General features: G+C 39.1%; 3 protein-coding genes across 9 annotated transcripts in view; 2 read left to right on the top strand and 1 right to left on the bottom strand.

Moving 5' to 3' along the window:
- The first annotated feature begins 9,254 nt into the window (after nt 1-9,254).
- LOC128687646 (uncharacterized) lies at nt 9,255-49,385 on the top strand. Its single transcript, XM_053775212.2, has 8 exons — nt 9,255-9,476; nt 14,062-14,248; nt 15,776-15,966; nt 18,852-19,061; nt 25,654-25,784; nt 28,333-28,483; nt 40,283-40,517; nt 44,300-49,385. The coding sequence occupies exons 1-8, from the start codon at nt 9,329-9,331 to the stop codon at nt 47,304-47,306; spliced, it is 4,260 nt and encodes a 1,419-aa protein (XP_053631187.2). The 5' UTR covers nt 9,255-9,328; the 3' UTR covers nt 47,307-49,385.
- A 21,534-nt stretch (nt 49,386-70,919) lies between these two features.
- On the top strand, nt 70,920-204,414 carry LOC128687647 (cytosolic carboxypeptidase-like protein 5). 5 transcript variants are annotated; one of them, XM_070083919.1, is made up of 10 exons: nt 70,920-71,056; nt 84,788-84,994; nt 88,837-89,031; nt 93,046-93,197; nt 94,930-96,709; nt 115,496-115,634; nt 132,464-132,671; nt 147,174-148,549; nt 182,567-182,650; nt 203,314-204,414. In XM_070083919.1, exons 2-9 carry the CDS (start codon nt 84,910-84,912, stop codon nt 182,601-182,603), a joined length of 3,972 nt encoding a protein of 1,323 aa, XP_069940020.1. In that variant the 5' UTR covers nt 70,920-71,056; nt 84,788-84,909; the 3' UTR covers nt 182,604-182,650; nt 203,314-204,414. The 5 variants fall into 5 exon arrangements, with proteins under 5 accessions (XP_069940020.1, XP_069940018.1, XP_069940019.1 ...); XM_070083917.1 differs by lacking the exon at nt 182,567-182,650; XM_070083918.1 differs by lacking the exon at nt 203,314-204,414 and having other exon boundaries at nt 182,567-187,528.
- An 80,631-nt stretch (nt 204,415-285,045) lies between these two features.
- The window catches only part of Helz (Helicase with zinc finger), a 132,184-nt gene continuing 128,871 nt past the window's right edge, over nt 285,046-288,358 (bottom strand). For 2 of the 3 annotated variants that reach the window (XM_053775214.2, XM_053775215.2), the window contains exon 17: nt 285,046-287,460. In XM_053775214.2, the coding sequence (XP_053631189.1) occupies nt 286,341-287,460 (1,120 nt within the window). In that variant the 3' untranslated portion in view covers nt 285,046-286,340. The remainder of the gene's footprint in view (nt 287,461-288,358) is intronic. The other variant, XM_053775216.2, reaches the window with a different exon arrangement.

Here is a 288,358-nt window from a genome sequence, read left to right as displayed (position 1 = left end):
CTACAATACTGTGCCCAATGTGTTCCATCACAAAGTACACATTTTGGAGTACGTTTATGTGTGACAGTTTGTTTACTGTCTGTTTTATTCACAGCTTGATAAATGCCCATTCTGTGGTTTAGTGGGAGTAGGTATACTCTTTTTATACTGAGTTGAAGGTTTATTATCCACCAGATTTGTGGATTTTTCATCTTGTCTCGCTGCTTGCATGCATGAAACTATTGTTTGCGAACCATTGCTAATTTCCTCACAAGTGAAATAGCGTTTATTGAACATAATATTTAATCGTTCAATAGTTTGTGGTGACAACTTATCTTGTACAATACCACTGATAAACCAATCACGCTGCCTTAGGTCATATTTAGCACCTAGAGATCTGAGACTATTGTCTAATGTGATTCTAAATGCCTGTAAGTCTGAAAAACAATGTTTGGGTGGCTTCAAGCTTGATATTAAGACTGCATGTCTAACTCTAGCCTTGTCAGCATCGAAGTAATTGTCTGCTAAGACACGTAAGGCTATTTGATAATTGCCTTTAACCACCGGAAATGACTTAATCAGTTCATAGGGTTCTCCCTTCACAAGACATTTAAGATAATTAAACTTAGCAATCTCATCTATGTCAGTTCGTGAATTTACTATGGATTGAAAACCACTAATGAATTCTTCGTAATTATGACCTTGGAAAATAGGTAATGACAATGTAGGTAAGCTTGGTAATGGGACACTTGTTGTTGTTACAGGTGTAACAGGTGTTTGACCACTAGTTACAGTAGGTCTCTGTGACAGAGTTTTGAGGCAGATAGCCTGTACTCCTGTCCACCTTAATTGTTGATTACTAAATGTATCCAAAACATTTTTAATTTCATCCTCAGATGGATGTGATTCAAGAAATTTATTTTCATAATGTGTATAGTCTGAATTAATTATTTCCACACGTTGTGTAAATAATTCAAATTTGACCTCAAGATCATCAAAATCTATGTTTGTATCTTGAGTTAATCCTATACAGACTGAAATTAGATTTTCTAATTGTGTAATCTTAGTCTGTAAAGACTGAAACTGAGTTTTCAAACAAGCCATTTTAATGGTATATTGAAAATTCTAGCACCACACTTAGAGTGTTTAAAAAACACTGTACTGCTATAAACAGCTGAGTTTTTGTTATGCTTAAGTCAGCAATAATCGAGTCAGACACTACTGACCTACTAAGCTTAACCTCAGGGTCAATGACCATGAAGGGTACAGGGTACATGTGTCTGGTGTTTATGGCTTGAGTTTGCTGTGTCAGCCTGACCACGATGATTAATCGTAAATAACGATGTTATACACTTCATTCACTATACACTATAAATGTCACTGTATAACTGTAAATCAAACGTGAATATTACTTACACATATATAAATGTCACTGTTAATATATTTTTGAAAGCTTACACTTTAAATATAAGTTCCTTTAATATAACAGGTATATCTATAAGAAACAAACTTTAACACAATCTTGTCTCTTAATTTCTGTCTATAAACATTATAAACACTATGTGTATATACACTCAGACAAACCGAACATCACTTGGGTTGTTGTCTTAATCAGCACTTCTTCGAGTTTGGAGCAGTGGATGCCGGGTGCCATCCCCCGTTTTCTTGTTGGGTGAGTCACCCAGCTCCCGTTTTCTTTGGGTGAACGCTGGGTGAGCGCCCGTTTTCTTTTGGCTGCCCATTCTCTGTGACTGAGTCTGGAGGGACTCATTTATACTGATTTTAATTGTAAAACACTAGTTTTACAGCGTTTTTCGAAGGACCTTGGCTCATAGGTTATTTGTACACTGTAGTACAACGTATTTGGACCACAGTGTGGCCTTTATCCGGTTCGAGCACGACCAATTATGTTGAGAAATGGCATTACCAGTTAAGTTTAAAGAGTTTGTACTTAACTTGGAAAGACAACTCATTGCCTGCACAGCCGCCCCTGCAGACGAGGTCTTGAGAAGCTGTCGAAGTCATCTCTCAACAGGCTGTAAAGATTTATAATTTGTAAGATTATAAATTACCCCTAGGGGGTGTTATGTCAGCACATTTCATTCACTGATGGCTGACAAACTTACTTGTGTGGACTCAAAAGTCCGCCCCTTACTGCCGACTATAGGTTGATTACAAACTCCTTGCGACTCAAGAACTGCGCAGTCCCCCATACTACAAGAAATTCGTAACCTACCTTGCTCTTGTAGCGTGAGCTATGGTGTTCTTCACACCTTCGACAGATATCGGTGACTTGATAGAAGCTGAGGTGTCCTTGGATGTCCATGTCTTCCATAGTCTAGGAAAACGCACACTGGTACACTATGTTCCACAAGATTTGTCTTTATTGTTCACGATCTTATCACTAAAGAAGCTGATCACACTTCTCTTAAGTGTTTATTGTGTTTTATGAGACACTTTGTTCACACTAACGCACAGATCGTTCTTTGTTGGTTATCCTGGCATCAGTGTCACTCTCAGTAGAGTCAAAAGTAATCTGAAGACGCCACAGCACCCCATGCCGTCACTGCCCCTAGCACAACAAAAAGCTGACCTAGTACTTTTGCTTCCTTGCCACTTCCTCGATGAAGCAAAGCAGAATGCTTGATTCTTGCTGTCTTAAGCATAGACAACAATATATACTATCTCTACCATGGTAATAAAGTGGGAGCAGGATTTTCCTTAATTGTCCTGCTAAAGTAAGAGATGTACTGTCTCTTATTAAAATACGCTCTGCAACACTGGACTGCAAGGAGCAATGGTCGCTTGACCACGTCGCATACTCGTACGGCATCTGTGATCAATTACTCACTGTAGCAGTAAACAAAACGCTTGCCCCTTCTGAGAGGGCTGGGCCCCTCAGAGCTGAAAGGGGCTGAAGGGCTGAAGGGGGCTGATATCCCCTCCTGGAGAAAATTTCTCCACAGGTGACCTTGAACCCACACATATCTATGGAGGCGTCCTTGATCTGTGCCTGGGCTTCAACATTACTTCTGCCAGCTGTGAGTCTTCCATTGTAACAGATATAGCGTCTGATCATTTCCCAAGGCTAATCTCTCTAGATATTGGTAATACTATCCTCCCTGGTGGGATATTCAAACAGAAACGTCTTAATGTTTCCCCTGATCAACATGATGACTTTGTTGCACATGTGACTGACTGGTATAATTCCTATGAGTGTACCTCTGTCGAGACTTTTAACAATGACCTTGTGAGCAGTATTCAGAACTTCTTAGAGCCGCCTCTGAAACCTCCTACTACTCTAAATCCAAATGACTTCCATAATAATCATAAGTCTTATAAAAATCATACCTATTACAATGATTCTAAACTTCGAACATTGAAACGTACTGCTCGCAGACTAGGCCTAGCCTATAGAAACCATCGTACCCCTGAAATGCTGAGCCTCTTCCAAACTGCCCTTGCTGCTGCCAGAGAGCGTATGACAGAGCTGCGGCAAACAGACTGGGAACAATTTGTCAATGGTCTCAATGCTCACACCCCACTTAGCCGGGCATGGAGGGACATAAATAGAATTAAGGGTAACAGTACTGGGCAGATCGCGCACCCTCATCCCTTGCATAGGGCGAATGAGTTAGTCAGTGCTTGGGCTGCTACATCTAGCTATGACAGTCTTCCCAGTACCACACAGGCGAAATTAATGGGCAAATATGATGCAAGGGAGAGACTTGTTTGCTTTATGCTCAGCAAGGCAGATGACTGCAACATTCCTTTCACTAATTATGAACTTGATGCAGCACTAACTAAGGGCAACTTCACGTCGCCTGGTGAGGATGGTATTACTTACAACATACTCAGATTGCTGTGTCGAGTACCAGGTAATCCTTTACTTGAATTATATAGCATGAGTTATGTCACTGGGGAGCTCCCTAAATCATGGACCAATAACCTCATTATTCCCATTCCGAAGCCCAATCAACAAAACTCATTTCGCCCAATATCCCTTACTAGCTGCTTGCGTAAAACATTCGGAAGGATGATTCTTAATCGTCTTATGCACAGAATTAAGCAATTCTTGTCTCCCCGATTGCATGGCTTCATGCATGGAAGGAGTGTGCATCATTGCATTACCACCTTTCTCACTCTCCACACTGACAGCTCATACACTACCTTCCTTGACCTTAAATCCGCTTTTGATGTAGCCAACCGACATGTAATCATTAGTGAACTTGCCAGAATGGATGTTGGAGGATGGCTTCTCCGCTGGATTAAAGGTTACCTGTCCAACAGAAAGTCGTTTGTGTTGTTCCAGGGACATAGAAGTGTAACTAAAGATTTTGAATTAGGAACCCCACAGGGAGGTGTGCTTAGTCCCACCCTTTTCAACATTTTGATTAATGCCTTACTTAATGCCATGCCTAGCCAGCCCCATCATTATATGGTTAGTTTTGCTGATGACATAATGATTCACACCACCGGATTCTCCAACACCCAAAACATTCTTAATCATGTACTAGCCTCGTGTCAGGACCTGGGGTTAATAATCTCAGGGGATAAAACAAAGATACTCAACAGGCGTCCTCCTCGGCAGAGAGGCACAGTTCGTCAGATCCAGTTGCATGATGGGTCTCTTCTAGAATATGTAAGCAGATACAGGTATCTAGGCTTTGAGGTTCCACTACTTGGACCTGTTGTAACGAGACTTTGTCGCCAATACAAAGAAAGGCTGAGAGCACTTAGAGTTGTGGCAGGTTTTCATCCCAGGTATGGTGCTAATGTTAAAATTGTGAAAATGATGTATCTTGCTTATATTAGATCATTGGTTGATTATGCGGCGCCACTATTTGCACTCGTGTCTGACTGGAAGCTTGGAGGACTGGAAAAACTGCAAAACGAAGCAATGAGGATCATCCTAGGATGCACTCGTACTGCCAAAATTTTAAATATGCGGAAAGAACTTAATATTCCAAGCATTAGAGATCGTGTTACTGAAAGAAATATCCTTATTGGGGTCAATATGCTTAGGCTAGCCCATTCAAACCCCTGCACAGAAGCCCTCCAAACTTTCCTCAGCACTGGTGAACATCCTTCCAGATGGATCGAAAAAACTGGAACCGACCTCCGCATGAACCAGCTACATGATCTATATCAAGTTAGACAACAGAGAGACATTTCCCTGTTCCATGGGATATTACCCCATTCCAAACTACCATTCCTCCATTTCCCCCCAAAACTCTTCTTAAATCACAACCAAAGCTTCGTCTTGAAGCCAAACATGATGCCTTAAGCTGTATTGATAACTTAGTCACACAGAACACTCTTTCACAAATTATTTACATCGATGGTTCAGTTCACCAGTCCACTGGTGCAGCTGGTAGTGCTGCTGTTGTCACACAGGGTGATGGCTCTCATAAAGAAATTGGAGCACGCATCAATAACTGGGCCTCTACCCTTCAAACAGAACTGTTTGCCATACTCCTTGCACTCAAATGTGTCCATGTATCTAAGGTTGACACTTTAATTGTAACTGATTCTCTGTCATCCATAAATGCTCTCAACTCATTAAGTATAAATTGTGGCATGCTTGTGTCAGAAGCCAGACATAGGTATGGTAAGATTGTGGACAGTGGAGTCAGAGTGCACATGCTCTGGATTCCATCTCACATTGGTCTTCAGATGCATAATAGAACTCATAAATTGGCTAAGCTGTATGCTTTCAAAGAGGGGGTAGATTACAATCTTGGGTTGTCAGTTAGCAGTTTGAGAACAATAATACGAAAAGAACTTCAAATGAACTTTATTGACTTAAGACTTAGGGAGATTGACACAAGTCAGTCCATCTATCATCATTCCATCATGCAGGAGTAGCCACATGTCTATGGTGCATCCAACAAGATAAGCAGACTCTTGGATGTCACTACTGCCCGGCTCCGGCTGGGTTACAAGTATCTTTGGCAGGTTAAATCCCCACCACCAGATGTAGACCAAACGAAATGTAAACTTTGCCAGATGGACTATAGTCACACCTTGCGTCATTATGTACTGGAGTGTGATAAAATTAATGAATTTAGAAACAACTCACTCAGAAATGTTCAAGAAATGGCAAAGTATTTTATCCACAGTGGTATATTACAGACCATTCTGGAGAAATACCCTGACTTTGCTAGCTGTAAATAATGCATTATCATGTGTGTGTGTGTGTGCGTGTGTGTGCGTGTGTGTGTGTGTGTGTGTGTGTGTGTGTGTGTGTGTGTGTGTGTGTGTGTGTGTGTGTGTGTGTGTGTGTGTGTGTGTGTGTTAGTTAGTTAGTTAGTGTGTGTGCGTGTACTCACCTATTTGTACTCACCTATTTGTGGTTGCAGGGGTCGAGTCCTAGCTCCTGGCCCCGCCTCTTCACCGGTTGCTACTAGGCCCTCTCTCTCCCCGCTCCATGAGCTTTATCAAACCTCGTCTTAAAACTGTGTATGGTTCCTGCCTCCACTACGTCATTTTCTAGGCTATTCCACTGCCTTACAACTCTATGACTGAAGAAATACTTCCTACTATCTCTCTGACTCATTTGTGTCTTCAACTTCCAATTGTGGCCTCTTGTTTCTGTGTCCCCTCCCTGGAACATCCTGTCTTTGTCCACCTTGTCTATTCCACGCAGTATTTTATATGTCGTTATCATGTCTCCCCTGACCCTCCTGTCCTCCAGTGTCGTCAGGCCGATTTCCCTTAATCTTTCTTCATAGGACATTCCCCTTAGCTCTGGAACTAACCTTGTCGCAAACCTTTGTACTTTCTCTAGTTTCTTGACGTGCTTTATCAAGTGCGGGTTCCAAACAGGTGCTGCATACTCCAGTATGGGCCTGACATACACGGTGTACAGTGCCTTGAATGATTCCTTACTAAGGTATCGGAATGCTGTTCTCAGGTTTGCCAGGCGCCCATATGCTGCAGCAGTTATCTGGTTGATGTGTGCTTCCGGAGACATGCTCGGTGTTATACTCACCCCAAGATCTTTCTCCTTGAGTGAGGTTTGCAGTCTTTGGCCACCTAGCCTATATTCTGTCTGTGGTCTTCTGTGCCCTTCCCCTATCTTCATGACTTTGCATTTGGCAGGATTAAATTCGAGAAGCCATTTGCTGGACCAGGTGTCCAGTCTGTCCAGGTCTCTTTGAAGTCCTGCCTGGTCCTCATCAGATTTAATTCTCCTCATTAACTTCACATCATCTGCAAACAGGGACACTTCTGAGTCTAACCCTTCCGTCATGTCGTTCACATATACCAAAAATAGCACTGGTCCTAGGACCGACCCCTGTGGGACCCCGCTCGTCACAGGTGCCCACTGTGATACATCATTACGTACCATGACTCGTTGTTGCCTCCCTGTCAGGTATTCTCTGATCCATTGCAGTGCCCTTCCTGTTATATGCGCCTGATGCTCTAGCTTCTGCACTAATCTCTTGTGAGGAACTGTGTCAAAGGCCTTCTTGCAGTCCAAGAAGATGCAATCAACCCACCCCTCTCTCTCTTGTCTTACTTTTGTTATTTTATCATAAAACTCCAGAAGGTTTGTGACACTGGATTTGCCTTCCGTGAATCCGTGCTGGTTGGCATTTATACTCCTGTTCCGTTCGTGTGCGTGTGTGGGTGTGTGTGTGGGTGTGTGTGAGGGTGTGTGTGTGGGTGTGTGTGAGGGTGTGTGTGTGGGTGTTGGTGTGTGTGTGGGTGTGTGTGTGTGTGTGTGTGTGTGTGTGTGTGTGTGTGTGTGTGTGTGTGTGTGTGTGTGTGGGTGGGTGTGCGTCCTTGTGTGTATGCATATATTTGTACGCTCGTGTGCACATGTCCGTGCGTGCGCCCTGGTGTGTGTATGTGTGTGCGCGCGCGCTAGTGTGGGTGTATGAACCACTTAATATTTGTATTTATAACTCATTACAATTGTGACCAGGTGTGGACGTATCAGTGGTTCATTACTTTGTAATTTGTTCATGACTGTAACCATGTATAGGAGTGAAGCTGATTCATTACCTCTGTAACTTGCCATGATTGTGACCAGATCTACCTGGAGTTCATTACCTTTGTAACTAGTTCAGCTATCATAACTTTGGGGTCCAGTCACTGGACCCATTATGTACCTTTGTAATCTTTTGACTACCGCCCACAGGATGGGTATGTGGTGACTACCGCCCACAGGATGGGTATGTGGTGACTACCGCCCACAGGATGGGTATGTGGTGACTACCGCCCACAGGATGGGTATGTGGTGACTACTGCCCACAGGATGGGTATGGGGTGCATAATAAAGATATTAAACTAACTAACTAACCCACCTGTTTTTCCAGATATTCAATGCCTGCAGTACCTAAGGCACGGAAGGAAATATGGCCAACATTTCAGCTGTGCTGGAAATCAATTGTGATTGCTGGACAGGTCAAGGCATATTCAAGAAATTTAATGGCAATAAGACACTTTGTCTGACTTTTTGGGTTATCCTAGGTAATCTACACATATGCTGATATGTATGATAATTTATGTAACTGTATCTGTGTGTACCTGTATCTGAATCAACTTACTTACTATGAGGCAGAGTGTTTAGATAGTAACAGTTGACAAATAAACAAGAGAATAAAAACTAGGATTTTGGAGAATAACTGAATTTTGGAATACAGTTTAACAACGGAATTACAGTTACAGATTGAGGTGTCATACAAAGTAACTCATTTCCATCATTGGTCTTGTTAAGGGGGGGTGTGTGGGTTGACTGCTTAAACCTACATTAGTTGAGGACGTTTTTAAGTGTGGTCCGTGCTCCCGGGACCACTGTAACGGGTCCAAGGGGACGAAATACTCGTGTGTGGTGGTTATTTGGACCAACACACTGCTCCCTTTAACAGGGACATGTGGGTACTAAGTCTCACTACTTATATATATATATATATACATTTATGCCCACCCGTGACCTTCTTCACGTCCCCCGTGGTTGTCAGTTAATCTATTATATGAGATTCTATATAAAAACAAAATTATAAAAACGTGTCATCTATAAATACAACTAAAATAAAAGAAATAAGAAGTGAAAAGAGGTATTTTTGTCCCTCTTAAAGGGAGCACCTGGCCTCAGGGGTAACAACTGCAGGGAAAGAGAAAATAATAGAAATACAATATTCAAATTCAGTTATAAAGCACTAATGATAAGATATGGTTCAGTAAATATATACTGGATTTTTTGTTGTTGTTAGTCAATACTAAGTAAAATGTTGAGTGATATGTGTGGTGTAGGTGGCGGTGTAGGTAGTGTTGGTAGGCATGTGTGTGGTTGTTTACCATCAACAGTGATGATGGTGGATGATCAACGGTCACTAAGATGATGATAGTCAGTGTTGATGCTTGTACCATCTCTCACACATCACCATGCAGTGATGGCAGAGTCATGGTGCTTCCTTCCTTCACTATCCTGGACGCCACCTTCATGGTGGTGTCTATGGTGACATTCATGGTGGACGTCGCTACTGGTCAGTTAACTCACCTCAAACTATATAGAATTAATTAAGTTTAAATCATTAAGGGGATTGTTTTGATGCTGAAGGGTTCCTGATCCAAGGCACTGGAGCTGTGCTGCCCCTGACTTTGGGTAGTTATGACCTGCCTAGAATGGGCCAGTAGGTCTTTGCAATGCTCCTCTATGTTCCTATGCAATAATTGCAAGCAAGCAATACAAGTTGCAAGACAACCACGGGAGGGAGTTGAATGATGGTATATTGGGTTCAACACAAAGCCAAGAGCTATCATTCAACTCCCCCCGAGGTTGTTTTTGCATAATAGTTATATAATATTATCTTGATTTACAACAAGTACATGTACAAGGTATACACACCATAGTTGATATCAGTAAAATACTGCTATATAGAAAGCCGCTTGTTATGTTGAGCATTTCGGGCAAATTAGGTCAGTGTCCCAGGATGCGACCCACACCAGTCCACTAACACCCAGGTACCCATTTTACTGATGGAGAACATAGACAGCAGGTGGAAAGAAACACACCCAATGTTTCGACTCTGGCTGGGAATCAAACCCAGACCCTCGCCGTGTGAAGCGAGAGTTTTAACCACCAGGCCGCCAGAGCCCCTATATTGCTATATATTGCTATGTGTGATAATTTGTGTAACTATTTATGTGTGCCTGTACCTAAATTACTTATTCCATTAATCAACCCCTACAGGTTTAACGATTCTCCTTAAATATTAGAATTTTCTGAATTTCTAATTTAGTTACCTCTTGGGGTACCTTGATGATTCTGAAGAGCTCCTGATCCATGGAGTTGGAATAGTCATCTCTTCAGTTAAATCTGATTACTTCACTCCTCCTACCCCCCTATTATGAATATATTGACCTTCCGTTACCAGCTTCCCCATGACTATAATTGTATTAGTTTATTTTAGTATAACTCCTTCAGTTCTATAGAACTGGAATTTTAAGGCATTACCTGGGGTATACCTGAAGAGGGTTTCGGAGGTCAGTGCCCCACTTCCCGGTCCGTGACCAGGCTTCATGGTGGATCAGGGCCAGATCAACCCGACTGTTACTGTTGGTATCACGCAACCCGACGTACGAACCCCAGCCCGGTTGGTCAGGTACTGACTTCAGGTGCCTATCCAGCACTGCCTTAAAGACAGCCAGGGGTCTATTGGTAATCCCCCATATGTGTGCTGGGAGGCAGTTGAAAAGTCTTGGGCCCCTGACACTTACTGTGTTGTCTCTTATTGGGCTTGTGGCGCCCCTAGTTTTCATTGGGGGGATGTTGCATCGTCTGCTGAGTCCTTTGCTTTCATAAGGGGTGATTTTCATGTACAGATTTGGTTCTAATTGCTCTTGGATTTTGCAAGTGCATATAATCATGTATCTCTCCTGCCTGCATTCTAAGGAGTACAGGTTGAGGAACTTCAAACGATCTCAGTAATTGAGGTGTTTTATTGCACTTATGTGTACCATGAAGATTCTCTGTACATTTTCTAGGTCAGCAATTTCACTTGCCTTGAAAGGTGCTGTTAGTGTGCAACAATATTCCAACCTAGATAGAACAAGTGACCTGAAGAGTGTCATCATGGGCTTGCCAGCCCTAGTTTTGAAGGTTCTCATTATCCATCCTGTCATTTTTCTAGCAAATGCGATTGATACAATGTTGTGGTCTTTGAGTATTATGTATGGATTTTTAATACAAAAATCTGGCAAGTGCAATTTCCAAGAATCTATCGTCTTAATTTTGTGCAAGAATTATAAAGATGGTCGATTTTCGGGAATTTGATGCTGTTTTGGATCATATATTTGGTTGAAGCAGGAAACTTCAGCTGCAATATGTGCTTATGAGTGAGGAATCTGTTCACATGTTTAAATCTTATTTATAAGAATAATAAGAAAAAGAAGTTTATTTCAGTATAATACATGTTTGTACAAAGGAGTATTACAGTTGGGTGTACATGCCGAAAGACCCTTTATGTGCAGAGCATTTCAGACAAGCTTTACACTTAACATTAATAAGGCAATAACAGTATGAGTAATTTTGTACATATGGTCACTTAGGTGAGTGTAATAAGCACATCTCTTTTCCAGAGGTTATGATCTTCATGATCATACTACAATGGAACCTTGAAAATCGAACGTACCAAATATTGAACGTTTCGAAAATAAGACCATTTTTTCGGACAAACTGTGTACCAAAAATTGAACGCGTTTCAAATTTCGGACCGCCGGGTACGAGACCTGTCCACTGGCCCGCTCTGTCCGCGTCCCCGCGCAGGCGCCGTGAGAAGTCTAGCTTTGTTTATGCTTAAGTGAACACTAACCTGCGCTCTCATTCACACATTTTACTATTATTTCGTTGTGTTTAGTGCTTGTGGGACTGTGAAATAAGCTGCCATGGGCCCAAAGAAACTTGCTAGTGGCACCCCTGTGGTAAAGAAAGTGAGAAACACCATAGATGTGAAGAAGGAAATAATACAGAAGTATGAGAGTGGTGTGAGACTTGTTGAGCTTGCCAGGATGTATGGGAAAAACAAGTCGACCATCGGTTCTATCCTGGCAAAGAAAGAACAAATCAAGGAAGCTGATGTTGTGAAAGGTGTTAATATGCTAACCATATGCTAGCAATATCAGACCACAGCTGAGAAACTTGCTTCAGAGGAGGAGGAAGAGGGAGTGGATGAGGTGCCTTCTTCAAAGATTAAGGAGATTTGTGCCAAGTGGAATGATGTCCAAATGTTTGTGCAGAAGTACCACCCTGAGCAAGCTGAAACAAGCCATCTTTGCAACAAGTTCAGTGACAGAACCATGTCCCACTTGAGGGAAATGTTAAAGAGGCACCAGAAACAGAGGACTGTGGACAGTTATTTTGTGAGACAGGGGTCCAGTGACTCTCAAGCTGGTCCTAGTGGCAATAAAAGACAGAGAAGGGAAGTAACCCCAGAGAGGGCTTTACCTGAAGTCCTCATGGAAGGAGATTCTCCTTCCAAACACTAACCCCAACTCCCTCTCTCCTCCTCCCTATCTTCCAGATGCCATCACCAATCTTCAGTAAAGGTAAGTAAAAATGTTATTTTATTTTTAATATTATATGTATGTATTATTTTATATGTATGTTATTTTATATGTATGTAAAACCGTAATTAATCTCTATAAAATGTATTTTTTGTGTGAATATTTTTGGGTTTCTGGAACAGATTAATTGTATTTCCATTATTTCTTATGGAAAATATTGATTCGAATTTCAGACTTTTCAAAATTAGAACTAGCTCCTGGAACGGATTAAGTTCGATTTTTGAGGTTCCACTGTATCACTTTTAAAAATAAACTCGTATTTCTTTGTTGCCGTCATTGTTGTTGTATTTATGGCTTGATGTGTGATTGCTTGTGAATTTCTCCAAAGAATAGGCACTGAAGAATTACCAAATCCCAAATTATTATTATTATTATTATTATTATTATTATTATTCAAGACAGGTCTCCTAGCCCCTTTTTCTGGCCTGCTTGCCACCCCTGAGTTATTCCAATATACAGTAACTTGTGGAGTTACCTCTGCTTTTACTCTTAATAGACCATGAATTTCAAGTTTACAAATAAAAGGGTCAAAAATGTGGAATAACTTGCCAGATGAATAGTATAAAAAATAATAAGTTATTGCTTACACCATTCTCCTTAAATATTAATTTTAGTTGCACCTCCAATGCATTTATTTATTTATTTATTTGTCTTTGCAAACAGTACATTGAGATTGTGTATATACAATAGTGGGTTGCAATGCAAAGAGAGCCTCTATTATGCCTAGGCATTATGGGCATACAGCCTCTCCTCACCTAGCGACGTACTCGTTTACTGAGAGCTTGGACTTACGACGGGCTCTGACCAGTATGCATACCTAAATACATGTAATGTATATTAGAGCTGATTTTCTCTATTCTGTTTATTACGATATACAGTACACTACTGTATAAACATTTAAAAATATACTAAAAATGTTATAAATGGTGCAAGGGCGACATTAAAGCAATGTCAAATATGGTTGACATGAACCCACTACAGTGGACCCCCGCATAACGATTACCTCCGAATGTGACCAATTATGTAAGTGTATTTATGTAAGTGCGTTTGTACGTGTATGTTTGGGGGTCTGAAATGGACTAATCTACTTCACAATATTTCTTATGGGAACAAATTCGATCAGTACTGGCACCTGAACATACTTCTGGAGTGAAAAAATATCGTTAACCGGGGGTCCACTGTACCATTATAGTATGCTCCTCGTTTAGTGACGAATTCATTTATCAGTGTAGTATTGGGAACAGAACTCCATCGTTAAATGAGGAAAGACTATTACATTATCATTCTTGTATTTTTAATGCTCTTGATATTGAACTTATACAGTATTTAAAATGTCTTGTACTAAATACTCAGTTCTCATTAAAATTTGTATTTTCATGTAATATTTTTTTTACATTTAGTGTGTTATGTATTCAGTAGCCTGAAATACATAATGCATTCAGTAGTTTCATGTTCATACACTATATGCATATGGTACAAAATAAATTTTTTTGTGTTTTATTTCAGATATTAATTTAGTAGTAAGATACTTCTTGGCTGGATCAATACTATGGGCAGGACTGACTCTGGTTTTAGTGTTGTTGCCAGCAGTGATAGTCATGGTGTTGTCCATGCGATGGCACATTGTCGATGAACATCCCACTACCAAGTGCTACTGGGTGGCACACGTTTGTCTCTGGGGTATAATGCATCGGTAAGTTTCTCCTAGGTACAGTATTTTAATATTTACATTTTTTTTTATTAATTACCACCTATTTTATTCTGCAGTGACTAACTTTAATTAAAACCTCAGTTTAAAACATGGAAATCTCAGTGAATAATAGGGAAGGAAAGGGGGGAGGTTGTTCCTGAAAACTCTAGGGCAGTGTTCAGGAAGGCATGTTACCCCATTAGACCTATTATTTAATTTGAAATGGTTTAAAGCAGAAAGGTTTCTGGCCCAAACATGCGTGGCTATATACTGTGCAAGTACTGTATTAATGACTGTGTATACTGTACAAGTACTGTATTAATGGAATGTGTATACTTTACAAGTACTACATTAAGGACTATGTGTACCATACACATACTATACTGTTAACTGTATATACTGTACAAGTACTATATTAATGACTGTATACTGTACTAGTACTATATTAACCCTTCAGCTGTCCAAACATAGATCTACATTTGCACTGCTAGCTCTCGAACGTAGACCTATGTTTCATTATACATGCTTTCAAATGTAAAAAAAATGTAGATCTACGTTCAGAGCACTAGCGGTGCAAACGTAGATCTACGTTTGGACAGTTTAAGGGTTAATGACTATATATACTGTGCAAGCAACTGCCCAGGGAGGTACTACCGTCCTACCAAGTGAGTGAAAAATGGAAACCTGTACTTGTTTTACATGATGGTAGGATTGCTGGTGTAAACATACAAGATTTCAGGTATGTCTCACTACTTCTAATTACACTTAAGCCACACAACACATGCATGTACAGGTTTATATATACACACACACACCTCTGAGTTTTCTTCTATATTCTTACTAGTTCTTGTTCTTGTTTATTTCCTCTTATCTCTATGGGGAAGGGGAACAGAATTCTTCCTCCATAAGCCATGCATATCATAAAAGGTGACTAAAATGCATGGAGGAAGGGGCTAGTAACCCTTTCTCCAGTATAAATTACTAAATTTAAAAAGAAAAATGTTTATTTTTCTTTTTTGGGTCACCCTACCTGGGTGCGATGCAGCCAGTTTGTTGAAAAAAAAAATACACTGTTCAAGTACTAATAACTGTATATAGTGTAAAGTACTATATTACATTTCATTAAGAAAATGCATGGTAGGTCTCTGTATTTTATGTGAATGGCATTGGATGCCTAACCTACTCAATATACTATATGTGAGTGGCATTGGATTCCAAACTTTCTTTCACCTAAATAAATTGTCTATCCTAAAGTATTCTGCAATATAAAACAGGTTTCAATATTTAACCACTTCATAGTATTTCAAGTACATGTAAAGTAGAATGCTGTATATATTGGAAAAATATAATGCCTGATTAGAGTCACTGGAGCAGAAAGTCAGGACCATAACTGCCAAAATAATACATGTTTACATGTATCATAACTTTATGTCTGAGAAGTTATCTAGTACTCTCCATAGTCTGTATTTTCTTTTAAACTTTTTTTGCAGTTGGTTTTATTCTTAGTCTGATTTAGTCCTCTTTTCATAGGTATGTGATAATGTTTGAGACAGGATTAAAGGCACGCAGGACGCAAGAAATGGCCGTTTTTGATGATCTCTTCCGGCAGCAGAGTGATGTTTGCATGTTGCGTATGTTCGAATCTTTCATGGAGTCTGCCCCTCAGTTAGTCTTGCAGCTCTACATTATGATGTGTTACAGTGATTACAGTGTCTGGACAGGTGAGATATTATACTGTGCAGAGATGCTTCTTTTCATGGTTGCAATATTTGCTTTTGCATATGGAACACAATACATTACAGCCTCTCCTCACTTAATGACAGAGTTCTGTTCCTAAGATCACGCCATTAAACGAATTCGTCACTAAGTAAGGTGCATACTATAATGGTAGTGAGTTTGTGTCATCCATCTTTGACATTGTTTTAATGTCACCTTTGCACCATTTATAACATTTCTGGTATATTTTTAAATGTTTGTTCAGTAGTGTACTTTATATTGAAATAAACAGAATAGAGGAAAACATCTCTAATATATATTATTTAGGTATGAATACTGGTCAGAGAGTCCATCATAAGTCCAAGGTGTGGGTAAAAGAGTACTTCGCTAAGTGAGGAGAGGCTGTATTTACATTGCACTTATTTTAAATTCTTCCTCAATCTTTATTCTTCCCTTCTTCCTCATACACTACTTCTTCCTCTAATTTTGTTCCTGCAACTTATCTGAGTGTGCAAAATTTAAATTTTTCATATTTATGTCTATTGTTCAAGCAGATTTGTCAGCTTTTAAACTTTGTGGAATCACTTCATAAAACTGTATATTAAGACATTACCATAATAATGGTTATTTACTGTAGCAATTACATATACGTATATATTTTACAGAGTTAATATTTTATATTGTCTTTAACCCTTTCAGGGTCGAGAGACCTTCTCCTAAACTTGTTCTCAGGGTTGAAAATTTTTCAGAAAAAAAAAGTTATTTTTTCTTATGAAATGATAGTGAATCTTTTCCCGATCGTGATGACACCAAAAGTATGAAATTTGATGGAAAACTTACGGAATTATGCTCTTGCAAAGTTAGCGGTCTCGACGATGTTTACGCATTGGCGATTTTGCCCATTTTGAGCCCTATTTTTGGCCAATTCCATTGTACTATTCGACAAAAATCATAACTATTTTGCTAGAACTCCATTTTTTCTATCAAATGAGTACAAGAAACCACCCATTTACTGATTTTAGCTATCCAATAAAGTGATCAGAAATTGGCAATTTTGCCAATTTCACACAAATTTCAGAAGATACCAATTTCCAAATAGGGTCCAGAATAAATGGGACAAACATTCCTGGCACTAAAATAACATTTTCTCTGTTCATTAGTCACGTCTCCAGGCCCCTCTTACATTTCTTTTGCTTTCCACTTTGAATTTTTATTCTCACAAAAAAATAGAAGATTTACTGTTATGCAGACTACTGCATGAGTGTAGAAATGGTATAAATAATACCAGCACACTTGTGAAAGAATATTAAACTCACCGGTTGACGTGTATTGGATGCGTGGCATGATTTGTTTACTTTTGAACTTTGGCAAAAATCGAACATTTTTGCTACTTTGAGCTCAATTTCAAGGTACTTTTCATTGTGAAACCAATCAAAGTCAACTCAATTTCTGTAATATGTCTTCCATTCTATAAAATGAGACCAAAAAAACTAGAATACAACCATAAATGCCATATGAAAATACAGTGCAAAGTCGCTGTTTTAAACCAAAAACACGGTCAGTTTTTTTTTTTCTCATTATGCACTGTGTGCTGCAGGATTTTTTTTATACTGTGCACAATGACCACATAGACCCATTCTTTCATATGTAGGCTTACCAGCTTTCTCTCGCTAGATTTGAAGGCGCTAGAATTTATGCGTACTGGCACATCAATAACCCTGGTGTGTAAGACATACTAGTATGTCGGAAACACTGAAAGGGTTAATAAAATAATTGGAGGAGTTTGGATTGTCACAGACCCAGCATCCAAAATACTTTATTACCAATTTCTTTTAGTAAAAGTGAAATAAGACCTTGGTATATACATCATGTGATCGAAGTTTCAGGGAGGTTTCGTAAAAAAATTATGAGAAACAAATTATTATACCCAAAACACATGGCGGCCTATAGGATATAATGTGGCTCTTTCAATTTCCTTGCTAGGTAGGACAGTATAATTTATTCAGCAGTACCATGTACTGTACCATACTCAAAATTTATATGTTTTATATTTCTGTTTTTGAATTTATGGATTTTTTTGTATAATACAGTCCTTTTTTTTTAAATGATTACATGAAAAGTATAATGAATGCATATTTTACATATTTAAAGCATATGTACTTTCCATAGTATCGCAGATATATAAAAAAATGTTTTTGTTTAAAGCCCATAATTCATAGAGGTGGTGCAGTCCTGGGGGTGGAAAATAATTTTGTTTCCTCGCAGGAAGGACAGCACGACTGATGGCCTCAATATCGAGGAAAGGAATTTTGAATATGGTAAATTAGAAAGAAGAAGTCAGAAGTTGGAAAGAGATGGTACTTTTAACAAAAAAGCATTTACTATGGTTGAAGATCCCTACAATGAGGGATGCCTTGATGCTGAAGGGCTTTTTATCCAAGGAATTGGGGCTCCTTTCCCATTCACTCAAATTTGATTATTTTCCATTCCCCAGGATATGTCTATTATGAATTGTTCACTTTCTCATGAACAGCAATAAAGAAATAATAAGGTTGAAGATTAATTCCTAAATTGAATAACAGGACAGAGATAAAGATTTTATATTACTAAAAGACCAGGAGTAAAATAGTGCACAACAGCTACAAAGAGAAATTTCATTGTTTTAAATTACACCTCAGTTATTTTTTTTTTAATGTGTAACTGCTTATTTGGTATAAATACTACTCTACTTAAATTTAAAATTATCTTATCATTTAATTTTTTTAGCAAAATATTTAAAGCTAAAGAGTTTTTTGTTGTTTTTCTCTGTAGCACTGAATGACCCACACGGGTTTAGAGCTAACCTTAAATATATTGCCAGTACTTTTCTCATGTTATTTTCTTCCTTTAGCTTTGACAGCATTTACATCGATGTTATCCCTGGGTTGGAGCATAGCAGCTTATACTAAAGCCATGCGCAACACTCGTCTCGACAAACACAAGATGTCAATATCTGGACTAGTCTTACAGACAGTCTGGCGTGTTGGCATGATTGCTGCACGGGTGGGAGCTCTAGCTCTCTTAGCCACTGTCTTGGATGGCTGGTTTCTTTTAATCATGGGTGAGTTACTTTCATAAAAAAAAGAACTACCTTAAGATTTCATTCAATTTAACCAATAAACGGTCCAAACATATGTACTGTATGCGTTCACTACCCCAGTGGCCTGTGCAGTGGACCCCCGCCTTACGATATTAATCCGTTCCTGAGAGCTCATCGTAAGCTGAAATTGTCGTTAGCCGAGTTAATTTTCCCAATAAGAAATAATGGAAATCAAATTAATCCGTGAAAGACACCCCAAAGTATGAAAAAAAAAAATTTTTACCACATGAAATATTAATTTTAATACACACAAACTGAAGAAGACATGCACAATTACTACTCTACTAAGAATGGAATACATAACACTTACCTTTATTGAAGATCTGGTGGTGATTGATGGGATGGGAGGAGGGGAGAGTGTGGAAGTTATTGTTTAGAAGGGGAATCCCCTTCCATTAGGACTTGAGGTAGCAAGTTCTTTTCCGAGGTTACTTCCCTTCTTCTTTTAATGCCACTAGGACCAGTTTGAGAGTCACTGGATCTCTGTCGCACAACAAATCTGTCCATAGAGGTCTGTACCTTCCGTTCTATTAAGATTTGCCTAAAATGATCCACAGCATTGTCATTGTAATAGTCACCAGCACGGCTTGCAATAGCTGTGTTAGGGTGATTTTCATCCATAAAGGTTTGCAGTTCAACCCACTTTGCACACATTTCCTTAATCTTTGAAGTAGGCACAATGGATTCCACAACTGGCATAGGCTTCTCAGGGTTAGCCCCAAACCCTTCAAAATTTTTCTTCATTTCCATACTAATTCTCACCCATTTTACAACAGGGTTGGCACTAGAAGCTTTCTTGGGGCCCACGGTGACTTATTTTGCAGTTACAAGCACAAAAAACACTGGGATAAGGTGAAATGTACCAAATGTATGTGTGGATGCGACCGCACTGGCTGGCTTGTAAACACTGGCACTCACGGGGCAGCTGAGGCCACACGTGGGACGCATCCCAGACGAATCACGTAAAGCGAGTTTTTTATCATGAGGCGAGGCAAAATTTTTGCGTTCAAATGCTTTGTATAACAGTTCTAACGTAACACGATGCGTTCGTAAGGCGGGGGTCCACTGTATTTTGAAAAATAATTTTTTTTATGAAAATGAAGAGCACATTTTTCTAAGTGTTATAGGATAAAAAAAAAATTAAGAGTCAGTACTTACAGAGATATGAGACCAAGAAGTTGGCACTGGATGCTCACGTGACAGCAACATCAGTCCTGCTGCTTGCAGAAGTGTTGCCGATGTACCTTTTTTCTATTTTTCATGTTATTTTGTATAATTTTTATGTTCTGGTAATTATAATGTATAGTAGTTCTTGTCATTTCATAACCAATCTTTGTTCTGACACTAGTATTAGGTACTGAAATTGTACTCAAATTGTCACAAACACACTGACAGGTGGACATTTACACCTGCCTTGGCTATTTACTATTGTCTTGGAATATATGCAAAGTATTTATAGGTCCCAGCAATGTTTTGGATATGTGGAAGTATATAATAATAATAGTAAGAAGAAGAAAAATTAACAGTTTGGAGAGATATGTTGTGTATCTTTCTACGTATCTACTTCTAAACTGTTGTATTCTGAGCACCTCTGCAAAAACAGTGATTATGTGTGAGTGAGGTGAAAGTGTTGGGGATTTTCTTTCTTTTTTGGGTCACCCTGCCTCGGTGGGAGACGGCCGACTTGTTAACCCCTTCAGGGTCCAAGGCCAAAATCTGAAGTGGTGCTCCAGTGTCCAAGAAATTTTGAAAAAAAAAAAAAAATTATTTTTTTCTTACAGAATTAAAGAGCATATTTTTGTGAAGGTAATAAGACAAAAAAAAAAATTCTGATCAGTACTTACCGAGATACAGTGCCAAGAAGTTTGTCCAAAATCATGTGGTGGCGGCAACATCGACGAATTCCACATATGCGCATTACATTATTCAGCGGTTTTTATAGTTTTTTCTTTTCTTTTCCAATTTTTTTCTTTTCCTACTAACATTTGGAGCCTGAGAGACCAATACTGTATATAATGTATATATATAAACTCACTGTATTGAACACAATAACCGCACTAAAGTTATCATATTATTGTTTACCGCTGTTGTTTATTACAATAAACATGCACAAATCTTGTATAATACTAATTTTCTATCATATATTTACATATTTACAATCACTGGACATGGTTTTAGAACTGCTGGAGCTTGTGGAACTCCTTGAAACAAGGCACCATGCACAGAGGCACCTTACATTCCTCACACATAAACCGAGTGTCTTTGCGTCTTTGTTGCCGTCGTTTTGTTTGTGCACAGACGATGCATCTCTTCTGAGCAAATTTCTTCTGAGTTGAAGGAAGCTGTATTATGAAATGATCACCTTCCCTCCTCAAACGCTTGGGTATATCCTGAGTAATTCGAGGACCTTGTTGTATAGCAGGTGTTCTTACCTGGTACTTCATTATGAGTTGTCTGACAACAGACAAACAAAATTCACCATACGGTAGTCTGTTGCCAGTCTTTATTTGGTACATATTATATGCATTGAGCATTGAAATGTCCATGAGATGGAAGAAAAGTTTCATGTACCACTTGTAACTCTTATGAACACAGTCAACAAAACCAATCTGCATGTCACATTTGTCAACCAAGCACATGTTTTGTGTATAATCAATCACTGTCACTGGTTTTTGAATACGTTCATTAGTCACTCGATCAACTTTGCCACTGTCTTGCATTTCATCACGGTGAATGGTTGTCAACAATGTGACAACTCGTTTGTCATGCCACCGTAATGCCATGATGTCATTGGCAGTAAACACCTGCACGTCATCACCACGAGCACCTGCGTTGAGCCTGGGCATATGTTTACGATTAGAACGCACTGTGCCACACACATCTGTCTTGTTCACTCGCATGAAATCACTGAGTAATGGGCTTGTGTACCAGTTATCAGTATATAATGTATGCCCCTTACCAAGATAAGGTGCCATCATGTTTCTCACTACGTCACCTGAGATACCCAACAACATCTTGGTATCTTTCAATGTTTTACTTCCCGTGTATACAACAATATCCAACACCAGGCCACTGTCACAGTCACAGAGTACAAACAGTTTTATACCAAAGCTCGGTATATACTGCTTGAATGACAGTCTACCTTTGAACAAAATCAAAGACTCGTCAATTACAACATTCTTGAATGGATAAAAGTATATGCTGAACTTTTGTTTGAGATACATGAAAACATTTCTAATCTTATATAACCTGTCACTTCTGTCAGGCCTGGTTTTGTCAGAGAAGTGCAACATACGTAAGAGTAAGATAAACCTGTTCACTGGGATGATTTCACTGAAGACCAGGGTAGAAATTAGCAGATCTGTGGACCAGTATGCTTTTATATTATGCTTATAGACATGAGGCATAAGCATTATTGTTGCAAAAAGCAAATACATTTCTGCAACAGTCGTCTCTTTCCACCTGTGTAGTCTTGACTGTGGTGATATGGTCGTATTTGCCATGGTGTACTCAAAATACTTACTACTTTCCCTGACAATAGTTTCCATCAATGGCTGGTCAGAGAATAATTCAAAGAATTCCAGTTCATTGGCCGTGGTTCCAAGGGGACAAGTAGGTAGAATTCCACTTTGAGAGTCATCAAAGTGGTGAGGCTTGGGAACAAAATTGGGATTTTGCTGCCAATCCCACATACGGTTTGCTAGTGGATACTGGACATCATAGGCTGGTTGTGCGGGTGGTTGTGGTTGTGGTGGGCTGGTGGCTGACGCTCCACTTTGTCCTTGAACTGACGAGTCAGCAGCGTGGGCTGGTGAGTCACGCATGGCGGTGCCACTACCATCACCACTACCACCATTCACTGATGCCTGTGGTCTATCCATGCCAAGTGTAGCCACATCATCCCCACTATCACTACCTAAAACTGGTGTAGGGCCACGGGATGTACTCCGTCCCCTGGGCACAGCATAGGGTACACTACCCGAGCGCATGCGGCGGCGAACAAACCGACACTTCACTGGTGAATATGATTCCTCACTATCACTACTCGAATGATCGTCGAGCGCAATAAAATCACAATCCACATCACTATCATCATCATTACTGAAGTCAGAGGCCTGGCCATGCGAAAATGTTAGTTTTCTCTTGCGTTGAGGCACAACCGACCATGAGTCACGAGTGCCCACACCAGAGGTAGAAGGTCGAGGATCGTCAGGGTTTTCTGCACTATTATCGATATCCTGGTCATTCCTTTCGGTCACTAACTGATCAAAGCCGTAGAATTCGTCTTCATTTCCACTTCCATCAGTGTCAGAACTATCAGATAGGAAGAGGAGAGTCCCAATTTTCCGGGGAGTGAGAGCTGACTTGCGACGAGGCATGGTGAACAAGGGTAACTGAGCTGGCGTTCCCACAATGCTATGCGGGTGCCTAGATTTTTTGTTTATGGCACACACCCACCACGCAGACCCGTTCTCTCACATGTAGGCCTATGAGCGCTTTCGCGCTAAATTTGACGGCGCTAGAATTTTGGCGTAGATCTATGGTTTGGACACTCAACGTGAAGCCGTAGATCTATGGCACGGACCCTGAAAGGGTTAAAAAAAAAAAAAAGAAAAAGTAGAATACATGTAATAATAACAATAATAATACGTAATAATTAGTTCCCTTGAAGCATGTAAAACAAGCCTCAGTCCACCCCTGACAGTGAAGTGATAAGATGAGATAACATTAGATAAGGATTGACATTTGATGAGCATCGGCCCTTGCTTTGTTTTCACTGGTACACAAACATGTCTGTCTGTCAAGCTCCCTGTCTATCTGTCTATCCATCTAGCTCTCTGTCTCAGAGAGAGCCAGAAGACTGTGTCATCATGTTTACTTGTATCTTCAAGCAGAGTATAGCACTTTGTCTGGATTTTTTGGGTTATCCTAGGTTATCACTATGTATACTTGTATTTATGTGTACCTGTGAGACAGACAAAGATAGAGACAGACAAAGATAGACAGAGACAGAGATAGAGACAGAGATAGACATTGACACAGACAAACAAATGGAGCCAGGCTGCCAGCAGTCGGCCGGCCAGGCGGCCAGCCAGCCAATCAGCCAGTCAGCCAGCCTGCTGAACAAGCATTACGTTCCAGAATTGTTTCTCTACTTAAGGCATAGGTTATAAGACATTCTGAAAGGGTGTTGCACATGGGTTATTATCGAGGTTTTTTTTATATTTCCTCGACCCCTTATGGCCACATCCACCTCAAAGCCACTAAACTCGGGGTCAACATCACTTTCCTCTTAAAATGGGAGAATTAATGCTACATGAAATCAGTGAATCCCATGTTTACTCTAGCTGGCTCTCATTTGAACTGGTGCTCCCACAAGGTACTAAGTGGTCCCAGATTTTTTTAATAAAGTGCACACTGAGTGTTATGACCCATTCTATGCTGACAAGGCATCTCAGGCCAATCATGCCATATTTAAAGGCAGGGAAAATAAAACATTTATGTACGTTTGGGGCACTAGCGGTAAGAACGTATATATATATGTTTGGATCGTTTATGGGTTAAACTGTGCGGTATCTGTCATTACATACTTACATTAATATTGTAAATACTGATGAAAAATGAGTAGCTATTTAGGGATAACTCTTCACGATCTCTTAATTCAAGGAATTGGAGCTACCCCTTCCCTTACTCAGATCAAACCTGATTACTTCCCACTCTCCAGACATTGTATGACCCCTACAAGTTTAGGGCTTTTCCAGAATATAATAATTATAATAATACCTGGACAGAAAAAATGAACACACAAAAAGTGATGTGTATATTTTGATCTAAAACTGTTTAAATTTTCTCTCTAATAGATAACACACTTGCACACTGTGAAGCTATACAGTATTGTATGTTTTGCACACTATGAAGCCAGACAGTATTGTTCATTTTACCCAGTAATACAGTAAGGCACTTTGCCATCAAATCCATTCTCAAAGAGTAAAGAAAATTATGTAAAGAGCACTGAGATTAATCCTGTGGCCTCACATATACCGACTAAGTAGTGGATTCGTAAATGCTAGTCTGCTAGTTCTGTTGCTGTTAATGTATTACTTAATTTGTTACATTCACAATATTGTAACGATTATATTTAAAAGCTACTAATGGAGGCATGCCTGTGACAGGTTTTAAGGGTTCTTGAACTTCTTGCACTACTGCACCCTTATAGGGGGAGAACTCTTGATCCAAGTAATTGTAGCTACCCTCTCCTTCAGTGGGTTAAACCTGAATATTGTCTGTACCCAGGCTCTGTATGATCCATAGAGGTTTAATGCTTTCCTATGATTATAATAATGTATCCTGATAACTAGATTTTCTTGTTGATTTCCAGATCAACCAAGCTATTCCTGTTTGTGGCATTACTTTCTCTACTAAATCTGTTCAGACTTGCAGTTAAACTTTTGTTTAACTGCAAGTCTGAGTACCGAACTCACTTTCAGAAATTTGGCAGTTTACTTAAAAATTCATCATTGACAATATATCTGACGGGAGTGGTTTTCTACAGGTTTTCATGTGGCAGCAATGTTTGTATGGGTGGTGAGTCAGAAAACTGGCTTCAGCTTAACAAAATGGGAAGAGTGTGTTTTTAATTTCATCATGGCAGTTACTTACTGCTTTTGTTTCTTTAATCTCAGGGTAAGTAAGCAAAATATGTGTGCACAATTCCTTGTGAGGATTATTTTTAATTCAACATTTTTTGTAGTTTATGGTAATGAAGTTTGTCATGTATGTACCTGTATATGTACATTTAAATTTTATAGTACCATTACCACGTGTTACCTTCCCTTTCCTCCCTCTCATGAAAAAATTAATCTGTGTATTTATCACAGACTGGTTATAAAATGTTGTAAACCTTTTCTTTACCATACACAAATGACCCACACATAGGACAGGCTCATGATGATGTTTCGGTCCAATTTGGACCATTGACTAATCGCTATGTGTGGGTTATGTGTGTATTGTTCCAGTCATGGTATTGTGCCGTTTACTCTTTTTCATTACCACATTGACTGTTCTCCAATAAGGTTGAATGACTCAAAGAAGGGAACACATTCACCATCACTCAGTATCTTGCCAGAAGTTTGCAGATATCACAGTTCAAATGAGCCTTTGATCAATAACATTCCCATGTAATCCTTTAGAGTGCAGCCACTCTAAAGGATTACCCTGCTTCAGTAGTGCACTAAATGCCTAATACCAGTTATCTCTCCTTACTTTAACCAAACACTTGCACATAGCATTCACTATTCACTATTTGGACATGAGAAATTCAGGGAGCACATTTTGGACAAAATCCTATGGTTGGTTTTCAACTTAGAGAATGAGAAAGATTCTTCAGGTAAGAGCTAAACCTGTGCATGCCATTCAATGCAAGGAATGCAAGAAACTATTCTTCATCTGTTAATTGCTAGAGTGCTTTCACCTTTGAGGTCCTTTTATTATTAATTAATTTTTTTTAACACATCAGCCATTTCCCACCAAGTCAAAGTGACTTATTTATAATGAGTATTATTTATAATAAGTCAAAGTGACTTACTATAAGTAATATGTTGGTAGACAGCAACCACCCAAGGAGGTACTGCTGTCCTGCTAAATGAGTGTAAGATGGAAACCTGTATTTTGTTACATAATGGTAGGAATGCTGGTATCTTTTTTCTGTCTCATAAACCAAAAGATAACAGGTATATCTTGTTACTTTTACTTACAATAAGGTCACACTATACTTGCATATACACATATATGTACATACTCACTCATCTGCATTTTCTTCAATTTTTTCTTAACCCTTTAACTGTCCAAACATAGATCTACATTTTTACTGCTAGCACTCCGAATATTTTGAAAATAAGACAAAAAAATTAAGTACCAGTGCTTATGAGGATATAATGCAGCGAAGTTGACTCTGGATGCTCACCTGATGGCAACAGTGACTCTTACCGCTTGCAGAAATGTTGCCGATTTAACTTTTTTTTTATGTATGTAGTATGTTCTGATAATTACAATTTGTAATAGATCTCGTGATATCATAGCCAGTCTTTGTTCTTACTCAACTATTAGGTATGGCTATAGTAATCAAATGGTAACAAACACATTGACATGTGAACATGTTCACCTGCCTCAGTCACATACTATTGTCTAGAAATATATGGAAATTATTTATAGATCTCAGCAATGTTTTTAAAAGTGCTGGAGTATATGAAATTCTTTGAAGCACAGTGTTAGACAGAGTGGCACTCTAAATTGCTAATGGTGCAGTCACTCTCAGCAATGCTGTACCATCAGCACTGGCTGGAGGCAATGGAGATGTCGTGTCTAAGGGCAACGTGTGGCGTAAATATTATGCAGAGAACTTGTAGTGTGGAAATTAGGAAGCTGAGCTGGAGGTGTTGAGGCGGTTTGGTCATTTAGAGAGGTGGAGCAAAACAGCATAACTTGGAGAGTGTAAAAATCTGTAGTGGAGGGAAGGAGGGGGTAGGAATTGTCCTAGGAAAGGATGGAGGGAGGGGGTAAAAGAGGTTTTGTGTGTATGGGGCTTGGACATAGAGCAGGCATGTGTGAGCATGTTAGATAGGAGTGAGTGGAGATGAATGGTTTCTGGGACTCAACGAGCTGTCGGAGCGTCACAGAACACTTGTCCTGTTTCCTTACGAACCTTACCTAACCTAACCTATTGTGAGCAGGGTAATATTTTGTGAAGGGATTCAGGGAAACCGGTTAGCCAGACTTTAGTCCTGGAGGTGGGAAGTATAATGCCTGCACTGTAAAGGAGGGGTTTGGGATATTGGCTGTTTGGAGTGACATCTAAACTGTTGTATCTGAGCATCTCTACAAAGACAGCGATTATGTGAAAGTGTTTCTTTTTTGAGTTACCCTCTTATACATATTATATTATCACTATATGCAGTTGTTTTATGCTTGTATACACAGTACATTACCACTATATATACAGTAGTGTTATGCTTGTAAACGTAGTATATTATTACTATATACAGTAGTGTTATGCTTGTATATGTAGTATATTATCACTATATATAGTAGTGTTATGCTTGTATGCATAGTATATTATCACTATATACAATAGTGTTATGCTTTTCATGTTGTTTTGGAGTCTTGATTTGTAATAAGAAAAAGTTTATTTAATTGGCATTTATAATTTACAGTGTCAAATTTTAACATCTGGCAGGAGGGACCTTCACGCTGGAGAATGTTAACCTTCTACATGGTGGTGGTGGCAGAGAACATTGTGTTTGTCTTAATATACTACCTCTTAACACACCACAAGCCCTGGGTGAGGTATACAGCACTGGCTCTGGTGTTTGGAGGCTTGACGCTAGGTAAGCCATTTTTTCTGTCCTTCTTTACATTACTGAATTAATGGGCTAAGACCTTATTTCAAAGCTCAGCCCAGCTATGTGAGGCATACAAGAACCTCAGTGGAAATAAGTCACTTTGACTTTATTGGTTTATCGTAGGTAATTTACACAGTTACATGTATGATATTTTGTGTAACTGTCTGTATTTATGTGTACGTGTACCTAAATAAGCTTACTACCACCCCCCAGGATGCTCAACTATAACAGTTGGCTAACACCCAGGTATCTGTTTACTTCTAGGGGAATATAGGGCATAAGGTGTACCATAAAAAAAGATGGAGGTCAGTGAGCCAAATAGTATAGGTAATATATAGGCATTTAAATGCTTGCACTTTACTGTTTATCTTTGCATTACTCGTAGGTATAAAGTGACTTGCTCTTACATGTATGCGACTCAGGGATGAACTTGGGGCCTTCATTTGTGAGCTGAAAGTGCTGTCACTGAGCTACAAGTTGTCTGATGCAAAGTTTGTAATTTTGTATCAAATGAGTTAGGTAAAGAGAAATTGGATATCACATTGGAGGGAGGGGGTATGGATGAAGTGAACTTTTTCAGATTTTGAGTTTATGAAAGACGAGGTAACCCATAGAATTGATGAGGGAAAGAGGGTGGGTGGTGCATTGAGGTACCTGTGGAGACAGAGAACGTTATTCATGGAGGCAAAGAAGGGAATGTGTGAGAGTATAGCAGTACCAACACAAAGCATGGGTTGTAAATGCTGCTGCAGTGGAGATGTCGTGTCTAAGGGCAGTGTGTGGTGTCAGTATTATGCAGAGAATTCATAGTGTGGAAATTAGGAGGTGTGGAGTTACTAAAAGTATTATTAAGAGGGCTGAGATGGTTTGGTCATTTGGAGAGGATGAAGCAAAATAGGATGACTTGGAGAGTGTATAAATCTGTAGTGGAGGGAATGAGGGGTAGGGGTCATCCCAGGAAAGGATGGAGGAAGGGGGTAAAAGTGGTTTTGTGTGCAAGGGGCTTGGGCATGCAGCAGGCATGTGTGACTGTGTTAGGAGTGAATGGAAATGAATGGTTTTTGGGACTTGACGAGCTGTTGGAGTGTGAGCAGGGTAATATTTTGTGAAGGGACTCGGGGAAACCAGTTAGTTGGACTTGAGTCCTAGAGGTGGGAAGTGCAATGTCTGCACTTTAAAGGAGGGGTTTGGGATATTTGCTGTTTGGAGGTATGGTAGCCAGCCAGCCAGGCCAGGCCACCCCACCCCACCCACACGTAGTATACTACGACATTATTTACCTTAAAGTAGGGTGAGAGATGAGTAAACAAGGTAAAATGAATAAATGAGAGAGAATGAGTACATATAATTATCAGAGTATACAGGTCTCCCTCAACATTCGCGAGGGTTAGGGGATCAAGAGCCTCGCGAATGTTGAAAAACCGTGAATGTTTGGTGCCCCAATATATTGTAGGGAAATATAATACAAAACTGCTTCCTTAACTTGTTGAACCATGAACAATCATAAAATACATGAAAACGTCGTAAATTGTAGTAAATATATACATGTTATGCTTTAATAACATGTATGTTATTAAATACCACAGACTCCACCAATGCCTCCACCACTTCCCCAACCACTGCGAGTCCCTACTACCCTCCCTCCGACCCCCGCAACTGGCAGCCAGCCCTCCCACCACTCAGTGTGGTGAGTGCTTTGTTTGTTCATTATTTGCTATTAAACTACAGTATAAATAATGTAAACCCATTCATGACTGCATGTTGGAATGGCTATTCGGACAGGTATTGGACGGTGACATCATGTGTTTAGTCTTGAACACAGCAAAGAATCAAACATTTCTGCTACTGCTAATAATAACAATAGTAATAATAATAATAATAATATAATAATAATAATACGATATAATTGAAGAAGGAAATTGTACAAAAATACGAGGGAGTGGTTGACACATCGTCAGTGTGGCTTTGTTTATGCTGGAGTGAGCATTAGTCTCCCTGCTCTTCCAAACATTTCACAATAATTCAGTGGTTGAGGCAGTGGTATTTAATAACATCTTCTTCTTCTTTCAACAAACCAGCCGTATCCCACCAAGGCAGGGTGGCCCAAAAAGAAAAACAAAAGTTTCTCTTTTCAAATTTAGTAATTTATACAGGAGAAGGGGTTACTAGCCCCTTGCTCCCGGCATTTTAGTCGCTTCTTACAACACGCATGGCTTACGGAGGAAGAATTCTGTTCCACTTCCCCATGGAGATGAAAGGAAATAAACAAGAACAAGAACTAGAAAGAAAATAGCAAAAAACCCAGAGGGGTGTGTATATATATGCTTGTACATGTATGTGTAGTGTGACCTAAGTGTAAGTAGAAGTAGCAAGACGTACCTGAAATCTTGCATGTTTATGAGACAGAAAAAAGGCACCAGCAATCTTACCATCATGTAAAACAATTACAGGCTTTCGTTTTACAGTCACTTGGCAGGACGGTAGTACCTCCCTGGGCGGTTGCTGTCTACCAACCTACTACCTAGGATTTAATAACATATATGTTATAAATAATAATAGTACATATTAATAACATGTATTATTATTATTAATAACATGTATGTTATTAAATACCACTGCCTCAATCGCTTCCTCACCAGCTGCCTCACCCACTGCCTCAGTCGCTACTTCAACAGTTGCCTCAATTGCTGCCTCAACAGCTGCCTCACTCACTGCCTCAATAGCTGCCTCAACAGCTGCCTCAGTGACCACTGCCTCAATTGCTGCCTCAACAGCTGCCTCAATTGCTGCCTCAACAGCTGCCTCAATCGCTGCCTCAACAGGTGCCTCAATCGCTGCCTCAACAGCTGCCTCAATCGCTGCCTCAACAGCTGCCTCAATTGCTGCCTCAACAGCTGCCTCATGCACTGCCTCATGCACTGCCTCATGCACTGCCTCAACAGCTGCCTCAACAGCTGCCTCAACAGCTGCCTCACCCACTGGCTCAATCGCTGCCTCAACAGCTGCCTCACCCACTGCCTCAATAGCTGCCTCAACCACTGCCTCAATCGCTGCCTCAACAGCTGCCTCACCCACTGCCTCAATCGCTGCCTCACCCACTGCCACAATCGCTGCCTCAATCGCTGCCTCAACAGCTGCCTCAACAGTTGCCTCAACAGCTGCCTCAACCACTGCCTCTACCACTCCAGTCGCACTCAATCTACAAGTACCAAACACAATGAATTATTGTGAAATGTTTGGAAGAGCAGGGAGACTAATGCTCACTCCAGCATAAACAAAGCCACACTGACGATGTGTCAACCACTCCCTCGTATTTTTGTACAACTTCCTTCTTCAATTATATCGTATTTATTATTATTATTATTTTTTTTTTTTTTTTTATCACACTATTGCTACTTCTACTTACACTTAGGTCACACTACACATGCATGTACAAGGATATGTATACACACCCCTCTGTGTTTTCTTCTATTTTCTTACTAGTTCTTGTTTTGGTTTATTTCCTCTTGTCTCCATGGGGACGTGGAACAGAATTCTTCCTCCGTAAGCTATGCATGTTGTAAGAGGCAGCTAAAATGCCGGAAGCAAGGAGCTAGTAACCCATTCTCCTATATACATTATTTTTTTTTATTTATTATCACACTGGCCGATTCCCACCAAGGCAGGGTGGCCCGAAAAAGAAAAACTTTCACCATCATTCACTCCATCACTGTCTTGCCAGAAGGGTGCTTTACACTACAGTTTTTAAACTGCAACATTAACACCCCTCCTTCAGAGTGCAGGCACTGTACTTCCCATCTCCAGGACTCAAGTCCGGCCTGCCGGTTTCCCTGAACCCCTTCATAAATGTTACTTTGCTCACACTCCAACAGCACGTCAAGTATTAAAAACCATTTGTCTCCATTCACTCCTATCAAACACGCTCATGCATACCTGCTGGAAGTCCAAGCCCCTCGCACACAAAACCTCCTTTACCCCCTCTCTCCAACCTTTCCTAGGCCGACCCCTACCCCGCCTTCCTTCCACTACAGACTGATACACTCTTGAAGTCATTCTGTTTCGCTCCATTCTCTCTACATGTCCGAACCACCTCAACAACCCTTCCTCAGCCCTCTGGACAACAGTTTTGGTAATCCCGCACCTCCTCCTAACTTCCAAACTACGAATTCTCTGCATTATATTCACACCACACATTGCCCTCAGACTTGACATGTCCACTGCCTCCAGCCTTCTCCTCGCTGCAACATTCATCACCCATGCTTCACACCCATATAAGAGCATTGGTAAAACTATACTCTCATACATTCCCCTCTTTGCCTCCAAGGACAAAGTTCTTTGTCTCCACAGACTCCTAAGTGCACCACTCACTCTTTTTCCCTCATCAATTCTATGATTCACCTCATCTTTCATAGACCCATCCGCTGACACGTCCACTCCCAAATATCTGAATACATTCACCTCCTCCATACTCTCTCCCTCCAATCTGATATTCAATCTTTCATCACCTAATCTTTTTGTTATCCTCATAACCTTACTCTTTCCTGTATTCACCTTTAATTTTCTTCTTTTGCACACCCTACCAAATTCATCCACCAATCTCTGCAACTTCTCTTCAGAATCTCCCAAGAGCACAGTGTCATCAGCAAAGAGCAGCTGTGACAACTCCCACTTTGTGTGTGATTCTTTATCTTTTAACTCCACGCCTCTTGTCAAGACCCTCGCATTTACTTCTCTTACAACCCCATCTATAAATATATTAAACAACCACGGTGACATCACACATCCTTGTCTAAGGCCTACTTTTACTGGGAAATAATTTCCCTCTTTCCTACATACTCTAACTTGAGCCTCACTATCCTCGTAAAAACTCTTCACTGCTTTCAGTAACCTACCTCCTACACCATACACTTGCAACATCTGCCACATTGCCCCCCGATCCACCCTGTCATACGCCTTTTCCAAATCCATAAATGCCACAAAGACCTCTTTAGCCTTATCTAAATACTGTTCACTTATATGTTTCACTGTAAACACCTGGTCCACACACCCCCTACCTTTCCTAAAGCCTCCTTGTTCATCTGCTATCCTATTCTCCGTCTTACTCTTAATTCTTTCAATAATAACTCTACCATACACTTTACCAGGTATATTATTATTATTATTATTATTATTATTACTATTGTTATTATTAGCAGTAGCAGAAATGTTTGATTCTTTGCTGTGTTCAAGAGTAAACACATGTCACCGTCTAATACCTGTCCGAATAACCATTTCAATATGCAGTCATGAATGGGTTTACATTATTTATACTGCAGTTTAATAGCAAATAATGAACAAACAAAACACCACACTGAGTGGTGGGAGGGCTGGCTGCCAGTTGCGGGGGTAGTAGGGACTCGCAGGTGGCGGGAAACTTGAATATGATTTGGCGGCTGGGAATTTGGCGGTTGGGAATTCGCGAATGTGTGAAGCCCGCGAAAGCTGAAAACGTGAATGTTGAGGGAGACCTGTACATATATAAAACATGAAATAACTTTAAAACACTTGAAATATTGGAAAGCTTCCAGACATAATGGAGAGTTGTGCTTACAGAGAATGTAAACAAACCGGGTGGCCCACGGTGACCATATTAGAAAGTCAGGTGGAGGGAGCTGTATAGCAGGCTTTGGTCATAATTTGAAATGTCCATATTAGCAGAACACCGTGAAACGGGGCCCTACTGTACATTACTAAAGTTAAAAAGATAAACTTTTGTTTTTCTTTTTGGGCCACCCTGCTTCGGTGGGATACAGCTGCTTTGCTGAAAGAAGAAGAACCTTCCATACGTTTTCTTCACCAGTGGCATGTGGTAAATGTATATTGGACATATAGAATTGCTGGCATAAATGGCCATCATATAACAAATTTCAGTAAGACAGGGCAGCATAAAATGAGGTGAAACCTGTACATCACAATATGGTCATTGACTGAAAGTTAAAAAAAAAAAAAAGTAATTTTTTTTTTTTTTTTTTTTTTTTTAAGAGAATCCCCAAAAAGAAAATACTTTCACCATCATTCAACACTTTCACCTCATTTACAGATAATCACTGCTTTTGCAGAGGTACTCAGAACACAACAGTTTAGAAGCATATATCTATAAAGATACACAACATATCCCTCCAAACTGCTAATATCCCAAACCCCTCCTTTAGAGTGCAGGCATTGTACTTCCCATTTCCAGGACTCAAGTCCGGCTATATAAAAATAACCGGTTTCCCTGAATCCCTTCACTAAATATTACCCTGCTCACACTCCAACAGATCGTCAGGTCCCAAATACCATTCGTCTCCATTCACTCCTATCTAACATGCTCACGCACGCTTGCTGGAAGTCCAAGCCCCTCGCCCACAAAACCTTCTTTACCCCCTCCCTCCAACCTTTTCGAGGACGACCCCTACCCCGCCTTTCTTCCCCTACAGATTTATAGGCTCTCCATGTCATTCTACTTTGATCCATTCTCTCTAAATGACCAAAACCACCTTAACAACCCCTCTTCAGCCCTCTGACTAATACTCTTGTTAACTCCACACCTCCTAATTTCCACACTCCAAATTTTCTGCATAATATTTACACCACACATTGCCCTTAGACAGGACATCTCCACTGCCTCCAGCCGCCTCCTCGCTGCTGCATTCACATTCCCTTCTTTGCCTCCATAGATAATGTTTTTTGTCTCCACATATACCTCAATGCACCACTCACCTTTTTTCCCTCATCAATTCTATGATTAACCTCATCCTTCATAAATCCATGCGCTGACACGTCAACTCCCAAGTATCTTGAAAATACTCACTTCTTCCGTACTCCTCCCCAATTTAATATCCAATTTTTCTTTATCTAAATCATTTGATACCCTCATCACCTTACTCTTTTCTATGTTCACTTTCAACTTTCTACCTTTACACACACTCCCAAACTCATCTACTAATCTTTGCAATTTTTCTTTAGAATCTCCCATGAGCACAGTATCATCAGCAAAAAGCAACTGTGTCAATTCCCATTTTGTATTTGATTCCCCATAATTTAATCCCACCCCTCTCCTGAATGCCCTAGCATTTACTTCTTTTACAACCCCATCTATAAATATATTAAACAACCATGGTGACATTACACATCCCTGTCTAAGACCTACTTTTACTGAGAAGTAGTCTCCCTCTCTTCTACACACCCTAACCTGAGCCTCAGCCCTCATAAAAACTCTTTACAGCATTTAGTAACTTACCACCTATTCCATATACTTGCAACATCTGCCACATTGCTCCGCTATTCACTCTATCATATGCCTTTTCTAAATCCATAAATGCAATAAAAACTTCCCTACCTTTATCTAAATACTGTTCAAATATATGCCTCAATGTAAACACTTGATCTACACATCCCCTACCCACTCTGAAACTTCCTTGCTCATCCGCAATCCTACATTCTGTCTTACCTCTAATTCTTTCAATTATAACCCTACCGTACACTTTTCCTGGTATACTCATTAAACTTATTCCTCTATAATTTTTACAATCCCTTTTGTCCCCCTTCCCTTTATATAAATTGACTATACATGCTCTCTGCCATTCCCTAGGTACCTTCCCCTCTTTCATACATTTATTAAACAAAAATACCAGTCACTCCAACACTATATCCCCCCTGCTTTTAACATTTCTATCATGATCCCATCAGTTCCAGCTGCTTTACCCCCTTTCATTCTACGTAATGCCTCGCGCACCTCCCCCACACTCACATCCTGTTCTTCTTCACTCCTAAAAGATGGTACACCTCCCTGGCCAGTGCAAGAAATTACCGCTTCCCTTTCTTCATCGACATTTAAAAGTTCCTCAAAATATTCTCTTCATCTGCCCAAAACCTCCATCTCCCCATCTACTAACTCCCCTACTCTGTTTTTAACTGACAAATCCATTTGTTTTCTAGGCTTTCTTAACTTGTTTAACTCTCTCCAAAATTTTTTCTTATTTTCATTAAAATTCCTTTACAGTGCCTTGCCCACTCTATCATCTGCTCTCCTTTTGCACTCTCTCACCACTCTCTTCACCTTTCTTTTACTCTCCATATACTCTACTCTTCTTATAACACTTCTGCTTTGTAAAAACCTGTCATAAGCTAACTTTTTCTCTTTTATCACACCCTTTACTTCATCATTCCACCAATCACTCCTCATTCCTCCTGCACCTACTCTCCTATAACCACAAACTTCTGCCCTACATTCTAGTACTGTATTTTTAAAACTATTCCAACCCTCTTCAACCCCCCCCACTACTCATACTTGCACCAGCCCACCTTTCTGCCAATAGTTGCTTATATGTCACCCGAACTTCCTCCTCCCTTAGTTTATACACTTTCACCTCCCTCTTGCTTGTTGTTGCCATTTTCCTCTTTTCCCACCTACCTCTACTCTAACTGTAGCTACAACTAAATAATGATCCGATATATCAGTTGCCCCTCTATAAACATGTACATCCTGGAGCCTACCCATCAACCTTTTATCCACCAATACATAATCTAACTAACTACTTTCATTACGTGCTATATCATACCTTGTATATTTATTTATCCTCTTCTTCATAAAATATGTACTACTTATTACCAAACCTCTTTCTACACATAGCTCAATTAAAGGCTCCCCATTTTCATTTACCCCCTGGCACCCCAAAATTACCTACTACTCCCTCTACAACATTTTTGCCCACTTTAGCATTGAAATTCCCAACCACCATTACTCTCACACTTGGTTCAAAACTCCCCACACATTCACTCAACATTTCCCAAAATCTCTCTCTCTCTCTCCTCTACACTTCTCTCTTCTCCAGGTGCATATACACTTACTGTAACCCACTTTTCACATCCAACCTTTATTTTACTCCTCATAATCCTTGAATTAATACATTTGTAGTCCCTCTTTTCCTGCCATAAGTTATCCTTCAACATTATTGCTACTCCTTCTTTAGCTCTAACTATTTGAAACCCTTGACCTAATCCCATTTATTCCTCTCCACTGAAACTCTCCCACCCCCTTCAGCTTTGTTTCACTTAAAGCCAAGACATCCAGCTTCTTCTCATTCATAACATCCACAATCATCTCTTTCTTATCATTTGCACAACATCCACACACATTCAGACTTCCCACTTTGACAATTTTCTTCTTATTCTTTTTAGTAATTTTTACAGGAAAAGGGGATACTAGCCCATTGTTTCCGGCATTTTAGTTGACTTTTACAACACGCATGGCTTACGGAGGAAAGATTCTTATTCCACTTCCCCATGGATATAAAAGGAAAAGTAATAAGACCAAGAACTATTAAGATAAAATCAAAGAAAACTCAGATGAGTGTGTATAAATAAACATGTATATGTATGTGTAGTGTGACCTAAGTGTAAGTAGAAGTAGCAAGACGTACCTGTAATCTTGCATATTTATGAGACAGACAAAAGACACCAGCAATCCTACCATCATGCAAAACAATTACAGGTTTTCGTTTTACACTCACTTGGCAGGACGGTAGTACCTCCCTGGGTGGTTGCTGTCTACCAACCTACTACCATAAGTAATGTTTATTCACTAAATATTAACAGTTGTAATTAACAGATTGAAAAGAACAGTTCATTGTGAATTAGATTAGTTGTGAATAGATTAGTTCCAATTAGAGATCATTAAAAAAAATTACTGTACAGTGGACTCTTGGTTATCGGCTGTAATCTGTTCCAGAAGGTCATCCTAAATCTGAAAAGGCCGAAAATCGAAATAATATTTCCCTTAAGAATTAATGTAAATCCAATTGATCCGTTTCAGACACCCAAAAATATTAACAAAAAAATACATTTTTTAACCCTTTGAGGGTTTTCGTCGTACTAGTACGTCTTACGCGTAGGGGTTTTTGACGTACTAGTACTCATAAATTCTAGCGGCCTCAAATCTAGTGGGAGAAAGCTGGTAGGCCTTCATATGAAAGAATGGGTCTATGTGGTCAGTGTGCACAGTCTAAAAAAAATCCTGCAGCACACAGTGCATAATGAGAAAAAAAAAACTTTGACCATTTTTTTTTAATAAATCAGCGTCTTTGCAGTGTATTTTCGTATGGTATTTATTGTTGTATTCTAGTTTTCTTGATCTCATTTTATAGAATGGAAGACATATTACAGAAATAGAGATGATTTTGACTGGTTTTACAAAGAAAGGTGCCTTGAAATTGAGCTCAAAGTAGCAGAAATGTTCGATTTTTACCAAACTTCAAAAGTAAACAAATCGTGCCAAGCGTGCAATACACGTCAACTGGTGAGTCTAATATTCTTTCACAAGTGCACCAATAATATTTATACCATTTTTTACACTAATGCAGTAGTCTGCATAACAGTAAATCTTATATTTTTTGTGAAAATAAAAATTCAAAGTGGAAAGCAAAAGAATATAAGAGGGGCCTTGAGACGTGAATAATGACTAGAGGAAATGTCATTTTAGTGCCAGGAATGTCTTTCTTGTTTATTCTAGACCCTATTCCGAAATTGGCATCTTTTGAAATTTGTGTGAAATTGGCAAAATTGCTAAATTCTGACCACTGTACTGGATAGTTGAATTTCATAAATGAGTGGTTTCTTGCACCCATTCGATAGAAAAAATGGAGTTCTAGCGAAATATTCATGTTTTTTGTCGACTAGTACAGTGAAATTGGCCGAAAATGGGGCTCAAAGTGGGCAAAATCGCCGATGCGTAAACATCGCCGAGACCGCTAACTTTGCGAGAGCATAATTCCGTAAGTTTTCTATCAAATTTCAAACTTTTGGTGTCTTTATGATCGGGAAAAGATTCTCTATCTTTTCATAAGAAAAAATAATTTTTTTTTTTTTTTAAATTTGGCCGACCCTGAGAACGAGTTTCGGAGAGGGCCTGTCGACCCTCAAAGGGTTAAAGATAACTATAGTTTTACATACAGAAAACAATGACAAAATAAATATAAAGCACAAATTTTAATGATAAATGAACATTACATAGCTTTCTTGAAGACTCTTGTTTGCATATTGAAGAAGGCAGGAGGGGAGAGGGAGTTGGGAATCCCCAACTCCCTCTCCTCTCTATGTAGTGTAGCCCCCCTGAGCTACACTACACAGCCATATTATTACACTACACAGCCATATTATCACCATGTTCACTGAGTTCAATCATTACTAACAACTACCTTTAGATGCCATCATAAACATAGGGAGAAGTAATGAATAATTCATGCCGAGAATTGTAAACAAACGCATATGAAGGGCGGTTACTGTGCGAGACGCCAGATTCAGTTTTTTCTAATGCTGAATCAGAGAAAACGTAATGTTTACTCTCCACCTGACTCTCCACTTGATGGCATATAAACATTGCATGTTTATATGCTATGTGCTAAGTAACGTGTTTCTTATATAATTTTGAAGAAAATATCATAGATGGATTAATGAAAATGTCTTTATTAACCTAAAATAAGACATTTAATGTGCTCAAGAGTGATTTATTACACGTCCACTATGGCCGATCTCCTAAATAACGGCTGATAACTGGGATAGAATTTCAGCCAGAAAAGCAGGTGAAAATTGAATTGGCTGATATCCGGAATGGCTGATAACCGAGGGTCCACTGTATATGATAAGGTAAATGATTTGACTACAGTATTTAAATAATGATTATTTTAACTTACCTTTGAATTCATTAAGAATGTTGCAGTCTTTCAGAATTAGGAGTTGTTGTAAATTTCATCTTTTTTTTTTCAGGTTTATCATGCATGGTCCTCTATTACCGATTTTTCCATCCCATGGGCCCCTTAAAGCTCTTTCAAGAAGAATGTAAAGAAGAAAAAGATACTGAGAAAGGCAAACTTTCTCCTGCAGAATGGGCTGGACCTACTCCTCCTAGTTGTAATGCCATAACAAGAAACAATACAAACAGGTTATCTAATAGAAGAGACTTCAAGTATATGTATCCTGTTGTGCCAAAATCTCCAAACAGGTGAGATAATTTCAATTGAGTTTTGTACTATAAGTAGTTTATAAATTGTTACTTTTAAGGTTTGCACTTCTTGACCCATAATAGCAGTATATATTTCAATAAAGAAATCTTAATATTAGGCATACAGTATATCCAAGGAAATGGAGCTCCTCTTCCCTTGAATTAAGCTTTATTCCCTCCCAGTCCCCAATTGCTTAATGATCTTAGAACTTGTTCATAAATATATAATGATCACTATTGCCATCACCTCTCACTTCCACTTGTATCTTCTCAGTTTAATCCTTTTTAAAAAATGTTAGCACTTCCTTTTCCCTTCCCACTGTTGCTATTTAACCCTTTCAGGGTCCGTCCCGTAGATCTACGGCTTTACGGTGAGTGTCCAAACCATAGATCTACGCCATGAGCTCAGCTCACTCTGATAAACTGTGAGTGGTACATTTGGGCCTAGATATGAGAGAATACATCTATGTGGTATGTGTGCACCACATAAAACAGATCCTGCAGCACACTGTGTATAATGAGAGAAAAAACTGAAATCATGATTTTTCGATTAAAACAGCAACTTTGCAGTGTTTTTCGTATGTTTTTTATAATTGTATTTGCGATTTCTTGGTCTCATTTGATAGAATGGAAGACATATTACAGAAATAGAGATGATTTTGATTGGTTTTAGCACTGGAAATGGCTTGAAACTGAGCTCAAAGTAGCGGAAATGTTAAATTTTTGCCGATATTCAAGAGTAAACAAACGACCTCACACGTCTAATACACGTCAGCTGGTGGGTCTAATATACATTCACAAATATGGTGATGATATTTATACAATTATTACAGTATTGCATAACAGTAAATCTTCTATTTTTTGGTGTGAATAAAAATTCATTATGTGAATAAAAAATCAAAATGGAATTTATTTGTAAAGCCTCAAAACATAACTAATGAACAGAGGAAATGTTAGTTTAGTGCCAGGAATGCCTACATTGTTTATTCTGGACCCTATTTTGAAATTGGAATATTTTGAACTTTGTGTTAAATTGGCCAAATTAACAATTTCCAATCACTTTATTTTGTAGTTGAAACAGTTGACTTGGTGATTTCTTGTGCTCAATCGATAGAATAGAAGGAATACTAGTGAAATAGCTAAGAATTTGGTTGATTGGAATAATGTAATTGGCCTAAAATGGGAGTCAAAGTCGGCAAAATCGCCGATTCGTAAATATCGCTGACACATCAAAATTCGCGAGAGCATAATTTCGTCAATTTTCCACCAAATTTCGTACTTTTTGTTTTATTACCTTCACAAAAAGATTCTCTACGATTTCATAAGAAAAAATAACAAATTTTTTTTTTTTTTTAAATTCTTGGACACTGGTGCGTGACTCCAGATTTGGGCCTTGGACCCTGAAAGGGTTAAAACCTTATGGCAAATATTTAATAAACCAACTCTAGTAGTTTGCAGTCTGCTAAAGTTAATTGTCTAACTTAGTGTATGGTGGGTCTCTGTATGTATAATTCTCATCTTAAAACTATTATCTTGACTTGAAGAAAGTAGGAACTTGCATATCATGGTGTAAGGACTTCTAAACATATTTCTTGATGTACTTATTTAAACAAAAGAAAGCCATGAGAGTACCTTCTGAGTGTTATTTGGGAAAAAGTGCAGATTTCCATAAGGCATTTAACATGGTACCCAATTGAAGAGTGCTGGCCAAAACATGGTATAGCAGACTAACTTCATTCCTGGACCACAAATAGGAAACAGATTGGTACTGAACAAAGAGATGTCATGAGTGGCTAGACATAGACTGGAGTTCCTTGGAAATCAGTTCTGTACTAATCTTTTTCGCATTGTACATAACAGAACTTGAAATAGTGCTGTTTGGCCTCAGCCTAACTGACACAAGTGACAGAAAGGGCCTTGGAATATTCATAAGCAATAACCATAAAAGTAACACTGCTAGCTGCAAGTAGCAAACCTAACAGGATGCTAGGTTCCAGAGCTAGAAACTGAACACACCTACAAACTACACTGGGGCAAAATCTATGGATTCCTGATGTTTGTTCTGCATCTGCATTAGGACAGTCAGTTGGCAATGATTAATAATAGTAGTAATAGAAGTAGATGATTATGTTTGTCATAGCAGAACTGGTGGTAACTAGAAATAAATCCATTGGTGCACATAGCTTTGTGAGTGACAGTGCCGTAACATAAGTAGCTGTAATGGAAATGGTTTAAATTAAGTAGAGGTAGTTGTAGCCCTAGGATTCTATCCACCTCCATCTGCAAATTCTATGCCATTTTTTCAATATGGTATGGTATATTCCCCAGTTTTCCTGCTATAGAAAGTGAAAGGTGGAGAGAGAATTTTGCTGTACTATCCTTGGCTCAAACACCTAGATAATATACAATACCTTTTAATTTAAATAGAGATACATTAGTTAATTTTTCTCAGCAGTTAGCCTTTGAGTGGACTTCATAGTCCTCTTTTTATCTCCCGTGTACCCATGTAAGTACTTGCCTTACCTAGCTTCTATATTTCACAGTGCAGATGTGGAACAGTGGGACATAACTTTTTCCAGAATTTCTGATAGTTACATTGGTCCCTTGACCGTATAAACATATATGGGAGTCCACACAACTGCATTTTTACCTTTCAGTGATGATCCCTATTATGTTCCATGTATACTCTGAACTAACACTGGCACTGTCAAGCATTCTGTTTATTGTGTCTGAGTATATATATTTCTATGCTTCAACACTTGCACACTTCAACACTCACTCTCTTATATCTCTCTTCAGTGGGATCTGGTCTGAAGGAGTATTTTTTATACGTACTCCTCTACTCAGAGGTAGACTAACATACTGTACTAGCAACAGTAGCAAGTGTCGCAGACCTTCTAATGTGAGGAAGGGATGGGGGAAATAAATTCTTCATTCTTAGTTTCAAATTAATTTAAGTGGATTTTATTGAGCATTTAAGTAAAAATAAACATAATAGAGTTCAAAATATAAGTCCGTAACTACAGTATCCTAGGTAGTAGGTTGGTAGACAGCAACCGCCCAGGGAGGTACTACCGTCCTGCCAAGTGTGTGTAAAACGGAAGCCTGTAATTGTTTTACACGATGGTAGGATTGCTGGTGACTTTTTTTTGTCTCATACACATGCAAGATTTCAGGTACGTCTTGCTACTTCTACTTACACTTAGGTCACACTACACATACATGTACAAGCATATATACACACACCCCTCTGGGTTTTCTTCTATTTTCTTTCTAGTTCTTGTTCTTGTTTATTTCCTCTTACCTCCATGGGGAAGTGGAACAGAATTCTTCCTCCGTAAGCCATGTGTGTTGTAAGAGGCGACTAAAATGCCGGGAGCAAGGGGCTAGTAACCCCTTCTCCTGTATAAATTATTAAATTTAAAAAGAGAAACTTTCGTTTTTCTTTTTGGGCCACCCTGCCTTGGTGGGATACGGTCAGTTTGTTGAAAAAAAAAAAACTACATTATATTGTCTCTACAGTCAGGCACCAAAAATTCTGAATCTAATACCCTAGATAATTATTTTGGTACAGGAACATCAATATGTTCATCTTTGTTTGATGTTTAAATGTTTTGTCTTTGAAATTTTCCCTTAGCAATTTGGTCAGCTAGGTAGGATGGATCATATGTTCAGAACATCTGTGGTGCCCATCCATATGAACATCTGGTGCTCAACTCTTTATGTATTATCACAGGTTCCTATCTGCTTTTAACCTGCAACTGTCTCCACTGTCTTTTCAGTGTTTTGTCAGCTCCTGGAGTCAGCCTAGAAAGCTCACCTGCCTCATGTGATTCAACTCCGGTATCTACTCTACCATATTTACAGGATCAGAAGCCTTTAGGAATCATGTGCTCAGTGCAAGATCTTCTGGCGAATGTGTCATGCAGCAGTGATATTGAAATAGATACTTTGCCACAGGAAGAAAATAGTGAAGACAATGTTTTAAGTGATAGGTTTAACAGGTCTGACATTGGTGATGGGCCAGAGGAACAGCAGAAATTAAGTCCAAGTTCTTTCGAAAGAAGTGTTAATAGGGAACTAAACTTCAGATTATCCTCATCAGAATTTGAAGGTGTGGATCAAGTAGATCAAATTAAAGAAAGCTCTCAAGAGAGAAGCAGTGATAAGAGAGAGTCTATACAGTGCTGCACTCAGATGGTACCTAGCGCACAGTATTACTCTCAAATAGGAATACCTAACATGTGTCAATATCAGATAACTAGAAATGGTATGATCAACAAACAAGAAGAGGACAGGATTTTGGATAATATTTCCCATTCTCTTAGTAGTCAAAATAATATGTTTAGTAAAGTTTATCATAGCCTAACTAGATACTCTAGTCCCAACAATGTTGGTCTTCCCCATAAGTCAGTAAGTACAAGTCAGACCAGTCTGAATAGATTACGAAGGACTGATAGCTATTACAAAAGTATTTTAAGAAATAGTGTGCGGCAAGAAGACCAGATAATCTCTGATACTGATATAAGACTGACTTCATTACCTTGTATCACAAGTACTATAAATGTTACCTCTGAGTCTCAGGATGCTAATAGAAATGGTTCTGAAGACTTATCTCTTGCAAAACCTCATTTGCCAAATGTAGAATTAGCAGTAATTGACAGAATGCACATAATAGAGATAGACTCACCTGAAAAGAGTTCAAGATGCCAGACAAATTATAAAAATATTTATGGAGGAAAAGATAATCTTGATAGAAATCTTGCAACTAAACCTTTTAACTTCATTATCCAGAACTTTAATGAAACCCAAACAACTCTGTCATCTGTACCTCATGATTATGAAAACATATGTGCTATTAATATCAACAGGGAAATGTGGGGAGTCAGGCACTGGAAAACTTATTCAGATATTGAAGATAGAATTCATGACAATAGTACAACAAAAGAGAGATTGAAAGTGCTAGACAGTACTTTGTCTTCAAGTTTTCATTCTGAGCATAGTATACTGAAGGGCATTCAGAGTCGTAGGTCACTTAGTATGATTGATGATTGCGAGTCAGTGTTATCTAGATCATTACCTGATTTAAGTACACTCAAATTAGAAACTTGTCTTGAAGAACCAGAGGAAGAAGAAGATGCTGTTATATCTCTTCCGGTTAAAGTGAAAGATAACAAGAGACTCATGGACACTCTTGATCAGCTGAGAGCTGCCAGACCTGTAAATAAATCAAATTCTGTTAATGATATCCCAAACTATGAAACCATATGGATAGGAGGCGTGGAAAAGCCAGCGAGTGATAACTTTTCCTCCACAATTACTTCTTCAAATAGCAGGTCATCTCTTGTTGTTACTATTGGTGATGTTCATGCAAAAGAATCACTCTGCAATCTTTATTACTCTACCATGTCTGATCTATCTTTCAGATATTATAGTGAGAGAATGAGAAAGAATAACTCGGTAGGTTCTCTTGCTTCTAGACGAAGCACAAGAGATATTTCTCGAGAAATGATGCGTGCCATTTCTGTACCAGATAACAAAATGCTGTTAGAAGTGAGTGAGTTGATAGAAGAGCGAAAAGAAATGGAAAAGGAAAAACAAATGAGTGACAGATCAGAAGCTTTCAGTTCATTGGTTGTAAACCAGAGGGATCCTGGGACTACACCTGTAGCCTCGGGGGAATTCAACCGCCCTCGCCGCAAGTTCTCTGTACTACGCGAGAGATTTGAACATCCTAACCAGGTGCCCTCAAAATCACCATTAAAACATAGACAGTCTGCTCAGAGGAGAAATTCTCTACAAGATCGTACTGCAAAGGCATTACAAGCAGGCATGAAAGTCTTTAGAAGACCCAGAGTTCATGTCATAACGCCAAAGAAAGATGATAACAAGGACACTCCCCGTCTTAAAAGTCCTTTTAAATCTAAGAGTGTCACTCCATCAACTCCAGCAATAAAAATTAGCTTGGAAACTCCTACAGAGTTCAAACCCAAGTCTACAGCAGAAAGTGAAATAACAAAGTCAGTTCAGAGAACACCACATGTTAAAACTCCAACTGATCACAAAATAGCAAAGGGAACACCAAAGACCAGCACACCCGATAACTTAACGCAAGCTTTAGCAAGAAAAGTAACAGTGGCTGTTGATCCAAAAAAAGTAACTAAAATAACTGAGGGGCCAAAGACCAGCACTCCTGAAGGCAATAAGCAGTTACCTCAAATAAGTATTCTTAGTGCTGTGTCGAGTGTTGTTCCATCACCAGAAAACCCACATTCGAGGATTCCACTATCAGAAAATCTTCGTCAAAATGTGGTAAGCTCTAAATCTTCGACTATGCAAGTTATCCAAGAAATGGGATGTACACAAAAAGTTATACACCAAGCTGCTTCATACAGTTCAGTTCTTCCAGGAAAGACTGTTCTTAATTTAAAGAATTCTAGGACTTCTGTAAGTGATGAAAATAATCTGGAAATTCTGTATAAGAATCCCTCTATATCAGGTATGCAACAGTCACAAAGTCTTGTAAATTTGAAAGCTGTTCAGACATCTCCTAGAGATGATCCTAGATTCTCTGGTGGTCAAATAATGTTTTCTGGTGCTTTAGGTCTTCCTCAATATCATCCTGACCCCAGACCAAGTATAATTAATATTTCTGAAGCCACGGAATGCCCCCAGAATCAGCAAAATATTTCCATTAGTCATGTTATTCTGTCATCTCAGTCACCCAAATTCAATATGCAAAAGTCTACTTTGTCTCCAAATTCCAAAATATTTTCAAGGCGAATATAAATTAGAACTTCAGTTTATGTTCCGTATGTTCACAAGTATATACCAGTGATTTACACTCACTTTGTCTTCGGATCAGAATTATATGCAGTTCATATTGCATTATTCATATCACTGCCATGTCTACCTCATTTTTTGTAGTGTTATTCACACTGCCTAGTAAGTAATTGTTTTTTACAAGTCTGGTCCTGAGGAGCATTAATGGCATAGTTTATTTGTTTTTCCAATAATTTGGTACATAATTTTGAAAGTGTTTGAGGTATCACATTAAGAATGTAGTATTGATAGATGTGTCACAATCCTAAACTATGTTCATGTGCCACAGTTATGAGGGTGAAAGGCCAAGAAGTGGTTGGCCTAACATTGCACAAGCATATCTTTTAAACATTTTGTCAGGATGATATACTTTGTTTGCACCAGCTAAGCTTGTCATGTTCTGTGTTTAGTACGTATATGTCTTATCGCAAAGTTCTTGAAGTTTCAGGTATTTGTAGCACTTACTATTTCTTATAAATCATGCCATCATTCATTCACTTTGTTAGTTTATAGTTATGACCACTTGGTTTACCTGTTGACTGGATTACTAAGTCTTCCTTATCTAATCTTTGATCCTTTATTTCTATATTGTTGCCTGCAGTTTTTCCACATTTTCTCGACATGTAAATGCAGTACCTCATTACAAGTATACTGTAGTATCTGTAGGTCCTTCTAAGAAAACATAATTATCTATTTATCCATTATAGAAAACTTAAAATAATTATTTATTTTTCTATCTCAGAAAGCATGTATAAATAATAATTATGTACTTGTCCATCTTGAGAAACCTACATTAATTGCTTACACTTCGTTTACAATTCTTCTCTTGACATCTTATTTGCATGCATTTGAATAGCCATGGATTCCCAGTCAAAAAGGTCTGTTTAATTTTCTTTTCTCACTCCTTGCTATATATTTTACATCCTTCACATAGAGTATTCATTTCTTATTTTCAAACAAATTAAACATTTCTACCTTGATAAATTCTATAATTTTATTCCTGCCTCTGCTCATATAATTTCTAAATAAATTAGGTCAAGTGAAAAATATTTTGTTAGAATTAACTGTGTAATCTTGCTTAATAATGTTCTTTTGTAATAGAAGTAGCTCCTGACACAAGAGTATATTGGAATAATGTTTTTTAATTCTTCATTGAATTGGTAATTTTTTAACGCACTGGCCGTTGAGGTATATGTGGAGACAAAAAACTTTATCTATGGAGGCAAAGAAAGGAATGTGTGAAAGTATAGTGGTACCAACACCCTTATATGAGTGTGAAGCTTGGGTTGTAAATGCAGCAGCGAGGAGACGGTTGGAGGCAGTGGAGATGTCCTGTCTAAGGGCAATGTGTGGTGTAAATATTATGCAGAAAATTTGGAGTGTGGAAATTAGGAGGTGTGGAGTTAATAAAAGTATTAGTCAGAGGGCAGAAGAGGGGTTGTTGAGGTGGTTTGGTCATTTAGAGAGAATGAATCCAAGTAGAATGACATGGAGAGCGTATAAATCTGTAGGGGAAGGAAGGCGGGGTAGGGATCGTCCTTAAATAGGTTGGACGGAGGGGGTAAAGAAGGTTTTGTGGGCGAGGGACTTGGACTTCCAGCAAGCGTGCATGAGTGTGTTAGATAGGAGTGAATGGAGACGAATGGTATTTGGGACCTGACGAGCTGTTGGAGTGTGAGCATGGTAATATTTAGTGAAGGGATTAAGGGAAACCGATTATTTTTATATAGCCGGACTTGAGTCCTGGAAATGGGAAGTACAATGCCTGCACTTTAAAGGAGGGGTTTGGGATATTGGCAGTTTGGAGGGAATGGTGTGTATCTTTATACGGATATGCTTCTAAACTGTTATATTCTGAGCACCTCTGCAAAAACTGATTATGTGTGAGTGAGGTGAAAGTGCTGAATGATGATGAAAGTATTTTCTTTTTGGGTCACCATACTTTGGTGGGAGACGGCCAACTTGTTAAAAAAAAAAGAACACTAAAAAAAATCACGGTAAACTGCCTCTGTTGTATTTCTGCTTTGGGTGGGTTACTCAGTAGATTGCCACTAGTGTATTTACTGTACCCTTATTATATAACCTGAGGTCTTCCATGTCACAATAATGTACAATGTCACAAAATATGCACATTCCTCTATGCGTACAAATAAGTGAAGACTCGGACTTTTTTTTTTTTTTTTTTTTTTTTAATTTGTCCTGCTTCATGTTTATTAGTCATATGTAACATTTTATACCTGTGAATTTAGTTTAAGTAATGTATTCAGAAGAACGGACAAGTTTCAGAGCAAGCTTTCATTAGAAGAACATTTATAATAACTTGTGACTTGATAAAGCTCTACACAGAAAAATTTTGTCCTAATTAAAGCTTGTTCTTCAAAGTATGTCTTCGCTAATGTCAGGAGCATGACAATTGAGTTTAATATTTCCAGGATGATAAATATTCATTTTGTCACTGATGAAATATTTGACATATAACCTGCTTTAAATATTAAAAATGCTCTACTACATGAATCTTATGGTGTGAAAGTATGATTCATATTTGTATATATTATTGTGGATAGCGATACTTAGTTACTCAGTATATGTGGAGCCTGAATGTTTATATTTCACTTATATTTGAGCTTTTATAGCTGATGTACTGTACTACTAAGGATGATTATCATGCCAAAAACGAGTACTTAAAATAAGCTTAAATGTCCTTTTTTGAAACAAACTCTTTTGCTGCCTGTTAAATGGAAGATGAAGCTCTTTCATGACTTTACTTCTGATTTAGTCTCTACATCAAACCAAAGTTAAAGTTATAAGACAATACAGCCTCTCCTCACTTAACAATGGAGTTCCGTTCCTAAGACCACATCGTTAAACAAATTCATCAGTAAGTACAGTGGAACCTCAAATTTCGAACGTATCACTTATCGAACGTTTCAAAAACAGAACCCTTTTTTCGAACCAACTTTGTCCCTATTATCGAACGCGCCCCTATTTTCGGACTGCTGGGTACCGGACCTGTCCGCCAGCCTGCTCTGTCCGTGTCCTCGCGCAGGCGTAGTGAGCCAGTCTGGCTTTGTTGATGCTTGAGTGAACACTAACCTGCGCTTTCATTCAAACGTTTTACGATTATTTCATTGTTTAGTGCTTGTGGGACTGAAATAAGCTACCATGGGCCCAAAGAAACTTGCTAGTGGTAACTCTGTGGTAAAGAAAGTGAGAAATAGTACAGGAGTATGAAAGTGGTGTGAGACTTGCTGAGCTTGCCAGGATGTATGGGAAAAACAAGTCGACCATCGGTTCTATCCTGGCAAAGAAAGAACAAATCAAGGAAGGTGATGTTGCAAAAGGTGTTAATATGCTAACCAAAAAAAAGACCACAAACAGTTGAAGAGATTGAGAAGTTGTTGCTGGTGTGGATCAAGGATAAAGAGATGGCAGGTGATAGTGTTTCAGGGACGATTATGTGCGAAAAGGCAAGGAAGTTGCATGCTGATCTGGTACAGAAAACTCCTGGAACCAGTTCAGTGACAGAACCATGTCCCATTTTAGGGAAATGTTAAAGAGGCGCCAGAAACAGAGGACTGTAGACAGTTATTTTGTGAGACGGGTCCAGTGACTCTCAAGCTGGCCCTAGTGGCATTAAAAGACAGAGAAAGGAAGTAACCCCAGAGAGGGCTATACCTGAAGTCCTCATGGAGGGGGATTATCCTTCCAAACACTAACCCCAACTCTCTCTCTCCTCCTCCCTATCTTCCAGATGCCATCACCAATCTTCAATAAAGGTAAGTAAAAATGTTATCTTACATTTTTATATATAATTGAACACTATAGTATTTGTTGTGTGTATGTAAAACTGTAATTAGTCTCTATAAAATGTATTTTTTTGTGAATATTTTTGGGTTTCTGGAACAGATTAATTGTATTTCCATTATTTCTTATGGGAAATATTGCTTCGATTTTCAGACTTTTCGAATTTAGAACTAGCTCCTGGAACGGATTAAGTTCGATATTTGAGGTTCCACTGTAGTTGGTTTGTGTCAGCCATCTTTGATATTGTTTTAATGTCACCTGTGCACCATTTACAACATTTCTGGTATATTTTTAAATGTTTATGCAGTAGTGTACTGTATATTGAAATAAGCAGAATAGAGGAAATCAGCTGTAATATACATTATTTAGGTATAAATACTGGTCAGAGAGCCCATCGTAAGTCCGAGGCATCAGTAAACAAGTACTATGTCACTAAGTTAGGAGAGGCTGTACTCGACACCTACATTACTAGTATTTAGAAAAGCTACACAGAATACTTGAAGTCTGCTGTTTTCACTTCATTGATGATTTTTTTTTTTTTTTTTTTTAAATATGGCAGTGAAGTACAGGATACCTAATAACTAACGTGTGCAGTCCTATACTTCATTGAAGGAAGCAAAATTTGTATAATACTGTAACCTAAGTACAGGCAGGCCCTGCTTATACTGCAGGCTAGGGTCTGGGCTACTGCTGTAAAGCGAATCATAGTCTTTTTTCACTTTCAAATGCATATACGTATAAGCATGATAACAATGTTTACACTATCATGTACTATTAACCCTTTCAATGCTCTCAAACTTGCTGTCAGGGTCACAAAATTTTAGAAAAAAACATTCTTATAAAATGGTAGAGAATCTTTTTCTGAAGGTAATAAAACAAAAAGTACAAAATTTGATGGAAAACTGACGAAACTACGCTTTCTCGAATTTTGCTGTGTCAGCAGTATTTACACATCAGCAATTTTGTCCACTTCGAGTCTGACTTTAGGCCAATTTCATTGTTCCAGTTGACTAAATTATTTACTATTTCACTAGTATGTCTTCCATTCTATCAATTTGAGTACAAGAAACTACCCATTCAACTATTTCAATTACCCAATAAAGTGATCAGAAATTGGTAATTTGGTCAATTTCACAAAAAATTCAAGAAATGGCCAGTTTCAAAATAGGGTCCAGAATAAACAATGTGGACATTCCTGGCACAAAAATTACATTTTCTCTGTTCATTAGACATGTCCCCAGGCCTCTTCTATATTACGCTTGCTTTCCATTTTGAATTTTTATTCACAAAAAAATAGAATATTTATTGTTATGCAGACTAATGCATTATTGTAATAATTGTACAAATAATGTCAGTGCATTCGTAAATGCATATTTGAGTGGCCAGATAAATGAGTATTGAACTAGTGACGTCATTTGTGTTCCCTGAAATATCAGCAAAAATCAAACATTTTCGCTACTTCGAGCTCAATTTCAAACTACTTTCCGTCCTGGAACCAATCAAACTCGTCTCCATTTCTGTAATATATCTTCCTTTCTATCAAGTGAGACCAAGAAACCGAAAATACAACAATAAAAACCATACAAAAATGCACCATAAATTTGCTGTTGTAAACCAAAAACACGGTTGCAGTTTTTCCCCGTTATGCACTGTGTGCTGCAGGATTTTTTTTTTATGTGGTGCACACTTACCACATAGACCCATTCTCTCATATCTAGGCCCAGATTTACTGCTCACAGCTTACCTAAGTGAGCTGAGCTCATGGCACAGTACTGTGGGACCGACACTGGCTTCAAAGCAGTAGAACAAGAGGACCGACCTCGAAAGGGTTAAGTGAACAATATAATTAAGTATAAAAGCCTCATATACAGTAAACACATTACTGACCTTAAAATATTTTGGTCCTTAGCTTATAGTGAGTGGTGAATATACCGTATTTATTGTAAGAAGTCTGAATAAATGAAGAATGGATATACATGTAACTGAAAACCACTATACAGAGCACTGTAAAGCAGGGCCTCCTGTACTTAAACTAATGCTGTACTGTACTTAGTGAACCCCTGAAGGGCAGCGCCTTGATGTCAGTGAGGGGTTCTTGATCCAAGGAATTGGATATATCTTACTTTGGATCGAACTTAAGTGCCCCCAATAACTTTCCATTCTGTTACCCCTATGGGTTTAGTGCTCCTCCCATGAGTGTAATGAAAGATTTGTGAAACATAAACCAATAATTCCCAAAATTTTATCCATGAACCAAAATTACATTATCTCGGTAACCCAGATGGGAGCAGTGCCTAAATAGCACTCCAACAAATGGAACAGTGCCTGAATAGCACCCCAACAAATGGGAGCAGTGCCTAAATAGCACCCCAACAAATGGGAGCAGTGCCTAATAGCTCCCCAACAAATCACCATAGTTTTGTAGCATAATGTTAAGAAAAACAGGTAATCACTCATGGCCACGACCTTGGGTTTGAGAATCCAGGGTAAATCCATGATGGTTATTCAGCCCAAGGAATGGGTGACACTACCTAACTGTACTCTGCTAGCAGTGCTGTATGACTCCTGTAGGTTTAGCCCTTCATTTTATTGTAATGATAATGTACTCTGCTAACCTCTAGTCTTATAAAAATGTTTGTAAATCATATTTTCTCATCTTTGGTATGAAGACATTGTATAGAACCAGCTTTTATTGAGGAGTACATTTCTCAGCCCTAAGTAAAATATCTAAATAAAAGCTTGTTCTATATTTTGTTTCTATATCCATAAATGTTGGGATTATGCTTCATCAGTTATTTTTTGTCTTATTTTGAAAAAAAAGGCACATTGCAGAACTTGCTTTTATTGGGACAAAGTGTGTCTGTTAGGATCTTTATCAACCAATTCAGTCCCAGTAGAAGTTTGCTTTTCAAAATGTCTTATATTGACTACTGGCAGCAGGATGTTATTGCCATCGGGTTATGTATACTCACATAAGTAACAGTTACTGATCTGTTAATATTAAATCTGTAATAAATTCATTGGTACTTAAAAATATATACTTTCGTAGATGCATTTATATTGATTTAATTGTTCCTATTTTTATTTTTGTACTATGGCAGAATAGCTAATCTTTTCTTTATCTCATGAATAAACAAGGTGACACTTAAATTATAAAAGTTATTTACATTATCTTCAGTTTTCCTGCATATTTTTTTTTTTTTTTTTTTTTTTTGTTAACACATTGTCCATTTCTTATTATAGCTGCTAATAATTGTATTTTCCTAGAAGATAAGACTATTTAGATTTTACACAAATAACCCACATACAGGAGACAAACCGATGACGAAGTTTTGGTCTGACTTGGACCATTATATAGCTATGGTTGAAGTTGGACCAAAACATTGTCATAAATTTCAGTGGCCTGTGTGCAAGTTATTTGTGTGTTGTTCCAGTCATGGTATTGTGTCTTTTTTATTCTTCGCTATTTGGATTATTCACCCCAGAGGGTTAATAACCCGAGAAAGCCAATCATTATACGTACCATATACAAGAGGGTCCCACTTAACAGCTTCATTTTACAGCTTTTCACTAATGCAGCAGTTTTTTAATTATACCCATTCTCCATTAATTCAGACTTCTTTTTTTTTTTCTTTCTTTCAACACACCGGCCATATCCCACCAAGGCAGGATAGCCCAAAAACAAAAACAAAAGTTTCTCTTTTTAACTTTAGTAATGTATACAGGAGAAGGGGTTACTAGTCCCTTGCTCCCTAATTCAGACTTCCTACAATGATATATTCACCACTCACTATAAGCTATGGACAAAAATATTTTAGGTAAGTAATGTGTGTACTATATATGCCTTTTTAAGCCTAGCTATAATGCTCACTTCATGTATGATAGTGTAAACATGTTATCAGGCTTTTATATACATTTGAAAGTGAAAAATGCTGTTTCACTTTACAGCGATAGCCTGGAACCTAACCTGCTGTATATGTGGGACCCTCCTGTATGCATCACAAATTAATTTCAATACTTGGTTGACTGTACTTCTAGTAAGACAAGACACCAACCAGCTCAGATTGTGCAGAATCTTTGTGGGCACAACAATATGCTGAAAGAGCTCATTGATACACAGTAGTCCCCCCATATCCGTGGAGGATACATTCCAGGACCTACTACAAACAGAAGCGAATCCAATATATAAATCGTTTTTCATTTACATACATACCTATGATAAAGTTTAATTGATAAATTGAGAATTAACACTTTTTCACTGATGGGAAGGGCTTCTCTAACACTGGCCATCTCCCATTGTGGCACCAATGGGGGGATGTTGCATCTCCTGCCCAGTCTTTTGCTTTCATAGGGAGTGATTTTCATGTGCAACTTTGGGATTAGTCCCTCTTAAGATTTTTCAAGTGTATATTACCACGTATTTTTCTCGCTTGCTTTCCAGGGAATACAAATCCAGGGACTTCAACCGTTCCCAGTAATTTAGGTGCTTTATCATACACATGCCGTGAAAGTTCTCTGTACATTCTCCAGGTCTGCAATTTCGCCTGCTTTTGAAAGGGGTTGTTGGTGTACAGCAGTATTCCAGCCTAGAGAGAACAAGCAATTTGAAGAGAATCATCATGGGCTTGGTATCCCAAGTTTTGAAGGTTCTCATTATCCATCCTATCATTTTCGTAGCAGTTGTGGTAGATACATTGTTGCGATCTTTGAAAGTGAGATCTTCTGACATTATCACTCCCAGGTCCTAGCTGTCTTCAAGAAGGAGCTGGACAGGCACCTGAAGTCAATACCTGAATAAACCAGGATGTGGTTCATACGTACATCAGTTTACGTGAGGCCAGCAGTAACAGCCTAGTTAATCAGGCCCTGATTCCACCATGAGGACTGGTCAAGGATTGGGTTGAGCAGGCATTGACCCCCCAAAATGCCCTCCAGGTATAAGCCTAGGCATCCCCCAGGGTAGCATTCTAGGCCTCTTGTTTATCTCGACTATTAATGACGTACCCATCTCCACCCAACATATGAAACCTACATTCCTTGCTGACCACACAACCTTTTCAATACCAGGACCAGATTCCGCATCAATAAACACAAAAGTGTGGTGCACTGAGGAGTCTGTGGAGACAAAGAACTTTATCCATGAAAGCAAAGAGGGAAATGTACAAGAGTACTATAGTTATACAATGCTCTTATGTGGGTGTGAGGCATGGGTGGTGAATGTTTCAACAAGGAGAAGGCTGGGGGCAGTGGAGATGTCATGTCTGAGGGCAATGTGTGGTGTGAATATAATGCAGAGAATCCGTAGTTTGGAGATTAGGAGGTGCGGGATCACCAAAACTATTATCCAGAGGACTTAGTCTGTAGTAGAGGGAAGGCAGGGTAGGGGTTGGCCTAGGAAAGGTTGGAGGGAGGGAGTAAAGGAAGTTTTGTGTGTTGGACTTCCAGCAAGTGTGCGTGAGCATGTCAGGAGCAAATGGAGACAAATGGTTTTTAGGACTTGAAGTGCTGTTGAAGTGTAAGCAAGGTAACACTTATGAAAGGATTCAAGAAAGCCGGCAGGCCAGACTTGATTCCTGGAGATGGGAAGTATGTACAGTGCCGGCACTCTGAAGGAGGGGTGTTAATGTTGCAGTTTTATAACTGGAGTGTAAGCATGCCTCTGGCAAGACAGTTATAGAGTGAATGATGAAAGTTTTTCTCTTTCGGGCCACCCTGCCTTGGTGGGAAACGGTCCATCTGTCAATATATAATATATTAAATACATATATACAAAAGTCAATGAAACAAGCAGCTCTCGGAACAGACTATCAACTGGCAACTCGCTACAGGCAGGCCCTCCTTATACAGCAGGCTAGGTTCCAGGCTTTTGCTGTAAAGTGAAACAGCCTATTTTTTTCATTTTCAAATGCATATAAAAGCCAGATAACATGTTTACATTATCATATATTAAGTGAGCAACAGAGCTAGACCTAAATACGGTAATGCATATATAGTACACACATACTACTTTCCTAAAAATATTTTTGTCCTTATCTTACAGTGAGTGGTGAATTTGCTTATTGTCGGAAGTCTGAATAAATGATAATTGAGAACCGCTGCATTAGTGAAACGGTGTAGAGCATGGCCTACCTGTATACTCTTATTCAAACCTTTAAAAACCTACTGAATTTAAATGCAATTCATACATACTACTGTTCAGTTCACACGTTCAAAATATTTTACCTATAGTATACCTGGAGAGGGTTTCCGGGGTCAGTGCCCCCGCAGCCCAGTATGTGACCAGGCCTCATGGTGGATCAGGACCTGCAGGTATACTCCTCCAGGTAACCCCAGGACATCAGAAACAAACACCTCTGTGCTACCCTGTGTGTGTTTGAACATTTAAATGAAATTTATGGAAATTAAAGGACCAAAGTTGTGGAATAACCTTAACAGATGAGCTGGAGGACTGCAACATTCTTACTCAATTGAACAGCGCTGCATGACCCTTGTTGGTTTAGCGCTTAGTTATGATTATAATAATAATTGCTCAACTGAAAACTAAGCTAGAGGGTGCCTCCTCAAAGAAGGTTCCTTGATGTTGGTGTCCCCTCAAGGGAGGTTCCTTGGTGTTGGTGAGGGGCTCTTAATCAAGGGAATTGGATCTGTGCTCCAATACCTTGAATTAAGCCTGAATGCCTTCAATTAGAGGCATTGTATGGCCCCTATGCATTTAGTGCTCCCCAATATATGTAATAATAATGTAGTCAAATTATCTCATCTCACTGTTAATGGCCATCATTGCTTTGTATTGGTTTCTCTATACGAGTACTGATGCTTCAGTATACTGTACCCTTGTCGGTTTAGTGCTTTCTTTGATTATAATAATAATAGTTCAGTATAATGTACTAAACTTCGTTACTTAGTTTTAAATTATTGCATTAAATGTTACCTAGAGTAAACAAATGTTCCTTAGAACATTTTTATATGGCCAGGTTTAAGTAAGTTTATTATTATTAAAGATACACCGGTATTCTCCCGGCCCGGGCCTTTTTCAAGTGGTGGCCAAGCCTTGGCTCCCTGTCTAGGGAGTGTCTGAGACCTAAGTCTCCCATGGGAGGAGGCACAAGTACCTCCTCATCTTTGGGATCAACTGTCCCCAGGCCTAGCTTCTCGTAGGGTTATCTTTCTTACATTAACTAGAGTTCTGTATGACCATTGTGGGTTTAACGCTTAGTTATGATTAGAATAATAATATAGTTAATGCTGTATGACCCATGCGGGTTTAGCGCATCTTTTTCTAAATAATGTGAACTCTGACTTTCCAGCACTTAATGCAGCAGTTTACATTTATTTTGGTCTGCATCAGCTGGTATGACCTCAACGGGTTTAGCGCCTTTTCGTGGATACAATCAACTTATATCATCATTGTAACTTACAGCTGGGTTTTAAATAATAAAATATTGCCAAGACCACAATAGAAATAAGTCACTTGTGACTATTTTGGGTTATCCTGGTGGATAATTTACACATATGTTACTATGTATGATAATTGCACTTAGGTGTGCCTGTGCCTAAATAAATTAGTCAGTCAGGCGTCATTACCACAGGTCTTAGTGATCATTTCATCATTTACTGCACCAGGAAAATCACTAGGGATAGGATAGGCCTACACAGGACAATAAAAATGAGGTCAACTAGAAACTACAGTAAAGAAACACTGCTAAATAGGCTACACAATTGTCACTGGACAGAGATAACAAGTTGCACGGACATAAACGATGCCTGGGAAAAATTCAAAACAATGTTCACTACCATCCTTGATAATATTGCTCCAGTTAAAGAGGTTAGGATTAAACGAAGAACTGAACCCTGGATGACTACTGAGATATTAGATAATATGAAATTCAGAGACCAGCTGCTAAAAAGATTTAAAGCAAACAGACAGGATATTGCAGCACTAAATGAATTCCAAAGGGTGAGGAACAGAGTACAGAGACTTATAAAAGGAGCAAAGGCAAAGCACTACTGCTCAAAAATTGAAGAGTATAAGCATAATCCCAGAAAGCTCTGGCAACAACTAAAACAGTTGGGGTATAGCCATAAGCCAGTAGATAGGTCTAACATAGTACTCACTATCGATAACGAGGTATGCCACGAAACATCTAAGGTGGCAAATTGCTTTAATTCCTGCTACACATCTGTTGCATCAACACTAGTAAGTAAACTACCAGCTGCATCAAATACCTTTAACACAGACTCTGATAAGTTTCAAACATACTATACCAATAAAGGGGTAACCCCAAACAGTTGTCAACTAGTAAGTGTATCTCATGACTTCATTCAAAAAGAACTAAGCAGGTTAAACCCAACTAAGAGCACAGGCCCTGATAACATCCCGTCTAAGTTCCTAAAAGATGGTGCTTCTGAACTGTCAATCCCTATTGCTCACATAATAAATCTATCAATCACCACTAATACCGTACCAGAGGGGTTCAAAGAGGCCAGAGTTACTCCTATCTTCAAGAAAAATAGTAGGTCTGATGTAAGCAACTATAGGCCTGTTAGTATACTCAGTATAATATCTAAAATTCTAGAGAGGGCGGTGTATTCTCAAGTAGTTAAGTACCTTAATGACAACAACATTCTCCATAGCTATCAATCAGGCTTTAGAAGAACCTACTCAACCGACACCTCCCTTATTAATCTGATGAATTACCTGAGAACTGAAATGTCAAAGGGGAACCTCATAGGTATGGTAACCTTAGACCTGCAAAAGGCCTTCGATACTGTCAACCACAATATATTATGTAAAAAACTTCAAGCTATTGGTATAGGTTCTGTAGACTGGTTTAAGTCTTACCTTAGCAACAGGAGACAAATAGTCAAAATCAACAAAACGAAATCAGAAGCCCTGCCGATAACATGTGGAGTTCCCCAAGGTAGTATTCTGGGTCCCTTATTATTCTTATGTTATGTCAATGATATGCCTATCAGTGTCAAGTACAAACTCCTACTGTATGCAGATGACAGTGCCCTGTTAGTGTCAGGTAAAGATCCACAAGATATTGCTAATGTTTTAACACTGGAACTGGAGTCCTGCAGCAAATGGTTAGTAGACAACAAACTATCATTACACCTCGAGAAAACTGAAGCCATTCTCTTTGGCACGAAACATAAACTAAGAAGGGTAAATAATTTTAATGGTCAGTGTAATGGGGAGCCCATCACTTTGGTTTCTTCAGTAAAATATCTGGGAATCCCCTTTGACCCATGCATGTCAGGAGAATTGATAGGGAACAGTGTAGTAAAGAAAGCGAATGCCAGACTGAAGTTCCTGTATAGACAAGCACAGTGTCTACCTACTGAGGCTCGCAGGACCCTATGTCTAGCCCTTATACAATGCCATATGGATTACGCTTGCTCTTCATGGTACTCTGCCTTGACAAAAAACTGAAAGATAGACTGCAAATCACCCAGAACAAAATCGTAAGATTCATCCTGGGGCTGGGACCAAGAGAACATGTAGGCCAGGATGAATTACAGCAGTTGGATATGCTGAATGTTGACAGAGTAAAACAACTGAAGCTAAATCTTGTTTATAAAATTGCTCACAAACAGTGTCCAGAATATCTTGCTGTCAGGTTTGTCAAGGTTGGGAACCAAAGCAATCATAGTTGTGGAAAATACTGTATATATTTTCCAGAAATTCAGTATTTATATGTAAATAGATGGCCATACTGTATTTAATAATATTTATGTCATAGAAAACGGAAAGCCTGCTTCTGGGCAGGAGACTCGCCATCTTGGTTTTTGAATTTTGTACAAAAGTTGGTGTAATGGGAAGAATTTTTCGTGCTCTAGAGGTTAAAATTGTGTTGACACCTCTCAAATAGGAGGCGAAATTGGTGGATGTGCATTCCTGCATAACATGAGATATCAGACGACTGGACAAGACAGCTCCAGGAATCTCAGATAAGCTCTCTAGATTTGTGTGTAATTCTGGCCAGCATTATTTTCATAGATTTAGTTAGAGTGAGGTTTTCTGAGTATGATACACATTAATCTCCAGTCAGATTGGTGAGTGATATTAAGATATATTTTCTTTCTGTTATGTAATTGTGTATATCTATTGTGGAAAATTGCATTTATCTGTATGTATAATTATGTACATAACAATAAATGAGCATAGATAATTATTATTTATCAGTTAGACAAGTAGGAATTTGGGACACCTAGGTCGCAAAAATGTCCCCGTTCGATACCTACCACTGTCATATCCACAAGTTGCTCTGGACCTATTAATTAAATGAATTATACATCACCAGGAATTCTGGTAAATATATAAATTTATGGACTGTATATTAAATTAAAAAATGATTATATATAAATACACAATTACATAACAGAAGGAAAATAAATCTTAATATCACTCACCAATTTGACTGGAGATTAATGTGTATTATACCCAGAAAACCTCACTGTCTAAATTTATGAAATTACTGGCCAGAATTAAACATAAACAGACTTATCTGAGGTTCTTGAAGTTGTGTTGTCCAGTCGCCTGATACTCAAATTATGCAGGAATGCACATCCAACAATTTCGCCTCCTATTTGAGAGGTGTCAGCCCAATTTCAACCTCTAGAGCACGAAAATTCCTTCCCATCACACCAACGTTGTACACAATTCAAAACCAAGATGGCGAGTCCCGTCTGCACAGACGCAGGCTTTCCCTTTTCTATGGCATAAATATTATTAAATACAGTATGGCCATCTATTTACATATAAATACTGAATTTCTGGAAAATATATACAGTATTTTCCACATTTATAATTATTCTTTAATTTTTAATATACAGTCCACAAATTTATATATTTACCAGTATTCCTGGTGTATGTATATTTCATTTAATTAATAGGTCCAGAGCAACTTGTGGTTATGACAGTGGTAGGTATCGAAGGGGGACATTTTTTGCGACCTAGGTGTCCCAAATTCCTACTTGTCTGTGTAACTCTGATAAATAATAATTATCTTTGTTATCATTTTCTGTTATGTATATAATGAGTTACATTCAGATAAATGCAATTTTCCACATTTAATTTGCCCGTTGGTCCTTCTTGAACCGGAGGTAATTAGTGAAGTCATTAATTAGTTAATTACTTAATAATTATATGTGAAATAACAGAAGGAGGTGGATGTTAAGTTCACAAATTTACTTAATGTGTAGTGGATTAAAATAATTACAATATTAATTTTGATAAGCTAAGCTCAAATCTGGCTAAGTTCATATTAATTTGTATAATATTAATTTGATAAGACAATTCTGGCCAAGATTATATCAGTGTATGTGTAATTGATAAGACAAGTGTGGATAAAGATTATATTGTGTATAATATTAATTTTGTTATGCCAAATTCTGGCAAGGATTTATTAATTTGTATAATATTAATTTTGATGAGCCAAGTTTGTATTAATGTACATTTAAAATTTATATTACAATTTTTTACATGTAATTGCTGAGTTCAAGTAGCTGGGATTTATTCAAAGGTGGGTTGTGTCAGTGTTGTGAGTTGTAATCAGTGTTATTAAGTTGAATTTAATACATTGCATCATGGCTGAAAATGAGGAAATTAATATAGAAGACAAACATATGGAATATAGAGTAAAGAAAGCATCAATACAGGCTAGAAAAGTTCATCTAACCAAGGCATATAATAAGTGCTTGGAATTAATGAATCAAGAAACTGTGAATACTGATGATTTAAAATTGTATTTAGATGCTTTAGGGAATAGATATGATGCATACAAATTATATTACAACAAATATGAAGGAGATTTATTAGTAAACTGTGTAGATGAGACTGAAATAGATCTCATGATTAATCAGTATTATGAATTAAAGGAAAAGATTCTTTCTTGTAAAAGTCAGGCCTTGAATAAATTAAAATGTGTAAACCAGGCAGTTAATCAGTCTGCTCCAACAAATAATATGTCTTTGCCCAAACTCCCAGAATTATGTTTACCTGTATTTAATCCTGGTGAAAATTGGGAGGAATTTTGGTCAATCTTTAAAGCAGCTGTGCATGAAAGGAGTGACCTAGCCTGTGTAACTAAATTATTTTACCTCAAAGGACAGGTAAGAGATGCTCACATACTCATACAAGCCTTTCCCAATGTAAATGACTCTTACAAGGAAGCAGTTGACTTGTTGAAAGTCACTTATGGTAATATAGAACAAAGTAGGTTGGATCTAGTGAATATTATTGTTAATTTAAAATCTCCAGATCACACTTACAAAGGTTTACAGCAGTTTAGAGTTAAACTGGAGAGCACTCTCAAAACTTTAAGTAATAAATATAATCTGAAGGAATCAGACTGGTTATTGAGTGCCATGGTACAGAATAAATTAAGCTGTAAAACACTTGAATGGCTCTCCAACAAATATCACAAGAGTTATTTTGATCTGGAGGAAATAAGACTAGGTCTACAAGAATTAATTGCTCAGCTACATTCACTCTTGTCTTCCCTTCAGTTACCACCTTTATATGTTCATGTAGCATCTCACTTTTCCCTACCCCCCAGGGAAGTTCCAGCTGTTCGGGTCTGTTCTTTCTCACTCCCTTGCTCGAAAGCTCAACTGCCTACGGTGGCTTCCCGCTCTCTTTTTTCTTGATCACTTCCACTCCCATTCTCATGCCACCGCTGTGTACACAGATGGCTCTAAGTCTTCAGACGGCGTCGGATTCGCAGCAGTGTTTCCGGACAGCGTCGTGCGGGGACATTTACTATCTTCAGCTAGCATTTTTACTGCTGAACTGTATGCCATTCTTACAGCACTTATTCGTATCGCATCTATGCCTGTGTCATCATTTGTAGTAGTCTCAGACTCCCTTTGTGCTCTACAGGCTATACGAAAATTTGATACATCTCATCCCCTAGTTCTCCGTATCCAACTTTGGCTATGCCGTATCTCTACCAAACATAAAGATATTGTTTTTTGTTGGGTCCCTGGTCATGTCGACGTACAGGGCAATGAACAGGCAGACACTGCTGCGCGGTCAGCAGTACATGACCTACCAATTTCCTATCGAGGTGTTCCATTTCTGGACTATTTTGCTGCAATAGCTACCCACCTTCGCACCCGTTGGCAACAACGTTGGTCAACTCTGCTCGGTAACAAACTTCATTCTATTAAACCGAGCATAGGTTACTGGCCGTCTTCTTGTCATCAATGCCGAGGTTGGGAGACCACTCTCTCCCGCCTTCGCATTGGTCACACTCGTCTTACTCATGGGTATCTCATGGAGAGGCACCCTGTTCCTCTCTGTGAGCAGTGTCAAGTTCCAGTATCGATTAGCCACATTCTGTTAGACTGCCCTCTCTATCAACGAGCACGCAGAATTTACCTCCAACATCGTCTTCGTTCTACTACTCTCTCTTTACCTTCCCTTCTTGCTGATGGACCCTCCTTTAATCCTGACTCTCTCATTGACTTCTTGACAACGACTGATTTACTCCACAAACTCTGATGATACTTTTCGCACTCCCCTCAGCCCTTTCTAGTTCAGTCTCTTGCTGCCCTTTACCCTTTCACCATCCACTACCCCGCTGTTATCCATAACCTATTACTCATCCATCTCCCTTTTGCCACCTGATGCCCTCGCTTCCTTCCTGCCCTGCAGCGCTGTATAGTCCTTGTGGCTTAGCGCTTCTTTTTGATTATAATAATAATCAGTTGCAGACCAGCCAATTAACTCATTTTAAAGATGCAACACATAATAATTCTGAGGTATCTGTCAAGTTTCACAAAGGGAAAAATTATCCCAATGGTAATAACCAAAATTCATTTCCTAAAAAGCGTTGCATAGGTGCATATCAAGCAGCAGGAATCAGAAATAATGATTCTCCACAAGGTAAGAAGAATAAGTACCCTCCTAAGAGTAGCCCAGTTAATAAGAAACCAGTCAAAGAAAAGAGAGATTGTCTTTTCTGCAAGGGTACTCATTTTTCTAAGAATTGCAATGCATACAATTCATGGAATGATAAAGTTGAAAGATTGGAGGAACTTGACAGATTTATCGGTGTTTGGGTAATGTAATCACAATGTAAAGGATTGTTATGCTAAATTAAACTTTTGTTATCAATGTCACAAAGGAAGACACCATATAGTCATGTGTAAAGGTCTATATGATAATGTTGATAATAATGATAATGTTGACAATCCTGACACAACAGTGGCTAATGTAAAAATTGCTGCTAATGTTAATAATGATGGTTTTGCTGAAGTAGCTTTACCTGTTTTACAGGTAAAAATTGATGATAAAAGGCATAAATAAAAAAAATGTAACTGCATTATTGGACCAGGGATCCCAGCGTACTTTCATAAAACGTAAATGTCTTGATGGTATGAAAGTACAGATGGGAGATCCCACAACTTTAAAATTATCTGGTTTTCTCTCGGATAAAAGGTCTCAATTGTATGACACTGTTTATGTAACTGTCAGGTTGGGCAATGAGAAAAAAACGTGTTAACGCAGTAATTGTAGATAGACTTCCAGAGAAAATATCTACAGTAGGGCTTAGTAAAGCTACAGAAAGACTCTCACATAATGTAAATTTAGCACGTTCTGGTGTAAGTGATGATTCTGTAGGCCCAATAAATATTTTGATAGGTAGTGACTATTATGCCTCCTTTGTAAAGGGTATGGTAAAGAAATGTGGTGTCACCCTTTTAAAAACTGCAGGAGGCCATGTAATGTATGGTAGGATTCCTCGTAATAATAATTCATGACTAGAGGAAACTACAAATACCATAACTGTGTGTCTTACTCATGAAATCGTACCCCAGTATAATTCTTCCATAGAGGATGGTGTTGAGCCAGTGCATAAATTGTGGGAATTAGACAGCATTGGAATAAATATAAATGAAGAAAGTCCAGACGATTCTTTTACTCAGGAGCAATACCTGAGAGATGTAAAATTTGAATCTGGACGATAGTGGGTACGACTTCCGTGGAGACTGAACCATCCAGAATTGCCCACTAATTACAGAATGGCATATGGACAATTAAAGGCTCAGCTCCGCGAACTGAGTAAGACACCAGAACTGTTAACTGCCTATAATGATATAATTGCTGAACAATTAATTAATAAATTTATAGAAGAGGTACCTCCTGAGCAAGCCAAAATTTATGGTCACTATTTGCCACATCACGGAGTGAAGAAGGATTCTAAGACCACTCCTCTGAGAATTGTGTTTAATTGTAGTGCCAGGAGTAACAAAAATGTACCTAGTTTAAATGACTGTTTGATGACAGGTCCGTCGTTGACGGAAAAATTAGGAGATATCTTATTAAATTTCAGAGTGAAGCATTATGCCTTTACGGCTGACATAAGTAAAGCTTTCCTAAGAGTGGGTCTACAAGAGGCTGACCGGGATTGTACCCGCTTTTCATGGCCTGAGAATCCTATTGACCCACTTAGCCCTCTGAAAACCTTTCGCTTTAGGAGCGTATTATTTGGTGCTACATCCAGTCCGTTCCTACTTCAAGCAACGATAAATGCACACCTTAAACGTATGGAAAGTCCATTGAGTAAGGTAAGGAGCAAACAATTTTATGTGGACAATTTCCTGGGTGTGATGTCAACTGAAGAGGAACTGTTAATGACTTATGGAGAGGCTAATAAAATAATGCAAAGTGCCAATATGCCTCTGAGGGAATGGAATAGTAATTCGTCCAAATTAAAGGACAAAATAAGTAAAGATTACCCTGGAGATGAAGTGCCAAAATGTAGTAATGTATTGGGATTAATTTGGGATACTGAGAGAAATTTGTTAATGTTAAAACCTAATAATTACAGTATGCCCAATAAATTAACTAAGAGTGTCTTGCTTGCTGAAGTTTCCAAATGTTTTGATCCACTAGATTTAGTGTCACCCCTTACTATAAGAGGGAAATTATTAATTCAGGAAGCATGGAAACTTAAATGTGCTTGGAATGAAATTCTACCTGAGAAATTCATTAACAGGTGGGATGAATTAATTGGTGATTATGAGAAAATTCCAATGTTGGAGTTCCCATGCCAGGTGGCCAATCCAGATGGGAAAAATGTACTCCACATTTTTTGTGATGCTTCAAAATTGGCATATGGAGCAGTTGCTTACCTTCAGTGTAATTGTGTTATTTCTCTTGTTATGTCTAAGGCTAAAGTGTCTCCAATTAAATCACGTACCTTACCTCAGTTGGAATTAACAGCCATTTATGTAGGTGTCAAATTAGCTAATTATTTAAGAAATAAGTTGCAGGAGATAAATATTAGCAACACTGTAATTTGGTCTGATAATGAGGTATCCTTACAATGGATTCGTAATGGAAACAGTAAAATTGTGTACGTACAAAACAGAGTCGCTGAAATTAATCAGATGCAAGAGAAGTATAATAGTTTGGGTCAGCATATGTTAACATCTAATCATATACCTGGTGAGGAGAATCCAGCTGATTTCTTGTCTCGAGGTTTACCTTATGCTAAATTTGTAAATGCTGTATCATGGTTTAAAGGACTGAGCTGGTTGGTAAATAAAGCTAATTGGCCTGTACAAAAGGCGTATATTGCTCCTGTTGAAATTACTGTGACCACCGCTCCAATAGTTTGTCCTCCCTTAGCCATTGATATAAATAGGTATTCTTCTTTACCCAAACTGATCAATGTAACTAAGTTGGTGTTTGAATTTCTAAACAAGATAAATATTTCATATAAGTTTTCACATCCTCTTGAATATTGGATAAAGAGGGTACAGAAGGAAATCTATGGAAATGAGATTAAATTGATGATGGAAAGAAAAATTGTGAAAGGTTCTATAATAGAGAAATTGGGGCTGTATTTAGAGAACAATGTAATTAGGTGCAGAGGTAGGTTACAAAATGCTGAATTGTCTGATTATGCTAAACACCCTATCTTACTGCCCAAAACTCATCATCTAACAAATTTGATTGTTCTAAATGCCCATAAAAATGTAATGCATGGTGGGGTACAAGATACCTTAAATTGTATTAGGGAAACTTTTTGGATTCCACAAGGACGGCAAAGTGTAAAAAGGGTGATTAAATCTTGTGTAATATGTCGCCGTGTGGATGCCAGATCCTATATGTACCCAGGTCCTCCACCATTGCCGAAGGAGTGTGTACAATTAGTGAAACCATTTGATGTAACAGGTGTAGACTATAGTGATCCAATAATTTTAACAGGTACTTCAAATGGTGTTCCACTGAAAGTGTATGTTTGTTTGTACTGCTACTAGGGCAGTTCATTTAGAAGTGGCACAGGACTTGTCTGCAGAACAGTTTATACAGCTGTTTTATAAAATTTGCAGCTAGGAGATCCTGTCGGAGGTTGATGATTTCGGATAATGCCACAAATTTCGTAGCAGGTGCTCAACACTTGATAGAATTAAATAATAGTAACGATGTTCAATCTCTGTTAACCCAGCGAGGGTGTACCTGGAAATTTATTACTCCTAGAGCCCCTTGGCAGGGGGGGCTGTACGAAAGACTGATAGGCACAGTGAAGAGGTGTCTCCGCAAAGTACTACACTGGAAGAGAATTAATTTGGAAGAATTCCGTGCAGTGTTAGTGGAGGCAGAAAATCGTAAAAATAATAGGCCTCTCTCGTACATGAGTGATACACCTGATGCAGATGTATTAACACCTTCTCACCTAATATTTGGAAGGAAATTGGAAGCTGCCCCTGTCTATAGAGATAATCCGGAAGAAAGTGATGAAGATTACAATGATGCGGCAGTGTTGTGTGATAAATTTAAAATGTTAAATAAAGTAATTGATCATTGGTCTAATGTGTGGCGTAAGGAATATCTTCTTACACTACGTGAACACTTTTATGGTGCGACAGAGGCAGTAAATCGACAGACCATTCAACCAGGTGACATTGTGTTAATTGGCACTGAACAACATCGAACATTGTGGCCTCTGGGCAAAGTATTGACATTGTACCCAGATGCACAAGGTGTTGTCAGGAATGTCAAAGTGTTGTGTCATGGCCAGGAAAGTTTATGCACAATTAATAAATTGATTCCCTTGGAATTAGGCGTTCAATCAAACGTAAATGAAAATCTGAGGGAAAGTGACACAAGTGATATGGAAGATAACGCAGACCAAGTGATGCCGGAAGATGAAATCGTAGTAAGACCTACTAGGAGAACAGCCACTCAAGCCAGAACTGGCTGGAATCGTCTCCTAAAGGAAGGAGTAATTTGAATCGTTTAGCAACGAACTCAGGCCGGCCGCAGTGTGGAAGATACTGTATATATTTTCCAGAAATTCAGTATTTATATGTAAATAGATGGCCATACTGTATTTAATAATATTTATGTCATAGAAAACGGAAAGCCTGCTTCTGGGCAGGAGACTCGCCATCTTGGTTTTTGAATTTTGTACAAACGTTGGTGTAATGGGAAGAATTTTTCGTGCTCTAGAGGTTAAAATTGTGTTGACACCTCTCAAATAGGAGGCGAAATTGGTGGATGTGCATTCCTGCATAACATGAGATATCAGACGACTGGACAAGACAGCTCCAGGAACCTCAGATAAGCTCTCTAGATTTGTGTGTAATTCTGGCCAGCATTATTTTCATAGATTTAGTTAGAGTGAGGTTTTCTGAGTATGATACACATTAATCTCCAGTCAGATTGGTGAGTGATATTAAGATATATTTTCTTTCTGTTATGTAATTGTGTATATCTATAATTATTCTTTAATTTTTAATATACAGTCCATAAATTTATATATTTACCAGTATTCCTGGTGTATGTATATTTCATTTAATTAATAGGTCCAGAGCAACTTGTGGTTATGACAGTGGTAGGTATCGAAGGGGGACATTTTTTGCGACCTAGGTGTCCCAAATTCCTACTTGTCTGTGTAACTCTGATAAATAATAATTATCTTTGTTATCATTTTCTGTTATGTATATAATGAGTTACATTCAGATAAATGCAATTTTCCACAATAGTACTAGGGGGAGAGAGCACAACTTTGTAGTACCCACAGTCATTGGCCAGGCGTCAAACACCTTTTATTGTACAGCAATAAAGGAATGGAACAGACTGCCCGCACATGTCAAAGCCAGTCATAGCATGAACCAGTTCAAGAAGAGTGCCAAAAGGTGTCTGATGAATGTAGCTACAGAAAGAGAGGGGAATGATTTTCTATTTTTTAGCTAACATACGTGTAAATTTTACCTTATTCCTAGTAATGACCCTCGTATTGTAGATAGTCTTAATGACCCTAGTGTAGTAGATAGTCTTTTTAGTATGATAATAAGATGTTATCTTCATTGTAGAATAATAAGAAAATATTATAACCTTTATATTATAATAATAAGGTAAAAGGATCCCAATGGAAATAAGTCACTCTGTCTGACTTTTTTGGGTTATCCTAGGTTCTCTACACATATGCTGCTATGTACGATAATTCTATGTAACTGTATTTGTGTATACCTGAATAAACTTACTTACTTACTTACTTACTAATCATTCATGATGAAAATTTTAGTTTCTCCGCAACATTCGTAGAAAATTTGCACGTGACAGTTTTCTTTGAAAAAAAAACTGCACTGGCTTATTTTTCCCCTTTATTTTACAATTTGAGAGGATAGACGCCTCTATCTGCGATAACGGCAATAATGTGTCATAATCCCATCTATATCATTACACATAAACGGTGGCATGACAGTGTAGGGTGTTTCAAATAAGGTAAAAAATCAATTTAATAAGAGTGAAGCCAAGCCATGTTGTGGTGCCATCTCTCGGACTCTCCAGTAATCTCACTCTTCTCTCTCTCTCTGGGTTCTTCAACCATTTCCTCCTCACTTTTTTACATATTTATGGCGCACATCGCTGTTAAAATGGCACCCTTGTAAGTTATCAGTGTGTTTTGTGTGAGTGTGATCGTCGTGCATCATTGCAAGTGGTTAAAATAAAAAATATTAGAGTGAAAAACGTTGAATTGTCATCGGTGTTGTTAAGCAGCTGATTTGTTGACATCAGCTCCAGCTGATTTGTCAGCTGATGTAAACATTGTCAGTTTTGTCTTATAAACACTAAATTTACTGTTAATTACCAGTAACACACCTCTATAACAACTAAATAACTCATTACTGTAGTGTATCAGCCTTCAAGTTAACAATTAATGAATATTTTTATTAATATTTTACGACTCTTTTTGTAGCCTTCAGAATGTATAACTCGAATTATTTAAGTAAGTGTTGTATGACCCTTGTGGGTTTAGTGCTTAGTTCGGATTGTAATAATAATCTTATTTAAGTAATATGATTAAATCTTGTCAAGAGGTGACTAGGTGATGCAAAGGCTCTTAATGCTAGAAATTGGAGTTACCCTTCCCTTGGATCAAACTTGATTTTCCTTCACCCATCAGGCACTGTGACCCCTGTAGGTTTAGCACTTCCCCATGAATATATGAATGTAATATTTTTAACATAGCTTCAGCATTCTTCAGAATATATCACATGAATAGTATTATTTAGTTAATATTTACTCTATCACTGGATTTTGAGCTTAGCAGTTGGTTTTTTATTTAAATTCTCTTAATACTAAATGTATTGTGCAGTTTAAGCAAATAGATTGTAGGCCAAAATGTTTGTAATAAAACTTAATAGGATTCTTATATTTAGGAATTCAAGTAACAGTAATACTGCAGCAAATCAACTAAAGCCAATAATAACCCAACAAAAAGCTGCTGTACAAATGATCAATCAATCTAGCACTACTCAACACAACACACTCCACCACTCTTCAATTATTACAATCAAAACTAAGCGCTATTCCCACAAGTGTCGTACCTCATTTTTCAAAAGGTTAAACTTATACGAGAGATTGACTCAGGCAATCACATCATCGGGACTTCTGTGCCAACCTTCATCAAATGTGGACATCTCCCTCTCACCTGAGCATAATGGAGCATACCTGGAGAAGGTTTCGGGGGTCATTGCCCCTGTGGCCTGGTCTGTGACCAGGCCTCATCGTGGATCAGGGCCTGATCAACCAGGCTGTTGCTGTTGGCTGCACGCAACCTGATGTATGAACTACAACTCAGCTGGTCAAGTACTGACTTTAGGTGCCTGTCCAGTGCCTTCTTGAATACAGCTAGGGGTCTATTGGTAATCCCCCATATGTATGCTGGAAGGTAGTTGAACAGTCTTGGGGCCCTGACACCTATTGTGTTGTCTTTTATTATGCTGGTGGTGCCCCTGCTTTTCATTGGGGGATGTTGCATCATCTGCCGAGTCTTTTGCTTCATAGGGAGTGATTTTCATGTGCAAGTTTAGTACTAACCCCTGTAGGATTTTCCAAGTACTGTATATATAATCTTGTATCTCTCCTGCCTGCGTTCTAGGGAGTACAGGTTGAGGAACTTCAAGTGTTCCCAGTAATTTAGGTGTTTTATTGCAGTTATGCACGCCGTGAAGGTTTTCTGTACATTTTCTAGGTCAGCAATTTCACCTGCCCTGAAAGGTGTTGTTAGTGTGCAGCAATATTCCAGCTTAGATAGAACAAGCAACCTGAAGAGTGTCATCATGGGCTTGGCATCCTTAGTTTTGAAGGGTCTCATTATCCATCCTGTCGTTTTTCTAGCAGATGTGATTGATACAATGTTATGGTCCTTGAAGGTGAGATCCTACTGACTTGATCACTTCCAGGTCTTTTACATTAGTTTCTCGCCCTATTGTGTGGTTGGAATTTGTTTATCGGATATAGTTTTAATTTCCTCACGTTTTCCATATCGGAGTAATTGAAATTTCTCATCGTTTCACTTCATATTGTTTTCTGCGGCCCATTTAAAGATTTGGTTGATGTCTGCCTGGAGTCTTGCGGTGTCTTCAATGAAGGACACTGTCATGCAAATTCGGGTGTCTTCTGCAAAGGAAGACATGGTGCTGTGGCTTACATCCCTGTCTATCTCAGATATGAGGATGAGGAACAGGATGGGAGTGAGTACTGTGCCTTGTGGAACAGAGCTTTCACCATAGCTGCCTCAGACTTTACTCTGTTTACTACTACTCTGTGTTCTGTTTATTAGGAAATTATAGATCCATCTACCAATTTTTCCTGTTATTTCTTTATCATGCATTTTGTGCACTATTACACTATGGTCATACTTGTCAAAGGCTTTTGCAAAGTCTGTGTATACTACATCTGCATTTTGTTTATCTTATAGAGCATCCAGAACCTTGTCATTGGGACATTTTAGTTGGGACATTAGTGCTATCAGTCTGTACTTCTTTGCTGTTGCATAAGCGACAAATTTTTCCCCATTCTCTTGGACGCGTGTTCTCATCATACTTTGCCCATTGGGCATGTTACAGGAGGGGCACTTTTCATCAGCTTAATTTTAGCCAGCTCCATTTTTCTGCTCTCTGGATATTTCTTTAATGGTTTTGGTGGGAAACTGGTGGTTGAATTCAGGTGAGGGTGTAGGCATCCCATTCTGCTGGGGCTTGGCAAGGAGGGTCCACTTGGTCTATTTGGAAACTTATAGCTTCTATTTGTTTATTTTTGAAAGGATTTCTGTGCCCTTTTCTTTCATCGTCCGGTTTTTGGGCAATGTCTCTTCTCCATACACCGAGAAGCAGGGATTGATACAGTGTAAACTGTCAGTAGTTTTTACAAACCCAAAATAGTTTTGCTCAACATGCAAAATATTCACTCATACTGTACATACTACATATAGAGGGCAACCAATGAAAATATAAACCCAACTCTGAAACTTCCTAGAGAGCTGCAACAGAACTTATAGCCCTTATACAAAATACAAATATTTTTGATATCCTTAGGATCATGTATGACTCAACCTTTGTAAAAACTCAGTAGAAGATTCTGAAGAGTCTTTGTCTGGCAACTGCATCAAAGTTCATGCTAAAAAAGCACCTCTTTCCTTTAATGGGATTTATGACACCAGTATTCCATATTCGAACACATCTTGAAACTTGCTTGTTGAGTTTTCATCCATTATTCATCCTCCTATACTTTTTATTTCCACTGTTTTTTCTACTCCTATATATTGTACCATATGGTTTAATTCCCTTCATAGCTATTGTACTGAGAATTTTACATAGAATAATCATGGTGTTTAACTTCTTATCTCCGTGTCTGCCACATAGAATAATCATTGTATTTTACTTTTTATATCCAAGTCTGCTGCAGTAATCTTCAGATGAATTGTATTGCATTTTATTGTATTGTAAATTCATAACCTAGTTCCACTCACTCTTACAGTTGGACAATTAAATTTTATTTATTGTATACTTATGAATTATTTTGTAACCTGTTAATAAATTAAACTACGTATGTAGTTCTTAAAAATAAGTAATTCGTAATCCATGTTCCCCATCTCCAACATTATACTTGCTGGAAGAGAGAGAGTATATTAAAAAAGTTAGTTAGTAGTTCATTAGGTTCCATCCTGCAGTTTTTAGGAACCCCTGAAAAAATTCACTAGGGCCTAGAGATAACTGGAGTATACCTAGAAAGGGTTTCAGGGGTCAGTAACGCCACTGCCGGGTCAGTAACGCCACTGCCCAGTCTGTGACCAGGCCTCACAGTAGGTCAGGGCCTGATCAACCAGGCTGTTACTGCTGGCCACACACAAACCACAGCCCGCTGGTGCGGTACTGACTTTACATGGCTGTCCAGTGCCTTCTTGAAGACAGCCAGGGGTCTATTTGTAATCACCCCTTATGTATGCTGGGAGGCAGTTGAATAGTCTTGGGCCCCTGACAGTTATTGTGTTATCTCTTAGCATACTTGTGGCACCCCTGGTTTTCATTGGGGGGATGTTGCATTGCCTGCTGAGTCACTTGCTTATGTAGGGAGTGATTTTCATGTGCAGATTTGGGACTAGTCCCAATAGGACTTTCCAAGTGTATATGTATTAACATGTACCTTTCTTGCCTGCATTCCAGGAAGTACAAATCAAGGGACTTCCTATTAATTTAGGTGCTTTATTTTTTATTTTTTTTATTTTATTTTATAATTTGTAGCATACATACAGAGGTACAAAAAAATACAAGTAAGAGTAGCATGCCAAAGCCACTTATATGCATAGCATTACAGGCAGGCTTAAAATTAACTTAAGATTAACTAAGCAATGATGTAATCAGTGATAAAACATTATTGTAAACAGATAACTATAAAGCACAAATGAGTATTACAAAGACAGGTCATATGGTTGCATGCATTGCTGTACATTCAGTAGAATGGAGTATTCTGTTAGGTAGTGTATTTAAAAAATAACAAAGTTAGATTGGATCTTAGGTTTAACATTTATGTGATATAATCGTGAGAAACATTTAGGATATACAATTTATAAGGTTCAGTTATTCAGTATTTATTTGGTTTTGGGTGAGTAAGTGATCTTTGAGAAGAGACTTGAATTTATAAACAGGTAGTGTTTCTTTTATATTTACAGGTAATGAGTTCTACATTTTAGGGCCTTTTATGTGCATTGAGTTTTTGCATAGCGTAAGATGGACACGAGGAACATCAAAGAGTGATCTGTGTCTTGTGTTATGGTCATGAGTTCTGTTGAGGTTGGCAAGCAGATGTTTGAGGGGAGGGTTAATATCAGAGTTAAGTGTTCTATGTATGTAATAGGTGCAGTAATAAGTATGGATGTTTTGTATGGTGAGTAGGTTAAGTGTTTTGAATATTGGAGGAGTGTGCTGCCTGTAGTGGGAATTTGTTATCATTTTGACTGCAGCCTTTTGTTGGATAATTAGTGGTCTGAGGTGGTTAATTGTTGTTCAGCCCCATGCACAAATTCCATAGGTGAGATAGGGGTAAATAAGAGAGTGATACAGGGCCAGGAGTGCTGACTGTGGAACATAGTAACGTATCTTCGATAGTATGCCTACGGTCTTGGAAATTTTCTTAGAAATTTGTTGTATATGTGTATGAAATTTGAGTCTATTATCAAGGTGGATTCCTAAGAATTTTCCCTCTGTTAGCTTTGTGATAGGTGATCCGTTTATCATTATGTTAAGAGGGACATCTGCAGCTCTGTTTCCAAACTGAATGAAGTAGGTTTTGTCAATGTTTAGTGTAAGTTTGTTAGTCCTCATCCAGGTTGATATTTTCTGTAATTCGGCATTTACAGTATTGGCTAGCATGACTGGGCTCGGGTGAGAGAAGACGTATGTAGTGTCATCTGCAAATAGTGTGGGTTTGAGTAATTGCGAAGCATTTGGTAGGTCATTTATGTATAGGAGAAAGAGAAGAGGGCCAAGGATGCTTCCCTGTGGGACACCAACTGTAATTGGTTGTGTGGAAGAGTTTGCCCCATTTGTGTACACATATTGGCTTCTATTGCTGAGGTATGACTTGAGGTAGTTGAGGGAGTGCCCTCTTATACCATAGTGAGGCAATTTTATGTGGAGCAAGTCATGGTCAATTGTATCAAAAGCTTTTCGTAAGTCAATGAAGATCCCCAGTGGGATTTCTTTTTTCTCTATTGCAGTGTATATATGTTTTAGCATGTGTATAATAGCATCATTTGTATTTTTATTAGGCCTGAAACCAAATTGGCAGGGGTTGAGTATGTTTTGGGAGATGAGATAGGGGTACATTCATTTATGAATTAATTTTTCGAAGATTTTTGAGAGAGGGTGTAAGTTGGATATTGGCCTATAGTTATTCAACTCGGTTTGGTCTCCTCCTTTATGGATCGGGGTGACCCTTGCTATTTTGAGAACTGTAGGGAAGGTAGAGGATTCAGTGGATTTGTTAAAGAGTGTTGCAATGATTGGTGATAGCACTTGTGACACTTTTTTGTATATAAAGGTTGGTAAGGTATTTAGATCTCCTGCCTTGTTTTTTAGTGTGTTGATAATAAGGGAGACTTCATATGGGTTAGTCAGAGCTAGGAACAGTGTGTTCGGGTAGTTGCCAGTGAGGTAGTCATTTGGTGGGGTATCTGTGCTTGGGATTTTATTGGCAAGGTTTTTTCCTATAGTGGAGAAGAAATCATTGAGTCTGTTTGCTGTTTCTGTTGGTGGGAGTTGGGGTTCATCTGCTTTTGTTAATTTAATTTCGCTATTTCGTGTTATCTTTTTTTTTTTTTTTATCACACTGGCCGATTCCCACCAAGGCAGGGTGGCCCAAAAAAGAAAAACTTTCACCATCATTCACTCCATCACAGTCTTGCCAGAAGGGTGCTTTACACTACAGTTTTTAACCCTTTGAGGGTCGACAGGCCCTCTCCGAAACTCGTTCTCAGGGTCGGCCAAATTTAAAAAAAAAAAAAAATTATTTTCTCTTATGAAAAGATAGAGAATCTTTTCCCGATCATAACGACACCAAAAGTTTTTAATTTGATAGAAAACTTACGGAATTATGCTCTCGCAAAGTTAGCAGTCTCGGCGATGTTTACGCATCGGCGATTTTGCCCACTTTGAGCCCCATTTTCAGCCAATTTCACTGTACTAGTCGACAAAAAACATGAATATTTCGCTAGAACTCCATTTTTTCTATCGAATGGGTGCAAGAAACCACCCATTTATAAATTCAACTATCCAGTACAGTGGTCAGAATTTAGCAATTTTGCCAATTTCACACAAATTTCAAAAGGTGCCAATTTCCGAATAGGGTCCAGAATAAACAAGATAGACATTCCTGGCACTAAAATGACATTTCCTCTAGTCATTAGTCACGTCTCAAGGCCCCTCTTATATTCTTTTGCTTTCCACTTTGAATTTTTATTCTCACAAAAAATATAAGATTTACTGTTATGCAGACTACTGCATTAGTGTAAAAAATGGTATAAATATTATTGGTGCACTTGTGAAAGAATATTAGACTCACCAGTTGACGTGTATTGCACGCTTGGCACGATTTGTTTACTTTTGAAGTTTGGTAAAAATCGAACATTTCTGCTACTTTGAGCTCAATTTCAAGGCACCTTTCATTGTAAAACCAGTCAAAATCATCTCAATTTCAGTAATATGTCTTCCATTCTATAAAATGATACCAAGAAAACTAGAATACAACAATAAATACCATACGAAAATACACTGCAAAGTCGCTGATTTATTAAAAAAAATGGTCAAAGTTTTTTTTTTCTCATTATGCACTGTGTGCTGCAGGATTTTTTTTAGACTGTGCACACTGACCACATAGACCCATTCTTTCATATGAAGGCCTACCAGCTTTCTCCCACTAGATTTGAGGCCGCTAGAATTTATGAGTACTAGTACGTCAAAAACCCCTACGCGTAAGACGTACTAGTACGACGAAAACCCTCAAAGGGTTAAACTGCAACATTAACACCCCTCCTTCAGAGTGCAGGCACTGTACTTCCCATCTCCAGGACTCAAGTCCGGCCTGCCGGTTTCCCTGAACCCCTTCATAAATGTTACTTTGCTCACACTCCAACAGCACGTCAAGTATTAAAAACCATTTCTCCATTCACTCCTATCAAACACGCTCACGCATGCCTGCTGGAAGTCCAAGCCCCTCGCACACAAAACCTCCTTTACCCCCTCCCTCCAACCTTTCCTAGGCCGACCCCTACCCCGCCTTCCTTCCACTACAGACTGATACACTCTTGAAGTCATTCTGTTTCGCTCCATTCTCTCTACATGTCCGAACCACCTCAACAACTCTTCCTTAGCCCTCTGGACAACAGTTTTGGTAATCCTGCACCTCCTCCTAACTTCCAAACTACGAATTCTCTGCATTATATTCACACCACACATTGCCCTCAGACGTGACATCTCCAGCCTTCTCCTCACTGCAACATTCATCACCCATGCTTTGCACCCATATAAGAGCGTTGGTAAAACTAGACTCTCATACATTCCCCTCTTTGCCTCCAAGGACAAAGTTCTTTGTCTCCACAGACTCCTAAGTGCACCACTCACCCTTTTCCCTTCATCAATTCTATGATTCACCTCATCTTTCATAGACCCATCCGCTGATACGTCCACTCCCAAATATCTGAATACATTCACCTCCTCCATACCCTCTCCCTCCAATCTGATATCCAATCATCACCTAATCTTTTTGTTATCCTCATAACCTTACTCTTTCCTGTATTCACTTTTAATTTTCTTCTTTTGCATACCCTACCAAATTCATCCACCAATCTCTGCAACTTCTCTTCAGAATCTCCAAAGAGCACAGTGTCATCAGCAAAGAGCAACTGTGACAACTTCCACTTTGTGTGATTCTTTATCTTTTAACTCCACGCCTCTTGCCAAGACCCTCGCATTTACTTATCTTATAACCCCATCTATAAATATATTAAACAACCACGGTGACATCACACATCCTTGTCTAAGGCCTACTTTTACTGGGAAATAATTTCCCTCTTTCCTACATACTCTAACTTGAGCCTCACTATCCTCGTAAAAACTCTTCACTGCTTTCAGTAACCTACCTCCTACACCATACACCTGCAACATCTGCCACATTGCCCCCCTATCCACCCTGTCATACGCCTTTTCCAAATCCATAAATGCCACAAAGACCTCTTTAGCCTTATCTAAATACTGTTCACTTATATGTTTCACTGTAAACACCTGGTCCACACACCCCCTACCTTTCCTAAAGCCTCCTTGTTCATCTGCTATCCTATTCTCTGTCTTACTCTTAATTCTTTCAATAATAACTCTACCATACACTTTACCAGGTACACTCAACAAACTTATCCCCCTATAATTTTTGCACTCTTTTGTCTCCTTTGCCTTTATACAAAGGAACTATGCATGCTCTCTGCCAATCCCTAGGTACCTTACCCTCTTCCATACATTTATTAAATAATTGCACCAACCCCTCCAAAACTATATCCCCACCTGCTTTTAACAATTCTATCTTTATCCCATCAATCCCGGCTGCCTTACCCCCTTTCATTTTACCTACTGCCTCACGAACTTCCCCCACACTCACAACTGGCTCTTCCTCACTCCTACAAGGTGTTATTCCTCCTTGCCCTATACACGAAATCACAGCTTCCCTATCTTCATCAACATTTAACAATTCCTCAAAATATTCCCTCCATCTTCCCAATACCTCTAACTCTCCATTTAATAACTCTCCTCTCCTATTTTTAACTGACAAATCCATTTGTTCTCTAGGCTTCCTTAACTTGTTAATCTCACTCCAAAACTTTTTCTTATTTTCAACAAAATTTGTTGATAACATCTCACCCACTCTCTCATTTGCTCTCTTTTTACATTGCTTCACCACTCTCTTAACCTCTCTCTTTTTCTCCATATACTCTTCCCTCCTTGCATCACTTCTACTTTGTAAAAACTTCTCATATGCTAACTTTTTCTCCCTTACTACTCTCTTTACATCATTCCACCAATCGCTCCTCTTCCCTCCCGCACCCACCTTCCTGTAACCACAAACTTCTGCTGAACGCTCCAACACTACATTTTTAAACCTACCCCATACCTCTTCGACCCCATTGCCTATGCTCTCATTAGCCCATCTATCCTCCAATAGCTGTTTATATCTTACCCTAACTGTCTCCTCTTTTAGTTTATAAACGTTCACCTCTCTCTTCCCTGATTCTTCTATTCTCCTTGTATCCCATCTACCTTTTACTCTCAGTGTAGCTACAACTAAAAAGTGATCTGATATATCTGTGGCCCCTCTATAAACATGTACATCCTGAAGTCTACTCAACAGTCTTTTATCTACCAATACATAATCCAACAAACTACTGTCATTTTGCCCTACATCATATCTTGTATACGTATTTATCCTCTTTTTCCTAAAATATGTATTACCTATAACTAAACCCCTTTCTATATAAAGTTCAATCAAAGGGCTCCTATTATCATTTACACCTGGCACCCCAAACTTACCTACCACACCCTCTCTAAAAGTTTCTCCTACTTTAGCATTCAGGTCCCCTACCACAATTACTGTCACTTGGTTCAAAGGCTCCTATACATTCACTTAACATTTTCCAAAATCTCTCTCTCTCCTCTACATTCCTCTCTTCTCCAGGTGCATACACGCTTATTATGACCCACTTTTCGCATCCAACCTTTACTTTAATCCACATAATTCTTGAATTTACACATTCATATTCTCTTTTCTCTTTCCATAACTGATCCTTCAACATTACTGCTACCCCTTCCTTTGCTCTAACTCTCTCAGATACTCCAGATTTAATCCCATTTATTTCCCCCCACCAAAACTCCCCTACCCCCTTCAGCTTTGTTTTGCTTAGGGCCAGGACATCCAACTTCTTTTCATTCATAACATCAGCAATCATCTGTTTCTTGTCATCCGCACTACATCCACGCACATTCAAGCATCCCAGTTTTATAAAGTTTTTCTTCTCTTTTTTAGTAAATGTCTACAGGAGAAGGGGTTACTAGCCCATTGCTCCCGGCATTTTAATCGCCTCATGCAACACACATGGCTTACGGAGGAAAGATTCTTTTTCACTTCCCCATGGACAATAGAAGAAATAAAGAAGAACAAGAGCTATTTAGAAAAAGGAGAAAAACCTAGATGTATGTATATATATATATATGCATGTGCGTGTCTGTGAAGTGTGACCAAAGTGTAAGTAGGAGTAGCAAGATATCCCTGTTATCTAGCGTGTTTATGAGACAGAAAAAGAAACCAGCAATCCTGGTTATCTTTTTTGTTCCTAGAATTTCTGATAGGGTTTTCCAGGTCTTTTTTATGTCACCTCGTAAGTTGGATAATCTGTTCTCATAATACAATTTTTTTGCCCTTCTTATCAGGCTGGTTAGGATTGACGAGTAACATTTTGTTTGGTCTCTGGTTATGTGATCCATTCTGTACTGTTTTTCATAGAGGTGTTTTGTATTTATGGATTTGAGAATGCTGGGTATTAGCCAGGGACTGTTCAGTCTCTTAGTTGTCATCTGTTTAGTTTTTTTAGGGCAGTGCTTGTTATAGAGATATTGGGTCTTTTTTAGAAAATTATTAATACATTCGTCAATGTCTGTATAGATTCCTAGCTCAGTGTGCCAGTCAATGTTTGTTACTGCCATGAAAGTTCTCTGTACATTCTCCAGGCTGCAATTTTGTCTGCTTTGAAAGTTGCTGTTAGTGTACAGCAGTATTCCAGCCTAGAGAGAACAAGCAATTTAAAGGCCTTCATGGTCCAGTAGTTGGGACAGGCAGGAGTTACCCACTCTAAACCCACGCTGCCCTGGTTTGTGTAACTGACTGGTATCTAAGTAGGTGTCGATTGTGTTTCTTACAACCCTTTCAAAGATTTTTATGTGGGACATCACTGCTGTCGGTCTGTAATTCATTGCAGTTGCTTTACTGCCACTTTTGTGGAGTGGGGCTATGTCTCTTTTTTTAGTGACTGTGGAATGACCTGTATCCATGCCATGACCCCATCCTGAAGACTTACTTTGCTTTAATTCATCAACATTTTTAATTACCATATTCTTAGTGATTCTCATTGTTGATAACCTTTCCAGAGCTAATTTAAAGTAGATACAGTGATACCTCGAATTTCGAACAGCTCCCAACTCGAATAATTATGTAAGTGTATTTTTGTAAGTGTATTTTTGGGGGTCTGAAATGGACTGATCTAATTTACATTATTCCTTATGGGAACAAATTCGTTCAGTAATGGCACTCGAACAGCCTTCTGGAACAAATTATGGCCGAAATTCGAGGTACCACTGTATATGCACACATGCACATGTAAGTATACACATGGGGCCAGGAGTTATGACTTGACCCCTGCAGCCACAATTAGATGAGTACATGCATATAAACAAACACACACACACACACACACACACACACACACACACACACACACACACACACACACACACACACACACACACACACACACACACACACACACACACACACACACACACACACACACACACACACACACACACACACACACACACACACACACACACACACACACACACACACACACACACACACACACACACACACACACACACACACACACACACACACACACACACACACACACACACACACACACACACACACACACACACACACGGGTACAGAGACGCAAGGAGGAACGAGAAGCAATGAAAATGAGCAGGACCCAGACACAGGAGGAAGGGCAAACGCACCCCACAGAATCTCCCACCAAAAGACTCCATCCGCGACATTCCCAACGCAACTGAGCAACCTATACTACAACCCACTCACTGTTCCCTCTGCCACCAACCCCCATATCACAAACCTCACCCCAACAGAAGTAAGACAAGAGAGAGAGGGGTGGGTTGATTGCATCTTCTTGGACTGCAAGAAGGCCTTTGACACAGTTCCTCACAAGAGATTAGTGCAGAAGCTAGAGCATCAGGCGCATATAACAGGAAGGGCACTGCAATGGATCAGAGAATACCTGACAGGGAGGCAACAACGAGTCATGGTATGTAATGATGTATCACAGTGGGCACCTGTGACGAGCGGGGTCCCACAGGGGTCGGTCCTAGGACCAGTGCTATTTTTGGTATACGTGAACGACATGACGGAAGGGTTAGACTCAGAAGTGTCCCTGTTTGCAGATGATGTGAAGTTAATGAGGAGAATTAAATCTGATGAGGACCAGGTAGGACTTCAAAGAGACCTGGACAGACTGGACACCTGGTCCAGCAAATGGCTTCTCGAATTTAATCCTGCCAAATGCAAAGTCATGAAGATAGGGGAAGGGCACAGAAGACCACAGAGTATAGGCTAGGTGGCCAAAGACTGCAAACCTCACTCAAGGAGAAAGATCTTGGGGTGAGTATAACACCGAGCATGTCTCCGGAAGCACACATCAATCAGATAACTGCTGCAGCATATGGGCGCCTGGCAAACCTGAGAACAGCATTCCGATACCTTAGTAAGGAATCATTCAAGACACTGTACACCGTGTATGTCAGGCCCATACTGGAGTATGCAGCACCTGTTTGGAACCCGCACTTGATAAAGCACGTCAAGAAACTAGAGAAAGTACAAAGGTTTGCGACAAGGTTAGTTCCAGAGCTAAGGGGAATGTCCTATGAAGAAAGATTAAGGGAAATCGGCCTGACGACACTGGAGGACAGGAGGGTCAGGGGAGACGTGATAACGACATATAAAATACTGCGTGGAATAGACAAGGTGGACAAAGACAGGATGTTCCAGGGGGGGGACACAGAAACAAGAGGCCACAATTGGAAGTTGAAGACACAAATGAGTCAGAGAGATAGTAGGAAGTATTTCTTCAGTCATAGAGTTGTAAGGCAGTGGAATAGCCTAGAAAATGACGTAGTGGAGGCAGGAACCATACACAGTTTTAAGACGAGGTTTGATAAAGCTCATGGAGCGGGGAGAGAGAGGGCCTAGTAGCAACCGGTGAAGAGGCGGGGCCAGGAGCTAGGACTCGACCCCTGCAACCACAAATAGGTGAGTACAAATAGGTGAGTACGTACACACACACACACACACACACACACACACACACACACACACACACACACACACACACACACACACACACACACACACACACACACTCACTCACTCACTCACTCACTCACTCACTATGGTATATGCAGTGAGTTGCAAAAAAACTTCAGTGAGTTTATTTTTTTTTTTACAGCATCATGTAAGGTGAAGAAATTATTTGGCCAGCACTGTTACTGATTGTACAGTGAAAATTGCTGGCCTCTCCAAGACGACATTTAAATTCTTAACAGAAGGCCTTCCCTCCTATGAGCAGAAATGGAGGTAACAATTGGGCCCTTCACTTTTACTTCAAAATTTGAGTGCGGGAACTTGGCTCGAGTTGAAAAAATTGATCCGCCAGGTGAGTATCTGCTGTTGAAAAATTTTCATATTTAATTAAATTAGAATTATGAGTAAACCAGGAAAGCTAGTAGAAGTATTCTGTGTTTTGTTGAAAAGTGGCTGGTGACATTTGATCAGTAAAAAAAAAATAAGGTAAAGGATAGGTGTATTTACAAGTTACATTTTGATTTTGAATGAGGTCTGTGATACAAGTATCAGCAATTATCACATACAGTTAGTTAAACTTAATCTGTAATTCTGTGAAGCTTATTTTAATGCATAGCATTTGTCTCATTTTCAGAATCTTTTTAATAATCTCATTTAGATCATTGTAATTACTGTACTTTAATTTGTTTAGCCCAATTTAAAAATTTATAATTCAGCACTTTCAATTAATTTGCTTAAATTTTTCATACATTTTCCCATTAACAAAATCTGTGACTCTTAGTTATGGAAAATGTTGCAAATAGAGTTCACATAAAACTTATTATGTACCCTATTTAAGGAAGTGTTTAATATAAGTGATGTTATTGTTATTCTTATAAAGTGTTGGACTACTGTGAATAATTCAGCACAAGACGTAATGGAAGCTCCATGCTCCACCCAGTAATTACAGCCCAGGCTTTGACCAGTCAGCCCTTCGAGGGGGATACCTTGCAGCAGTGGAGGGCTCTTGATCCAAGAAATTGGGTCTTTCTTTTTCCCCCTTTCTTCAATTGATTCTAAATATTCCTAACTTTCCCTTTCCTTTTGGCTTCGCTAGTGGGGATATTTTCCCCTTTTTGAAATTCAACTTGTCGGCAAGAAAAAGAATTCACTACCAGCCCTGTTCTAACATAGTTTCCATTGGTAGTCCTGTGAAAATTATGCCATATGAAGTGGCTCTCCTCTGAGACATTGAGATATTATTTATTTAGACTTGAAAAAATTTAAACAGTATATAGACCAACTGTTGATATTACTTTATGCTTACCAGCCAAGTGGCACATACTGTACTGTGCATTAAGAAATGTGATATACAGTAATGGAATAAGTATGATTCATTTATAATTTTTGAAACTCATAAAAATTACATATACATAATACAGTGGTACCTCGAATTTCGAACAGCTTCCAGCTCGAACAATTACATAAGTGTATTTTTATAAGTGTATTTTTGGGGGTCTGAAACGGATTAATCTAATTTACGAATTTATTCCTTATGGGAACAAATTCGTTCGGTAATGGCACTTGAACAGCCTTCTGGAACGAATTTCAGCCGATATTCAAGGTACCCTGTGACCATATCCCAATGAGACGGGGTGACTCAAAAAAAAAAAAAAAATCAGTGTCATATATTCAGTAGCTCTCTTGCCAGAAGTGCACAGACATCATAATTCAAATGACTCTGAACTGCAATATCCCCACTCTTCCTTCAAAGTGCAGGCACTGTACTTCCCACCTTCAGGATTCAAGTCTGGCTGATTGGTTTCCTTGAATTCCTTCATAAATGTTACTTTGCTCATACTCTTAACAGCACATCAAATAATAAAACCACTTGTCTCCACTCACTAATATAACATAACACTCATGCTGGATACTCGGACCTCTATTACTTAAAACCTTCTTCGCACCCTCCTTTCATTCCTTCTTGGATGACTTCCCCTATCCCTCCTTTCCACATTGGATTTAAATACTTTTTTGGTCATCTTGTTCTGCTCCATTCTCTCATAAATATTCAGATGACATCAACAGCCTCTCGTCCATCCTCTGAATTAATTTTTTTTTTATACCCCCACGAAGACACTGCATCAAAGTCGATACAGATCCCCAAGCAGACATTAACCAAGTCTAAATGAGCCACAGACAGCAATATGAAGTTTATTTAAGAAGACAAATTTGAATTACTCCACTATGGGAAACTCGAGAAAATAAAAACTGTATCGGGGTATAAAACAAATTCCAGCCACACAATAGAGCAAAATAATGTGAAACACCTAGGAGTGATAATGTCAGAGAATCTCATTTTAAAAGATCATACCAATGTATCTTTGCATCTGCTAGGAAATAGATAGGATGGATAATAAGACCCTTCAAAACTAGAGATGCCACGCCCATGATGATTCTCTTCAAATCACTTGTTCTCTTTAGGCTGGAATATTGCTGTATTCTAATTGCCCCTTTCAAGGGAGGCAAAATTGCAGACCTTGAGAATATACAGAGAACTTTCATGGTATGTATAAGTACAATAAAGCACCTAAATTACTGGGAATGGTTGAAGTCCCTTGATGTGTACTCCCTGGAAAGATGCATGATAATATACACTTGGAAAATCCTAAAAGGGACTAGTCCCAAATGCGCACACGAAAATCACTCCCTATGAAAGCACAAGATTCAGCAGGAGATGCAGCATTCCCCCAATGAAAAGCAGGGGCACCACAAGTATGCTAAGAGACAACAGAATTAGTGTTAGGGGCCCAAGACTGTTCAACTGCCTCTCAGCATACATAAGGGAGATTACCAGTAGACTCCTGGCTGTCTTCAAGGAGGAGCTGGACAAGCACCGAAAGCCAGTACCTGACCAACCACGCTGTGGTTCGTATCTCAATTTCCGTGTAACCTGGCTGATCAGGCATGAATCCACCGCGAGGCCTGGTCATGAACCAGGCCACGGAGGCTTTGACCCCTGAAACCCCGTTCAGGTATACTGTCTTCTAGTTTCTGTGCTTTGAATTCTTCAGATAATATTCAGTCTACACATGTTTTCCAACATGACATCTCCACTGCTACCAGCCTAATCCTTGCTTCATTGTTTTAAAGCTCATACTTCACATACATAGGTGTTGGTACCACTGTACTCTTTTACATTCTCCTTCTTTATCCTTATTTATTGTTCGTTTCTGTACAGTACAGTGGTACAAATTTTTGGATCATTTTTTGACAATTCAAGGCAAATGTACTTGTCAGAAGTTCCTCATCCAAGGAATTGGAGTAATCCTTCACTATACAGTGGTACCTCAGGATACAAATTTAATTTGTTACAGAAGGCTGTTTGAGCGTCGATACCAAGCGAATTTGTTCCCATAAGGAATGATGTAAATTGGATTAATCCACTTCAGACCCCCAAAAATATGCTTACAAAAGCATTTACATAAATGCATTTACATAATTGTTCGAGTTTTGAGCTGTTTGTATCCCTAGGTACCACTCTATTAGGTCAAACCTTTTCGCCTCGTTGCCCAGTTACTTTATAGGTTTTGAACAACAACAACAACAACAACAACAACAACAACAACAACAACAACAACAACAACAACAACAACAACAACAACAACAACAACAACAACAACAACAACAACAACAACAACAACAACAACAACAACAACAACAACAACAACAACAACAACAACAACAACAACAACTACAACTACAACTACAACAACAACAACAACTACAACAACAACTACAACAACAACTACAACAACTACAACAACAACTACAACAACAACTACAACAACTACAACAACAACAACTACAACAACAACAACTACAACAACAACAACTACAACAACAACAACTACAACAACAACAACAACTACTACTACTACTACAACAACTACAACAACTACAACTACAACAACTACAACTACTACAACAACAACAACTACTACTACAACAACAACAACTACTACTACTACTACTACTATTATTATTTATTGGGGATATTGCACTTTGAAGGGTCATGTGAGCCATGATGTGTGTACACTTCTGGAAAGACAATTGTCAGAGTGATCACTCTACCTTGATGGGAGATTGCTAGTGTGTTAAAAATAATAACTAAGTTTTGATTTTCTTCTGATAGCTTTGCTTTTTGACATTCAGGTTCTGGTCATGCCTCATCGAGTCAAGGAGCATCACTTGGTGGAGCACGTAAAGCACACAAGTCATCCACACCCTCCCAGTCCATTGTGGATCCGATGCCTGTTAATTATGAATTCAGTCTTTGGACTCGCCCTGATTGTGCAGGCACCGACTACGAGAATAACAACCGAACTTGGTTTTTCTTTGGCATTAAAGGTATGTTTACACTAAAGAATTAACTAGTGATGCAACCACAGGAAAAGCTAAGGAGTCTGAAGCTGCCCAGAGGCAAATATGAGGTGTTATAAAGAAGTTCCTGGGTTGCTGTGGAAGAAATATATAGGCTTGCCCAATCAGCTAGTTAGTGTTGTTTCCTCTGGAAGTACTCTCCTTGGGAGGCTATACACTGATCCCAGCACCTCTGCCACTTCTGTTGCAAAATTAGTAATAGGATTTTATTTGGAAATAAGTTATTAGTTTGTAAATGATGGGTGTCTACTTGCTCCTATATTGAAGAAGTTTCAGGTTTTACAGCATTTAAATTACCCAATGTGTACTTGACTATCTCTTAGGTGATTAAAAATGTCATTAATTATTTAAGCCACAATCAACCTAAATAAAAAGATACTCTAATTACAAAAATAGGAAAATGAATTTTACATTAACCTTGGTGGTATGCTTACATCTCTCCCTAGGACTTTTTGTTTTCATCATTATTTATGGTACTCATGGCTCAGTTGGTAGTGGCCTTGGCTCACACACTGAGGGATTGTGGTTCAGTTCCCAGATGATTGGAAACATTGGGGATGTTTCCCTATACCTACTGCTTCTCTTTATCTAGCAGTAAGTAGACTCCTGAGTATTAGGTGAAAGGTGTGGGTTGCATCCTGGGGAGAGGAGTAATGGACCTCAACAGACTTAAGTCATATAGTCTGATGACGTGACTTTGTTGGGTTATCCCAGGTTAGTATCCCTCTGTTAATGGTCTGAACCAATTTCTTTCTCTTTCTGCCCATTGAATATGTTGGTCAGGGTGCTCAACATGACCTTTTTTTCTCTCCTTTGGATTTTTTGTATGGCTGTGGAGGTAAGGTTGGCCACTGACTAAGGTAGGGTGCAGGCATCTTGCTCTGCCCAAGTTTAGATAGGAAGGTTCACCTTTCTTGTTTTGATATGCTTCTTCCCTATTTATTGTCCAGAGAGAAGCCTTGTTCTCTTTCCTAATACTCCCCAGAGTTGAGTATTATATCTTTACCAGCTTTACTGCTAAGGTGTTGAGGAGAAGGGTGGGATTAAATTATGGGGAATCAAATACAAAATGGGAGTTGACACAATTACTTATTGCTGATGATACTGTGCTTATGGGAGATTCTAAAGAAACGTTGTGAAGGTTAGTGGATGAGTTTAGGGTGTGTAATGGTAGAAAGTTGAAAGTGTAGATAGATAAGAGTAAGGTGATGAGGGTATCAAATGATTTAGATAAAGAAAATTGAATAATACATTGGAGAGAAGGAGTATGGAAGAAGTGAATGTTTTCAGATATTTGGGAGATGAATTGTCAGTGGATGGGTTTATGAAGGATGAGGTTAACCATAGAATTGATGAAGGAAAAAAGGTGAGTGGTGTGTTAAGGTAGCTGTGGAGACAAAAAACGTTATCCATGGAGGCAAAGAAGGGAATGTACGAAAGTATAGTGGTACCAACACTCTTATATAGGTGTGAAGCTTGGGTTGCAAATGCTGCAGCAAGGAGGCAGCTGGAGGCAGTGGAGATGCCCTATCTAAGGGCAATGTGTGGTGTAAATATTATGCAGAGAATTCAGAGTGTGGAAATAAGGAGGAGGTGTGGACTTACTAAAAATATTAGTCAGAGGACTGAAGAGGGGTTGTTGAGGTGGTTTGATCATTTAGAGAGAATGGATCAAAATAGAATGACTTGGAGAGCTTACAAATCTGTAGGGGAAGGAAGGCGGGGTAGGGGCCATCCTCGAAAAGGTTGGAGGGAGGGGATAAAGGAGGTTTTGTGGGCGAGAGGCTTGGGCTTCCAGCAAGCATGTGTGAGCATGTTAGATAGGAGTGAATGGAGACGAATGGTTTTTGGGACCTGAGTGCTGTGGGAGTGTGAGCAGGGTAATATTTAGTGAAGGGATTCAGGGAAACCGATTATTTTTATATAGCCAGACTTGAGTACTGCAAATGGGAAGTACAATGCCTGCACTTTAGAAGGGTTTGGGATATTGGCAGTTTGGAGAGGTATGTTATATATGCCTCTAAACTGTTGTATCTGGGCACTTCTGCAAAGACAGTGATTATGTGTGAATGAGGTGAAAATGTTGAATGATGAAAGTATTTTCTTTTTGGGGATTTTTTTTACTTTTTGGGTCACCCTGCCTTGGTGGGAGATGGCCGACTTAAAAAAAAAAAAAAAATCTTTACCAGACTACAAAAAGTAGGACTCAGTATGGTATAATCCATGTGTGTCATAAGTGGTGACTGAAATGCCAGAAGCAAGGAGCTAGTAACACAATTTTCCTGTATAACTTAATAAATGTAAGAAGAAGAACTTTTTGTTTATTCTTTTTCAGGTTACCATGCCTCAGTGGGAAACTGCCGATATGTTAAAAAAATAACAAATTAGCAAATAGCATTAACTCTCAATATTTATGATATGGACTTGATTACCATTGCTGGCAGAGTGCAGATGGTTCACTCTACTTGGTCAAGAGCATCAGTGACAGTTATCCCCATTACTTCCCAGGAAGTTTGTCTTTCTCATACACTGCCTCTGAACAATTGGTCAGGGTGCCATTCATCAGCTCCTTTGTATTTCTGCTCTGTAGATATGGTCTGGGGAAAGCTGGTTGCTGACTCAATTGAGTATGGGCATCTGGCTTTGCCTTGCTTAAAGTGTGGAGTCCACCTGACTTAATTGGGATTTTTTTTGTTCCATTTCTGTTCTTGAGGGAAACTATTGTTCCCTTCCCAATTCCCACACAGTTTTAGGCACTATTCCTTCCCCAAATACTGATAAGCAGGGTTCAGTACAATATTAGCTGCGGTGGTCCTTGAAATACCCAATAACATCACTGTTCTGTACTGTACACACAGCTTCAACTCTTTATGTACAAGTATGTACTTCACTCGTTTAATTGTGTTTTTGGAAGTTGAGCTTCAGATCCTTGGTCTACATTTTAAGTTTAACTATACTGGGATACTTTATTTCTAGCCCCTGAGGTTCTGACATTATCTACTTTGGACTTCATTGAAGGAGTCCACCTCTCTATCTCATTCATCCCCTTTATACCAAACAAGTTCTTTCTGACATTCCTTTGGATATTTGGGCAGTTAATTGCCAGTCATTGTTTGATGTCTTGATATTCAGATTTCCTTTGTTTTATGCAAGTTGGCTTTATGCAAATTCACTGTAGGGGAAGGAAGGCGGGGTAGGGGTCATCCTCGAAAAGGTTGGAAGGAAGGGGTAAGGGAGGTTTTGTGGGTGAGGGGCTTGAACTTCCACAGGCGTGCATGAGCGTGTTCGATAGGAGTGAATGGAGATGAATGGTACTTGGGACCTGATGATCTGTTGGTGTGAGCAGGATAATATTTAGTGAAGGAATTCAGGGAAACCGGTTATTTTTATATAGCCGGACTTGAGTCCTGGAAATGGGAAGTACAATTCCTGCACTCTAAAGGAGGTGTTTCGGGATATTAGCAGTTTGGAGGGATATGTTGTGTATCTTTATACATATATGCTTCTAAACTGTTGTGTTCTGAGCACCTCTGCAAAAATATTGATTATGTGTGAGTGAGGTGAAAGTGTTGAATGATGAAAGTATTTTCTTTTTGGGGATTTTCTTTCTTTTTGGGTCACCCTGCCTCGGTGGGAGACTGCCGACTTTTTTTTTTAAAAAAAATGTCTCATTTCTATCTGTCATTTTATATGTATGACATTCGCTGTTTGCAGTCAGTGCCGTTCACAAAATGTATTGAAGATTCTTATTACAGTGTGTAATTAAATGCTGATGGTTTGACTAAGCTTAGTACAGCTGCCATGGGCCTGGAACACATTTACTGCATAAAGGAAGTGATGCTTGTGTTATACAACAAAATCAGTGATCTCCCTCTATAAAGTATTTCCCTCATGCCATGTTACCCACTTTTCTTTAATATGATGGTCTACCTGGAGGTATGTGGCTTTTCTCTTCATTTCTGATTAATGTATCCTTCACAGGTGGGAGTGTAGGTAATCGAGTGAGGCTAAATGTAATGAATCTGAACAAGCAGTCTAAGCTCTTCTCTCAAGGAATGCAACCAGTGGTACAGTACATCTCTAGCACCCGTCCTCAACGTTGGGAACGCATCAAGGAAAAATGCAATTATCGAGTATGAGATTATTTGGTATAAATAATATGAATAATTTATTAATAAGTTACCACACAGATTGGTTTTGCAACAAGTGATAAAGAAATAAAAAAACTATTAAAGAAATATTTTTTTCATTATTAGTGTTTTAACAGCTCTTTTTAGAGTATTTCAAAATGGCTTTTATAAGTAATCTGTTACCTCTATTATAATAAAGTTGGTAGAATTACCGACAATATGTAAAGTAAAAGGACACAAGTGCAACTAATGTGACATTTTATTGTGGCAACGTTTCGCTCTCCAGGAGCTTTATCAAGCCATTACAAACAATACATGGACACAGAGGGTATATAAAGGCTCAGAGTGAGGTGCAATATTAGTGAGGTACCATATCGATGTTCACTAGTGGTAGTAGTAGTAGTAGTAGTGACAAAAATAATACAATATGGTAGAGCAATTAATTCGTACATGAGTAGAAGGATATAAAAGCTATTACTTGGGTAACATAAAAATAGGTTGGACAAATATAGACTGGAAAGAGGCAGGTAGTTTCAGTGTTCACTCAAGGCACATTACAGAGAGTGAACACTGAAACTACCTGCCTCTTTCCAGTCTATATTTGTCCAACCTATTTTTATGTTACCCAAGTAATAGCTTTTGTATCCTAATACTCATGTACGAATTAATTGCTCTACCATATTGTATTTGTCACTACTACTACTACTATTACTACTACTACTACTACTACTACTACTACTACTACTACTACTACCACCACTAGTGAACATCGATATGGTACCTCACTAATATTGCACCTCACTCTGAGTTTTTATATACCCTCTGTGTCCATGTATTGTTTGTAACGGCTTGATAAAGCTCCTGGAGAGCGAAATGTTGCCACAATAAAATGTCACATTAGTTGCACTTGTGTCCTTTTACTTTACCTCTATTATCTTAATACACATGACATCTCCACTGTTTCTAGCCTTCTTGTTGCAATGTTAATTAAAGCCCATGCTTCACACCACTATCCTCTGGTGCATTTTCTTTTTTGTCTCCATACATGAACTTTCTTTCCACAAGGTTGTGACACACCAACTACCTCTTTTCCCTCATCTGTTATATGGTTTATCTCATCTTTTATAGACCCATCCATTGACACATTTGCTCTGAAATAACTGAAAACGCTTATTTCTTCCAATCTGATATTCAGCCTTTGATTGCCTAGACTTTGTATTTCTCCCATCACCTGTTAATTTCTTTCTTTTACATACCCTCCCAAATTCATCCACCAAAGAACTGTGACAATTCTCACTTTATATCAGATTCATTATCTTTTAATCCAGAACTTTTCACCAACACCCTAGCAGTCATGTCTTTTACAACCCCATCTATAATGAGTTAAACAACTTTGGTGACATCATACCTCCCTGTCTAAGGCTTATCTTTACTGACAAATAGTCTCCCTCTCTTCTACATACCCTAATCTGAGCCTCACTACCTGTATAAAAACTTCCCTATCCATCCTATCATATGGTTCTTCAAAATCCATAAAGGATAAACAGTTCCCTACTTTGTTTTATTACACCAGTTATTTAATTTGTTATAAATATATATTTATTTCAAGGTGGTGCTTTGATGATAGTGAATTGTTCTTTATCCAAGGAATTGGAGCTACCCTTCCCTTCATTAATTGCCTTATAATGTCCCTTTCCTCAAGCACAGTAATTGATATTGCATTTTTGTATTTCAGAGTGAAGAGAACAGCACTGTTATAACCTGGGTTCACACAGTAAGTGAGGCTTGGGCAGTAACATACTATGCCTTCACTTACCCATTCACATACACTGAGCTACAAACAATGCTGGAGAACCTTGACCACAAATTTCCTCCAGGTTGCTCCAACTTATATTATCATAGAGAGTTACTGGTGTACTCATTAGATCGTTGGCGTGTGGACTTGGTGACTGTCAGTTCTCATGTTGGTAGAGTGGAAGAACGAGAAGATAGATTACCTGGCCTCTTCCCTCTTGCTGATCAGCCTCGACCCTATCGCTTTCCAAACAAGAAAGTGGTGTTTGTTTCTGCCAGAGTTCATCCTGGAGAGACTTCCTCCAGTTTTGTCTTCAATGGCTTCCTCAATTTTATTGTCTCAAATGATCCTCGTGCTATAAAACTAAGGGATATGTTTGTTTTTAAGCTGATTCCATTCTTGAATCCTGATGGCGTGGTGCGTGGCCACTATCGCACTGACCAAAGAGGAGTAAACCTTAATCGTGTTTATGTTGACCCCTCGCCAACCTTGCATCCAACTATATATGCAGCCAGACAGGTGATTCTCTACCACCATCATGGCCAGTTAATCCCTACCCCAGTGGAAGAGACACCTTCAATATCCATTAACACTGATTCAACAGATCGTGCTGCTGGAACTTTAACAAATAGTTCTAGTGATGAAGCAGGCTTGTCTGTCTCAAATAATTTTAAGGGGCCTCCAGTAATGATGGATGAAGACACTTGTCACAGTTTCAGTGATGCTCAGTGTGGCAAAGCTGGAGGCTCAGGAAGCGGAAGGGTGCGAGGTGTGTCTCTAATGGAGATGGACGAACCTTCAGCTTCAGGGTGGGACATATCCAGTAATGTCTCAGTAGATGGCAACATGGCTGGTAGCTCATTCCAACAAGAGCCACACCACGTGGAAGTACACGATGACTGTTCAAATGTGTCGTGTATTAGTGAAGCTGAAACAGGTGTTACCTCCATGTTTGGATCCATGGCTGCCTTAAGTGAATTCAGAGAATTAATTTCTGTGAATAAAAGTTATGAGCAAGCCAGTAAAGCAGTGAATTCTCCTTGTGGCATACAAGCTAAGAACGAGATGGGTCGTGACACAGCTTGTAAATCTAGAGATTTATTTCTGAAGGATTTTCGCAAAGAGCAAAGTGACAAAGGATGTGGTAACTATTATTACGATCAAAGACTATCAGGTGAAAAGACAAAAGAGAAAGATTTTAACATTTTTAGCAGTATAAGTGAGAGTAAGCAAATGAAAAGCCTTGGCACTGTTTCATCAGGTACAAATATTTCATCATTATCTTCAGTTTCTTTGCCTTTGTCTAGTCAACATCAGTTGAAAGTTGAAAATATCGATAGAAATCTTCATTGTCATTTCTCTCATAGCTCAAGTGCAAAAAAGGATTCACTCAGTTATAAAAGAGATCTGAGTTCAACTAATGTTGCACACCATAAGACTGTACTAAAATCGGGATCACCTCCAACTCCTAGTGGGATGCAGGTTATACCTGGCATTAGAGAAGGCTGTGGCATTGCTAGCAGTAGTGAAAGTGAAGCAGAGTGTGGGCGACCTGGTAGGGAATCTGATGTTTGCCTAGGAATTTTAGAGGGATCGCTTCCACTTCCATCACAAGAATTCAATCCGGCTCTCAGTCCACCAACACCAATTCCTGAGGAAACTCAAGTCGCTTCAGGACTTTATCTGTATGTTGATCTCCATGGCCATGCGTCAAAGAAAGGTGAGGATAGTTGATTTATAGTTGTAAGTTGTAAGGATATCAAGCTGATAGATTGTGTATAATTTGTGAGTGATAAAAAATTAATATATGGTAATGCTTTGAGTGAAAGTAATATATAGTATATGTATGTGACATCTGAACTGTCGAACCCGTGTGCCTCTGGAACGGCCATGACAGCGTGAATGATGGTGAGAGAGTTTCTTTCTTGGAGGACACTACCTTGGTGGGAGACAGCCAGCATCTTAAAAAAAAATGCATGTGACTTTTATACACTAGAATATAACATTAATATACTAACACAGTAATAAGAAAATATAATTATACATTTGGTCGAGAATGGTAGAATGATGAAGTAAAAAGTGTAGTAAAGGAGAAAAAGGTAGCTTATGAGAGGTTTTTACAAAGCAGAAGTTTTATAAGAATAGCAGAGTATATGGAGAGTAAAAGAAAGGTGAAAAGAGTGCAAAAGGAGAGCAGATGATAGTGGAAGAGGCACTGTCAAGAAATTTTAATGAAAATAAGAAAAAAATTTGGAGTGAGATAAAAAGTTAAGAAAGCCTAGGGAACGAATGGATTTGTTAGTTAAAAACAGAGTAGGGGAGTTAGTAGATGGGGAGCTGGAGGTATTGAGTAGATGGCGGGAATGTTTTGAGGAGCTTTTAAATGTCGAGGAAGAAAGGGAGGCGGTAATTTCATGCATTGGCCAGGGAGGTATAGCATCTTTTAGGAGTGAAGAAGAGCAGGATGTGAGTGTGGGGGAGGTGTGTGAGGAATTGTGTAGAATGAAAGAGGGTAAAGCAGCTGGAACTGACGAGATCATGACAGTTAAAAGCAGGGGGAGGATATAGTGTTGGAGTGGTTGATATTTTTGTTTAATAAATGTATGAAAGAGGGAAACAGTATTTAGATAAAGGTAGGGAAGTTTTTATTGCATTTATGGATTTAGAAAAGGCATATGATAGGGTGGATAGGGGAGCTGTGTGGCAGATGTTACAACTATATGGAATAGGTGGTTAGTTACTAAATGCTGTAAAGAGTTTTTATGAGGATAGTGAGGCTCAGGTTAGGGTGTGTAGAAGAGAGGGAGACTATTTCCTGGTAAAAGTAGGTCTTAGACAGGGATGCGTAATGTCACCATGGTTGTTTAATATATTTATAGATGGGGTTGTAAAAGAAGTAAATGTTAGGGTGTTCGGGAGAGGGGTGGGATTAAATTATGGGGAATCAAATACAAAATAGGAATTGACACAGTTACTTTTTGCTGATGATACTGTGCTTATGGGGGGATTCTAAAGAAAAAGTGCAAAGGTTAGTGGATGAGTTTGGGAGTGTGTGTAAAGGTAGAAAGTTGAAAGTTAACATAGAAAAGAGTAGATGGCGAGAATATTTTGAGGAAATTTTAAATGTCGACGAAGAAAGGTAAGCGGTAATTTCATATGTATATATTTTTTTTTTTTTCAACAAGTCGGCCGTCTCCCACCGAGGCAGGGTGACCCAAAAAAGAAAGAAAGTCCCCAAAAAGAAAATACTTTCATCATCATTCAACACTTTCACCACACTCGTACATTATCACTGTTTTTGCAGAGGTGCTGAGAATACAACAGTTTAGAAGCATACACATATAAAGATACACAACAGGCATGCATAAGCGTGTTCGATAGGAGTGAATGGAGACGAATGGTATTTGGGACTATAATGCTAAAGATTATGTGTGAGTGAGGTGAAAGTGTTGAATGATGATGAAAGTATTTTCTTTTTGGGGATTTTTTTTCATTTTGGGTCACCCTGCCTCAGTGAGAGACGGCTGACTTGTTGAAAAAAAATATGTATATATACAGTGGACCCTCGACTAACGATATTAATTGGTACCCGGGAATGATTATCGTTAGTCGAGTTTTTTTAACGTTAGTCGAGGCAACATGTTAGCGTTAATGTATCGTTGGTCGAATTTAACGTTAGTCGATGCCATCGTTGGTCGAGGGTCCACTGTATATATATATGTATATTGTAGGTAGTAGGTTGGTAGACAGCAACTTCCCAGGGAGGTACTACCGTCCTGCCAAGTGAGTGTAAAACGGAAGCCATTAATTGCTTTACACGATGGTAGGATTGCTGGTGTTTTTTTTTTCTGTCTCATACACATGCAACATTTCTGGTACGTCTTGCTACTTTACTTACACTTAGGTCACACTGCACATACATTTACAAGCATATATATACACACCCCTCTGGGATTTCTTCTATTTTCTTTCTAGTTCTTGTTTATTTCCTGTTACCTCCATGGGGAAGTGGAACAGAATTCTTCCTCCATAAGCCATGCGTGTTGTAAGAGGCAACTAAAATGCCGGGAGCAAGGGCCTAGTAACCCCTTCTCCTGTATAAATTACTAAATTTAAAAGAGAAACTTTCGTTTTTCTTTTTGGGCCACCCTGCCTTGGTGGGATACGGCTGGTTTGTTTAAAAGAAAAAATATATATATATACATATATATGTATATATATATACATATATATACATATATATACATATATATGTATATATATATATACATATATATACTAAGGGAGGAGGAAGTTCGGGTGAGATATAAGCGACTATTGGCAGAAAGGTGGGCTAGTGCAAAGATGAGTAGTGGGGGGGTTGAAGAGGGTTGGAATAGTTTTAAAAATGCAGTATTAGAATGTGGGGCAGAAGTTTGTGGTTATAGGAGGGTGGGGGCAGGAGGAAAGAGGAGTGATTGGTGGAATGATGAAGTAAAGGGTGTGATAAAAGAGAAAAAGGTAGCTTATGAGAGGTTTTTACAAAGCAGAAGTGTTATAAGAAGAGCAGAGTATATGGAGAGTAAAAGAAAGGTAAAGAGAGTGGTGAGAGAGTGCAAAAGGAGAGCAGATGATAGAGTGGGAGAGGCACTGTCAAGAAATTTTAATGAAAATAAGAAAAAATTTTGGAGTGAGTTAAACAAGTTAAGAAAGCCTAGGGAAAATATGGATTTGTCAGTTAAAAACAGAGTAGGGGAGTTAGTAGATGGGGAGATGGAGGTATTGCGTAGATGGCGAGAATATTTTGAGGAACTTTTAAATGTTAAGGAAGAAACAGAGGCAGTAATTTCATGCACTGGTCAGGGAGGTATACCATCTTTTAGGAGTGAAGAAGAGCAGAATGTAAGTGTGGGGGAGGTACGTGAGGCATTACGTAAAATGAAAGGGGGTAAAGCAGCTGGAACTGATGGGATCATGACAGAAATGTTAAAAGCAGGGGGGGATATAATGTTGGAGTGGTTGGTACTTTTGTTTAATAAATGTATGAAAGAGGGGAAGGTACCTAGGGATTGGCAGAGAGCATGTATAGTCCCTTTATATAAAGGGAAAGGGGACAAAAGAGACTGTAAAAATTATAGAGGAATAAGCTTACTGAGTATACCAGGAAAAGTGTACGGTAGGGTTATAATTGAAAGAATTAGAGGTAAGACAGAATGTAGGATTGCGGATGAGCAAGGAGGTTTTAGAGTGGGTAGGGGATGTGTAGATCAGGTGTTTACATTGAAGCATATATGTGAACAGTATTTAGATAAAGATAGGGAAGTTTTTATTGCATTTATGGATTTAGAAAAGGCATATGATAGAGTGGATAGAGGAGCAATGTGGCAGATGTTGCAAGTATATGGAATAGGTGATAAGTTATTAAATGCTGTAAAGAGTTTTTATGAGGATAGTGAGGCTCAGGTTAGGGTGTGTAGAAGAGAGGGAGAATACTTCCCGGTAAAAGTAGGTCTTAGACAGGGATGTGTAATGTCACCATGGTTGTTTAATATATTTATAGATGGGGTTGTAAAGGAAGTAAATGCTAGGGTGTTTGGGAGAGGGGTGGGATTAAATTATGGGGAATCAAATTCAAAATGGGAATTGACACAGTTACTTTTTGCTGATGATACTGTGCTTATGGGAGATTCTAAAGAAAAATTGCAAAGGTTAGTGGATGAGTTTGGGAATGTGTGTAAAGATAGAAAGTTGAAAGTGAACATAGAAAAGAGTAAGGTGATGAGGGTGTCAAATGATTTAGATAAAGAAAAATTGGATATCAAATTGGGGAGGAGGAGTATGGAAGAAGTGAATGTTTTCAGATACTTGGGAGTTGACGTGTCGGCGGATGGATTTATGAAGGATGAGGTTAATCATAGAATTGATGAGGGAAAAAAGGTGAGTGGTGCGTTGAGGTATATGTGGAGTCAAAAAACGTTATCTATGGAGGCAAAGAAGGGAATGTATGAAAGTATAGTAGTACCAACACTCTTATATGGGTGTGAAGCTTGGGTGGTAAATGCAGCAGCAAGGAGACGGTTGGAGGCAGTGGAGATGTCCTGTTTAAGGGCAATGTGTGGTGTAAATATTATGCAGAAAATTCGGAGTGTGGAAATTAGGAGAAGGTGTGGAGTTAATAAAAGTATTAGTCAGAGGGCAGAAGAGGGGTTGTTGAGGTGGTTTGGTCATTTAGAGAGAATGGATCAAAGTAGAATGACATGGAAAGCATATAAATCTATAGGGGAAGGAAGGAGGGGTAGGGGTCGTCCTCGAAAGGGTTGGAGAGAGGGGGTAAAGGAGGTTTTGTGGGTAAGGGGCTTGGACTTCCAGCAAGCGTGCGTGAGCGTGTTAGATAGGAGTGAATGGAGACGAATGGTACTTGGGACCTGACGATCTGTTGGAGTGTGAGCAGGGTAATATTTAGTGAAGGGATTCAGGGAAACCGGTTATTTTCATATAGTCGGACTTGAGTCCTGGAAATGGGAAGTACAATGCCTGCACTTTAAAGGAGTGGTTTGGGATATTGGCAGTTTGGAGGGATATGTTGTGTATCTTTATACGTATATGCTTCTAAACTGTTGTATTCTGGGCACCTCTGCAAAAGCAGTGATAATGTGTGAGTGTGGTGAAAGTGTTGAATGATGATGAAAGTATTTTCTTTTTGGGGATTTTCTTTCTTTTTTGGGTCACCCTGCCTCGGTGGGAGACGGCCGACTTGTTGAAAAAAAAAAAAAATATACATATTTATGTATATATATATATATGTATATATATATGTATATACATATGTGTATATATATACAGTGGACCCCCGCTTAACGAACTTTTTTCATTCCAGTAGTATGTTCAGGTGCCAGTACTGACCGAATTTTTCCCCATAAGGAATATTGTGAAGTAGATTAGTCCATTTCAGACCCCCAAACATACACGTACAAACGCACTTACATAAATACACTTACATAATTGGTCGCATTTGGAGGTGATCGTTAAGCGGGGGTCCACTATATATATATATATATATATATATATATATATATATATATATATATATATATATATATATATATATATATACAGTGGACCCCCGCATACCGTCGGCATCACATAACGTACAATCAGCATACCGCTCGCTTTTATCGCAAAAATTTTGCCTCGCATACCGCTCAAAAACCCGCTCACCGCTCTTCGTCCGAGATGCGTCCAATGTGCGCCCTTAGCCAACCTCACATGTGCCGCCGGTGGCATTGTTTACCAGCCAGCCTCCGCGGTAACATCCAAGCATACAATCGGAACATTTCGTATTATTACAGTGTTTTTGGTGATTTTATCTGCAAAATAAGTGACCATGGGCCTCAAGAAAGCTTCTAGTGCCAACCCTACAGCAATAAGGGTGAGAATTACTATAGAGATGAAGAAAGAGATCATTGATAAGTATGAAAGTGGAGTGCGTGTCGCCGACCTGGCCAGGTTGTACAAGAAACCCCAATCAACCATCGCTACTATTGTGGGCAACAGAAAGGCAATCAAGGAAGCTGTTCTTGCCAAAGGTTTAACTGTGTTTTCGAAACAGAGATCGCAAGTGATGGAAGATGTTGAGAGACTCTTATTGGTGTGGATAAATGAAAAACAGCTAGGAGGAGATAGCGTCTCTCAAGCGATCATAAGCGAAAAGGCTAGGAAGTTGCATGAGGATTTAATTAAAAAAATGCCTGCAACTAGTGATGATTTGAGTGAATTTAAGGCCAGCAAAGGTTGGTTTGAGAGATTTAAGAAGCGTAGTGGCATACATAGTGTGATAAGGCATGGTGAGGCTGCCAGTTCGGACCACAAAGCAGCTGAAAAATATGTGCATGAATTCAAGGAGTACATAGACAGTGAAGGACTGAAACCTGAACAAGTGTTTAATTGTGATGAAACAGGCCTGTTTTGGAAGAAAATGCCAAGCAGGACCTACATTACTCAGGAGGAAAAGGCACTCCCAGGACATAAGCCTATGAAAGACAGGCTTACTTTGTTGATGTGTTCCAATGCTACTGGTGATTGCAAAGTGAAGCCTTTATTAGTGTATCACTCTGAAACTCCCAGACCGTTCAGGCAAAAGAATATCCTTAAGGAGAATTTGTGTGTGCTGTGGAGGGCAAACAGTAAGGCATGGGTCACTAGGGACTTTTTCTATGACTGGTTACACCATGCATTTGCCCCTAATGTGAAAGATTACCTAACTGAAAAGAAATTAGAACTTAAGTGCCTCCTGGTGTTAGACAATGCCCCTGGTCATCCTACAGACGTGGCAGAGCGACTTTATGGGGACATGAAATTCATTAAGGTGAAGTTTTTGCCTCCTAATACCACTCCTCTCCTGCAGCCCATGGACCAGCAGGTTATTGCAAACTTCAAAAAACTGTACACAAAAGCTCTGTTTGAAAGGTGCTTTGTAGTGACCTCAGAAACTCAACTGACTCTTAAGAGAGTTTTGAAGAGAGCACTTTAATATCCTCAATTGTGTAAACCTTATAGGTAAGGCTTGGGAGGGAGTGACTAAGAAGACCTTGAACTCTGCTTGGAAGAAATTGTGGCCAGAATGTGTAGACAAAAGGGATTTTGAAGGGTTTGAGGCTAACCCTGAGAGGATTATGCCAGTTGAGGAATCCATTGTGGCATTGGGAAAGTCCTTGGGGTTGGAGGTTAGTGGGGAGGATGTGGAAGAGTTGGTGGAGGAGGACAATGAAGAACTAACCACTGATGAGCTGATAGATCAACTTTAACAGCAAGAGGCCAGACCTGAGGAAACTGGTTCAGAGGAGGGGAGAGAGAAATTGAAGAAGTTGCCTACTACAAAGATTAAGGAAATCTGTGCAAAGTGGCTTGAAGTGCAAACCTTCATGGATGAAAATCACCCTCACACAGCTATTGCAAGCCGTGTTGGCAACCTGTACACTGACAATGTTGTGAAGCACTTTAGGGAAGTCATAAAGGAACGAGAGGTACAGGCCACTATGGACAGATATGTTGTGCGAAAGAAGTCCAGTGACTGAAGCTGGTCCTAGTGGCATTAAAAGAAGAAGGGAAGTAACCCCAGAAAAGGACTAGACACCTCAAGTCTTAATGGAAGGGGATTCCCCTTCTAAACACTAACACTCTCTCTCCCCTCCTCCCATCCCATCAATCATCACCAGATCTTCAATAAAAGTAAGTGTCATGTAATTGTGCATGTCTTTTTCAGTTTGTGTGTATTAAAATTAACATTTCATGTGGTAAAATTTTTTTTTCGTACTTTTGGGTGTCTTGCACGGATTAATTTGATTTCCATTATTTCTTATGGGGAAAATTCATTCGCATACCGATCATTTCGCATAACAATGAGCCCTCTTGCACGGATTAAAGTCGCTATGCGGGGGTCCACTGTATGTATATGTATATGTATGTATGTGTATATATATATATATATATATATATATTCTTCTTTCTTTCAACACACCAGCCGTATCCCACCGAGGCGGGGTGGCCCAAAAGGAAAAACAAAAGTTTCTCCTTTCACATTTAGTAATATATACAGGAGAAGAGGTTACTAGCCCCTTGCTCCCGGCATTTTAGTCGCCTCTTACAACACGCATGGCTTACGGAGGAAGAATTCTGTTCCACTTCCCCATGGAGATAAGAGGAAATAAACAAGAATAAGAACTAGAAAGAAAATAGAAGAAAACCCAGAGGGGTGTGTATATATGTGCTTGTACATGTATGTGTAGTGTGACCTAAGTGTAAGTAGAAGTAGCAAGACGTACCTGAAATCTTGCATGTTCATGAGACAGAAAAAAGGACACCAGCAATCCTACCATCATGTAAAACAATTACAGGCTTTCGTTTTACACTCACTTGGCAGGACGGTAGTACCTCCCTGGGCGGTGGCTGTCTACCAACCGACTCCCTCTCGATATATATATATAAATATATATATATATATATATATATATACACACACACCGCCCAGGGAGGTACTATCGTCCTGCCAGGTGAGTGTAAAATGAAAGCCTTTAATTGTTTTACATGATGGTAGGATTGCTGGTGTCCATTTTTCTGTCTCATAAACATGCAAGGTTTCAGGTACTTCTTGCTACTTCTACTTGCACTTAATTCACACTACACATACATGTACAAGCATATATATACACACTCCTCTGGGTTTTCTTCTATTTTTCTTACTAGTTCTTGTTCTTGTTTATTTCCTCTTACCTCCATGGGGAAGTGGAACAGAATTCTTCCTCCGTAAGTCATGCGTGTTGTAAGAGGCGACTAAAATGCCAAGAGCAAGGGTCTAGTAACCCCTTCTCCTGTATATATTACTAAATGTAAAAGGAGAAACTTTCGTTTTTCCTTTTGGGCCACCCTGCCTCAGTGGGATACAGCCAGAGTGTGGAAAGAAAGATATATATATATGTGTATATATATATGTATCTATATATATGTATATATATATATATATATATATATATATATATATATATATATATATATATATATATATATATATTATATATATATATATATATATATATATATATATATGTATATATATATATATATATATATGTAATGTATATACATGTATATATATACAGTGGACCCCCACATAACGATATTATTTCAATCCAGAGGTCTGTTTGGGTGCCGTTGTAGACCGAATTTGTTCCCATAAGAAATATTGTGAATTAGATTAGTCCATTTCAGACCCCTAAGAATACACCTACAAAAGCACTTAAAAAATAAACTTACATAATTGGTCGAGTTGGGAGTTGATTGTTATCCGGGGGTCCACTGTATGTATACAGTGGACCCCCGCATACCGTTGGCATCACATACCGTTTATTCCGCATACCGCTCACTTTAATCACAAAAATTTTGCCTCGCATACCGCTCAAAAACCCGCTCACCGCTGTTCGTCCGAGACGCGTCCAATGTGCGCCTTAGCCAGCCTCACATGTTCCGCCGGTGGCATTGTTTACCAGCCAGCCTCCGCGGTAGCATCCAAGCATACAATCATAACATTTCGTATTATTACAGTGTTTTTGGTGATTTTATCTGGAAAATAAGTGACCATGGGCCCCAAGAAAGCTTCTAGTGCCAACCCTACAGCAATAAGGGTGAGAATTACTATGGAGATGAAGAAAAAGCTCATTGATAAGTATGAAAGTGGAGTGTGTGTCTCCGAGCTGGCCAGGTTGTATAATGAACCCCAATCAACCATCGCTACTATTGGTGGTACAGCTGCTGCTGCTGCTGCTGCACTGTCAGCTGCTGCTGCTGCTACTGTAGCATCGTCTGCTGCTGCTGTAGCATCGTCTGCTGCTGCTGTAGCATCGTCTGCTGCTGCTGTAGCACTGTCAGCTGCTGCTGCTGCTGCTGCTGTAGCATCGTCTGCTGCTGCTGTAGCATCGTCTGCTGCTGCTGTAGCACTGTTGTTGGTGTGGCTTATTGAGAATATACCAAGAAACAATTAACCCCAGAGGATTTGCCACCCAGGATAACCCAAAAAAGTCAGTGTCATCGAAGACTGTCTAACTTATTTCCATTGGGGTCCTTAATCTTGTCTCCCAGGATGCAACCCACACCAGTCGACTAACACCCAGGTGAACAGGGAAAAATGCCTGGAACTAGTGCTCATATTGGTGAATTTAAAGCCAGCAAAGGTGGTTTGAGAGATTTAAGAATTGTAGTGACATACACAGTGTGATAAGGCCTGTTCTGGAAGAAAATGCCGAACAGGACCTAGAGTACTCAGGAGGAAAACCCAATCCCAGGACACAGTGTCTCATCAGTCATTGCTGCATCTTCAATAAAGGTAAGTGTCATTTATTCTTCATTTAGTAGACTAGTACATGCACAATATATACTGTGCATGTACTACTCTACTATTGTGCATGTATCCTTCTCTTTGTGTGTAGGAAAATGTATATTTCATGTGGTAAAAATTTTTTTTTCATACTTTTGGGTGTCTTGCACGGATTAATTTGATTTCCATTATTTCTTATGGGAAAATTCATTCGCATACCGATTATTTCGCATACCAATGAGCCCTCTTGCACGGATTAAAATCAGTATGCGGGGGTCCACTGTATATATATTATTTTTTTTTTTTTTTCAACAAGTCAGCTGTCTCCCACCGACGCAAGGTGACGCAAAAAAGAGAGAAAATACTTTCATCATCATTCAACACTTTCACCACACTCGCACATTATCACTGTTTTTGCAAAGGTGCTGAGAATACAACAGTTTAGAAGCATGCACATATAAAGATACACAACATATCCCTCCAAACTGCCAATATCCCAAAACCCTCCTTTAAAGTGCAGGCATTGTACTTCCCATTTCCAGGACTCAAGTCCGACTATATGAAAATAACCGGTTTCCCTGAATCCCTTCACTAAATATTACCCTGCTCACACTCCAACAGATCGTCAGGTCCCAAGTACCATTCGTCTCCATTCACTCCTATCTAACACGCTCACGCATGCTTGCTGGAAGTCCAAGCCCCTCGCCCACAAAACCTCCTTTACCTCCTATACCCCCTCCCTCCAACCCTTTTGAGGACGACCCCTACCCCTCCTTCCTTCCCCTATAGATTTATATGCTTTCCATGTCATTCTACTTTGATCCATTCTCTCTAAATGACCAGACCACCTCAACAACCCCTCTTCTGCCCTCTGACTAATGCTTTTATTAACTCCACACCTTCTCCTAATTTCCACACTCCGAATTTTCTGCATAATATTTACACCACACATTGCCCTTAGACAGGACATCTCCACTGCCTCCAACCGTCTCCTCGCTGCTGCATTTACCACCCAAGCTTCACATCCATGTAAGAGTGTTGGTACCACTATACTTTCATACATTCCCTTCTTTGCCTCCATAGATAACGTTTTTTGACTCCACGTATACCTCAACGCACCACTCACCTTTTTTTTCCTCATCAATTCTATGATTAACCTCATCCTTCATAAATCTATCCGCCGACACGTCAGCTCCCAAGTATCTGAAAACATTCACTTCTTCCATACTCCTCCTCCCCAATTTGATATCCAATTTTTCTTCATCTAAATCATTTGATACCCTCATCACCTTACTCTTTTCTATGTTCACTTTCAACTTTCTACCTTTACACACATTCCCAAACTCATCCACTAATCTTAGCAATTTTTCTTTAGAATCTCCCATAAGCACAGTATCATCAACAAAAAGTAACTGTGTCAATTCCCATTTTGAATTTGATTCCCCATAATTTAATCCCACCTCTCTCCCGAACACCCTAGCATTTACTTCTTTTACAACCCCATCAATAAATATATTAAACAACTATGGTGACATTACACATCCCTGTCTAAGACCTACTTTTACCGGGAAGTATTCTCCCTCTCTTCTACACACCCTAACCTGAGCCTCACTATCCTCATAAAAACTCTTAACAGCATTTAGTAACTTACCACCTATTCCATATACTTGCAACATCTGCCACATTGCTCCTCTATCCACTCTATCATATGCCTTTTCTAAATCCATAAATGAATAAATAAATAAATAAATGAAAGGGGGTAAAGCAGCTGGAACTGATGGGATCATGACAGAAATGTTAAAAGCAGGGGGGGATATAGTGTTGGAGTGGTTGGTACTTTTGTTTAATAAATGTATGAAAGAGGGGAAGGTACCTAGGGATTGGCAGAGAGCATGTATAGTCCCTTTATATAAAGGGAAAGGGGACAAAAGAGACTGTAAAAATTATAGAGGAATAAGCTTACTGAGTATACCAGGAAAAGTGTACGGTAGGGTTATAATTGAAAGAATTAGAGGTAAGACAGAATGTAGGATTGCGGATGAGCAAGGAGGTTTTAGAGTGGGTAGGGGATGTGTAGATCAGGTGTTTACATTGAAGCATATATGTGAACAGTATTTAGATAAAGATAGGGAAGTTTTTATTGCATTTATGGATTTAGAAAAGGCATATGATAGAGTGGATAGAGGAGCAATGTGGCAGATGTTGCAAGTATATGGAATAAGTGGTAAGTTATTAAATGCTGTAAAGAGTTTTTATGAGGATAGTGAGGCTCAGGTTAGGGTGTGTAGAAGAGAGGGAGACTACTTCCCGGTAAAAGTAGGTCTTAGACAGGGATGTGTAATGTCACCATGGTTGTTTAGTATATTTATAGATGGGGTTGTAAAGGAAGTAAATGCTAGGGTGTTTGGGAGAGGGGTGGGATTAAATTATGGGGAATCAAATTCAAAATGGGAATTGACACAGTTACTTTTTGCTGATGATACTGTGCTTATGGAAGATTCTAAAGAAAAATTGCAAAGGTTAGTGGATGAGTTTGGGAATGTGTGTAAAGGTAGAAAGTTGAAAGTGAACATAGAAAAGAGTAAGGTGATGAGGGTGTCAAATGATTTAGATAAAGAAAAATTGGATATCAAATTGGGGAGGAGGAGTATGGAAGAAGTGAATGTTTTCAGATACTTGGGAGTTGACGTGTCGGCGGATGGATTTATGAAGGATGAGGTTAATCATAGAATTGATGAGGGAAAAAAGGTGAGTGGTGCGTTGAGGTATATGTGGAGTCAAAAAATGTTATCTATGGAGGCAAAGAAGGGAATGTATGAAAGTATAGTAGTACCAACACTCTTATATGGGTGTGAAGCTTGGGTGGTAAATGCAGCAGCGAGGAGACGGTTGGAGGCAGTGGAGATGTCCTGTTTAAGGGCAATGTGTGGTGTAAATATTATGCAGAAAATTCGGAGTGTGGAAATTAGGAGAAGGTGTGGAGTTAATAAAAGTATTAGTCAGAGGGCAGAAGAGGGGTTGTTGAGGTGGTTTGGTCATTTAGAGAGAATGAATCAAAGTAGAATGACATGGAAAGCACATAAATCTATAGGGGAAGGAAGGCGGGGTAGGGGTCATCCTCGAAAGGGTTGGAGAGAGGGGGTAAAGGAGGTTTTGTGGGTAAGGGGCTTGGACTTCCAGCAAGCGTGCGTGAGCGTGTTAGATAGGAGTGAATGGAGACGAATGGTACTTGGGACCTGACGATCTGTTGGAGTGTGAGCAGGGTAATATTTAGTGAAGGGATTCAGGGAAACTGGTTATTTTCATATAGTCGGACTTGAGTCCTGGAAATGGGAAGTACAATGCCTGCACTTTAAAGGAGGGGTTTGGGATATTGGCAGTTTGGAGGGATATGTTGTGTATCTTTATATGTGTATGCTTCTAGACTGTTGTATTCTGAGCACCTCTGCAAAAACAGTGATAATGTGCGAGTGTGGTGAAAGTGTTGAATGATGATGAAAGTATTTTCTTTTTGGGGATTTTCTTTCTTTTTTGGGTCACCCTGCCTCGGCGGGAGACGGCCGACTTGTTGAAAAAAAAAATATATATATATATATATTTATATATATAATATAATATAATATATATATATATATATATATATATATATATATATATATATATATATATATATATATATTGTATATTATATATATATATATTATATATATATATATAATATACATTATATATATATATATATATATATATATATATATATATATATATATATATAATGTATATTATATATATATATATTATATATATATATATTATATATATATATTATATATATATATTATATGCATGCATGCAAAACAACCACTCTGAAAGAATAGAGAAATTCCAAGCGCTTTCGTGACTACTCACATTATCAAGGAACTATGAAAGTAAAGCATCCAAGGAAGCTATATAAGGGGTCTGGCCAAGACCTCACTATCAGATCCCACAACAACGGTTAAACACCTGACGCGCGCCGACCCAACTTGGATAGGTCCTTTGCACAACTCGCCCACAAACTATTCTACCCAAGAAAATTTAAAAATTATTATTTGTCCAGTGTATTATTAAATTCTTCCCAAATTCTATTAATTATAAATGGATCTAATTTATATAAACCGAAGGAAATATTCATATTATTGTCAAAACTGCTTTTTATGAAACAAGATTCAATTATATTCCTGTCGACCATGGACTTGCTTGATACTACTTTCTCAACTTTTTGAAAATCAGTTGGATGGTTAAAATCTCTTACATGAATAAATAGAGCATTGGAATCTTGTCCAGTTCTAATGCTATATTTATGTTGTTTTAATCTTAGTTCGAGATTTTTACCAGTTTGACCGTAATAAACTTTATCACAAATTTTACAAGGAATCTTATAGACACATCCATCAGCATTTTGGGGGGAATTCTTTATCAAAAGTTTTTTTACTGTATCAAGATTTTTGAATACAACTTTAATATTAAAAGTCTTAAGAAGAGAAGGCATATCAACCAAGTTTTCATGGTAAGGGAGAACCAACATATTTTTAGTTCAATAAGGCTGGTTGCCCCTTTTTGGATTATAAAAAGTGTTTCTGGCAACTTTAAAAGATTTATCAATTACGTTTCTTGGGTATTTTAAATCATTACCTATTTCATAAATTTTGGATATTTCCTCATCTATGAACTCAGGACTACAAATTCGTAAAGCTCTCAAAAACATTGATGAGAAAACAGACAGTTTGACTCTATCTTGATGCGAGGAATAATAGTGGACATAGGAACAGTTATTTGTAGGTTTTCTGTAAATTTTAAATTTGAATTCATTATTACCCTTAATAATTAAAACATCTAGAAAAGGCAATGAGTTATTTTCTTCAAAGTCAACAGTAAAGTTTATAGAATGGGCTAAGCTATTTAATTTTCCAAGAAAATGGTGTATATCTACATTTTTGGGCATAAGACACAAAATATCATCAACATATCTGAACCATTTAGCTCTATTAGGGAGGATTGTGTTAAGCAACCTTGTTTCAAAAAAATCCATGTATAGGTTACTAAGAACAGGTGAAAGAGGATTTCCCATTGCCATACCAAACTTCTGAGTGTAAAACTTATCATTAAATACAAATTTTGCATCAACAATGCAAAGTTTAATAAGTTTAATGATAGTAGGAACTGGCAATGGTAAATCATAGTTAACGAGTTCTTCAGATAAGAAACTTAATAAATCATCAACAGGAACTTTCGTAAACAAGGAAGTAACATCAAAACTAACCATGTTAAAATCATTTAAGTCAGTCAAGGAGCTTAATTTATCAACCAGGTCTATGTTGTTTTTAACATTAAAGTTAGAAATTTTGCCAACAATAGGGCTCAAAATATCAACAAGCCATTTGGATAATTTATATGAAACTGATCCTATGGAGCTAATAATTGGTCTGACTGCCCCAAAAAGGGGCAACCAGCCTTATTCAACTAAAAATATGTTGGTTCTCCCTTACCATGAAAACTTGGTTGATATGCCTTCTCTTCTTAAGACTTTTAATATTAAAGTTGTATTCAAAAATCTTGATACAGTAAAAAAACTTTTGATAAAGAATTCCCCCCAAAATGCTGATGGATGTGTGTATAAGATTCCTTGTAAAATTTGCGATAAAGTTTATTACGGTCAAACTGGTAAAAGTCTCGAACTAAGATTAAAACAACATAAATATAGCATTAGAACTGGACAAGATTCCAATGCTCTATTTATTCATGTAAGAGATTTTAACCATCCAATTGATTTTCAAAAAGTTGAGAAAGTAGTATCAAGCAAGTCCATGGTCGACAGGAATATAATTGAATCTTGTTTCATAAAAAGCAGTTTTGACAATAATATGAATATTTCCTTTGGTTTATATAAATTAGATCCATTTATAATTAATAGAATTTGGGAAGAATTTAATAATACACTGGACAAATAATTTTTAAATTTTCTTGGGTAGAATAGCTTGGGGGTGAGTTGTGCAAAGGACCTATCCAAGTTGGCTCGCCGCGCGTCACGTGTTTAACCGTTGTGGGATCTGATAGTGAGGTGCTGGCCGGACCCCTTATATAGCTTCCTTGGATGCTTCACTTTCATAGTTCCTTGATAATGTGAGTAGTCACGAAAGCGCTTGGAATTTCTCTATTCTTTCAGTGGTTGTTTTGCATATATATATATATGTATCTTTTGTTCTTTCTTTCAACACACCGGCCGTATCCCACCGAGGCGAGGTGGCTCAAAAGGAAAAACGAAAGTTTCGCCTTTTAAATTTAGTAATATATACAGGAGAAGCGGTTACTAGCCCCTTGCTCCCGGCATTTTAGTCACCTCTTACAACACACATGGCTTACGGAAGAAGAATTCTGTTCCACTTCCCCATGGAGATAAGAGGAAATAAACAAGAACAAGAGCTAGAAAGAAAATAGAAGAAATCCCAGAGGGGTGTGTATATAAACCTACCTTCTGACTTATGACCTGCTCGACATACGACGACTCGACTTATGACCGTGTTTTTTATGCCAAATTTTTGGGAAATAAACAAGTGTTTGTGTTGTACACAGTGTTTATTCTAAACCTTACAGTTTAAAATACAGTACTAACAGCATAAAGGTAAAATAAAACATGAAATACCAAAATAAAACAATAAAATAAAGTCGTTACAAAAATGTTATGTTGATATTCAGTAGTAAAGTTTGACTTACGTCCATTTCGACTTACGACTGGTTTCTCAGAACTGAACTCGGTCGTAAGTCGGATGGTAGGTGTACAGTGGACCCTCGACCAATGATGGCATCGGTTAACGATAAATCCGACTAGCGATACATTTTAATGCAAAATTTTTGCCTCGACTAGCGCTAAAAAACTCGACCAACACTATTTGTTCCGTCAGACGCATCCACTTCTGGCCAGTGTTTACAAGCCAGCCAGCCACTGCGGTTGCTTCCAAGCATACAATCGGAACATTTCATGTTATCACAGCCTTTTTTGTGATTGCACCTGCAAAATAAGTCACCATGGGCCCCAAGAAATCTAGTGCCAACCCTACAGCAAAAAGGGTGAGAATTACTATGGATATGAAGAAAGAGATCATTGCTAAGTATGAAAGTGGAGTGCGTGTCTCCGAGCTGGCCAGGTTGTACACAAAGCCCCAATCAACCATCGCTACTATTGTGGCCAAGAAAACGGCAATCAAGGAAGCTGTTCTTGCCAAAGGTGCAACTATGTTTTCGAAACTGAGATCGCAACTACAGTGGACCCCCGGTTAACGATATTTTTTCACTCCAGAAGTATGTTCAGGTGCCAGTACTGACCGAATTTGTTCCCATGAGGAATATTGTGAAGTAGATTAGTCCATTTCAGACCCCCAAACATACACGTACAAACTCACTTACATAATTACACTTACATAATTGGTCGCATTCGGAGGTAATCGTTATGCGGGGGTCCACTGTACTCGAAAATGTTGAGAGACTGTTATTGGTGTGGATAAACAAAAACCAGATAGCAGGAGATAGCATCTCTCAAGCGATCATATGTGAAAAGGCTAGGAAGTTGCATGACGATTTAATGAAAAAAATGCCAGCAACTAGTGGTGATGTGAGTGAATTTAAGGCCAGCAAAGGTTGGTTTGAGAGATTTAAAGGGAAGGGAAGTAACCCTGGAAAAGGACTTGCCACCTCAAGTCCTAATGGAAGGGATTCCCTTTCTAAACACTAAGACCATCAACACTCTCCCCTCCTCCCATCCCAACGATCATCACCAGATCTTCAGTAAAGGTAAGTGTCATGTAACTGTGCATGTCTTCTTCAATTTGTGTGTATTAAAATTAATATTTCATGTGGTAAAAACAATTTTTTTTTCATACTTTGGGGTGTCCTACACGGATTAATTTGATTTCCATTATTTCTTATGGGGAAAATTAACTTGATTAACAATAATTTTGACTAACGATGAGCTCTCAGGAACGGATTAATAGCGTTAGTCGAGGGTCCACTGTATATGCTTGTGCATGTATGTGTAGTGTGACCTAAGTAGCAAGACATACCTGAAATCTTGCATGTGTATGAAACGGAAAAAAAAAACACCAGCAATCCTACCATCGTATAAAACAATTACAGGCTTCCGTTTTACACTCACTTGGACGGTAGTACCTGCCAAGTACTTTTCCACTCTGTTGTATGTTTATAAGTTGTAGCATACAAAGGGATTTCCATATATAATTGTTAACCTAAGTACCCTCTTTTTCTTTCAGAATAAATATGATTTGTGTTTAAATGGTAAGAAGCATTTTTTCACTGAAATCACTGTCATATATTGTGCTGATTACCATTGTTATTATACTAGTCATCATGCAGTGCTTCTCTATAATGCAGTTTTTGTAAATGCAATTGAAAAAAGTACATCGGAAATTGAATAGCATGTAATAGGAAGGACTTTCTATGTGCTTTTCCATTTTTTTTATGTAGATAAGCTTTATGCAAGACCTGGGACTTGCATAAATAATCCTAAATAGCTTGTTAAACATTCTTAGAAGAAAAGCCTAGAGATAACTGGCTATTATAGTTTTTTACCATAAATAAAAATTATTAAATTTATTGATTGTATTGCAGGCATTTTTATATATGGTAACTGGTATGAGGATCAAGCTGTGATGGTAGAAAATATGCTCTTCCCTAAAGTCTTGGCTATCAACTGCCCTAACTTTGATTTTGCTGCTTGCAACTTCACGGAAAGGAATATGTACCTTAAGTAAGTATAGTATTTGTGATATAGTAAATGTAGTATCTGTGAGTTTTAGTATGGCAGCACCTTGTACGTACATGTATTGTATGGTTGATGCTTGTCAAAAAAATACTGTATTATGTACTACCGTACTGATCAGAGTATTATATTGTGTTTTAATGTAATGCGTTCCAAGAATACAATTAAATGCATTGGATTTGTACTTAACCATTTGCCAAGTACAAATCACTGCACACCAAACTTTCACACACTTTTGCAAATAAAGAAATTACAAAAGATAAAAATAAAAAAAAATATTACTACTAATGATTATTATTACAGTTGTAAATAAACAATATGCCATACATATAGTAAAGAGGAGGATAATTTTTATTTTGAAAAATAGTTGAGCAACATATTTTACAGTTTTTTTCTTTTTATCAGCATACATATCTTTATAGAATTGAATATCATTTTGTAATGCCTGCCTAGGTCTAATGCCTCTTTCAATGTTTTGGTCTGCATTCATCACAAAGTCACAAGCATCTACTTTCGCTATTAATGTTGATAGTTCATCCAAGAGTGCAACCATAATTGACCATATATGGACAAACATACTAGCCCCACTTAACCCTTTGAGGGTCCAGAGGCCAAATCTCAGAGTGACAGCCAGGATCCAAGAATTTTCAAAAAAAAAAAAAAAAAATTTCTTATGAAATGGTAGAGAATCTTTTTCTGACGGTAATAAAATAAAAAGTCCGAAATTTGATGGAAAATTGGCGAAATTACGCTCACGAATTTTGCTGCTTCAGCAATATTTAACCCTTAAATGGTCCAAACGTATATATACGTTTTTTCAACATCTGAAAGTATGTAAAAAAATGTAGATCTTCTTTTTTGTTTTACATTTGAAAATGTGTAAAAAAACTTTTATTTACATTTTTTTTGTTATATTTGAAAATATGTAAAAAAAAGTAGATCTACTTTTGTAGCACTACGAATTTGAACGTCGATCTGTTTGGACCGTTTAAGGGTTAAGCATAGGAAATTTTGCTGACTTTGGCTCCCATTTTAAGCTAATTACGTTATTCCAATTGACCAAATTCTTAGCTATTTCGCTAGTATTAATTCTATTTTATTGACTGAGAACAAGAAATCGCCCAGTCAGCTGTTTCAACTACCCAATAAAGTGATCGTAATTTGGTAATTTGGCCAGTTTATTGATTTTTTATTCACATAATGAATTTTTATTCACACCAAAAAATAGAAGATTTCCTGTTATGCAATATTGTAATAATTGCATAAATAATATCAGCACATTTGTGAACATATATTAGACCCACCAGCTGATGTGTATTAGACGAGTGAGGTCATTTGTTTACTCTTGAACATCGGTAGAAATTTAACTTTCCACTACTTTGAGGTCAGTTTCAAGCCATTTTCAGTACTAAAACCAATCAAAATCATCTCCATTTCTGTAACATATCATTCATTCTCTTAAATGAGACCAAAAAATTGGAGTACAAGTGTAAAAAGCCTATACACACACTCCCAGACTCTTTGCAATTTTTGCTATTTATTGATGAATGTGTAGACATATTTCTAAACAAAATACATAGAATGTATAACAAACACTGTCCCATAAAAACTAAACGGATCACTAATAAAAGACAGAGTTGCCCACGGCTTACTAACAGCATCCTAAGATCCATCGATATGAAACATCAATATGAGAAGCAATGTAGAAGGGGCTTAATAGCTAAAGAAGTTATCAAACACTGTATGTCAGCCCTCATCAAATTAATCAAAAAGTCCAAACAACTATACTATTCTAATAGATTCACTGAAACAGAAGGCGATATAACAGAGACCTGGAAGACACACACTCAGATCCTGGGCACCCACAGACTGAACAAAGCTAGTAATATTGTATTAACTAAACTAAACGAGCCAAAACTCCAGCCTATTGATATGGCTAACGAGATAAATGACTTCTTCTCAACCACAAGATTAAATCTCACCAGCAAAATTCCAGATACCTATGCCTGAGCTAATGATTATCTAGATCTAAACTTCCCAACATCCCTCTGTCTTGCAACAACAGAGCCCACTGAAGTTACCATGATTATTAACTCTCGAAAAATAAATCAGGAAATATAACCCAAGTACCACCACTACTGTACAAATGAGTGGCTCAAGTCCTTTCACCCACCATTACATTACTCTTTAACAAATCACTAGAAACCAACACTCCCAGCATCACTCAAAATAGCCAGGATTACACCAATACACAAAGGTGGTGACCCAACAGATGTAAACAGCTATAGGCCAACATCAAAATTGCCTTTACTTTCCAAAATCTTCGAGAAGCTCATACACAAAAGGTTATTCTCCTTCATAACATCACAAAGCATCCTCAACCCCTGCCAATTTGGCTTCAGGAGAAACAAAAGCACAAATGATGCAACAATAAAAATGAAGGGAAGCACTCCTGGCCCCCCTCTTTTTCCTTTTATGCATCAGCTATCTGTCAAGCGTATCACAACAACTTACGCTTATTCTCTTTGCTGATGACACGACTTTTGTAATCTCCCACCCTAAATCTAGCCTCACTCAACACTCTTGTTAACGAAGAGCTCGCAAAAATAGCAACCTGGATGATTGTCAATAAACTTCAAGCCATGATTCACATATGTTTTCAGTTGCATTTCAGATATTGTAACCTTTTCAGAATTTGTTTAAACTTGTGGCATTTTCTTCCATTGTTACTCTTATGGCTTGTGCAAAGATACATCTTAAATAATAGGAATTAAATGTAGCAATGACACCCTTATCCATTGGCTGCAATAATGATGTCATGTTCAGTAGCAGGAAAATTACATTGACATTTTCATTCAAGTCAGAAAGAGAAGTAGGATGGCCTGGTGTATTGTCCATTTATCTTTGCAATAACATTCAACTGCAGGGCAAAAATGATTTGCAAACCAATCTTCAAACAATGGTCTTGTTATCCAGGCTTTCTTGTTTGACCGCCATATGACAGGAAGAGCATTTTGTTTTTAATAGGATTTAAGAGCCCTCGGATTTTCATAAGAACATGAGAAAGGAGGAACACTGCAACAGGCCTACTAACCCATGCGAAGCAGGTCCATGCCACCCCCCGGCCTAGAACAATGACCACCTAGTCAGGTCACTTCCACTTAAGGAAGGAGCATGGCACCAGACCTGGTAGCCCAAGCTAGCCAGGTCCAACTCACACCCACCCACACCCACTCATGTATTTATCCAACCTATTTTTAAAACCACACAATGTCTTAGCGTCTATGACGGTACTCGGCAGTTTGTTCCACTCATTCCCAACTCTATTACCAAACCAGTGCTTTCCTATATCCTTCCTGAATCTGAACTTTTCCAACTTGAAGCCATTGCTGCAAGTCCTGTCTTGGCTGGATATTTTCAGCACTATTTACTTCCCCTTTATTTATTCCTGATTTCCATTTATACACCTCAATCATTTTTTTTTTTCAACAAGTCGGTCGTCTCCCACCGAGGCAGGGTGACCCAAAAAAAAAGAAAGAAAATCCCCAAAAAGAAAATACTTTCATCATCATTCAACACTTTCACCACACTCACACATAATCACTGCTTTTGCAGAGGTGCTCAGAATACAACAGCTTAGAAGCATATACGTATAAAGATACACAACATATCCCTCCAAACTGCCAATATCCCAAACCCCTCCTTTAAAGTGCAGGCATTGTACTTCACATTTCCAGGACTCAAGTCCGACTATATGAAAATAACCGGTTTCCCTGAATCCCTTCACTAAATATTACCCTGCTCACACTCCAACAGATCGTCAGGTCCCAAGTATCATTCGTCTCCATTCACTCCTATCTAACACGCTCATGCACGCTTGCTGGAAGTCCAAGCCCCTCGCCCACAAAACCTCCTTTACCCTTTCGAGGACGACCCCTACCCCTCTTTCCTTCCCTTATAGATTTATATGCTTTCCATGTCATTCTACTTTGATCCATTCTCTCTAAATGACCAAACCACCTCAACAACCCCTCTTCTGCCCTCTGACTAATTTTTTTATTAACTCCACACCTTCTCCTAATTTCCACACTCCGAATTTTCTGCATAATATTTACACCACACATTGCCCTTAGACAGAACATCTCCACTGGCTCCAACCGTCTTCTCGCTGCTGCATTTACCACCCAAGCTTCACATCCATATAAGAGTGTTGGTACTACTATACTTTCATACATTCCCTTCTTTGCCTCCATAGATAACGTTTTTTCACTCCACATATACCTCAACGCACCACTCACCTTTTTTCCCTCATCAATTCTATGATTAACCTCATCCTTCACAAATCCATCCGCCGACACTTCAACTCCCAAGTATCTGAAAACATTCACTTCTTCCATACTCCTCCCCAATTTGATATCCAATTTTTCTTTATCTAAATCATCTGCAGTGAAGGGACTTGAGCTAGAGTTCGTCACGGCCACGCTAGCTGGAGATTCTACTGTAAAAACTTGCATTTGTGGTCACAGTGGTGCCTGTGCTAACCTTCCTATGGTGTAGAAATATACTAGTTGGATGAATCTTATTGTGGCTAGCTGGTCTAGTGGCTAACGCGACGGGCTGGAGTTTTGAGACTCTATGACCGCGGGTTCAATCCCGGCAGGGGGTATGGTTTGTTTGCAATCGTGTCATTACGATTTCTTGAGTCATGTTGACGGCAGTGAAGGGACTTGAGCTAGAGTTCATCACGGCCACGCTAGCTGGAGATTTGTCTGTAAAAACTTGCATTTGTGGTCACAGTGGTGCCTGTGCTAACCTTCCTATGGTGTAGAAATATACCTAGTTGGATGAATCTTATTGTGGCTAGCTGGTCTAGTGGCTAACGCGACGGGCTGGAGTTTTGAGACTCTATGACCGCGGGTTCAATCCCGGCCGGGGGTATGGTTTGTTTGCAATCGTGTCATTACAATTTCTTGAGTCAAGTAAACACTTGATCTACACATCCCCTACCCACTCTGAAGTCTTCTTGCTCATCAGCAATTCTACATTCTGTCTTACCTCTAATTCTTTCAATTATAACCCTACCGTATACTTTTCCTGGTATACTCAGTAAACTTATTCCTCTATAATTTTTACAATCTCTTTTGTCCCCTTTCCCTTTATATAAAGGGACTATACATGCTCTCTGCCAATCCCTAGGTACCTTCCCCTCTTTCATACATTTATTAAACAAAAGTACCAACCACTCCAACACTATATCCCCCCCTGCTTTTGACATTTCTGTCATGATCCCATCAGTTCCAGCTGCTTTACCCCCTTTCATTCTATGTAATGCCTCACGTACCTCCACCACACTTACATTCTGCTCTTCTTCACTCCTAAAAGATGGTATACCTCCCTGGCCAGTGCATGAAATTACCGCCTCCCTTTCTTCCTCAACATTTAAAAGTTCCTCAAAATATTCTCGCCATCTACCTAATACTTCCCTCTCCCCATCTACTAACTCCCCTACTCTGTTTTTAACTGACAAATCCATACTTTCCCTAGGCTTTCTTAACTTGTTTAACTCACTCCAAAATTTTTTCTTATTTTCATTTAAAATTTCTTGACAGTGCCTCTCCCACTCTTTCATCTGCTCTCCTTTTGCACTCTCTCACCACTCTCTTCACGTTTCTTTTACTCTCCATATACTCTGCTCTTCTTATAACACTTCTGCTTTGTAAAAACCTCTCATAAGCTACCTTTTTCTCTTTTATCACACCCTTTACTTCATCATTCCACCAATCACTCCTGTTTCCTCCTGCCCCCACCCTCCTATAACCACAAACTTCTGCCCCACATTCTAATACTGCATTTTTAAAACTATTCCAACCCTCTTCAACCCCCCCACTACTCATCTCTGCACTAGCCCACCTTTCTGCCAATAGTCGCTTATATCTCGCCCGAACTTCCTCCTCCCTTAGTTTATACACTTTCACCTCCCTCTTACTTGTTGTTGCCACCTTCCTCTTTTCCCATCTACCTCTTACTCTAACTGTAGCTACAACTAAATAATGATCCGATATATCAGTTGCCCCTCTATAAACATGTACATCCTGGAGCCTACCCATCAACCTTTTATCCACCAATACATAATCTAACAAACTACTTTCATTACGTGCTACATCATACCTTGTATATTTATTTATCCTCTTTTTCATAAAATATGTATTACTTATTACCAAATTTCTTTCTACACATAGCTCAATTAACCCTTTCAGGGTCCAAGGCCAAAATCTGAAGTGGTGCCCCAGTGTCCAAGAATTTTAAAAAAAAAAAATTGTTATTTTTTTCTTATGAAATGGTAGAGAATCTTTTTGTGAATGTAATAAAACAAAAAGTACGAAATTTGATGGGAAATTGACGAAATTATGCTCTCGTGAATTTTGATGTGTCAGCGATATTTACGAATCGGCGATTTTGCCGACTTTGACTCCCATTTTAGGCCAATTACATTATTCCAGTCAACCAAATTCTTAGCTATTTCACTAGGATTACTTCTATTCTATCAATTGAGCACAAGAAATTGCCAAGTCAACTGTTTCAACTACAAAATAAAGTGACCGGAAATTGGTAATTTGGCCAATTTAACAAAAAGTTCAAAATATTCCAATTTCAAAATAGGATCCAGAATAAACAATGTAGGTATTCCTGGCACTAAACTAACATTTCCTCTGTTCATTAGTTACGTTTTGAGGCTTTACAAATAAATTCCATTTTGATTTTTTATTCACATAATGAATTTTTATTCACACCAAAAAATAGAAGATTTACTGTTATGCAATATTGTAATAATTGTATAAATATCAACACCACATTTATGAATGTATATTAGACCCACCAGCTGGCGTGTATTAGATGTGTGAGGTCGTTTGTTTACTCTTGAACATCGGCAAAAATTTAACATTTCCGCCACTTTGAACTCAGTTTCAAGCCATTTCCAGTGCTAAAACCAATCAAAATTATCTCTATTTCTGTAATATGTCTTCCATTCTATCAAATGAGACCAAGAAATCACAAATACAACTATAAAAAAACATACAAAAAACACTGCAAAGTTGCTGTTTTAATCGAAAATCACGGTCTCAGTTTTTTTCCTCTCATTATACACAGTGTGCTGCAGGATTTGTTTTATGTGGTGCACACATACCACATAGATGTATTCTCTCATATCTAGGCCCAAATTTACCACTCACAGTTTATCAGAGTGAGCTGAGCTCATGACGTAGATCTACGGTTTGGACCCTGAACGTAAAGCCGTAGATCTACAAGACGGACCCTGAAAGGATTAAAGGCTCCCCATTTACATTTACCCCTGGCACCCCAAATTTACCTACTACTCCCTCCATAACATTTTTACCCACTTTAGCATTGAAATCCCCAACCACCATTACTCTCACACTTGATTCAAAACTCCCCACGCATTCACTCAACATTTCCCAGAATCTCTCTCTCTCCTCTACACTTCTCTCTTCTCCAGGTGCATACACGCTTACTATAACCCACTTTTCACATCCAATCTTTATTTTACTCCACATAATCCTTGAATTTATACATTTGTAGTCCCTCTTTTCCTGCCATAGCTTATCCTTCAACATTATTGCTACTCCTTCTTTAGCTCTAACTCTGTTTGAAACCCCTGACCTAATCCCATTTATTCCTCTCCATTGAAACTCTCCCACCCCCTTCAGCTTTGTTTCACTTAAAGCCAGGACATCCAGTTTCTTCTCATTCATAACATCCACAATCATCTCTTTCTTATCATTTGCACAACATCCACGCACATTCAGACTTCCCACTTTGACAATTTTCTTCTTATTCTTTTTAGTAATCTTTACAGGAAAAGGGGTTACTAGCCCATTGTTCCCGGCATTTTAGTTGACTTTTACAACACGTATGGCTTACGGAGGAAAGATTCTTATTCCACTTCCCCATGGATATAAAAGGAAAAGTAATAAGACCAAGAACTATTAAGATAAAATCAAAGAAAACTCAGATGAGTGTGTATAAATAAACGTGTACATGTATGTAGAGTGTGACCTAAGTTTAAGTAGAAGTAGCAAGACATGCCTGTAATCTTGCATATTTATGAGACAGACAAAAGACACCAGCAATCCTACCATCATGTAAAACAATTACAGGCTTTCGTTTCACACTCACTTGGCAGGACGGTAGTACCTCCCTGGGTGGTTGCTGTCTACCAGCCTACTACCTATATATACCTCAATCATATCATCCCTAATTCTACGCCTTTCTAGAGAGTGCAGATTCAGGGCCCTCAGTCTATCCTCATAGGGAAGATTTCTGTTACATGGGATCAACTTTGTCATTCTCCTATGTATGTTTTCCAGTGCATTTATATCCATTCTGTAATATGGTGACAGAACTGTGCAGCATAATCTAAATGAGGCCTAACCAAGGATATATAGAGTTGAAGAACAACTTGATGACTTCTGTTATTTATACTTCTTGATATGAAGCCAAGGATTCAGTTAGCTTTATTGCGAACACTTATGCACTGTTGTCTTGATTTCAGATTACTGCTAACCAGAACTCCTAAATCCTTTTCGCAGTCAGTAGTATTAAGATCTACACTATTTAGTTTATAAGTGGCATGGTTATTGTCCTGTCCAACATTTAGCACTTTGCATTTGTCTATATTAAACTGCATCTGCCACTTCTCCAACCGCTGCATCAGTCTATTCAAATCATCCTGGAGTGCACTACTGTCCTCAACAGAACGAATTTTACGGCCTATTTTGGTATCCTCAGCAAATTTGCTTATGTTGCTATTTATTCCCTCATCTATATCGTTTATGTATAATGTGAACAACAAGGGGCCCAACACTGACCCCTGTGGAACACCGCTTGTGACGTGCCCCCATTCTGATTTCTCCCCATTTATGCAAACTCTTTGCTGCCTATTTGTCAACCATGCCTCTACCCAGGAAAAAATTTCTCCTCCTATTCCATGTGCCTTAATTAAGTTTCCTCAAAAGTCTCTGATGCGGATCTCTATCGAAAGCCTTACTGAAGTCCATATACACAATATCATATTCATTACCATGATCTCCCTCCTCAGACACCTTAGCGAAAAAAGTTAGTAAATTCGTAAGACAGGAACGCCCCTTAGTAAAACCTTGTTGAGATTCATTCAATTTATGCCTATCAAGATGGCTACAAATTGGCTCAGCAATTATTGATTCCATAAATTTTCCCACTATGGAGGTAAGGCTTATTGGTCGATAGTTCAAAGCTAAGGACCTGTCACCTGCCTTGTAAATAGGTATTACATTTGCCATTTTCTGTTCTTTACTCCAGCATAGGCTTTAATTGAAAGTTGTCAGATGCATTCCTACCTAATAAAAGCATTAAACGGTCTTTGGAGACTATATCTTGGTTGTCTACATGGAGAGTGTTCCATGGCCAAGTCCTTGACCAGGCCTTCCAGTGGATCAGGACCTGATCAACCAGGCTGTTACTGCTGGCTGCATGTAGTCCAACATGTGAACTGCAGCCTGGCTGATTGGGTATTGACTTGAGGTATCTATCCAACTCCCTCATGAAGGCAGCCAGGGGTCTATTAATAATTTCCCTTATGCCTGGTGGGAGGCTGTTGAACAGTCTTGGGTCCTGGACAATGTGGGTATGTTGCACCATCTACTCAGTCTTGCTTTTGTAGGGATTGATTTGTGTGTGCAGATTTAGAGCCAGTCCCTCTAGGATTTTCAGGTGTAGATTATGATGCATCTTTCTTGCCTATGCTCTAGTGAGTACAAGTCAAGAGACTCCAAGCATTACTAGTAATTATGGTGTTTGATGAAACTTATATATGCAGTGAAGGTTCTCTGTACATTCTCTATATCTGCAATTTCACCTGCCTTGAATAGAGCTGTTAGTGTACAGCAGTATTCCAGCCTAGAGAGAACCAGTGATTTGAGAATGATCATTGGCTTGGCATCCCTTGTTTTGAAGGTTCTCATTATCCATCCTCTCATTTTCCTCGCTGATGTGGTACTGTTGTGATCCTTGAAGGTGAAATCCTCTGACATAAACACTCCAAAGACTTTCCACACTACTTTTCCACTCTGTTGTATGATTATAGTTTGTAGTATACTCAGTTCTAATTAATATTTCCTCCAGTTTTCCATAATGGAGCAGCTGAAATTTGTCCTCATTGAATGTCATATTATTTTCCATTGCCCATTGGAAAACTTGGTTTATATCTGCTTGGAGATTTACTGTGTCCTCAGTGGAGGATAGTCTCATGCAGATTCTAGAATCATCTGCAAAGGATGACATGGTGCTATGGTTTACATCTTTGTTTGTCTGATTTGAGGATGACGAACAGGATGGGGTGAGTACTGTGCTTGTGGAACAGTTTTTTTTCACTGCGGTAGCCTCCAACTTAACTCTACTTACCACTACTCTTCTAGTTGGATTGGCTAGAAAGTTGAAGATCCATCTGTCCGCTTTGCTGTTCCCACCCAGCCTCCTGGTACCTCTGTAAAGGAACCCAATCTTGCCCGGCGTATCACCAGGGCAAGACTCTGCGAGGGCCCAGTCCCTTTCACTCAATGAATGTAACTCCAGCCTGCAGTCTGTGAAACCAGTCACGGGCCATCAGCCCTTGCCTCCCTCATTTCTGGCACTATCCCTCTATGGGCTTCTCTGCAGCACCAGTGCAGCTAGGGCATCTATTCTCTGTGGCTGTGAAAACTAATATTCCTGTCTCAAACCATTTCAAGGCTCTTGCAGAACTCTCTCTTCCTTTAGAGGATCCTCCACCTCCGGCGTGGAAGCATCTCAAGGTGTCTTCAGTCCCAGCTTCTGCAGAGGTTATTGCTCATGCTCCTCCTCGTTCACAACACGTGTCTTCCCGTCAGAGTGGAGCGGCTCCAAAACCAGCTGGTAGTTCAGTGCCCCCTTGAGTCTAAGTGGGTCTCTTGCCTGAATGGTAGCCTCCCTGCATTCCTTTTCCCTTAGTTTCTTCTCAACCCCAGTCTGTCCCTGTTTCAGGACCAGTCCCTACTGAAGGTTCTGCTATTTCATCCTCGCCTGCCTGTGCTTCCTTTCTTTGACCTGTCCTCCTTTGGGCAAAGGAAGTGATTCACTTCTTACTACAAGGCACCTCTTTTATGAATGCATGTATCTCGGGTCTTCCTTGACTCATAGGGCTTCTTAGTTCACACATTTGACTCCTTCCTGCTCATGTGTTTCATTCTCTGGAACATCTGCTCTGTACTGGGGAAACTCCCGGATCTCTGCAAGTATCTAGCTGAGGTCGAGCCTCTAGTGGTGAGCCTCACCAAAACATGGTTGCATCCTCGCCCTTCTGTTTGGCTGTCTGGTTTCACTGTCTACTGTCAGGTTCACCCAGAAGGGGGTAGTGGTGGCCTGGCTCTTCCTGTGTGTAATGGCTCTCAGGCATGACCCCCTCTCTCCAAGCCTATGATAGAGGGGTGCAAGAAACTCTAGCCATGTGAGTTTCCATGAGTTCCCAGTGGTGTACCTTTCTCCTGGTTTACAACCCAGGCAGGTCAGTAACACAGGGTGAGTTTATATTAATTTGGGCAACTCAGTGGTCCGGCACTAGTTATAGGGGACTTCAATTCTAGGCACCATTTCTGGGAGTCATCTCTTTTTTTAGGAATTGGTGAATCCCACAGGTAGGGCCTTGCTCCAAGCCCTCCTTTCATCTTAACTCTCCTTGCTCATACCACCAGGCTTGGAGACTAGGGTGGATCCTTACACAAGGTGAGCTTCTATCCTGGACCTTGTTCTCGAGTGTGGGTCTCTTGTTACAGCCGTTGTGTCTGTAGGCTCTCTATGGGGATTGATCACGTCCCAATCATTGTGTCTACCAGAGGAGCACCTGGCAGTGCCAGTAATTGTGATTCATCTGTGGTGGAAAACCACTCAGCCTGTTTATAGCCTACTTCAGGACCTTGTGTTGGACGATGCTATTGCATACCTTCAAGGAGCCATGCTAGAGATAGGCTCACATTCATTTCACCTTTCTAGAAGCTTCTCCCATTTGTGACCCCGTGTCCCATGATGGACAGATGAGTGTTTCCAGACATTGAAGGTACACCGACAGGCATAGACACAGTGGCAGCACTGACCTTCAAGGGCTCTGCAGTTAGCCTACTGAAGGGTAGTTGCTTTGTGTTGGAGAACCCTTCTCCATGCAAAGCTTGCATCATGGGCTTCTTTCTATATTCTCTCCTTTTGCACCTCTGCTAGTCAAGCATGGGATTTCTTTCATTTTATGTTAAGATCATGGACAGTAAGCTATTTTTCTGTGCTGGAGGATGGTGCAACACCACTTTTGCCTCTTCATAAAATGGAGTTGTTCACCGATTTCTTTGGGGCCTGCATTTGCTCTTCCTTCTCTTCTACCTTCTAAGGTGATCAGATGGTGTCCTCTGCCTCCTACAGTGCTCAAATTTGATTGCCAGGTGCTGGCATCTCTTCAGTCCCCATGAAGCGCAGTGGGCACTCTTCCCAGCTTTCCTCATGCTTGTCTCCTGGAGAGGATACCACCCCTGTTATACTTGCTCCATCTACCTCCTTCTTGTATTGATGCCATTCTGATGGTTTTCAGTGCCAGTTGGTCTGAGGGTGTTTTCCCCAAAGTGTGGAAGCACTCATTACTGGCCCTGATTCTGAAACATGGCAAAGATGCTACTCAACCAGGCTCTTACTGGCCCATTGCCTTATTGCCTCACTTGAGTAAGGTGTTGGAATGACTGGTGGCTGCCCATCTCTCATGGTGCATTGAAAAACACAACCTCTTGCCTGAAAACCAGAGTGGCTTTCACGATGACTGCTCCACCCTTTGCTTCAGTTTATGCGGTTGGCACTTATTTCATTTGAAAGTTGGGTCATTCTTTTGGCAGCCTTTTTGGACCTGCAGGGAGCATTTGACTCGGCATCTCATACGGCGATTCTTTTTAAGCTGACCTGCATGGGGCTGGCTGGGGCTCCCCCCCATTAGTTATGCAACTTTTTGCAAGGGAGGACCTTCCGGATTACAGTTGGTGGCATGATGTCCTCACCCTGTCCCATATGCTGGGGAATGCCCCAGAGAGCCATTCTAAGCCCATTATTTTTTCTGTATGAATGTCGGATCTCCCTTCTATTCAGGGCACACATACTCTGGTGTATGTGGATGACATGGCCCTTATGTACAACACCACTTCCTGCTGGTGGCACAGAAAAACTCCAGAATGCCCTACAGTGCATAATGTCATGGGCTTCCACTCGAGGTTTGGAGGTCAGTGCTCCCAAGTCTTGGCTCTTGTGCTTTACTAGGTGGTGCCCCTCCTCCCTTCTGTCTGTTTCACTGGGTCAGGCACCAATCCCACTGGTCTCCTCTCATCAGTGGTTGGGTGTCACCTTTGATGCCTCACTCTTGACATGGAGGAAGCAATGGCCCTCCACCTCCTGTGCACACTGTAATGTACTTATGTGCTGGATCTCTGGCACTAAGTGGCAGCAGATCGAGACCTCCTTTTTTTATTTTATGTGGCTATGGATCACAGCAAGCTTGCCTATGAAAGTGAGGTATATGGCTCGGCCTCTCCCTTCTCTCAGGACATTCTCCAGAATTCGGCCGTCCACAGTATGCTGGGAACATTTCCCTCCACCCCCATTGTAGCTTTGGAAGTAGAGTCTGGGATAGTCTCCCTCTCATCAGTGAGAATGTCAAGGGACTGCTTGTGACTCCATCATATGGCCTCTTTGCCTTGTACTCACAACTACTGCCTCTCCACAGGTGTGGGCAGCATTCTCTGTTTCCCCACATCTGACTCAACCTTCCTTCATGGTCCAGGCCTGACATTCCCTGACTTACCTCTCACTCCCTGCGCCAGTGATGACTCCTTCTCTCTCCACTCCCCGGTGCCTTCTTGGATAGATCTAGAAAGAAAAATCCACCTAGACTGACCATGCAGAAGCAGGGAAACTCCTCAGATGACAGCATTTCTCTTTTAAGAGTTTTGCACTCTCATGTATGGCTCTTCATTCTCCACCTACATGGATGGCTCAGCACATATTTCCCTTCCTCCTACGTCTTCATCTGCTTTCTTCGCTGATCTTTCTCTATGTCAGACCTGGCAGTTAGACCCCTCTCACTTGGTCCTAGCAGGGGAACTCTTTGCCATTCACCAGGCTTTAATTTTCATTCTTTCTCACCTTCCTCCTCAGCCTGTGGTTCTCTTCTCTGATTCCCAATCTTCCTTGGCACCTCTGCCCATCCACGGTCCCTCTGTTTCCTCATCTGACAGACGCAGCTGCTTCTTTTGCACTTCTTGCGAAGTCCGGGTTGGAGCATCTCCTTTCAGTGGGTACCAGCTCATGTTGGTATTTGGGGCAGTGAAGTGGCTGATTGACCAGCCTTTCTCGTGCACAGACTCTCTACTATTACCCCTTTTGCATTAGGCTGCAGTGATTTCACAAAGGCTGTTTGGAGGTAAATCCACCGTTTATGGCAGGGGGATCTGGCACTCTCCCTCTCTTCTTTGGCATTGAGCTTAGTCCGATCTTTCAATGGCCACTGCACTTGGGCTCGCCATCCCAGTTGCTCAGTGGATGTTGCACTAACTCACCTCTGGGTTGGGCATTCACAGTTGGCAGCTCATCAGCACTGCCTTTGGATGACAAACTCTCCATACTGCCCATGGTGTCTCTGACATCCTGAAACGGTGAAGCACTTCCTACTGTGGTGCCCCCATTACCACTGCACGGACTCTCCTCTGTACGGCCTTGCACACATTCGGGGTGTAGTCTTTGACCCTGCCTCTCCTCAGTGGGGAGGGGTTTGACCCTCCAGACCATCAGGAGATCCTGACCTGTACCTGCACCTTCTTGCTGGCTGCAGGACTCATTAGAGACATTTAGTACACACAGTTATTAGTCTTCTAGGTAGTAGGCTGGTAGACAGCAACCACCCAGGGAGGTACTACCGTCCTGCCAAGTGAGTGTAAAATGAAAGCCTGTAATTGTTTTACATGATGGTAGGATTGCTGGTGTCTTTTGTCTGTCTCATAAATATGCAAGATTACAGGTAAGTCTTGCTACTTCTACTTACACTTAGGTCACACTACACATACATGTACAAGCATATATATACACACCCCTCTGGGTTTTCTTCTATTTTCTTTCTAATTCTTGTTCTTGTTTATTTCCTCTTATCTCCATGGGGAAGTGGAATAGAATTCTTCCTCTGTAAGCCATGCGTGTCGTAAGAGGCGACTAAAATGCCGGGAGCAAGGGGCTAGTAACCCCTTCTCCTGTATATATTACTAAATTTAAAAGGAGAAACTTCAGTTTTTTCTTTTGGGCCACCCTACCTCAGTGGGATACGGCTGGTACGTTGAAAGAAAGAAGTTATTAGTCTTCTAGGTAGTAGGCTGGTAGACAGCAACCACCCAGGGAGGTACTACCGTCCTGCCAAGTGAGTGTAAAATGAAAGCCTGTAATTGTTTTACATGATGGTAGGATTGCTGGTGTCCATTTTTCTGTCTCATGAGCATGCAAGATTTCAGGTATGTCTTGCTACTTCTACTTACACTTAGGTCACACTACACATACATGTACAAGCATATATATACATACATACCCCTCTGGGTTTTCTTCTATTTTCTTTCTAGTTCTTGTTCTTGTTTATTTCCTCTTATCTCCATGGGGAAGTGGAACAAAATTCTTCCTCCATAAGCCATGTGTGTCGTAAGAGGCGACTAAAATGCCGGGAGCAAGGGGCTAGTAACCCCTTCTCCTGTATATATTACTAAATGTAAAAGGAGAAACTTTCATTTTTCCTTTTAGGCCACCCCGCTTCGGTGGGATACGACCGGTGTGTTGAAAGAAAGAAAGAAGTGATTAGTCTACCTCCTTCCGCTTTGATCGAGGTTTCTTTTCCAGGCACTGGAAGACAGGGCTCAATATGGCATACGCTGTCAGTGGCCTCATAAACCCCATCAACAACACACCTACAGCCCCATGCCCACATGCCCACCCCTTACCCATGCCTTAGTGGCCCACACACCTAGTCACATACTCACCCATCACCTTCATTGCTGCCCACACCAACAACTGCACACTCATCCATGCAGTCACCTACTGCCCTCCCACACCAACAACATGCCACCAACACTGCCGCTCACACAGTCACCATCACACTGCCTTGTTGATACCAGACTCCACCCCAACCCTTCCACTGCCCAGCATCCTCCATCTTCCAACACTAGCTTTCATCTCCTATCCCTGCACCTCCACTGGTCCCACAACAGCTCTCCCCCAAACCCCACCCCATGGTTTCTCACATTGAACCCACTCACTCCAACCACTCTTATGCCTCCTTTATAAATCCCATACAGTTGCTACAAATACAAATTTATCTCTTTTCTGCAGTATACAGGTAATGTTGTTTACATGTAATAAAATATTGTTAGACACAAAAGAAAGCCAGTAACTAGCTTGCAGTGTCTTTCGGGCAGACTAATCCAAATGCTTAAAGACTACTTAAGAATTAAACATGGGTTATTAAGCAGGAGTTTTTAAATGTACAAAAAGAGAGGTAGCTAAGTGAACAGTAGTAAAATTTTAAGTATACATTAATACTTCAAACTGATTCAGTGATCTTAATGAGTAGAAGAACCAAACAATAAAGTTCCTCTATCTGCTAGCAGAGATGTGGTAGTGAATGTGTTTTTCTCTTATGGGTCGTCCTGCCTTAGTGGGTAACAGCCAGTGCGTTAAAAAAAATAATTTTTCAGGGATCGTCGTGATGGTATGAGTAAAGAAGGTTCAGGACGAGTGGCCATCATGCGGGCTACTGGTCTTTTGCGTTCTTACACTCTGGAATGTAATTATAATACTGGTCGCACTTATAACCCAACGCCACCATCTCCACTTGACCATAGAAAAACCCCACAGAGTCCTCTGACGACCCCTCCCAAATATACCCCAGCTGTGTTTGAAGATGTAAGTATGTATCAAAAATATAACACTACCATTTTAATTATCACAAAAAAATTTAAGATTTACCCTATTTCTCTGATAATACAACCAGGAATGATTGGTCATGGTTTACAGTGTCCCAATAATTGAATCAGACTTAAAACCATAAAACAAGCCAGGTGTGTAGGGAAGGGGCCTTACCAGTCCTCAGGAAAATCTGCAAAAATTGAATATCACTATTTTGAGCCAAATTTCAAGCTACTTCTGGACCTGAAACCGACCAAAATCATCTCTTGTTTCAGTAACATGTCTTCCATTCTATCAAATGATATCAGAAAAAAAAACAGTAAAACCATAAACATCCTAGAAAACACCTTTTCCCATCATGCACTGAGTGGGGCAGGTTTTTTTATACTGTGCACACTCATCACACAGACCTATTCTCTCATATCTAGGTCAAAGTTTACCACTCACAACTTATCTGAGGGAGCTGATCTCAAAACATAGATCTACATGAGGGACCCTGGTGTCAACGACGTAGATCTGCGTGAGGGACTTTGATGTCAATGACGTAGATCTACATGAGGGACCTCGGTGTTAATGAAATAGATCTATATGAGGGGACCCTGGTGTCAGTGATGTAGATCTACATGAGGGACCTTGGTGTCATTGATGTAGATTTACGTGATGGACAGTGAAAGGGTAAATATTTAACCTCCCTAGGATATTTAATTTCCATTAAGCAATAAGCATTACCCTATGTGTTGAACATAGTTATCATAATTTAAAAAGTATTGGAAAAAGTATCAGTATCGACAAAATCTTTGGTTGGTGGTTTGTTGTTGTTACAGTATTATTATTACAATACAGCTTCTCCGTATTTACCGACGAAGTTCCATTCCTAAGACCACGTTGGCGAATGAATTCGTCGCTAATCGAGGAACCACTCCTTACTGATACTTCAAAAATGTCGCCACCCAAAATTAAAACATTTACTTTTATGTTTACTGTGAAAATCCTTTCAATCTGTTCATTATTAACTGTAATACAACATGAAATAGGTCAATAACTTACTTATGAGATATTCCAGGAAATGCGCGCATAAATGATTGCGTACTTGGGATTTTTTTTGTTGTTGTTGTTGATCCTTCCCCGCCACCCACCCTTCAATACCTGTCCATATAATGTCAATTTTAATTAATTGGGCATCTTTATCATGCTTCTACATTATTTACGTTATACCTAATATTATTCTTGAATAAATATGATAGGTAGATAACCTTTATTGATAGTAATAGTACAATTATACAATATTCTATAGTGCCGAGAGGCACACCCCTCCACGTGTCATGAGCAATCATGAGTTACTGAGACTGCTTGCTTCTCTCTGCTTTAGCTAGCTCTGCCCACTTTGTAACGATACCAAATGGTGAATTAAATGCGTATATTAGAAAGAAAAAAGAAAAAGGAAACTCCAACTTGATAACTTTGTTTTAACCCTTTGACTGTTTCAGGCCCCTCTCTGAAACTGTCATTCTATGTCGCCAAATATTCGAAAAAAAAAAATTATTTTTTCTTATGAAAATGTTAGGAATATTTTTACTAGTGTTTTAAGCCTAAAAAAAATTTTTTGCCATCAGTACTTACCGAGATATAGAGCCGCAAAGTTTGCAGAAATTGACGTGCGTACGGCAACAGCGGCGACTGCCGCCCACCCGGTATTCTTTTATTTACTCTAATTCAAAGGTTTCTTGCATTTTTCAATATTTTTCTTTTCCAGGTAACTTATGTGGCCTGTGAGACCAATGTAAGATGTATTGTTCAAATATACACTCATTGTTTACAACACAATAACAGAACAAACTTTATCACTATTAGTTTGTGTATACACTTTGTTTACACAAACAAGCAATACAAAACAATGTTTATTACTATTGTTCCATAATATATATACATATGTACAGTCACTAACCACGTTCCTAGAACTGCTGCAGCTTGTGGAACTCTTTGAAACATGGGTATATGCAGAGGGGCACTTCACACTCCTCACACATAAAACGAGTGTCTCTGCGTGTTTGTGGGCGTTTTGTGGTATGCATACATACATAACACCTCTTCTGAGCATTTTTCTTGGCAGTAGTAGGAGGCAGTAGTAGGAGGCAGTTGTATGGGGTAGTGATCACCAGGCCTCAAACGAGATGACGTCTGTGGGCGCTGGTCTATTGCAGGAGTTGCTCCTTGGTACTTTGCAATTATTTGTCTGATTACTGACAGGCTAAATTCACCATATTTTGGTGTTTTGTTGGTCTTCAACTTGTATATGTTATAAGCATTTAGCATAGAGATATCAACAAGATGGAAAAAAAGTTTGATATACCACTTATAACTCTTGCGTACACAGTCTGCAAACCCAATCTGCATGTCACATTGTCCACTAAGCGCATATTGAGGTTGTAGTCCATGACAGCTGCAGGCTTTAGAATGGGTTCATTGGTCTCTCTGTTGTCCCTGCCACTGGGTACCATTTCGTTTCTGTGAACTGATGTCAACAATGTGACATCACGTTTGTCATGCCACCAAAATGCCATGATGTCATTGGCAGCAAAGGCTTGCACCTCACCTCTGCGAGTGCCAGCGTCGAACCTTGGCATATGTTTGCGATTACCACGCACTGTGCCACACACGTCTGTCAAGTTCACTCGCAAGAAATCACTGAGTAAGGGGCTTGTGTACCAGTTATCAGTAAATAACATATGCCCCTTACCAAGATATGGTTCCATCATTGTTCGAACCACATCACCAGAGATACCCAATAACTTCATGGTATCTCTCAAAGTATTACTGCCAGTGTACACAATAATATCTAAAACAAGACCACTTCTGCAATCACACAGTACAAATAGCTTTATACCAAAGCGTTTCCTCTTGCTTGGTATATATTGCTTGAATGAGAGTCTTCCTTTGAATAAAATCAAGGACTCATCAATAACAAGCTTCCTGAAGGGATAAAAATACATGCAGCACTTTTGTTTCAGGTACATAAACACATTTCTTATATAACCTGTCGCTTCTGTCAGGCCTGGTTTTGTCTGAAAAGTGTAACATACGTAACAGTATCAGGAAACGATTGACACCTATAATGTCACTAAAACCTGGAGTTGAAATCAGGCGATCTGTTGTCCAGTATGTGGTGACAGTGTGCTTATACACGTGTGGCATAAGCATTATTGTGGCAAAAAACAGGTACATCTCTGCCACAGTTGTCTCCTTCCACTTGTGTAGCCGTGATTTTGGTGAGAGAATTGTATTTGCCATGGTGTAATCACAGTATGTGTTTGTTTCCCTGACAATGATGTCCATCAGGGGTTCATCGAAGAATAACTCAAAGCAGTCCAGTTCACTGGCATTGTTCCCAAGTGGACAAGATGGCTTTATTCCACTTTGTGTTTCATCAAAGTCATGGGGACTGGGAACAAACTCGTCACCGTCCTGCCAATCCCAGATGCGGTCTGCTGGTGGGGTCTGGATATTGTACCGTGGTTGTGGTTGTGCAGGTTGTGGTGGTGCAGGTTGTGGTGGTGCAGGTTGTGGGAGTGTGGAGTAGGGTGAGGCTGGTTGTTCTGCTGAGTCAGCCGCGTGGGTAGTAGCGTGGCCCGGTGATGGTGCCACATGGGCTGTGCCACCCTCACTATCACCACCACTGCCTCCTCCCTCACTGTCACCATTCATACCCATCGTTACAATATCGTCATCTTCACTATCAGGTCGTGGTGTAGGGCCACGGGATGTGCTCCCAGAGTTTCTCCTTCCCCTTGGAACAACATATGAAACACTACCAGACCGCATGCTACGTCGTACATACTGGCGCTTCACTGGGGAATATTCACTGTCACTGTCACTAGAACTGCTTTCAATGACCTTGAAATCACTATCACTGCTATCATCTGGGTGTTGTACACGACCAAATAGTTTCCTCTTTCGTCCTGGTACAGGCGAACGTGAACGTGAACAAGCCAGCACAGCACCAGAGGTCGAAGGTTGTGGGTCATCTGGGTTTTCGTCACTATTTACGTTATCCTGGGCACTTTTTTCGGTAACACTCACTTCAAAACCCTGGAATTCACTGTCACTGACATTTTCATCGCTCTTAGAGCTATCACTTGGGAATAAAAGACCTCCAATCCGCCGAGGAGTGAGGAACTTCTTACCGAGAGGCATGGTGAAAATGGACTGACAACATGGCGTTCCCACAATGCACCGCTGGGTCCCAGATTTTTTTCATAGGGTGCACACCGACTACTGAGACCCATTCTCTCCTGTGTAGGCCTACCAGGCCTTTGGCGCTTGATTTGAAGCCGCTAGAATTTGTGCGTACAAATACGTCAGAAACATTGGCTCGTAAGACGTATTTATACGTCGGAAACAGTCAAAGGGTTAATTTGCATAACTCTTACATATTACAGAAAACAGTAAAAAAGTAAAATACACATACAGTACACTCATTACTTGCCTTAAAATATTTGTAGTCCTAATGTAGGGTGAGAGGTGAGTATTTATTGTACAAAGGGGAAGAAGAAAAACAACAGAGAATGGAAGAAGTACAAAAGAAGCTCACAGTAAAAGGGTTATCTGGTATGTTCATCTGTGTGTTTACATTCTGTGTGTCTCATGGCATCTTAAGAAAAGATTAAACTCAGTGAACAAGGTATGTTGATGGTAATAATAATAATAATTACTCTGGAGCTTTAAATGTCATACATATTTCATATAGGCTTGGTAGCTGACATTTAACCCTTTGACTGTCGAAGGGCCCAATCCTGGTGTCTCCTGGTGTCGCAAAATATTCGAAAAAAAAAAAAAAATTTTTTCTTATGAAAATGTTAAGATTATTTTTCTGATTGTTTTAGTCCCCCCCAAAAATTTTTCCCATCAGTACTTACCGAGATATAGAGTCCTGAACTTTGCTGAAATTGATCTGCTGGCGGCAACAGCGGCGACTGCCGCTCACCCGGTAAACTTTTATTTACTTGTATTCGATGGTTTCTTTTTTTTTTCACTATTTTATTTTTTCACATAACTTTTGTGGCCTGTGAGAACAAATTATTGTGCTATGTTCAAATATACACTCGTTGAATGTAACACAATTATAGCAAAAACACTCGTATCATTATAATGTTGCTAAAACTTGTTTACACAAACAAACAATGTAAACAAATGTTTATTATGATTGCTTTATAATATATATACTTATGTACAATCACTGGACACTTTATTAGAAGTGCTGCAGCTTGTGGAATTCTTTGAAACATGGGTATAAGCACAATGGTGTCTTACACTCCTCACACATAAAACGAGTGTCTCTGCGTTTTTGTGGGCGTTTTGTGGTATGTCCACAGACAAAACACCTCTTCTAAGCATTTTTCTTGGCAGTAGTAGCAGGCAGTGGTATGGGGTAGTGATCACCAGGCCTCAGACGAGAGGACATGTGTTGATAATTTCGTGGGCGCTGGTCTATTGCAGGTGTTGTTTCTTGGTACTTGAATATTATTTGTCTGATGACTGACAAACAAAATTCACCATATTTGGGTTTCTTCTTGGTCTTCAACTTATACATATTATAAGCATTCAGCATGGAAATGTCAAGAAGATGGAAAAACAGTTTTATGTACCACTTATAACTCTTGCGAACACAGTCAGCAAACCCAATCTGCATGTCACATTTGTCCACTAAGCGCATATTGAGGTTGTAATTCATCACAGCTGCAGGTTTTACAATAGGTTCATTGGTCTCTCTATTCTGCTTGCCAGTCTCTACCATTTCGTGTCGGTGAACTGATGTCAGCAGTGTGACATCACGTTTGTCATGCCACTGAAATGCCATGATGTCATTGGCAGCAAACACCTGCACTTCACCTCTACGACTGCCAGCTTTGAACCTAGGCATATGTTTACGATTTCTACGCACTGTGCCACACACATCTGTCATGTTCACTCGCAAGAAATCACTGAGTATAGGGCTTGTGTACCAGTTGTCAGTATATAAAATATGCCCCTTACCAAGATATGGCTCCATCATTGTTCTAACCACATCACCAGAGATACCCAGTAACTTCCTGGTATCTTCCATTGTTTTACCGCCAGTGTACACAATTATATCCAAAACCAGACCAGTTTTGCAATCACACAGAACAAATAGCTTTATACCAAAGCGTTTCCTCCTGCTTGGTATATACTGCTTGAATGAGAGTCTTCCTTTCAACAAAATCAAAGACTCGTCAATAACAAGCTTCCTGAAGGGATAAAAATACATACAGCACTTTTGTTTCAGGTACATAAACACACGTCTGATCTTGTATAACCTGTCGCTTCTGTCAGGCCTGGTTTTGTCTGAAAAGTGTAACATACGTAACAGTAACACAAATCAATTCACTGGTATAATGTCACTGAAAGCAGAGGTTGAAATCAGACGGTCTGTCGCCCAGTATGTGTTGACACTATGCTTATACACATGTGGCATAAGCATTATTGTGGCAAAGAACAGATACATCTCTGCCACAGTTGTGTCCTTCCACTGGTGTAGGCGTGATCTTGGTGAAAGCATAGTGTTTGCCATGGTGTACTCATAGTATGTATTGCTTTCCCTGACAATAATGTCCATCAGGGGTTCATCGAAGAACAACTGAAAGCATTCCAGTTCAGTGGGATTGTTCCCAAGTGTACATGATGGCCGTATTTCACTTTGTCCTCCATCAAAGTCATGGGGATTGGGAACAAACTCGTCATCTTGATGCCAATCCCAGATGGGGTCAGCTGGTGCGTTCTGGATATTGTAATGTCGTTGTGGTTGTGCAGGTTGTGGTTGTGGTTGTGCAGGTTGTGGTTGTGGTTGTGAGAATGTGGGGTCGGCCGAGGCGGGTTGTAGTTGTGCAGAGTCAGCAGCGCGGGCACTAGCGTGGCCCACTGCTGGTGTCACATGACTCATGGCACCGTCACTATCACCACCACTGCCTGCTGCCTCACTCACATCATTTATACCCATCGTAACAATATCGTCATCTTCACTATCAGGACGTGGTGTAGGGCCATGGGATGTGCTCCGAGATGTACTCCTTCCTCTTGGAAGAGCATATGGCACACTACCAGACCGCATGCGACGTCGTATATACTGCCGCTTCACTGGGGAATATTCACCCTCACTGTCACAACTAGAAGTGCTTTCAATAACCTTCAAATCACTGCTCACATCTGAGTCTTGTACATGGGCAAATAGTTTCGTCTTTCGTCCTGGTACAGGTGAACATGAATGAGCCGGCCCAGCACCAGAGGTGGATGGTTGTGGGTCATCTGGGTTTTCATCACTAATTATGTTATCCTGGGTAATTTTCTCGGTCACACCCGCTTCAAAACCAGGGAATTCACTTTCACTGACACTATCATCACTGTTTGAGCTATCACTTGGGAACAAAAGACCTCCAATCCGCCGAGGAGTGAGGAACTTCTTACCGCGAGGCATGGTGAAAATGAACTACCAAGATGGCGTTCCCACAATGCACCGCTGAGTCCCAGATGTTTTTCACAGGGTGCACACCGACCACTGAGACCCATTCTCTCTCGTGTAGGCCTACCAGCCCTCTCCCGCTTGATTTGAAGCCGCTAGAATTTATGCGTATAGATACATCAAACACGGTATCTCCCATGACGTACATATACGACCGCGACAGTCAAAGGGTTAAAGTGCTCCAGGCAGTTATTATTACTGATTATTATTAATTATTATTGTTATTAATTATTATTATTAATTATTATTATTAATTATTATTATTATTATTAATTATTATTTTTTTATTATTAATTATTATTATTATTATTATTATTATTATTATTATTATTATTATTATTATTACCATCGACATACCTTGTTCACCGAGTTTAGCCATTTCTTGAGATGCTATGAGAGAGACAGAGAATAATATCCCATTCTCCAAGCACTATGTATTGCTTATGATTGAGGACTGCCTTATAAATGTACTAATAAAGCCTCTCCTCACTTACCGACATAACTCATTTACTGACAACTAGGAGTTACGACAGGCTCTAAAACGAGTCAGCATTGTATGCTGTACGAGAACTTGGGCCATGGAAACAGGCAGCGTGGCATTTTAGCATCAGGTATCTCAATCTCCGTCCCACAGCCACTCAATACACTAGCTTTCACAGTCTCCAAGACTACATATTTGTACAAATTTGTACTTTATTATGCACCCCATAGTACAAGGTAGAGTTAGAAGTGCAGGAGCACTTGGAAGAAGAAAAACAAGAGGAAAATGGAAGAAGCACATAAGATGTTCACAGTCAAGGGGTTAGCTGGTGTGTTTGTCTGTGTTTTTATAGTCTCTGTCTCTCATAGCATCTCAAGAAATGATTAAACTTAGTGAACAAGGTATGTCGATGGTAATAATAATAATAAAAAATTAATAATAAATAATAATAATAATCAGTAATAATAACTGCCTGGAGCACTTTAAATGTCAGCTACCAAGCCTATATGATTTTTTTTTTTTTTTTGCAACAAGTCGGCCATCTCCCAGAGCGAGTATTATTATTATTGTTATTATTGCCATCGGCATATCTTGTTCACTGAGTTTAATCATTTCTTGAGATGCTATGAGAGAGAGACAGAGAATATAAACACATAGACGAACACACCAGCTAGCCTCTTGACTGTGAACTTCTTATGTACTTCTTCCATTTTCCTCTTGTTTTTCTTCTTCCAAGTGCTCCTGCACTTCTAACTCTACCTTGTACTATGGGGTGCATAATAAAGTACAAATTTGTACAAATATGTAGTCTTGGAGACTGTGAAAGCTAGTGTATTGAGTGGCTGTGGGACGGAGATTGAGATGTGGAACCTCTACTTGTGAGTTTAATCCGTTCCATGACCTTGCTCACAACTGGATTTGCTCGTTTGCAGTCAATTTTCCTCATTTAAATTAATTGAAATGCAATTAATCCGTTCCAGTGGAATTCTGTACTTCAATAATTTCGCTAATATCAACTCTACGGCTTATTTATCTATCTCACTTCATTTAATATGACACAATAAACAATATAAACAACATAGAAACCTGATATATACTCTAAAATGAATAAAATATATCATTCATGTAGTGGTATGGACGGTGTCGGCGGTGGACGAGAGTTTGTCTGGAGACCGGGCAAAATACTTCATGAATAATTTTGCTAATATCATCTATACGGCTTATTTATCTATCACAGTTCATCTAATATGACATAACAAACAATATAAATAACATAGAAACATGATATATACTCTAGAATGAATAAAATAGAAACATGATATACAGTGGACCCCCGGTTAACGATATTTTTTCACTCCATAAGTATGTTGAGGTGCCAGTACTGACCGAATTTATTCCCATAAGGAATATTGTGAAGTAGATTAGTCCATTTCAGACCCCCAAACATACACGTACAAACGCACTTACATAAATACACTTACATAATTGGTCGCATTCGGAGGTAATCGTTATGCGGGGGTCCACTGTATACTCTAGAATGAATAAAATATGTCATTATGTAACAGGTGGAGGGGGCCACAACCGCTCCCTCTTTGTTGTGGTAAACACTGCCATCTAGTGACGGCCTTTTGAAGCCATCAGTTATATGTAGTACAGTTTTTTTTTTTTTCTTCTTTTTTTTATTCGCCGGTATTCTCCCTGCCCAGGTCTTTTCCAAGTATGTAGTGGTGACCCGGCCTTGGCTCCCTATCTGGGGAGTGTCTTGAGACCTAAGTCTCCCATGGGAGGAGGTACAAGTACCCCCTCATCTTTGGGACGAAGTGTCCCCAGGCCTATCCACAGTCCCCGCCCTCACGGGGCTTGTAGGGAGAAGCTAGGCCTCTGGTCTGCCATCTGCCCTTCCCCAAAGGGGCTCGTGGGGACATTATTATTTATATATGTGTTATTATTATACATATTATTATTATTATTGTATTATATTATTTAACTATTATTATTATACATATTATTATTATTATACATATTATTATACATATTATTATACATATTATTATAATTATTATTATTATTATTATTATTATTACAGTTGACCCCCGGTTAACGATATTTTTTCACTCCATAACTACAATATCAGATCTTTAAGCAAGCATTATGATGACCTCCTAGCATTACTAAATTCCTTGCATGCCAATATGTCCATCATTACACTAACTGAAACCTGGCTAAAGCCTGATACTACAGATGTCTATGCCATTCCTGGTTACACAGCCATACACAACTGTAGGCCAGACCAACAAGGGGGTGGCACTGCTATATACTACTCAGACCAACTAGAATGTATCACTAATACTTGCACAAGGGATGAACATAGGGAATATATAATAGCTAAATTCAAATCCAAATACCTACAAAAACCTCTCACAGTGATAAACATCTACAGAGTTCCACAATCAAACATTAGCCAATTTAGTCAAAACCTAGGAAGTATGATAACTGATGCACGCATGAACAAAGATCACTTACTACTCTCAGGTGACTTCAATATAAATCTCCTGCAAGACCAGGACCCACACGTTACTGAATTCACAAACACAATGAGTAACTGCATGTTGCTACCAACAGTAACAAAACATACAAGAGTTACAGAGACTAGTGTTTCCCTACTTGACCACATCTGGACCAACACCATATCCCCTTTAAAATCAGGCATAATTACAGATAATACCACAGACCACTACCCTACTTTCCTCATAACAACTCTTGGTAAAATACCCCAAGACACTACTAAAGTCACCTTCAGACTTCACAATGAGGCAGCCATTAATAACTTCACAACAGCAGTAACAAACATTGACTGGCACACTGAGCTAGAAATCTATACAGATATTGACGAATGTTTTAATAATTTTCTAAAAAAGACCCAATACCTTTATAACAAGCACTGCCCTAAAAAAACTAAACAGATGACAGCTAAGAGACTGAACAGTCCCTGGCTAACACCCAGCATTCTCAAATCCATAAATACAAAACACCGATATGAAAAACAGTACAGAATGGGTCACATAACCAGAGACCAAACAAAACGTTACTCGTCAATCCTAACCAGCCTGATAAGAAGGGCAAAAAAATTGTATTATGAGAACAGATTATCCAACTTAAGAGGTGATATAAAAAAGACCTGGAAGACCCTATCAGAAATTCTGGGAACAAAAAAGATATCACGACATAGCGAAATAAAATTAGCAAAATCAGATGAACCCCAACTCCCACCAACAGAAACAGCAAACAGACTCAGTGATTTCTTCTCCATTATAGGTCAAAACCTTGCCAATAAAATCCCAAGCTCAGATACCCCACCAAATGACTACCTCACTGGCAACTACCCGAACACACTGTTCCTAGCTCCGACTAACCCATACGAAGTCTCCCTTGTTATCAACGCACTGAAAAACAAGGCAGGAGATTTAAATACCTTACCACCCTTTATATACAAAAAAGCATCACGAGTACTATCACCAATCATTGCAACACTCTTTAACAAATCCATTGAATCCTCCACCTTCCCTACAGTTCTCAAAATAGCAAGGGTCACCCCAATCCATAAAGGAGGAGACCCAAACCGAGTTGAATAACTATAGGCCAATATCCAATTTACACCCTCTCTCAAAAATCTTCGAAAAATTAATTCATAAACGAATCTACTCCTACCTCATCTCCCAAAACATTCTCAACCCCTGCCAATTTGGATTCAGGCCTAATAAAAATACTAAAGATGCTATTATACACATGCTAGAACATATATACACTGCAATAGAGAAAAAAGAAGTCCCACTGGGGATCTTCATTGACTTACGTAAAGCTTTTGATACAGTTGACCATGACTTGCTCCACGTAAAATTGTCACACTATGGTATTAGAGGGCACTCCCTCAACTACCTCAAGTCTTACCTCAGCAACAGAAGCCAATATGTGTACGCAAATGGGGCAAGCTCTTCCGCACAACCAATTACAGTTGGTGTCCCACAGGGAAGTGTCCTTGGCCCTCTTCTCTTTCTCCTATACATAAATGACCTACCAAATGCTTCGCAATTACTCAAACCCACACTTTTTGCAGATGACACTACATACGTCTTCTCTCACCCGAGCCCAGTCACGCTTGCCAATACTGTAAACACCGAATTACAGAAAATATCTACCTGGATGAGGACTAACAAACTTACACTAAACATTGACAAAACCTACTTCATTCAGTTTGGAAACAGAGCTACAGATGTACCTCTTAACATAACAATAAACGGATCGCCTATCACAAAGCTAACAGAGGGAAAATTCCTAGGAATCCACCTCGATAATAGACTCAAATTTCATACACATATACAACAAATTTCTAAGAAAATTTCCAAGACTGTAGGCATACTATCGAAGATACGGTACTGTGTTCCACAGTCAGCCCTCCTGGCCCTTTATCACTCTCTTATTTACCCCTATCTCACCTATGGAATTTGTGCATGGGGCTCAACAACAATTAACCATCTCAGACCACTAATTACCCAACAAAAGGCTGCAGTTAGAATGATGATAAATTCTCACTACAGGCAACACACTCCACCAATATTCAAAACACTCAACCTACTCACCATACAAAACATCCATACTTATTATTGCACCTATTACATACATAGAACACTTAACTCTGATATTAACCCTCCCCTCAAACATCTCCTTGCCAACCTCAACAGAACACATGACCATAACACAAGGCACAGGTCACTCTTTGATGTTCCTCGTGTCCATCTCACGCTATGCAAAAACTCAATGCACATAAAAGGCCCTAAAATCTGGAATTCATTACCTGTAAATATAAAAGAAACACTACCTGTTTATAAATTCAAGTCTCTTCTCAAAGATCACTTACTCACTCAAAACCAAATAAATACTGAATAACTGAACCTTATAAATTGTATATCCTATGTTACTCACAATTATATCACACAAATGTTAAACCTAGGACCCAATCTAACTTTATTATTTTTTTAAATACACTACCTAACAGAATACTCCATTCGACTGAATGTACAGCAATGCAAGCAACCATATGACCTGTCTTTGTAATACTCATTTGTGCTTTATAGTTATCTGTTTACAATAATGTTTTATCACTGATTTCATCATTGCTTAGTTAATCTTAAGTTAATTTTAAGCCAGCCCGTAATGCTATGCATATAAGTGGCTTTGGCATGCTGCTCTTACCTGTATTTTTTGTACCTCTGTTTGTATGCTTAAATTACTAAATAAATAAATAAATAAATAAATAAATAAATGTTCAGGTGCCAGTACTGACCGAATTTATTCCCATAAGGAATATTGTGAAGTAGATTAGTCCATTTCAGACCCCCAAATATACACGTACAAACGCACTTACATAAATACACTTACATAATTGGTCGCATTCGGAGGTAATCGTTATGCGGGGGTCCACTGTATTATTATTATTATTATAATGTATAAATAATTTGTAATTTTTATTCAAACAAAAAATATAAGATTTACTGTTATTCCTTATTGCAATAATTGTATAAATAATGTCAACTCATTCACAACTGCATATTGGAATGGACAGTTTACTCTGAAACAGCCAAGCAATGGACCATTTCTCCTAGGTTGAGCTCTATTTCAAGGTACTTTTCATCGTGAAAGCAATCGAAATCATATCTATTTCTGTAATATATCTTCCATTCTATCAAATGAGACCAAAAAAAACGAGAATACAACCATAAAAACCATTCGAAATTACCGCTAAGGGGTGGCTGATTGCTGAGAAATGAAGTCCATTATTTATGCTTAGATTTCTTTCATTTTTGGTGTACATTAATAAGCATCTTTCCATCATACATTGCCCAAGTTTCAATAAGATAGTCCAACAAACAAATGAGATACATTTCCCGAGATGAAGAGCAAGAGCCCCTCACCAGTGTCAAGGAACCTGCTTTGAGGTCTGCTCGCTTGTGGAAATTTTGCTCGCATACGGAAGCAAAAAATTGACCCACCGACTGCTCGTATTTGGAAACACTTGCACGTGGACATACTCGCAAGTAGAGGGTCCACTGTACTTGATGCTAAAATGCCGCGCTGCCTGTTTCCATGGCCCAAGTTCTCGTACAGCATACAATGCCGACTCGTCTTAGAGGCCGGCGTAACTCCAAGTTGTCAGTAAACGAGTTATGTCAGTAAGTGAGGAGAGGCTTTATTAGTACATTTATAAGGCAGTCCTCTAATTATAAGCAATACATAGCGCTTGGAGAATGGGATATTATTAGACTCAGTCCAGTATAAAGGAGGGTAGCTCTAATTCCTTGAATGAAGAACTCGAGCATCAAGACAGTACCCCCTTCAAAGGGATAGGGAAAGATATTGTGAGAGTGGGATAGCTTGCTCAGTTCCAGTAACCATAATTTATCAAGTTAATAAAGCATGTTTTGTGTTTCAGTGTGGTCGCCAGCTGGGTGTCAGTCTACTGGACCTGGTGGGCAGTTGCTGCGGATGGTCTCGACTGCCACAGTCGCAGTATGGCAATTTGGCAGGTGTACGAACATGGCTGCACCATTTTCTTAGCTCCTCAGCTCTCTCTCCTCGCACACATATCACAGGCTCTCATACACCACGCACACCAGCATCACGCTCATCAAATAAGTTGACAGTAGAGAGGCTTAGTGGTGCTAGAAGTAGTGTTAGTGGGCCAAGACTAGGGCCTAACAGACAAGGTCCACCAAGTACACCTGCCTCTCCTAGACTTCCACGCAGTCATAGCCAGCGTGTGCGTCGCCATTCTTGGTGTCTTACTGTTGATGCCGAAAACCAAGAACCCCAGGAGAATTCCGAAGGAGCTACACGATCCCGACCTGCCAGTGCAAAGAAATCCATTGCCTCCAGTGGTCTGTCTCCACGAAGTAAGCCAAAGTCACCAAAATTAAAGACACAATCTCCTAAGAAGCCGGGAGTATCTCGATCCCTCACATTCACAGAACTTGGTGAAAGTAGTCATTTAAGTAGTGAAGCTAAACTTGCTAGCAGTAAGATAACATCTAACAAACACAGCTTAACAGCTAATGTAAGCCTTACTCCAAATTTAAATGTGAAGCTTTCAATATCTGATACACCTGAAAGTCCAACATTGGTAAAGAAAGTTGAGAAAATTAGAAGACAGAGGAGCAAAGGTTTGACTTCTGGTACAAAAAAGTTGAAAATTTGCCCCAGCTCAAGTTCAAACACTGAGGAATCATCACTTAAAAATAAAGACTCTTCGTATTACAGTCTTCCAGGTTTGGAAGTAAGCGAGCGCAAATGTAGCCCTTTGTCGCCTTCTCAGGAGGGATTTTATGCTGCAGGTCAGAGTCCTTTGTCACCCCGCTCTCCACTATCTTCTGTTTGTGAGCCCCAAGCTAGCCACAGTTCTCCAGGACTTGGAATTATAACTACTGCAGTTTCTTGTGACCTTTATGTTCAGCCCAAATCTCCTGCAATTGTTACTTCCTCTAAGAAGGTAACAAAGGTCTTATCCTCTCCAAGTAAGCGTTCCAGTAAACACACATTAAAGTCACTGTCAAAAAGTATGGATCGTTTGCCAGCTGTAGCAGGAGCTGCAGGAGAACGTCTCAAACTTCTACCCAAGAAAGTTAAAAAGAAAGTAGCAGCTCGTAGTGTGACAGATCTCTCGGGAACTATAACATCACAACCCATCAAACCTGCTTCTTCACAACCAACATTGGACTGGATCATAAGTGAGCCACCACAGGTTATATCTGCCGACATTGATCCAGTTCCTCCAAAAATGAAAAAACGAAAGAAAAACAGCCGTAAATCACTGTAAGTGATACCTATTTTTGTATGCAAATCTTTTGTTTTTTAATCTCATAACTTAACACCCATGAATTTTGGTTTAATATTTTGAGGTTGAAGATCTTTCTTGCAACTTTGCCATGAATTGTAAATGTTATGCTCATAAACATATGCATTTAATGCCAAGTTTTTGTTATCAATCAGTCATCAAATGACTGTGAATCTTAAAATGTAACTTTATTGCTGTTGTTTATCTATCAGTATGCACATTTATCTTAAGCCTTAGTGAGAGTTTGGTAAAAAATATGCAAATAAAAAATTTATTATTATTATTATTATTTTAGTATCATTATTTTCATAGTTATAGACTAGTTAATGGGGTTTAAAACCTATCGACTACACAAGGGTCATGAAGGCTGCATAGTAACCTTTTGACTACCAAACAAGCATACTTTAATCCCTAAAACAGAGATGAATGTAAACTCTCGACATGTTTATGCTTAGAGAAATACAACTCAGTGTATATATCCTGGCATTTCATAGTGATAATGTCTGCTTTATTTCCCAAGAATATGCAGTAGAATTACAATTGTAGGTTAACACTGAATATTTCTTAATAGGAAAAGCTCATAGTTATATATAGTATTTTGGTCAGTTTTAAGCTATGACCCTTGGAATACCCTCCAGGTAATACTAACAATATGAAAAAAATATCTTGGACATATTTTTTATGTACAGTAGCATTATGTGAACTGAAAAACTTATTGAAAAGAAATATGTTTTTTTTCCAGACACTTATAAATTTGCCAAACAAGTTTTTATAATGTTCTACTAGGTAAAAATAACTAGTGTATCTTATCTTACATTCTGTTAGTGCAGGGGTGGACAATTATTTTGGTTGGCAGGCAAGTGGCACACTTGGAAATATAAACATATAAGCAGTATAATGTGATCCTTTATTGACAACGTTTCACCCACACAGTGGGCTGTATCAAGTCTGTCTGTGACTTGATAAAGCCCACTGTGTGGGCAAAACGTTATCAGTAAAGGATCGCATTATAATGCTTCTGTGTTTATATTTCCATTGCATCTGCATTTTATACCATTTATTTCCAAGTGGTACACTTGGTAGGTCACTTCATGAGAGGAAGGTTGTACACTTGGCAGGCCACTTCATGAGAGGGAGGTGGTACACCTGGCAGGTCACTTCATGAGAGGGAGGTGGTACACCTGGCAGGTGACTTCATGAGAGGGTAGTGGTACACCTGGCAGGTGACTTCATGAGAGGAAGGTGATACATCTGGCAGGTCACTTCATGAGAGGGTAGTGGTACACTTAGCAGATCACTTCATTAGGTGGTGGTGGTACACCTGGCAGGTCACTTCATGAGAGGGAGGTGGTACACTTGGCAGGTCACTTCATGAGGTGGTGGTGGTACACTTGTCAGGTCACTTCATGAGAAAGTGGTGCTACACTTGGCAGGTGACTTCATGAGAAAGTGGTGGTACACCTGGCAGGTCACTTCATGAGAAAGTGGTTGTACACCTGGCAGGTCATACACACACAATATAGATGTAAGTACATACATAATATTAGCACAGTGTAAAGCCTTATATGTGTATTTGTATATGCAGAATACAAGGGCTGTTAATTAACATACATAAAGACTTTAAGTGAATAAACATATCACTCAGCTTTCTCTTATTGTTATTAAAATGCTGATGATAATAAAAATATAAATACCACTACTAGTAAAAATATACATTTATGATGCAACATAATTTGTGCTTTAAATACATCAACATAATAGAACAGGCTTGATCTTGCTAGTTAATATTCTTCCCTTGACATTGTCTTTATTCTTCCTTAACCCTTTGACTGTTTCGGTCGTATATATACGTCTTACGCACCACTGTTTCTGACGTATTTATACGCGTAAATTCTAGCGGCTTTAAATCAAGCGGGAGAAAGCTGGGAGGCCCACATGTGAGAGAATGGGTCTGTGTGGTCAGTGTGCACCACATTAAAAAAATCCTGCAGCACACAGTGTGTAATGAGAAAAAAAACCGACCGTTTTTTTGGATTAAAACACCGTCTTTGAGGTGTATTTTCGTATAGTATTTATCGTTGTATTCTCGTTTTCGTGGTCTCACATGATAAAATATTAAACATATTACAGAAATAGAGATGATTTTGATTACTTTCGCAATGAAAACGACCTTGAAATTGAGCTCAAAGTAGCGGAAATGTTCGATTTTTACCAGTGTTCAGGAGTAAGCAAATCACACCACATGTCCAACACATTTCAACTGGGGAGTCTAATATTCTTTCACTAGTGCATTGATATTATTTATACCATTTTTACAATAATGCAGTAGTCTGCATAACAAATTTTGTATTTTTTTGTATTAATAAAAAATCAAAATAGAAAGCAATAGTCATATAAAAGGGGCCTAGAGATGTGACTAATGAACAGAGGATATGTTATTTTAGTGCCAAGAATGTCAACATTGTTTATTCTGGACCCTATTTTGAAATTGGTGTCTTTTTTAATTTGCGTGAAATTGGCCAAATTGCCAATTTCTGACCACTTTATTGGGTAGTTCAAATCGGTAAATGGGCAGTTTCTTGTACTCAACAGATAGAAAAAATGGAGTTCTAAAGAAATAGCTATGAGTTTGGTCAACTGGAACAACAGAATTGGCCAAAAACAGGGATCAAAGTTGGTGAAATTGCCGATGCGTATATGTTGCCGAGACCGCTAACTTTGCGGGAGCGTAATTTCGTGAGTTTTCGACCAAATTTCATACTTTTGGTGTCATTACCATCAGGAAAAGGTTCTCTGTCATTTCATAAGAAAAAATAATTTATTTTTTTTTTTCCAAAAATTTATCGACATAGAATGACAGTTTCAGAAAGGGGCCTGCGACAGTCAAAGGGTTAATGAGGTGGTGGGAAGATAGTTTTGCTGTATTGGCTGCCCATCTCTCTCATAATAATGACTAAAGAATTTTTTTCCTTATTGGCACATAATGTTTATCACCTGACATGGCACACACTACATGTAAAAATTATGAAAATGAAAGCCACATTTCCTTATCTAATTGTACTAAACCTATAAGCATATAGGAAATCACCACATCTATACTACTACTACTATACTACAATTACTACTGCTACTATACTACAATTACAACTACTACTATACTACAATTACTGCTACTACTACTGTAGTACAATTACAACTACTACAACTATACAATTACTACTACTACTATACTACAATTACTACTACTACTACTATAAAATTACTACTACTACTATACTACAATTACTACTACTACTATACTACAATTACTACTACTACTATACTACAGTTACTACTACTATACTACAGTTACTACTACTACTATACAATTACAACTACTACTATACTACAATTACTACTACTACTACTATAAAATTACTACTACTACTATACTACAATTACTACTACTACTACTATACTACAATTACTACTACTACTATACTACAATTACTACTACTATACTACAATTACTACTACTACTATACTACAATTACAACTACTACTATACTACAATTACTACTACTATACTACAATTACAACTACTACTACTATACTACAATTACAACTACTACTACTATACTACAATTACAACTACTACTATACTACAATTACAACAACTACTATACTACAATTACAACTACTACTACTATACTACAATTACTACTACTATACTACAATTACAACTACTACTACTATGCTACAATTACTACTACTACTATACCACAATTACAACTACTACTACTATACTTCAACTACTACTACTATACTTCAACTACTACTACTATACTTCAACTACTACTACTATACTTCAACTACTACTACTATACTTCAACTACTACTACTATACTTCAACTACTACTACTATACTTCAACTACTACTACTACAATTACAACTACTACTATACTACAATTACAACTACTACTACTATACTACAATTACAACTACTACTATACTACAATTACTACTACTATACTACAATTACAACTACTACTATTATACTACAATTACAACTACTACTATACTACAATTACTACTGCTACTATACTACAATTACAACTACTACTATACTACAATTACTACTGCTACTATACTACAATTACAACTACTACTATACTACAATTACTGCTACTACTACTGTAGTACAATTACAACTACTACAACTATACAATTACTACTACTATACTACAATTACTACTACTACTACTATAAAATTACTACTACTACTATACTACAATTACTACTACTACTATACTACAATTACTACTACTACTATACTACAGTTACTACTACTATACTACAGTTACTACTACTACTATACAATTACAACTACTACTATACTACAATTACTACTACTATACTACAATTACAACTACTACTACTATACTACAATTACTACTACTATACTACAATTACAACTACTACTACTATACTACAATTACAACTACTACTACTATACTACAATTACAACTACTACTACTATACTACAATTACAACTACTACTATACTACAATTACAACAACTACTACTACTATGCTACAATTACTACTACTACTATACCACAATTACAACTACTACTATACCACAATTACAACTACTACTACTATACTACAGTTACTACTACTACTATACAATTACAACTACTACTACTATACTACAGTTACTACTACTATACTACAGTTACTACTACTACTACTACTATACTACAGTTACTACTACTACTATACTACAATTACTACTGTACTACAATTACAACTACTACTATACTACAATTACAACTACTACTACTATACTACAATTACAACTACTATACTACAATTACTACTACTATACTACAATTACAACTACTACTATTATACTACAATTACAACTACTACTATACTACAATTACAACTACTACTATACTACAATTACTACTACAATACTACAATTACAACTACTACTACTATACTACAATTACTACTACTACTATACTACAATTACTATTACTACTATACTACAATTACTACTACTACTATACTACAATTATAACTACTACTATACTACAATTACTACTACTACTACTATACTACAATTACAACTACTACTATACTACAATTACAACTACTACTACTATACTACAATTACAACTACTACTATACTACAATTACAACTACTACTACTATACAATTACAACTACTACTACTACTACTACACTACAATTACAACTACTACTACTACACTACAATTACAACTACTACTACTAGACTACAATTACAACTACTACTACTATACTACAATTACAACTACTACTACTACACTACAATTACAACTACTACTACTATACTTCAACTACTACTACTATACTTCAACTACTACTACTATACTTCAACTACTACTACTATACTTCAACTACTACTACTATACTTCAACTACTACTACTATACTTCAACTACTACTACTATACTACAATTACAACTACTACTACTATACAATTACAACTACTACTACTACTACTATACTACAATTACAACTACTACTATACTACAATTACAACTACTACTATACTACAGTTACAACTACTACTATACTACAATTACAACTACTACTATACTACAATTACAACTACTACTATACTACAATTACAACTACTACTATACTACAATTACAACTACTACTATACTACAATTACTACTACTACTATACTACAATTACTACTACTAGTACTATACTACAATTACTACTACTAGTACTATACTACAATTACTACTACTACTACTTTCCTACAATTACTACTACTACTATACTACAATTACTACTACTATACTACAATTACTACTACTACTATACTACAATTACTACTACTATACTACAATTACTACTACTACTATACTACAATTACTACTACTATACTACAATTACTACTACTACTATACTACAATTACAACTATTACTATATTACAAATGCTGCTACTACTACTATATTACAAATACCGCTACTTCTATATTACAAATACTACTACTGCTATACTACAATTACTACTACATATTACTATACTACTGCTACTACTGTAATACTACAATTACTATTGCTATACTACAATTATTACTACTGTACTACTACTACTAAATGATAAGTTACTACTACTACTACTATATGATAAGTTACTACTACTACTACTATATGATAAGTTACTACTACTACTACTATATGATAAGTTACTACTACTATATGATAATTTACTACTACTTCTACTATACACTAACAATTACTACCACGAGTACTACTACAATACTACAGTTACTACTACTATACTACAATTACTACTACTATACTATGATTAACTACTACTATACTACAATTATTGCTATAGTAGGGCCTCACTTATATGGCAGGTTAGGTTCCAGGCTACCACCATAAAGTGGAACACCTTTTTTTCCACTTATAAATGCATATAAATGCTAGATAACAGGTTTACGCTAACATATATTAAGTTAGCAATAGACTTAGGCATTAAAAAAAAAAAGTAAAATGCACACACAGTACACTTGTTACCTTAAAATATTAATATGAATGTGTGAGAGGTGAGTGGCAGTGTAAAAGTTTCTCCATGTCAGCAATAAGTCACCCTGTCTGACTTTTTTGGGTTATACAGGTTCTCTGCACATATGCTGCTATATGTAACTGTATTTGATGGCTATCTCAGCCATCGACATACCTTGTTAGTAAGTTTATTCAGGTATACACAAATACAGTTACATAGATTATCATACATAGCAGCATATGTGCAGAGAACCTAGGATAACCCAAAAAAGTCAGTTCACTAAGTTTAATCATTTCTAGCTTGGCACTTAAAGTAAGAGCCTTACGACTTCTTTTTATCACAACTAAGCTTAGACGCCATCATCAGTGAGAGCCAACTAGTTAATGAAATACTAAACAAGAGAGAATGAGATACACTGAGTTCAGACAATGTAAAAACACAAACTGAACGGATGGTGGGCGATCACTTAGTCAGGCGAAATAAACATGTATTAATACGTGTCCAGTTTTAGTTCATTCATGTACGTTTGTAAGAGTTTGTGAAACTTTACCTCGCAATATCTTTTTTTTATTATAATTACCTTACATTGTGTACAAGTTAGTACAGATGAAAAATAAACAGCAACACTCCCATTCTCATGCAACATACCATTTTTAAAGTGAATGATATTATTATTATTATAATTATTATTATAATCATAAAAAGGAAGTGCTAAACCCACAAGGGTTGTGAATAGCTATAGATAGAGTGAAGGCATATGAAAGGAATATTTTTCTACAGTTATCCCCCAGTAACTGGTGTTAGATTAGAGAAAACGTAATGCTTCAAACACTCAAAGCTGCTTGCTAAACACTTCTCATATTTATGTAAATTTTATACTGTGGGTGTATGTATCATGTTTGTGTGTTATGTAAAGTGCTTTATATATAATTTTGAAAAAATAGCATAGATGAATTAATGGAAATGTCTATATTAACATAATATATGACATTTAATGCGCCCAAGAGATTATTATTATAGTATTATTATTAGTATTATTATTAGTATTATTATTATTATTATTATGGCATCTTCAAGAGTAGAGAGAGAGTGTTTTTAATGTGTACCTGCATGCCAGCACAGTGTGTACCTGCATGCCAGCACAGTGTGTACCTGCATGCCAGCACAGTGTGTACCTGCATGCCAGCACAGTGTGTACCTGCATGCCAGCACAGTGTGTAAGTATATTTAGGTACAGGTACACATAAGTATAATTATCAAAGTTTCGAACGCATCGACTATTGAACACTTCGAGTTTCGACCACTTTTTTCACACCAATTTTGTCCCGAGTATCAAACGTGCCCCATGTTTCGAACCACATACCAGACCTGTCCACCTGCCTTGCACCTGTGCGCCTCCCTGCGCAGGTGTCATGAGTCGGTCTGGCTTTGTTTCTCAAGTGAATATTACATTATATACTAGGCATTTAAAGTGCCCTAGAGTGATAAAATGCATATACAATACACTCATTACTTACCTTAAAATATTTGTAGTCTTAATGGTCTTAATATAGGGTGTAAGGTGAATAGTAAGGCAGATAGGTATCAAAGTGTGGTAGGTCTGTAACCCTCATCTGGCCATCCCACCCTGCCCCAGAGCGATAAAATGCATATACAGTACACTCATTACTTACCTGAAAATATTTGTAGTCTTAATGGTCTTAATATAGGGTGCAAGGTGAATAGTAAGGCAGGTAGGCATCAAAGTGTGGTAGGTATGTAACCCCCATGTTTGCGAGTTTTGTAAATAAACCAGTTGTTGTTGATACCAGCCTGGACACGAATGGTTTTTGTTCACTTCATCAAGCCGACTGGAAAAACTTCTCGTATTTATGTTAATATATATGTTTATATGTTACGTAGCATGTTTATTATATAATTTTGAAAAAAATATCATAGATGGATTAAGCAAAATGTCCATATTAACGTTTTGTGCGACATTTAATGCACCTCAGAGTGATTATTATTATTATTATTATTATTATTATTATTATTGTTAATGTTATTATTATTACTAATATGGCGTCTTCATGACTAGTAACACTTAATGATTTTAATGTGTTCCCGCATGCCAGCACAGGTGCAAGTTGTGGAGTTTAACCCTTTGACTGTTTGGGTCGTATATATACGTCTTACGCGGTACCGTGTTTGAGTTATATATACGTACTCATAAATTCTAGCGGCTTCAAATCAAGCAGGAGAAAGCTGGTAGGCCCACATGTGAGAGAATGGGTCTGTGTGGTCAGTGTGCACCATATAAAAAAAATCCTGGAGCACGCAGTGCGTAATGAGAAAAAAAAAACTCTGACCGTTTTTTTAATTAAAATACCGACTTTGTGGTATATTTTCGTATAGTATTTATGGTTGTATTCTCGTTTTCTTGGTCTCATTTGATAGAATGGAAAACATATTATAGAAATAGAGGTGATCTTGATTGATTTTACTATAAAAAGAACCTGGAAATGGAGCTCAAAGTAGGGGAAATGTTTGATGCTTGCAGATGTTCAAAAGTAAACAAATGATGTCATTGTCCAATAAATGTCCAACTAGCCATTCTGATATGCAGTCATGAATGGGTTGATGTTATTTGTACAATTATTACAGTATTGCAGTAGTCTGCATAACAGTAAATCTTCCATTCTTTGTTTGAATAAAAATTCAAAATAGAAAGCAAGAGTAATATCACAGGGACCTGGAGACATGACTGATGAACAAAGAAAATGTTATTTTAGAGCCAGGAATGTCTGCAATGTTCATTCTGGACCCTATTTTGAAATTGTCATATTTTTTAATTTTCGTGAAATTGGCCAAATTGCAAATTTCTGACCACGTTATTGGATAGTTGAAATCAGTAAATGGGCAGTTTCTTGTACTCTATCGATAGAAAAAATGGAGTTCTAAAGAAATAGCTATGAGTTTGGTCGACTGGAACAATGGAATTAGCCGAAAATAGGGCTCAAAGTGGGCAAAATCGCCGATTTGTAAATATCGCCGAGGTCGCTAACTTCGCGAGAGCGTAATTCCGTCAGTTTTCCATCAAATTTTGTTTTTTCGGAAAAGATTCTCTATCATTTCATAAGGTTTTTTTTTTTTTACGACACCAGGAGACACCTCAGGATTTATTTATTTATTTATTTATTTATTTATTTATTTATTTATTTATTTACAATTTGAGCACACATACAGAGGTACAAAAAAATACAGATAAGAACAGCATGCCAAAGCCACTTATACTATGCATAGCATTACGGGCTGGCTTAAAATTAACTTAAGATTAACTAAGCAATGATGAAATCAGTGATAAAACATTAATGTAAACAGATTACTATAAAGCACAAGTGAGTATTACAAAGACAGGTCATATGGTTGCATGCATTGTTGTACATTCAGTCGTATGAAGTATTCTGTTAGGTAGTGTATTTAAAAAATAATAAAGTTAGATTCGGTTTTAGGTTTAACATTTATGTGATATAATTGTGAGAAACATTTAAGATATACAATTTATAAGGTTCAGTTATTGGGGGTTGCGACAGTCAAGGGGTTAGAGCCTATCTTCTGCAAGGTATGTAAATGGTGTATGTACAACATTTCATTTTTACATTATGGTTTTCTTATGAAAGAAGTGATCTAATACAGTTAGCATTACAAACTCCATTTTCTCTTATAGTACTAACACATCTGAAGGAGGAAAGAATGGGAAGATGTTTTCATAGCTAGAGCAAGAATGCCCACGACTGCATCCTGCCCCGCCACCACATACGTAATGATATACATATTTTATTCATTCTAGAGTGTATATCAGGTTTTTATGCTATATTGCTTATTATATCATATTAGATGAATTGTGATAGATAAATAAGCCATAGAGTTCATAATAGTGTTATACTGAAGTACTATTTTGTCATGCCTCCTGATAGCAGGAACGAATTAATTGGATTTACATTATTTCTCGTGGGAAATACTGCTTCAAGTTTCGAACGTTTCGACTTTAGAACTAGCTCCTGGAACAGATTAAGTTCGAAACTCGGGGTACTACTGTACATATAGTATATGCAATAACCTTAAAACACTTGAAATTTTGGAAAGTTTCCAGACATAATAGAGATGTGCTCACGGAGAATGTAAACAAACCAGGTGGGGTGCAGTGACCATATTAGAAAGACAGGTGGAGGGAGCCGTATGATGAGTTTTGGTCATAATTTGAAATGTCTGTATTAGCGGAACGCCGTAAAGCGGGGCCCTACTGTATGCTACAATTACTACTACCACTAAACGTACTACAATTACTACTATAAATTCAAATTTATTTACTTCTTTGCAAGTAATACATTGCAGTTATGTATTTACGATAATGGGTTGCAGTGCAAAGAGAGCCTCTATTATGCTTTGGTTGTAATATAGTAGTAGTTAATAACAATTAACTACTACTATACAGTGGTACCCCAAGTTTCGTACAGCTCCCAACTCGAACAATTATGTAAGTGTATTATTGTCAGTGCTTTTGTAAGTGTATTTTTGAGGGTCTGAAATGGACTAATCTAATTTACATTATTCCTTATGGGAACAAATTCATTCGGTAATGGCACTCGAACAGTCTTCTGGAACGAATTATGGTTGAAACTCAGAGTACCACTGTACTAAAATTAACCCTTTGACTGTCGCGACCCCAAATCCTAAAGTGTGTCTGTCGCAAAATCTTAAAAAAAAAATTGTTATGAAATGATAATGTTTTTCCTGATGTTAATGACACCAAAAATATGAAATTTGATGGAAAACTTACAGAATTACGCTCTCGCAAAGTTAGCAATCTCTGCGATGTTTATGCATCGGTGATTTTGCTTACTTTGAGCCCTATTTTTGGCCAATTCCATTGTTCCAGCTGAAAAAGCTCATAGCTATTTCTTTAGAACTCCATTTGTTCTATCGACTGAGTACAGGAAACTGCCCATTTACTGATTTCAACTACCCAATAAAGTGGTCAGAAATTCGCAATTTGGCCAATCGTCCCTCTACTTCTCAAAAGTCAAAAAAAGGTCCGTTAACACCTCCTACCCATCCTCCACCTCCTCATTTTACCCTCCCTGTCTCTGTCCCTGGTTCTTCCCCTCTCACTGGCTCAGTTACAAGTGTAGAGGTTCACCCTCCTCCTCGTACTGTACCTTCCTCCCCTGTTCCCTCCCAAGTTTCTTCCTCTTCTGCCACCTCCCAGGTTCCTGCCTCTTCTGTCCCCTGCCACGCTTCTCCAGTTCCCTCCACCCTTTCGCCCCCCCCCCCTACCTTGGTACAGTCCAATACAGTTCCAATCTTTACTCATCCTCCTCCTACCATTCCCAATATTGTCTCCCATACGACATCTCTGAATTCCGAAACACTTGAAGCAATCTCTGAATATATTGCAGAGACCAAACCATCAATGGACACTGATCCACCTTCTGCTCTTTCTCTCTCCTCTGTTCCATCTGCGCAACTCCTTTCTTCACAGCGCACCGTTCCTTCGCTGCTTGAACGTTTTCCACTGCCTCCGCATGTGGACTTTTCTAACCCTTCTAGTCCGTAGGAACCCTTACCTGCGGATTTCAAGTATCTTTATCATTGCCAATCATGGCCTATTTACAGTGGAATATACGCGGCCTCAGGGGTAATCGGGGTGAGCTTCAGATGTTACTCTCCCAGTTTGCCCCTGTTGGTGTTTGCTTACAGGAACCAAAATTACACTCTGCTGTTATTTCTCACATCTCAGGCTATAATTTATTGTATTCTTCAGATCCTTTTCCTGATGGGACCTTTAATGAAAGTGCCCTTCTTCTCCGCACTGATATTCCATACCATCAGCTATTTGTTCGTACTTCGCTGCATTACACAGCAGCCCGTATCCACTTACATAGGTGGTATACGCTCTGTTCTTTATATCTCTCTCCTTCTCGGGCATTATCTATTCCGGATTTTGCCTTCCTTGTTTCGTCATTACCGCCACCGATTCTGTTACTTGGTAATTTTAATGCCCACCATTTCCTCTGGGGGGGTCTCACTGTGATTCCCGTGGAATTCAGTTAGAGGCTTTTCTTGCCACCCACCCCCTCCATGTTTTAAATACAGGTACTCACACCCATTTTGATCCTCGGACTCATACTCTCTCTTGCATCGATCTCTCAGTCTGCTCTTCCTCCGCCGCATTAGACTTCACTTGGTCTGTTCTCCCGGACTTACATGACAGTGATCATTTCCCAATCATTCTTACTTCCCCTTCATATTCGCCACCTCTTCGCACCCCACGCTGGCAATTTAATCGGGCAAATTGGAACCTTTACTCACACCTAACTGTTTTTAAAGAGGTTCCTTCTTCGTCCTCCATCGATGAGCTTTTACACCTCTTCTCGTCCTCCGTTTTCACCGCAGCTTCTCATTCTATACCCCAAACTTCGGGCAGGCATTCTCAGAAATGCGTGCCTTGGTGGTCTCCTACTTGTGCTCATGCAGTACGTTTGAAACACGCTGCATGGGGCAGGTACCGGTACAATAGAACCACAGAGCGACTCCTTGATTTTAAACAGAAGCGTGCGATCGCTCGCCGTGTCATCCGTGATGCTAAACGCACTTGCTGGCGAGATTATGTCTCCACCATCACCTCTGCTTCCTCTATGAATGCAGTCTGGAAAACAGTACGAAAACTGAGTGGTAAATATTCTCCTGACCCGGCTCCTGTTCTGCGGGTTGCCGGTGTTGATATAGCAAACCCACTAGATGTCGCCAATGAAATTGGCAATCATCTGGTCCGTATTTCTCAGGAACTCCATCTATGCCCCTCATTTCTTTCCTCAAAGTCTGCCAGAGAGTTAGCACCCTTGGACTTTTCTTCTCTCAGAGAAGAACAGTATAATGTACCTTTTACACTTCAAGAACTGGAGGCAACACTCTCAGCTTGTCGATCATCGGCAGCTGGGCCCGACGACATTCATATTCGTATGCTACAACATTTACATCAGTCAGCCCTTGCAGTCCTATTACGCCTTTACAATCTTATTTGGTCACAAAGAGTTCTTCCACAGCTGTGGAAATCCGCCATTGTTCTCCCTTTCCGCAAACCAGGCACTACGGGACATGAAACCTCCCACTATCGTCCCATTGCTCTTACCAGTGCAGTTTGCAAAGTAATGGAACGCCTAGTAAATAGACGTTTAGTGTGGTATTTAGAGACACACAACAGTCTCTCCACTCGTCAATATGGCTTTCGTAAGGGACGTTCTACCATAGACCCCTTACTACGCTTGGATACGTATGTTCGTAATGCCTTTGCGAATAACCACTCAGTTATTGCCATATTTTTTGACCTTGAGAAGGCATATGACACAACTTGGAGGTATAATATTTTAGCCCAAGCCCACTCCTTAGGCCTTCGAGGCAATCTACCATCCTTCCTTAAGAACTTTTTAACTGACAGGCATTTCCGTGTTCGGGTTAATAATGTGCTCTCCCCGGACTTTATCCAAGCTGAAGGTGTCCCCCAGGGATGTGTTCTGAGCACAACACTTTTTCTCCTTGCTATTAATGATTTGGCCTCTAGTCTTCCATCAAATATTTGGTCATCACTCTATGTTGATGACTTCGCTATTGCCTGTGCAGGCGCTGACTGTCACCTCATTACAGTTTCTCTCCAACATGCAGTCGACCGTGTTTCCAATTGGGCCACCACACGTGGGTTTAAATTTTCCAGCACTAAAACCCACCAAATCACTTTCACTAGACGCTCTGTCATCTCCGATCATCCTTTGTACCTCTATGGCTCCCGTATCCCTGAACGTGATACAGTCAAGTTTCTGGGCCTCCTCTTTGATCGTAGGTTATCCTGGAAACCTCACATTACCTCTCTGAAGGCAACTTGTCACAGCCGGCTGAACCTTCTTAAAACCCTTGCTCATCTTTCATGGGGAGCTGATCGTCAAACCCTCCTTCGCCTACATTCCACCCTTATTTTATCGAAACTTGATTATGGTGACCAGATCTATTCAGCGGCATCTCCTCCTACTCTCTCTAGCCTTAACCCCATTCATCACCAAGGATTACGTTTATGCCTTGGTGCTTTTCGCTCTTCCCCTGTTGAGATCCTCTATGCAGAAGCGAACGTTCCATCCTTATCCGATCGCCATGATGCCCATTGCCTGCGCTACTATGTACGCTCTCATGATATCCGCAATCCTTCCATTTATAGAATGGTCACTGATATTAGTAGACATTCTTTATTTGTTCGCCGCCCCTGTTTACTCCGCCCCTTCTCTCTTCGCCTTCATTCGCTCTTGTCTTCTCTTCAACTACCACCTTTCTATGTACATGTAGCATCTCACTTTTCCCTACCCCCCTGGGAAGTTCCAGCTGTTCGAGTCTGTTCTTTCTCCCTCCCTTGCTCGAAAGCCCAACTGTCTACGGTCGCTTCCCGCTCTCTTTTTCTTGACCACTTTCACTCTCATTCTCATGACATTGCTGTGTACACAGATGGCTCTAAGTCTTCTGACGGCGTAGGATTCGCAGCAGTGTTTCCGGACAGTGTCGTACAAGGGCATTTACTATCTTCGGCTAGTATTTTTACTGCTGAATTATATGCCATCCTTACAGCACTTATCCGTATTGCATCTATGCCTGTGTCATCATTTGTGGTTGTCTCAGACTCCCTTAGTGCTTTACAGGCTATACAAAAATTTGATACACCTCACCCCTTAGTCCTCCGTATCCAACTTTGGCTACGCCGCATCTTTACCAAGCATAAAGATATTGTTTTTTGTTGGGTCCCTGGTCATGTTGACGTACAGGGCAATGAACAGGCAGACACTGCTGCGCGGTCAGCAGTACATGACCTACTAGTTTCTTATAGAGGTATTCCATTTACGGACTATTTTACTGCAATATCTTCCCACCTTCACACCCGTTGGCAACAACGTTGGTCTACTATGCTCGGCAACAAACTTCAATCTATTAAACCGAGTATAGGTTACTGGCCGTCTTCTTATCACCAGTGTCGAGGTTGGGAGACTACTCTCTCCCGTCTTCGCATTGGCCATACTCGTCTTACGCATGGATATCTCATGGAGAGGCGTCTTGCTCCTCTCTGTGAGAATTGCCAAGCTCCATTATCAGTCAGCCACATTCTGTTGGACTGCCCACTTTATCAACGAGCACGCAGAATTTACCTCTGTCGTCGTCTTCGCTCTGCTGCTCTCTCTTTACCTTCCCTTCTCGCTGATGGACCCACCTTTCATCCGGACTCTCTCATTGACTTTTTGACAACAAGTGACTGACTTCACAAATTCTGATACCTTCAGCCCTTTCTACTTCAATCTCTTGCTACCCTCTACCCCCGTACTATCCCCTGCCCCGCTGTTTTCTGTAACCTGCTGATCATCCCCCCTCCCTTCTGCCATCCAATTCCCTTGCTTCCTTCCCTACCCTGCAGCGCTGTATAGCCCTTGTGGCTTAGCGCTTCTTTTTGATTATAATAATAATAATCAACAGCTATAGAAATAAAGCATGAGTAGAATACATAATTACAATAGAGTTGTGATAACTTACAGTACTAGGTTTCTAACCTTCAGGTAATCTGTTGAACTTTTGAGGAGTCTTCGTATCAGTGTCCTGAATATTCGCTTATCCCTTTGAGTGCCGAGACACCTGTTTGGAAACTTGCTCAGTGTTGAAATTTAAAAAAAAAATGTGTGTATGTATGTATGTATGTATGTATGTATGTATGTATATATATATATATATATATATATATATATATATATATATATATATATATATATATATATATATATACAGTGGACCCCTGCATAACGATTACCTCCGAATGCAACCAATTATGTAAGTGTATTTATGTAAGTGCGTTTGTACGTGTATGTTTGGGGGTCTGAAATGGACTAATCTACTTCACAATATTTCTTATGGGAACAAATTCTGTCAGTACTGGCACCTGAACATACTTCTGGAGTGAAAAAATATATATATATATATATATATATATATATATATACATATATTTATATATATATATATATATGTATATGTATATGTATATACACACATGTATATATATATACATGTATATATATATATAATTAATTTTTTTTTTTTTTTTTTTTTTAACAAGTCGGCTGTCTCCCACCGAGGCAGGGTGACCCAAAAAGAAAGAAGATCCCCAAAAAGAAAATACTTTCATCATCATTCAACACTTTCACCTCACTCACACATAATCACTTGTTTTGCAGAGGCGCCCAGAATACAACAGTTTAGAAGCATGTATGTATAAAGATACACAACATATCCCTCCAAACTGCCAGTATCCCGAAACCCTCCTTTAGAGTGCAGGCATTGTACTTCCCATTTCCAGGACTCAAGTCCAGCTATATAAAAGTAACCGGTTTCCCTGAATCCCTTCACTAAATATTACCCTGCTCACACTCCAACAGCTCGTGAGATCCCAAATACCATTCGTCTCCATTCACTCCTATTGAACATGCTCACACACACCTGCTGAAAGTCCAAGCCCTTCACCCACAAAACCTCCCTTACCCCTTCCTTCCAGCCTTTTTGAGGATGACGCCTACCCCACCTTCCTTCCCCTACAAATTTATACGCTCTCCATGTCATTCTACTTTGATCCATTCTCTCTAAATGATCAAACCACCTCAACAACTCCTCTTCAGCCCTCTGTCTTATACTTTTATTAACTCCTCACTTTCTCCTAATTTCCACACTCCGAATTTTCTGCATAATATTTACACCACACATCTCCCTTAGACAGGACATCTCCACTGCCTCCAACCGCCTCCTCACTGCTGCATTCACAACCCAAGCTTCACACCCATATAAGAGTGTTGGTACTGCTATACTTTCATACATTCCCTTCTTTGCCTCCATAGATAACATTTTTTGCCTCTACATATACCTCAATGCACCACTCACCTTTTTTTCTTCATCAATTCTATGATTAACGTCATCCTTCTTAAATTCATCCACTGACACGTCAGCTTCCAAATATCTGAAAACATTCACTTCTTCCATACTCCTCCTCCCCAATTTGATATCCAATTTTTCTTTATCTAAATAATTTGATATATATATATATATTTGTTCTTGTGAAATGATAGAGAATCTTTTTCTGAAGGTTATGAAACCAAAAGTATGAAATTTGATGGAAAACCTACGGAATTACGCTCTTGCGAAGTTAGCAATCTCGGCGATATTTATGCATTGTCAATTTCGCCCACTTAGAGCCCTGTTTTGGCCTAATTTCTTTGCTCCACTCAACCAAACTCATGGCTATTTTGCTAGAACTTCTTTTATTCTATTGACTGAGTACAAGAAACCTCCCATTTACATATTTCAACTTCACAGAAAAGTTATCAGAAATTACTAATTTGGCCAATTTCACAGAAAATTCAAGAAAAGCCAGTTTCAAAATAGGGGCCAGAATAAACAGTGCAGACATTCTTGACATTAAAATAACATTTTCTCTGTTCATTAGTCACATCTCCAGGCCACTCTTAAATTACACTTGCTTTTCATTTGGAACTTTTATTCACACAAAATATAGATGATTTACTGTTATTCAGACTACTGCATAATTGTAATAGTTGTACAAATAATATCAGCGCATTCATGAATGCATATTAGACCCACCAGCTGATGTGTATTGGTCATGTGACATGATTTGTTTACTCTTGAACATTGTCAAAAATTAACATTTCTGCTACTCTGAGCTCAATTTCAAGCTACTTTTAGTTGGTAAACGATTCAAAATCTGTAACATATCTTTCATTCTATCAAATGAGACCAAGAAAACAAGAATACAAAAATAAATACCATACAAAAATGCACCACAAAGTCACTGTTTTAAACCAAAAACACAGTCAGTTTTTTTTTTTCTCATGCACTGCTTGCTGCAGGATTTCTTTTTATACTGTGCACACTGACCACACAGACCCATTCTCTCATATGTAGGCCTACCAGCTTTCTCCCGCATGATTTGAAGCTGCCAGAATTTTAGCATAGTATTACAGGACCGACACCGATTCAGTGTTGTAATTTTGACCGACACCGAAGGGGTTAATGTTTAATACAGGTGTTGTCTTTAAATTTAGAATGATTAAGTTATGTGATTTTTGGAAAACACTAGTTAAAAAAATACAGTCTACTGAATATGACTTGCTCTTGCCAAACAAGAATGCCGGAAGGCTAGGCAAGACACCTCTCAGTGGAAGGCTAGGCAGAACATACTCGGTAGGAGACTAGGCAGGACACCCCTTGGTGAGTGACTAGGCGGTACATTCGGCGGGAGGCTAGGCAGGACACTGCACAGTGGGAGGTTAGGCAAAACACTGCACGGTGGGAGGCTAGGCAGAACACTACACGGTGGGAGGCTAGGCAGTACAATGCTCAGTGGGAGGCTGGCAGTACAATGCTCAGTGGGAGTCTAGGCAGGACACTGCTCAGTAGAAGGCTTGGCAGGACACCACTTAGTGGGAGGCTAGGCAGGACACCACTCAGTGGGAGGCTAGGCAGGACACTGCTCGGTAGAAGGCTAGGCAGTACAACACTCGGTAAAGGGATAGGCAGGACACAGTTTGGCTGGAGGCTAGGCAGGACACTGTACAGTTTGGTGGGAGGCTAGCCAGGACATGCACAGTTTGGCTCACGAAATTGTAATGACAGTTGCAAACGATTGCGTCAGTCTGGAGTTTTATGACTCTCTGATCGTGGGTTCTATCCCCTCTTGTGGTATGGTTTTTGTATGCACAGTTTGGTGGGAGGCTAGGCAGGACACCACATAGTGGGAGGCTAGGCAGAACACCACTCAGTGGAAGACTAGGCAGAACACTGCACAGTGGGAGGCTAGGTAGAACAGTGCATGGTAGAAGGCTAGGCAGAACACCATCATAGTCCAGAGAGGAGAGTGAGACAATCTCTGGGGGATAGATACTATTCAAGCTTCACACATTAATCATTTCTATTTTAGATTTACTTAACATATCAGTTTTGATGCACTTTCATTGTATTTACAATGAAATTGCACTGTGTGATGTTGCTCTATAAGAGGGTTTACTGTATATAAAATTTCAGAGTATTGTAACTCAAATTTTAGTGAAAATTCAGCATTTAGTGAAAGACATTAAATTAAAATTTAATCTCAAGAAAGTTAAAAAAATAAAAAAAATAAGGAAGCAATGATGTAATAATAGTTGGAGATATGATTAAATTTTAAAAAATTACCAGTAAGTAACATGGTGTGTTTTATAATCAGGAAGTAAGAAAATGACACGTACATTAATTAAGCACACGATTTTTTAAGTATTTATTCAAAGTGGCACTGTATAACCCATATGGGCTTATGCATCCTTGTGAATATAATTAGATGAATGGTTCAGAGAACCGACATGTTGTTGAATTAGACACATGTGCAACTCTTGGGTATCTTTATTGAGGAAACGTTTTGCCACACAGTGGCTTCATCAGTCCATACAAAGGAGAAACTTGAAGAACAAGAGGAGAATGAGGTAATCAGTCCCTCAGCCTTGAGTCGATGTGGTCAGTCCATCAATCTATTCAAGATTGATGGACTGACCACATCGACTCTAGGCTGAGGGACTGATTACCTCATTCTCCTCTTGTTCTTCAAGTTTCTCCTTTGTATGGACTGATGAAGCCACTGTGTGGCAAAACGTTTCCTCAATAAAGATACCCAAGAGTTGCACATGTGTCTAATTCAACAACGAATATAATTAGATTTGCTAGAGGCACCATACCAATATGGAATAAAAAAAATATAGGACTAAGCAGTATTGTATCCTTCTGTTTTTGTGTACAGAAAAAAACAATATGTATTTATGTTTATCACTGAATTTTAGTTGAGACTAAGAGAGGCATGTTCATTATATTTTGTGTAGATTTCATGACTTTAGTGAATTTTCCGAAATGTGTCATTTAGTTTACGCATATGAATAAAAGTTCTTTGTTCAGTTTTCATAAGTAGAATTAATCATAACTTAAATTTATTATGATGTGCTATCTGAAAAATGTATGAATACTGTATTCTGATATCTGTACTTCATCATAAGAGAGGTTTAATATGATCCTCACTCAGGTTTTGTTAACTAGCCTGCAAAACTTTCCATTTCATATGCAGTTCTTAAAAGATGGCAGGCTTGCTGTTGGGTGAAGCTAGCTTAGCTTTGAACCTTGAGGTGAAGGTTGGTCTCTGCACATATAACCATACTGCAACATCCTCACTACTCCAGAGTAAAGGCACTGATCTCCCACCTCCAGGACTCTAATCTGGCTAATGTTTTTTTCCAAATACCTTCATGAATATTACCTTGCACACACCCTGGCAGAATATTAAAAAAACACTTGTCTCCATTCTGGTCTAACATGCTCACACAAACCTGTTGGATGATTAACCCCACCCTAGATTTATACACCTTCATTATCCTATCACCTTTCATTTTCTCTTAAATAGCCAAACTATCTCAACAATCCCTCCTTAGATCCTTGAATTATATTCTTGATGACCTCACACCAACCTCTAATTTGTACACTTAGCATGACATTCACATCACACATTGCTTTCAAACATAATACAGTATCTTGAATGCCTCCAGTCTCATAAAAAAAAAAATTCTTAAGAACCATACATATACAGTGATTATACATTTGAACTTATTGCAGTTTGTGATACGTTCAGATGTATAACCACTTTTGTAATAATTTCAAATGTATACCCTTATATTGTATCAAAGATCAAGATCTTTGATCTTGATATTTGATACAATATAAGGCTCAGAAGAAAGCCACTAATTATGGGAATGCATTTTGGGCAAACTAATCATAAGGCTTACATTGCATGTTACTGTTAGTATAGCTTGGGTAATTAATTACAAGCATAAGTACAATGAGACTGGTTGCAAGTGAAGACATTGTCAATTACAAATAAATTACATTGAAATTACATCAGCTCGGTGACCTGCTTGTTATGGAGTGGTTGAATTGGGGTGTTAAAATCAAAGCACAAGAACTTAGTCAGTGGATATAACAGTTATGTGAGATTTAATAGATCTTAAATAGGTGCTTTTTAGCATTAGTAAATGTGTTGGTAGATGGGGAGCTTTTGGCATTTTCAGGGAGTGAGTTCCAAATTTTTGGGTCTTCTTTTATCCTCATGGATTTTTTGAATAGATCAAGTTGCACACATGGAATGTCAGAGAAACTTGTTCCTTGTATTGTGTCAATGTATTCCATTGCAGCTCTCCAGATAGAATTTAAACTCTTGATTAATGTTCATATTGAGTGTCCTGTAGACAGTGTGCGCAGTAGAAAGTGTAAATATTGTGTACATTATGCAAATATAAACTTTTGAATAAGGGTGGGGGAGGGGGGGGGCTTGATGCCTGGAGCCAGAATGAGCAATAATTCTGAGCTGACTTTTCTGAGTAATAACAGGTTTAAGGTGATTAGCTGTTGTTGATCCCCACACACAAATACCATAGGTGAGGTATGGATAAATTAAAGAGTAGTACGTATGGATAAATTAAAGAGTAGTACAAAGTGAATAGTGATGTTTGAGGAATATAACAGCATATTTTTGAGAGAATGCCCACCACTGTTTTAGAAGTTTTATTAGAAATGTTCTGGATGTGTGTGTGTGTTGAATTTTCGTTTGCTCTCCAGGTATATTCCCAAGAATTTACCCTTGTCCTGCCTACCAGTTGGTGTATTGTTTATCTTTGTTAAAATGAACATATTTTGCTTTGTTCACAAAAATTATATGTATAGAAAGTCTTGTTAATATTGAGTGTTAGTTGTGACCCCAAGTAGATATTTTAACAGTTCAGTATTTATTGTGTTGTAGAGTGAAGCTGGATCAAAATTTGAAGTGACAAAAATCGTGTTTTTCTTAAACAGAATTGTTTAAAGTTCCTGTGAAGCATTTGGAAAGTCATTGATGTAATTAGGAATAGCAGAGGACCCAGAACACTACCTTAAGGAACCCTTATGTTGACTGATCAAGTTTCTGAAGAACAGTGATTAATAGTCACATGTTGGTGTCTGTCACTCAAATAAGTCTGCATGCATGAGGGAGTATGTTCTCTTATTCCATAATCTTTTAATCTGAGCACTAGAATGTGGGCTACGGTATCGAAGGCTTTTTTGAGTTTAATAAAGATCCTTATTGGATATTCATTATTTTCAAGAGAGGATTAAATAGAGCTGAGCATGTTTATTATTGCATTATTAGTATTTTGTCCCAGCCTGAAGTCAAACTGACACAGGTTAAGAATGTTGTGTTTGGTTATGAAGTCATGTAGTACAGTGGAACCTTGGTTTACGAACGCCCCACCATTCGAATTTTTCTGGATACGAACCGTCGTTTGGTCGATTTTTTGCTTCTGGGTACGAATGAAATTTCAGGATGTGAACTTTCCCCTCAAGGGAGGTTCCTTAAATAAATAAATAAATAAAATATTTATTTCTTTGCAAAGGTTACAATGTGTGTTCACAAATCATAATATGATTGGAGCAAAGAAAGCCACTATCATGCTGAGGCATTTCAGGCAGACTTAACCTAATACTAATAGACTACTTAAGTCTAGACAGGTGAAAAGTGTACTAGTAATGGTTACCAATGTTTTGCTGATGGTGGTGCCAACTGCTGGCAGCCTTTTGAAGTTTCTCCTTACTGTTATTATTATTACTATTATAATTATTATATTATTATTATTACATTTATTATTATTATTGTTGTAATAATTATTATTAGTAGTAGTATGTACGTGGTGATGGGCTCTTGATCTAGGGAATTGGGTCTGTGCTCTAGTTCCCTAAATTAATAATAATAATAATACATTTTTTTTTTTTTGGTGCCAAATGCTTCAAAATAGAAATTGGTAACCCTCTGGGTAGCTGTAGGTACAGCTGCTATGACCACCGACCACCGCTATCTCAGTGCCGACCAAGAGTCAAAAGGAAGAGGAAGTGTACCGCTCTGAGTGACCACAGCAGACCCTTGGGATGCATAATTTTGTCTTACATTGTACAAATTTTTTACACAATACCTTGCCCAAAGAGACAGTATTTGCATACAATCAGCAAGAAGCGATTAGAAACTAGAAAAAAGCTAGAGAAACGAATAAGGCAGCAGCACAGAGTGGGGCTGCTGGCCACCACTGTGCCCATAGTGATCATGTCTTCACCTATACAGTGGACCCCCGCATAACGATCACCTCCGAATGCGACCAATTATGTAAGTGTATTTATGTAAGTGCGTTGGTACGTGTATGTTTGGGGGTCTGAAATGGACTAATCTACTTCACAATATTCCTTATGGGAACAAATTCGGTCAGTACTGGCACCTGAACATACTTCTGGAGTGAAAAATATCGTTAACCGGGGGTCCACTGTATATACATCTGTCTTGACCACACCTGTTGTTACATATGTGACAACCTCACCACTAATCATAGATAAACACAAGCTAGGTGTGGGGTTATGGACTGGGAAGATACTAGAGTGGGAAGTAAATGGCGGATGTTTCTGCCACTGCTGGCGTTGCCATCACTTGCCATATTATGGCCTATTTTATTCATTCTAGAGTATATATCATGTTTCTATGTTATTAATATTGTTTATTATGTCTGAATTGTGATAGATAACTAAGCCGTAGAGTTGATATTAGCATTATTTTGTCATGCCTCCTGAGAGGCTGAACGGATTAATTGCATTTCAATTAATTTAAACGAGGAAAATTGACTCAGCATACGAACAAATCAGGATATGAACAAGGTCACGGAACGGATTAAATTCATAAGCCAAGGTTCCAATTATTTACAATAATTTTTTCAGCCATTTTAAACAAACCCCATATAAATGTATTGGTACTACCATACTCTGATATGTTCCTTCTTACTTTCCACAGATGCCTCAACACACTAACTATCTTTACCCACTTTCATCTATTTTATGGTTCACCTCATTTTTCATAGACCCATCTGTCAATGGTTGCAATTTTTATTTGGGGAGGCTTTGAAGTGGTTGAAGGCTCCACTTAGCCCCGCCACTGGTGTACATGCATCCTACCCTTTTTAACCCTTAAATTGTCCAAACGTAGATCTACGTTCACTCGCATAGCACTCCAAATGTAGATCTACTTTTTTTTTTACATAAAGCACATAAAATCGAACATAGATCTACGTTCAGAGTGCTACGCAAGTGAACGTTGATCTGCATTTGGACAGTTTAAGGGTTAAATCATGTGTGTTCCTCTGCAGTCCTCTGTCTTTCCCCTAACTCAATAATGATTCTACCATACACCTTACCTGATTTTTTTTTTTTTTTTTTTTTTTAACATGAGGCTGTCTCCCCCTTCCCCCCAAGGCAGGGTGACCCAAAATAGAAACACTTTCACCATCATTCACGCTAAAATATTGTCTTGCCAGAGGTGTGTAGATATTACAGTTTAGATGTTACTCTAAACAGCAATTATCCTAAACCCCTCCTTTAGAGTGCAGGCACTGTGTACTTCCTAACTCCAGGACTCAAATCTCGTTAACCCTTTCAGGGTCCAAGGCCCAAATCTGGAGTCACGCACCAGTGTCCAAGAATTTTCAAAAAAAAAATTTGTTATTTTTTCTTATGAAATTGTAGAGAATCTTTTTGTGAAGGTAATAAAACAAAAAGTACGAAATTTGGTGGAAAATTGACGAAATTATGCTCTCGCGAATTTTGATGTCTCAGCGATATTTACGAATCGGCGATTTTGCCGACTTTGACTCCCATTTTAGGCCAATTACATTATTCCAATCAACCAAATTCTTAGCTATTTCACTAGTATTACTTCTATTCTATCGATTGAGCACAAGAAATCGCCAAGTCAACTGTTTCAACTACAAAATAAAGTGATCGGAAATTGTTAATTTAGCCAATTTAACACAAAGTTCAAAATATTCCAATTTCAAAATAGGGTCCAGAATGAACAATGTAGGCATTCCTGGCACTAAACTAACATTTCCTCTGTTCATTAGTTATGTTTTGAGGCTTTACAAATAAATTCCATTTTGATTTTTTATTCACATAATGAATTTTTATTCACACCAAAAAATAGAAGATTTACTGTTATGCAATATTGTAATAATTGTATAAATATCATCACCATATTTGTGAATGTATATATATTCCTCTTCAAGGGGGGCTCCTTGGCGTGGTGAAGAGGCTCTTGGTCTGAGGAATTAGCCCTGTCGGTCTTCTTCCTCAGACCGAACCTAATTACCCCCCATTCTCCCCTCCCCTATCCCATCCTCCCCATCCTCCCCTTTTTCCATTCCTCCTCCTCCTCCTCACCCCTCCCTTTTGCCCTTCCTCTTTTTAGCCTTCGTGATTTCTCCCACAGGCGCGCTAGTTCCTAGGTAGGGGAAAGGACACCGGGGTCGATCCCATTCCGTTGAGGTTTCTTGGCGGTGGCGTAGTTTGCCGTGGAATCTGGATTGCCTAGGGATGTCCCGATCCCTCTCCGGTATCCCGGAGTAGCTTTGGGTGTCTTTTGGGCGACGGGTGTATCTCTGGAAGCCACCTTTCGGATTCCGGGGGTGGTGGCTGAAGGAGGTATGCTTTGTGGCGGATATCCGGCCGCCCTCTCTTTTGTCCACCGAGGTAGCTCGGCAGATGTGAGGTTGCTATCCCGGATTGCTGGTTTACTGGCATGAAGGGTAGGGTATGGCACGGGTTCCATGCTGCATCTGCGCTACTAGCGGTGTCGAGTCCTCTTGGGCGCGGAGGGAGATTTCCGGCCCTTTCATTCCTCCTGGGAACTATTCCTCCCCGCTCCCCCCTTTTTTTATTCTTTTTTTTGTTTTTATTTTCTTTTCTTCTTTCTTTTTTTTTCTTAAAAACAAAAAGCAAAGGAGTAACCTAACCATGGCAGCCCTAGTCCATGAAACCACTACCCCCGGGCCCCTTCTTGATACCGCACCCCATTCTGACCCTGCCTTGTGTTTAGACCACTCTTCGGACACTCCTGATGCCCCTGTACCTCTTGCTGGTGCTGTTTCCTCACCCGCTTCAGGTACCGGGGCTTCGACTGACTCCTTCGATTTGTCTGAACTCCGCTCTCCTTTGACTATGCTTCCGGCTTCTCCCTCTACGGTACGGCAATTTTCGAATCGCCCACCCATTTCATGCCGGACCAACTCCGGTCCTACTCCTAAACGCCAACGTCAATCTCCTGATGATGCTCCGTCGTTACCTTCCCATTCTACTCGGAAACGACCGACACGTCAAGCACTCCCTCTCCACGCTCAATTTCGGACCACACAATGGACTAAATTCTTTACTTTAAGACCAACTTCTTCTTCTGCCTACCTTTCTGACCATAGTATTGCCAAAGCGCTCCTGCGTCATGTTGGCAGAGATATTTCATTTCACGCTCTCAAGAGCGGTACGCGCATCGTCACTGTCCAGAATGCTACCCAAGCTCATGATCTTTCTCTCCTTTCGAATATCGATACTACTCCTATCACTATTGAAAAACATCTTTCTCTCAATTCTTGTAGTGGTACTGTCATTCTGCCCCATACCATAGTCCAACAGAATTTCCAGTCATGTGGCAATGACATTTTTGAACAGCTGGAACTCCAGGATCTCCCAATCCTCAAAGTAGACACTTATGTCCTTCCTGCCCGGGGGCGGAGACGTTACCCTTGCAATGTGGCTCGTTTAACTTTTGACAGCCGAGAACTCCCGTCCTCTGTATATGTCGCGGGACATCGGTTACAAGTTCGAAAGGTGATACCTACACCGCAACAATGTAGAAATTGCTGGCGTTTTGGTCACCCAGCGAAATATTGCAGATCTATGGCCGAATGCCCAGTCTGTGGTGCCGACAACCATTCTAATACATCTTGCAGTCAACCTCCATCTTGCCTTAATTGTAATGAAGCTCACCCTTCGTACTCCCGCCGTTGCCAGGTCTACTTAAATGAACGTGAAATCCGTTGCCTCAAAGAGGCAGAAGGTCTCCCTTATGCTATGGCAGTTACTCATCTCCGCCTCCAAGGGAGACTACCCCGTGTTTCTTATTCTCGTGTTTCCAAACATCCCCCCACTTCTGGGGTCCCATCTTCTGCAGCCTCCTCTGTTGTTACCCCTCCCATAGCCATTACGGCATCTAATCCTTTTGCTGTCCTTGGCTCTGACGTCCCGACTACAACTCAGTCTGTTCTCGCATCTTCGCGTCCTTCCTCACAAGCCCCAGTATCGACAAGACCTCGTACGACACCTAATACCAATCGCCCCTCTACTCAGAAGTCCAAAAAATCCACATTGCTCAAATCTTCTTTGCCCCTTCCTTCCCTTCTTCCACCTCCACACGTTACCTTTCCAGTCTCTGTACCTAGTTCTTCCCCTCTCTCTGGCTCTATTACAAGTGTGGAGATTCACCCTCCTCCTCGTACTATGCCTTCCACCCCCGTCCCCTCCCAAGTTTCTCCCTCTTCTGTCACCTCCCAGGTTTCTACCTCTTCTGTCCCCCCCCACACTTCATCTCCAGTCCCTTACACTTTTCCCTCCCCCTCTACTTTGGTACAGTCCATTACTGTCCCAATCTTTACTCACCCTCCTCCTCCTATCTCCAATATGGTTTCCCATACATCTTTGAATTCAGAAACACTTGAAGCCATTTCAGAATATATTGCAGAGACTAAACCTTCAATGGACACTGATTCACTTCCTGTTCCTTCTCTTCCCTCTCCTCCATCTTCACAACCCCATTCTTCGCAACGCTCCGTTCCTTCGCTACTTGAACATCTTCCAATGCCACCACACGTTGACTTTTCTAACCCCTCTAGTCCGTAGGTGCCTTTACCTACAGATTCCTGATATTTTCTTCATCGCCAATCATGGCCTATTTACAGTGGAATATCCGCGGCCTCAGGGGTAATCGGGGTGAGCTTCAGATGTTGCTTTCCAGGTTTTCCCCTGTTGGTGCTTGCTTACAAGAACCAAAATTACACTCGGCTGTTTTCCAACCTATCTCAGGCTATAATTTATTGTATTCTTCGGATCCTTTCTCAGATGGGACCTTTAATGAAAGTGCCCTTCTTCTACGCAATGATATTCCGTACTGTCAACTATTTGTCCATACCTCGCTGCATTACACTGCAGCCCGTATCCACTTGAATAAGTGGTTTACAATATGTTCTTTATATCTCTCTCCTTCTCGAGCATTTTCTATCCCAGACTTTGCCTTTCTTGTTTCATCCTTACCACCACCACTTCTGTTACTTGGTGATTTTAATGCCCACCATTTCCTCTGGGGGGGGTCTCATTGTGACTCACGTGGCATTCAGTTGGAGGCTTTTCTTGCCTCTCACCCCCTCCATGTTTTAAATACGGGTACTCCCACCCATTTTGATCCTCGTACTCATACTCTCTCTTGCATCGATCTATCAGTCTGCTCTTCCTCCACTGCACTAGACTTCACCTGGTCTGTTCTACCAGACTTACATGACAGCGATCATTTTCCGATCATTCTTACTTCACCTTCCTATTCACCACCTTCCCGTAGCCCTCGCTGGCAATTTGATCGGGCAAATTGGGATCTTTACTCACACCTCACTGCTTTTAGTGAGGTTCCTTCTTCATCCTCCATTGATGAGCTCCTACACATCTTCTCGACATCAGTTTATACCGCAGCTTCTCATTCTATACCCCAAACTTCAGGCAGGCATTCTCAGAAGTGCGTGCCTTGGTGGTCTCCTGCTTGTGCTCGTGCAGTACGTTTGAAACGTGCTGCATGGGGCAGGTACCGGTACAATAGAACCGCTGAGAGACTTGTTGATTTTAAGCAGAAGCGTGCGATCGCTCGCCGTGTCATCCGTGAAGCTAAACGCACTTGTTGGCGAGACTATGTTTCCACCATCACCTCTGCTTCTTCTATGAGTGCAGTCTGGAAAAAAGTGAGGAAATTGAGTGGTAAATACTCTCCTGACCCGGCTCCTGTTCTACTGGTCACTGGTGTTGATATAGCAAACCCTCTCGACGTTGCCATTGAACTTGGCACACATCTGGTCCGTATTTCCCGAGGGCTCCATCTATGCCCCTCGTTTCTTTCCTCAAAGTCTGCCAGAGAGTTAGTACCCTTGGACTTTTCTTCTCTCGGAGAAGAACAGTATAATGTGCCTTTTACACTTCAAGAACTGGAGGCAACGCTCTCAGCTTGCCGATCATCGGCAGCTGGGCCTGATGACATTCATATTCGTATGTTACAACATTTACATCGGTCAGCCCTTGTAGTCCTCTTACACCTCTTCAATCTTATTTGGGCACAAGGAGTTCTTCCCCAGCTGTGGAAATCTGCCATTGTTCTCCCTTTCCGCAAACCGGGTACTACAGGACATGATGCCTCCCACTATCGCCCCATCGCTCTTACAAGTGCAGTTTGCAAAGTGATGGAACGCCTCGTAAATCGACGTTTAATGTGGTATTTAGAGACTCACAACAGTCTCTCCGCTAGTCAATATGGCTTTCGTAAGGGTCGTTCTACCATAGACCCCTTACTACGCTTGGATACGTATGTTCGTAATGCCTTTGCGAATAATCACTCAGTTATTGCCATATTTTTTGACCTTGAGAAGGCATATGACACAACTTGGAGGTATAATATTTTGGCCCAGGCCCATTCCTTAGGCCTCCGAGGCAATCTACCATCCTTCCTTAAGAACTTTTTAACTGACAGACATTTCCGTGTTCGAGTCAATAATGTTCTTTCCCCGGACTTCGTCCAAGCTGAAGGTGTCCCTCAGGGATGTGTTCTAAGCACAACACTTTTTCTCCTTGCTATAAATGATTTGGCCTCTGTTCTTCCACCCAATATTTGGTCATCACTCTATGTTGATGACTTCGCTATTGCTTGTGCAGGCGCTGACTGTCACCTTATTGCAGTTTCTCTCCAGCATGCGGTCGACCGTGTTTCCACTTGGGCCACCACACATGGGTTTAAATTTTCAAGTACCAAAACTCACCAAATTACTTTCACTAGACGCTCTGTTATCTCCGATCATCCTTTGTATCTCTATGGCTCCCGTATCCCCGAACGTGATACAGTCAGGTTTCTAGGCCTTCTCTTTGACCGTCGGTTAACCTGGAAACCTCACATTACCTCTCTGAAGGCAACTTGTCACAGCCGGCTAAACCTTCTTAAAACCCTTGCTCATCTTTCCTGGGGAGCTGATCGTCGAACTCTGCTTCGCCTACATTCAGCCCTCGTTTTATCGAAACTCGATTATGGTGACCAGATTTATTCCGCGGCCTCTCCTGCTACTCTCTCTAGCCTTAACTCTATCCATCACCAAGGCTTACGTTTGTGCCTTGGTGCTTTTCGCTCTTCCCCTGTTGAGAGCCTCTATACAGAAGCAAATGTTCCATCCTTGTCTGATCGCCGTGATGCCCATTGCCTTCGTTACTATGTACGCTCTCACGATCTACACAATCCTTCCATTTATAGAATGGTCACCGATATTAGTAGACATTCTTTATTCGTTCGCCGCCCCTGTTTGCTCCGCCCCTTTTCTCTTCGCCTACTTTCACTCTTGTCTTCCCTTCAGTTACCACCTTTATATGTTCATGTAGCATCTCACTTTTCCCTACCCCCCTGGGAAGTTCCAGCTGTTCGGGTCTGTTCTTTCTCACTCCCTTGCTCGAAAGCTCAACTGCCTACGGTGGCTTCCCGCTCTCTTTTTCTTGATCACTTCCACTCTCATTCTCATGCCACCGCTGTGTACACAGATGGCTCTAAGTCTTCAGACGGCGTCGGATTCGCAGCAGTGTTTCCGGACAGCGTCGTACGAGGGCATTTACTATCTTCAGCTAGCATTTTTACTGCTGAACTGTATGCCATTCTTGCAGCACTTATTCGTATCGCATCTATGCCTGTGTCATCATTTGTAGTAGTCTCAGACTCCCTTAGTGCTCTACAGGCTATACGAAAATTTGATACATCTCATCCCCTAGTTCTCCGTATCCAACTTTGGCTACGCCGTATCTCTACCAAACATAAAGATATTGTTTTTTGTTGGGTCCCTGGTCATGTCGACGTACAGGGCAATGAACAGGCAGACACTGCTGCGCGGTCAGCAGTATATGACCTACCAATTTCCTATCGAGGTGTTCCATTTCTGGACTATTTTGCTGCAATAGCTACCCACCTTCGCACCCGTTGGCAACAACGTTGGTCAACTCTGCTCGGTAACAAACTTCATTCTATTAAACCGAGCATAGGTTACTGGCCGTCTTCTTGTCATCAGTGCCGAGGTTGGGAGACCACTCTCTCCCGCCTTCGCATTGGCCACACTCGTCTTACTCATGGGTATCTCATGGAGAGGCACCCTGTTCCTCTCTGTGAGCAGTGTCAAGTTCCAGTATCGATTAGCCACATTCTGTTAGACTGCCCTCTCTATCAACGAGCACGCAGAATTTACCTCCAACGTCGTCTTCGTTCTCCTACTCTCTCTTTACCTTCCCTTCTTGCTGATGGACCCTCCTTTAATCCTGACTCTCTCATTGACTTCTTGACAACGACTGATTTACTCCACAAACTCTGATGATACTTTTCGCACTCCCCTCAGCCCTTTCTGGTTCAGTCTCTTGCTGCCCTTTACCCTTTCACCATCCACTGCCCCGCTGTTATCCGTAACCTGTTGCTCATCCATCTCCCTTTTGCCACCTGATGCCCTCGCTTCCTTCCTGCCCTGCAGCGCTGTATAGTCCTTGTGGCTTAGCGCTTCTTTTTGATTATAATAATAATAATGTGAATGTATATTAGACCCACCAGCTGACGTGTATTAGATGTGTGAGGTCGTTTGTTTACTCTTGAATATCGGCAAAAATTTAACATTTCTGCTACTTTGAGCTCAGTTTCAAGCCATTTCCAGTGCTAAAACCAATCAAAATCATCTTTATTTCTGTAATATGTCTTCCATTCTATCAAATGAGACCAAGAAATCGCAAATACAAATATAAAAAACATACGAAAAAACACTGCAAAGTTGCTGTTTTAATCGAAAAATCATGATTTCATTTTTTTTCTCTCATTATACACAGTGTGCTGCAGGATCTGTTTTATGTGGTGCACACATACCACATAGATGTATTCTCTCATATCTAGGCCCAAATGTACCACTCACAGTTTATCAGAGTGAGCTGAGCTCATGGCGTAGATCTACGGTTTGGACCCTGAATGTAAAGCCGTAGATCTACGGGACGGACCCTGAAAGGGTTAATCAGTTTCTCTGAATCCTTTCACAAAATATTAATCTGCTCACACTCCAACAGCTCATCAAGTCCCAAAAATCATTTGTCTTCACTCCTATCTAACATGCTTACACATACCTGCTGTATGTCGAATCCCCTTGCTCACAAAACCACCTATACTCCCCACCCTCCATCCTTTCCTAGGATGACCCCTACCCCACCTTCCCTCCACTACAGATTTATACACCCTCCAGGTTATCCCATTTTGCTCCGTTCTCTCTAAATGACTAAACCACCTGAAACACCCCTCCTCATCCCTCTGAATAATACTTTTAGTAACTCGACACCTCCAAATTTCCACACTACGAATTCTCTGCATAATATTTACACCACATGTTGCAGTTAGACACAACATCTCCATTGACTCCAGCCTCCTCATTGTGCAACATTCACAACCCATGCTTCACACCCACATAAAAGTATTGGTACCATTATACTCTCATACATTCCCTTCTTTACTTCCATGGATAACATTCTTTGTCTTCACAGATAACTCAGTGCACCACCCACCTTTTTCCCTTCATCAATTCTATGATGAAATAAGAATCTTTTCTCTGTAAGCCATGTGTGTTGTAAAAGCCAACTAAAATGCCGGGAGCAATGGGCAAGTAACCCCCTTCTCCCATATAGATTACTAAAAATAAGAAAACCTAATATGCTTATTCCTCTATAATTCTTTCTCTCTTGTCTTTTTTTCATGTAAACAGAGGAACTATGCATGTTCTCTGCCAATCCTTAGGTACCTTCCTTCTGTCATTTTGAAGTTCAGAACATGTGTGGAACATTTAGCTCAAATGGTGGTGAGATTCAAGCCTCCACATACCATGTTTGCACTATCATGTGCCATAATAACCATTGTGGTTTTCTTCACCCTGCCAATCTCTCTTAACCTTGAGAGTGACTGAGAGTTGTAATTATAGATATTGTTGTTATTAATAATAATATTATTGTTTTTTTCCATGGACAATAGTTGCAAGTAAGATCATGTATGTGGCACGCCTGTGATATGAACAATAACCTAGCTGCTCTTCAATCTGTCGATTTTATTTTGACAGGATTATTCTGTTGCTTGATAGAGAGGCTCAGGTCTAATCAGAATCAAAGTTATGTCAACAAATGAATACGGCACATTTCTGAAGGTAAGAATCTATTAGTTATATATTTATGGTGAAGCACTAAACCAGTAGGGGTCATACACTGGAAGGTTAAGTACTGTAGTATAGCCACCCTTTACAAATAAAATTTCACTAAATATAATAGGCATACAAGGTTTGGAAAAAGATTTTGTCTTTGTAGTCAGTTTTGTGTTTGGACAAAATAGGACTAGTTTACCTGGTTACAGTACTCTACATACTCAATACTGAACTGCATGTTAATAGGCAAGTCCTAAACTGGTAATGGTTATACTGTGTCTGGGGAATGGTTGATAATCAGACTTGATCCAAGCAAGGTGAGGGCAGCTCCAATTCTTTGGATCATGAGCCTTTTGCCCACATCAAGGCACCCTTGAAGGGACTTAAGGATGAAATTGGAATGCTTGGGGAATGGAGAAGTATGTATGTAAGAAGATGGTGCTGATCAATAATATTAGCTTTTAAGTGCTCACTTTATTTTTCTATACATTTATTCTGAACTTAATGATGTAAAGCACACATAATAGAGTCCGACCTTTTATTGGATGACGTACTAGCCTGTATAAGTCTTTATCTTATCAAAACACCTTCCAGAAATTTGATACAGTATTCAGTTTTCTTAAGACTTGTGAATTTTTGTCAGAGCTTTATTTTATAGGTTCGATAAAGCTCTGCTTAAAGCAAAACAGTCCAATAAAAGGCTCATTTGTTATGAGTGTTTTGCATTCCTAATTTGTCATCTACTTGCCATTTGTTGTATTCTAAATCTAGACCTCTTATTGCGTCTTAAACAATATTTTTTTTATATGGTTGTTGAAATTAAATAAGTGCTGTTAGTTATGTGTTGATATTTCTACAAAATCCGTGTATCATATAAACTCATTTATATGTGAAGCTTTGTCACTTTCAAAATATTATTTTTTTATGATCATTCAATATACTGTGTTTTTATAATGAAAATACTATATACCATTGATGAGTATCTCTTGTGTGGTACAGCTAGTAGCTTTCTAAACTCATAAATATAAAAGTTGTACTCAGAAAATATAGTTTTATGAACGAATATGCATATGCAGTGAAAATATCGCTGCTGTGAAACGTACATTTGTCATATCAAAATGTGTATTTTTACTGGCAGTTCTATTAGTAATTTTGGAGGGATCACCTCAAGATTTATCCCACCAGAAAAAATGGTGAAATATAATTGTGCAGATTTTAATGTCACTTTTTTATTTTTCACCAAAACTAACATAGCAATCTAACCTAACCTTGGTAAAAAGTGACATAAAATACGAGAGGGCACCAGTGGCAAACAGCAAGTTAAAACATCAGCATTAAGGACCAAATAAAGCTTACAATTGCTAAGCCATAATAGGAATATATGTGAAGCATAAATATCCTTTTTACTATTGTTTGCTGTGCAAATAATTTATTTTTTGTAAACCCAAGAATGTCATTCATCAGTGAGTTAGAAAACATGAATGCAATTATTTTAAGTTGGTGACCTATACCTTAATTTACCTAACCTGTCTTAAATAACAAAACAAGGCACAATACCGTGACTGGAACGATACACAAATAACCTACACATAGAAGAGAGGAGCTTACGATGACGTTTCGGTCCAACTTTGACTTTGACTTTGTCAATGGTCCAAGTCAGACCAAAACGTCGTCGTAAGCTCCTCTCTTCTATGTGCGGGTTATTTGTGTAGCCTGTCTTAATAAGTTTTATAACTATATTCACCATTTTCCTTGGTGGCAATGAATGTTCAGTTGTCGTGTTTGAGGAACAGGTATTATATGGCTGTTCCACCTGCAATAAATGCATGAATGTGGAAGTTAGCAGTGGTACGTTAATTAATGTGATACAGTAATACCTTCTTGTGTGTAAAATGTACACATGAATCAAGCAATAGATGTTCTCTGAAATAGGCTTTACATTGTATAGCTTTCTCTTTTCAAGTAGAGTATCTCTTAGTTTAGGAGAGTTGAGTGTACATTACTAGGGAGAAATGTTTCAAGTGGCAAGAAATCATACCAGGGACTGGCATATTTTCCTTCACATTATACTAAATTCTTCCTTCAAGTGATACCAATTCATACTCTTCATGTACTAAAGTGTTGTTGCTGTTTTACACTTATAATGTGTTCTTTGTATTAGTAAGGCTATTTAAATACTTTAGTGTATTGTCTTTGGACTTACAAGTAGTTGTCCATGTGATTTGGTCAACCATGCACCACCCTATATCATATTCAGCAGGAAGTGCTAAACTCCTAAGGGACATATAAGCCTCGGGAGGATGAAACGGGTGGGGGGTAATCAGGTTTGATCCAAGGAATGGGAAGGCAACTTCAGTTCTTTGAATCAGGAGCCCTTCAACAGTATCAGCTCAGCTCCTTGAAGGGGATTACTATATAGTAATATTAACCCTTAAACTGTCCAAACAGATCTACATTCACATGCGTAGGGCTCCAAAAGTAGATCTACGTTTTTTTTACATATTTTCAAATATAACAAAAAAAAACATAGATAGTTTTTTTACACATTTTCAAATGTAAAAAAAAAGAAAAAGCTCTACATTTTTTTACATACTTTCAAATATTGAAAAAACGTAGATCTACGTTTGGACACTTTAAGGGTTAAATTGTTAGTTTTATTACCATTTTTTATGTTTGTACAAAATTGCAGTTATTGTTTTCTTTAAGGAACATCATTTGCCTGTCATATTTTTCTTTTAAGTACACATTATTAAAATTTTCAGTATTTTTATATTGTTTCTTTTCAGTGAAAGCAAACAGCTACTGTTCTCACTAATATAATAGTTAAACCTCTTTGATGCAGTAACCCTGTAAAAAACCTTTGCTTTATTAAGAAAGGTAAACCTTTCTAAAGCTTTCATGTGTTCATTATGTTATTTCTCTCACAGCTTATGAATTTTTATGAGAAAACATTAATTTTATTAGTTATTAGTTTCAGATTTCTGTGTATCGCAATGTGAAATCCTTCTAAAAAATTTTGTGTATACATGTATAAATTTTATATTATTACATTTATGAGGGAGGCATTAAACCCTTAGGGGTCATACAGTACCTGGGTTATGGGAAGTCATTGGGTTTCATTTAAGGAATAGGAGGGTAATTTCTGTTCCTTGGAATAAAATGAAGAGAAGTCAAGGAAGGCTAAGGTTTAAAAAGTATTGATATTTACACACACCAAGCTACACATACTACAATTCCTTGTAGTGTGTGGCACTTAAGACAAGTTTGTCCATACAAAACAGGTTTAAGATTTATATCTGTTCCTTGTCATTTTAGCACCTAGTTATTTTTTATGAAAAAGCTCCTCTCTTGACTTGATGCTAGTGAAGGACTCTGTTCAGAATATTTAAGGTACTCTGCCTTTCCTTTGATCAAACCTTTTTAATCTCATTCTGTAGATATTTCATTACATTAATGGCATATAGTACTGAGAAGCTGATGAGTAAGATACATGTGCAACACATGGTTTATCTTTATTATGAAGACATTTTGCCAACCAGTAGCTTTTTCAGTTCATTACAAAGATTTTGTACAGGAGATAATGGAAGATGAGGTAATCAGTCTCATAGCTATTCAGTTTTTTAGTCTCAATCAGATTGATCCAACCTAAGGGATTGAACACCTATTAAGGCTAAGTGACTGATTACCTCATATTCCATTGTCTCCAGTCTGTAACCTCTATATTGAATTAAAAAAGTTGCTGGTTGGTAAAATGTCTTCATATTATCCCCTTGACTGTCACAACCCCCAATCCTGAAGTGTCTCCTGGTGTCGTAAATTTAAAAAAAAAAAAAAATTCTTATGAAATGATAAGAGAATCTTTTCTCGATTGTAATGACACCAAAAACACAAAATTAGATGGAAAACTGACGGAATTACGCTCTCGCGAAGTTAGCGACCTCGGCGCTATTTACAAATCAGCTATTTCTTGCACTTTGAGCCCTATTTTCGGCTAATTCCATTGTTCCAGTCGACCAAACTCATAGCTATTTCTTTAGAACTCCATTTTTTCTATCGATTGAGTACAAGAAACTGCCCATTTACCAATTTCAACTACCCAATAACGTGGTCAGAAATTTGCAATTTGGCCAATTTTATGAAAATTAAAAAATATGACAATTTCAAAATAAGGTCCAGAATGAACAATGCAGACATTCCTGGCTCTAAAATAACATTTTCTTTGTTCATCAGTCATGTCTCCAGTCCCCTCTGATATTACTCTTGCTTTCTATTTTGAATTTTTATTCAAACAAAAATTAGAAGATTTACTGTTATGCAGACTACTGCAATATTGTAATAATTGTATAAATAACATCAACCCATTCATGACTGCATATTAGAATGGCTAGTTGGGCATTTATTGGGCAATGACATCATTTGTTTACTTTTGAACATCGGCAAAAATCAAACATTTCCCCTACTTTGAGGTCCATTTCCAGGTTCTTTTTATAGTAAAATCAATCAAAATCACCTCTATTTCTATAATATGTTTGCCATTCTATCAAATGAGACCAAGAAAATGAGAATACAACCATAAATACTATACGAAAATAGACCACAAAGTTGGCATTTTAATTAAAAAAAACGGCCGGAGTTTTTTTTTTCTCATTATGCACTGCATGCTCCAGGATTTTTTTTATATGGTGCACACTGACCACACAGACCCATTCTCTCACATGTGGGCCTACCAGCTTTCTCCTGCTTGATTTGAAGCCGCTAGAATTTATGAGTATATATACGTCGCCCTGCCTCGGTGGGAGACGGCCGACTTGTTGAAAAAAAAAAAAAAAAACTTCAAACACGGTACCTCGTGAGACGTATATATACAACCTCGACAGTCAAAGGGTTAAAGACACTCAGGTGTTGTACATAAGTGTCCTTGAGCTTTGAACAATAATCTCATTCCTTAGGCATTATATGTGACCCTTTTAAGTTAGCACTTCCCATGAATATAAGTGAATTATACTGGTAATTACTAAATAGTAACTTACAAGATCAGAAACATGATTGTCACATGTACGTACTAAGCATAAATTAGGAGAAGGTGTGGAGTTAATAAAAGTATTAGTCAGAGGGCTGAAGAGGGGTTGTTGAGGTGGTTTGGTCATTTAGAGAGAATGGATCAAAGTAGAATGACATGGAGAGCATTTAAATCTGTAGGAGAAGGAAGGCGGGGTAGGGGTCGTCCTCGAAAAGGTTGGAAGGAAGGGGTAAGGGAGGTTTTGTGGACAAGGGGCTTGGACTTCCAGCAGGCATGCATGAGCGTGTTTGATAGGAGTGAATGGAGATGAATGGTATTTGGGACCTGACGATCTGTTGGAGTGTGAGCAGGGTAATATTTAGTGAAGGGATTCAGGGAAACCGGTTATTTTTATATAGCCGGACTTGAGTCCTGGAATTGGGAAGTACAATGCCCACACTCTAAATGAGAGGTTTCGGGATATTAGCAGTTTGGAGGGATATGTTGTGTATCTTTATACGTATTGCTTACAAACTGTTGTGTTCTGAGCACCTCTGCAAAAACAGTGATTGTGTGAGTGAGGTGAAAGTGTTGAATGATGATGAAAGTATTTTCTTTTTGGAGATTTTCTTTCTTTTTTGGGTCACCCTACCTCGGTGGGAGAAGGCAGACTTGTTGAAAAAAAAAACTAAGCATAAAGTTATCAATAAGATAATTGAGAAACAAAAATAATTCATTGAAGTCCTGTTATCCAGTGAGCATAGCAGCAGCTGGCATAGGTCAGATAGTAGTTTGGTAGACAGTAACCACTCACGAAAGTATCTTTGTTCAGTCATCAAACTATGAAGCAGAAGTGTGTTGAATATTTTTGCATGCTGGCATGATTGGTATTCTTTTCTTTGTCTCATGAATATGTAAAATGGCAAGTAACTCTTACAAAACTTTCTACAATCACGCTACACTTATCTACTGTCCTGTGTTTCTCGATAGTTCTTATTCTTGTAAGAGCTAGTAATGTGCAAAATATGTGTGCACCAAAAGTACAATATACAAAAGGTTTACCAAAATACTTGGAAGGATAGATTCTGATGAAAATAAAACAGATCAGCTTTTTATTGATATAGTAACAAAGTAATTTTTTTTACATACACTCAAAGCACATGTGCTCTCTTGGTGCTGTATAACCTCTGTGGGTTTAGTGCTTCCCATTAGTTAAAATAAAAATTGAGCTTTCTGGAAATGATTTGCTCATTGAATTTTTAACTAAATTTAATGCTTAATATTAATGAATTAATATACACATTTGCTTAGCTTTGGTTTGTTTGCCACCACACTTGTTTTTTATTACTGTATATTCATTGGGAGGTGCTAAATCCATAGTGATCATACAGCACACGGGGAATGGAATGTATTATTGTAATCAGGTTTGATCCGGGAAAAGGAAGGCTCAGTAGCTCTGATTCCCTGGATTAAGAGTCCTTCACTTGCATTAAGACTCCTCCCATGGAGGAGGTTAGCCAATACAGGTGTATTTTCATGGATATATAACCTATCAACAAGTGTAAGGTACATGTACTTTAACTGTCTAAGCAAAATCAGTTTGAGATCTGTATACCAGATACCTGGTATAAAATCTAAAACAAGATAGGGGAGTTAAGATGAGAGTCGGTTAACAGAACCTTTGGTATAAAAGCTGCAATTAAGACCGGGCCTAGCACAGATAGCATTGGCAAATATTCCTTGTGTTTTTATGCCTGAAATTTCCTTTTTGATTAGTAAAATGAAATATGAGTGCACCTTCTTACCTTAATATTAACTTCCCTTATATAATTATGGTAAAGAAATAAATAAGGTGTCATTACAGTAAGTCCAACTTACAGACATGATGAGAATTTTCTGTATTGTGTATTATATCATTATTGTGTATAATATCATTACAGTGGACCCTCGGTTATCGGCCATAATCTGTTCCAGAAGGTCGGCCTAAAACTGAAATAATATTTCCCATAAGAAATAATGCAAATACAATTAATCCATTCCAGACACCCAAAAATATTAACAAAAAAAGGCATTTTTTAAAGATTAATTATAGTTTTACATACACAAAACAATGAGAACTAAATAAAATAAGTAAATGAACATTTAAAGCACTATTACATACCTTTATTGAAGACTCTTGTTGGCTCATGGAAGACGGGAAAGGAGGAGGAGAGAAGACTGATTATTCTTTGGAAGGAGAATTCCTCTCCATAAGGACTTCAGGTCTCAAAGCCCTCCCTGGGATTACTTCCTTCCCTGCCTGCTACACTCCCTGCCTCCCTTCCACAGCATATATGTAAAGAACCTAGGATAACCCAAAAAAGTCAGACAGAATGACTTATTTCCATTGGGGTCCTGCCTTCCTCCTACACTCCCTGCTACACCCTGCCTCCTTACTACACGCCCTGCTACACCCTGCGAAATGTTTAGATGAATGAGAAGTTTCCTCAATCACCCAGAGACACAGCCAGACTGACTCATGAATGCGCGAGCGGCTGGTGGGCAGGCGGGTGGGCACATTCAATACGGCCGATAAGCGAAATAACGGCCAATAACCGGAATAAAATTTCTGCCAAAAAAAAAAACGGGCAATAACGGAGTTGGCCGATATCCAGAACAGCCAATAACTGAGGGTCCACTGTATTATATATTACGTATTACACACAATTCAGGAGATCCCTAATGTGCTTGTAAATTGAGGACTTACTGTATATCTGAACACACCTAAAACTTGATACATAATATTGTTGTGATGCAAAATGTTGCAGTAATTTACCACAAAATATCTAAGAACAATATTACTGAATATTCATGGTGAATATACAGCACCTGGAAAACGAAAGCTAATCAGTTTTGAGCTAAGGGGAAGGTAGCTTCAATTCCTTGGATCATGAGCCTTTTAACATTTAAATGTTAAAAGATTTCCAAGATCATTATTGAGCATGGTAGACTTTTTTTTTTTAACCCATTTGCAGGATGGCTTATAGTCACTAATTGGTAAGGACTTGACTACTACACTGGAGTAGTTCCGTTGTTAGATGACTCATTAATTTTGTTGTAACATGTATCAGAAATATTTATGAAATAGAGAGGTTAACTTGATATAATTGCATCTACATGGACTGCAAACAACTTGAAAAAAGGCTTTATGTCAGTTTTGATATTACAGTTCATGTTGGATTTGCTGCATTAGTGTATTACATATTTACATCCAAGAATTTATGTCCATGATTTGCCTGTTATTGACTTGTGCAATAGTATACAGTGATTTATGTTTTGTAGAATTGCAGTTATTGCTGACAAGTAAGGAAGAAAGTCATTTGGTGCAGAGCAAACCTTTAACCCTTTCAGAGTCCGTCCCGTAGATCTACGGCTTTACGTTCAGGGTCCAAACCGTAGATCTACGTCATGAGCTCAGCTCACTCTGATAAACTGTGAGTGGTACATTTGGGCCTAGATATGAGAGAATACATCTATGTGGTATGTGTGCACCACATAAAACAGATCCTGCAGCACACTGTGTATAATAAGAGAAAAAAAACTGAAATCATGATTTTTCGATTAAAACAGCGACTTTGCAGTGTTTTTTCGTATGTTTTTTATAGTTGTATTTGTGATTTCTTGGTCTCATTTGATAGAATGGAAGACATATTACAGAAATAGAGATGATTTTGATTGGTTTTAGCACTGGAAATGGCTTGAAACTGAGCTCAAAGTAGCAGAAATGTTAAATTTTTGCCGATATTCAAGAGTAAACAAACGACCTCACACGTCTAATACACGCCAGCTGGTGGGTCTAATATGCATTCACAAATATGGTGATGATATTTATACAATTATTACAGTATTGCATAACAGTAAATCTTCTATTTTTTGGTGTGAATAAAAATTCATTATGTGAATAAAAAATCAAAATGGAATTTATTTGTAAAGCCTCAAAACATAACTAATGAACAGAGGAAATGTTAGTTTAGTTCCAGGAATACCTACATTGTTTATTCTGGACCCTATTTTGAACTTTGTGTTAAATTGGCCAAATTTACAATTTCCAATCACTTTAATTTGTAGTTGAAACATTTGACTCGGCGATTTCTTGTGCTCAATCAATAGAATAGAAGTAATACTAGTGAAATAGCTAAGAATTTGGTAGACTGGAATAATGTAATTGGCCTAAAATGGGAGTCAAAGTCGGCAAAATCGCCGATTTGTAAATATCGCTGACACATCAAAATTCGCAAGAGCATAATTTCGTCAGTTTTCCATCAAATTTCGTACTTTTTGTTTTATTACCTTCACAAAAAGATTCTCTACCATTTCATAAGAAAAAATAACAAATTTTTTTTTTTTAAATTCTTGGACACTGGGGCACCACTTCAGATTTGGGCCTTGGACCCTGAAGGGGTTAATATGGACTATGTTTTGTTTTGGGTAAAATTGATAAAAAACAAGTACCTAGAGCAAAATGCACTGCATATTATTATAAAGGTTTGCTCTGCACCAAATGTCTCTGTACCACATTGTGCATTTTTTTTCTTTTCGGAGCGAGGATAGAGGACTGGGTAAAGCAGTGTTGTATATGAAAGTGCTATATATACTTAAAATATACCATAAATACATGTTAAAATATATGAATGTCTTAAGATATATTAATTGGAAATTTCCAATTAATAAAAAAAATATTTTATTAACTTATAATTTCCAGTGATATCTAGGAGATAGGAGGATGACTTATTAGACAAATTTGTAAATTCAATGTAATATTGTTGGTCTGGAACTTGTATAAAATTGTATTAATATTTAATAGAGACTGAATCCAATATAAACTACTTTAAATTATGGACCTAATTAATGCTTGTACAATAATCTAATAAATGTACCACAGCAAGTTACTGTATACCTTGGTAAGAAGGGAAAGCCATTGGGTGTCATTGTTGTTAAACATCCTAGTAAACACTTCTTGCTTCTGAACACAAACCCTTTAAACTAAGTTGTGAGCAGATCCTACTGTTAAAAGTATTGGTGTGTTAGGCAAATATTTTTTGTTTGTTTTTGTTCTGAGAATGAGAGAAAATTTCTTCTGGCACAGGATTAGTCATATGATGAACCCTTCATTAGAGCGTTTGGTTATGTGACAGAGATCTTCCACCAGCTTACCACTTCACCCTGTAAAGGGAGAGTGAAGACACTGGTAGGAGAGAATCCTTTTAATACAACATTTTGCCCAAGGATGGACTTTATCAAGTAGTGTAAAGTTCTTAGTAAAGCCCAGCCTTGGGTAAAACATATTGAGAGGATTCTATGGTACCACTGTCATTTCTACTCTTTGGCTTTTGCCTTCCTAATCTATTCTGTAAAATTAAAATGCAGTACAGTACCATATCGTAAGATATGCATGTTGTATAAATTGTAATGTTAGACGAGTATTTCGTCATTTTTTATTTTAATACGTAGTCATAATAGTGTATGTTCAGTGCAACCCATAAATAATAATGAGGAAGCATTAAATTCATAGGGGTCATACATCACATAACCATCAGTAATAATACTGTATGCCACTACTGTACATATGTTATTCATGAAAAGCACTAAACTTGTAAGGGTCATTTAGCACTTAATGGCAGTGTTGAAGGTTTGGCTAATGTAGACAATGAAGGGTCTGTACATATATATTATTTTCTTACAATACGTGATTAAAGAAAAGTAAATTCACTCACCTACAGTACTTTCAAAGTATTATGAAAGCTTAACATTTTACTTTGAGTTAGTTTAATATTTTTGACTATTAACAGTTGTTGAAGGAAACTAAGGAAAAAGCACAATAATTTTGGGGGGATAAAGGTGTATGTAATATTATTTTTTCATGAGGGATTACTGTTATAGTCATGGAGGAAACACTAAGCCAATAGAGGTCATACAGTACCTGAGGAATGGGAGGTAATCAGGTTTGATCCAAGGAAATAGAAGATAGTTTCAAATGCTGGAATCAAGAGCCCTTCAACAGCATCAAGACACTCCCCTTGAAAAGTGAATTTAAACAAAACCATTCCTAAATACAGTATGATGATGATGATGATATAAGATACTTTCAGCAAGGAAACCTTTTTCAGAGTTGATTGTTAAGAGAGGAAAATTGAGGTTTATACAGGTAGAGTTGCAGAGGAATGGAATTTCTTAGTTGAGAACTCAAGTTCCTGTCAACAGTTATCCCCACCCTCTATAAATTTTACAGAAACCTTGACCTTCCTCTCCATACACAATTTCATAAACCTCTTGGAATTATGCCAGCTTTAATTAAATTTTTCAAGAATGACAAAAAAAAAGGCATGGGAATGGATTCCCCACTCAGTGGTCTTAGCCAACATTTACTTGGAACATCCAGGAAGAGATCATTTTATGTATCTAATCCCCAAGCACATTACATAAGACATTCCAACAATATTTTGTTTATTGCACCAGCAAAACCCCTCAACTGTCCAAACATAGATCTACATTGTTACCGCCAGCGCTCCATAGATTAACGTTTTATTTTTCCTGCCTCCAAATTTGGCACGATTGGCCTGAGATACCTGGTCATCATAGAATGGGTTTTAACAGTCGGTGTGCACACTATTAACCCTTTCAGGGTCTCCAGGCCCTCTCCGAGACTTGTTCTCAGGGTACCCAAATTTAAAAAAAAAAAAAATTATTTTTTCTTACAAAAAGATAAGAGAATCTTTTCCCAATCATAATGACACCAAAAGTATGAAATTTGATGGAAAACTTACGGAATTATGCTCTCTCGAAGTTAGCGGTCTTGACGATGTTTACGCATCGGCGATTTTGCCCACTTTGAACCCTATTTTCGGCCAATTCCGGTGTACTAGTCGACAAAAATCATAACTATTTCTCTAGAACTCCATTTTTTCTATCGAATGAGTACAAGAAACCACCCATTTACCAATTTCAACTACCCAATAAAGTGGTCAGAATTTAGCAATTTTGCCAATTTCACACAAATTTCAAAAGATGCCAATTTCCGAATAGGGTCCAGAATAAACAAGAAAGACATTCCTGGCACTAAAATAACAAGTTCTCTGTTCGTTAGTCATGTCCCCAGGCCCCTCTTATATTTCTTTGGCTTTCAACTTTGAATTTTTATTCTTACAAAAAATATAAGATTTACTGTTATGCAGACTACTGCATTAGTGTAGAAATGGTATAAATAATATCAGCGCACTTGTGAAAGAATATGAGACTCACCAGTTGATGTGTATTGGATGCTTGGCATGATTTGTTTACTTTTGAACTTTGGTAAAAATCGAACATTTCTGCTACTTTGAGCTCAATTTCAAGGTACTTTTAATTGTAAAACCAGTCAAAATCATCTCAATTTCTGTAAAATGTCTTCCATTCCATAAAATGAGACCAGGAAAACTAGAATACAACAATAAATACCATACAAAAATACAGTGCAAAGTCGCCGTTTTAATCCAAAAACACGGTCCAAGTTTTTTTTTCTCATTACACACTGTGCTGCAGGATTTTTTTTTTATACTGCGCACACTGACCACATAGACCCATTCTTTCACATGTAGGCCTACCAGCTTTCTCTCACTAGATTTGAGGGCGCTGGAATTTAGGCGTACTAGTACGTCAAAAACCCTGGGGCGTAAGCCGTACTAGTACGGCCGAAACCCTGAAAGGCTTAAAAAAATCTGGGACCACTTAGTGCCTTGTGAGAGCACCAGTTTAACTGAGTGCCAGCTAGAGCAAGCAGCATGGCAAACACCAGGGATTCACTAATGTCATGTCCTATTAACACTCCCCTTTTAAGAGGAAAGTGAGGTTGGCCCTGAGTTTAGTGGCTTTGAGATGGATGTGGCCACAAGTGGTCAAGGAAATATCAAAAACCTCGATAATAACTTACGTGAAACATTTGTGCACCATCCTTTTAATTTTGGTACCACAAGTAGTGTCATCCTACCAAATGTACTATAACCTATGCCCTAAGTAAAGAGAAACAATTCTGGAACGTGTAATACTGTTTGGCAGACAGGCTGGCTGGGTAGCTGATTGACTTTGGCTGTCTCTATCTCCATCTGTCTCTGTCTGTCTATCTCTGTCTCTATCTCACAGGTACAATTATTCAGTGTAAATTACCCAGGATAACCCAAAAAATCCAAACAAAGTGCTATATTGTGCTTGTAGATATAATGCATAATGAGCATGACTGGTAAGTAATATGCATTTTCACTTGTTCAGGAATCAGATTTGATGACTCTGCATCGTGTGTAATACCTGCTGCTTCATGAGTGGCTCTCTCTCAGACAGAAAGACAGATAAGCAGAGACAAAGAGAGAGAGCTAGACAGATGGACAGACAGACATGGTTATGTGTAACAGTGAAAACAAATAAAGCCAAGGCAGTGCATGATCATCAAATGTCACTCCACTGCTGCACTGGAGTGAAGTGACACTCGTCTTACACCATGCTTAACCCTTTGACTGTTTATGCCGTATAAATACGTCTTACGTGCCAATGTTTCTGATGTATTTATACGCACAAATTCTAGCGGCTTCAAATCAAGCGGGAAAGGCCTGGTAGGCCTACATGAGAGAGAATGGGTCTCTGGTCGGTGTGCACCCTGTGAAAAAAATCTGGGACCTAGCGGTGCATTGTGGGAACGCCATCTTGTTAGTCCATTTTCACCATGCCTCTCGGTAAGAAGTTCCTCACTCCTCGGCGGATTGGAGGTCTTTTGTTCCCAAGTGATAGCTCTAACAGCGATGAAAATGTCAGTGACAGTGAATTCCAGGGTTTTGAAGTGAGTGTTACCGGAAAAAGTGCCCAGGATAACGTAATTAGTGATGAAAACCCAGATGACCCACAACCTTCCACCTCTGGTGCTGGGCCGGCTTGTTCACGTTCACGTTCGCCTGTACCAGGACGAACGAGGAAACTATTTGGTCGTGTACAACACCCAGATGTTAGCAGTGAATGTGATAGTGATATTGATTTCTAGGTCATTGAAAGCAGTTCTAGTGACAGTGAGGGTGAATATTCCCCAGTGAAGCGGCAGTATGTACGACGTAGCATGCGGTCTGGTAGTGTTTCATATGTTGTTCCAAAGGGAAGGAGAAACTCTGGGAGCACATCCCGTGGCCCTACACCACAACCTGATAGTGAAGATGACGATATTGTTACGATGGGTATGAATGATGTGAGTGAGGGAGGAGGCAGTGGTGGTGATAGTGATGGTGGCACGGCCCATGTGGCACCATCAGCGGGCCATGCTACTACCCACGCTGCTGACTCTGCACAACAACCAGCCTCACCCGACCCCACACTCCCACAACCACAACCACGGTACAATATCCAGAACCCACCAGCAGACCGCATCTGGGATTGGCAGGACGGTGACGAGTTTGTTCCCAGTCCCCATGGCTTTGATGAAACACAAAGTGGAATAAAAGCCATCATGTCCACTTGGGAACAATGCTAGTGAACTGGACTGCTTTGAGTTATTCTTCGATGAACCCCTGATGGACATCATTGTCAGGGAAACAAACACATACTATGATTACACCATGGCAAATATAATTCTCTCACCAAAATCACGGCTACACCAGTGGAAGGAGACAACTGTGGCAGAGATGTACCTGTTTTTTGCCACAATAATGCTTATGCCACATGTGTATAAGCACACTGTCACCACATACTGGGCAACAGAACGCCTGATTTCAACTCCAGGTTTTAGTGACATTATAGGTGTCAATTGTTTCCTGATACTGTTACGTATGTTACACTTTTCAGACAAAACCAGGCCTGACAGAACCGACAGGTTATATAAGATCAGAAATGTGTTTATGTACCTGAAACAAAAGTGCTGCATGTATTTTTATCCCTTCAGGAAGCTTGTTATTGATGAGTCCTTGATTTTATTCAAAGGAAGACTCTCATTCAAGCAATATATACCAAGCAAGAGGAAACGCTTTGGTATAAAGTTATTTGTACTGTGTGATTGCAGAAGTGGTCTAGTTTTGGATATCATTGTGTACACTGGCAGTAATACTTTGAGAGATACCATGAAGTTATTGGGTATCTCTGGTGATGTGGTTCGAACAATGATGGAACCATATCTTGGTAAGGGGCATATGTTATTTACTGATAACTGGTACACAAGCCCCTTACTCAGTGATTTCTTGCGAGTGAACTTGACAGACGTGTGTGGCACAGTGCGTGGTAATCGTAAACATATGCCAAGGTTCGACGCTGGCACTCGCAGAGGTGAGGTGCAAGCCTTTGCTGCCAATGACATCATGGCATTTCGGTGGCATGACAACGTGATGTCACATTGTTGACATCAGTTCACCGAAATGAAATGGCACACAGTGGCAGGCACAACAGAGAGACCAACGAACCCATCCTAAAGCCTGCAGCTGTCATGGACTACAACCTCAATATGCACTTAGTGGACAAATGTGACATGCAGATTGGGTTTGCAGATTGTGTACGCAAGAGTTATAAGTGGTATATAAAACTTTTTTTCCATCTTGTTGATATCTCTATGCTAAATGCTTATAACATATACAAGTTGAAGACCAACAAAACACCAAAATATGGTGAATTTTGTTTGTCAGTAATCAGACAAATAATCGCAAAGTACCAAGGAGCAACACCTGCAATAGACAAGCACCCACGAAATTACCAACACACATCATCTCGTTTCAGGCCTGGTGATCTCTACCCCATACAACTGCCTCCTACTACTGCCAAGAAAAATGCTCAGAAGAGGTGTTATGTATGTACACATACCACAAAACGCCCACAAACACACAGACACTCGTTTTATGTGTGAGGAGTGTCAAGTGCCCCTCTGCATATACCAATGTTTCAAAGAGTTCCACAAGCTGCAGCAGTTCTAGGAACGTGTTCAGTGACTGTACATATGTATATATATTATGGAACAATAGTAATAAACATTGTTTTGTATTGAAGATTGAGACACTTATGCAGCATATGGGAATCTTTATTCAGGAAACGTTTCGCCACACAGTGGCTTCATTACCTCATACTCCTCCTCTCCTTACGCCTTCCTCTTTGTATTGGACTGATGAAGCCACTGTGTGGCGAAACGTTTCCTGAATAAAGATTCCCATATGCTGCATAAGTGTCTCAATCTTCAACTTGTCGGTTTTTCAAACCATTCATCACAATTGTTTTGTATTGTTTGTTTGTGTAAACAGTGTATACACAAGCTAATAGTGATAAAGTTTGTTCTGTTATTGTGTTGTAAGCAATGAGTGTATATTTGAACAATGCACCTTACATTGGTCTCACAGGCCACATAAGTTACTTGGAAAAGAAAAATATTGAAAAATGCAAGAAACTTTTGAATTAGAGTAAATAAAAGAATACCGGGTGGGCGGCAGTCGCCGCTGTTGCTGTATGCACGTCACTTTCTGCAAACTTTGTGGCTCTATATCTCGGTAAGTACTGATGGCAAAAAAAAAAATTTAGGCTTAAAACACTCAGAAAAATATTCCTAACATTTTCATAAGAATTTTTTTTTTTTTTTTTTAATATTTTGCGACATAGAATGACAGTTTCAGAAAGGGGCCTGCGACAGTCAAAGGGTTAAAGGAGTTTCATATGTACTCCAGCATGTCTAAAACATTGCTGGGACCTATAAATACTAAGTATATATTTCTAGACAATAGTATGTGACCAAGACAGGTGAAAGTGTTCACTTGTCACTGTGATTGTGACTATTTGAGTATTTCAGTACCTAATATTAGTGTCAGAACAAAGATTGGCTATGAAATCACAAGAACTAATACAAACTGTAATTACCAGAACATAAAAACTATATAAATTAAAAAAAAAGAGAAAGGTATATTGGCAACACTTCTGCAAGCAGCAGGACTCTATGTTGCTGTCACGTGAGCATCCAGTGCCAACTTCACAGTCTTATATCTCAGTAAGTACTGACCATAATTTTTTTTTCTATCCTATTACATGTAGAAAAATGCCCTCTTTATTTTATTTCTTTTTTTCAAAATACGTATTTGGAGTGCTGGATGAGAGAACGTAGATCAACATTTGGACAGTTAACCCTTTGACTGTTTTCGACGTATAAATACGTCTTACGAGCCAATGTTTCTGACGTATATATACTCAATAATTGTTTAATATATTTATAGATGGGGTTGTAAGAGAAGTAAATGCGAGGGTCTTGGCAAGAGGCGTGGAGTTAAAAGATAAAGAATCACACACAAAGTGGGAGTTGTCACAGCTGCTCTTTGCTGATGACACTGTGCTCTTGGGAGATTCTGAAGAGAAGTTGCAGAGATTGGTGGATGAATTTGGTAGGGTGTGCAAAAGAAGAAAATTAAAGGTGAATACAGGAAAGAGTAAGGTTATGAGGATAACAAAAAGATTAGGTGATGAAAGATTGAATATCAGATTGGAGGGAGAGAGTATGGAGGAGGTGAACGTATTCAGATATTTGGGAGTGGACGTGTCAGCGGATGGGTCTATGAAAGATGAGGTGAATCATAGAATTGATGAGGGAAAAAGAGTGAGTGGTGCACTTAGGAGTCTGTGGAGACAAAGAACTTTGTCCTTGGAGGCAAAGAGGGGAATGTATGAGAGTATAGTTTTACCAACGCTCTTATATGGGTGTGAAGCGTGGGTGATGAATGTTGCAGCGAGGAGAAGGCTGGAGGCAGTGGAGATGTCATGTCTGAGGGCAATGTGTGGTGTGAATATAATGCAGAGAATTCGTAGTTTGGAAGTTAGGAGGAGGTGCGGGATTACCAAAACTGTTGTCCAGAGGGCTGAGGAAGGGTTGTTGAGGTGGTTCGGACATGTAGAGAGAATGGAGCGAAACAGAATGACTTCAAGAGTGTATCAGTCTGTAGTGGAAGGAAGGCGGGGTAGGGGTCGGCCTAGGAAGGGTTGGAGGGAGGGGGTAAAGGAGGTTTTGTGTGCGAGGGGCTTGGACTTCCAGCAGGCATGCGTGAGCGTGTTTGATAGGAGTGAATGGAGACAAATGGTTTTTAATACTTGACGTGCTGTTGGAGTGTGAGCAAAGTAACATTTATGAAGGGATTCAGGGAAACCGGCAGGCCGGACTTGAGTCCTGGAGATGGGAAGTACAGTGCCTGCACTCTGAAGGAGGGGTGTTAATGTTGCAGTTTAAAAACTGTAGTGTAAAGCACCCTTCTGGCAAGACAGTGATGGAGTGAATGATGGTGAAAGTTTTTCTTTTTCGGGCCACCCTGCCTTGGTGGGAATCGGCCGGTGTGATAATAAAAAAAAAAAAAAAAAAAAATTCTAGCGGCTTCAAATCAAGCGGGAGAAAGCTGGTAGGCCCACATGTGAGAGAATGGGTCTGTGTGGTCAGTGTGCACCACATAAAAAAAATCCTGCAGCACACATTGCGTAATGAGAAAAAAAAAATGATCGTTTTTTTGGAATAAAACGCCGACTTTGAGGTGTATTTTCGTATAGTATTTATCGTTGTATTCGCATTTTCATGGTCTTAGGTGATAAAATGGAAAACATATTACAGAAAAAGAGATGATTTTCATTACTTTGACGATGAAAACGACCTTGAAACTGAGCTCAAAGTAGCGGAAATGTTCGATTTTTACCAATGTTCAGGAGTAAATAAATCACACCACACGTCCAATACACGTCAACTGGGGAGTCTGATATTCTTTCACTAGTGCACTGATATTATTTATACCATTTTTACAATAATGCAGTAGTCTGCATAACAGTAAATTTTGTATTTTTTTGTATGAATAAAAAATCAAAATAGAAAGCAATAATAATATAAGAGGGGCCTAGAGATGTGACTAATGAACAGAGCATATGTTATTTTAGTGCCACGAATGTCTACCTTGTTTATTCTGGACCCTATTTTGAAATTGGCATCTTTTTTAGTTTGCATGAAATTGGCCAAATTGCCAATTTCTGACCACCATATTGGGTAGTCCAAATTAGTAAATGGGAGGTTTCTTGTACTCAGCTGATAGATAAAATGGAGTTCTAAAGAAATAGCTATGAGTTTGGTCAACTGGAACAATGGAATTGGCTGAAAATAGGGCTCAAAGTCGGCGAAATCGCCGATACGCATATGTCGCCGAGACCGCTAACTTCGCGGGAGCATAATTCCACGAGTTTTCGACCAAATTTCGAACTTTTGGTGTCATTACCATCGGGAAAAGATTCTCTATCATTTCATAAGAAAAAATAATTTTTTTTTTCAAAAATTGAGCGACATAGAATGACAGTTTCAGAGAGGGGCCTGAAACAGTCAAAGGGTTAAGGGGTTAAAGCTGTACCCTTTCAGGGTTTCGGTCGTGCTAGTACGGCTTACGCACCAGGGTTTTTGACGTACTAGTACGCCTAAATTCTAGCACCCTCAAATCTAGTGAGAGAAAGCTGGTAGGCCTACATATGAAAGAATGGGTCTATGTGGTCAGTGTGCGCAGTATAAAAAAAAATCCTGCAGCACACAGTGCATAATGAGAAAAAAAAACTTCGACCATGTTTTTGGATTAAAACAGCAACTTTGCACTCTATTTTCGTATGGTATTTATTGTTGTATTCTAGTTTTCCTGGTCTCATTCTTTAGTATGGAAGACATATATATTACAGAAATTGAGATGATTTTGACTGATTTTACTATGAAAAGTACCTTGAAATTGAGCTCAAAGTAGCAGAAATGTTTGATTTTTACCAAAGTTCAAAAGTAAACAAATCATGCTAAGCGTCCAATACGCGTCAACTGGCGAGTCTAATAGTCTTTCACAAGTGCGCCGATATTATTTATATCATTTTTTACACTAATACAGTAGTCTGCATAACAGTAAATCTTCTATTTTTTGTGAGAATAAAAATTCAAAGTGGAAAGCAAAAGAATGTAAGAGGGGCCTTGGGACGTGACTAATGAACAGAGGAAATGTCATTTTAGCGCCAGGAATGTCTTTCTTGCTTATTCTTGACCCTATTTGGAAATTGGCATCTTTTGAAATTTGTGTGAAATTGGCAAAATTGCTAAATTCTGACCACTGTATTGGATAGTTGAAATTGGTAAATGGGTGGTTTCTTGCACTCATTTGATAGAAATAATGGCGTTCTAGCGAAATATTCACAATTTTTTCGACTAGTACAGTGGAATTGGCCGAAAATAGGGCTCAAAGTGGGCAAAATCGCCAATACATAAACAACGTCGAGACTGCTAACTTCGCCAGAGCATAATTCCGTAAGTTTTCCATCAGATTTCATACTTTTGGTGTCATTATGATCGGGAAAAGATTCTCTATCTTTTCATAAGATAAAATAATTTTTTTTTTTTAAATTTGGGCGACCCTGAGGACAAGTCTCTGAGAGGGCCTGTCGACCCTGAAAAGGTTAAAGAAATAACTTCAAGGACCAGCTCAAAAGAGTCAACCCATCATATCAGTTTCCTATTGAAGAGCAGAATAATGACTGCCTTTTCTTGATATTCAAATCAAAAGCAGTGATAGACTTAGGTTTAAAGTTTATAGAAAACCTTAAAACAAAGATGACTTGATGCACTACTATTTACATCATAAACTTAAAACAAATCCAGGCGTAATTGTTTCTTCCTCCTCAGACTTTGCAGCACTGAGATTCTTCTAGACAAACATTCACTGCAGAAACAAAACTAAGCATACTCTTCAACCCAAGAATACCACCACCAGTCACTGAGTGATCTTTCTTGCTGGTCCCACATCATTTGCTATCACCCCTTTTACCCAGAAAGGTAACATAAATACTGCAGTACTCTCTACTAAACTTGTATTTCAAGACTCCTCAGCTCAGCAAGAACAAAGACACTGCTAGAGTCTACAGTATACCATGTGAATTTGATTGTTTTAATTGAGTTGAAATCTTGATACAAGACTACAGGAGCACAAGTATGCAAGTAGAATAGATGATATAAACAGTGTGCATGATACACTGTTATGCACATACCTACATCATGAACTGCAGTCAGGCACATCTAATATACAAATAAAAACAAAACTAAGCGGAGAGATGCGAGGCTTTTACCATTCACTTCACAGACACCAAAGAAAAAAAGGGGGAATGTAGTGTCAAAACCTTTTGCACATATCATAGAGTAAAAAGAATAAAAAATACTACAACCTGATCTGGTCCAGACCTCACTTTTGCTGGACATCACCTGACTTACACTCTGTGCTTTATGCACAGCTCCCCTCAAGGAAGGTTCCTTGATGCTGGTGAGGGGCTCTTGATCTAGGGAACTGGATCTGTGCTCCAGTTCCCTGAGTTAAACCTGAATACCTTCCATCCCTCCCCCAAGCACTGTATAATCCTATGGGTTTAGTGCTTCCCCCTTGATTATAATAATAATAATTTATGCACAGCTAATTTTGTGTATTCCTTGTACAGTAATTGATAATACCCCCAGTGGGTGAAGTGTCTAAATAAAAGGTTCTACTTTGCTATAAGAACTTTAGTCTATCATTTGTCAGTTTACAGCCATATATCCACAGGTAGGGTTAAGGTAAAGTGCTTGTAATGTGGGTCACATTCCAGGTTCAGAGATGAATAGGACTTGCAGTTGTTGGTAGGCCGAGATGTCATATTATCAGAAATCGGTGACACATGTAATGAAGTCAGGTCCATGGGTTGGAGGCAAGGTTGTCACTGCTTGGAGAGAGGGAGGATGCTACCTGATCATGAGTAACATCCACATGAGATTAGATGAGCACTGCTAAATTATTAGCCCAAGATACCTTAGTTTTGTTCTGATGTGCATTTTTTCAAATAGTTAATGGAGCCATACAAGCATTAACCCTTTCAGGGTCGAGAGGCCCTCTCCTAAACTTGTTCTCTGGGTCGAAAATTTTTCGGAAAAAAAAATTATTTTTTTATGAAATGATAGAGAATCTTTTCCCGATCATGATGACACCAAAAGTATGAAATTTGATGGAAAACTTACGGAATTATGCTCTCGCGAAGTTAGCGGTCTTGCCAATGTTTATGCATCGGCGATTCCGCCCACTTTGAGCCCTATTTTTGGCCAATTCCTGTGTACTAGTCGACAAAAATCATATTTATTTCACTAGAACTCCATTTTTTCTATCGAATAAGTACAAGAAACCACCCATTTACCAATGTGGTTAGAAATTGGCAATTTTGCCAATTTCACACAAATTTCAGAAGATGCCAATTTCCAAATAGGGTCCAGAGTAAACAAGACAGACATTCCTGGCACTAAAATAACAAGTTCTCTGTTCATTAGTCACATCCACAGGCCCCTCTTATATTTCTTTGGCTTTCCACTTTGATTTTTTATTCTTACAAAAAATAGAAGATTTACTGTTATGCAGACTACTGCATTAGTGTAGAAATGGTATAAATAATATCAGCGCACTTGTGAAAGAATATTAGACTCACCAGTTGACGTGTATTGGATGCTTGGCATGATTTGTTTACTTCTGAACTTTGGTAAAAATCAAACATTTCTGCTACTTTGAGCTCAATTTCAAGGTACTTTTCATTGTCAAACCAGTCAAAATCATCTCAATTTCTGTAATATGCCTTCCATTCTATAAAATGAGACCAGAAAAACTAGAATACAACCATAAATACCATACAAAAATACAGTGCAAATTTGCTGTTTTAATCCAAAAACACGGCCAAAGTTTTTTTTCTCATTACGCAGTGTGCGCTGCAGGATTTTTTTTTTATACTTAGCGCACTGACCGCATAGACCCATTCTTTCATATGTAGGCCTACCAGCTTTCTCACTAGATTTGAAGGCGCTAAAATTTAGGTGCACTAGTACGTTAATAACCCTGGTGCGTAAGCCGTACTAATAAGTCGAAAACCCTGAAAGGGTTAAGAAAAGTGGCTCGAAAATTATACAGGATTTCATGAGACCAGGATTAAATAACTCCAGGCACACCAGTACTACAGTTTATTCCACTCCAAGTGCTGAATATGACAAACTGCATTAAAGAAACTTTACACATCAGGATATTAGAACAATTATTCCTGCAGAAACTATAATGTAAACAATGCATGTGTTATGACTGAAACAAACATTCATATCTTATGTCATAGAAGAATGCAAATCACATCATTAAAGAGGATAATAGAACAAGATGTCTAGAAGCAGTGGTCATCAGTATAAAAAGTACCATAGAACAAAGCCATAGTACCTTTAGCATTACTATACCATTAGTGTAATTGATCTCATGCAAGTGCCATCCCAACCAACCATAAGCTATGAAATCCTTTCCTCCAACCTAGGAACCTGACCCCACACTACATTTGTCAGAGATTCTTGATCAGGTGACAGGCCTAGTCTGTCAACAATAGTGAGACCCTCACCTCATAACCTCAGATCTGACCTGCATTACATGAACCTTGTTGCCTTACCTCCTAAGAGTATGTGTTGAATGTACATCTCTGTATGGCTTGAAAAAGCTATACTTGAAACAAAACATTCACAAGGGTTTCTTCTGTTATGTGATTCTTCTTCATACTGGTGTCTTGACTGAAATGGTTTTTCCATATTAATGACTTTGGAATATTAATGACTTTGTTTCTGATCCATTGTACAAATGATTAATGGAATCTCTTACAATGTGATTTTGTACTTTATTTAGTTTGTAAATAAATTTTTAGAATAAAACTAGTTACATGGTATGTGAAAGTGTATTAAAATATGCTTGAGCTTTCTAATGTGCGATATTAGTGTACTTGTACTGTTCTAAATGGATAATAAAAATGTTATGGTACATTATAAGGTTATTTATTTATATTACTTCCCATCACAATCATTAACAGAGGAATATTAACTATCCTCTGCATTATATTGGTCATATAAAAGTATAAAAATATTCCTCAGAAACTTTATACATGGGCATTTTAGCTCAAGAGGAATAAGCATTGGTAATGACTACCAATTTCAGAAAAAATATCTACAAAGATTATGTTAAGCTTCATATATATTTTATATATGAAATTAAATCATTTCTAAACTAGGTACTTCCTGATTTAGAATTAATTTATATTTCTAAAAATTAACACTAATATAAACACTTCAATACAAATTTAACAATCATACAATATTTCATCAGACAATTGTGTTACACAGCACTGACACTTGTGCTATACAGTAACAGCACCTGTGCTATACAATACCAACAATTGTGCTATACAGTACTAACACATGTGCTACAGTGCCAACACTTGTGCTATAGAGTACCAACACTTGTGCTATACAGTGCCAACAACTGTGCTATACAGTACCAACACTTGTGCTATATAGTACCAACACTTGTTCTATACAGTACCAACACTGGTGCTATACAATACCAACACTTGTGCTATACAGTACTAACACTTGGGAAAATGCTGCAATTCTGTAATTCAAATGCCCAGTAACATGAGGGTTTTCACATCAAATTTCAAAAGGTATGAGATTAACTTACCCTCATTAACACTGACATATTGCATGCACACAAAATATACACAAAGACCAAAATTGGAATTTGCAGCACAAAGGTACTCGCCCCACCCGAAAAGAAAAACGTAGTGCAGAGACATGCTATAAACTTTACTCAGAAGTAAAAATATACAATTTTGAAATATAAAAACCAAGTTGCTTTCTGTGGAGGGTTCAATGAACCATGTTAGGAACCTGTCTGTATAGCCTCTATATTACAGATTAAGCCTATGTTGACCTGTGCACATGAGCACTGTTTCCTCCTAGCATAAATCTCGTGGAGAAAAGACAAAACTGCAGAGAGCAATATTATTAAGGAATTTTGCTTGTGGAACAGGCAAAATGCCTCACTAAAGTTCCTCTCTGCAATTATGTCTTTTATTGCCACTTCGTCATCCTTAAAGAGAATAAACTTGATTGATTGATTGATTCTCAATTTTGTGCCATTTGTCTCTAGTATCAACCTCAGCTGCTACTCTCCCTGCTGAATTTTGTGTTAGAGCTCCATGAATCATGATAGGAATCCTACCACCAGTACTGTAAATAACTGAGGTAGCAGCTGAGGATGAGGAGGATCCTCAATTGCAAAGCACTAGTGAAGGAAAACCCTCAATCTGTCACACAGGTGATGTTTTAACTGAATAACCAGACTATTGGTGTGGATACAAGCATAGTATTTCCTACAAAAGCCTTGGGCAAAGCCATACAGACAGCTTGTTTCCCCTAGCTAGCCAGATAAATCTCAAAACATTTTCTACTCACACCAACAAACAAAAAGTAGGTGGAAAAGCACCAGCAACCATTTGTGAACAAGTACACATATCTGGAATTTAATCACTCCTGTGGATAACTACCAATGTTAGGATTTAGAGAACTATCTAGTCTAGATTTAGTGACTTCTAAATGGTTATTTTGGTATGTCCTTGTTTAAACTGGCTAGGTTGGGTCAGTTGCCCAGAGAATGTGTTCCTTTCCATTATCCTGCTGATGGATACACTAACCCTCATGTGATGGAAGGAGAGTAACCAGCAATCCCTAATACAAACAAAAATAAGTCAGGAACATGCTCAAAATAAAAGGAAGTAATTAATATTCACACTAACCTTAGAATGTAATGTGCTGATATCCCAGGATGGCAATGATTTGCTACCATATGCCACAAGAAGGCAGAAGTGCATGTGATCTTTGTGGCTTCCAAGATTAAGTCCAGTGGCAAGAACCCCAGCATGCCTCTGGTTTCAAGGGTCTTGGGCCTTGACTCTAGGCACAGAAAACCTAGGCTGGTGTAAGCAGATATGAATTGTTTTACCCAGGCGAAGAATTGAGCTGATATTAGTTAAGGAAGAGGCTTGACTAAAGAGAGCTTTTATGCTATAGTGAAGACAAGAAGAGTTAATTGTTCAGTGTTGTAATGAGGATTGCAAAGACAAACTACATTTATAGGGTCTTTGAGTATTTGGTGAAAACCGTGGATGCATTTTTTTTTTTTGTTCCTGAGCAGGAAACCCCACTTTGATGTTAGGGCGACTGGCAGTTCTGAGATGGAAAGATGATAATGTCAGAGTCCAGTGTAAGAAATGGAAGGTACCCCACCCATGTGCTTGAAGTAATTACCAGAAGAAATGCTGTCTTTGGAGTGGAGTACAGATTGTTTTGGGGGCATGGTGAAGATACTGTATATAAACGCCACATCCACAGATCAGCTAGGAATCCCTTCATAAGAAAGTCGCACAGTATCATAAAGACTCCTCCAAGGCACACTTTTACACTTGAATCGTGTATACTACAAGGCCTTTATGTAACTTCTGAAGACAGGATTTTATAACCATAAAGCGAGTGCCTTGACCCTAAGAAATGACAAAAGAATGTCTGACACACAGGCTAATGCTCTCACTGAGTGAAGACCCTATGATGGGTCATCAAGTATTATGCCAGAATCCACTATGGAGGATATAAGTTTGTCATGAAGTGTGGAAATCAACACCTCTGGGTCCAGAAACTTGCTTATAGTAATGACTTGTGACAGAAAGCACTCTTGACAGTAATGCATAATCTCCCCATCCATGTTCCATAAAAAGAGGAACCATTGGTGAAGTCTCATTGGTAGAATGAGAATGCACTGTATGTGTGGCATTAAAAACTTAAGATACCACCACTGAGGGAAGAGATACAGGAACTGGTATACAGATCAATCTAAAAGGCACTCTGTCTCACCAGTCAATGAGTTGGGGAGAGGAAGAAACAAAGACTGGAAGCTTGTGGTTAATTCTAGAACCAAAGTGATCCACAACTGGTGAAGTTCTAATATGTGGGAGAAATGAAGGGATAATACTATTATTGAAAATGACCCACTAAGATGCCCAGATGCCTTGGAAAATAAGAAGGCAGAAGGTGAATCTGACAAGTCTAGTAAAATGCTAGCACCTTCTCCATGAAGTCAAAGACTGAAATCAGTGTGAAAGCCAGGCTCTCAAATGTAGGTGAGCACAGATGTGCCGTCCATGTAGACCACCAATGATGATTCCTGTATGTGGTTCCAGTAGACAATTATGATGTGTATAGCTTTCTCCCCATCCAGTTGATGTGAAGAGCAACCTGATGAGGGTGCCACATCCCTGAGATATCATGACACACTGAATGCAGTTCCCTAACACTCGGCAGAGGCATCACTCATAAGACCATTTGAAATAGAGGAAGTTCACTGAACAGATCTACAGATGTAGGAGAAGAGTCCATCACTGTAGAACCAGCCAGAGGAAAAGAAAGGGAGAAATACTGATCTGTGGAGAACTGAGGAGTATCAAATCATTTTTTTCACAACCCAATAAAGGTTTAGGGTACCCAGAGTTATGAAAGTCCAGAACATTGGTCAAAAAGCAGCAGAATGGTGGAGTAAGGATAGTAGCAGCATTTGAAACTGATTTTAAAGGGAAATAATGAGCATGCACAAGGAGGTAAACAAATGTTTAATTGGGTGGTAAAGGTGATTTCGGTCTTAAATACTTATAAAATAAAGATTACACAGACAGATAGCTATTGCCTATATGGTTCTTGTGATGAACCCAAACACAAATGCCAGTGCTAGAGAAAGAATGAAAAAAAAGAGCTGTAAGAATAAATGAATAATATATATATCGTGCCCAACAGGTAAAATTGGTAAAATTAAGTCCTTTCTAAAATTTTCTCTTACACATTTAAAGATATATTTTTTCATTTATGTTAATGTAAAAAATAATAATTTTGTACCTAAAGAACCTTAGAAAACTTACCTAACCTTATTATAACAAGCACAATTTAATTTAGCCTCATCGAACTAAATATATTTTAGATAAGTTTACAATAATTTACTAATAAACAAACACAATGAAATATATATATTTCGTTAGGTTCAGAATGATTTTTGCGAAATTATTGTATACATGAATTTTTGCTTGCCTTATTTCACAAGAAGAGCGTTGTTATTTAAGCCAAAATCACAAGTGTTACCTATTCAGCACAACACACACACACACACACACACACACACACACACACACACACACACACACACACACACACACACACACACACGCACACACGCACACACGCGCACACGCGCACACGCGCACACGCGCACACGCGCACACGCGCACACGCGCACACGCACTCACGCACTCGCGCACATACAGTAATGCCCTGCTATACGGCATTCCGCTAATACGACGATTTCAAATTATGACCTAAACATGCTATACGGCGAGCGGTCTTTCTAATATGGTGCACGCTACCCGCTTTGTTTACATTCTCCGTGAGCACATCTCTAATATGCTTGGAAACTTTCCAAAATTTCAAGTATTTTAAAGTTGCTGCATATTTTATATGTACTTTGATAATTATACTTATGTGTACCTGTACCTAAATATACTTGCACACTGTGCTGGCATGCAGGTACACATTAAAATCACTGTGTCCCTGTACTCTTAACCCCACAGTAATAGTACTAATACATAATAACAATCACTCTTGGGCACATTAAATGTCTTATTTTATGTTAATACAGACTTTTTCATTAATCCATCTATATTTTCTTCAAAATTATATGAGAAACATGTTACATAGCATATAAACATGCTATATTTATATGCTATGGAGGTGTGGTTGCCACGCGGAGGGAAAACATTACGTAATACAGTGGAACCTCAAAAATCGAACTGCTCCCAACACAACCAATTATGTAAGTGTATTTTTGTAAGTGCTTTTATAAGTGTATTTTTGAGGGTCTGAAATGGACTAACCTAATTTACATTATTCCTCATGGGAATAAATTCATTCGCTAAAGGCACTCGAACAGCCTCCTGGACCAAAGAAAGTTCGATATTTGAGGTTCCACTGTACTAATAATAATCACTCTTGGGCACATTAACCCTTTGTTGTAACCCCAAATCCTGAAGTGTCTCCTGGTGTCGAAAAATTTTTGGAAGAAAAAAATGATTTTTTCTTATGAAATGATAGAGAATCTTTTCTGATGGTAATGAAACCAAATGTACGAAATTTGATCGAAAACATACAGAATTATGATCCCGCAAAGTTAGTGATCTTGGCGATATATACGCATCGGCGATTTCGCCAACTTTGAGCCCTATTTTCGGCCAACTCTATTGTTCCAGTCAACCAAACTCATAGCTATTTCTTTAGAACTCCATTTTTTCTATCAATTGAGTACAAGAAACTGCCCATTTACCGATTTCAACTACCCAATAAGTGGTCAGAAATTGGCAATTTGGCCAATTTCACACAAATTAAAAAAGATGCCAATTTCAAAATAGGGTCCAGAATAAACAATGCAGACATTCTTGGCACTAAAATAACATATCCTCTGTTCATTAGTCACATCTCCAGGCCCCTCTTATATTACTCTTGCTTTCTATTTTGATTTTTTATTCACACAAAAAATAGAAGATTTACTGTTATGCAGAGTACTGCATAAAATGGTATAAATAATATCAGTGCACTAGTGAAAGAATATTAGACTCCCCAGTTGACGTGTATTGGACGTGTGGTGTGATTTGCTTGCTCTTGAACATTGATAAAAATCGAACATTTCCGCTACTTTGAGCTCAATTTCAAGGTCATTTTCATCGTGAACCTACTCAAAATCATTTCTACTTCTGTAATATGTTTTCCATTCTATTAAATGAGACCAAGAAAACAAGAATACAACCATAAATACTATAGGAAAATACACCTCAAAGTCAGGATTTTAATCCAAAAACACGGTCGTTTTTTTTTTTTTCTCTCATTATGCACTGCGTGCTGCAAGATTTTTTATACAGTGCACACTGAGCACACAGACCCATTCTCTCACATGTGGGCCTACCAGCTTTCTCCTGCTTGATTTGAAGCCGCTAGAATTATTGAGTATACAGTAGTCCCTCAATAATCGTCTGGCCTGAAAGTCGTCCATTTCGGAAATCGTCGCGTTATTTCATCTAAACATTGGCTCGCAAATGGTCCATTAACTCGCTAATCGTCTTTCGTCCTGGACGCATACTCACGCTCTGAGTGCCTCGGTCTCCCTTCCCAGCCAGTGTGCCATTGTTTACCAGTGAGCGACGGTCCCCTCACGTGTTCATACGAAATAGTATTTCATAATATTCCATTCATTTTAGTGCTTGCAAGTGCTAAATAAACTACCATGGCTCCAAAGAAATCTCCTAGTGCCAAGCCTTTGGTAAAGAAGGTGAGAAATACAATTAAATTAAAGAAAAATATCATTGAACAATATGAAAGTGGCGTACATGTGGGCGAACTAGCCAGGGTGTATAACAAATCCCGTACAACCATATCTTCCATCATAGCCAAGAAAAAGGAAATCAAGGAAGCTGATGCTGCAAAGGGGGTAAATATGCTGACAAAAATGAGATCACCAGTACTCGAAGGTGTTGAGAAGTTATTATTGGTGTGGATAAACGAGAAACAATTAGCAGAAGATAGTCTTATGAGGTCGATTATTTGTGAAAAGGCTAGGCAGTTGCATGACGATTTGGTAAAGAAATTGCCTGCAACTAGTGGTGATGTGAGTGAATTTAAGGCCAGCAAAGGCTGGTTTGAGAGATTTAAGAAGCGTGCTGGCATACACAGTGTGACAAGGCATGATGAGGCTGCCAGTTCGGACCAAAAAGCGGCTGAAAAATGTGTACAGGAATTCAAGGAGTACATAGAGGCTAAAGGACTGAAACCTGAACAAGTGTTCAATTGTGACGAAACAGGCCTCTTTTGGAAGAAAATGCCAAAGAGGACCTACATTACTCAGGAGAAAAAGGCACTGCCAGGACACAAGCCTATGAAAGACAGGCTGACGCTCATGTTCTGTGCTAATGCTAGTGGGGATTTCAAAGTGAAGCCGTTACTAGTTTACCATTCTGAAAATCCCAGTGTGTTCAGGAAAAACAATGTTATGAAGAGTAAATTGTGTTTTGGAGATCTAATAATAAGGCATGGATCACGAGGGAAATTTTCGTTGAGTGGTTCAATGAAGTGCTTGGCCCTAGTGTGAAGAATTACCTCCTGGAAAAGAAATTTGATCTCAAGTGCCTCCTAGTAATGGACAATGCACCTGCTCATCCTCCAAACTTGGATGACCTAATTCTGAAGGAGTTTGGGTTCATCACTGTAAAGTTCTTGCCCCCGAATACCACTCCTCTCCTGCAGCCCATGGACCAGCAGGTCATTTCAAACTTTAAAAAACTCTACACCAAAGCAATGTTTGAAAGATGCTTTAATGTGACCTCAGACACTCACTTGACCCTAAGAGAATTTTGGAAAGAACACTTCAGTATTCTCCATTGCATAAGCCTTATAGGTAAGGCTTGGGAGGGAGTGACTACCAGGACTTTGAACTCTGCTTGGAGAAACTTGTGGCCAGATTATGTCCACAGGAGGGATTTTGAAGGGTTTGAGGCAGCCCCTGATGAGCCTATGTCAGCTGTGAACTGTATTGTGGCACTGGGGAGTTCCATGGGGTTGGATGTGAGTTTGGAGGATGTGGAAGAGTTGGCGGAGGGCCACAACGAAGAGCTAACCACTGAGGAGCTGCAAGAGCTTCAGCAGGAAGAGCAACAGATCACAGCTCAGAATCTTGCTGCAGAGGAGGAGGAAGAGAGATGGATGAAGGTGCCTTCTTCAGAAATTAAGGAGATTCTTGAAATGTGGGGTAGGATGGAAAGATTTATGGAGAAACATCACCCTGAGAAGGATGTTGCAAGCCATATCGGCAACTTGTACAGTGACAGAGTCTTGGCCCATTTTAGGGAAATTTTAAAGAGACGCCAGAAACAGAGCTCTCTGGGCAGTTTTTTTGTGAGACAGGGCTCCAGTGACTCTCAAGCTGGTCCTAGTGGCATTAAGAAACATAGAAGAGAAGTAACCCCAGAAAAACACTTGGTACCTGAAGTGTTGATGAAAGGAGATTTCCCTTCCAAACAGTAATTCAATCTCTCTCCTCCTCCAGTCTTCCATACACTAAGAAAAATCGGCAATAAAGGTAAGTGTTATGCTGTTAATGTTTCATTCATCATGTCCCATTGTATTGTTTATGTACTACATCTATATTTCATGTAAAAAATTTTTTTGTTTTAATACTTATGGGTGTCAGGAATGGATTAATTGTACAGTGGACCCTCAACCAGCGATATTAATCTGTTCCTGAGAGCTCATCGTTAATCAAAATAATCGTTAGTCAAGTTAATTTTCCCCATAAGAAATAATGGAAATCAAATTAATCCGTGCAAGACACCCCAAAGTATTGAAAAAAAAAATTTTACCACATGAAATATTAATTTTAATACACACAAACTGAAGAAAACATGCACAGTTACATGACACTTACCTTTATTGAAGATCTGGTGATGATTGATGGGATGGGAGGAGGGGAGAGCATTGATGTTCTTAGTGTTGAGAAGGGGAATCCCCTTCCATTAGCACTTGAGGTAGCAAGTCTTTTTCTGGGGTTAGTTCCCTTGTTCTTTTAATGCCACTAGGACCAGCTTCAGAGTCACTGGACTTCTGTTGCACAACATGTCTGTCCATAGATACCTGTACCTCTCGTTCCTTTATTACTTTCCTAAAGTGGTTCACAACATTGTCAGTGTACAGGTTGCCAACACGGCTTGCAGTAGCTGTGTCAGGGTGATTTTCATCAATAAAGGTTTGCACTTCAAGCCACTTTGCACACATTTCCTTAATCTTAGAAGTAGACAACTTCTTCAATTTCTCTATCCCCTCCTCTGAAGCAGTTTCCTCAGGTCTGCCCTCTTGCTGTTCAAGATGATCTAGCAGCTCATCAGTGGTTAGTTCTTCATTGTCCTCCACCACCAACTCTTCCACATCCTCCCCACTAACCTCCAACCCCAAGGACTTCCCCAATGCCACAATTGATTCCTCAACTGGCATAGGATTCTCAGGGTTAGCCTCAAACCGTTCAAAATCCCTTTTGTCTACACATTCTGGCCACAGTTTTTTCCAAGCAGAGTTCAAGGTCCTCTTAGTCACTTTCTCCCAAGCCTTACCTATAATGTTTACACAAATGAGGATGGTAAAGTGCTCTCTTCAAAACTCTCTTAGAGTCAGTTGAGTTTCTGAGGTCACTACAAAGCACCTTTCAAACATAGCTTTTGTGTACAGTTTCTTGAAATTGGAAATGACCTGCTGGTCCATGGGCTGCAGGAGAGGAGTGGTATTAGGAGACAAAAACTTCACCTTAATGAAGCTCATGTCCCTAGAAAGTCACTCTGCCAAGTCTGAAGGATGATCAGGAGCATTGTCTAATACCAGGAGGCACTTAAGGTTAATTTCTTTTCAATTAGGTAATTTTTCACATTGGGGGCAAATGCATGGTGTAAAAAGTCTTAGAAAAAATCCCTAGTGACCCATGCCTTACTGTTTGCCCTCCACAGCACACACAAATTAGCCTTGACGACATTGTTTTTCCTGAACACTCTGGGAGTTTCAGAGTGATTCACCAATAAAGGCTTCACTTTGCAATCACCACTAGCATTGGCACACATCAACAGAGTAAGCCTGTCTTTCATAGGCTTATGTCCTGGGAGTGCCTTTTCCTCCTGAGTAATGTACGTCCTGCTTGGCACCCATGGGACAAGTGGGGCGCGCTCAGGCCAAAGTGGACGCATCTTGAATGGAACAAATAGCGTTGGTCAGGTTTTTAAGCGCTAGTCGAGGCAAAATTTTTGCGTTAAAATGTATCGCTAGTCAGATTTATCGTTAATCGATGCCATCACTGGTTGAGGGTCCACTGTACAGTGGACCCTCGACTAACGCTATTAATCCGTTCCTGAGAGCTCATCGTTAGTCAAAATTATCGTTGGTCAAGTTAATTTTCCCCATAAGAAATAATGGAAATCAAATTAATCCGTGCAAGGCACCCAAACGTATTGAAAAAAAAAATTTTAACACATGAAATATTAATTTTAATGCACACAAACTGAAGAAGACATGCACAGTTACATGACACTTACCTTTATTGAAGATCTGGTGATGATTGATGGGATGGGAGGAGGGGAGAGTGTTGATGGTGTTAGTGTTTAGAAGGGGAATCCCCTTCCATTAGGACTTGAGGTGGCAAGTCCTTTTTCGGGGTTACTTCCCTTCTTCTTTTAATGCCACTAGGACCAGCTTGAGAGTCACTGGACCTCTGTCGCACAACATATCTGTCCATAGAGACCTGTACCTCCCGTTCCTTTATGACATTCCTAAAGTGTTTCACAACATTGTCAGTGTCACAATTAAACACTTGTTCAGGTTTCAATTCTTCACTGTCTATGTACTCCTTGAATTCCCGCACATATTTTTCAGCTGCTTTTTTGTCCAAACTGGCAGCCTCACCATGCCTTATCACACTATGTATGCCACTACGATTCTTAAATCTCTCAAACCAACCTTTGCTGGCCTTAAATTCACTCACATCACTACTAGTTGCTGGCATTTTTCTAATTAAATCCTCATGCAACTTCCTAGCATTTTCACATATGATCGCTTGAGAGATGCTATCTCCTGCTATCTGTTTTTCGTTTATCCACACCAATAACAGTCTCTCAACATCTTCTATCACTTGCGATCTCAGTTTCGAAAACATAGTTGCACCTTCGGCAAGAACAGCTTCCTTGATTGCCGTTTTCTTGGCCACAATAGTAGCGATGGTTGATTGGGGTTTTGTGTACAGCCTGGCCAGCTCGGAGACACGCGCTCCACTTTCATACTTAGCAATGATCTCTTTCTTCATATCCATAGTAATTCTCACCCTTTTTGTTGTAGGGTTGGCACTAGAAGCTTTCTTGGGGCCCATGGTGACTTATTTTGCAGGTGCAATCACTAAAAAGGCTGTGATAATATGAAATGTTCCGATTGTATGCTTGGAAGCGACCGCGGTGGCTGGCTGGCTTGTAAACACTGGCCAGAAGTGGACGCGTCTCAGACGGAATGGTGTTGGTCGAGTTTTTTAGCGCTAGCCGAGGCAAAATTTTTGCGTTAAAATGTATCGGTGGTCGGATTTATCGTTAATCGATGCCATCGTTGGTCGAGGGTCCACTGTATTTACATTATTTCTTATGGGGAAAATTGATTCGAAAATTGTCTATTTTGATAATAGTCCCACTTCCAGGAACAGATTAAGGACAATAATTGAGGGACCACTGTATATACATCCGAAACACTGGCTCGTAAGACGTATACATACGGCCGAAACAGTCAAAGGATTAAATGTCTTATTTTACGTTAATACAGACATTTTCATTAATCCATCCATGATATTTTCTTTAAAATTATATAAGAAACATGTCACATAGGATATAAACATGATATGTTTATATGCTATGGAAGTGTGGTAGCCGGGTGGGGGAAAAATTATGTTTTGTCTGGTCCAGCATCAGAGAAAACGTGTATGAATCTGCATCTGGCCCAGTCAATCCCCATAACACAGAATGCTTTTGTTTACAATTCTTGGCATGAATTAGTCATTATTACTCCCTTCACTGATGATGGTATCTAAAGGTAGTTGTTAGAAATGATTAAAATCAGTGAACATAGTATGTCAATGGTAATAATATGGCTCTGGGCCGCATTAAATATCATATTGCTATGTAGGTAGATGCAGCTATGTAGCCAGGCGGACTACATAGTTACATCTACCGGCTACCTACACCTGACTTCCTACAAATAAATACTACCTACCTCTCACCCTACATTAAGACTACAAATATTATAAGATAAGTAATGAATGTACTGCGTATTATTTTACTCTTACTAACTAGTTCTATTACTAACTTAATATAAGTTAGTGTAAACTTGTTTATACGCATTTGTTTGTTTGCCTGTTTGAAAAAATGGCATCCTGCTTTCCGGCGATGTCTGCTTTCCGGCAGTAGCCTGGAACCTAACCTGCCATATAAGTGGGGCCCTACTGTTCGTATGTACGTATGTGTGTGCATGCACACATGCGCACACACACATGCACACACACACACACACACACACACACACACACACACACACACACACACACACACACACACACACACACTGACCCGAAGCTGTTGTACAGCCACATCAGGAGGAAAACAACAGTCAAGGACCAGGTAATCAGACTGAGGAAGGGTGATGGGGAATTCACAAGAAACGACCGAGAGGTATGTCAGGAGCTCAACACAATATTTAAAGAGGTATTTACAGTGGAAACCAGTAGGACTCCAAGAAATCAGAACAGGGGGGCACACCAGCAAGTGCTGGATGAGGTACATATAACCAAGGAGGAGGTGAAGAAGCCGCTATGCGAACTTGACACCTCAAAGGCGGTGGGACCAGACAACATCTCTCCAGATATTGTGTGAGATATTGTGTGAGATATTGTGTGAGCCATTAAGAAAGATCTTCAACACATCATTTGAAACTGGGCAACTCCCTGAGGTATGGAAAATGGCAAATGTAGTCCCAATTTTTAAAAAGGGAGACAGACATGAGGCACTAAACTACAGACCTGTATCACTAACGTGTATAGTATGCAAGGTCATGGAGAAGATCATCAGGAGGAGAGTGGTGGGGCACCTGGAAAGAAACAAGTGTATAATTGACAACCAGCACGGTTTCAGGGAAGGAAAATCCTGTGTCACAAACCTACTAGAGTTTTATGACAAGGTGACAGAAGTAAGACAAGAGAGAGAGGGGTGGATCGACTGCGTATTTTTGGACTGCAAGAAGGCCTTCGACACAGTTCCTCACAAGAGGTTACTGCAAAAGCTAGAGGACCAGGCACACATAACAGGAAAGGCACTGCAATGGATCAGAGAATATCTGACAGGGAGGCAACAACGAGTCATGGTACGCGACGAGGTGTCAGAGTGGGCGCCTGTGACAAGCGGGGTTCCACAGGGGTCAGTCCTAGGACCTGTGCTGTTCTTGGTATACGTGAACGACATAACGGAAGGGATAGACTCAGAAGTGTCCTTGTTTGCAGATGATGTGAAGTTAATGAGAAGAATCAAATTGGACGAGGATCAGGCAGGACTACAAAGAGACCTGGACAGGCTACAAGCCTGGTCCAGCAACTGGCTCCTTGAATTTAACCCTGCCAAATGCAAAGTCATGAAGATTGGGGAAGGGCAAAGAAGACCACAGACACAATATAGCTCAGATGGCCAAAGACTGCAAACCTCACTCAAGGAAAAAGATCTGGGGGTGAGTATAACACCGAGCATATCTCCTGAGGCGCACATCAATCAGATAACTGCTGCAGCATACGGGCGCCTGGCAAACCTACGGATAGCATTCCGATACCTCAGTAAGGATTCGTTTAAGACTCTGTATACCATCTACGTCAGGCCCATACTGGAGTATGCAGCACCAGTTTGGAATCCACACCTAGTCAAGCATGTCAAGAAATTAGAGAAAATGCAAAGGTTTGCAACAAGACTAGTCCCAGAGCTACGGGGATTGTCCTATGAAGAAAGGTTGAGGGAAATCGGCCTGACGACACTGGAGGCCAGGAGGGTCAGGGGAGACATGATAACGACATATAAAATACTGCGCGGAATAGACGAGGTGGACAAAGACGGGATGTTCCAGAGATGGGACACAGACACAAGAGGTCACAATTGGAAGTTGAAGACTCAGATGAATCAAAGGGATGTTAGGAAGTATTTCTTCAGTCATAGAGTAGTCAGGCCATGGAATAGCCTAGAAAGTGATGTGGTGGAGGCAGGGACCATACATAGTTTTAAGGCGAGGTATGATAGAGCTCATGGGGCAGGGAGAGAGAGGACCTAGTAGCAATCAGCGAAGAGGCGGGGCCAGGAGCTGTGACTCGACCCCTGCAACCACAAATAGGTGAGTACAAATAGGTGAGTACACACACACACACAGCACAACAAACACAACACAACACAAACAAACACACAACACACACACAGTAGTACCCCCATATCCAAAGGTCCAGTATCCAAGGTTTCAGTTATCCACTGTTTATCGTGGCCCGAAAATAACCCTTAATTTTGCTTAATAATGACAGTTCTTCAAAGCCTAAGAGAAGCTGCAAGGTGCTTCCCACTGTGCTTCTTGTATTGTGTCAGTGCATTTTGTTGGTTATCCAAGAAGAGCTATAGCACTGGGTTAATATTTTTATTGAGTGACCTCTATATACAATATGCACAGTAGTAATTGTATACTATTAGTTTTTTTTTTTTTTTTTTTTTTTTTTGGCAAATTTATTTGACCCCAGCATTTGAGTATACACCTACCATCCGACTTACAACCTGCTCAACTTACGACCACTCGACTTACGACCGTGTTTTTTATGCCAAATTTCTAGGAAATAAACAACTACGTATTTGTGTTGTACACAGTGTTTATCCTAAACCTTACAGTATAATTATTATAATCAAAAAAGAAGCGCTAAGCCACAAGGGCTATACAGCGCTCCAGGGTAGGGAAGGAAGCGAGGGTATTGGATGGCAGAAGGGCTTACAGTATAAAATACAGTACTAACAACATAAAAAGTAAAGTAAAACAATGAAATACCAAAATAAAACAATAAAACAAAGTCATTACAAAAATGTTTTGTTGATATTCAGTAGTAAAGTTCGACTTACGACCGGTTTCTCGGAACCGAACTCGTTCGTAAGTCGGATGGTAGGTGTACTTGCTTTCCAGGTTTCTTTTATCTCTTCTTTTGTTTTACTAAAGCTGTTAGCATAATACAGTTGTTTAGGATTTATTAGCTTGGTCTGCATAATAACTTTTTTACTAGTTCTTTGGCTATTAAACCCAAGGTGTTTTTAATTTTATTTTCTTCGATTCCGAGAATGCCGTTTTGAGTTTTTTGTATGAATACTGTACAGGGATACAAGTTAATGTCTTAATCATTTTTTAATTCTCTATGCAAGGCATCGGTATTGATTACTATGTAAACTTATCTACTGATGCCTCATCATTGAGCCTGAATGAGATTTTATTAATTTCAAGTAGTCATTTTATGTTGGTGACTAGGAAGGTGAGGTAATGACTAGTTGTATTGTTGATGATAATGCCTGCTCTTAGAGGAATTATATATATCGAGTCGTGGTCAAGTGAAGATACAGTTGTCTCAGTAATTCTTGGTTTTGTTATTGATACAGTAATAATTAGTAATTACAGTATACTACATATTACTTAGGAAATCAACTGCTTGCAGGTCTTAGAACTGAATAGTGATGGTAGTAAAGTCTCCAGCAATTCAGTGATGTTCACTTAGACTATTGTTCAATATTAGATGTTTAAAATTATCACCAAAGTTGACTATGTTAGTATGTGGTGATCAGTAGATAGCTCCTATTGCAACTGTAAATTGTGTATATCCATATTCCCCAAGTTCATTTCTGCTACATGTTGAGTTAATACACTTAATCTCATTGGTGTAAGAGATTGCAGTTCCACCTCTCTTTTGATCAGTCCTGCAATTATGTATAGCTGTTTCTCAACCATATATAACTGCAGGACTATAGTAATATCTTCTAGTCAGATTTCTATACCAATAATGAAAGTTAGGCTTGCAGTTAGTGACTCTTAAGAATACAGTGGGCCCCCGCTTAACGATCACCTCCCAATGCGACCAATTATGTAAGTGTATTTATGTAAGTGCGTTTGTACGTGTATGTTTGGGGGTCTGAAATGGACTAATCTACGTCACAATATTCCTTATGGGAACAAATTCGGTCAGTACTGGCACCTGAACATACTTCTGGAATGAAAAAATATCGTTAATCGGGGGTCCACTGTACAGTAATATAACTCTCGTGTTTACCTTGGGATCTGACATTGTAGTTAAATACTGAGATTTTCTTTGTAGTACTGAAGATAGTTTTTGTTTGGCTAGCTATATAATATGTAGGCCTGGTCAACTATAAAGCTATTATTGTAGAGATCAAAAAGAAGAGTTAGTTGAGGATCAATATTAACCCTTTCAGGGTTCATGCCGTAGTTCTACGGCTTTGAGTGGGTCCAAACCGTAGAACTATGCCAAAATTCTAGCGGCCTCAAATTTAGCGCGAGAAGGCTGGTAGGCCTACATCTAAGAGAATGGGTCTGCATGGTGTGTGTGTGTGCACAGTAAACAAAAATTCTAGGCGCCCGCATGGCATTGTTCATCATGCCTCGCGGCAAGGCAGCTCTCACTCCAAGGTGAATTGGGACTCCTCTTCCTAAATGATAGTTCTGACTCTGATGGAAGTGAAAATGAAGAAGAATTCTATGGTTTTGATCGATTAGTGACCAAAAGCAATGATCAGGATATGGAAAATTGTGTGGAAAATCCTGACAATCCTCAACCTTCTACCTCTGGTGTGGGCACATCTCAGTCACATTCAGTTGTACCTCATCGCAAGTGGAAACTAATATTTTCGTATGGCCAGGCCTCAGACTTGAGTAATGGTCATGATAGTAATGTGGACTTTGACTTTATTGCTCTTGATGACCATTCGAGTAGTGATAGTGATGAATCATATTCACCAGTGAAGTGTCAGTGTATACACCGCCACATCCGCTCGGTTAGTGTTCCATATGCAGTGCCAAGGAGACGGAGTACATCCCGTGGCCCTACACCAGGAATAGACAGTGAAAGTGAGGATGATGTGGCTACATTTGGCATGGATAGACTACAAGTGTCAGTAGGTGGTGGTAGTGCCACGGCCACGCATGATTCGCCAACCCAGGCTGGGACCCACGCCACTGACTCATCAGTTCCAGGACAAAGCGGAGCATCATCCACGACCACACCACAACCACAACTACAACCAGCTTATGATGTCCAGTATCCACCAGCAAACCACATCTGGGATTGGCAGGAAAATCCCAATTTTGTTCCCAATCCCCATCAGTTTAATGACTCTCAAAGTGGAATCCTACCATCTTGTTCCCTTGGAAACACTGCAATTGAACTGGAATTCTTTGAACTATTCTTTGACCAGTCCTTGATGGAAATTATTGTCAGGGAAAGTAACAAGTATTGTGAGTACACCATGGCAAATACGATCATATCACCACAGTCTACACCGGTGGAAAGAGACAACTGTGGTTGAAATGTATTTGTTTTTTTCAATAATAATGCTTATGCCTCATGTCTATAAGCATAATATAAAATCATACTGGTCCACAGATTGGCTAATTTGTACCCCAGCCTTCAGTGAAATCATCCCAGTGAACAGATTTATCTTACTGTTACGTGTGTTGCACTTCTCTGACAAAACCAGGCCTGACAGAAATGACAGGTTATACAAGATTAAAAATGTTTTTATGCATCTGAAACAAAAGTTCAACATGTACTTTTATCCATTCAAGAATCTTATAATTGACGAGTCTTCGATTTTGTTCAAAGGTAGACTGTCGTTCAAGCAGTATATACCGAGAAAGAGGAAACGCTTTGGTATAAAACTGTTTGTACTCTGTGACTGTGAGAGTGGACTGGTATTGGATATAATTGTATACACGGGAAGTTAAACATTGAAAGATACCAGGATGTTATTGAGTATCTCAGGAGACAGTGACAAACATGATGGCACCATATCTTGGTAAGGGACATACATTATACACTGATAACTGGTACACAAGCCCTTTACTCAGTGATTTCTTGTGAGTGAACACGACAGATGTGTGTGGCACAGTGCGTTCTAATCGTAAACATATGCCCAGGTTCAACACAGGCAATCGTGGTGGTGAGGTGCAGGTGTTTGCTGCCAATGACATCACAGCATTACGGTGGCATGACAAACGAGATGTCACATTGTTGACAATCATTCACCCTAACGAAATGAAAGACAGTGGCAGAGCTGATAGTGTGACTAATGAACGTATGCATTCTAAAACCAGTAACAGTGATTGATTATACACAAAACATGCATTTGGTTGACAGATGTGACATGCAGATTGGCTTTGTCGACTGTGTTTGTAGAGTTACAAGTGATACATGTAACTTTTCTTCCATCTCATGGATATTTCAATGCTCAATGCATAAAATATGTACCAAATGAAGACTGGCAACAGACCACCGTATGGTGAATTTTGTCTGTCGTCAGACAACTAATAATGAAGTACCAGGTAACAACACCTGCTGTACAAAACCGTCCTCCAACTCCTCAGGAAATACCCAAACATTTGAGGAGGGAAGGTGATCACTTCCTAATACAGCTTCCTGCAACTAAGAAGAAATGGGCTCAGAAGAGATGTGTTGTCTGTGCACAAACAAAACGATGGGAACAAAGACGCAAAGACACTCTGTTTATGTGCAAGAAATTAAAGATGCCACTGTGCATGATACCTTGTTTCAAGGGCTTCCACAGATTGCAGCAGTTCTAGAAGCATGTCCAGTGACTGTACATATGTAAATACGTATATAATAGAACATTAGTTCTGTACTGTTGTAAACAATACTGGTAAACAATATTATAATAATTTTAGTGCAGTTATTGTGTTCAATACAGTGAGTGTATATATATACATTATATACTATATTGGTCTCACAGGCCACAAATGTTACTAGAAAAAGAAAAAATTAGAAAAGAAAAGACAAAAGTACGAAAAACGTAAAATAAACAAATGTGACTTTGCGGATGTTGCTGCCACCTGGTCATTTTGGGTCAACTTCATGCCTCTACATCTCGGTAAGTACTGATCAGAATTTTTTTTTTTTGTTTCAATACCTTCACGAAATTATTACCTTTAATTCTGAAAGATTTTTTTTTTTTTTTTTTTTTTTTCAAAATTTCTTGGACACTGGTGCACCCATTGAAATTTGACCTCTGGACCCTGAAAGGTTTAACAATCATAGACTATATTATAAGTACTATGGAATATTTAATAATAAATAGTAGGGGATGTGTAGATCAAGTGTTTACATTGAAGCATATATGTGAACAGTATTTAGATAAAGGTAGGGAAGTTTTTATTGCATTTATGGATTTAGAAAAGGCATATGATAGAGTGGATAGAGGAGCAATGTGGCAGATGTTGCAAGTATATGGAATAGGTGGTAAGTTACTAAATGCTGTAAAGAGCTTTTATGAGGATAGTGAGGCTCAGGTTAGGGTGTGTAGAAAAGAGGGAGAATACTTCCCGGTAAAAGTAGGTCTTAGACAGGGATGTGTTATGTCACCATGGTTGTTTAATATATTTATAGATGGGGTTGTAAAAGAAGTAAATGCTAGGGCGTTCAGGAGAGGGGTGGGATTAAATTATGGGGAATCAAATTCAAAATGGGAATTGACACAGTTACTTTTTGCTGATGATACTGTGCTTATGGGAGATTCTAAAGAAAAATTGCAAAGGTTAGTAGATGAGTTTGAGAATGTGTGTAAAGGTAGAAAGTTGAAAGTGAACATAGAAAAGAGTAAGGTGATGAGGGTATCAAATGATTTAGATAAAGAAAAATTGGATATCAAATTGGGGAGGAGGAGTATGGAAGAAGTGAATGTTTTCAGATACTTGGGAGTTGACGTGTCGGCGGATGGATTTATGAAGGATGAGGTTAATCATAGAATTGATGAGGGAAAAAAGGTGAGTGGTGCTTTGAGGTATATTTTTTTTTATTATCACACTGGCCGATTCCCACCAAGGCAGGGTGGCCCGAAAAAGAAAAACTTTCACCATCATTCACTCCATCACTGTCTTGCCAGAAGGGTGCTTTACACTACAGTTTTTAAACTGCAACATTAACACCCCTCCTTCAGAGTGCAGGCAGTGTACTTCCCATCTCCAGGACTCAAGTCCGGCCTGCCGGTTTCCCTGAATCCCTTCATAAATGTTACTTTGCTCACACTCCAACAGCACGTCAAGTATTAAAAACCATTTGTCTCCATTCACTCCTATCAAACACGCTCACGCATGCCTGCTGGAAGTCCAAGCCCCTCGCACACAAAACCTCCTTTACCCCCTCCCTCCAACCCTTCCTAGGCCGACCCCTACCCCGCCTTCCTTCCACTACAGACTGATACACTCTTGAAGTCATTCTGTTTCGCTCCATTCTCTCTACATGTCCGAACCACCTCAACAACCCTTCCTCAGCCCTCTGGACAACAGTTTTGGTAATCCCGCACCTCCTCCTAACTTCCAAACTACGAATTCTCTGCATTATATTCACACCACACATTGCCCTCAGACACGACATCTCCACTGCCTCCAGCCTTCTCCTCTCTGCAACATTCATCACCCACGCTTCACACCCATATAAGAGCGTTGGTAAAACTATACTCTCATACATTCCCCTCTTTGCCTCCAAGGACAAAGTTCTTTGTCTCCACAGACTCCTAAGTGCACCACTCACTCTTTTTCCCTCATCAATTCTATGATTCACCTCATCTTTCATAGACCCATCCGCTGACACGTCCACTCCCAAATATCTGAATACGTTCACCTCCTCCATACTCTCTCCCTCCAATCTGATATTCAATCTTTCATCACCTAATCTTTTTGTTATCCTCATAACCTTACTCTTTCCTGTATTCACCTTTAATTTTCTTCTTTTGCACACCCTACCAAATTCATCCACCAATCTCTGCAACTTCTCTTCAGAATCTCCCAAGAGCACAGTGTCATCAGCAAAGAGCAGCTGTGACAACTCCCACTTTGTGTGTGATTCTTTATCTTTTAACTCCACGCCTCTTGCCAAGACCCTCGCATTTACTTCTCTTACAACCCCATCTATAAATATATTAAACAACCACGGTGACATCACACATCCTTGTCTAAGGCCTACTTTTACTGGGAAATAATTTCCCTCTTTCCTACATACTCTAACTTGAGCCTCACTATCCTCGTAAAAACTCTTCACTGCTTTCAGTAACCTACCTCCTACACCATACACTTGCAACATCTGCCACATTGCCCCCCTATCCACCCTGTCATATGCCTTTTCCAAATCCATAAATGCCACAAAGACCTCTTTAGCCTTATCTAAATACTGTTCACTTATATGTTTCACTGTAAACACCTGGTCCACACACCCCCTACCTTTCCTAAAGCCTCCTTGTTCATCTGCTATCCTATTCTCCGTCTTACTCTTAATTCTTTCAATTATAACTCTACCATACACTTTACCAGGTACACTCAACAGACTTATCCCCCTATAATTTTTGCACTCTCTTTTGTCCCCTTTGCCTTTATACAAAGGAACTATGCATGCTCTCTGCCAATCCCTAGGTACCTTACCCTCTTCCATACATTTATTAAATAATTGCACCAACCACTCCAAAACTATATCCCCACCTGCTTTTAACATTTCTATCTTTATCCCATCAATCCCGGCTGCCTTACCCCCTTTCATTTTACCTACTGCCTCACGAACTTCCCCCACACTCACAACTGGCTCTTCCTCACTCCTACAAGATGTTATTCCTCCTTGCCCTATACACGAAATCACAGCTTCCCTATCTTCATCAACATTTAACAATTCCTCAAAATATTCCCTCCATCTTCCCAATACCTCTAACTCTCCATTTAATAACTCTCCTCTCCTATTTTTAACTGACAAATCCATTTGTTCTCTAGGCTTTCTTAACTTGTTAATCTCACTCCAAAACTTTTTCTTATTTTCAACAAAATTTGTTGATAACATCTCACCCACTCTCTCATTTGCTCTCTTTTTACATTGCTTCACCACTCTCTTAACTTCTCTCTTTTTCTCCATATACTCTTCCCTCCTTGCATCACTTCTACTTTGTAAAAACTTCTCATATGCTAACTTTTTCTCCCTTACTACTCTCTTTACATCATCATTCCACCAATCGCTCCTCTTCCCTCCTGCACCCACTTTCCTGTAACCACAAACTTCTGCTGAACACTCTAACACTACATTTTTAAACCTACCCCATACCTCTTCGACCCCATTGCCTATGCTCTCATTAGCCCATCTATCCTCCAATAGCTGTTTATATCTTACCCTAACTGCCTCCTCTTTTAGTTTATAAACCTTCACCTGTGGAGTCAAAAAACGTTATCTATGGAGGCAAAGAAGGGAATGTATGAAGGTATAGTAGTACCAACACTCTTATATGGATGTGAAGCTTGGGTGGTAAATGCAGCAGCGAGGAGACGGCTGGAGGCAGTGGAGATGTCCTGTCTAAGGGCAATGTGTGGTGTAAATATTATGCAGAAAATTCGGAGTGTGGAAATTAGGAGAAGGTGTGGAGTTAATAAAAGCATGAGTCAGAGGGCAGAAGAGGGGTTGTTGAGGTGGTTTGGTCATTTAGAGAGAATGGATCAAAGTAGAATGACATGGAAAGCATATAAATCTATAGAGGAAGGAAGGAGGGGTAGGGGTCGTCCTCGAAAGGGTTGGAAAGAGGGGGTAAAGGAGGTTTTGTGGGCGTGGGGCTTGGACTTCCAGCAAGCGTGCATGAGTGTGTTAGATAGGAGTGAATGGAGACGAATGATACTTGGGACCTGACGATCTGTTGGAGTGTGAGCAGGGTAATATTTAGTGAAGGGATTCAGGGAAACCGGTTATTTTCATATAGTCGGACTTGAGTCCTGGAAATGGGAAGTACAATGCCTGCACTTTAAAGGAGGGGTTTGGGATATTGGCAGTTTGGAGGGATATGTTGTGTATCTTCATATGTATATGCTTCTAAACTGTTGTATTCTGAGCACCTCTGCAAAAGCAGTGATAATGTGTGAGTGAGGTGAACGTGTTGAATGATGATGAAAGTATTTTCTTTTTGGGGATTTTCTTTCTTTTTTGGGTCACCCTGTCTCGGTGGGAGACGACCGACTTGTTGAAAAAAAAAAAATAGTAATAAAAATAATAAATGTAAAATACCATAATGATAGTAATCGTAAGTAAAAAAAAATGCAAAAATACTAAAATTATAGTAATGGATCAAGATTAGTAAAATTATAATACAGAATACACAAAAATTATAACATACAAAAACCAGAATATAAAAAAAGGAAAATATGCCAAAACCTGAATAATACACAGTGAACCCCCGGTTTTTGGCCGGTGTGGAAATTGTACAATGTCTTATTTTATGTTAATATAGACATTTTCATTAATTCATCTATGATATTTTCTTCAAAATTATACTATAAGAAACACGTTACATAGTATATAAACATACAATGTTTATATGTTATCGAGGGGTCGAGTGGAGGGTAAACATTACATTTTCTCTGGTCCAGCTTCAGAGAAAACATGTATGAATCTGCGATGGCCCAGTAAACGCCCTTTATAGTACATAAGGCTTTTGTTTACAATTCTCGGTATAAATTATTCATTACTTCTTTGTTTATGATGGCATCAAAAGGTAGTTCTTAAAAACGATTAAATTCAGTGAACATAGTATGTCAATGGTAATAATATGGCTGCAGTGTATGTAGGTACATGCCTGAGATGTAGTCCCTCTGGGACTGCAAATAAATACTACTTACCAACGAAAGTCTTCAATAAAGGTATGTAATGTTCATTTATCATTAAAATTAGTCATTTATATTTATTTCTCATTGTTTTCTGTATGTAAAATTATAGTTATTCTCTATAAAATATATTTTTGGGTGTCTGAAACGGATTAATTGAATTTACATTATTTCTTATGGGAAATATTACTTCAGTTTTCGGCCATTGGATTTAGACCAACCTTCTGGAATAGATTAATTACAAAAACCGGGGGTCTACTGTATACAAAACTGAGTACTGAGCAGTAGTAGTGCACTTATATAAAACAGTATGATACCCTAACAGACTGCATGAAACACATACATGTACATGAAAAGTGTTACAACAGAAAGGCTGGACACTGATTCATATGCAACTATTTTCACATAACTGGTGTGTACTATATTCCATGAACCCTGCTGCTGGTGTAACTGTTTGCTAGTTAGTAGCTCTTTGTTGTCCAAGTATTTTATCCACTTTTTTTCCTAAGCTTTCTGTCCAGTAACTTCACAAAAACACTTGTTAGTAAGAGGGCTTCTAGTTCAGGGAATTTTTCCTGTGATCTGTGACATACTAGTAACTGATTTTGAGGTTTACTCGTGCAGCCTAGCCTGAAGCTACATTTTTTTTCTTTCATTTATGACTGCCTATTCAATTAGACTGTTGCTGCTAGCAACTTGCTGAACTTAACCTTGTAGTGGCTATGCAAGATATGTCAGGAAATAGAACAGGTGTTTCCTGACGTGAGTCTAAGTCATGTGATGACCCACCACTGGAGCTTTTGATCATCTGACTGAGGCCTTTCATTTTAGTTAATTTCTTTAAAAAATTCTTCGATGTACTTACATATATTCCTGTACTGTATTCTTAGTATTAATTACACTTCTGAAAAAAACACTAAATCCATTAATGTTATACCATGCTAGGTGGATGAGAGGTAATCAGGTATGATGCAAGAGATGTATGGTAGTTCTAGCTTCTCAGATCAAAAGCCCTTCACCAGCATCAAGGACCCTCCCCCCTTAACCCCTGAAGGGTCCTGTCTTATGTTGTAACAGATTGCTGCTGTCTGTTTTTCTTTCTTCCCCAAAGTTATATTTATCAACACAATACAGGTACTGTACTCCAGTCATTCCAATAAATTTGCTAGTTTCAATATTTGTGAATTGATTATCCAATGTTTCTACTGATGTACAACCAGTGAAATGATTAAATTACTCAAATTTTTATTATGGTTCAATGGCTTGACTCACGAAATCGTAATGACACGATTGCAAACAAACCATACCCCGGCCGGGATTGAACCCGTGGTCAGAGAGTCGACGGGCTGGAGTTTTGAGACTCTCTGACCGCAGGTTCAATCCCGGCCGGGGTATGGTTCAATGGCTTGTCTGCACCCAAATCTTTTTTATTCTGGTCATTTCTATGAATTTTAATAATACCCAGACTATGATGATACAGTATATCCCAGTGATATAATCTCTGAAACACAAAATAAACACAAATTGGAAAATGAAATTGTTGTGTAGACTTAATATGGTATTATTTGTGGTTTCCAGTTTCAAGAAACCTTTATGACCGTAATCCAACTGTCACAACGAATTTTGAACGATGATTAAACTTATTGTGTTGTCTTATTCCTCTATAAATCTTATACTTTTTCTCATCATTTTTACCCTTATGCAAGGTAAGTATGCATGCACCAATTACTCCATAACTACATCTCTGCCTGCTTTGGAAAGCATGTCATTCTTAATCTCATCCATCAGTATTGCTTTACACACTTTCACCCTGCCCACTGCCTTGCCCACTTTTACCCTGGCCACTGCCTTGCCCACTTTCACCCTGACCACTGCCTTGCCCACTTTCACCCTAACCACTGCCTTGCCCACTTTCACCCTGCCCACTCCCTTGCCCACTTTCACCCTGCCCACTTATTCCAAACTCGCCTCTGGTTCATCACTCCTCTTAACAGATACAGTATTATTCTTGCCTGTCCCATGCACAAGATCACTGCTTCACCTTCATCGTTTATATTTGACGAATTCTCAAAATATTCTCTCCCTCTTTTCAATACCTCCACAACCCTATCTATCATCATGCCTCTTGCCTTCATAACTGCCAAGCACACTTGCTTCCCATGCTTTCACATCAAATTTCACTAAAACTGTTCCTTATTCTCAGTAAAATTTGCTGATTAAGACTCACCTTTTCTCTTATTTGACTGTCCTTTGCATCCCTCATCACTCTTAATTCTTCATTTGTAAAAACCTTTCTAATACTAACTGTTTTTTTACCTGACAATCCACTATAGGTCATCATTCCACCAATCATTTCTCTTCCTTTTCACACACACCCTACTCTAACCACATCTGCTGCTCACTCCAATATTGCATTATTAAATCCACACCAAATCAGCCTCGTTATAACTTTCCTTTGCTATAGCTCACCTTACTCTTAATAGTTGTTTAAATCTTTCGCTAACTGTCCCTTTCTTTTAGTTAATTCAATTTCATTTCACTTTGACCCACTGGCATCATTTTCTAAGTATTCCATCTTCCTCTTACAGTAACTGCCACTACACACTGGCCTGGAATTAATTAACCCTTCAGAAAATATAAGTGTCCCTGGCTTTATAAGGTAATGTTAATACATTCTAGCTGTTCTAAGCTAAGTCAGGTCATCATTACTTAATTCAACATAATAAGAATCTTCAATACACTTTGTTAACCATGCCAGTCATATACAGTAAGAGTATGTTATGCATACAGAATTACAGAAAGAATGGAACATCGCATAAGAGCAAATTTGTTTAGGGCCAGGGAAATCTTTTCTCCAGCAAAACAACATTTACAATGTAACATTCCTGGCCCATGGTTCATATAACACACCTAATATAACATTCCTGGCCCATGGTTCATATAACACACCTAATATAACATTCCTGGCCCATGGTTCATATAACACACCTAATATAACATTCCTGGCCCATGGTTCATATAACACACCTAATATAACATTCCTGGCCCATGGTGCAAAAAACTCACCCAATATAACATTCCTGGCCCATGGCTCATATAACCCACTCAATATAACATTCCTGGCCCATGGTGCACAAAACCCACCAAATATAACATTCCTGGTCCATGATGTACATAAGCCACTCAATATAACATTCTTGGCCCATGGTGCATATAACCTACCCAGTATAATGTTCATGGCCCATGGTGCAGAAAACCCACCAAATTTAACATTTCTGGCCCATGGTGCACATAACCTACCCAATATAACATTCCTGGCCCATGGTGCACAAAACCCACCAAATATAACATTCCTGGTCCATGATGTACATAAGCCACTCAATGTAACATTCCTGGCCCATGGTGCATATAACCTACCCAGTATAATGTTCATGGCCCATGGTACAGAAAACCCACCAAATTTAACATTTCTGGCCCATGGTGCACATGACCCACCCAACATAACATTCCTGGTCCATGGTGCACATAATCCACCTAATATAACATTCTTGACCCATGGTGCACAAAACCCACCCAATATAACATTTCTGGCCCATGGTGCACATGACCCACCCAACATAACATTCCTGGTCCATGGTGCACATAATCCACCTAATATAACATTCTTGACCCATGGTGCACAAAACCCACCCAATATAACATTCCTGGCTCATGGTGCACATAACCCACCTAATAATATAACAAACAAAACAAAGATTAATTAAGATTTTGCAAATTTCATAATTCTTGAAGTTACCAAAATACATAATCTTTCCACACACACACACATATACCTTATGACAAAATACAAAGCAAAATGAATTTGGTCCAAAAGTAACTGAGAAAGGAGACAATTTGCAATTCAGTGACACACTACAACTGAGTGACACACACACACACATTACAATTCAGTGACACACACTACAGTTCAGTGGCACACACTACAATTCAGTGGCACACACTACAGTTCAGTGGCACACACTACAATTCAGTGACACACACTACAATTCAGTGGCCCACACTACAATTCAGTGGCACACATTACAATTCTGTAGCACACACTACAATTCACTGACACACACTACAATTCAGTGATACACACTATAATTAACAGTGCCAGAACTGGCCACAATCCACATTTCTTACCTTGTTTATAACAGAAATTATGAAAATATCACATTGGCACCAAACAATCACAATGTAGAGGACAGTGAATATTAGAGGCTCCTCAGTACTGAGGTTTGATTAGAATGTGGAAGTGAACATATTTTGAAGGAGGGAACAACCCTGACTTGAAAAAAGGAGACTACACAGGCCACAGGCATGAGACAATTCTTATGTGGAGTGCTAGTGGAGAGGGGACTACATGGAAAGGCAGTGAATGAAATAATATACAGTTATAATAATTGTAATCCACCTCATCAATTTTATGGTTCACCTTATCTATCATAGACCCATCCACCAACAAGTCCAGTTCCGAATATCTGAACACATTCACTTCCTCCTTCCAATCATATATCCAATTTTCATTACCTATATTTTTTGTTACTCTCATCATCCTTCTCTTTCCCATGTTCATGTTTAATTTCCATGTACTGTACTGTAGTGTGTAGCTGGAAAGTGCTGGGAGGCAGAGAAGAGTCATACCCAGAAGCAGAAGAAACAGGCAGGAACAAAGTGAGTCCGTGGTCCACCCAGAGGTGCAGGGAAGCAAAGGCTAAAAGTGCAAGAACAAGAAAGAAATATATTTATTATTATTATCATGGGGGAATGCTAAACCTATAGGGATTATACAGCACCTATGATAGGAGGGGAGGAATGGAAGACATTCAGGCTCAATTCAGGGAACTGGAACACAAATCCAATTCCCTACATCAAGATCCTTTCACAAACATCAAGGGGAAAGAAATATAGAAAGCCAAGAATGCCAGAGAATAGAGAAGAAAGCAGAAGAGCCAGAAATGAATACGCATGGATAAGAAAAGGTTGAACGACAATTTGAGAATGGCAGCACAGAAAGCCAAATCTGAGCGAAAGTGTCAGTACAGCCACATCAGAATGAAGACATCTATGAAAGACCAAGTAATAATGCTGAAGAAGGAAGGAGGGGAGCTCACTAAGAATGACCAGGAAGTTAGTGAGGAGCTGAACAAAAAATTTAGGGAGGTAGTCACACTGGAATCAAGAACATTGCTTGAGAGTCAGAGATAGTATATTAGTGAGTACTGAGCACAATACACACTACAGGTGAGGGGAAGAAATTACTGAGATAGATACGAAGGCAATGGGACCAGACAATCTCTCTCTCTGGGTTCTGAGAGAGAGAGCAGCAATCTTCAGCAAGTCACTCAAAACAGGGCAACTGCCTGATGTCTGGAAAGCAACTAACTTAGTCCCAATATTTAAAAATGGGATCAGATAAGTAGCATTAAACTAGAGGCCAGTGTCACTGACATGCATAGTAAGGTTATGGAGGAGATTATCAGAAAAGTTGAGGAGTATCTGGAAAGGAGTGGATTTATAAACAACAGGATGCTTTTGGAAGTCAGGCAGGAGAGAGAGAGAGATGGGTAGACTATATTTTTGGACTATAAGAAAGCATTTGATGCAGTACTTCGCAAGAGGCTGGGGCAAATGCTAAAGGAATAAAGCAGCCAGTTATTGTCTTGAAGGAGGCATTGGGATGGGAGAGTATGATGAGTGGGGTTCCACACGGGTCAATACTTGGACCAGTACTGTTTCTTGTGTACATGACATGTCTCTGTTTGCAGATTCATATGTAAAAATAAGGAGGATATAAACAGGAGCAGACTGGGAAAGACTACAAATGGAATTGGACAAAGTGCAGTATTGGTCTGAGAAATGGATATCAGAATTTAGCCCCAGCATATGCAAAGTCATGAAGATTGGGAAAGAGTAAAGAAGATTAGAAACATAGTAGAGGCTTTAGAGGAGCCCAAAGGCTGCAAGCCTTCCTTAAGAGAAGGACCTCAGGGTGAGCATAGTTTCAAACATTTGCCCAAGGCGCACATCAACCAGATAATGGTTGTGAAAAATGTGAGACTGGTAAAATTTAACCCTCTCACTGTCTCTCATGTAGATCTATGTCATTGAAGCCATAGTGATAAGGGTAGATCTTCACCTTAGTCATAGAGCCTTCAAGTATATTGTGATCAGTAAATTTTGGCTTTGACTTGAGAAAATGAGTCTGTGGTGGGTACACACAGTATAAAAAATGATCCTGGTCCATGCAGTGCATGATGGAATATAAGTGAAATAATTAGGAATTGGGCTATAACAGGCCTCAAAGTGGACAAAATTGCAGTTGCATAAAGTGCTCCCCAACCACCTACAACTTCATTCCTGCATAGTTACATAAGTTTTCCATCAAACTTTACAGTTCTGGTATCATTAGGTTCAGAAAAAGTTTCTCTACCATTCCAAAAGATAAAATAATAATTATTTCTTAGAATAATACTGTCAGCACTTTTAATTTTAGGGGCTGCAACAGTGAAAGGGTTAAGGGTAGATTTTAAGAATATCAACAAAGAGGCATTCACAACTCTATACATGGTATGTCAAGTCCATTTTGGAGCATGCAGTGTCAGTATGGAACCCATCTTATAAAACAAGTCAAGAAGCTGGAAAACAAGCAAAAGTTTGCTATGAGTTGAGGGGTATGAGCAAAGAGAAAAGACTAGAGGAGCTAAACCTTATGACACTAGAGGTCAGAAGGATAAGAGCCGGCATGATTACTATGTACAAAATACCAAGAGGAATAGGCAGAATGAACTGGGTGAATCTGTTTGAGAGGTTAATCTTAGGTACACAAGGGTACAGCTGGACACTAAAAACACAGATCACAGGTCAGGAAGTGGAACAGCCAAGATAGTAAATCAGTAAAAATAGAATCCATGTATAGCTTGAAAAAAAGGTATGGTGAAGCTCACACAGCCAGGAGGCAGCAAACCCACTAGCAGACAGCAGAGAGGTGGGGCCATGAACAGATACTCAACTTCTGCAACCAGAAATGAGTGAGTATAAGTAGAGTAGAACAACTGAATGACAGTGAATGTCTTTCCTCATTTTTTGTGTGGTTTACCTTCACCTCACTAGCAGACAGTTAATGTGTTAAAAAAAATAGTGAATTATGGGTAGGAAAAGTGATTGCATGTGAGTGAACTCTCAGAGAAAAATCTCATAAAGCAGTGAAAACCTGTATAGGAGAGCCCCACTGTACAGTGCTTCACTTTTACAGTGTTTTGCTAATACAGCGGTTTTCAATTATACACATTCTTCATGTACTGAGACTTCCTACAATAAACATATTCACCATTCACTATATGCCAAGGATGAAATATTTTAATGTAAATAATGTGTGTACCATATATGCATTTTTTAGGCTTAGCTATATTGCTCACTTAATATTTGATAATGTAAACACGTTATCACTCTTTTATATGAATTTGAAAGTAAAAAAAGGATATGACTCACTGTACAGTGATTTTCACTTTACAGCGATAGCCTGGACCCTAACCTGCTGTATAAGTGAGGCTTGACTGTACTACCGTATTTTATTTTTCCTATGAGTAGCATTAGTGAATGTGTTTATACAGTATTACAGAATGTCTTTCATGGGGTAAGTGTTAACAGCCTCGTTGATCAGGCCCTAATCCACCAGGAGGCCTGGTCATGAACTGGGCAGCAGGGATGCTGATCCCCATAATGCCCTCCAGATAGACTCCAGGTAGGGGCCCAAACAGTAACTGGGGAATTGGAGGTAATCAGGTTTAATATAGACTAGCTCCAGTTACTTAGATCAAGAACCCTTTGCCTTCATCAAGGCCCACCTGCTCACCTTCAAGGAACCACTTTATATTACACCTGTACCAGGTATACTCTCTTAAATTAACATAGTACCTAATTAGAAGACTTAATTATTAAATGTTTCAACTGATAGGTGATGCATGAATAATGGATGACCCATAAATAATGGGTGACCCATAAATAATGGATGACCCATAAATAATGGGTGACCAGTGAATAATGGATGATGTATGAATGATGAGTGATCCATTCATGGATTACCCATAAACAGCAATAGGCCACCCATTCATGGATGACCTGTTGACCCATGAATAATGGAAGGCAAATGAATGATGGGTGACCCATGAATAATGAGTAGCCCATGAATAATGGATAACATAATATGTATTAGGTGACCCCTGAATAATTGGTGACTAATGAATGAGACCCCTGAATAATGGGTGATTAATGAGACCCATGAATAATGGGTGACTAATGAACCATGAAAATAATTGGTGACCCATGGTTAATGATGGGTGACCCATGAATAATGATAGCAAATGAGGGGTGACCCATGAATAATAGGTAACCCTATGACAATGAGTAACTCATGATGGGTAGTCCATGAATAATGGGTGACCAATTAATAATAGGTAACCCTATAAATAATTTGTGACCCTTGAATAATGGGTGACCCATGAATAATAATGGCTAACCCTTGAATAATTGGTGACCCCTGAATAATGGGTGACCCCTGAATAATGGGTGACCCCTGAATAATGGGCGACCCCTGAATAATGGGCGACCCCTGAATAATGGGTGGCCCCTGAATAATGGGTGACCCATTAATTATGAAGGGCAACCAATGACTAAATTTATTCATGATAGTTATCATGGGGGCCAGTCCATGGGACTGTGGAACAACATGGTCCACAGGATTGTGGGGAACATGGTCCCTGGGACTGTGTAGAACAACATGGTCCCTGGGACTGTGTGGAACAACATAGTCTATGGGACTGTGTGGAACACAGTCCATGAGATTGTGTGGAACGACACGGTCCATGGAACTGTGTGGAGCACAATCCATGGGACTGTAGAACATGATGGTCCCTGGGACTTTGTGGAACATGGTACATGGGACTGTGTGGAACACGGTCCATGAGATTGTGTGAAACAACATGATCCATGAGACTGTGTGGAATGACATGGTCCATGGAACTGTGTGGAACAACATGGTCCATGGGGCTGTGTGGAACAACATGGTCCACGTGACTGTGTGGAACACGGTTCATGGGACTGTGTGGAATGACATGGTCCACACGACCGTGTGGAACACGGTTCGTGGGACTGTGTGGAACAACATGGTCCACGTGACTGTGTGGAACACGGTTCATGGGACTGTATGGAACAATACAGTATCAAAATACTTGCTGTCTGGATATTATTACAAATGTCAGTATTAACCAAGACTAGATCAATATTTACACATAACACCTCTTGAATATTAATTCCAAATTTGAAACAAAATTTATTATGTGGATACACCGTTGCATTATTTCTGGATACTAGATTGGCTTTAGATCAAACCCCACTCCCCCCACCCCCACAATATGGGGTTACAACAGCATTCTACTGTCAACCCCCTTATAAAACTCCCACAGAGTGCAATTTCTGGTAAATTCTCTTTTGTCTTTGTCTTCTACTACTACTATACCACTACAACCATTACTACTACTACTACCATTACTACTACTACTACCATTACTCTACTACTACCATTACTACTACTATACATATTATTATTACTGTTTGAACCATTATTTATAATATTGTTTTTATTATATGTAACTTCAAGATTATTATTCTTATAAGCCTCCACCTTGACTACCTCGCATTAGTATTAAGGTTAAATAAAGATTTTAATAAAAGTTAACCACTCTTAACTTGTCTAGATTTTAGTAGTTATTATGTACTAGGATTAGTCTGCCCAAAATGCCCCAGCATGTTAGTGGTTTTCTTTGTATTTAGTACACCAAAATTGTAATTACACATTGTAACCTTTACAAAGAAATAAACTCTATCTTTTTCTTGTTATCTTTACTAGTACCACTGCTACCACTACCACAGTGGACCCCCGGATTTCGTAGTCATCAGATTTCGCAATATTCGGAAATAGTAAAGTTTTTTCGTCAAAATATTGGCTCGGTGATCGTCATTTAGCTAGTGTGTCATTATTTATCAGCCAGTGAGCAAGATCCCAAGCGTTCATATGATACATTTCTTAATATTCCATTCGTTTTAGTGCTTGCAACTCCTAAATAAGCCACCATGGGCCAAAAGAAAGCTCTTAGTTCCAGCCCTTTGGTAAAGAAGGCAATAAACACGATAAAATTCAAGAAAGAACGCACCAGCCAGGGTACTTCCCCACACACACCAGCCAGGGTACTTCCCTACACACACCAGCCAGGGTACTTCCCCACACACCAGCCAGGGTACTTCCCCACACACCAGCCAAGGTACTTCCCCACACACACAATTTGATTTGACTGGGACTTGCACATGAGTGAACAGAATGACACACTGACTAAATGGGAAGCACTGAAAATTGGGTTGAGCAAATACGATTCTGTTAGCGGGATGGTTTGTGAAGGACCTGCCTAGTATGGGCCAACAGGCCTGCTGCAGTGTTCCTGCTTTCTTATGTTCTTATGTACACCAGTTGAGGAAATTGCTTCAGAGGAGAAAGAGAGAGGGAAGAAGGTGCCCTCTTCAAAGATTAAGGACATTTGTGCAAAATAGAGTGAGGCGCAAACATTTGTGGAGGAACATCACCCTAACCCACTCCACTCCTCCCAACTTCCATACACCAACAAGAGTCTTCAATAAAGGTAAGTTTGATATATTATTGTTTTATACTCGATTTCTCATTCTTTTCTGCATGTATATCTATATTTAATCTATAAAAAAAATAACTTTTGTTAATACTTTTGGGTGTCTGGAACGGATTGATTGGATTTACATTATTTCTTATGGGAAAAATGAATTCGGAAATCGTCAGATTTCGGGTTTAGTTACTCTCTCTGGAACGGATTAATTATGATATCCAGGGGTCCACTGTACTACCACCACCACCACTACTACTACCACTACTACTACTACTACCACCACCATTACTACTACTATTACTACCACCACCATTACTACTACCACTACTACTGCTACCACTACTACTACCACTACTACTACTACCTCTTCCACTACTATCTCCACTTCCTTCATTTTATATTTTCTTCCTCCTCTCTCTTCCATTCCTGTCCTCCTCTCATATATGTATATGCATACTGGCTCCCTTACATGTTATCAGGCTTTCATATGCATTTGAAAGTGAAAAATGGCTATGTTTCACTTTACAGCAGTAGCCCAGAACCTAACCTGCTGTATAAGCAGGGCCTGGGTGTACTAGTCAATTTTGGATGCAATTTTTCAATGACATTCACATAAACATCACACTATATAGAGGAGCTTCATACAAGAACTGACTGGACTGTATTGAGTCATGAGTCTGTGAATCACTTCCACCTTCATAAGCTATATAACACCACCCCTCCCCCAAGCAACACACACACAAATGTGTTAGTGTGACTAGTTAATGGTCCAGGTCAGACCAAAATGTCATCATAGGTTTCTCCTATGTGCGGCTATTTGTGTAAACAGCAATGGTTATCAAAGAGTCCCTGAGGAACAAGTAATTGTATCATCAAAGCCATGTTGCCATTGCAAACAACATTACTATGATGGCAGTATTTTTTATATTTATTTTATAAAACAATTATTAATATATTTTGTACATGAATAACTAAAGTCTAATGAACACTTGTCAGTGCTCAATAATAACCCACACGGAGACAGAAACTAAGAATAATTGATCTGTATGTGGAAATTAGGTGTGGAGTTGCTAAAGTATTAGTCAGAGAGCTGAAGAAGGGCTGTTGAGGTGGTTTAATCATTCAGAGAGAATGGATCAAAGCAGAATGACTTGGAGAGCGTATAAATCTGTAGGGAAAGGAAGGCAGCATAGGGGGGTCGTCCCCAAAAAAAGTTGGAGGAAGGGGGCAAAGGAAATTTTGTGGGCGAAGGGCTTGGACTTCCAGCAAGCATGCATGAGCATTTTAGATAGGAGTGAATGGAGACGAATGGTTTTTAAGGACCTGATGAGCTGTTGGAGTGTAAGCGGGGTAATATTTTGTGAAGGGATTCAGGGAAACCAGTTAGCCAGACTTGAGTCCTGGAAATGGGAAGTACAATGCATGCACTTTAAAGGATGGGTTTGGGATACTGGCAGTTTGGAGGGACATCTAAACTGTTGTATCTGGGTGCCTCTGCAAAGACAGTGATTATGTATGAGTGATGGTGAAAGTGTTGCATGATGATGAAAGTTTTTTTTTCTTTCTTTTTGGATCACCCTGCCTCGGTGGGAAATGGCCAACATGTTAAAAAAAAAAATTCAGCCCCCTTCTGGGATTCAATTCTGCTGACGAGGCTCCCAGCAAGTGGGTTGAAATATATAAAACAATTATACTTCTGAGTCTGTCTTCATGCAAGTTATTATTGAGAATATTTTGTATGTTTTTATTTTGAATGTGTATGGTGAGCTCATTTTTGTTTCCTAGCAATTAGTAAATAATTGTATACATAATAATCACAAGATATTTTTACCCTAATTCCAGAAATTACATTTTATTTTTACCAAATGCATTAATATTTTATACAGTACAGCATATGTTGATATTTTGCCTAGGTAATGGGCTCACATTTTTTGGTAGAAATTGGTCAAAAGCTGCAGATATAATAGTATAACAATCATAATTAATTTTTGGCTAAATTCTATAAATTTTGTTTTCTCTATTTTTGTTATCAGTGTAGTCAACCTCCACTTAACAAATCTTAACTTAAATTTATTTTGAATAATGGCTAACAAGAAACCCCAGAATTATACCACCTCATGATCATTTTCTGTGTATAATAATACGCACGTGACTGCCTCGTATTTGTCTGATAGAAAGTATTATAACACTGTAGATACAATAATTACATTGGCTGATGTGAGCAGAAGCATCCTGTCTTGTACACGTGTGCAGTTGCTCGTACTGGGTGTCAGTCTGCATGAACTCGTATTACAGTAATAAATAATGTGATAAACTCATGTTTAATATTACACAGCAGACATTTCTCCCTACACTGGAATGGATCTGAAAGTCTACAAAAAGCCTCGATATATACCAGTACTTTGTTGAGACTAGTTAAAAAATAAATTGCAAGTACCTGGGAGGTGGTAGAAAAAACACACACAGCAAAAGCACATCTTTAATTAAACGTGTTTCACCTATAAGAGGTTTTATTAAGTACAGTACTTGATAGAACCTCTTGCAGGTAAAATTGTCATATGTTATAAAAAGGCATGATCATGTTATGTGTGTCTTTCTAGCACTTGTTCACATGCCACTTCACTCCAACTACCTGGGGTTGCACCACACTATCTTATTATTATAAACATTTGCAGTCAATTACACAATAGTGTATTCTCTAATATAATGATCCCATCTTTCAACTGATGTGAAGGTTTCACTCCTCCATATATCATTCACTTATAACCAACTGACATGAAGGAGCGATCCCCATATGTATCATTCACTTTAAGATACACTTATAGCCAAGTGACATGACGGTTTCACTCCCCCATATAAAATTCACTTTAAGTTACACATATAACCAACAGATCTGAAGGGTGATTCTCCCACATGTATCACTCATATTAATCTACATTTATACCAACTCTTGATGCTTTAACCCTTTCAGGGTCGACAGGCCCTCTCAGAGACTTGTTCTCAGGGTCGCCCAATTTAAAAAAAAAAAAAAAAAAATTCTTATGAAAAGATAGAGAATCTTTTCCCGATCATAATGGCACCAAGAGTACGAAATTTGATGGAAAACTTGCAGAATTATGCTCTCGCGAAGTTAGAGGTCTCGACGAAGTTTACATATCGGCGATTTTGCCCACTTTGAGACCTATTTTCGGCCAATTTCACTGTACTAGTCGACAAAAATCATGAATATTTCGCTAGAACTCCATTTTTTCTATCGAATGAGTGCAAGAAACCACCCATTTACCGATTTCAACTATCCAATACAGTGGTCAGAATTTAGCAATTTTGCCAATTTCACACAAATTTCAAAAGATGCCAATTTCCAAATGTCCAGAATAAACAAGAAAGACATTCCTGGCACTAAAATGACATTTCCTCTGTTCATTAGTCACGTCCCAAGGCCCCTCTTACATTCGTTTGCTTTCCACTTCGAATTTTTATTCTCACAAAAAATAGAAGATTTACTGTTATGCAGACTACTGCATTAGTGTAAAAAATGGTAAAAATAATATCAGCGCACTTGTGAAAGAATATTAGGCTCGCCAGTTGACGTGTATTGGACGCTTAGCATGATTTGTTTACTTTTGAACTTTGGTAAAAATCGAACATTTCTGCTACTTTGAGCTCAATTTCAAGGTACTTTACATTGTAAAATCAGTCAAAATCATCTCAAATTCTGTAATATGTCTTCCATTCTATAGAATGAGACCAGGAAAACTAGAATACAACAATAAATACCATACGAAAATACAGTGCAAAGTCGCTGTTTTAATCCAAAAACACGGTCAAAGTTTTTTTTTCTCTCATTACGCACTGTGTGCTGCAGGATTTTTTTTTATACTGCGCACACTGACCACATAGACCCATTCTTTCATATGTAGGCCTACCAGCTTTCTCTCACTAGATTTGAGGGCGCTAGAATTTAGGCGTACTAGTACGTCAAAAACCCTGGTGCATAAGCTGTACTAGTACGGCCGAAACCCTGAAAGGGTTAAATGCACAATATAATCATCACTGATATAAAAAAAAAGGTGACATGTTATGATGACTTAACCTAAAATATTTCTACTAAATACAGTGGAACCTCAAATATCGAACTTAATCCGTTCCAGGAGCTAGTTTTAAATTCTTAAAGTCTGAAAAGCGAAGCAATATTTCCCATAAGAAATAATGGAAATACAATTAATCCGCTCCAGAAACCCAAAAATATTCACAAAAAAATACATTTTATAGAGGTAATTTACAGTTTTACATACACACAAATACAGTGTTCAATTATGTATTAATAAATGTAAATAAACATAAAATAACATTTTTACTTACCTTTATTGAAGATTGGTGATGGCATCTGGAAGATAGGGAGGAGGAGAGAGGGAGTTGGGGGTTAGTGTTTGGAAGGAGAATCCCCTTCCATGAGGATTTCAGGTATCTTTCAAAGCCCTCTCTGGAGTTACTTCCCTGCTCTGTCTTTTAATGCCACTAGAACCAGCTTGAGAGTCACTGGACCCCTGTCTCACAAAATAACTGTTCACAGTCCTCTGTTTCTGGTGCCTCTTTAAGATTTCCCTAAAGTGGGACTTGGTTTTGTCACTGAACTTGTCGCAAAGATGGCTTGTTTCAGCTTGCTCAGGGTGGTACTTCTCCACAAACAATTGGGCATGTATTATTTCCTTCTTCACATCTATGGTGTTTCTCACTTTCTTTACCACAGGGGTACCACTAACATGTTTCTTTGGGCCCATGGTAGCTTATTTCACAGTCCAACAAGCACTAAACACAATGAAATAATTGTAAAATGTTTGAATGAGAGTGCAGGCTAGTGTTCACTCAAGCATCAACAAAACCAGACTGGCTCACAGTGCCTGCGTGGGGATGCGGACAGAGCGGGCTGCCGGACAGATCCGGTACCCGGTGGTTCGAAAATAGGGGCGAGTTTGATAATAGGGACAAAATTGGTTCGAAAAAAGCGTTAGATTTTCGAAAAGTTCGATAAGTGATACGTTCGAAATTTGAGGTTCCACTGTACTGAATTACTTTCTCCACTCATTGCCTCAGTAAAGGACTCTTAATTTAAGGAACTGGAGCTAACCTCTCTTTCCTAGGTGCTATATGACCCTATGGGTTTAGAGCTTCCCTCCATGAAGTGAGAGACACTTCCAGCGAAAGTTTTATGACATTTCCTCCAGGACTAGACTTTATCAAGTATTTGAAAACACAGATACACCTCCTTATCAGGGAAATGAGCACCCTGAGGGCAGCTAGGGAGAGGTCAAAAGTGAGGTTACCTCATGGAGAAAAACAGATGAAACAGCTGAGTAATGTGGTGTTGGGAGGTAAATGAGGTAAATGTTAGCCAAAATGGCACTGAGAGGCAACTCGCTGCCATGCCACATATATCTATCTGTAGCGGTCATCACTGAAGAAGAAAAGGTTGAATCTAACACATAACTTGATGAGATCCATAAAATCTTGTTTAGGAAGAAGCAGTGGGTCAACAGGAATTAATGGGGACTTGAGTAAAGAAGGAGGTGGCATTAAGCTGCTTTTTAATTCTGATGGTGACCTGGCTGAATCTAGAGAAAGTCCTGAAGCAACAGAGATGAGAACTGCTGACAATATCTAAGAGTTTGGATTAGTATCTGGCTAAGGTGCCTGGTAATTGGTGGGAAGAACTGCTGATTCCAGACGTGACAGGTATTACCCCTCAACTCATCATGTCCAGGTGCTTTCCCTCAATTACTGAGCATCTGAGCCAGACACTTATCCAAAACTATTAGATACTGTCAGCAACTCTCATCTCTGCCACTCTACACACTGGCACCTAAAATAATACTTACCAATTAACCTTTTCTCCCTGACATCACTTGTTACTTCACTTTATGTACACTTGATAAGTTCAGGTTTAGACCAAACACTGTAACCAAGGTTTCCTTACGTATAGTGTCTTTCTCACTGTAACCAAGGTTTCCCTCATTGTAACCAAGGTTTCCCTGTAACAATCTTTCTCAATGTACCCAAGCTTGCCCTGTACTATAATGTCTTTCTCACTACCTGTCAGCTTACCCCATCATTTTTTCCCATAAAGGTAATATTATTATTTATTACAAAAATAAGTGCTAAAACTGTGAGTTATATAATGCTGTGTAACATCAAAACTGTTCACTTAATGCTATGGTTTATCACTTATATTATTCTTATTGTACTATATACCAGTATTCATGGATTATTATTATTATAATCAAAAACAAGTGCTAAGCCACAAGGGCTATACAGCGCTGCAGGGCAGGAAGGAAGCGAGGGCATCAGGTGGTAAAAGGGAGGTGGATGAGTAATAGGTTACGGATAACAGCAGAGCAGTGGATGGTGAAAGGGTAAAGGGCAGCAAGAGACTGAACTAGAAAGGGCTGAGGGGAGTGCGAAAAGTATCATCAGAGTTTGTGGAGTAAATCAGTCGTTGTCAAGAAGTCAATGAGAGAGTCAGGATTAAAGGAGGGTCCATCAGCAAGAAGAGAAGGTAAAGAGAGAGTAGTAGAACGAAGACGACGTTGGAGGTAAATTCTGCGTGCTCGTTGATAGAGAGGGCAGTCTAACAGAATGTGGCTAATCGATACTGAAACTTGACACTGCTCACAGAGAGGAACAGGGTGCCTCTCCATGAGATACCCATGAGTAAGACGAGTGTGACCAATGCGAAGGCGGGAGAGAGTGGTCTCCCAACCTCAGCACTGATGACAAGAAGACGGCCAGTAACCTATGCTCGGTTTAATAGAATGAAGTTTGTTACCAAGCAGAGTTGACCAACGTTGTTGCCAATGGGTGTGAAGGTGGGTAGCTATTGCAGCAAAATAGTCCAGAAATGGAACACCTCTATAGGAAATTGGTAGGTCATGTACTGCTGACCGCGCAGCAGTGTCTGCCTGTTCATTGCCCTGTACGTCGACATGACCAGGGACCCAACAAAAAATAATATCTTTATGCTTCGTAGAGATACGGCGTAGCCAAAGTTGGATACGGAGAACTAGGGTGTGAGATGTATCAAATTTTCGTATAGCCTGTAGAGCACTAAGGGAGTCTGAGACTACCACAAATGATGACACAGGCATAGATGCGATACGAATAAGTGCTGCAAGAATGGCATACAGTTCAGCAGTAAAAATGGTAGCCGAAGATAGTAAATGCCCCCGCACGACGCTGTCCGGAAACACTGCTGCGAATCCGACGCCGTCTGAAGACTTAGAGCCATCTGTGTATGCAGCGGTGGCATGAGAATAGGAGTGGAAGTGATCAAGAAAAAGAGAGCGGGAAGCCACCGTAGGCAGTTGAGCTTTCGAGCAAGGGAGTGAGAAAGAACAGACCCGAACAGCTGGAACTTCCCAGGGGGGTAGGGAAAAGTGAGATGCTACATGAACATATAAAGGTGGTAACTGAAGGGAAGACAAGAGTGAATGTAGGTGAAGAGAAAAGGGACAGAGCAAAGAGGGGCGGCGAACGAATAAAGAATGTCTACTAATATCGGTGACCATTCTATAAATGGAAGGATTGTGGAGATCGTAAGAGCGTACATAGTAGCGAAGGCAATGGACATCACAGCGATCAGACAAGGATGGAACATTCGCTTCTGCATAGAGGCTCTCAACAGGGGAAGAGCGAAAAGCACCAAGGCACAAACGTAATCCTTGGTGATGGATAGAGTTAAGGCTAGCGAGAGTAGCAGGAGAGGCCGCGGAATAAATCTGGTCACCATAATCGAGTTTTGATAAAACGAGGGCTGAATGTAGGCGAAGCAGAGTTCGACGATCAGCTCCCCAGGAAAGATGAGCAAGGGTTTTAAGAAGGTTTAGCCGGCTGTGACAAGTTGCCTTCAGAGAGGTAATGTGAGGTTTCCAGGATAACCTACGGTCAAAGAGAAGGCCTAGAAACCTGACTGTATCACGTTCGGGGATACGGGAGCCATAGAGATACAAAGGATGATCGGAGATAACAGAGCGTCTAGTGAAAGTAATTTGGTGAGTTTTGGTACTTGAAAATTTAAACCCATGCGTGGTGGCCCAAGTGGAAACACGGTCAACCGCATGCTGGAGAGAAACTGCAATAAGATGACAGTCAGCGCCTGCACAAGCAATAGCGAAGTCATCAACATAGAGTGATGACCAAATATTGGAAGAACAGAGGCTAAATCATTTATAGCAAGGAGAAAAAGTGTTGTGCTTAGAACACATCCCTGAGGGACACCTTCAGCTTGGACGAAGTCCGGGGAAAGAACATTACTGACTCGAACACGGAAATGTCTGTCAGTTAAAAAGTTCTTAAGGAAGGATGGTAGATTGCCTCGGAGGCCTAAGGAATGAGCCTGGGCCAAAATATTATACCTCCAAGTTGTGTCATATGCCTTCTCAAGGTCAAAAAATATGGCAATAACTGAGTGATTATTTGCAAAGGCATTATGAACATACGTGTCCAAGTGTAGTAAGGGGTCTATGGTAGAACGGCCCTTACGAAAGCCATATTGACTAGCGGAGAGACTGTTGTGTGTCTCTAAATACCACATTAAACGTCGATTTACGAGACGTTCCATCACTTTGCAAACTGCACTAGTAAGAGCGATGGGACGATAGTGGGAGGCATCATGTCCTGTAGTACCCGGTTCGCGGAAAGGGAGAACAATGGCAGATTTCCACAGCTGGGGAAGAACTCCTTGTGCCCAAATAAGATTGAAGAGGTGTAAGAGGACTACAAGGGCTGACCGATGTAAATGTTGTAACATACGAATATGAATGTCGTCAGGCCCAGCTGCCGATGATCGGCGAGCTGAGAGCGTTGCCTCTAGTTCTTGAAGTGTAAAAGGCACATTATACTGTTCTTCTCTGAGAGAAGAAAAGTCCAAGGGTACTAACTCTCTGGCAGACTTTGAGGAAAGAAACGAGGGGCATAGATGGAGCCCCCGGGAAATACGGACCAGATGTGTGCCAAGTTCAATGGCAACGTTGAGAGGGTTTGCTACATCAACACCAGCGACCCGTAGAACAGGAGCCGGGTCAGGAGAGTATTTACCACTCAATTTCCTCACTTTTTTCCAGACTGCACTCATAGAAGAAGCAGAGGTGATGGTGGAAACATAGTCTCGCCAACAAGTGCGTTTAGCTTCACGGATGACACGCCGAGCGATCGCAAGCTTCTGCTTAAAATCAAGAAGTCTCTCAGCGGTTCTATTGTACCGGTACCTGCCCCATGCAGCGCGTTTCAAACGTACTGCATGAGCACAAGCAGGAGACCACCAAGGCACGCACTTCTGAGAATGCCTGCCTGAGGTTTGGGGTATAGAATGAGAAGCTGTGGTATAAACTGACGTCGAGAAGAGGTGTAAGAGCTCATCAATGGAGGATGAAGAAGGAACCTCACTAAAAGCAGTGAGGTGTGAGTAAAGGTCCCAATTTGCCCGATCAAATTGCCAGCGAGGGCTATGGAAAGGTGGTGTATAGGAAGGAGAAGTAAGAATGATTGGAAAATGATTGCTGTCATGTAAGTCCGGTAGAATAGACCAGGTGAAATCTAGTGCAGTGGAGGAAGAGCAGACTGATAGATCGATGCAAGAGAGAGTATGAGTACGAGGATCAAAATGGGTGGGAGTACCCGTATTTAAAACACGGAGGGGGTGAGAGGCGAGAAAAGCCTCCAACTGGATGACACGTGAGTCACAATGAGACCCCCCCCCCCAGAGGAAATGGTGGGCATTAAAATCACCAAGTAACAGAAGTGGTGGTGGTAAGGATGAAACAAGAAAGGCAAAGTCTGGGATAGAAAATGCTCGAGAAGGAGAGAGATATAAAGAACATATTGTAAACCACTTATTCAAGTGGATACGGGCTGCAGTGTACTGCAGTGAGGTATGGACAAATAGTTGACAGTACGGAATATCATTGCGTAGAAGAAGGGCACTTTCATTAAAGGTCCCATCTGAGAATGGATCCGAAGAATACAATAAATTATAGCCTGAGATAGGTTGGAAAACAGCCGAGTGTAATTTTGGTTCTTGTAAGCAAGCACCAACAGGGAAAAACCTGGAAAGCAACATCTGAAGCTCACCCCAATTACCCCTGAGGCCGCGGATATTCCACTGTAAATAGGCCATGATTGGCGATGAAGAAAATACCAGGAATCTGTAGGTAAAGGCACCTACGGACTAGAGGGGTTAGAAAAGTCAACGTGTGGTGGCATTGGAAGACGTTCAAGTAGCGAAGGAACGGAGCGTTGCGAAGAATGGGGTTGTGAAGATGGAGGAGAGGGAAGAGAATGAACAGGAAGTGAATCAGTGTCCATTGAAGGTTTAGTCTCTGCAATATATTCTGAAATGGCTTCAAGTGTTTCTGAATTCAAAGATGTATGGGAGACCATATTGGAGATAGAAGGAGGAGGGTGAGTAAAGATTGGGACAGTAATGGACTGTACCAAAGTAGAGGGGGAGGGAAGAGTGTAAGGGACTGGAGATGAAGTGTGGGGGGGGACAGAAGAGGCAGAAACCTGGGAGGTGGCAGAAGAGGGAGAAACTTGGGAGGGGATGGGGGTGGAAGGCATAGTACGAGGAGGAGGGTGAATCTCCACACTTGTAATAGAGCCAGAGAGAGGGGAAGAACTAGGTACAGAGACTGGAAAGGTAAAGTGTGGAGGTGGAAGAAGGGAAGGAAGGGGCAAAGAAGATTTGAGCAATGTGGATTTTTTGGACTTCTGAGAAGTAGAGGGGCGATTGGTATTAGGTGTCGTACGAGGTCTTGTCGATACTGGGGCTTGTGAGGAAGGACACGAAGATATGAGAACAGACTGAGTTGTAGTCGGGACGTCACAGCCAAGGACAGCAAAAGGATTAGATGCCGGAGTGGCTATGGGAGGGGTAACAACAGAGGAGGCTGCAGAAGATGGGACCCCAGAAGTGGGGGGATGTTTGGAAACACGAGAATAAGAAACACGGGGTAGTCTCCCTTGGAGGCGGAGATGAGTAACTGCCATAGCATAAGGGAGACCTTCTGCCTCTTTGAGGCAATGGATTTCACGTTCATTTAAGTAGACCTGGCAACGGCGGGAGTATGAAGGGCGAGCTTCATTACAATTAAGGCAAGATGGAGGTTGACTGCAAGATGTATTAGAATGGTCGTCGGCACCACAGACTGGGCATTCGGCCATAGATCTGCAATATTTTGCTGGGTGACCAAAACGCCAGCAATTTCTACACTGTTGCGGTGTAGGTATCACCTTTCGAACTTGTAACCGATGTCCCGCGACATATACAGAGGACAGGAGTTCTCGGCTGTCAAAAGTTAAACGAGCCACATTGCAAGGGTAACGTCTCCGCCCCCGGGCAGGAAGGACATAAGTGTTAATTTGAGGATTGGGAGATCCTGGAGTTCCAGCTGTTCAAGAATGTCATTGCCACATGACTGGAAATTCTGTTGGACTATGGTATGGGGCAGAATGACAGTACCACTACAAGAATTGAGAGAAAGATGTTTTTCAATAGTGATAGGAGTAGTATCGATATTCGAAAGGAGAGAAAGATCATGAGCTTGGGTAGCATTCTGGACAGTGACGATGCGCGTACCGCTCTTGAGAGCATGAAATGAAATATCTCTACCAACATGATGCAGGAGCGCTTTGCCAATACTATGGTCAGAAAGGTAGGCAGAAGAAGAAGTCGGTCTTAAAGTAAAGAATTTAGTCCATTGTATAGTCCGAAACTGAGCGTGGAGAGGGAGTGCTTGACGTGTCGGTCTTTTCCGAGTAGAATGGGAAGGTAACGAAGGAGCATCATCAGGAGATTGACGTTGGCGTTTAGGATTAGGACCGGAGTTGGTCCAGCGGGAAATGGGTGGGCGATTCGAAAATTGCCATACCGTAAAGGGAGAAGCCAGAAGCATAGTCAAAGGAGAGCGGAGTTCAGACAAATCGAAGGAGTCAGTCGAAGCCCCGGTACCTGAAGCGGGTGAGGAAACAGCACCAGCAAGAGGTACAGGGGCATCAGGAGTGTCCGAAGAGTGGTCCAAACACAAGGCAGGATCAGAATGGGGTGCGGTATCAAGAAGGGGCCCGGGGGTAATGGGTTCATGGATTGGGTTCTCCATGGTTAGGTTACTCTTTTGCTTTTTGTTTTTAAGAAAAAACAAAGAAAGAAGAAAAGAAAAGAAAAGAAAAAGAAAAAAAGAATAAAAAAAAGGGGGGAGAGGGGAGGAGTAGTTCCCAGGAGGAATGAAAGGGCCGGAAATCTCCCTCCGCGCCCAAGAGGACCTCAGCACCGCTAGTAGCTCAGATGCAGCATGGAACCCGTGCCATACCCTACCCTTCATGCCAGTAAACCAGCAATCCGGGATAGCAACCTCACATTTGCTGAGCTACCTCGGTGGACAAAAGAGAGGGCTGCCGGATTTCCGCCACAAAGCATACCTCCTTCGGCTACCACCCCCGGAATCCGAAAGGTGGCTTCCAGAGATACACCCGTCGCCCGAAAGACACCCAAAGCTACTCCGGGATACCGGAGAGGGATCGGGACATCCCCAGGCGATCCAGATTCCACGGCAAACTACGCCACTGCCAAGAACCTCAACGGAATGGGATGGACCCCGGTGTCCTTTCCCCTACCTAGGAACTAGCGCGCCTGTGGGAGAAATCCCAAAGGCCAAAAAGAGGAAGGGCAAAAGGGAGGGGTGGGGAGGAGGAGGAGGAATGGAAAAACGGGAGGATGGGATAGGGGAGGGGAGAATGGGGGGTAATTAGGTTCGGTCTGAGGAAGAAGACCGACAGGGCTAATTCCTCAGACCAAGAGCCTCTTCACCACGCCAAGGAGCCCCCCTTGAAGAGGTTTGGAGAAGAAACTTAAGATAATTACCCAGCATGAAAGCGGCAAGTCCGTAGCTTCTATTCATTTATTTACTTTTCAATACTGGTTTTTAATTACAGTGATTACTTGTTATTTACTGCTCAGTGACAGTAGTAATTTATTTACTTACTTATTCAGCATTTCATATTCATATACTTTCATCAGAATGTAACCACCATCATAAGTTGAATAGCACCTGTACTGTGAACATCAAGTTTTGACCTAGACATGAAAGAAAGGGTTTGTGCAGTGGCTGTGCACAGTTATAAAAACAACCTTGCCCATGCAATGCATGATGGAAAAAGCAAACCTCTGACCTTGTGTTTGGGTTAAAATAATGACTTTGAGGTGTTGTCTAGATTCGTTTTTATGGTTTTATTGTCTGTTTCTGGAGTTAACTGAAAGATCAGAAAATAATGAAAAATAGATGATTCTGATCAGTTTCTGACTGGATATGGCCTGAAATAGGCCTTAAAGTGGCAGAAATGTTAGACTTTTTGGTAGTTTTCCTGATGAAAGGTAGGGCCTCCCCTTTTCCCCCTCCAATCTGTTTTATGGGTTTTTAGTAGGTCTGTTTCAATTACCAGGATGGCCTCAACCATGACCAATCATTCTTGATTATATTTTATCAGCCAAGATAGGGCAAGTGTCACATAGGAGAAGCCTGGGGTCATGACTAATGATGAGAGGAAAAGATGCTTTAGTGGCTGGAATACCTAATTTTAAATTAGAATTTGTTGAATTTTGAAAAAAAAAAAAAAAAAAGGGAGGGGGGGGGGGGCAAATTACGGACCTCTGGGTGATCCTGGTAGTTCTGATAGTTGAATGGCCAATTTCTTACACTCACATGATAGAATGGAAGGCATATTAGCAAAATAGTAAAAAATTGGGTTGCCACAAGCAATTGAATTGGCCTAAAATAGGCCTAAAATTGGGCAAAATTGCAGTTGCATCAAGTGCATTTTTGGTGTAATTACCTTAAAAAAAATATGTATTACTGTAAACAATTTTTTTTTTAAATTCTGACATACGGGATTCTTAATTTCAAAGGCTGCAACAGTGAAAGGGTCAAGCTAAGTACAGTATTTACATAGTATATACAGAGATGCTAGAAATTATACAGTTTTCACAAGATTAGCAAAATTTTATAACATATGACTTTTCTCACTTTTCTTACCTGAAAGCTTTGCAAATTTACTGTAGATATTTTCTTAGTACATTTTTATATAAAACGAAATTCCACCACTTTATCACCATACTGAGAATTAAAAACCAAACAAAAAACTGACTCAAATGAAACTGTCTTCAATATTTCCTAAATCAAAGAAGACTGAATACACTGTCAAGTACCCACTACGACTCCTGAAACTGCAATAAAATGACTGAAAACAAATCGCAGAAGGGGTGACCCAGCTGGCCCAGTGGTTAGCACACTGGCCAGTTAGTTTTGGGTTCGACCTCCACCTGTTCTGTGATTTGACCCACTATGACCTCTTCCTTTTTTATAGCCAGGACTCACTGAAAAAAATATGAGGGTTCTTACTCCAACCCAGAATAATATTTACAACAATTCCAGCCCACACCAGCTAAATACCAGTGACTAGTGGAACAAAAATTTTAACAAATTTGTCAAAACTCATTTTGTTATACTGGTAGATCAATTTTATTTACTTAGTGATCCACTAGTGATTTCTACTCTTGAAAAACACCAGTCACAATTCCATAGCTGCAACAATTCACAACTAACCCACAAACTGGTGATTAAAGCAGATGACAAAAACATCATCTTCAGTTTGTAGGTTAGTTTATGTTAATTAAGATAACACTTCTTATCCACATAATCACAAGCCAAGTTATACAAGTCAGTAAAGTTTCAACATTACTACCTCAAAAGATACCAAGATAATAAAATTTATTCACTCTCACATGTTAAATTATTATTATTATCATAAACCTAACCAAGCGCTAAACCCCTAAAGGTCATCACATGTAAGAGTTGCCTAGATCATTCCATACACAACTATACTGCAGTTTATTTTGATAAACATACAGAGTTAAAATAAAGTGAATCATCATCCAGCAAAGATCATTGAATATCCAGCAATTTCAGTGTAAAACAGTGTAATGAATTTTCAATCAGAACACCTGATCACAATTTTTTTTTTAAATTCTTTTTCTTTTTTATTAGTAATTTAAGTGCTGGAGCAAACAAGACTGCTAGATAATATTGGAAGTTGAATAACCAATCACCGGATAGTTGATCTACTACGTATCTCAAGTTTGGGTGAAAGAAGATTAGATAAAGATGAAATATAAAACCACGCGAGAGCTTTTAAAGCAACTGATAAAACAACAAACACTAGTGAAGTACTCCCTAAGTGCTGGAAATCATTCATTGAAGCTGATTTTTTAACAAGGTTGGTTATTTATGACTTAAGAAATCGTAATGACACGATTGCAAACAAATCATACCCCCGGCCGGGATTGAACCCGCGGTCATAGAGTCTCAAAACTCCAGTCCGTCGCGTTAGCCACTAGACCTAGGTCTAGTGGCTAACGCGACGGACTGGAGTTTTGAGACTCTATGACCGCGGGTTCAATCCCGGCCGGGGGTATGATTTGGTTATTTATGGGGAAGCACTAAACCCACAGGGGTCATAAAGCAACCCAAATAATGGAAGGTAATCATCTCTGATCTGAGGAAGAAAAGGACAGCTTTAATTCCTTTGATCAAGAGTCCTTCACTAGGATCAAGGAACTGCCCCTGCAAGGTTATTGAGACTAAGAATAGGCACGGCTGCCTCTTTTTTTTTTTTTTTTCCTAAATCTTTCTTGTATGCATATATTTTTTGCTTTTTTTTTTTAGTTTTTTTTTTGTCTACTACATTTCTTGGGCATTATTTGTTTATTCTAATGTAGCAATATTTGCAGTTAAACTTTTTTAGCATGACAAAGTGTTAAAAAATCATATCCTTTTACACAAAATGCACAAATATTTTTTGCACATTAACATGTTCCATTCTAAGGAAATACTGTAATACAACCTAAAAGGTCAAAGATATTTACACATTACAATGCCACTCTACCATGAAAAGTAACTATGGTATAAAATAAATAATGCCCCAGTTTTAGAATAAAAGAATATAAAAATGCAAGGAACTTTGATAGAGTATATATACCTCGGTGCTCCTATATGTGAGATTTCTCAGCAGTATTATCATAGCATGAAAAATGTGCTCATCACTAAGAGCACAGCCAGACATGTTCAAGAAATACACTAACTGACGTTATTTAAAAAAATGGCAGCAGTATCTACAGCACTACAGTAGATTCTGTTAGTTTTGTAATTTCCATTGAACTAAATTATTATATTCATGGGGATGCACTAAACCCATCAGGGGTTGTACAATGCCCTGGGACACAACACAATACTACAGTTACTATATAAGCATCAACTCTTCTTACACAATATTTGTCCTTTTTTTTTTTTTTCTTTATATCTAGTACTAACATTTTTATATGACAATTTTTTTTAAGACATAGTATGGGGAATCCAAATAAGTAAAATAAACCAAAGTACCCAAGTACAAAATGACCAATCATAACACAGACATTACAAGTAATAATATGTCAATTAGGGATGGGACATTACCAAATTTTTGCTGATACTATTACTGATACTGATACCAATATTATAAAAATTAGTTGATACCCACAGATACAGAGACCTGTGCTCAATTTCAGGCCAAAACCAATACTTTTCCACATCCCTAACATCAGTAAAGGACATGAATAAAAAAACAAAATATAATCATATATTCCTAAATATCAATATTGTTGTTCATGGCCTGTCACAGGCACCACATCATGCCCACACTCTACATTACACCTCCTCAACCATAACTTTAAATACTCAGTCATAAAAATGATATATAGTAATTAGTTATAAACTATCAAAATGGGGCTATGGACTTTGATACCAGTGTTAAATTAACCTTTAAATTCGTTTTAACAGTATATATCAAGTACTATTTAAAAGAAAAAAAATTATATATACAATTTATATACATTACTGTGTCAAAAAAATGTATATTATTGAAATATAGATATACACATACATACATACATATGCACGCAAAACAACCACAGGGGGAGTTGATTAATAGCTCTTGGCCTTTCATATTGCAAGCACACCATCAGAAGCTTGCAATGTTGCAGAAATGAGTAAGAGATCTCAGCAGGTTTGTTCAGAGGGACGAATCTGCTAAGATCCCTTATTCATTTCTGCAACACTGCAAGATCCTGATGTGTTGATTGCAACATGAAAGGCCTAGAGCTATCATTCAACTTCCCCTGGGGTTATTTTGCATCTTGTATTGTTCATTTGCAATTCTTGCATGCATACATACATACATACATACATATATACATATATATATATATATATATATATATATATATATATATATATATATATATATATATATATATATATATATTACATACACATACATACATATATACATACACTGACCTTTTTTAAATAGAATTCATTAAAATATGGTGTCAGAACATTAAATGTAATGTTAAACAGGATATATTAATCTCCTCAATACCTTCATTAGGTAGATTCTACCAGACTGTGTTGTCATCATACAATACAGTAAGGAAATTAAAGATGTCATTGGTAATTAATGGTGACAATTACCCATGAAACAAGAGTTCTCAACAAAGACCCATATTAATCAAATTATGTAGTACACAAATTTCCACACTGGCAGTTTTCCACCATGGTAGAGTGACCTAGTGTAGGAAATATTCAAGGAAGAGTGACCCAGTGATGGAAATATTCAAGAAAGAGTGACCCAGTGAAGGAAATATTCAAGAGTGACCCAGTGAGGAAATATTTAAGGTAGAGTGACCCAGTGAAGGAAATATTCAAGATACAGGGACCCAGTGAAGGAAATGTTCAAGATACAGGGACCCAGTGAAGGAAATATTCAAGGTCAAGTGACCCACTGAAGAAAATATTCAAGGTAAAGTGACCAGTGAAGGAAATATTCAAGGTAGAGTGACCCACTGAGAGAAATACTCAAGGTAGAGTGACCCAATGAAGGAAATATTCAAGGAAGGGTGACCCAGTAAAGGAAATATTCAAGGAAGAGTGACCCAGTGAAGGAAATATTCAAGACAGACCCAGTGAAGGAAATATTCAAGTGTGACCCAGTGAAGGAAATATTTAAGGCAGAGTGATCCAGTGAAGGGAATATTCAAGGTACAGTGACCCACTGCAGGAAATATTCAAGGTAATGACCCAGTGAAAGAAACACAATCATCATCATTCACTCAATGGCCTGTGTATTTCCTCCCTTATGTCATCCAACCTCGTTAAGAAAACAACCGATGACATAAAAAAATGCTGAGAAAATTTATATGCCAGAATAAACACCAAAAAAACTCTTCTCTTCTATACACATTGCTTTTATTTCCTTCTGCCATATGGAAACTTCAAGAAATTTTAATATCAATTTAGTAGCAAGAAACACAAGACAGCAAGGAATTATGAGACAGAGAGGAAAGCTTCATAGGGTACAGTATCCAAAAACCACAGTGGTTTTCCAAAGTTACTGACCACTCTATGAAAATTTCCTAATTTACATTAAACAAAAACACCATTCATAGTAATGCTATCCCACAATTTTCTAATAAAAAAATCAGCAAATATTACAAAAAGCAATCTCAAATAATACAGTAAACCATCCATATAATGGACTTTTAATATAATGAACAAAATTCACTGGGTAAATTGCACTTTAAACTGGTGTGCACAATACTGTGTTAGGTATATTGTAAAATGCTTTGTTTTTGCTATTTTTCAACATTATTCTGATTTAAAGAATACTGGAATACCCCCCCCCCTATTAGTCTACTATACTGTGGGTTTACAGTAATTATACTGCTACTAAGTCTTCCTATGAATAAAAGAAAAAATTTCATGTAAAACTATTAATCAATTCAATAAAAATTTGCTTAGTTCTGCCACCTTCATTATGATAACCAAGGCCTAAATAATAAAATAATAAATGCAGTATGTTAAATGATGAATACACTTCCTAACCTGTTACTCTAACACATAATGGATGACACCACATTGATACACTAATAAGGTACTCTACACCAATATGAATTCATAAAATTTTGGAACAATGATTATGTATGAATGATGGTGAAAGTGTTCAACGATGATGAGTTTTTTTTCTTTCTTTCTTTCTTTATGGGTCACCCTGCCTTGGTGGGAAATGGCTGATGTTTAAAAAAAAAAAATTAAATTCTGCTAAATAAGAACTAAATTTAAAGACAGAGGTATCCCTGGCTCTATGCAGTAGATGTGCTCCAGGGCCATGGCAGCCGTACTAAGCTCAATCGGCCCATTAAGATTAAATTCTACATATGAATCTTCAAAATGTTTTGAACAGCTTAGATCACTTACGGTTAGTATACGGTGTTCATCATTAAAGTACAGTGGGTGGAAGGCACCTAGTGTAATTCAATGTCCAAAGTAATACCCTACCCTGGCAGGTACGTCAACCAGGCAAAATACGACTCATTCACCATGGGTTCAAACCCCACCCATTCTGTGATTTGTTAACAAAATATTATGTTGGCCTTGCAATTGTGTGTGTGGTGCTCCTGCTGTGTGTGGTCTTGAGAGCCATGTCTGTTTAACATTTTTAGCTACTGATGAATTAATATGGCAGAATTAAGTTACTGACGAAAGAGACAAGTGTAAAGATTATCGTATTACATAAGGAAGGCCATCAATTGAAGGAAATAATAGAAGCCACCTGATTGTGTCAGTTCACTAAGGACAGCGTTAATGACATGCCCATACCAAAACATCCTAGGAAGGCTACAAAAATGTCCCCACTAACATTAACTGTAATAGTACACCTAGAATTTCTCTGTGATCATTTTCCTCATTTCTCTCATAGTGTGGTTCAAGGTTTTTATGAGAGAAAGTGCATGCTCCTTGCCACACAGTGAAATCTGTTGTTCAGTTGATTCATGCCTGTGAGGTGCCCTTCTTCAATGACTGGCCAGGATATTTCCCAGACTTACAACCTCACTGAGAACCTCTGGGCTGTGATAGAGATCTACTAGGGAAAGGATATCAGCCCACTCTCATAGCTTTAGGACACCATCCACGAGTTGTGGGAGAATTTACCACATGAAACCCTAAAGAATGTGTATTAATCACTTCCTAGATGGCTGAAGGATCACCTACAGAGCAAGTGATGATACATTTTGCAGTTGTGGCTTTAGAAAAGGAAGGAAGGAGGTTCAGTGTACTTTAATGATGAGAACTGTACAGTACAGGACATTGCATATCTTGAACTACTGAAAAGGATGGGGTATCACATAATAATGAATTAACATACAGTAAGAAAAACCTAAATGTATGTGCACTTTAATAACTAGATAATAACCTCATTAATTAGTTTAGAGAAAATGTGAATAAATTTTAATAACTAATTTAATTATAGATCAGTTTAAATGTATAGTAATATTTATGGATATGTTTTTAACACACTGGCTATCTCCAGCCTTATTTGTGTAAGACTTGGAGACCTAAAAAAAAAAAAGTTGTTTGGCTTTTTTGGGGGGTGCCAGGAACATAACCCTATTTTTTCCATAAGTTCTTCAGTTCCTTTAACATGGCTTCGTCTAACACTGCATTTTTAGGAACGTGACTACCATCTTAATCGATGGTCTACTTTAACAAAATTTTTTTTTTAAATTCTTGGACCCTGTGGACACTTTTCAGATTAGGGGCCTGGACCCTCAAGGGGTTAATCATTACAAGCAATATTAAAAGTTTTAAGGCACTAAATAAAAGATCTTTCATTTGTGACTTATTTAACTTTTTCAAAAGCACCCTATTTTACTATTTTATTGCCTATTAGGCTTACAGGAAGTGAATTTGGAAACTTCCATTAACCCCTTAACTGTTCTCTCGCCCAGCACTCCGAATATTTTGAAAAAAAAAAATTTTTAACCCGTAAATGGTCCAAACGTATATATACGTTTTTTCAACATTTGAAAGTATGTAAAAAGAGCATATCTTCTTTTTGTTTTTTTACATTTGAAAATGTGTAAAAAACTTTGATCTACTTTTTTTTTATATTTGAAAATATGTAAAAAAAAACATAGATCTACTTTTGTAGCACTACACATGTGAATGTAGATCTGCTTGGACCGTTCACAAGTTAAATAAAGAGGACATTTTTTTACATAAAGTAAACTAAAAAAATTTAGAGTCAGTACTTAGAGATATAAGGCTGCAAAGTCAGCGCTTGTCACTCGCCTGACGGCAACATGAAGCACTGCCGCTTGCAGAAGTGTTGCCGATATACCTTTTTTCTCATTTTTTTTTTGTATAATTTTTATACACACTGTATTCTGATTATTACAATTTGTAGTACAGTGAACCCCTGACATTCGATGGCATCAACATTCGATAAATCCGACATTCAATGCATTTTAACGCAAAAATTTCACCTCGACATTCGATGGAAAACCCGACCTTCGATACGATTCGTACGAGACGTGGCCACGTGTGGCCTGAACTGCACCTTGTGTGCCAGTGTTTACAAGCCAGCCAGTGTGCGCGCATCTAAGGATACATTCGGTACATTCCATATTATCCATATTATCACTGTTTTTGGTGCTTGTTTCTGCAAAATAAGTAAGCATGGGCCCCAAGAAAGCTTCTAGTGCCAACCCTTCGAGAAAAAAGGTGCTAATGCTATTGAAATGAAGAAAGAGATAATTGCAAAGTACGAAAGTGGAGTGCATGTGTCGGAGTGCATGATGATTTGGTAAAGAAATTGCCTGCAACTAGTGGTGATGTGAGTGAATTTAAGGCCAGCAAAGGTTGGTTTCAAAGATTTAAGAATCGTAGCGGCATACACAGTGTGGTGAGGCTGCCAGTTCAAGTCCTAATGGAAGGGGATTCCCCTTCTAAACACTAACACCATCCACACTCTCCCCTCCTCCCATCCCATCAATCATCACCAGATCTTCATTAAAGGTAAGTGTCAATTATTCTATTGTTATTAATCTATTGTTATTGTTGTTTACCTGGAGTTTACCTGGAGAGAGTTTCGGGGGTCAACGCCCCCGCGGCCCGGTCTGTGGTAAAATTTTTTTTTTCATACTTATGGGTGTCTTGCACGGATTAATTTGATTTCCATTATTTCTTATGGGGAAAATTAATTCGACTTTCGATATTTTCGACATTCAATGGCTCTCAGGAACGGATTAATATCGAATGTCGGGGGTCCACTGTAGTTCTTGTGATTTCATAGCTAATCTTTGTTCTGACACTAATATTAGGTACTGAAAAAGTACTCAAATAGTCACAAACACAGTGACAGGTGAACATTTTCACCTACATTAGTCACATACTATTGTCTAGAAACACCTATATACATAGTGCACCTACCATCCGACTTACGACCAAGCTTGGTTCCGACCAACCGGTCGTAAGTTGAAATGGACGTAAGTCAAACCTTTGAAAATTGCCGACATATTGGGTAGGGCATAATGTCAAAACTTTCCTATATAAACTACCTACATAATACCGTAATGTAATGTACAATCATTATTTCATTCTTTTTACCATAATTTACTAATATTGTTGTATTTTAATTATTTATGTACTGTATATAATGTATACATGGTAGTGATATGTATTGTAAATTTTACATCGCATACAGTATCACATGTTACTATTATCTTTATGTATTGTCGACACAGTGGAATGGGAGAATACCACTGGTAGTGTCATCCTGGCAGAATGTCATGTAACCTATACCCTAAGTAAAGAGAAACAACTCTGAAACATGTGTAATACGTATCCGGCTGGGTGGCCGGGTCTGTGGTTGGCCGGGTGGGTGGCTGGCTGGCTGGCTGGATGGGTGGGTGGGTGGGTGGGTGGCTGGGTTGCTGGATGGGTGGGTAGGTGGCTGGATGATGGGTGGGTGGCTGGATGGGTGGGTGGGTAGTTGGCTGACTGGCTGACCGAATGTGGCTGTCTCTTTGTATGCCTCTCTCTGTATCTGTATCTATCTATGTATCTATCTATCTATGTATCTATCTATCTATCTATGTATCTATCTATCTATGTATCTATCTATGTATCTATGTATCTATGTATCTATGTATCTATGTATCTATCTATATCTATCTATATCTCTCTCTCTCTCTCTCTCTCTCTCTCACTGGTACACGTGAGTCAAGTTATCATACATATTAAAAATTACCTAGGATAACCCAAAAAATCCAGACAAAGTGCTATACAGTGGATCTGTGCTCCAGTGCCCTAAATTAATAATAATATTAATAATCATTATTATTACAATAATACATATGTACTAATATTAATATTATTATTATTAAGCTATAATATAATAATCGTGTCCACTCATTACTTACCTTAAAATATCTGTAGTTTTAATGTAGAGTGAGAGGTGAGTAAACAAGATTAAATGAATAAATGAGAGAGAGAATGAGAATGTAGAATGTTCATGAGTTATGTAAACAAACGTTGTTGTTGTTGTTGTTACCAGCCCGGACACGAACGTTTCCTGTTCACTGTCAAGCCGACCAGAAAAACCTCTCATATTTGTTAATTTATATGTTATGTAGCATGTTTATTATATAATTTTGAAAAAAAATCATAGATGGATTAAGCAAAATGTCTATATTAACGTTTTATACACATTTAATGCGCCTCAGTGATTATTATTGTTATTATCATTATTAATATGGCATCTTCAAGACCAAGTGAACTCTTAATGAGTGGCTCTGAGACAGACAAGCAGCCAAACACAGACACACAGGTAGACAGAATGACAGACACACAGGAAGACAGACAGACACACAGGTAGACAGAAAGACAGACACAGTTAGACATAAAGACAGACACAGGTAGACAGAAAGACAGACACAGGTAGACAGAAAGACACACAGGTAGACAGAAAGACAGACACAGTTAGACATAAAGACAGACACAGGTAGACAGAAAGACACACAGGTAGACATAAAGACAGACACAGGTAGACATAAAGACAGACACAGGTAGACAGAAAGACACACATGTAGACAGAAAGACAGACACACAGGTAGACATAAAGACACACAGGTAGACAAAGACAGACACACAGGTAGACAGAAAGACAGACACACTAGTAGACAGACAGACATACACACTAGTAGACAGACAAACAGACACACAGAGATACAGACAGATATACAGGCAGACAGATACAGACAGGTTTACGTGCAACAGTGAAAAATAGAGTTCGAGAGTAAGAGCCTTTCTTGCCACAATCTCCGGTGCAAGATTCAGACTTCATCTTAGGGGCCATGGTGAAATTTACTGTCCAGTTAGTACAGTTAATACAGTATGATGCTGCTGATAGGACAGGGTTACTCAAACTGATGCTGCCTGCATGACACATTGCCCCCACGAGTATTGTCAAATATTGTACAGTGGTGTGCATCAGCCGGCCCAGCCCAGCTGCCAGATGCACGGTCATAAGTCGAGTGGACGTATGTCGAGCAGGTCGTAAGTTGGATGGTAGGTGTGTTTATAAGTCCCAGCAATGTTTTGGATATGCGGGAGTATATAATAATAATAATAATAATAAATATACATATAAATCTATAGGGGAAGGAAGGCGGGGTAGGGGTCGTCCTCGAAAGGGTTGGAGAGAGGGGGTAAAGGTTGTTTTGTGGGTAAGGGGCTTGGACTTCCAGCAAGCGTGCATGAGCGTGTTAGATAGGAGTGAATGGAGACGAATGGTACTTGGGACCTGACAATCTGTTGGAGTGTGAGCAGGGTAATATTTAGTGAAGGGATTCAGGGAAACCGGTTATTTTCATATAGTCGGACTTGAGTCCTGGAAATGGGAAGTACAATGCCTGCACTTTAAAGGAGGGGTTTGGGATATTGGCAGTTTAGAGGGATATGTTGTGTATCTTTATATGTGTATGCTTCTAGACTGTTGTATTCTGAGCACCTCTGCAAAAACAGTGATAATGTGCGAGTGTGGTGAAAGTGTTGAATGATGATGAAAGTATTTTCTTTTTGGGGATTTTCTTTCTTTTTTTGGGTCACCCTGCCTCGGTGGGAGACGGCCGACTTGTTGAAAAAAAAAAAATAAAAAAAAAAATAAATAATAATAATAATAATAATAATAATAATAATAATAATAATAATAATAATAATAATAATAATAATAAACTTCCTTGCAGCATGGTGTAAGACAAGTGTCACTCCACTGCTGACCGCAGCAGTGGTGACATATGACAAGTGTGCACTGCCTTGGCTTTATTTGTTTTCATTGTTACACATAAACATGTCTGTCTAACTCTCCATCTATCTGTCCATCTGTCTAGCTGTCTAGCTCTCTGTTTATCTCTGACTCTGCTTATCTGTCTTTCTGTTTCTGTCTGCTTGTCTCTCTTTCTATCACTTGTAAACCAACAGATATTACAAATGATGCAGTCGTCACGTATGATTCCTGAGCAAGTGTAAATATGTATTACTTGTCAGTCAGGCTTACTATGCGTTATATCTACAAGCACAGTATAGCACTGTGACTGGATTTTTTGGGTTATCCTAGATAATTTACACTATGTATAATTGTATTTATGTGCACCTGCGAGACAGAGATAGACAGAGATAGAGACAGATATAGATACAGACAGATAGACGGAGATAGAGACAGCCAAAGTCAATCAGCCAGCCAAGCCACCCACTGGCTAGCCAGCCTGCCTGCTGAACATGTACTGCACGTTCCAGAATTATTTCTCTTTATTTAGGGCATAGGTTATAAGACATTCTGGCAGGATGACACTACCAGTGGTACCAAAATTGAAAGGGAGTTGCACGAATATTGCACATGGGTTATTATTGAGGTTTTTGATATTTCCTCAAACATTTGTGTCCACATCCACCTCAAAGCCACTAAACTTGGGTCAACATCCCTTTCCTCTTAAAATGGAAGTGTTAATACTACATGACGTCAGTGAATCCCAGGTATTTGCTGTGCTGTATGCTCTAGCTGGCACTCAACTGAACTGGTGCTCCCACAAGGTACTAAGTGTTCCCAGATTTTTTTAATACTGCACACACCAAGTGTTAAGACATATTCTATGCTGACCGGGTACCTCAGGCCAATTGTGCCAAATCTGGAGGCAGGAAAAATAAAACGAAGATTTACATTTGGAGTGCTAGCAGTAAGAACTTAGATCAACGTTTGGACAATTAACCCTTAAACTGTCCAAACGTAGATCTACGTTTTTTCAACATTTGAAAGTATGTAAAAAAAGTAGATCTTCTTTTTTCTTTTTTACATTTGAAAACGTGTAAAAAAACTTTGATCACCCTTTTTTTTTGTTATATTTGAAAGTATGTAAAAAAAATGTAGATCTACTTTTGGAGCACTACGAATGTGAACGTAGATCTGCTTGGACAGTTTAAGGGTTAAGGGGTTAAACATGAAACATCAATTAAAATTTATACAAGATTCCAAATACACATCCATTAATTAGAAATGAGACAATACCAAAATTTTTGCTGTTGACAAAACTGATACCCCATTTTAGGTCAATACTGATACCATCAAAATTACCATATATCAGTACTGATACTGATACAATTGAAATTAACTGATACCCACCGACACTCAAATTTAAGTGATACCAAAACCATTAAATTTATCGATGTCATTGTACTGATATGCTGGCACAGCTTTACGATTAATGGTTCCTGGGATCATCAACCCCCCCCCCCCCATGGCCTGGTCCCAGACAAGGTACTAAACTCAAAATCCAAAAGCCTGCTCAATAATGCTGTGTATACTATAGGCTTTTCCAAAATACTGAATCCATTGCTTGAATGCTTTTTTCTAAAAATAAACTTCATTGTTTTTATTGTCAAAGCTCAATCACAGCCACAGAATAAAAAAAAATTACTATAAAAAATGCACAAAAATATAGCAAAGGCCCAAAGGTTATTCAAGCCATAAGTAAAGCATGGAGGATGGAGCAAGATAAGATGACTTGGAGGGTGTATAAATCTGTAGTGGAGGGAAGGTAGGGGTCACCCTAGGAAAGGATGGAGGGAGGGGGTAAGCTTTGTGTGCAAGGGGCTTGGACATCCAGCAGGCATATGTGAGTGTATTAGATAGGAGTGAATGGCGCCAAGTGCTTTTTGGGACCTGGCGAGCTGTTGGAGTGTGAGCAAGGGTAATATTTTGTGAAGTGATTCAGGGAAACTGGCTAGCCAGATTTAGGTCTTGGAGGTCGGAAGTATAGTGCCTGCACTCTAACGGAGGGGAGGAGATACTTGCTGTTCAGAGGGTCATTTAAATTGTTGTATCTGTACACCTCTGGCAAGACAGTGTTAGTATGAATGATGGTGAAAGTGTTTCTTTTTCAGGTTACAATACCTCAGTGGGAGAAGGCCAGTGGGTTAAAAAAAAAAAAAACTAGGAATTACTTATTAAAAATATTAACAAATATAGTTGAAAAAAAACTGCTGTTAGAGCAAAAATATTTATTATGTTTGTGAAGAAGCATTAAAGCACTAAGATGATACAGCCTCTAGGGAAAGAGAACTTACCAAGCTTGATCCAAGAAGAGGAGGATAGCTCCAATTCCAGGAATCAAGAGGAACCAGCATCAAGTACCCTCACTGAAGGACTCTTTATATCCAAACTTTAAAGACTTGGTTACTGAGCAATCACAAAAGATTTGTAAGGATTTTCTTCAAATTAGATCATAGATTCCTAAATTAAATTTGTACAAAGCGATATCATAGTTAAAATGTATTAGTATATTATTATTATTATTATTATTATTATTATTATGTGGAGCTGCCTAAATCTTAAAGGTCAAACACTACCTGGGATATGGGAGGTAATCAGATTTTGTCTTAGGGAGGTGAGACAGCACAAAGTCTCTGGAACAAGAACCCCTCACCAGTATCAAGGGGACCCCATTCCCTTAACCCTTTCACTGTTGAGACTCCTGCTCACAAACTTGCTCTCAGTGTTGAAGAATTAAACAAAAAATCATGAAATGATAGAAAATCTTTTCCTAATGGTAATGACACCAAAAGTATGAAATTGGATGGAAAACTTATGGAATTACGCTTTCGCGAAGTTAGCAGTCTCGAAGATACTTACACATCAGCAATTTTGCCCACTTTGAGCCTTATTTTCAACTAATTCCAAAGCTCCAGTCGACCAAACTCGCAGCTATTTCACTAGAACTCCTTTTTTTCTATCAAATGAGTACAAGAAACAGCCCATTTACAGATTTCAGTTACCCAATAAAGTGATCAGAAATTGGTAAACTGCCAATTTTATACACAATTCAAGGAAGGTAAATTTCAAAATAGGGTCCAGAATTAACAATACAAACATCCTGAGTACTAAAATAACATTTTCTCTGTTCATTAGTCACATCTCAAGGCCCCTCTTATATTATGCTTGCTTTCCATTTTGAATTTTTTTCACTCAAAAAATAGAAGATTACTGTTATGCAGACTACTGCATTATTATAAAAATGATATAAATAATATCAGCACAATTGTGAAAGCATATTAGACCTACCAGTGATTTGACGTGATTTGTTTACTCTTGAACATCAGCAAAAATCAAACATTTCCGCTACTTTGAGCTCAATTTTGAGGTACAGTGGTCCCTCGATAATCCTAAGGCTCGATAGTCATAATTTTCGAAAATCATAACGTTATTTTCATCAAAACATTGGCTCGTGAATCATCGTTTGACTCGCAAATAGTCGTTCGTCTTGGACGTGTACACACAGCCTTGAGCTGCCTCACACTCCATTCCCAGCCAGTGTGCCATTGTTTATCAGGGAGTGAGGATGATCCCACGAGTTCATATGATACATTTCATAATATTCCATTTATTTTAATGCTTGCAACTGCTAAATAAGTCACCATGGGTCCAAAGAAACCTTCTAGTGCCAGCCCTTTGGTAAAGAATGTGAGAAACACACATAATTTAAGAAAAAGTTTGTAGAAAAATATGAAGGTGGTGGTGGTAGAGTGGAAGCAGTTGTGATAGTGGTTGATGGTGGTATAGGGTGGTAGTGATGGTGGTAGAAGGTGGTAGGTAGTGATGGTGGTAGCAGTTGTAATAGTGGTAGAAGGTAGTAGTGATGGTGGTAGCAGTTGTAATAGTGGTAGAAGGTGGTAGTGATGGTGGTAGCAGTTGCAATAGTGGTAGAAGGTGGTAGTGATGGTGGTAGACGGTGGTAGTGGTTGTGATGGTGGTAGAGGGTGCCTTCTTCAGTGATTCAGCGATACTGCTAACTCCTCCAATGTTGTTGGAGTTATATAGGGCTACAGAAAATACCACCGCCTCAGCTGCTGCTTCACCACCATTATGGACGGCTTACTCTCAGTGGTCCTTATACACCCAACAACAATACAACACAACACCTTGTGACATACATAATGACTTATTTTAATCATTCTAGAGTAAATTACATGTTTCTATGTTATTAATATTGTTTATGATGTCATATTAGTTGAATTGTGATAGATAAATAAGCCGCAGAGTTGATATTAGTGTCATATTCTCCAACAATAAACTCGCCATCCCTCCCTCACACAACCAAGTCTTCAATAAAGGTAAGTGTGATGTTAAATAAGAACATAAGAACTTAAGAAAGGAGGAACACTGCAACAGGCCTGGTGGCCCATACTAGGCAGGTCCTTCACAAATCCAACCCACTAACAGAACAAATGCTACCCAAGTAAAAAACTCAGGTGCAAGTCTGACTCAAATCCAACTCCTCTCACTCATGTATTTATCTAACCTAAATTTGAAACTACCCAAGCCATAGCTTTTAGAACATAAGAAAGGAGGAACACTGCAATAGGCCTGTTGGCCCATACTAGGCAGGTCCTTCACAAATCCAACCCACTAACAGCATAACTGCTACCCAAGCAATAAGCTTTGATAAACCTATTTACTCATGTGCAAGCCCGATTCAAACCAACCCAATGTTTTAGCTTTGATCCCCCTACTAGGCAGACCGTTCCACTCATCAACTACCCCTATCACCAATGTTCATTTACATTTTATTAGTGCTTTACATTTATTTGGCATTTTTTCTGCATGTAAATCTATATTTATGCTAGGGAAGTGACCCCTGAAGTGACCTAGAGCCCTTATGGAAGGGGATTTCCCTTCCAAACAATAACCTCTCTTCCCACTCTCCTCCTCCCTGTCTTCCATTCATCAACAACAGCCTTCAATAAAGGTAGCTGTCATGTTGAATGTTTATTCTTTTGTGCATGTAAATCTACTGGCAGTTTGGAGGGATATGTTGTGTATCTTTATACGTATATGCTTCTAAGCTGTTGTATTCCGAGCACCTCTGCAAAAGCAGTGATAATGTGTGAGTGTGGTGAAAGTGTTGAATGATGATGAAAGTATTTTCTTTTTGGGGATTTTCTTTCTTTTTTTGGGTCACCCTGCCTCGGTGGAAGACGACCGACTTGTTGAAAAAAAAAAAAAAAATTTATCTAAGGTAAAAAAAAAAAATGTTGATACTTCTGGGTGTCTGGAACAAATTAATTGGATTTACATTATTTCTTATGGGGAAAATGGATTCAAAAATCGTCAATTTCGATAATAGTCACACTTCCAGGAACGGATTAATTACGAAAAACGAGGGACCACTGTACATACTTTAAGTGCGTAAACCATTCAAAATCATCTCTAGTTTTGTAATATATCTTCCATTCTATCAAATGAGACCAAGAAAACGAGAATACAACCATAAATACCACACGAAAAGACACTGTAAAATTGGTTATAAATGAAAAACACGGTCGGAGTTTATTTTTCTCATTATGTAATGTGTGCTGCAGGATTTTTTTGTACTGTGCACACCGACCACTCAGACCTATTCTCTCACATGTAGGCCTGCCAGCTTTCTCCCGCAAGACTGAAAGCCACTAGAATTTTGGTGTACTATTACGGGATCGACACAAGCTTGCAAGCCATAATATTATGGGACCGACAGTGAAAGGGTTAAAGAGAAGAGTGGTAACCATGCAGACCAGTAATACAACCTGTATTAAACATTATAAAACCAGTATACTAAAGTTATCACTGCAAAATGAAGGTCCTCAACTTATAAATGCCTCAAGTTAAAATGCACACATTTGGGAACAAAATTGGTAGAACAATTGCAGTTTGCAAATAGCTGTAATTTATTTTTGTGTTGCTGCACTCTTGTAAATTCAAGGAGAAAAAAAACACTTTTATTCACAGCCTAAAGATAGGATTAAATTATAATCCACAAGGATAACTGATGTAAACCTTTTTAGAGTCTGTCCTGTAGTACTATGGCTTTGAAGCCCAGGGTTGGTCCCATAGTTCTACACCATGAGCTCAGCTCATTCAGATAAGCTGTGAGAGATAAATCTGGGCCTAGATATGAGAGAATGGAGCTATATAGTATGTGTGCACTATACCTGGAGAGGGTTTCACGAGTCAATGCCCCAATGGCCCAGTCTCTGACCAGGCCTCATGGTGGATCGGCCTGATCAACAAAGCTGTTACTGTTGGCTGCACACAACCTGACATACAAACCACAGCCCGGGTGGTCAGGTACAGTGGAACCTCAAAAATCGAACGTATCACGTATCGAACGTTTCGAAAATAGGACCATTTTTTGGACAAACTGTGTCCCTATTATTGAACGCGCCCCTCTTTTAAGACTGCCGGGTATGGGACCTGTCTGCTGCCTGCTCTGTCCGTGTCCCTGCGCAGGCGCTGTGAGCAGTCTAGCTTTGTTTATGGTTGAGTGAACACTAACCTGCGCTCTCATTCACGCATTTTACGATTATTTCGTTGTGTTTAGTGCTTGTGGGACTATGAAATAAGCTGCCATGGGCCCAAAGAAACTTGCTAGTGGTACCCCTGTGGTAAAGAAAGTGAGAAACACCATAGATGTGAAGAAGGAAATAATACAGAAGTATGAGAGTGGTGTGAGACTTGTTGAGCTTGCCAGGATGTATGGGAAAAACAAGTCGACCATCGGTTCTATCCTGTCAAAGAAAGAACAAATCAAGGAAGCTGATGTTGCGAATGGTGTTAATATAGGGAGTGGATGAGGTGCCTTCTTCAAAGATTAAGGAGATTTGTGCCAAGTGGAATGATGTCCAAATGTTTGTGCAGAAGTACCACCCTGAGCAAGTTGAAACAAGCCATCTTTGCAACAAGTTCAGTGACAGAACCATGTCCCATTTTAGGGAAATGTTAGAGAGGCACCAGAAACAGAGGACTGTTGACAGTTATTTTGTGAGACAGGGGTCCAGTGACTCTCAAGCTGGTCCTAGTGGCATTAAAAGACAGAGAAAGGAAGTAACCCCAGAGAGGGCTTTACCTGAAGTCCTCATGGAGGGGGATTCTCCTTCCAAACACTAACCCCAACTCCCTCTCTCCTCCTCCCTGTCTTCCAGATGCCATCACCAATCTTCAATAAAGGTAAGTAAAAATGTTATTTTATATGTATTACTATACATAATTAAAAACTACAGTATTTGTTGTATGTAAAACTGTAATTAATCTCTATAAAATGTATTTTTTGTGTGAATATTTTTGGGTTTCTGGAACGGATTAATTGTATTTACATTATTTCTTATGGGAAATATTGCTTCGAATTTCAGACTTTTCGAATTTAGAACTAGCTCCTGGAACGGATTAAGTTCGATTTTTGAGGTTCCACTGTACTGACTTTAACCCTTAAACGGTACAAACGTATATATACGTCCACGCGCATAGCGCCCCACACGTATATATACGTTTTCTTTGTCATTCATTCAACATTGCCATATTAAGCCTGAGTCACCTAGACATGAGAGAATGGGTGTGTGCACTCACTGTGTCATATTAAAATAATTGGGGATGCCTGGGTACCATATGCTCTTTTTTCCTTTTAAAAGAAAAGATTGTTTTTTCCTCAAAAAAGTTGGGGCGCTACGCGAGTGAACGTATATATACGTTTGGACTGTTTAAGGGTTAAGTGCCTGTCCAGTGCCTTCTTGAAGTTAGCAGGGGTCAACTGGTAATCCCCGTTATGTATGCTGGGAGGCAGTTGAACAGTCCAGGACCCCTGACACTTGTGTTGTCTCTTATCGTGCTATTGGCATCCCTGCTTATCATTGGGGGGATGTTGCATAGTCTGCCGAGTTTTTTGCTTTCATAGGGAGTGATTTTCATGTGCAAGTTTGGTACTAATCCCTTTATGACTTTCCAAATGTATATAATCATGTCTCTCTCTGGCCTGCATTCTAGAGAGTACAGGTTGAGGAACTTCAAGCATTCCCAGCAACTGAGGAGCTTGATCGCAGTTACGTATGTGTGACGTGCCGGTTCTCTGTACATTTTCTAGGTCAGCAATTTCACCTGCCTTAAAAGGTGCCGTTATTGTGCAGCAATATTCCAGCCTATATAGAACAAGTAACTTGAAGAGTGTCATCATGGGTTTGGCATTCATGGTTTTGAAGGTTCTCATTTTCCATCCTGTCATTTTACTAGCAGATGCAACTGATACAATGTTGTGGTCTTTGAAAGTGAGATCCTCTGACATTATCACTCCCAAGTCTTTTACATTAGTTTTTTGCTCTATTGTGTGGTTGGAATTTGGTTTATACTCCGATACAGTTTTAATTTCCTTATGTTTTCCATATCGGAGTAATTGAAATTTCTCATCATTGAACTTCACATTGTTTTCTGCAGCCAATTTAAAGTTTTGGTTGATGTCCGCCTGAAGTCTTGCAGTGTCCTCAATGGAGGACACTGTCATGCAAATTTGGGTGTCATCTACCAAGGAAGACACAGTGCTGTGGTTTACATCCCTGTCTATGTCAGATACGAGGATGAAGAACAGGATGGGAGCGAGTACTGTGCCTTGTGGAACAGAGTATTTCACAGTAGCCACCTCAGACTTTACTGTTTACTACTACTACTCTGTGTTCTATTTGTTAGGAAATTATAGATCCACCTACCAACTTTTCCTGTTATTCTTTTATCATGCATTTTATGCGCTGTTACACCATGGTCATGCTTGTCAAAGGCTTTCGCAAAGTCTTTGTATACAACATCTGCATTTTGGTTGTCTTCTAGAGCATCCAGGACCTTGTCATAGTGGTCCAGTAGTTAGGACAGGCAGGAGCAACCTGCTCTAAACCCATGTTGCCCTGGGTTGTGTAACTGATGGGTATCTAGATAAGTGGTGATCTTGCTTCTTAGAACCTTTTCAAGGATTTTTATGATATGGGATGTTAACCTATCAGTCTGTAGTTCTTTGCTATTGCTATACTGCCCCCTTTGTGCACTGGGGCTATATCTGTTGTTTTTAGCAGCTATGGGATGACCCCTGTGTCCGTGCTCTTTCTAAATAGGATGTTAAAGGCACATGATAAGGGTTTCTTGCAGTTCTTGAAGAACACGGATTTCCATGAGTCTCGGCCTGGGGCACAGTTCATGGGCATGTCATTTATTGTCTTTTTGAAGTCATTTGGCATCAGAATAATAATAATAATATCAGGCCAGGGGTTTCAAATAGAGTTAGAGCTAAAGAAGGAGTAGCAATAATGTTGAAGGATAAGACATGGCACGAAAAGAGGGACTATAAATGTATTAATTCAAGGATTATGTGGAGTAAAATAAAGGTGGGATGTGAAAAGTGGGTTATAGTAAGTGTATATGCACCTGGAGAAGAGAGAAGTGTAAAGGAGAGAGAGAGATTTTGGGAAATGTTGAGTGAATGCATGGGGAGTTTTGAACCAAGTGTGAGAGTACTTGTGGTTGGGGATTTCAATGCTAAAGTGGGTAAAAATGTTGTGGAGGGAGTAGTAGGTAAATTTGGGATGCCAGGGGTAAATGTAAATGGGGAGCCTTTAATTGAGCTATGAGTAGAAAGAGACTTGGTAATAAGTAATACATATTTTATGAAAAAGAGGATAAATAAATATACAAGGTATGATGTAGCATGTAATGAAAGTAGTTTGATAGATTATGTATTGGTGGATAAAAGGTTAATGGGTAGGCTCCAGGATGTACATGTTTAAAGAGGGGCAACTGATATATCAGATCATTATTTAGTTGTAGCTACAGTTAGAGTAAGAGGTAGATGGGACAAGAGGAAGGTGGCAACAAGTAGGAGGGAAGTGAAAGTGTATAAACTAAGGGAGGAGGAAGTTCGGGTGAGATATAAGCGACTTTTGGCAGAAAGGTGGGCTAGTGCAAAGATGAGTAGTGGGGGGGGTTGAAGAGGGTTGGATGAGTTTTAAAAATGCAGTATTAGAATGTGGGGCAGAAGTTTGTGGTTATAGGAGGGTGGGGGCAGGAGGAAAGAGGAGTGACTGGTGGAATGATGAAGTAAAGGGTGTGATAAAAGAGAAAAACTTAGCTTATGAGAGCTTTTTACAAAGCAGAAGTATTATAAGAAGAGCAGAGTATATGGAGAGTAAAAGAAAGGTGAAGAAAGTGGTGAGAGAGTGCAAAAGTAGAGCAGATGATAGAGTGGGAGAGGTGCTGTCAAAAAATTTTAATGAAAATAAGAAAAAATTTTGGAGTGAGTTAAACAAGTTAAGAAAGCCTAGGGAACATATGGATTTGTCAGTTAAAAACAGAGTAGGGGAGTTAGTAGATGGGGAGAGGGAGGTATTAGGTAGATGGCGAGAATATTTTGAGGAACTTTTAAATGTTGAGGAAGAAAGGGAGGTGGTAATTTCATGCACTGCCCAGGGAGGTATACCATCTTTTAAGAGTAAAGAAGAGCAGAATGCAAGTGTGGGGGAGGTACGTGAGGCATTACGTAGAATGAAAGGGGGTAAAGCAGCTGGGATCATGACAGAAATGGGATCATGACAGAAATGTTAAAAGCAGGGGGGGATATAGTGTTGGAGTGGTTGGTACTTTTGTTTAATAAATGGATGAAAGAGGGGAAGGTACCTAGGGATTGGCAGAGAGCATGTATAGTCCCTTTATATAAAGGGAAGGGGGACAAAAGAGATTGTAAAAATTATAGAGGAATAAGTGTATTGAGTATACCAGGAAAAGTGTAAGGTAGGGTATTATTGAAAGAATTAGAGGCAAGACAAAATGTAGGATTGCGGATGAGCAAGAAGGTTTCAGAGTGGGTAGGGAATGTGTAGATCAAGTGTTTACATTGAAGCATATATGTGAACAGTATTTAGATAAAGATAGGGAAGTTTTTATTGCATTTATGGATTTAGAAAAGGCATATTGTAGGGTGGATAGGGGAGCAATGTGGCAGATATTACAAGCATATGGAATAGGTGGTAAGTTACTAAATGCTGTAAAGAGTTTTTATGAGGATAGTGAGGCTCAGGTTAGGGTGTGTAGAAGAGAGGGAGACTACTTCCCTGTAAAAGTAGGTCTTAGACAGGGATGTGTAATGTCACCATGGTTGTTTAATATATTTATAGATGGGGTTGTAAAAGAAGTAAATGCTAGGGTGTTCGGGAGAGGGGTGGGATTAAATTATGGGGAATCAAACACAAAATGGGAATTGACACAGTTACTTTTTGCTGATGATACTGTGCTTATGGGAGACTCTAAAGAAAAATTGCAAAGGTTAGTAGATGAGTTTGGGAGTGTGTAAAGGTAGAAAGTTGAAAGTGAACATAGAAAAGAATAAGGTGATGAGGGTATCAAATGATTTAGATAAAGAAAAATTGGATATCAAATTGGGGAGGAGGAGCATGGAAGAAGTGAATATTTTCAGATACTTGGGAGTTGACGTGTCGGCGGATGGATTTATGAAGGATGAGGTTAATCATAGAACTGATGAGGGAAAAAAGGTGAGTGGTGCGTTGAGGTATATGTGGAGTCAAAAAACGTTATCTATGGAGGCAAAGAAGGGAATGTATGAAAGTATAGTAGTACCAACACTCTTATATGGGTGTGAAGCTTGGGTTGTGAATGCAGCAGCGAGGAGGCGGTTGGAGGCAGTGGAGATGTCCTGTCTAAGGGCAATGTGTGGTGTATATATTATGCAGAAAATTCGGAGTGTGGAAATTAGGAGAAGGTGTGGAGTTAATAAAAGTATAAGTCAGAGGGCTGAAGAGGGGTTGTTGAGGTGGTTTGGTCATTTAGAGAGAATGGATCAAGGTAGAATGACATGGAGAGCATTTAAATCTGTAGGAGAAGGAAGGCGGGGTAGGGGTCATCCTCTAAAAGGTTAGAGGTTAGAGGCAGGGTAGGGGTCATCCTCTAAAAGGTTGTGGGCAAGGGGCTTGGACTTCCAGCAGGCGTGCATGAGCGTGTTCGATAGGAGTGAATGGAGACGAATGGTATTTGGGACTTGACGATCTGTCGGAGTGTGAGCAGGATAATATTTAGTGTATATATTATGCAGAAAATTCGGAGTGTGGAAATTAGGAGAAGGTGTCGAGTTAATAAAAGCATTAGTCAGAGGGCAGAAGAGGGGTTGTTGAGGTGGTTTGGTCATTTAGAGAGAATGGATCAAAGTAGAATGACATGGAAAGCATATAAATCTATAGGGGAAGGAAGGAGGGGTAGGGGTCGTCCTCGAAAGTTTTGGAGAGAGGGGGTAAAGGAGGTTTTGTGGGCGAGGGGCTTGGACTTCCAGCAAGCGTGCGTGAGCATGTTAGATAGGAGTGAATGGAGACGAATGATACTTGGGACCTGACGATCTGTTGGAGTGTGAGCAGGGTAATATTTAGTGAAGGGATTCGGGGAAACCAGTTATTTTCATATAGTCGGACTTGAGTCCTGGAAATGGGAAGTACAATGCCTGCACTCTAAAGGAGGGGTTCGGGATATTGGCAGTTTGGAGGGATATGTTGTGTATCTTTATACGTATATGCTTCTAAACTGTTGTATTCTGAGCACCTCTGCAAAAACAGTGATAACGTGTGAGTGTGGTGAAAGTGGTGAATGATGATGAAAGCATTTTCTTTTTGGGGATTTTCTTTCTTTTTTGGGTCACCCTGCCTCGGTGGGAGACGGCCGACTTGTTGAAAAAAAAAAAAATTCAGGGAAATCGGTTATTTTTATATAGACGGACTTGAGTCTTGGAAATGGGAAGTACAATGCCTGCACTCTAAAGGAAGGGTTCGGGATATTGGCAGTTTGGAGGGATATGTTGTGTATCTTTATACGTATATGCTTCTAAATTGTTGTGTTCTGGGCACCTCTGCAAAAACAGTGATTATGTGTGAATGAGGTGAAAGTGTTGAATGATGATGAAAGTATTTTCTTTTTGGGGATTTTCTTTCTTTTTGGGTCACCCTGCCTAGGTGGGAGACGGCCGACTTTTTGAAAAAAAAAAAAAAGTTTGAGTCTACCAAACTGTCTCGTTCATAAAAAATTCACTTAGGTCTTCAACTCTTAGTCTGGCTAGCAGCTTATTCATTTCTTTGCTGTCATATGTGTAGGACCCATCTCGTCTAAGTAGAGACCCAATACTGGATGTTGTTCTCGACTTAGATTTGGCATAATAAAAGAAATATTTTGGGTTTCTTTCAATTTCATTCATGACTTTTAGTTCTTCCCGCATTTCTTGACTCCTAAAAGATTCCTTCTGCTTAAGTTCGATGTTTGCTACTTCTCTGACCAGTGTCTCGCTTCACATTACAGATGACAAATTTCATACACATACAGTGGACCCCCGGTTAACGATTTTAATCCGTGCAAGAGGGATAATTGTTATGCGAAATAATCGTTATGCGAATGAATTTTCCCCATAAGAAATAATGGAAATAAAATTAATCCGTGCAAAACGCCCAAAAGTATGAAAAAAATTTTTTTTTACCACATGAAATGTTAATTTTAATACACACAAACTGAAAAAGGCATGCACAATTACATGACACTTACTTTTATTGAAGATCTGGTGATGATTGATGGGATGGGAGGAGGGGAGAGCATTATCTTCTTACTGTTTAGAAGGGGAATCCCCTTCCATTACGACTTGAGGTAGCAAGTCCTTTTCCGGGGTTACTTCCCTTCTTCTTTTAATGCCACTAGGACCAGCTTGAGAGTCACTGGACCTCTGTCGCACAACAAATCTGTCCATAGAGCTCTGTACCTCCCGTTCCTTTACGATTTGTCTAAAATGGGCCACAACATTGTCATTGAAATAGTCACCAGCACGGCTTGCAACAGCTGTGTCAGGGTGATTTTCATCTATAAAGGTTTGCAGTTCAACCCACTGTGCACACATTTCCTTAATCTTTGAAGTAGGCACAATGGATTCCACAACTGGCATAGGCTTCTCAGGGTTAGCCCCAAACCCTTCAAAATCTTTCTTAATTTCCATACTAATTCTCACCCTTTTTACCACAGGGTTGGCACTAGAAGCTTTCTTGGGGCCCATGGTCACTTATTTTCCAGAAACAGCACCGAAAACACTGTAATAATACGAAATATTCCGAGTGTATGCTTGGATGTTACCGCGGAGGCTGGTTGGTAAACAATGGGACGGGCGGCACATGTGAGGGCACATTGGACGCGTCTCGGACGAAAATCGGTGAGCGGGTTTTTAATCGGTATGCGCGGCAAAAATTTTGCGATAAAAGTAAGCGGTATGCGGAAAAATCGCTATGTGATGCCATCGTTATGCGGGGGTCCACTGTATACAACAAATTTCTAAGAAAATTTCCAAGACTGTAGGCATACTATCGAAGATACGGTACTATGCTCCACAGTCAGCCCTCCTGGCCCTATATCACTCTCTTATTTACCCCTATCTCACCTATGGAATTTGTGCATGGGGCTCAACAACAAGTAACCATCTCAGACCACTAATTACCCAACAAAAGGCTGCAGTTAGAATGATAACAAATTCTCACTATAGGCAGCACACTCCACCAATATTCAATACACTAAACCTATTCACCATACAAAACATTCATACTTATTACTGCACCTATTACATACATAGAACACTTAACTCTGATATTAACCCTCCCCTCAAACATCTTGCCAACCTCAACAGAACACATGACCATAACACAAGGCACAGATCACTCTTTGATGTTCCTCATGTCCATCTCACACTATGCAAAAACTCAATGCACATAAAAGGCCCTAAAATCTGGAACTCATTACCTGTAAATATAAAAGAAACACTACCTGTTTATAAATTCAAGTCTCTTCTCAAAGATCACTTACTCACCCAAAACCAAATAAATACTGAATAACTGAACCTTATAAATTGTATATCTTAAATGTTTCTCACAATTATATCACATAAATGTTAAACCTAAAACCCAATCTAACTTTATTATTTTTTAAATACACTACCTAACAGAATACTCCATTCTACTGAATGTACAACAATGCATACAACCATATGACCTGTCTTTGTAATACTCACTTGTGCTTTATAGTAATCTGTATACATTAAAGTTTTATCACTGATGTCATCATTGCTTAGTTCATCTTAAGTTAATTTTAAGCCAGCCCGTAATGCTATGCATAGTATAAGTGGCTTTAGCATGCTGCTCTTATCTGTATTTTTTGTACCTCTGTATGTGTGCTCAAATTTTTAAATAAATAAATAAATAAATAAATAAATATCGACCTGTTTTAGACGCTCTGTTATTCTTTGCCTTTGCCTGTATAGGGAGCACCTTTCTCTTTCTAGTTTAAAAAATCCTGCAGCAAGCAGTGCATAATGGGGAAAAAAATGTGACCATGTTTTTGATTTAAAACAACGACTTTGTGGTGTAGTCTTGTATGGTTTTTATTGTTGTATTCTTGGTCTCATATGATAGAATGGAAATATATTATAGAAAGAGAGATGATTTTGATTGTTTTCAGGACTGAAAGTAGCTCGAAATTGAGCTCAATATAGCAGATTTTTTTATTTTTGTTGATATTCCAGAGCACACAAATTACGTCACTTGACCAATATGCATCCAACTGCTCAGTCTAATACGTGTTTGCAAATGCACCAACAATATTTATACAGTTATTACAATAATGCAGTAGTGTGCATAACGGTAAATCATTTATTTTTTGTGCGAATAAAAATTCAAAACAGAAAGCAAGTGTAATATAGGAAAGGCCTGAGGACGTGACTAATAAACAGAGGAAATGTTGTTTTAGTGCCAGGAATGTCTACACTGTTCATTCTGGACCCCTGCTTTTAACCCTTAAACTGTCCAAACATAGATCTACGTTCACATGCGTAGTGCTCCGAAAGTAGATCTACATTTTTTTACATAATTTCAAATATAAAAAAAAATGTAGATGAAAGCTATTTTTACACGCTTTCAAATGTAAAAATAAAGAAGATCTACGTTTTTTTACATACTTTCAAATGTTGAAAAAAGGTAGATCTATGTTTGGACAGTTTAAGGGTTAAATTGGCATATTTTTCATTTTGTGTGAAATTGGCCAAATTACCAATTTCTGATCACTTTATTGGGTAGTTGAAATAGGTAAATGGCCAGTTTCTTGTACTCAATCAATAGAATAGAAGGAATACTAGCAAAATAGTTATGAGTTTGGTTGACTGGAATAATGGAAATGGCCGAAAATATGCCTCAAAGTGGTTGAAATCGCCAACATGTAAATATCGCCAAGACCATTAACTTTGCGAGAGTGCAAGTCTGTAAGTTTTCCATCAAATTTCGTTCTTTTAGTTTCATTACCTTCAAAAATAGATTCTCTATCATTTCATAAGAAATTTTTTTTTTCAATTCTCTGACCCTGAGAGCAAGTTCAGATCAGGGGTTCTGACCCCTGATCTGAATGAAGTCTGGCCACATCTATTACTGATGCAGTTCTTAATACAGCTTTCTAGCTATTATTCTACCTTCAGTTAGAAATTCATGTTGTCATAAATATACAGCCACCAAAGCAAAGTGAAGGAAAAAATTTCGGGGTTCAATATACTAAAGCAAGAACCAACTCTTCAGTACAAAGATTCATCTGATGACAACATAGCAAGAACTCAAGAATCACAAACTTAAATAGTTAATTACAAATCTTACAGACCTCTAGAGAACATATTTTTAACTGAAATAAGAGAATCTTATCTAACTGAAAGAGGCAGAACTTAATGAACACTAAAGATAGATTTTATCCTGTACTGACCACCACAAATGATACATTAACCTGAGACAACACACCACAGAGTACCACAAATGATACACTAACCTGGAACAATACGCCACAGAGTACCACAAATGATACACTAACCTGGAATAATACACCACAGAGTACCACAAATGATACACTAACCTGGAACAATACACCACAGAGTACCACAAATGATACACTACCTTGGTATAACACCAAATTCAAACCAAAATGTATCCAAGTATTAGAGCCTCACTAGGAAGAACACCATCCTCACCAAAACTATGCTAATATAAAAACAAAATCCACATGTTATGACAAAATATAATGCACATATTTGAAAATAAAATCAGTAAAAAAATCTACTACTGCTAAATAATTCAAATTACAATGGTAGACTGGCAACAAGCCTAACAATTACTGAAATAATAAAGAGTACAGTATAGACAATAAAAATATTTCACTTAGCAAACAAACTGAGAAAAGCAACACCAAGCATATAAGAACACTACTGCAACTGTAACTGCTGCTGCTGCTGCTACTACTACTTCTACTACTATTACTACTACTACTGCTGCATTTATGAGAAAATGCCAAGCCTGCAGGGGTAATACAGTGTTTGGAATGAATGAACAGATATTTAAAAAAAAAAATGGATCCAGTGTTCATGGAACTCAAATTTTAATTATGAGTTGAATAATATCTTATATTAATTAATGTTTTATCAATCAATGCAAATAAAATTACCCAAAAGCATAATATAAATATTATCTACAAGATTTAGAAGCTTTTATCAATATTTTTCCAAAGAAGAAACAGTGAGAAAAACTGGAAACTTTAGTTTCAGTAAATTAAATTTTTCTAAAAACAAGTTTTTTTCAAAATCATTCATTTTGCTGCAAGGAAGAAGCAGCTAACAAACAATGGAAAAATGGGGAGGTTTTTTTTTTAGGCTAACAGTTTGCTGTGTAGAGCTTTATTATAACTTTAAAAAGTTCAATGTAGAATGAAAATGCTGTCCCAATAAAAGCTGGTTCTGTAACCTGTCTTTTCTTCACCACTTACCAGTACACCATACGGATCCAATGTAACTAATCTTTTCTTCACCACTGTTGCCAGTACACTGTATGGATCCAATGGAACTAATTTTTGAAATAACGAAACTTTGCATGAAAAAGTAATTGCTATGTAACAAGAGAAAGGGGAAGTACAATTCTGATGTAGAATTGTTCTTCATGTAACAGTCATCCTACAAATCTGTGACCTTCATATTCACAAATTTAAATAATCCAAGATTTTTACTGAAGGACAGCCAGCAAACTGATTCCATTATCCAACATTTTTGCCAAAGATCTGCTAACGAACAGACTAGATTATCCAATGTTTTTCTGGCTCAATGGCTTTCCCAAGCTCAAATTTTGCTTTAATCTTCTCATTATTTTTTATGAATGTTAATATTAACCACATTATTACTGAGATATGTTCCTGAAATACAGTGATACATTACAGAGATATTTTCTCTGAAACACACAATGAACCTAAATTTGAACATTTTTGTGCAGACTTAATTTTGTATCATTAAGTTTCTACTCCCTCAGGACTTCTAAGAACATAATTCCTGATGAACTGATCAGAACGACTGCATTTATTTGGTAAGATCACTTACTCCATGTCCTAGGCTTAAAAATATTTTCGTGCAACTCTCAAAACTATTCAAACTAAATTAATAAATCTGCATGAACAATATTGTCTGACATATAATTATAATTGTATAATACAATCAATACCAAGTAAAAGCATGAAGTAGTTATATGCTAAAAATAGCAATATGTTTTTGGCAAGTGTATGCACAAATTGTGATTGCTCAAAATATGCACAGATTTAACCCTGGAAAGTGAGATAAGTTGTTACCAGAATAAAGGTAGACATTTTCAAGAGGAAACTGAACTAGCAATGATTATGAAGGCCTGTGGACCTCTGGCAACATCCAGGGTGATCAGGCAGTCAAAAAAAATAAAAAGTATGGTCACAGGACTGACTGTGAGGGGGGGGGGATAGACCTCTCAAAACTGGTTATACGTAGAAAAGGAAAAACCACTTGGAATAAAAAAATAGAGGTAAAAAAGAGATTTGTATGTTAAGAGCCTCAGTCAAAGGCCTTCTTTGGCAATTTAAAAGGGGCCTCAATATGGCTCTGACTGCAGTCAAAATATACATAATTCAATGAAGTGAGTGCAGTTCAAATCCATATACAGATCTAATTGTGTGTGTTTTATTTTTTTGTTCAAAGTGGTTACTCTCCTTTCATTGTTCAGTGTTGATAATACTTTTATTCAAGCACAGGTAGAAATATTCAAAGATTACATTAAACACTGTAAAACCCAGCACCAAAAAGACTATACTGTACTTTTGAAAAACCAACACATTCATAGATACCCCCAAGTTCCTTTTTTTAAAGAATCAAGCACCTAAACTAATATTATCTGTCATATTTTTGTTCACAACAGTGCATCATTTTCCCCAGAAATCATAAAACTGTAGACACTTTAAGTAAAAATAAATTTTATAAAAGAAGAAATTATGGAGATAATGTACTGAGTATGGAAGCTTGAGACTTGAAAGTAAAAACTTGCTCAATAATCATTTCTCATCCAACTCAAAACAGTTAATCTAAGCTTTTGATATGCAGAATCAATGAAATCACAACTGTAGGTTAGCAGGCTGCTGGCATCAACAGTCTGGTTGATAAGGCAGCCAACAACGAAATCTGCCCTGAGGCTGGGCTTTGAAAATCTCAAAGCTCAGCCTGAGGCCAGGCTCATTTTGTGTTTCAGAAAGCATACCTCTTATGACATAATCACGTTAACAGAGAAAAAAAATTTACAGAATAAAGTAATCATTAGTGGTCCCAGAAAGATACGGTAGAATAATAATCAGGTACTAATATGCTTCATGATATCTCAAATTTCTTCTCGAAACTGAGCAATAATAATTCCAAAAACTTTCGTTATTCCAATGGAAATAATACACAAAAATTTACTTTCTTAAATATGAAAGAAAAAATGGAAATTGACACATTACTAGACAAAAATATATCTATTATATCACTAGACATAATAAATTAGTTCTGACAACACATCTTTGTAAATTCTATATCTCGCATAAAATTTATATACGGTACATCTTATTTATTTAACTCCTAACACACAAAATTCATCTACATGAATGAATCCTGGTCACTTGCAACAAAAGTCATGCATTAATAATAGACCTAACATATAGTTCGTACAAAATGTTTATCATGCATTTCACATAATACCTAAAGAAATACTGAGCATAAAAATATTGTAGAAGAATGGCAAATTGCACAATACTCAATAGTCCTCTCATATGTTATGGAAAATACTGGTAAAGATGATTACTTGATGCATACATTTTTTTATCTGTTAAATCCGTAAGAGAAAAATTTGAGTCATCTCCTTTATCTGAAGATGACGGCTGAAGCGAAGAACGTAGAACACCAGCATATGTTTTACTGTCTTGGTTGTGTGCATTAAGTGCAACTGATGGAGATACCCCAAGAGAACACGAAATATTTCTAAGACCAAATTCTCCATGTGTAGATACAGAGGAATTTAAATTATCACCACTGGGATGCCACATAGCTGGAGCTGAGCTACTGATGCTATTGCTTCCTATAACAGATTGCGAATTCTGTGGTGAATTTCGAACACTACTAGACAAAGTTTCTCGGCTACCACGTCTTAGATATAGTGGGAGGCTAGGCGTTCGATAACCAGCTGAATTAACTTCTCTAAGTTCTAAGTGTGCCATGGGATCCACTAACCTATTTAATCCACTGAATCCAGGAGGCGGAGGAACGTCCCCCCTTTCCCTTATAAGTGGTTCCTCCATTTCTCTATTGGCAATTAATTTTTCGGTCTCTTTAGTACAAAATGGTGGTCCTCCTGGTGCCCTGGATACCACAGAACCTGAAAAGTTTGCTCCATGAACCTGGTTTTGATGCCTGCTGTGTAAAGAGGCTTCTAATTCTTGAACTGTCACTATTTTTCCTACACTAGCAGAGTTTATTGACCAGGGGCTTGTGGCATGATGACGAATATTTGAATTTGCTGCTCTCATGCCACAAGGGGAATTTCCTGACCAAGACTCTAAAGATGAGCGGCACATACCTTGAATAGGATCTACTCTGCAGTCTGTGTCTGATTCACCTGCACTCCACTGACCTGGAGTCTTAGTGGGAGAGTGATCCCCGATGAGCTCATCAATGATTCGTACAACATCTGGAACATCAGGAGTTGGGAGAGCTGAATCTTCGGTACCAGCATTACCATTGGATTGTGAATATACCTGAAGTAGTGGCTGCTGTCGTATATGTGATAGCAGCTGAGACTGAAGTTCATTGTGTGGCTGATTTGATGAACTGGTCAGAATTTGTTGATGGGTCTGTGCCTGTGTAGGGGCTCGCCCATCACTGTTGCTCGAGTGAGAACTGAAATAAATTGTACGCATATTTGTCTTACAAGTGTATATTAATTTTATTTAATTAAATGTAAACTCTTTGTTTCCTAAAGAAAATAACCTTATGTAATTAACAGAGGCATCCTTGGCTTTATGCAGAAATGTATTCCAGGTCCATGGCAGGTGTACTAAGATGAATCAGAAAATTAACAATTATTTTTGCATAAATAATTATTTTCACATAATGAGGTTGTTGTAAACCTCATTGATCACCTCAGGCAAATGTATAGTGCATATATAAAGTTACCAACAGAAATGGGACCTATCATAATGAAACTGCATAAAGTAAGTGAAATGTGTACTGGAAAGCCATAAATGAAATCGAAAGAAACCCAAAGTATTTCTTCTCCTATGCCAAATCAAAATCGAGAACAACGTCCAGTATTGGGCCCCTACTTAAACAAGATTGGTCCTACACAGATGACAGCAAGGAAATGAGTGAGGTACTCAAGTCCCAATATGACTCAGTTTTTAGCAAGCCGTTAACCAGACTGAGAGTCGAAGATCAAAATGAATTTTTTATGAGAGAGCCACAAAATTTGATTAACACAAGCCTATCCGATGTTATCCTGACGCCAAATGACTTCGAACAGGCGATAAATGACATGCCCATGCACTCTGCCCCAGGGCCAGACTCATGGAACTCTGTGTTCATCAAGAACTGCAAGAAGCCCCTATCACGAGCCTTTTCCATCCTATGGAGAGGGAGCATGGACACGGGGGTCGTCCCTCAGTTACTAAAAACAATAGACATAGCCCCACTCCACAAAGGGGGCACTAAAGCAACAGCAAAGAACTACAGACCAATAGCACTAACATCCCATATCATAAAAATCTTTGAAAGGGTCCTAAGAAGCAAGATCACCACC

The sequence above is a fragment of the Cherax quadricarinatus genome, chromosome 11 (assembly GCF_038502225.1).
Source record: "Cherax quadricarinatus isolate ZL_2023a chromosome 11, ASM3850222v1, whole genome shotgun sequence".
In the NCBI taxonomy this organism is placed as follows: Eukaryota; Metazoa; Arthropoda; class Malacostraca; order Decapoda; family Parastacidae; genus Cherax; species Cherax quadricarinatus.
This window is presented reverse-complemented; position numbering and strand designations above follow the sequence as displayed.

Bases quoted from the DNA above. Each gene is read 5' to 3' on its own strand.
- LOC128687647 (XM_070083917.1), top strand. From the start codon at position 84,910: ATGGAGGTAACAATTGGGCCCTTCACTTTTACTTCAAAATTTGAGTGC. The intron at 93,198-94,929 runs GTATGAGATTAT...TTTGTATTTCAG, and splicing joins AGGAAAAATGCAATTATCGA to AGTGAAGAGAACAGCACTGT. The intron at 96,710-115,495 runs GTGAGGATAGTT...ATTGTATTGCAG, and splicing joins TGGCCATGCGTCAAAGAAAG to GCATTTTTATATATGGTAAC.
- LOC128687646 (XM_053775212.2), top strand. From the start codon at position 9,329: ATGATGATAGTCAGTGTTGATGCTTGTACCATCTCTCACACATCACCA. The intron at 14,249-15,775 runs GTAAGTTTCTCC...CTCTTTTCATAG, and splicing joins CTCTGGGGTATAATGCATCG to GTATGTGATAATGTTTGAGA. The intron at 15,967-18,851 runs GTGAGATATTAT...TTCTTCCTTTAG, and splicing joins TGATTACAGTGTCTGGACAG to CTTTGACAGCATTTACATCG.